Source organism: Notolepis coatsorum (genome assembly GCF_963971535.1).
Source record: "Notolepis coatsorum genome assembly, chromosome: 4".
In the NCBI taxonomy this organism is placed as follows: domain Eukaryota; kingdom Metazoa; phylum Chordata; class Actinopteri; order Aulopiformes; family Paralepididae; genus Notolepis; species Notolepis coatsorum.
Genome location: NC_140168.1, coordinates 112,468,587 through 112,737,432, shown reverse-complemented (window position 1 = coordinate 112,737,432; position 268,846 = coordinate 112,468,587). Strand labels below are relative to the sequence as shown.

The 268,846-nt window shown below is 44.9% G+C and overlaps 1 protein-coding gene across 3 annotated transcripts; it reads left to right on the top strand.

Annotated features, from left to right (window-relative positions):
• The first annotated feature begins 39,354 nt into the window (after window positions 1–39,354).
• On the top strand, window positions 39,355–246,059 carry tbc1d14 (TBC1 domain family, member 14). 3 transcript variants are annotated; one of them, XM_084312894.1, is made up of 13 exons: window positions 39,355–40,085; window positions 100,502–100,625; window positions 155,940–156,067; window positions 173,353–173,435; window positions 198,432–198,549; window positions 209,272–209,378; window positions 213,333–213,413; window positions 215,151–215,239; window positions 218,176–218,247; window positions 234,494–234,622; window positions 236,758–236,867; window positions 239,397–239,655; window positions 245,531–246,059. In XM_084312894.1, exons 1-13 carry the CDS (start codon window positions 39,388–39,390, stop codon window positions 245,570–245,572), a joined length of 2,040 nt encoding a protein of 679 aa, XP_084169020.1. In that variant the 5' UTR covers window positions 39,355–39,387; the 3' UTR covers window positions 245,573–246,059. The 3 variants fall into 3 exon arrangements, with proteins under 3 accessions (XP_084169020.1, XP_084169021.1, XP_084169022.1); XM_084312895.1 differs by lacking the exon at window positions 39,355–40,085 and adding an exon at window positions 74,583–74,635; XM_084312896.1 differs by lacking the exons at window positions 39,355–40,085; window positions 100,502–100,625; window positions 155,940–156,067 and adding an exon at window positions 156,863–156,897.
• The last annotated feature ends 22,787 nt before the right edge of the window (window positions 246,060–268,846 follow it).

Here is a 268,846-nt window from a genome sequence, read left to right as displayed (position 1 = left end):
ATGAGTGAAATATTTCATATTTGACTTCACCCAGTTATTAATTCAGTAGAATATCCTGGAATGGGAAAACGTAAAACATTCTTTGGCGTCAAAGTCCACTGTTCTGTTTGATGCTTGATCATGTTGGGAGGGAGGTAGTATCCTTCTGTTTTTAAGGGCCACGAACCAAATGGGTTGAGAACCAATGCCCCCTAGATGATGATGCCCTGAGCCCCCGTCTTCCTCATCCTCCCACCACCTGAACTCCATCTGGCCCAGATGGTGGTTCTGACTTCATGTACACCCAGAGTAAATTATTTTGTTTCATTGTGGAGTTTCTTAACACCTAATAAAGGAATAAACCAAATGCCAGCCTCTAGGTTGTCTCTCTTTTTGTGCAGTGCTTTACTTTGTATATTTTAGTTATTTGTATTTACTAGTGAGAATATTTTAATGAATTAATTACTTATTTGACAATATATAAAATAACATGTGACAGAAGCACAGTCTGGAATGCATACAGACATCGTAAAGACTCATGATGTCACATAAGACACAAAAACATGTTAACGGTGCCTTTATTGCCTTTTAAAGGTGCTATAGGTAACACCCAGCCACTAGATGTCGCACTAGAGCACGAAAATGTAATTTATCCAATCAGGTTAATTCCACGTAGGGAAATGAGGAACTTTATGGAAAATAAACAAGATACATGTTGGACCCGCCAACATGTTTTCAAGGATACAAATTGATTCATTAATCAATACTTTGGGGGGGGGGGGCGGGGGCAATACTTTTATTCCACATCTTTGTAAAAGCTCTGGATATATATATTTGAATGATTACTGTATATAAAATGTTATCTACAGCACCTTTAACTGTTGAGGGGAGGGGTTGAGTTGACGACAGCCATACATTTGACTCTGTGATCTCAACAGTGCCACTAGGGGGCGTGGTTGATTGATTGATTGGTTGAAAATTGTATTAACAGATTGCAGAATGGGTACAATACAGTACAGCTCAATACACACAATTATTAAGGGGATGCAGACCAGAGAAAGACTTACGTCTTGTTTACATCAGTTCATAACATTTATGACATACACAACATACTGTTAAATCCAGACATTTATGACATACAAGATCTACAAATATACAGTAGTTTATTTACACAATAGTTTCTAAAATAATATATACTGGGGGGGGGGGGGGGGGGGGGGTACTACTACAACAGTGCCACTGGGGGGCGTAGTAGTAATACTTAGCCTGAACTCAAATGTCTTGTGATTGTGTTATATCACACAAAGTAAAGAATGTGTCCCTAGTTGCACAATACTTGTATTAGCCCTACCATCACAATCCATCAAGAGGCCTTTTCATACTCCAAAAGTCCGGTAACATTGCACTTGGTTGTGATGGTGTTATGTTGTGTTCTCTTATAAAGACCATCGTTTTGTTATTGGGGTGGTCACTGGTCAGGTGAGAACAGCAGTGTTTTATGTTTTATTTATTTGCACAATGAAACGAGAAAAATATAAAAGCAACAAATTAAACAATGTGCAGGTGAGGTTTATGAAGGTCTCTCACCAAATAAACAAGAATGACTTTTAAAAATCTAAAATAAGCACCAGTAAATAAACGAGAACAATCTGTACAAATAATATATGAATGTAAAGAAAAATAGCACAACGACGCAAAGTAAAACGCAGTGTGTGCGCGTGCGCGCCTTGCTTCAGGCAGGGCAGCAGAGACGACAGGTGAATCCATCGACTATGAACACAATCTTTGCTCGATTACACCGCAGAGTCACTGTCGGTAAGTTTGTTTTAAAATGGCGGCGGAAGCATCAATACAGGTAATGATGTTATTATTGAAAACAATACCGATCATAACACTTACGAGGCGTCTCTGTTTAATATTTACAGTCACAGTATGAACTAAGCTGTTGGTTAGCAGCAGCAGCAGGATGGCGACCTGCTCACATTACACTTGACTTCGGGAAGCAGCCCAGCATCTAACGAGCACAACCTCTCGACTCACAGTGTTACTGTCGGTGACGGGATGTGGTCACGTGGCGTTTTAACCGTCAGCTTTACCCGCTACACGGTATTATTATTGGAGCTTTTGTGTGATGGTGGTATTTAATAAACATATCCCCCCCCCACCCCCCTCTCTCTTGTTACCGATTGTCGTTGGAACCAAAAGGACCGGAGGAGGTGAGGTGGTGCATCATCATCATCACTATCATCACCATCATCATCCTCTTCGTCATGGAGCGCTCCTCCTCCTCCTGACACCTGTAGCAGCACAATGGCGCATCACACAGCCGAGGAGCCCACGGAGCCCAGAGACGGTAGGGCTGCTTGTTATTCATCTACTCTCTCTTGTGTTGTTATTGTCAGGAGGACAGCCGAAACCCGTCCGATCTTTCGCCGTCGACTAAAGACGCACTTCTTCAACCATTATCTGGAGAAAAAAGAAAAAAACTCTAACCCTAACTAACCTTACTGTCATGCACTTGTCCTAATAAACTAACCTACACTGTAGCACTCAACACTTTGATGAATGAATGAAAACTTTATTTAACAGATTGCAGAATGGGTACAATACAGTACGGCTCAATACACACAATTGTTAAGGGGATGCAGACCAGAGAAAGACTTTCGTCTTGTTTACATCAGGGTCCCCCATTTTCAATTCATCATAACATTTATGACATACACAACATACATGACATCATGACATTTATGGCATAGGGACATATACAGGTATATGTACTGTTACATTTGCGACATATACGATATGCAAATATACAGTACTGTTACCCATAGATATGATGGGGAGGAGACTGTACATTAGGAGGGGGTGGGTGGGAGAGAGGCACACGGTTGAAGGCCCGGATGGCTGAAAAACGTCTGTGCGTTATACAACTTGTGCATATAAAAATAAAAACAACGATTTTCCTCTAGTGCGGTCCCTACTCCATTTTTTTGTAACTTAATTAATGTTGGACTACGCACCTGTCTGAGCGCTGTGGTTACCCTTTTTCTACTTGGGAGAGAATGATGAACATTGTTACTCAGCTGATAGAGTTGTGCCCTGGTACAGTTTCTACGTCAAATGTATATACTCCCTTTTCTTGACTCCTTCTGTATCACAAACAGTACTGTATTTGCAAATCTGGTATGTCATAAATGTATAGATGTAGCAGTACTGACTATCTGTATGTCATGTATGTCATATATGTCCTGATGAATTGAAAATGGGGGACCCTGGTGTAAACAAGACGAAAGTCTTTCTCTGGTCTGCATCCCCTTAACAATTGTGTGTATTGAGCTGTACTGTATTGTACCCATTCTGCAATCTGTTAATAAAGTTTTCAATCAATCAATCAATCCCTTCTTGCTGTCTTGTCGCACAGAACTTGTAAGTCGCTTTGGATAAAAGCGTTTCAGCTAAATGACTAAATGTAAATGTAAATGTTATTCGCTGCCATCTGAGTATAGTAAAACAAAACGTACTGCTAGTAGTGATGCTGTGTTGTAGATTCTGTCCCATTATTGCAAAAATAATAATTATGATTATTGTTCGATTGATATTGGAATCACGATTCTTCTTGAACCAAAGCTGCCTTTCTGTCATCTGAACTACGAGTTACAAAGACTACTGAGAAACTACTATTTGGGGGGCGGGGGTGGGGTGGGGGGGCGCACTGCTGTGAAGGAAGTGTGCGCTGCATTTACAACGCAAGATGAAATCGGAGCCATGTGGCACAATAATAATTTTATCTCTATCTAGTTTTCATGATCACAGGAAGAAGAAATGTAAATTGGAGCTGGATTAATGGCCCTACTGTGGGACACGTCGCCAAGCTTATTAAGTGAAAGTAACATAATTCATTCTGGACTCACCCAAAGAAACGTCGACAACTTTTTCCATTCACATTTATTTCATTGTCATTATTATGATTATGATTATTATGATTGCACAGACGGAACAGGATCTTCCTGTATTCAAAACCGGTGGTTAAAACATGCTGGCATGGTGTGTGTGTGTTGCCTCACAAAGGCAACTAAGATCAAAGGTATTCAAATTCACGGCATGAAACGGCAACAGGTGTCTGTAAACAGTGGTTGTTTCTTTATGACGCTACATCATCTACACATCAGACCCCTCTGTAGCGCTGCCTCCACACCCAGACACCACGGCTGTGACGCTGGTCACCCAGCCTCCTGGAGTGGGGATGGACATCAGATCTGCCCTCTCCTGAGAGACACCCCCATCACAACCCCCGGCCCACCTGGAGACACAGGTCCACGCCACAATGGCATCAAGTCTCACTCATTATAATCAGTGGCAGCAGTTGGTAATATGTATTTTGTCTTCTCTCCACTGGCTGTTTAGGTTTAGATATTTCTAGAGGCACACGCTACAGTAGCATAGCAACAACCTGTCGCCCCGCGTGGGAGCAAGGTCCAGCCAGCCAGCCAGCCAGCCAGCCAGCCAGCCAGCCAGCCAGCCAGCCAGCCAGCCAGCCAGCCAGCCAGCCAGCCAGCCAGCCAGCCAGCCAGGCCTCACGTCACATGACCAGCTGCTGGTGTGGGTTTAGCCCTCAGACTCACTGTGTGCTTTGTGCTTCACTACACAGGAGAGCATCAGGCCCTATAGGCAAGACTTTTGATATTACACGTCATAAGTTCTGTTAGTCTCTCTAGGTATAGGCAAAAGGGTTTCGCTTGGTAATCTTTTGTTGGAATTGATAAATGCAATGTACATTGTTCAGATTGTTATGTTTAAAGGGGCCCGCCGACATTATGCGTTCAGTAGAAAGCTATCCGACTGCAAGCTAGCTTAGCACAAATGAAATTAAGCGGATATGGACCACTAGCCTAGCTTAAAACTCCAGTAGAGGTGTTTTTGGCCAACGGCTAGGCTAGCTGGTCCATATCCGCATCCATTAATTTGTGCTTATGTAACGGTTTGAAGAATGATCAGCTGTTTTAGTTTACCGTTTTAGTTTATTATAAATTCTGAATGATTTGGGACAACCAGCGATTGTAAATAGGTATTTTATTTTGAAATCGTCACTTCAGGAGGAAGTGACGTATTTGCTTTTCTCCCGCGCGACGACGTATGGTATCTGGCTTTACGCGCTGCTTAAACTTCAGTACATCCGAGGATGATAAGAAGGTAGGCAGCTATCAGTGGTACCTTGATGTTATATCTCTGGTCTAAGCCGATAATGTTGTAAATAGGTTTCCAAGTAATGAACCGGGTCTGTACAGTGGTTTGATGTTGATGATGTGCAGTTGTGTATTTGTTTATAAGAGATTTGGCAGTTTTCGCGAACTTTTATATGAGCACGTTGGCAAGCTAGCATTCGTGGGGGGGAGGGGTTTTACGCCTGGCTCTGCTGAGAAGTGTGTGTTCTAACTGGAGTTTTCTCCTACCACAGAGATGTGTGTGTGTACTACCAACACCATTGAGTGCTTAACACTTTCCCGGCCACTTGGATGCGTCTAATCTCACGCTAAACGGCCAGCATTTCTAAACAGACCTGCACAGTCCGCGGGGCTGTTTGTAGAGCTAAATCTATACTTTATAGTATTGCTATCTGTCCATTCTCATTGTCAATTGAGACCATAAACCGTCCCTTCAAAATGGCTTAAAGAAATAATTTTTTCATCAATACGTTCTCATTTTATAGCGTCTTGAATATAAGCGTTATAAGGGATTTCGGCTAGGATATTTCCTGGAAGGCGAGATACAGGCCGCTAAGCTACTAATGTTAAATCCAATGGCATTTCGGATATACAGAAGCTACAGTTAAAACTCAAACTGCATATGATCGGTATTGATGGTCCACCATGAATGCATGAAGGGGGGGGGGGGGGGGGGGGGACGTCGTTTCTGATTATTGATTACCAATAACCGTGTTAGGCCATGGTTAGACTAGTGTTTTTGTGGCTCGTTTTTATACGTTTTTGAATACGTTTGATGTCCCTATTACACAGAAATGCGTTTTTTGGCGTTTTTTTGTGGATACGGCTGAAACGCTAAATTGTGTTTGCGTTTTGGAGACATAGCTCCCAGTTCCGTGTCCCTGTGTCCCAAATAGCTGCAGCTACCATGTGTTGTCAAGTTATTGTTATAAGGACCCCAGTCCAAGCTACAACAGTCTGCATTCCCTTAACAATTGTTTGTATTGAGCCGTATTGTATTGTACCCATTATGCAATATGTTAAATAAAGTTTACATCCATTCATTCTGCTAGCATTACCGATTGCATGAGCAGCTGGCTAACATTAGCTATCAGGATTCAGACCCTGTTAGCTCAGAGCTCCTCTTTCAACTTAACAAGCATTAAACAAAATGGCCCAGTCATCTATTCACCTTTGTTTAATACACACAGCGTTGTCTCTAATGTTATCTAACTACTGATAGCTCCCGATATCATCAGTTTGGTGCTGGTTAACTAGCGTGAGCTAACGTTAGCTTCTAGCCACAATGCTATACTGTTATAATGGCATACTCCATTGATGTTAGCATGCAGCTAACAATGCTACCGATCTTTTTTTAGACTAAACTATCCGCTCTTGGTGGTCACTTGTGTTGATGTTAGTTTTGTTTCATCAACAAATGACAGGCAGAACACACAGTGAATGTATCCGTTTTGTTTATTGCACTTTTATTAGGCTTTGCTGAAAAAGAATTGCTGCATTGAGTAAATAGGCAAGATGGTGGCGCCCATAGGCGCCTGCCTTGTTGACATTTTCTTTGCTGGAGCTTCCAGGAAGTGTATTGGCACATTCAAGTTATGATTGGTTGAAATTGCCTTCATGTTCGCCACCTACTGCCACCTACTGCTTTGGCAGTGTACTACATCAGTGTGCTCGGGTGACAAAAACGAAAGTGTGACTCGAGGCTGCGACGTCGCGGCGAAACGCATATGACAATGAAACGAAAATGAAACGAAAGGTGTAACCGCCGCCTTAGCCTCAGTAGCCACATTCGTTGACCGGGTGGATGGCTATCAAAACAAGCCCTGATCAGCGTGTAATTTACGTGAAAAAGATCTTACCGTGAGCCGGTTGGATCCCCGCATTTCCCAGTTATCGATCGCCATCTGGTAGATCGATATATCCATTGGCTGATGATACATTCCTTTACTGCACACTGAAATCCGCGTCCCAAAACGTAATCCGTGTAACAGGCTATAGGCATCGCTTCAGGTTAGTAGAAAACTACATTGGAAATCCAGAAAAAACAAGACAACTTCTGCCACAGGGAACACTGCATTATCGAGATAGCGCCCCTAAGAGGATCTGGCCGGTAATGCACTTTTTCAAATTCAAAGAGTAGGGTAGTTCTGCAGTGCCGCTCGGTGACATTGGGTAGGTTATTAAAATGGAATAAAAGCCAAAACAACCTTGCCACGGACATGTCCGTCGTTGGTCCTCAACCGGTGGATTCGAACCACGGATTTATCCGTGGCCCGTCCCGAATGTGTTAAGGCTGACTGCATTGTATGTTTCTTATACTTGACAGGTATGTTGTGATGTTTTTGGTCAATTGTGTTTTGAATTGTTTTATTTTCTAATGTTTTATTTTCTAATGTTTTATTTTCTAATGTTTTATTCTAATGTCTGATTCATATTCTTCAGTACATCTGAGGATGATAAGAAAGAGATGTGTGTACTACCAACACCATTGAGTGCTTAAGGCTGACGGCATTGTATGTTTCTTATACTTGACAGTAGTGATGCACCGATGTGAAAATTGTGGCCGATACCGATAACTGAATTAATATTGCTGTTCTGGCCGATACCGATATTTACCGATGTCGATATCTCTGTATAGAAAACACTTTTTATGATAATCAAATAAAGAGCTATTTTCCAAAACGCATATTTTTTTTACTTTTGTAACTTATTTTCAGAAATTACTGATATTTTGAAACTATTTAAGGCCAAAACATGTATTAAAAAAAAAAATTATATCGGCCCTATCTTGATATCGGACCGATACCGATGTGTAAAAAAACGGCCATATCGGCCGATATTATATCGGCGGCCGATATATCGTGCATCACTACTTGACAGTAAAGAAAAGAAGTACTGCGTCCATCCCGTCTCCCGTGTCCATTATTCACGCAGGGCAGGAACACAGTGGTCACACTAAGCTAGGCTAGCTTGCATCTGGATAGCTTTCTACTGAACACACGGAGAGGAAATTGATATCCATCTTCTTGTCTAACTGTGGAAACTTATTCCCACCTACTTGAGCAGCGGAATATGGATCTGAACATGTATTTAGTTTGTTCTGAGACTGAAGTGAAAAAAGTATTGTTCACCCTCCACACCAGGTGGGAGACACCACAGCTGAACCTGGAAGTTACAGTTGAATCCTGTTCACCCTCCACACCAGGTGGGAGACACCACAGCTGCACCTGGAAGTTACAGTTGAATCCTGTTCACCCTCCACACCAGGTGGGAGAAACCACAGCTGAACCTGGAAGTTACAGTTGAATCCTGTTCACCCTCCACACCAGGTGGGAGAAACCACAGCTGAACCTGGAAGTTACAGTTGAATCCTGTTCACCCTCCACACCAGGTGGGAGAAACCACAGCTGAACCTGGAAGTTACAGTTGGATCCTGTTCACCCTCCACACCAGGTGGGAGACACCACAGCTGAACCTGGAAGTTACAGTTGAATCCCTGCGGTTGCCATGTCGACCTGCTGTGCCCTTTTTTGTTAAAGGGATAGTACCGTTTTTGGAACCCTTGCCCTATTTCTTACTTACCAATAATGTTGTTGCCTGGTAGATATCAGTCCCACCCCAAACAATTCATATGGAAGTACTTCTTTCATAGTTGTAACTGAGGGGTTACAAAACCCTGACTGTATTAAAGATTGTGATAGATTAAACCACTACTACATATTATTATTACTTGCCAGACAGTACAGTTAAATATGGCAGACACTCAATAGACGGCACGGTGACAAAGAGATAACGTTTACAGTATTTTATTATCAATGTCAAATATACAACTGCGAATTATTTGGTCGCTCTTTTATGGCGAATGATATTAGAATGTCAGAGTATCAAAGTCAGTGGGAATGAATAATTCCTAGGCTAATAATACTAGACCGGAACGCTGCATGGCGTGAGATGGCGATATAGGGGGCAAAACGAAGGTATAGCTGGAGACTGGTGATTTCCCCCACGGAGTGGTAAGCTCCAGAGGATTGAAGAATAGGCGGATACTCCGGCTGGTCACTGAAGAAAGGGGGTCTCATACGGATCCGGTCCTTGTAATCCAAGTGCTCGATAGCAGGGTAATAGCTCTTAATCCAATGCCCGACGGCAGTGATGATAGCTAGCTAGCTTCGTCCTCGAAGCTAGCCCGATGCAGATCTTCAGGGTAGTTAAATCCAAACGACAATGGTATTAACGATGCTCTTCTCCACGGTACTACGTTTGCACAAGTCACTATAATCCACCAACAATGGTTCTACAATATCAAGGTCGTATCTAAGGAGCTACTAGTTATCCGTAACGATACACCGCGGTAGGTTCCACTGCTCACATGTCCAATAGTTCTGCTGCTAGGTTCACCTCGTGTTCTGATACTAATTACGTTAAGTCCACACACACTTGCTAAGGTTCACACTAGTTACTAGGTTCACGCTTCACTTCACGTTAGGTTAGGTCGAACTGCTGCTGCTTGCGCCTTCCACAATATATATACTTAGAGTGCTTTCTAGGGCGCAACCGAATCTCTTGTCCGGAATCAATGCGCTGGCCAAGGGCATGTCTCAACTTGTCCAAACTCGTCTTTGAACTTGTCTGGGGGGGCGCGACTGTTGGTGCCGCCAGTGCCAAGGGCGTTGTCCAATGAGGAAAGCGAATAATGCTATGATTCAAACGGAGGCTTAAAGGGATATAGCTTATATATATAAATAATATACAAGTTATATAAATAATAAAACGTAGATTCTCAGTGTTAATCTGGCCCTTCACAACAATAGTAATTTTCCTTCATAATGTTTTGCCAGTATAGCTGTGGAATAGGTATTCAATTCTATTCAAAGTGGTCTTAAAAAGGTCTATAATTTTAGTCTTAAATCTTACTTGTTGAAAGCTGCAGGAACCCTGATCCATGCTGTTCCAATGCAAAGTCAATGGGGTCAAGCTCCTGTTTGCACAAGCTGACTGAAGCTCACTGAAGTCTACTTTGTCTCTACTCGGCTTATACAGACTGGAGTTTGGCCTCATTGACTTTGCATTGGTTTGTTTGTGGTAGGGATGTACATTAGAGTTTGGCCCCATTGACTTTGCATTGTTTTTTGTTTTATTAGGATCCCCATTATTTTATCTTATTTAACCTTTAAAAGTTTCGTTGAGATAAAAAGAAATCTCTTTTACAAGAGCGTCCTGGCCAAGATAGGCAGCAGCACAGTTACAATTTCACAGTTGCAGACGAAAACAATTTAAAAAAACAAACGTATAGCAATTAAAACAAAAACAAGGACAATTCACTAGTCATTACTGCTATAGTCATTCTAGAAAATAATACAACAGAACAAATACAGAATGTAATTAGCAATACAATTTAAAACAAGAAGAAAAATAATTGTTAATCTTACTACATCAGACATAGTCACACAGTGTAAAACGGAGGACAATACAACAAAAGACAGGATGGTCAGTCAATAGAGTAGAATAATGTAATTGACTAAAAATATAGGATTCCTTGAGAAGAATACATTTCTGAAAAAGGAGAGAAGGTTTATAAAGAGTCTGCCTTCAGCTGTCAGCCATGAGAGGAGTCTGTCTTCAACTGTCAGCCATGAGAGAGGAGTCTGTCTTCAGCTGTCAGCCATGAGAGGAGTCTGTCTTCAACTGTCAGCCATGAGAGAGGAGTCTGTCTTCAACTGTCAGCCATGAGAGGAGTCTGTCTTCAACTGTCAGCCATGAGAGGAGTCTGTCTTCAACTGTCAGCCATGAGAGGAGTCTGTCTTCAACTGTCAGCCATGAGAGGAGTCTGTCTTCAACTGTCAGCCATGAGAGAGGAGTCTGTCTTCAACTGTCAGCCATGAGAGGAGTCTGTCTTCAACTGTCAGCCATGAGAGAGGAGTCTGTCTTCAACTGTCAGCCATGAGAGAGGAGTCTGTCTTCAACTGTCAGCCATGAGAGGAGTCTGTCTTCAGCTGTCAGCCATGAGAGAGGAGTCTGTCTTCAACTGTCAGCCATGAGAGAGGAGTCTGTCTTCAACTGTCAGCCATGAGAGGAGTCTGTCTTCAACTGTCAGCCATGAGAGAGGAGTCTGTCTTCAACTGTCAGCCATGAGAGAGGAGTCTGTCTTCAACTGTCAGCCATGAGAGAGGAGTCTGTCTTCAACTGTCAGCCATGAGAGAGGAGTCTGTCTTCAACTGTCAGCCATGAGAGAGGAGTCTGTCTTCAACTGTCAGCCATGAGAGAGGAGTCTGTCTTCAACTGTCAGCCATGAGAGAGGAGTCTGTCTTCAACTGTCAGCCATGAGAGAGGAGTCTGTCTTCAACTGTCAGCCATGAGAGAGGAGTCTGTCTTCAACTGTCAGCCATGAGAGAGGAGTCTGTCTTCAACTGTCAGCCATGAGAGAGGAGTCTGTCTTCAACTGTCAGCCATGAGAGAGGAGTCTGTCTTCAACTGTCAGCCATGAGAGAGGAGTCTGTCTTCAACTGTCAGCCATGAGAGAGGAGTCTGTCTTCAACTCTCAGCCATGAGAGAGGAGTCTGTCTTCAACTGTCAGCCATGAGAGAGGAGTCTGTCTTCAACTGTCAGCCATGAGAGAGGAGTCTGTCTTCAACTGTCAGCCATGAGAGAGGAGTCTGTCTTCAACTGTCAGCCATGAGAGAGGAGTCTGTCTTCAACTGTCAGCCATGAGAGAGGAGTCTGTCTTCAACTGTCAGCCATGAGAGAGGAGTCTGTCTTCAACTGTCAGCCATGAGAGGAGTCTGTCTTCAGCTGTCAGCCATGAGAGAGGAGTCTGTCTTCAACTGTCAGCCATGAGAGAGGAGTCTGTCTTCAACTGTCAGCCATGAGAGAGGAGTCTGTCTTCAGCTGTCAGCCATGAGAGAGGAGTCTGTCTTCAACTGTCAGCCATGAGAGAGGAGTCTGTCTTCAACTGTCAGCCATGAGAGGAGTCTGTCTTCAGCTGTCAGCCATGAGAGAGGAGTCTGTCTTCAACTGTCAGCCATGAGAGAGGAGTCTGTCTTCAACTGTCAGCCATGAGAGGAGTCTGTCTTCAACTGTCAGCCATGAGAGAGGAGTCTGTCTTCAACTGTCAGCCATGAGAGAGGAGTCTGTCTTCAACTGTCAGCCATGAGAGAGGAGTCTGTCTTCAACTGTCAGCCATGAGAGAGGAGTCTGTCTTCAACTGTCAGCCATGAGAGGAGCCTGTCTTCAACTGTCAGCCATGAGAGGAGTCTGTCTTCAACTGTCAGCCATGAGAGGAGTCTGTCTTCAACTGTCAGCCATGAGAGAGGAGTCTGTCTTCAACTGTCAGCCATGAGAGGAGTCTGTCTTCAACTGTCAGCCATGAGAGGAGTCTGTCTTCAACTGTCAGCCATGAGAGGAGTCTGTCTTCAACTGTCAGCCATGAGAGAGGAGTCTGTCTTCAACTGTCAGCCATGAGAGAGGAGTCTGCCTTCAGCTGTCAGCCATGAGAGAGGAGTCTGTCTTCAACTGTCAGCCATGAGAGAGGAGTCTGTCTTCAACTGTCAGCCATGAGAGGAGTCTGTCTTCAACTGTCAGCCATGAGAGAGGAGTCTGTCTTCAACTGTCAGCCATGAGAGAGGAGTCTGTCTTCAACTGTCAGCCATGAGAGAGGAGTCTGCCTTCAGCTGTCAGCCATGAGAGGAGTCTGTCTTCAGCTGTCAGCCATGAGAGAGGAGTTTGTCTTCAACTGTCAGCCATGAGAGAGGAGTCTGTCTTCAACTGTCAGCCATGAGAGGAGTCTGTCTTCAACTGTCAGCCATGAGAGAGGAGTCTGTCTTCAACTGTCAGCCATGAGAGAGGAGTCTGTCTTCAACTGTCAGCCATGAGAGTCTGTCTTCAACTGTCAGCCATGAGAGAGGAGTCTGTCTTCAGCTGTCAGCCATGAGAGGAGTCTGTCTTCAACTGTCAGCCATGAGAGGAGTCTGTCTTCAACTGTCAGCCATGAGAGGAGTCTGTCTTCAACTGTCAGCCATGAGAGAGGAGTCTGTCTTCAACTGTCAGCCATGAGAGTCTGTCTTCAACTGTCAGCCATGAGAGAGGAGTCTGTCTTCAACTGTCAGCCATGAGAGAGGAGTCTGTCTTCAACTGTCAGCCATGAGAGAGGAGTCGGTCTTCAGCTGTCAGCCATGAGAGGAGTCTGTCTTCAGCTGTCAGCCATGAGAGAGGAGTCTGTCTTCAACTGTCAGCCATGAGAGAGGAGTCTGTCTTCAACTGTCAGCCATGAGAGGAGTCTGTCTTCAGCTGTCAGCCATGAGAGAGGAGTCTGTCTTCAACTGTCAGCCATGAGAGAGGAGTCTGTCTTCAACTGTCAGCCATGAGAGGAGTCTGTCTTCAACTGTCAGCCATGAGAGAGGAGTCTGTCTTCAACTGTCAGCCATGAGAGAGGAGTCTGTCTTCAACTGTCAGCCATGAGAGAGGAGTCTGTCTTCAACTGTCAGCCATGAGAGAGGAGTCTGTCTTCAACTGTCAGCCATGAGAGGAGCCTGTCTTCAACTGTCAGCCATGAGAGGAGTCTGTCTTCAACTGTCAGCCATGAGAGGAGTCTGTCTTCAACTGTCAGCCATGAGAGAGGAGTCTGTCTTCAACTGTCAGCCATGAGAGGAGTCTGTCTTCAACTGTCAGCCATGAGAGGAGTCTGTCTTCAACTGTCAGCCATGAGAGGAGTCTGTCTTCAACTGTCAGCCATGAGAGAGGAGTCTGTCTTCAACTGTCAGCCATGAGAGAGGAGTCTGCCTTCAGCTGTCAGCCATGAGAGAGGAGTCTGTCTTCAACTGTCAGCCATGAGAGAGGAGTCTGTCTTCAACTGTCAGCCATGAGAGGAGTCTGTCTTCAACTGTCAGCCATGAGAGAGGAGTCTGTCTTCAACTGTCAGCCATGAGAGAGGAGTCTGTCTTCAACTGTCAGCCATGAGAGAGGAGTCTGCCTTCAGCTGTCAGCCATGAGAGGAGTCTGTCTTCAGCTGTCAGCCATGAGAGAGGAGTTTGTCTTCAACTGTCAGCCATGAGAGAGGAGTCTGTCTTCAACTGTCAGCCATGAGAGGAGTCTGTCTTCAACTGTCAGCCATGAGAGAGGAGTCTGTCTTCAACTGTCAGCCATGAGAGAGGAGTCTGTCTTCAACTGTCAGCCATGAGAGTCTGTCTTCAACTGTCAGCCATGAGAGAGGAGTCTGTCTTCAGCTGTCAGCCATGAGAGGAGTCTGTCTTCAACTGTCAGCCATGAGAGGAGTCTGTCTTCAACTGTCAGCCATGAGAGGAGTCTGTCTTCAACTGTCAGCCATGAGAGAGGAGTCTGTCTTCAACTGTCAGCCATGAGAGTCTGTCTTCAACTGTCAGCCATGAGAGAGGAGTCTGTCTTCAACTGTCAGCCATGAGAGAGGAGTCTGTCTTCAACTGTCAGCCATGAGAGAGGAGTCGGTCTTCAGCTGTCAGCCATGAGAGGAGTCTGTCTTCAACTGTCAGCCATGAGAGGAGTCTGTCTTCAACTGTCAGCCATGAGAGAGGAGTCTGTCTTCAACTGTCAGCCATGAGAGAGGAGCCTGTCTTCAGCTGTCAGCCATGAGAGAGGAGTCTGTCTTCAACTGTCAGCCATGAGAGAGGAGTCTGTCTTCAACTGTCAGCCATGAGAGGAGTCTGTCTTCAACTGTCAGCCATGAGAGGAGTCTGTCTTCAACTGTCAGCCATGAGAGAGGAGTCTGTCTTCAACTGTCAGCCATGAGAGGAGTCTGTCTTCAACTGTCAGCCATGAGAGAGGAGTCTGTCTTCAACTGTCAGCCATGAGAGAGGAGTCTGTCTTCAGCTGTCAGCCATGAGAGAGGAGTCTGTCTTCAACTGTCAGCCATGAGAGGAGTCTGTCTTCAACTGTCAGCCATGAGAGAGGAGTCTGTCTTCAACTGTCAGCCATGAGAGGAGTCTGTCTTCAACTGTCAGCCATGAGAGGAGTCTGTCTTCAACTGTCAGCCATGAGAGAGGAGTCTGTCTTCAACTGTCAGCCATGAGAGGAGTCTGTCTTCAACTGTCAGCCATGAGAGGAGTCTGTCTTCAACTGTCAGCCATGAGAGATGAGTCTGTCTTCAACTGTCAGCCATGAGAGAGGAGTCTGTCTTCAACTGTCAGCCATGAGAGAGGAGTCTGTCTTCAACTGTCAGCCATGAGAGAGGAGTCTGTCTTCAACTGTCAGCCATGAGAGAGGAGTCTGTCTTCAACTGTCAGCCATGAGAGGAGTCTGTCTTCAACTGTCAGCCATGAGAGAGGAGTCTGTCTTCAACTGTCAGCCATGAGAGGAGTCTGTCTTCAGCTGTCAGCCATGAGAGAGGGGTCTGTCTTCAACTGTCAGCCATGATAGTCTGTCTTCAACTGTCTCATGGCACATTTGTTCTATTTGAGCGTTGAATAACTGTTTTGTGACCAACTGAAGTTTGTTCAGCTCCTTCTTTGATGCTGAGGACCGTATTATGATCAGACAATATTCTAGATGTGACAAAACAAGTGACTGTACTACCTGGTTGAGAGTGGAAGGGGATATATATCTTACACATTTCCCTGCCAAAGCAATTCCTTTACCCATTTTGGTCACTATATGGCAGGATGTACACGGGAGCTTGACCCCATGGGTCACTATATGGCAGGATGTACATGGGAGCTTGACCCCATGGGTCACTATATGGCAGGATGTACACTGGAGCATGACCCCATGGGTCACTATATGGCAGGACGTACACTGGAGCTTGACCCCATGGGTCATTATATGGCAGGATGTACACTGGAGCTTGACCCCATGGGTCACTATATGGCAGGATGTACACTGGAGCTTGACCCCATGGGTCACTATATGGCAGGATGTACACTGGAGCATGACTCCATGGGTCACTATATGGCAGGATGTACACTGGAGCTTGACCCCATGGGTCACTATATGGCAGGATGTACAAGGGAGCTTGAGCTTGAGCTATATGGCAGGATGTGCACACAAGTTAACTCTTGTGATGGAATCATGATATAGTGAGTGATACGCCATTCTATTTGCTAAATTGATAACAACAACATGCATCAAGTTTCTCTCAAAATATTTGAGGGAATGTCTTTTTGGCATTACATAACCCATGATTTCACATAATGTGAGCAGATATCATGATATATGGGTCAACAGTGACTCGGTAGGTAGATCGATTGTCTGGTAATCGGAAGGTTGCTGGTTCAATGCTTTCTGCTCCCAGTCGGGCAGCGTCTCGAAGTGTCCTTGAGCAAGACACTTGACCCCTAACTGCTCCTCGAGCCGAGACACTTGACCCCTAACTGCTCCTCGAGCCGAGACACTTGACCCCTAACTGCTCCTCGAGCCGAGACACTTGACCCCTAACTGCTCCTCGAGCCGAGACACTTGACCCCTAACTGCTCCTCGAGCCGAGACACTTGACCCCTAACTGCTCCTCGAGCCGAGACACTTGACCCCTAACTGCTCCTCGAGCCGAGACACTTGACCCCTAACGTCTCCCGGTGAGCAGGTGGGCACCTTGCATGGTGGCCTCTGCCGGCGGTGAGTGAATGTGAGGCATGAGTTGGAAAGCACTTTGGATAAAAGCGCTATATAAATGCAGTCCATTTATATATTTATATATATACATGTATATATAGAGAGAAAAAGCCCTTATCATTATCGTGATATTGATTTCTTCGATATCAGCCCTACAATCACAGCTCTCAGGCTTTATATAGGAGATTAATCCAGTTTCAATTACAATTACAATTTAGTCTTTCCATGATTAGGAGATCATTAGATAATCAAGATAAAATGATTATTATGCCGCCATGCTATGTTACTCTTTAACAAAAAATAACAATAAATAAAGAAAATACTAAATAAAATACAAATAAAATAAAATATATCTTCCTAGACATGGAAGCAATTGTCAACATAGCTCAAGACAAATGGTTTTGTTTGAGAAGGGACAGAAAGAAGCTACGCTTATCTGGTCCTGCCCCTTCCTTACAATATCATATTAATATGTAATAAGTTATCTTATCAATATCAAAAATAATATACCTATCCACTACAGCAAAAGATAAATAAATACAAAAATACTAGTTCATGTTATTTTCAAGCTCCTCTAACTTATACTTGTCCAAGAATTCCTGTTTATATCTGCATTTAAACATTTCAATAGTACTTAATTTTATTGCTCTTTGTCTTGTGTTGTAAATTCAGCGCCCCCCCCCCCCCCCCCCCAACCCCAAACGGCAGTTTCAGCTGGTGTTATTTTATCAATAAAAAATAATGGTGATTAGGATCTTTGCCATAGCTGAGCAGCCCTAGGTTTAACCAACTAAACTCTCAACATACTGTAGCCAGGAGATGCAGCTCAGCTCATCTGGTTGTGGTGTTTAAGGGATGTTTCGTCACGGCTTCCAGTTACCATCTGTCTGCTAACTGTTGGATCATCTTACAACTTACTTCCTGTTTCCTCCATCTTCTCTTAACGGCTCGGCCAATGAGGAGGTGTTCCTTCACGTCAGACCTGCCCAGCCTCGGGGGTTGTGACCCCTAAATGCACGTCCCCTGATATGAAAAGAAGTTCCCTGAAATCCAAGCTTTTAGACTTTAATAACCATATTGAATATGGTTTCATATTCAAAAGGATAACGCAGGGTTTCCCATTAATGACCTAGACTGTGGCCACAGTTGTATAATGAACAAACAAACAAAAAGTTATAATAAAAAAAAATACTTTTTTTTTTACTACCGGTATTTTTTTTTTTTATATAAATGTTGCCAATAGGGATGTATCAGTAGTATTGGCAGTGGTAGTAGTGGTAATAATAATCCAGTATATATATATTCTTTCTAAAAAATAAACCAGTTCAAGTGGCTGGGCGATATGGCCTCTAAATGATATCGCGATATTTTGACATTTCCTCTAAATCACTTAAAAATGCTTGATTTAACCCTTTGATGCATACAGTCACGCCAATATGATGATTATAATAAGTCCCTGCAACATGTTTGCATTATTAAACCATGAAGATGCTTTAAAAAATAATTTAATGAAAATGTACTAAGAGTAGTCTACTGACACACTAATAAAAAAAATTATTTACATCTAAGACAATTTATATAAAAACTCTTGGGTGCCAAGACTTTTACACAGTACTGTGTTTTCTATCCACTTTAGCCAAACACACACACACATATATATGTATATATATACACACCCTACTGTGAGAAAATAATAATCACACACAAAGGTATAATGGCTTATAGCAGACTTAATGATTTTAGAATATTTCAGATAATGAAATTAAATGTTTATATCATCAACTATCCAGTTAGTATTTATACTGTCTGTAACATTTGGCTACTTTAAATCATTGAATGTAGAGAGAGAGAGAGAGAGAGAGAGAGAGAGAGAGAGAGAGAGGGGGCGAGAATGAACAAGAGAGCCAGCCCCCCCCTCGGGTTTTGTTCTAGGTTCGCGCTTTGATCGTCTAAGCTGCCGTAGGTGATGACGTCACACTCGAATGTAAACAGGAAGAGATGGAGATGGAGACACACTGAGATGGAAATTGAATGATATACAGAAACGAATAACCAATAAATATGAAGTTATGTTTAAACTGCTGTTGTCAAGCATTGTCAATATAACCCACCCCCTTTCCTCACGAATGGAACTAGTCTTGTGGAGTCCGCTTTGACCGTTTTCCAAGTTAGCTTAGCATAATCCTAATGGATACCTTGGTTAGCAGCTACCGTTAGCTCATTGCTCGTGTGTGTCAATTAAATTACATGTTATTAATTGTCTGTCTAATGAAATTACAACCGCAACATTATATCGCACTGTACAGCCCTGACTACACTAACGTTAGCCTATAGCTCCGCCGTCCCTGCTACACTCGGGACCAATACACTAACGTTAGCCTATAGCTCCGCCGTCCCTTCTCGAGGAAAGCACTGCGAGTGTCTCTCGGCCGCGGGTGGCGCCATATAAACTAAATACTCGATGTTCGCGATATAGTACAGTACTACATCTCGGGTAGAACAATCCAGCGATACATCGAGTATACTCGATATATCGCCCACCCCTAAGTTCAACACAGGTAACCACTTTTGCTTAATTTCTTTGATGGCTCAAATGTCTGCTCTAGTCCAGGGGTTCCCAAACCTCTCCTCGAGACACCCCAGCCGTTCCATGTATTTGTTAAATTCCACCACCAGCACACCTGATTCAACTAATAAAGGGCTAGTTAAGTTGAATCAGGTGTGCTGGTGGTGGAATTTAACAAATACATTGAACGGCTGGGGTGCTTCAAGGATTGGGAAGCACTAGTCTAGTCGATTTTGTGTTTTGAGCACAAAGTTCATCATAGATCTAGCCTCTTTATTTTGCTCTCAAAGTGCACCAGATTGATGCATTTAACTTTAAAATGTACAAAAAAAATATATCCGTGGGGAGCATGCCCCCAGACCCCCCTAGAGGGTCGGAGATTCACCCCCCATAGTCTCTCAAAATCCTGTGGGAAACACTGAGTCGTACTATAAGCCACTCTGGGACTTTTGGCCAATAAGTAAGGGATAATGTATGGCTACGAGGTCATTGTCGCAAAATAATTGACCGACACGTAATTTAAAATACCGAGGCGCCTCGCTGAGGTGTTTTAAACGTCAGTGAAGGTCAATTATTTTGCGACAATGACCGAGTAGGCTATACATTATCCCGCTTATTACATGGCTAACTTACTAACAATATACCTAATTCATTTGACAAATCGCAGTTGTTCTGTGGCTCTGTCAGCCCAAATAAAGTGATTATTATTATCGCGGGCAGCCTCTGTTCTGGCTCCGCTGACACTCCGCTGTCAGTGCAGCAGCGGCAGGTGTGTCTGATTTGCTGCACTGATGTGGGCTTGATTGCCAACAGCTGCGCACTGCGGTCATTATTGAAAAAACAGCGGTCATTATTGAAAAATAATGACCGCTGTCGGGGGGCTATTGACCAATCACAAGCAAGCATTTCGGCGAATGTGAAAACGCCATGTAATAACTGATATTAACATTTCTGTTATGGCAATGTCAATATGATCTCTATAAATAAAACACATTTTTATGATAATTTTATTTTGTACACATTATCTTTGTATAATACTGAAACAATGTTAGCCCACAATCCTACTGGTGACAGTACTGTAGTTGGTATGGTTAGTGCCGTGGTGACAGTACTGTACTGTAGTGTTTGCATCAGAAGGAAAAACCCTCTGACCATAAAATCCTCCATTACAGGACTCCTTTGCTCCAGTGAGCAACTCGTCCAGACGATTAACAACCAGATGAACGGCAGTTTAAGTAGGTCAGAGGGAAACCAAGACATTTTCACTTACTTTCTCACATCGCTCTCAGATCTTCGCTGGACTTGAAGTTAACAATTGACAGAGTTCATACAAGGTACTTACATGACTTAAAGTACTTCAACTTAAGATCTCAATAATAAGTAGTGTTCTGATAATGTCCTGAGCGCCTTGCGGCCGAGAGCTGGTCTATTAAAGTGTGGTGTGTTGCACAGTGTATTGCACTATAGGGCTGGGCGATACGGCCTCTAAATGATATCGCGATATATTTTTTGGCTATATCACGATACACGATATATATCGCAATACATTTCCTCTAAAGCACTTACAAATGCTTGATTTAACCCTTTGATGCATACAGTCATGCCAATATGATGATTATAATAGTCCCTGCAACATATGTTTGTATTAAACCTTTCAAAAATAATTAGATGAAAAGTTTCAAAAAATGAGTAGTCTACTGACTAGGGATGGGTACCGAATTCGGTACTTTTGAGGCACCGAACCGAAACATGTCGGTACTACCGAGTATCGAATGAAGTGAGAAACCGATTTTTTTTTTTTTTAACTTTTTTTAACTTTTTTTTTTTCATGTCAACGTTCACACGCACAATATATGCTTACCTAGGATTTGACTTGATTCAACAACAAAGCAGTCGGAGCAATGACAAGCCGAAAACTGTCGAAATTGTAGTTATTTGAAGTTTGGATTTTTTTTTTACGACTGAGGTAGGTAAATAAAATTTCTTGAGACTAAAGTACCGAAAAAAGGTACCGTTGGGTACCGGTATCGATTCACAGGTACCGGTACCGGTATCGGTTCAAATGTGAAAGGTACCCATCCCTACTACTGACACACTAATAATCTCTTTTTAATAATACAAAAAAAATATCTACTGTAAGACTATGTATATAAAAACTCTTGGGTGCCTAAGACTTTTGCACAGTACTGTTTTTTCTATCCACTTTAGCCAAGAACACGCACACACTTTATATATACACACTACTGTGAGAAAATAATAATCGCACACAAAGGGATAACGGCTTAAAGCAGACATAATGATTTTAGAATATTTCAGATAATGAAATACATTTTTATCATCAACTATCCAGTTAGTATTTATAGTGTAACGTTTGGCTACTTTAAATCATTGAACGTATAGAGAGAGAGAGAGCGTGATGTTTGAGGTTTGAGCATCCTAAATTGCCGTAGTTGGTGATGTCACAACAGGATGTCATTGTCAACAGAGTTGTAACCTGGAGCAGCCCGGTGGATGAAGAGATATAAAGAAACGAACAGCCAATAAATGTGAAGTTCTTTGAACCTCTGTCAAGCCTCGTCAATAATGCACAGTGTATTGCACAGTAGTGTATTGTACAGTGGTGTATTGCACAGTGGTGTATTGCACAGTAGTGTATTGCACAGTAGTGTATTGCACAGTGGTGTATTGCACAGTGGTGTATTGCACAGTGGTGTATTGCACAGTATATTGCACAGTGGTGTATTGCACAGTATATTGCACAGTGGTGTATTGCACAGTGGTGTATTGCATAGTATATTGTACAGTGGTGTATTGCACAGTGGTGTATTGCACAGTGGTGTATTGCACAGTGGTATATTGCACAGTGTATTGTACAGTGGTGTATTGCACAGTGGTGTATTGCACAGTATATTGCACAGTGGTGTATTGCACAGTGGTGTATTGTACAGTGGTGTATTGCACAGTGTATTGCACAGTGGTGTATTGCACAGTGGTGAATTGCACAGTAGTGTATTGCACAGTGGTGTATTGCACAGTGGTGTATTGCACAGTGGTGTATTGCACAGTGGTGTATTGCACAGTGGTGTATTGCACAGTGGTGTATTCACTGTGTATTGCACAGTGGTGTATTGCACAGTGGTGTATTGCACAGTGGTGTATTGCACTGTGGTGTATTGCACAGTGTTGTATTGTACAGTAGTGTATTGCACAGTGGTGTATTGCACAGTAGTGTATTGCACAGTGGTGTATTGTACAGTAGTGTATTGTACAGTGGTGTATTGCACAGTGGTGTATTGCACAGTGGTGTATTGCACAGTGGTGTATTGCACAGTAGTGTATTGCACAGTAGTGTATTGCACAGTGGTGTATTGCACAGTGGTGTATTGCACAGTGGTGTATTGCACAGTAGTGTATTGCACAGTAGTGTATTGCACAGTGGTGTATTGCACAGTGGTGTATTGCACAGTGGTGTATTGCACAGTGGTGTATTGCACAGTGGTGTATTGCACAGTCAGGGCTCCAGACTAACTTTTTACATTGGTTGCACCAGTGCGCCAAACCTTTTCATTTAGGTGCACGTGCACCAGCACATAATTTAGGTCAGGGGTGGCCAACCAGTCAGAGACTAAGAGCCACAAAAATGACTGTGGTACCACAAAGAGCCACACCATATACCAGCGTTTCTCAACCTTTTTTTTCAGTCACGGCACCCTTCATGTGTTTATAGGTCTCACCCTCTGGCCTCTGAAGTTGCTAATGTCTTTTTTATTTGGGCCTCACAGGGTTAAAAGTACCCTGTGAGACCCACTGTTGCAAAATTACAAAATCACTTTTAGCCATTTAAAAAAATAATGTTTATTTAAAAAATGTTAAAGGGGAACTATTTTACTATTTCTTTCACTATTTGGGCACTTTTACACAATTCCTGTGAGTCTATGGAACACCTAGGTTTTTTTCAAAAAAAAATGCATTGTTTTGTATTTCTAATCAAGTACTAAAAACCGCATTTTTCTACCTCAAGATCTTAAGCCGTTTTTGAGGCTGGGCGCCAACCACTGTGTGGCCTGGTGCCAACTGCCACATCAACTGCCACATTATTATGCAGCTGAGAAATCTCTGACATCACAGATATGCACATTTTCAGATGACTCAGTTCAGTGAGGGTGAATATTGTGAGAGGAGAATTGGAAGAATGCGCCAATATGAGAATTAGAGACATATATCCTATTAATATAAGTCCACATAGCTAAGAAACAATGGTAAACACTGAAAAAGGCCATTTATAAGATAGTTCCCCTTTAAGCACATGTATAGTCAATTGGTCCTGTTGTTCAGCCTCACAATGCTATTTTATAGTAAATGTGTTTATATGTCCCACCCTCTGGCCTCTGAAGTTGCTAATTTCTTTTTAATTTGGGCCTCACAGGGTTAACCTCTTAAGCCTGAGATATACAGTAAAAGTGTATATTTTCAGCATTACGTTTGTTTACCAATTATTTTAACTGTTATTAGTGAAATATAAGATTATAGAAATCTCAGGGCATTGAGTCGGAAACCGGCGCATATTGACAGGAGGAAGTGGCACATCCAAAAGTGAGTGTAGTCTTTTGAAGGAAGAGACTCAGGGCTTTCAAATTTCGAAAAACTACCCTACCCAGCTCACACCAGCCCCTGTCAATCATCTGACTTCTGGATTTACTTTTTAATTTCTCTTATTTTTTCGGATTATCTCCCACAAACCTGAACGTTATTGCCATAAAACAGAACACAGTTAGTTTCTCTACCTTTCTGTGAACGTCTTGCAAAAAACGGTGTTGCAATATGATGAAAAATGGTGGAGAAATTTATATTATAAAAAAGATGGCAGAATTCAGTACTGTATCTACAAAACCTTCTGTTTAATCATCTTCCCTTTATTCATTTGCTTAGATTGTTCAGGTCTGGTGAATTTTAGCATGGTGTTATTCACAGTCAAAGATAAATGTTTTTTTAAATAGAATTGATATTCTCCTTTGGTTCATTACAATTTTCTCAAGCCTAGTAACAGACACACTATTTCTGACACTGATCCATTATGTCCCTAGATTCAGATACCAAGAACATGCAAATGGCCCATTTAAAAAAAAATTGTAAATGTTTATTCTACGTCCTTATGGAATGAGTGACATAAAAAAAAAAATTAAAAAAAAAAGTAAAAAAAAAAAAAAAAATGTGGGTGGAAGAGCCGCACATTGACAGGCAAAGAGCCGCATGCGGCTTGCGAGCCGCGGGTTGGCCACCCCTGATTTAGGTGCACCAAAAATTTTACACTGCGCCTTTTGTTCGAACCATCGTTTTTAATCATGCAAACAATTGGCTCCTAAATAGGGAGGTGTAGTCTGACGTCACTTTGGACCGCCTGCGAGGTCCACCCGTATAGGGATTTATCATTGGGAAAATGGATTATCGGCTATAACAATTCTACCTCATGAACATTTGGAAAGCTTTCCATTTTTGCACAAAATGTGTTCCCTTCTATCACTAACATTATTTGTTAATCATTTTTGGTTGAAATAAAATTCAGCGATTTTTTTGCAAATGTTGATGCTTTATTTGTTTTAAATGAGACAATTTAGAAATGGGCAATGGGCAAATACATTGTGTTTTCAAGATGGTGGACCAGCCGGAAACAGCAATCATGTAACCACTACACCTCCCTATAGACCAGGAAGTAACCACTACACCTCCCTATAGACCAGGAAGTAACCACTACACCTCCCTATAGACCAGGAAGTAACCACTACACCTCCCTATAAACCAGGAAGTAACCACTACACCTCCCTATAGACCAGGAAGTAATCACTACACCTCCCTATAGACCAGGAAGTAACCACTACACCTCCCTATAGACCAGGAAGTAACCACTACACCTCCCTATAGACCAGGAAGTAACCACTACACCTCCCTATAGACCAGGAAGTAACCACTACACCTCCCTATAGACCAGGAAGTAACCACTACACCTCCCTATAGACCAGGAAGTAACCACTACACCTCCCGCGTCTATACTTTCCGTAGCCGCATTTCTGGCAGACGTTCTCTGATTGGCCACTGACATGTTTGCCCAATAGCGTGACGAGCTGTGTCTTTGCCCATTTCCGCGTCGAACAGCCTGCAAACTACCTGCCGTTCTATCGCCATGCTCTAAGACAAACTCTAACCTTAACCAACTTCGAAAGAGTGCCTAAGCTTAACCGCCGAAAGAACTTGCCGTCACGCTCTAAGACAAACCCTAACCTTAACCTACTTCGAAGAGTGCCTAAGCCTAACCAGTGTAGAAACTGGCGTCGGCCAATCAGAGAACGTCTGCCAGAAATGCGGCTACGGAAAGTATAGACGCACACCTCCCTATAGACCAGGAAGTAACCACTACACCTCCCTATAGACCAGGAAGTAACCACTACACCTACCTATAGACTAGGAAGTAACCACTACACCTCCCTATAGACTAGGAAGTAACCACTACACCTCCCTATAGACCAGGAAGTAACCACTACACCTCCCTATAGACCAGGAAGTAACCACTACATCTCCCTATAGACCAGGAAGTAACCACTACACCTCCCTATAGACCAGAAAGTAACAACTACACCTCCCTATAGACCAGGAAGTAACCACTACACCTCCCTATAGACCAGGAAGTAACTACTACACCTCCCTATACTAATAGTCTTTCGGGTATTTTATTTTGAAAAATGGCCACTTCCGCCCGCGCCTCAACCCAGCGTACTGTCGAGTCTTGACTAGCAAAGTTTAGGCACATTTCTGCGGTTGAGTAGTAGTAACTACTTACTGGTCACGGGAGGCTTGAAAATGAATGATCATCCATTTTGTGAATACATTTGTTGAAACAGCTTTGTTGGCCGACGGCTCCTGCTATCTTAACGTTAGCTAAAGCTAAAGGGCTGCGCCCTAACGTTACATAGCTTAATTAACGTGTATGACATACCTGTGTAACGTTAAGCAGCTTGTGTTCCGCTGGGAAAGCATCACTGCATACACTTTGTTTAATCCAAACGTCCATTTGGAAACGTTGTATTATGAAACCAGTATGAGACGCTGTGCTTTTTTTATCGTTTCAATGCTCACATGGCTATTTTGTTTATCCCGTCATTCAGCGAATAATAATGGCAGGGTGATGATCAGAGCCAATCAGAGGCAGATCTGGGCTGGTCTTTGCATAATGCACATGTTATAGCCAATCAAAGGCAGATTTTTTTTTTATAACGCACATGGCTACAGGGAAAAAGACGCTAAACACACACACATACACACAGACAGACAGACCTGCTGGGAGCACCAGTGCGACAGACAGACGGACCTGCTGGGAGCTGGGAGCACCAGTGCGACAGACAGACAGACCTGCTGGGAGCACCAGTGCGACAGACAGACAGACCTGCTGGGAGCTGGGAGCACCAGTGAGACAGACAGACGGACCTGCTGGGAGCTGGGAGCACCAGTGCGACAGACAGACAGACCTGCTGGGAGCTGGGAGCACCAGTGCGACAGACAGACAGACCTGCTGGGAGCTGGGAGCACCAGTGCGACAGACAGACGGACCTGCTGGGAGCTGGGAGCACCAGTGCGACAGACAGACGGACCTGCTGGGAGCTGGGAGCACCAGTGCGACAGACAGACGGACCTGCTGGGAGCTGGGAGCACCAGTGCGACAGACAGACGGACCTGCTGGGAGCTGGGAGCACCAGTGCGACAGACAGACAGACCTGCTGGGAGCTGGGAGCACCAGTGCGACAGACAGACAGACCTGCTGGGAGCTGGGAGCACCAGTGAGACAGACAGACGGACCTGCTGGGAGCTGGGAGCACCAGTGCGACGAGGGAAAACATCCAGTCGCACAGCTCTGAGTTTTGGGCGCACCCTGGATTATCTATCGTTCAGGATGTAGGAACGTTATACTTTTTCATTCAAACATTCATACAAAAATACCTTCTAGAATATAAGTATGTTTTTATCGTTTTCTGCAGTAATTCATAGAACGTGAGTTATAGGCATAAACGCATATATAGATTATCGATTGCCGTTTATTCCCGATAAACGTTATATTAAAAAATTCAACTGTATATGATCCTATACGTTATGCGTCATCATGCACGGAGGAAAAGGGGGGGGAGGGTCGTTTATAATTCTGTGATCGTCAGTAAATGCTTTATGTAGTATGGGTGATATATTGATCAGATCGGTTTGCAGTGAAATGAATAATCAATTGGGCTGAAAATAACGTCAGCGTCGCCAATGAGACTGGCGGTGAAAGATCCCAGATATAGGACGTCGATCGCCTAGGTCCATTTCCGGTTTGTATGTCGCAATAAACGCCGAAATCATATCGATTATTACGTTTATAAAGCGATCCATTATGTACATAGTGTCTGTCGGGAGCCTTGCGACAATATCTGACGGCCGGATGAATTTAATCGACGCACAGCAGCCATATCCTGTTTACCAGTGTAACTCGCCCGACCATCCACCAGGTGGCGGTATTGAGCCGTCGTTGTATTGAGCCGTAGGGTGTATATATGAATTATGAATGCCATGGCGAAAAAATGAAATATTGATCTCAATATCGCTGTACAGCGTGGTGTGGCAGACAACGCATGGCGGGCAATAACGCTGTACAGCGTGAACGGCGGTGGATGTGTTAAAGACAGTAGAGGTTGAGAACTTTATTATCAAAAGATGGTAAGTTAGTGTGTTGTGTTCAATCATAGTTAAAGACAGTAGAGGTTGAGAACTGTATTAGTTAAAGACAGTAGAGGTGAATGAATGAATGAATGAATGAATGAATGAATGAATGAATGAATGAAAACTTTATTTAACAGATTGCAGAATGGGTACAATACAGTATGGCTCAATACATACAATTGTTATGGGGATGCAGACCAGAGAAAGACATTTGTCTTGTTTACATCAGGGTCCCCCATTTTCAATTCATAGTGACATTTATGACATACACAACATACATGACATCATGACATTTATGGCATAGGGACATACATGACATACAGGTATATAGTACTGTTACAATTGTGACATATACGATATGCAAATATACAGTACTGTTACCCATAGATCCTGACAGACTATATACATATGATGGGGAGGGGACTGTACATGGGAGGGGGTGGGTGGGTGGGAGAGAAATATACATACGGTGGGGAGAGAATATATACATACGGTGGGGAGAGAATATATACATACGGTGGGGAGAGAAATATACATACGGCGGGGAGAGAATATATACATACGGTGGGGAGGAGGCTGACTATTAGGAGGGGGTGGGGGGGGGGGGGGTTGGACATTTACGGTGGCCAGTTTCGAATTGCAACCTCCCGTAGGTGCTCTTTAAGAGCGGTTTTGAATGTGGGTAGTGATTCACATTCCTTTACAGTTTTGGGTAGGGCGTTCCGCAAGGTTGAGAACTGTATTAGTTAAAGACAGTAGAGGTTGATAACTGTATTAGTTAAAGACAGTAGTGGTTGAGAGAGAACTGTATTAGTTAAAGACAGTAGAGGTTGATAACTGTATTAGTTAAAGACAGTAGTGGTTGAGAGAGAACTGTATTAGTTAAAGACAGTAGAGGTTGAGAGCTGTATTAGTTAAAGACAGTAGAGGTTGAGAACTGTATTAGTTAAAGACAGTAGAGGTTCAGAACTATATTAGTTAAAGACAGTAAAGGTTGAGAGAGAACTGTATTAGTTAAAGTCAGTAGAGGTTGATAACTGTATTAGTTAAAGACAGTAGAGGATGAGAACTGTATTAGTTAAAGACAGTAGAGGTTGAGAGAGAACTGTATTAGTTAAAGACAGTAGAGGTTGAGAACTGTATTAATTAAAGACAGTAGAGGTTGAGAGAGAACTGTATTAGTTAAAGTCAGTAGAGGTTGATAACTGTATTAGTTAAAGACAGTAGAGGATGAGAACTGTATTAGTTAAAGACAGTAGAGGTTGAGAGAGAACTGTATTAGTTAAAGTCAGTAGAGGTTGATAACTGTATTAGTTAAAGACAGTAGAGGATGAGAACTGTATTAGTTAAAGACAGTAGAGGTTGAGAGAGAACTGTATTAGTTAAAGACAGTAGAGGATGAGAACTGTATTAGTTAAAGACAGTAGAGGTTGAGAGAGAACTGTATTAGTTAAAGACAGTAGAGGTTGAGAGAGAACTGTATTAGTTAAAGTCAGTAGAGGATGAGAACTGTATTAGTTAAAGACGGTAAAGAATGAGAACTGTATTAGTTAAAGACGGTAGAGGTTGAGAACTGTATTAGTTAAAGACAGTAGAGGATGAGAACTGTATTAGTTAAAGACAGTAGAGGATGAGAACTGTATTAGTTAAAGACAGTAGAGCTTGATAACTGTATTAGTTAAAGACAGTAGAGGTTGAGAACTGTATTAGTTAAAGACAGTAGAGGTTGATAACTGTATTAGTTAAAGACCGTAGAGGTTGATAACTGTATTAGTTAAAGACAGTAGAGGTTGATAACTGTATTAGTTAAAGACGGTAGAGGTTGATAACTGTATTAGTTAAAGACAGTAGAGGTTGATAACTGTATTAGTTAAAGACAGTAGAGGATGAGAATTGTATTAGTTAAAGAGAGTAGAGGTTGAGAACTGTATTAGTTAAAGACCGTAGAGGTTGATAACTGTATTAGTTAAAGACAGTAGAGGTTGATAACTGTATTAGTTAAAGACAGTAGAGGTTGATAACTGTATTAGTTAAAGACGGTAGAGGTTGATAACTGTATTAGTTAAAGACAGTAGAGGTTGATAACTGTATTAGTTAAAGACAGTAGAGGATGAGAATTGTATTAGTTAAAGACAGTAGAGGTTGAGAACTGTATTAGTTAAAGACAGTAGAGGTTGATAACTGTATTAGTTAAAGACCGTAGAGGTTGATAACTGTATTAGTTAAAGACAGTAGAGGATGAGAATTGTATTAGTTAAAGACAGTAGAGGATGAGAACTGTATTAGTTAAAGACAGTAGAGGTTGATAACTGTATTAGTTAAAGTCAGTAGAGGTTGATAACTGTATTTGTTAAAGACAGTAGAGGATGAGAACTGTATTAGTTAAAGACAGTAGAGGTTGAAAACTGTATTAGTTAAAGACAGTAGAGGTTGAGAACTGTATTAGTTAAAGACGGTAGAGGTTGAGAACTGTATTAGTTAAAGACAGTAGAGGTTGATAACTATTAGTTAAAGACAGTAGAGGTTGAGAACTGTATTAGTTAAAGACAGTAGAGGTTGATAACTGTATTAGTTAAAGACAGTAGAGGTTGAGAGAGAGCTGTATTAGTTAAAGACAGTAGAGGTTGAGAACTGTATTAGTTAAAGACAGTAGAGGTTGAGAACTGTATTTGTTAAAGATAGTAGAGGTTGAGAACTGTATTAGTTAAAGACGGTAGAGGTTGAGAACTGTATTAGTTAAAGACAGTAGAGGTTGATAACTATTAGTTAAAGACAGTAGAGGTTGAGAACTGTATTAGTTAAAGACAGTAGAGGTTGATAACTGTATTAGTTAAAGACAGTATAGGTTGAGAGAGAGCTGTATTAGTTAAAGACAGGAGAGGTTGAGAACTGTATTAGTTAAAGACAGTAGAGGTTGAGAACTGTATTTGTTAAAGATAGTAGAGGTTGAGAACTGTATTAGTTAAAGACGGTAGAGGTTGAGAACTGTATTAGTTAAAGACAGTAGAGGTTGAGAGAGAACTGTATTTGTTAAAGACCGTAGAGGTTGAGAACTGTATTAGTTAAAGTCAGTAGAGGTTGATAACTGTATTAGTTAAAGACAGTAGAGGATGAGAACTGTATTAGTTAAAGACAGTAGAGGATGAGAACTGTATTAGTTAAAGACGGTAGAGGTTGATAACTGTATTAGTTAAAGTCAGTAGAGGTTGATAACTGTATTAGTTAAAGACAGTAGAGGATGAGAACTGTATTAGTTAAAGACAGTAGAGGATGAGAGAGAACTGTATTAGTTAAAGACAGTAGAGGTTGATAACTGTATTAGTTAAAGACAGTAGAGGATGAGAACTGTATTAGTTAAAGACAGTAGAGGTTGAGAACTGTATTAGTTAAAGACAGTAGAGGTTGAGAGAGAGCTGTATTAGTTAAAGACAGTAGAGGTTGAGAACTGTATTAGTTAAAGACAGTAAAGGTTGATAACTGTATTAGTTAAAGATGGTAGAGGTTGATGACTGTATTAGTTAAAGACAGTAGAGGTTGATAACTGTATTAATTAAAGACAGTAGAGGTTGAGAGAGAACTGTATTAGTTAAAGACAGTAGAGGTTGAGAGAGAACTGTATTAGTTAAAGACAGTAGAGGTTGAGAACTGTATTAGTTAAAGACAGTAGAGGTTGATAACTGTATTAGTTAAAGACAGTAGAGGTTGAGAACTGTATTAGTTAAAGACAGTAGTGGTTGAGAACTGTATTAGTTAAAGATGGTAGAGGTTGATAACTGTATTAGTTAAAGACAGTAGAGGTTGATAACTGTATTAATTTTTTTTGATCCACTTTTTCTCCCATTTTTCTATATTTTCTCCCATCCCAATTTCGTATCATCCAATTCAACCCTCCCCTGTCACGAACGCTGTTTCTTGCCTCCCACAAGCCGGCTGCAATGTGGACTAAGTCATACATAGCACAAGTCCCCTCCGGTACTTGAGGTAACAGCAGTCGCATCTTTTCACCTGCGCAGCTCGATCTCTCAGTGTCGAGGAGTAACGCGTGGGAGGCTCACGCTGCCCCCGACACTTCCTGATTCTACTGCGCAGGCGCACCAACAGACTTGTAGGAGTCGCTTGTTCACAACGTTCGATCCCCACCCTTCAGTTTTCCCTCCCCGTAATACGGCCAATGTGTATTACTGCGGACGACCAGCCAAACTGAAAAACAATGTGGAGAGCTGGATTCGAACACGCGAATCCTAGCGTCTCCACACTGGTGGCGAGTGCCTTGCCCACTACACCACCTAGCCGCCCAATAACTGTATTAATTAAAGACGGTAGAGGTTGAGAGAGAACTGTATTAGTTAAAGTCAGTAGAGGTTGATAATGATAGGTTATGTAGATAACCTAGTTATATTAGTATTGGCTGAGCGTCCCGCTCTGAGCCTTATGAGATACCCCTTATCTCCTATGATACCTATTGTATCTCCAACGAAAACAACTACATGCACCCCACCTGTCTGGGGCCCCGCCCCTATGGTGGCACCGCCCATATAACCGTGACTCTGGTCACCAAAACACCCTTCCTCGCCAAATCCCGTCCCAGGAAAAGATCCCTCAAGAGGGAACTCAGGGCCGCGCAGAGCGGGACGCTCAGCCAATACTAATATAACTAGGTTATCTACATAACCTATCGTTATATATCGTATTTGCTTTCGCGTCCCGCTCTGAGCCTTATGAGATATGGGGAAGAGCGGACGCGAGACCCGACAAATGTACCCCCTGAGGACCCGTAAGCCCACATCAAGGGGTGCGGGGAGCCCTGTCACCCCATCCTTCCTAATGAAGGGGGGGGCGCAGTCAACTCCACCTGAATGCGAACAAGAGGGAACTAGAACCCCTTGAACACACCGTACAGGCGGAACCACGTGTGACTCAACACACTGTGGCCCATACCCATACACTCCTGCTACCCGACCAAAGGACGGGAAGCAGGAAAGGCCAGAAGCAGCCACCCCATGAGTGGAGTGCGCCCTGACGCCCCCAAGGGGATCCTGCCCAGCCAACGTGTAGCAGAGGGCAATACCCTCGCACAACCAATGGGACAGGCGCTGCTCCGACAGTGCCTTACCAGCACGAGCCCCACCGTAACAGACAAAAAGCTGGTTGGTAACCCTGGAGTCCTGAGTACGGCTGAGGTAAATCCCCAAGCACGGACTGGACATGACAGGTGAAGGCCCGCATCTAACTCACTAGTGTGAGGAGGAGGACGAAACGCCTGAACCACAATATCCCGGGAGCGGAAGGAACTCCGGATATTCTTAGGCACGAAAGCAGGATTAGGTCGCAGAGTGGCACCGCAATCGGTCCGAAAAGACAGGCACTCTGGACGTACCGAGAGAGCACAGAGCTCACCTACGCGTTTAGCGGAAGTGACAGCCAGTAGGAACGCGGTCTTGAAGGACAGCTGTCCCAACGGCGCCTGCTCGAGCGGCTCAAACGGGGCCATGGACAACCGACCGAGGACCAATTGAAGATCCCAAGTCGGAGCCAAGGAGCGTTGCACCGGCTTAACGCGTCGAGCGCCAAGCAGGAAACGCTTCACAAGAGGGTGGCTGAACAAGACATCCCCTCAAACCCCTCATGATAGGAGGATATAGCTGCTGCATATACCCTCACCGTCGAAACCGACAGTCTATCAAGGAGAGACTGGAGGTAACTAAGGACAGCATCCAGGGGGCAGGAGACTGAGTCCCGGCCCCCCGCCTTACACCACACTTGGAACATACGTCATCTGCCCGCGTAAGCGCGACAGTGGAGGGAGCAAGCGCATTCCAGATGGTAACACCATCAGGATCAAGAACCTGCGCCCCTCAACGTACCCGTCCCAACAACTGACCTAACATATGTATGGGGAAGAATCCCTGGCGGCACGGCATCGTCCAGACGTAATCCTCACCCGTCAGGATGAGGACCGCCCCGCGACAGTACACCTGCACCCACATTCTCCCTGCCGGGGACGTGGGGAGCCCTCAGGCCGCGCAGATGGAGGACGCCCATAGCCAGCCGCCCGCCACCTGGTGCAGACAGGGGAAGCGTACTCCTCCCTGTCTGTCGATACACGACACTGACGTCGTATCGTCCGTCCTGATCAACACCATTTGTGGACCAGAAGGACCGCTTTCAACACCAACACATTGAACGTAGCGCAGACCGGGCAGCATGGTTTGCCAGCTGCCCCCTACTGCGTTGGCCCGACCCGTCACCAGCGAGGGAGGCGTCGGTGAAAACGCGATGTGAGACAGCGCCGTAACCGTCCTACTGACAACACACTCTGAGATGGATGCCCATAGCCCTCCAACCGTTGACTGGGAAGAGGAGTACTCTACATCCAGTCTACAGCAACCCCAGGCTGGTAGAGACCTGCCTGGTACGAGACCTGACGATCCACCTTGACCGCGAAGGACCAGAACGTCATCAGGGCAGAACACTCCGTAACCCCTGACGACGCACTTGGTGAAGATGCGGGGAGCCAGAGAAAACCGAACGGCAGCCTCTGGTACTCATACGCTAACCCTGCAAAGGAAGCGTAGGTAAGCCCTAGGATGGAAGATCGGAGATGCGCATACGCATCCTACAGGTCTATGGAGGAGAACCAGACCCTCACCTGACAGTGTTCAACAGGTAGGAGATGATCCAAAAAATGCTGAACCTTCCCATGGGACAGGTCCAGCCTGGGTCTTACACCCCTCCCTCCCGACTTCTCAGGCAGAGAACACCGGGAGGAGAACGCCACGACGATGGCTTGCTTCGTCCACAGAGATTGGATCTCGTTGACCAGAGCTGTCACTGCTGGAGACCCTGACAATAGGGTCTGTACCAAACCTGAAAACGGGTGAGGTTGTGTAAACACAAGTCCCCGCCTCAGCGTTCTCTCCATCCACCTCGACATATGGTACTGCCGTAGTCATATGTGACAACACTCCCAACGCACCCGCCGTCACGTGGCGCAGGTCCGCCAGGAACTGTAGATAGTTGGCCCGGTCCCCCCGCTGTGCGTAGCCAACCCTGGAACCGTGCGAGCAGCGCGTTCCGTGTCGGAACATCTGACCCTGACACCACCCACGAGGCAATCGCACCCAAGGGGGAACCCCGACAGAAAGGGCCGGTCTGAGACGGGGGGCTTCCGATGAAAAAAGCCCCCCCACTGAACACCCCTCCAGAACATGCTGAGGAGTTGTTCTGCAGCCGGACATGCAAGGTGTAAGGCCCCCATGGGTTCCTACACACCGTAGCCCTGCAGTGATATTACTACCACCCCAAATCATGTGAGCTGCGACCACTTGCCAATATTTCAGGAGTGGGAGGCACCAACATGATACCTGGCCTGGCGAAGGCGAGGCCGGGGAAGCCCGCACTGTGTGCCTCAAAAGGTTTAGAGCCCCCCTGCTGACAACACTTAAGTTGACAGACGTAACACCAGGCTCAACCAACACAGTTCAAGGTGTGGGAGCCGCTTGACAGCACAACATTCTCACGGACAGACCCAGGCTCAGCCATCAACTGGGTGTCAGCCCCTGTCCCCATGAGAAGCGAAAGGGGGGCCGCCCGCGCTTCAACGAAGGCACGCGGCCCGCAGCCAAAGGAAACAATCAGAGCCCACTTTTTCCGCTGGTGTTGGGGAAGGGAGTGATCGGAGAGCGGGCTGCTTGCGGCAGGACGGTGACGGCTTGTTTGTTCAAGCCAAACCCATCCTACATGGCCGATCCCTCGTCCGCCAAGGCTGTCGGCCTTGTGGACACCTGTCGAATCAACGCCCAGGATACCTCCGGCGGGGGAAAACATGGCCGCCTGTCGAGGGCCTCGTCATCGCCGCTGACGAGGCCATGCTCTCTCCTCTTCTGGCTGCGCGGTGTGAGGCGGTGTAGGGCCTAGGACAATACCGCCCGCGCTCCAGCAGAAGACCAAAATCCCCTGCGGAGAGGGGAACCCTGAGCGGTTATAGCTTGCGGCTGGGTCAAAGCTAATAACGTCAACAACCTCGCGCGATGTGTCGACGTCGGCTGGCCCTCAAGAAAAAAACAGCAATTCGAACACAGTTCTAATCGTTGCCAATTCCATACCGTGGCGGTACAAGCTTTAACAGCCCACCAGCCACTCGCCAGGCCGACCCACCCATGGCGTCGGCCGGGCGGGGCACTGTTTCAATATGTCAAAAACAAAGGACTGATGTTAACACGGAGCACCAGTGGTGGTTGCAAACAGCAACCTCCACTGTGGTGTGCACCATGAAAGGGTTAAATGAATAAAAGAACTAAACCACAAAATACTGTAGAATGAGCAAACCCATACACACAACGTTAAGGGGAGGCGGACCAGAGCAAACTAGTCCCGCCTTCATTCAAAATATTCACAACAGCACACCAGCCCTAGCTTAGCCCATTTACCAAAAAAGGTAAACAAAGCCCCCCCCGCACTACTCCCCCAGTATACCGATTGACCGTCAGTATGAATGGTTGAGAGGAGAGAAAACTGTAGCAAGACAGACCTTCTCATAGCAGAGTGACAGAACGAAACAATAGCCCACTACACAGGGCCGCCTCAGGGGGTGGGGGGCCTCGCGTTTAAATTCGCCCAGGGCCTCACATTTCTCCCAGGCGGCCCTGCCCCTATACTACTACAGCCTAGCGTGAGGCGATGTGGGACCCAGATCGACAACGCCTGCGCACAGACACGCAACATGTTTACCATGTCGGCTGGACCCATAGCCCCACTACCCGACGCCAATGTGGATAGGAACTAGCCAGCTGAGCCATAACCCGCCGTTAAGTCCCATCCTGCAGTAATATAGCTCTACTGCTACACCGCCGAGCTCACGCATCGCCCCAGATGGGGACACCGTTCCATAGACCCCGCCGGAACACAAGGTAACATACCTGGCTAGGAAACCTAGCCACGGCCTACCCTGTTGTCAACCCATTTACCCGAAAAAAAGGTAAATAGGACTCAGCAAAAAAAACCACAACAGCTACCGACTGACCTTCATTGATGAACCGGGCAAGAGGAGGGAGAAGTGACAACATCTCACGGCGGAGACATTAGAACAGCGTAGCAGTTAGCAGTAGCAATAGCATGTGGCATTAGCGATAGCATGTAGCATAGCATTAGATGTTTAGTAGCACGCCCAAGACAGCTTGGAAACCGTTCCCTGCAGTGAACGTTCACCAAACCATCCTGCCCCCGGCGCCAACACACAACATGGTTGTGTAACAAAACAAACCAGCATTACCAACACTAATACCCATGCCTGAAGACACAGGGCCTGCCTGAGTACAAGCTGGCCCGACAGCCAATCTTGTACAGCTGAACCTCGATCTGCTGTCATTAAACGAGGAACATCAACATAGGCCCGTCGTGTCGCCGAAAACATGCGTCGAAGATGCCAGGGGCCAGCAACCTCCGGTAAGCTTTCAACATTATGACTCTGATCTTTTTCATCCTGCTAGTTAACATATGGTGCACGCAGCCAGTACGCTGGGACGAAAATAGAGGAAGGGTGTTTTGGTGACCAGAGTCACGGTTATATGGGCAGTGCCACCATAGGGGCGGGGCCCCAGACAGGTGGGGTGCATGTAGTTGTTTTCGTTGGAGATACAATAGGTATCATAGGAGATAAGGGGTATCTCATAAGGCTCAGAGCGGGACGCGAAAGCAAATACGATATATAACTGTATTAGTTAAAGACAGTAGAGGATGAGAACTGTATTAGTTAAAGACAGTAGAGGATGAGAGAGAACTGTATTAGTTAAAGACAGTAGAGGTTGAGAACTGTATTAGTTAAAGACAGTAGAGGTTGAGAACGGTATTAGTTAAAGACAGTAGAGGTTGATAACTGTATTAGTTAAAGACAGTAGAGGTTGATAACTGTATTAGTTAAAGACAGTAGAGGTTGATAATAACTATTAGTTAAAGACATTAGAGGTTGAGAACTGTATTAGTTAAAGACATTAGAGGCTGAGAACTGTATTAGTTAAAGACAGTAGAGGTTGAGAACTGTATTAGTTAAAGACGGTAGAGGTTGAGAGAGAACTGTATTAGTTAAAGTCAGTAGAGGTTGATAACTGTATTAGTTAAAGACAGTAGAGGTTGATAACTGTATTAGTTAAAGACAGTAGAGGTTGAGAACTGTATTAGTTAAAGGGGAACTATTTTACTATTTCTTTCACTATTTGGGCACTTTTACACAATTCCTGTGAGTCTATGGAACACCTCTGTAATATATATATTTTTTTTATTCATTGTTTTGCATTTCTAATCAAGTCCTCAAAAACAGCATTTTTCTACCTCAAGATCTCAAGCTGTTTTGAGCCTGGGCTCCTAAACCACTGCGCAGCGTCGTCTTCGCCTGAACATTAACATGCAGCGGTGTCTCTCTGACATCACATATAGGCACATTTTCAAACGACTCAGTTCAGTGAGGGTGAATATTGTGAGAGGAGAATTGGAAGAATGCGCCAATATGAGAATTTTGAGACATAGATCATATTAATATAAGTTCACATAGCTAGGAAACAATGCTAAACACTGAAAAAGGCCATTTATAAGATAGTTCCCCTTTAAAGACAGTAGAGGTTGATAACTGTATTAGTTAAAGACAGTAGAGGTTGATAACTGTATTAGTTAAAGACGGTAGAGGTTGATAATAACTGTATTAGTTAAAGACAGTAGAGGTTGAGAACTGTATTAGTTAAAGACGGTAGAGGTTGATAACTGTATTAGTTAAAGACAGTAGAGGTTGATAACTGTATTAGTTAAAGACAGTAGAGGTTGAAAACTGTATTAGTTAAAGTCAGTAGAGGTTGAGAACTGTATTAGTTAAAGACGGTAGAGGTTGATAACTGTATTAGTTAAAGACAGTAGAGGTTGATAACTGTATTAGTTAAAGACAGTAGAGGTTGAGAGAGAGCTGTATTAGTTAAAGACAGTAGAGGTTGAGAACTGTATTAGTTAAAGTCAGTAGAGGTTGATAACTGTATTAGTTAAAGACGGTAGACGTTGAGAACTGTATTAGTTAAAGTCAGTAGAGGTTGATAACTGTATTAGTTAAAGACGGTAGACGTTGAGAACTGTATTAGTTAAAGTCAGTAGAGGTTGATAACTGTATTAGTTAAAGACGGTAGAGGTTGAGAGACTGTGTGTTCTGTTCCAGGTGTGTCTGGAGGAGCCATAATGGAGAACGGCTCGGTGGGGAAAGACCAAAGCTCCATCATGCCACCTGCTTCCACCCCTGATCACCTCAACCACGTCAACCAGCGCCATGAGCCCAGCATGTGTTGCCTCCGCCAGCTCTCCCTGCCCAGCTACAAGCCCTCGCTCTCCCCCACTCCCATCTACTACAGCAGCCCCCAGAAGAGCTGTGGGCACCGGGACCAGGACAGCCACAGCCTGGCCTCGCAGGACTCGGGCATCCCCACCCTGGAGCTCAACCACCACAGCCTGGACTCGGGCATCCCCACCCTGGAGATCAACCACCCGGAGCCCATCCTCCACCAAAGCCCGGCCGACGGAAGCCTAAATCACCCCTCCACTCCGGCCACGTTACCCCTGGACCAGCCGGCCGACGGCAATGCCCTCTGCAAGTCCTCCACCTTCCCCCGGAGCGGCTACGACTCTGTTCGCCTCTTCAGCCCCGCCGCGAGGTCGACGGCCACAGCGGGGGGCGGCGGAGCACCGAGTCGCAGCGACGACATGTGCAGCGTGTCCAGCCTGAGCACGGAGCTGTCCGCCACGCTCTCCGTCTCCAACGAGGACGACGTCCTGGACTTCATGGTCACCTCCGACTCCAGCGCCATCGTCACCCTGGAGACGGACGACCGCGCCGGGCCGGAGCACTTCTCGGACGTGACGCTGTCTTCGTCGCCGGGCGATGACCTCTGGAGCCCCGTGCGGAGGTCGGGGGGCGGAGGTCAGGAGGAGGAGGGCGGCCGGGCCAAGAGACCGGGGCCACTGGCCAGCTTCTTCAACAGGTAAACTCTAGGTGTTTGAGTCTGTACTGTAGGGTAGGGCTGTCCCCGAAGCCTGTTTTTGGGGTTCGAACTTCGTTTCGAACGGAATTTTGAACCTTCGTTTTTAATAATAAAAAAATAATAATTTTAATTTCAAAAAAAAAAAAAAAAAAAAAAAAAATATAAATATACTCAAACTAAATCCTCAATTTGAATTTGAAGTCATTAATCTGATTAAATGATTTTTTTAAATTTGTATTAAATCAACTTTCTTTAATGAATTTAACTCATCAGTTTTAATACTATAATATTAGTGTAGCCTAATCTTTATCTGCAACTGTGAAGAAAAACCCCATTGGTTTAAACAGAATGAATAGACACAATAAAATAATAATAATAATAATTAAAAAAAAATTATAAAAAATTCAAATGTTGATTTAGAATTCAAATGCCAACGTAACGAACGAAGGTCTGAACATTTGGGCTCAGCCCTACTGTAGGGCTGCTCTGTACTCGGGGCACGAAATTAGAGCCCGCCACCCGCCATTGGCGGGCAGATTTTAGGTTTGGCGAGTGAGACTGAGAGGTCTGTCCGCCATGTGGAAACCGATCGAAAAACATGATCCAATTCTTAGCGGAGTTCTCACTCGCTGATTTCTGTCTCAAGCACACAGACCTGCAGCGCACTGCTCCTCCTCCTCCTCCTCCTCCTGCCCCTCCCAAACGCGTGTATCCTTTCCGCAACGGAATTCGGTTTCCGGGTTCCTCTGATTGGCCGCGACCCCCACGTGACCCGCCCCCCTATCCACCGCTTTGCCGCTGCCGCCGCGGACTCGCTCGCTTCCTCAATTTATACGCATGGAAGTATTGACTGAATGAATGAATGAATGAATGAATGAATGAATGAATGAATGAAAACTTTATTTAACAGATTGCAGAATGGGTACAATACAGTACGGCTCAATACACACAATTGTTAAGGGGATGCAGACCAGAGAAAGACGTTTGTCTTGTTTACATCAGGGTCCCCCATTTTCAATTCATATAGAACGACTACGCCGTAACAAATCATTAAAAAAAGATACCGTTAACTGGAATATGTTGTGCCTTTACACATATGTTGGATTATGTAATTGGTTTGTCATGACAAACAAATAAAAAAATCGCGATTTACCCGCTGGCTACAGCAACACAACACTCAGTGACTGCATGTAGTCAGAGCCAGAGCTCAGCGATGCCGCTCGCGGCAGCACATTCTCGCCGCGGGTTGAGCTCTGGTGTCCGCTGGAGCAAGCCAGAGACAGCCGGCGATGCGATATTTTATTTGTTTGTCATGACAAACCAATTACATAATCCAACATATGTGTAAAGGCACAACATATTCCAGTTAACGGTATCTTTTTTTAATGATTTGTTACCGCGCAATCAATACTTCCATGCATTCGGGACCTCCATGTTTTGGGGGTATTCATCAGACAAATCGGATCCGGGGATTCGGCTCCCATCAGTCGGGCAAGAACTGCGGGTTTTCAGCCTCTCCCCTCTCTCCTGGAGCTTAAGGGGGAGCTTAGTATTCCTGCCTCTGAGGAGGTGGCTACAACATCAACACACAGTGACTACATGCAGTCACTGTGTGTTGTTGTAGCCAGCGGGTAAATCGCGATTTTTTTATTTGTTTGTCATGACAAACCAATTACATAATCCAACATATGCGTAAAGGCACAACATATTCCAGTTAACGGTATATTTTTTTAATGATTTGTTACGGCGTAGTCGTTCTATATGAATTGAAAATGGGGGACCCTGATGTAAACAAGACAAACTTCTTTCTCAGGTCTGCATCCCCTTAACAATTGTGTGTATTGAGCCGTACTGTATTGTACCCATTCTGCAATCTGTTAAATAAAGTTTTCATTCATTCATTCATTCATTCATTCAGTCAATACTTCCATGCGTATAAATTGAGGAAGCGAGCGAGTCCGCGGCCGCTCGCTCTGCCGCGCGCGGCAGCGGCAGAGCGGTGGATAGGGGGGCGGGTCACGTGGGGGTTGCGGCCAATCAGAGGAACCCGGAAACCGAATTCCGTTGCGGAAAGGATACACGCCTCCCAAACCCGTGTAAACACAGAGGCTCCTATTGCATCGGGCAGTCTGCTGACTGCTCTAGTCTAGTGGGACCTCCGTGAGCTAACGTTAGCTACCGTTACAAAATGACCCAGTCAACTATTCACTTTTAGTTTAATACATGAGGCATTGTCTAACGTTATCTAGCCGGCTAGCTACTGTTAGCTCCTGATATCAACAAATGCTCCAGCAATAGTCTAAGAGTGCATGATACCTCCGTTGGCTAGGTAGCTCACGTTAGCTCACGTTAGCTCACTACGAAATGTCCCAGTAAACTAAATAGTTCACTGAGGCGTTGTCTTAAAGTTATCTAGCCGGCTAGCAGTAGCTACAGATAGCTCCTGATATCAATGTCTTATATCATTGATTCGATGCGTATTCGAGCCCCTGGCTTCCATCGCATGAGGGCATGCTGAATGTAGAGTATAGGGTCCAGCTGCAGCGCCGGAGAATCCTTGCTGGAGCTGGAGGCTACTCTAGTATACACACAGACAGTGGAGCTGTTTGCAGATAGCGAGCATTTTGACTTGTTGCATGGTGGCGATGTCTCGCAGATAATACAACTACAAGTATGATTATATAATATATATAATTTATATAATTATTTTTATATATATATATATATATATATATATATATATTTTTTTTTACCAAAAACGATCGGTATCGGCCGATATGGCTCATAGACGATCGGTGATCGGTATCGGTGTCAAAAAACGTGATCGGGGCATCCCTAATTATGTTCCGTTATATCCTGCAAAGAGGGTAGAGTGAGGAGTCTGATGATGTTTAACAGTAGGTTACAATTTAAGCTTAAGATTGAATTTACATGTATTGATTAATCAATCATCAATGAATATATTAAAATAATTTGCTTAAAATTTTACTCTGGCCTCTTATTTAAGTGTATTCTTCAACATAATACCCTATCTACTTGAAATTTACTGAATTTGTATATATATGTGACACAAAAATGCGTTTTTTTTGGCTGGTAAGAAATATGCTTGGTGGGTAGATTTTTCCCATCTACCCGCCACTGGCCGATGAGTCAGAAAGTTTATTTCGTGCCCCGTCTGTACTGTAGTCTGGACCTCTGAGCAGTTAGTCTGGAGCTCTGAGCAGTTAGTCTGGAGCTCTGAGCAGTTAGTCTGGAGCTCTGAGCAGTTAGTCTGGAGCTCTGAGCAGTTAGTCTGGAGCTCTGAGCAGTTAGTCTGGAGCTCTGAGCAGTTAGTTTGGAGCTCTGAGCAGTTAGTCTGGAGCTCAGTTAGTCTGGAGCTCTGAGCAGTTAGTCTGGAGCTCTGAGCAGTTAGTCTGGAGCTCTGAGCAGTTAGTCTGGAGCTCTGACCAGTTAGTCTGGACCTCTGAGCAGTTAGTCTGGAGCTCTGAGCAGTTAGTCTGGAGCTCTGAGCAGTTAGTCTGGAGCTCTGAGCAGTTAGTCTGGAGCTCAGTTAGTCTGGAGCTCTGAGCAGTTAGTCTGGAGCTCTGAGCAGTTAGTCTGGAGCTCTGAGCAGTTAGTCTGGAGCTCTGAGCAGTTAGTCTGGACCTCTGAGCAGTTAGTCTGGAGCTCTGAGCAGTTAGTCTGGACCTCTGAGCAGTTAGTCTGGAGCTTTGAGCAGTTAGTCTGGAGTTAGTTACTTCTCTAACCTTTAGGCCACCGCTGCCCCCTCTGTGAGGGATTTAAACTTAATTGACTTAGAGATATTTCACTTCAGTAGAACTCGTCATGTTCCAGCAGCCTCCATCATAGAGGTAAGACCGCTGAAACATTCTGACGGATTCTACTGAAGTGAAATGTTCTCTTTAAGTCGCTGACGTTTAAGCTAGAAGGGTCCTCACAGAGATGCACACACCGGTGCGAGTGTTACTCTCCCCCATCTGGGTAACCTCAGCGATGTCAGTAGCCCTACGAGCCACTACTGAGCTCAATCTGACTACAGTACAGCAACTAACTAACCACACCCACTACTGAGCTCAATCTGACTACAGTACAGCAACTAACTAACCACACCCACTACTGAGCTCAATCTGACTACAGTACAGCAACTAACTAACCACACCCACTACTGAGCTCAATCTGACTACAGTACAGCAACTAACTAACCACACCCACTACTGAGCTCAATCTGACTACAGTACAGCAACTAACTAACCACACCCACTACTGAGCTCAATCTGACTACAGTACAGCAACTAACTAACCACACCCACTACTGAGCTCAATCTGACTACAGTACAGCAACTAACTAACCACACCCACTACTGAGCTCAATCTGACTACAGTACAGCAACTAACTAACCACACCCACTACTGAGCTCAATCTGACTACAGTACAGCAACTAACTAACCACACCCACTACTGAGCTCAATCTGACTACAGTACAGCAACTAACTAACCACACCTACTACTGAGCTCAATCTGACTACAGTACAGCAACTAACTAACCACACCCACTACTGAGCTCAATCTGACTACAGTACAGCAACTAACTAACCACACCCACTACTGAGCTCAATCTGACTACAGTACAGCAACTAACTAACCACACCCACTACTGAGCTCAATCTGACTACAGTACAGCAACTAACTAACCACACCCACTACTGAGCTCAATCTGACTACAGTACAGCAACTAACTAACCACACCCACTACTGAGCTCAATCTGACTACAGTACAGCAACTAACTAACCACACCCACTACTGAGCTCAATCTGACTACAGTACAGCAACTAACTAACCACACCTACTACTGAGCTCAATCTGACTACAGTACAGCAACTAACTAACCACACCTACTACTGAGCTCAATCTGACTACAGTACAGCAACTAACTAACCACACCCACTACTGAGCTCAATCTGACTACAGTACAGCAACTAACTAACCACACCCACTACTGAGCTCAATCTGACTACAGTACAGCAACTAACTAACCACACCCACTACTGAGCTCAATCTGACTACAGTACAGCAACTAACTAACCACACCCACTACTGAGCTCAATCTGACTACAGTACAGCAACTAACTAACCACACCCACTACTGAGCTCAATCTGACTACAGTACAGCAACTAACTAACCACACCCACTACTGAGCTCAATCTGACTACAGTACAGCAACTAACCAACCACACCCACTACTGAGCTCAATCTGACTACAGTACAGCAACTAACCAACCACACCCAGTACTGAGCTAAATCACTCAGTGAAAGATATATTGTCCTTTTTCAATAGACCTGTCGCTAAACCACGCCCCCTTTGAAAACTCGGTAAAGCTAAGCCGACCGTGGATGACTCTCGTTGACGATGGCTACAGGCAGCCCCTTTCCTGACTGTGATGCAAGCCTTGCTTCACAGTCACGAAAGGGGCTATGCCACAGCAGGTAATAGACCTGTTTTTTAAAGATAAGACAAATATTTCATCTAGAAGCAGACAGAGAGGGTTACAATATGCAGTGGAAAAGTACGTTCATGAGATACACATAGACCTCCATGGTGATGCAAGCATTAGCTATAGATAACGTCGCATTACTTACAGTTGACTTGATTGAAGATTACAAGAACTATGACGATAATCCATGATTATTACTATTGCTGATATTTAGTTTAGTGGTCCAATGCAGTATACGAGCTAGACCCGACAGTTGTGTCACTACTAGTCACTAGAATGAGGAAAAAAGTGAGAGCTGTCACTTGCCAACAATCCTCCTCCATAAAGGGGTGAGACGTCAGAGAATGGTATGCTGCACATTCTAGTGTACATCAGGTCAAATGATTGATTACACTAACTATAAATGTATAGTGATAGCAGGGTGTCCGCGGATCCTTAAAAAGTCTTAAAAGGTCTTAAATTAGTTTATCAATTATTAAGGCCTTAGTTTGTCTTAAAATGTCTTAAATCCATTTTCAGAGGTCTTAAAAATGCCATAGAAAGGAAAGATAAAATGCCATGTCATCTTATGTTTTATTATGAAATCTGGGGGAAAACTGTTAACGGGAGATAAAGTTTGACTTTTCATTGTAGCATCACGCAGACCGGAATGGGGCGGAACCAACACAACTCCTTGTGTAATGTGTTGGCCGGGCCCGGGGAACCATTTCAGCAACGGAGTCTAGCTAACGTTAGCAAGGCGAAGCGATAACGCTAACTAGAGATGTTCCGATACCATTTTTTCCTTTCCGATCCGATTTCGATACCTAAGCTTTGGGTATCGGCCGATACCGATACTTATCCGATACCAGTGCATACATTAAAAAAATAAAAAAATATATTATATAAATTATAAAACGTTTTTTTTTTTAAATACAGCTACTGTTTTATATATACTGTTTTTTTTAGTAATAACTATAAAGTAATGGTATTTATTCAACAACAGGTGATTGTATAGATTAGTATTAGTATCAGTAATTGAAAACTATCTCAATGAGTTCACCCACGGAAAGGTTGTTGGCACATTAGTTCCACACGGACATTATTCGTTGCTGCACTTGCTTCCACAAGAAGGCTCCGTTTAGTACCAGAGGCTCTGTTGTTGTGATTTTTGCACAATAAATATTCAACATTCTCTTTTGAGACTCCGCCTCAGACTCTTATCATTTGGCACTAAAAGCTAAACATTGTCGCCGATATGGCTGTCCGCAACATGTCATTAATTGTGTACGCGACGTGCAATTGTGCAATGACAACGTTACCGTGAGCTATGTTAGCTAGCATGAGCTACCGCTATATGGAAAGACTGTAACGTTACTGCCGGTGACATTGTGATTTAACTTGGAATACTCCTTTGCCAACTTGCTGTACTTTGCTTGCAGATCTGCAGCCATTATTGCTGGATTATGTGAATAGCCCCAACTTTAGCCAAGGTAACGTCAAAGCTAGCTTTCGGTTAGCTGTTCAATGCTAATAACACCAGCCACCAAGCGAACTCATCAGAGCTCCCCGTCAACAGCGCTGTCGGGACAATGGCATTTTAAGAAAGTATCTGCTCTGCTGTTAATGGCAATTGACACTTTAATTCACGGTCGATTAAGCACACGTTTGTTTTATAATGCTCACCCAGCGAAGTATGAGTATATAAAGTATCTACAGAGCCCAACGTCCGCAGTGTTGTTGATAAATTACGTCATGGTATCGGAGCGCAACATTAGAGGGTACTCGCCGATACCGATACCAGCATTTTAGGCAGTATCGGCGGCATTTCCGATACTGGTATCGGTATCGGAACAACTCTAACGCTAACGTTACGTTTAGTTTAGTTTAGCATTTGCACTCGTTAATATGGGAAACTAAGTGCCAATTTAACGAGAACTCGCTCGACAATCCACTGTTTGCGCGATGGTTGGTCCCAGTCAAAGACCATTACAAGCCCCGCTGCAAAAAAAAAAAGAGCAGTCGAGTCGCACATGCTGAGCGTTCTGCAAAAACCGCCTGCAAACTACTATTTCGCATTTATTTTCGGCCCCGCCTGCCTCCACACCAGCTGCGCCATCTCAGGTAGGACTATAACATCTGCACCAACAGAAGTCCGGATAACATTCGGCTCCATGCCAAAGCTTGAAGCTGAGGTCTTAACTTGAAAATAATCTATTCACGGATGTAAACAAGGACACGTTTGTGTTTATGTTCGATGAGAGCTTCACCCACTATGTATTTTTTCCTCCCACCCACCCCCTCCTAATGACGTACAGTATCCTCCCATGTATGTTAGGATCTATGGGTAACAGTACTGTATATTTGCATATCTTATATGTCACTCACAAATGTAACGGTACAGTACTATATACCTGTATGTCCCTATGCCATAAATGTCATGTATGTTGAGTATGTCATAAATGTCACTATGAATTGAAAATGGGGGACCCTGATGTAAACAAGACAAACTTCTTTCTCTGGTCTGCATCCCCTTAACAATTGTGTGTATTGAGCCGTACTGTATTGTACCCATTCTGCAATCTGTTAAACAAAGTATTCATTCAACCAAAACCACAAAAACAAAACAACTGGATGAATGAATGAAAACTTTATTTAACAGATTGCAGAATGGGTACAATACAGTACGGCTCAATACACACAATTGTTAAGGGGATGCAGACCAGAGAAAGACGTGTGTCTTGTTTACATCGGGGTCCCCCATTTTCAATTATAGTGACATGACATTTATGACATACTCAACATACATGACATCATGACATTTATGGCATAGGGACATACATGACATACAGGTATACTATATAGTACTGTAGTGTTACAATTGTGACATACGATATGCAAATATACAGTACTGTTACCCAGAGATCCTAACAGAAAATATATACATATGATGGGGAGGAGACTGTACATTAGGAGGGGGGGTGAGGGGGGTTTGGACATTTACGGTGCCCAGTTTCTAATTGCAGCCTCCCGTAGGTGCTTTTTAAGAGCGGTTTTTGAATGTGGGCAGGGGTAAAGTGGGTTTTAGGAGTGAGGTTAAGCAGTAGTCTGACCAGTTTGTTTTGTGATGTTTGTAATCTTGTTTTTAGGGCCTTTGAGGTGCTTTGGTACCATGAGGTGCAAGCATAGTCGTAGTACCTTTGAATGAGTGCTCCTGTTAGAGTCTTCAGGGTATTCTTGTTTACCAGAGAGGAGATCCGGCACAAGAATCTTGTTTGTTGGTTGACTTTTTTGATACCCTGGGGAGGGTGGTAATAGTTATGTGTTCTGACAGTGGCTGTTGCACTTGCTGCTTGGCCGCTGGTATATTTTGTTATATTTGCTATTTATGTTTGGTCACCCCTTTGTTGAAATTCATCCAATCCAGTTACTCCTTTAAGTTCAAGATTTTTAAGTTTCCAAGTTATGTTTTAATAAACATCTTTGGACCAATGTGTCCCTAAACTTAAACTAATTGGTGTCGTTGCATGATTTTTGTCATTTTGTTATTGTGAAATTGGTATTAAATTTAATTCTGAGTGGCATTAAAAAGTCTTAAAAAGCATTAAATATGACTGGGCTAAACCTGCAGATACCCTGGATAGAGACCAAAGTAAAAATACCTAATAATAAAATAGACCTAATAATAGGGGGCGACAGTGGCTTGGGAGGTAGAGCAGTCGTCTGGTAATCCGGAGGTTCCCGGTTTGATTCTCGCTCCTCCCGGGCAGCGTGTCGAAGTGTCCTTGAGCAAGACACTGATGAGCAGGTTGGCACCTTGCATGGTTGCCTCCACCGTCGGTGTGTGAATGTGAGTGAATGGGTAAGATGTGAGAAACAAATTGTAAAGCGCTTTGGATAAAAGCGCTATATAAATACAGCCATTTACCAAAATACCTGTAAATCACAGTATATGGGTACAGCAGGACATTTTCTTTTTCTTATAACTTTTCTTATAACTAAGTATAAGTTATATTTAATATAAATATAAATAAATGCATATACAACACATTCTCAAGATAGATCACTCTGATTAGAAAAGAAAACCCACAACTAAAGTGTACATAAATAGCCACTATTTTTAATATATACAATAAATATACATGGATTTACAGTTACACAAATGGATGTACGATATAAACTGGAATAGCGAACAATATCATGTGTTGTTGTGATACATCTATGGTAATTTAACATTATATTCTTCTAGTACCTCCATTGTGGATTAATGTGCAATATCAGCAACTGTTGATGAAGATTAAGTACTTTAACATTGTAAACCAGCAATCTGAGGGACACAGAGCAGCATAACTGGACCACTTTAACAACCTTCAGGTCAATCGAGGGTTGAATGCACTGAAATACAAGAACACCCTATAGAATATGTACTGTACTTTTACTTTTGAAACTTAATACAGTACTGTAGTGATTGTAATGGTACATAATTCACCCACAGACCTATTGTTAGGAACATTCTAGAAAATTAGTGCCGCCCGAACAGTCTGGAACGTGTGTGATGATGTCATGGCAGTACATTCTAGAACCTTAGTTCTGCCCGATCATTCTGGAACGTTGTTGGATGTCATAGTAGCACCTTCTAGAACCTCTAACATTCCTATTAAATTTTAAGCATTCTTTAGCTTTCTAGTAATGTCCACCTTCCGGGGAGCCTGCTCCACAGGCCGGCACTCCTCATCTGGAGTAAGAGGGGAGGAGAGAGGGGTGATGGATAAGGGGAGAGGGATGAGGGGGAGAGGCAGTAACATCTCCAGCACACCCCATTCTGTGAAAAAACACAAAAAGCTGAGTATTAGCTAAGCATGTCTATAATAATAATAGTTCATTTATGGAGCATCTTTCATACATAAAATGCAGCTCAAAGTGGATTTGATTGATTCCTACAAACCGGTTGATACACTCACACTCATCTGTGGCCTTTTGGAATAAACCTAGTGGCTACAGTCAGCGTTAGAGTGTGGTCAGGGTTAGCTTATGGTTATGGTTGGGGCTAGGTTATGGTTCTGTATATAACCTTTATTTACCAAGGTAGGTTCGCTGAGCATGAATGCTCTTTTTCAGCAAAGCCCTCACATTCACACAGTTCCATTCACACCTTGGAGCTTTACCACTAGCTGGCTCTACTAGTACTAGCCCTGCTATCAATCCAGTCCAGAGTATAAGCTAACGTTATGATGCAGAAAGATAACCTTATGATGCAGAAATATCTGCGGTATCATTACATGTTGGCAGCTAACGTTAGCTAGCTGCTAATGTTAGCTAACTGGGCTGGATATACGATAGCTAGTTCGCAGTCAAAGTCAAACGTTAGCAAACTAATAGTTTGGTCTACGTTTCTAATACATGCCGTCAAATATTATGTCTTTATGAATTGACCTTACCTTTGAGCAAACGTATAAGTGTCCTTGGTAATGGTAGCTGCTAACTAGGCTGGATATACAATAGCTAGTTCGCAGTCAAAGTCAAACATTAGCAAACTAATAGTTTGGTCTACGTTTCTAATACATGCCGTCAAATATTATGTCTTTATGAATTGACCTTACCTTACCTGGTCATGCTGGACCTACAAAAGGCCTTCGACACTGTCAATCACACCATTCTGATTGACAAGCTAAAAGCAATTGGTTTTGATAGTTTATCAGTGAGCTGGATACAATCCTACCTGGAGGGGAGGGAACAGATGGTGGAAGTAAACGGTACCCTATCCCCCCCCCTCACAGTGAGCTGTGGTGTTCCACAAGGAAGCATACTAGGACCGCTACTATTCCTAATTTATGCAAATGATATGTCGTCAGCTTGTGACTGCAACTTGTTCCTGTTTGCGGACGACTCAGCCCTGCTGGTCTCTGACAAGAACAAGTTACAGGTTGAAAAAGCCCTCAGCTCGGAACTAGGCAAAATCTGCATATGGCTCGCCGACAACAAACTATCATTACACATGGGCAAAACAGAGTCCATTCTCTTCGGTTCAAATAACAAACTCAGCAAGACCGACGGCTTCTCGGTTACAGTGGGTGACAATATTATCACAAGGAAAGATGAAATTACCTACCTGGGTTCCATCCTAGAGGCTAATCTTTCCTGTGACAAAATGGCATCCAATGTAATAAAAAAAGTCAACCAACGAACGCGATTCTTGTACCGGATCTCCTCTCTGGTAAACAAGAATACCCTGAAGACTCTAGCAGGAGCACTCATTCAAGGGTACTACGACTATGCTTGCACCTCATGGTACCAAAGCACCTCAAAGGCACTAAAAAAACAAATTACAAACATCTCAATACAAGCTAGTCAGACTACTACTTGACCTGACTCCTAGAACCCACCTCACCCCTGCCCACTTTGACAACCTAGGATGGCTTAGAGTAGACGACAGAGTACAGCAACTTGCAATGGGCCTGGTCTACAAGATACACTACGCGACCAAGGTACCCATGTACATGTCAAAATACTTCCCAAAGGTCAGTGAATACCACGATCACAACACCAGAGGGAGCTCCACAAATCATGTAAAACCCAGATTCGGCTCAAACAAGGGACTAAACACGTTTCGCAATTATGCCACATCAATGTGGAACGCCCTACCTAAAGCTGTAAAGGAATGTGAATCACTACCCACTTTCAAAAACACTCTCAAAAAACACCTACGTGAGACTGCAATTCGAAACTGGCCCCTACAAATGTCCTAACCTAGTTGTACAGTAAATGACCAAGTAAGGCTTTGTCAGTATTCCAATGTACAGTGTAAAATGTGTGTGTGTCCCCTACCCAAACCCCCCCACCCCCCCCCCCCCCCCCACCTCCAATGTACAGCCCTCACCCAACCCACCCAACCCCACCCCACCCATCCAACCTCCTCCAATGTACAGTTTCTACGCCAAATGTATATACACTCCTTTTCTGGACACTTTTGTATCACAAACAGTACTGTATTTGCAAATCTGATATGTCATAAATGTATAGATGTAGCAGTACTGTCTATCTGTATGTCATGTATGTCATATATGTTATGATGAATTGAAAATGGGGGACCCTGATGTAAACAAGACGAAAGTCTTTCTCTGGTCTGCATCCCCTTAACAATTGTATGTATTGAGCTGTACTGTACTGTACCCATTCTGCAATCTGTTAATAAACTTTTCAATCAATCAATCAATTCAATCAATCAATTCAATCAATCAATCACCTTTGAGCAAACATAAGTGTCCTTGGTAATGGTCTTCACATTCAGTTGTGTATGTGGTCGACGACACAGTAGAATCCACCGCTTGCACTTTTCGTTTGGGCTTCGGAAAAGGTATGAAATATACTCCTCCATCCAGTCTTTCAGGGTACCTGGTGTCCGAATTACAGGTACCCCACGCACAGCGTTTCACCATCGGATATTATGTAGATAATAACATAAAACTGAACTCTTGACAGTGGTTTCGATCAAAGCCGTCTGGTTTGATACAGCCTACAATCCTAGTTGACCCAGGTTTGTGCAGCGAGGATTTTGCTGTGATATGATTGGACAAATTCTATTTATGGGCGTGGTTTAGCGACAGGTCTATTGAACAGCATAGAAAACATTCAACCACTAGATGTCGAGCACCAGCATGTCACTTATCCAATCAGGACGTTTTGTATATATGTATATATTGAACACTTTTGTCTACGTACTTGACTTCTATTTTATACTTATCTATTTTTATCTAGCACAATCTCTGGAGCAAAACAGAAAGAAGCATTTTTATATAAAAGTATTCTGTACTTTTGTATGACAACTAATAAAGAAACTTGAAACTTGACACTTGAAGTCGGGAGGGGATGCATGGCTGCGACATGTAAACAACATTATTCATTTTGGACCAGCCAACATTCTTTAACCCTTTCACTGCCACACGACAGCCGGTTAACTTTCACTGTGACAATACAGAAGGTTAGCCCTTTACTATCACACAACCGACGGCGATGCTCCATCATTAGCTCCGCATTTGCGGAGCTAATGATGGAGCATCGCCGTCGGTTGTGTGATAGTAAAGGGCTAACCTTCTGTCATGTGGCAGTGAAAGGGTTAACTGATACAATCGTTTATTTGGAGGGAAAAGCAATACATTTCTAAAAGCTCTGTGGCTGTTTTCTTTTTATGATTTACTAAAACATTTTATATAAAATATCTATAGCACCTTTTAAATGACATATATTAGGTTTCAATGAGTTAGTCGCATACAAGAGTTGGTAAGATTAGCGCAGGGCTGTGCAGAGACCGTTAGGGGGGCAGGTGCTCACATTTAAAAAAAAATAGAACAACTACAGCGTAACGTAACCAGCCAAACTATAGCATTATCAACCAATATTCAGAGAATGTAACACGGAAGTACGTCCACGTAGGTTAACGTGGGACGTCCTCGTGATCGATGCCAGTCTGTTGGTTCCCACAGCACAAGTTTGCTGGTTGGCAGCTCATGGTGTCTCTGGCAGTGACCTGCCAGCCTCATTCTCCTGACTGCCACTTTCTCGCTCACCTTTAGCACCCCCCCCCCCCCATACAAGTTTGCATTAGTGACATGCTCATCCCTGTTGATGTTGAGCACCACACGCATCATTCTGGTGTAGCGCCCATCCAAGGACTTCTGCAGGGTGGGCTTCAAGGTCCAGCATTCACTGCCATACAAAAGGACAGACTCAACTGTTGCATGAAAGAAGTTGAGCTTGATTTGACGGAGGAGGTTGGATTTCCACACACTGGTCATACTATATGATTATGCCTTAAAATAGTTGGGGATTTATCAAAATGTATTATAGATTTTCTATTGGCTAAGGCGGCCGGGTAGCGCAGCGGACTAAGCGTCTGTCTACCACCCCAGAGACACTGGTATCGAATCCAGCTGTCAGCGGTGCCTCCGGCTTGGGCGGTCGTCATACTGACACAATTGGTGGTGTCAGCGGGAGGGAAGCCGGTGGGTGGTGATCTGGTCGTTGTAAAACAGCGACTTCTACAGGTCGGTCAGGGCGCCTGCACAGCGAGGGAGGGAGATGGTGAAGGTAGTGTGACCTCCCACGCGTTACACTTCACCAATGAGAGTCCTCGCTGTCAGGTGAAAAGAGGCTGCTGGCTGTCTCCTATGTATCGGAGGAAGCATGTGATAGACTTCAGGGCTCCCTAGACCGACCAGTGGGGAGCACATGCGAGCAACGACCTGGAAGGGGAGGGGGGAATTGGCATAACAACTAAATTGGGATGGGAGGAAAACACAGAAAATAGGAGGAGAAAAAGTGGATACAAAAAATTAAAGATTTCTATTGGCTAATGGGCCCGTCAGTAAGGGGCGACGCGTCGTGCAACATAACAGAAAACCATGCACCTCAGACAGACAGGCATTGAAATATTAATTTATAATATTATTACAATTATTATTATTTTTTTTATCCACTTTTTCTCCTTAATTTCTATTTTTTTCTCTCATCCCAATTTCACGTTTCCAATTCTCCCCTCCCCTGTCTTGAACGTTGCTCGACTATGCCCCCCACTGGTCGGTTGTAGGGAGGATAGAAGCCTTGCATCACGTGTCCCCTCCGGTACACGAGGAGGCAGCCTGTCACATCTTTTCACCTGCCAGCGCGGACTCTCATTGGCGAGGTGTAACATGTGGGAGGCTCACACTACCCCCACCGTTTCCTGTCTCTGCTGTGCAGGCGTCCCCCAACCGACCTGTAGGAGTCGCTGTCCACAACGTCCAGATTACCACCCATCGACTTCCACCCGCTAACTCTGCCAATTGAGTTAGTATGTCGGCTGGCCCAAGCCGGAGGCAACGCTGACACCCGGATTTGAAACCGGAGTCTCTTTATAATAATAATAATAATCTTCATTTATATAGCACCTTTCATACACTGAGTGCAACTCAAAGTGCTTAACAGAGACACGTCTTCTTTAAACAAGTCAAGAAGAAAAAACACCGTAAGTCAAGAAAAAACAAGAATACCATAAGGTCCAAAAAATTATAATAAACTCAAAATAAATAATAAATGCATGCATGCATGCATGCATGCATGCAACACTCCCAGACATACCCCACGCGAAGGTAAGGAAAAACTCACTAAAACCTAACAATAGGAAAAAATGCACCACAGGCAGTGTGGAGGAGAGAAACCTTAGAAGGGCCATTCAAGGGGGTATCTCCCTTCTTAGATGTCGGTGATAGTAGTGTTGCATTAAAAACAGGCGAACAGTTGGTAAGCATGCACCCATGTGTGTAGTGAAACACAGATGAGTGCATGCGATAGCAACTGAACATTTTGAAAAATTTAATATAGAGCTGATAGTGATAACAACTGAAAATGTTTTAAGATTAAAGATAGAACTGATAGCGGCTCCAGTTGAAGCACAGGGGTGTGTCCTCCCGGTACGTTCTACACTCTGGTCATCACTCCGAGACAGCCGGAGACAGGGAGACAGGGGGGCACGCAGAGGGGGGTCGCATCCTGGGTGGGTGTCGTCACGGGACGTCCAGCACTCCAGTCATCACTCCGGCCGGAGTCTCTTGCATTGGTGACGAGCGCAATGTCCGCTGCGCCACCCAGCCGCCCTATATTACAATTATTCTTGATGAGGACCATGGGCATTGCTCTTTACAAATTTTTTTATAAAATAATAATAACATAAAAAGATAAAACAAAAAAAACCTTGCCAAAAAAGGGCACTTTGGTCATCAAGGGTCACTTGGGCAAGTGCTTGGGCACCCAAAGCCCCCCCCCCCCTCTGCACATGCCTGGATTAGTGAGCTGAAAACAAACCCACCTTGAAACCAATGATTTCCACGGAACGCACACGCACACATTTACACACACATACACACACACATTTACACACACACACACACACACACACACAGAAACACAGAAAAACACACACACAGAAAAAAAAAACAGACACACACAGAAACACACACACAGAAACACACACAGAAAAACACACACACAGAAAAACACACTCACACACAAAAACACACACACAGAAAACAATCTCACCTCAGCATCTCATTATACCTTAGCTTTCATCTTCTGCGCAAAACATTCCATGGTTTTGATTTCAGAGTAGGTATGATAAATTAGCATTTACATAATTTTTTTTTACTACATTTATGTTGCATTGTACAGTGATGACATGATATGACCCCTACTAACAAGACGCATGAACATAATCCACAGGATTACCAGGTTGTGATCGGAGGATTGCATTCAATTACCTCTTGTATTATAGTGCTGCCTGTGAAACATGGAATAGGAATTTAGACGGATTGTTCATCCCAGATAATTTGAATGATTGTATTTTCATCATCTTCTCCAGCCATATTATCAAACGGAATCTCACCTACTGTATGTATGATCTGATTACTGTGGTTTGTACAGCGACTGTAAAGGATTACTCACCTTCTTTGTAATCCGATTAACTGTTTTCCCATGATTTGTAATCTATTACCCCCCCCAATCTCTGTGTGCGTGTGTGTGTGTGTGTTAGGGCTGTCCCCGACTAAGGATTTGTATAGTCGATTTGTAGTCGACTATTAAAAAAAAATTTAAATTAAAAAATATATAATATTGCTTAACAGTTTGAGTGCCAGCCTCCGTGTCCTATTTACCCCGTTTCGTGCCACCACCCACTTCAATGACAAATAGCTCTCATATTTGCGAACGCATAAACTATATCTTAAATTATGGCTATGTGTCTAATACGACCGTCGCTTATCAATGACTTGTTTGCAGTCAACATTGTCGAAACGGATTGTTTTTTAATCGGTTCATTTCCGTTTTATACCATTTTGAAAAACGCTCATTTTTTGAAACTTTCAGGGGGAAAAAATGATTCTGCAGGAATCGCGCTTTACTGTAATACACAAACACGTTGTAATTTTTCGGCCTATTTATGAATCGTTTTCAAATAAACGCTAGATTATCGATAGTATATGTGTACTTATGCACGCTATAGAAGCGGGCTGAAAAATGTATTTTCTTATTTCCTGATCAGCTACACACACTCACAGCCACACACATTGATATATACGTGAAAACAGCTCTGATTATCCCAATACTGGTAAAATAGATTCCTTACCTCAGATCAGATGTTCTCCAAAAAGATTATTCCAATTCCTGATCGCCATTCCAAATATCGATCACGTTTATTGATCCAACGCTGGGTACTGGAAACATATATTCCATGCTGTTCTGATGGTCCACAATGAGTTCAATCGGCTCGGGTTACTTGCCTGAGAAGTAAAATGTGGATTCCGGACTCTTTTTTTGCCATGCGTTTCATTCAGTCTAATCCAATGGGGTGCAGTACCATCCGGAGAGACGATAGGGGGCGGTATTTTCCCAATTCGAGCTCAGAGAGAATACCAGTGGTAACGTGAGGCTAGATTGATGAAATATGAATGGAAATCGCTAATAAAAAAAATAACGATTAAAAAAACTGCATATCTCGTTCCTGGCACTCAACGGTTGGCATGAACTAACAAATTATGCCGTGGCTGGCACTCAAAGTGTTAACACATTGTCCGCCATGCATTGTACCCATCCTTGGGCCCAGTCTGCCAGTGCTGTAACCCTATGGAGATGTTTACCTTCTTTGCAGGGCTATAACTTTAGAAATATTATAGCTATATCGACATTACTATGGCCCATTCAACATCGGGTATCTATCGTTCCGGATGTGGGAACGTTATATTTTTTCATTCATACATTGTCGTGTTAATACCGTCGTGAATATAAGTGTGTTTTTAAGGTTTTCTGCAGTAATTCCTAAAATGAGAGTTATAGGCCCTGACGCATATGATAGATTATCGATTGGCGTTTCTTTCCTATACATGCTATATAAAAAAATTCAAATGTATATGATCGGTATACATTATGCTTCATCATGCGTGAAGGAAAGGGGGGGGGGGTCGTTTATAATTCCTTGATCGTCAGTAGCGTCTTTTCTTACCCCCTCCCCTCTGATACCAACTAATAGCAACTGTAATTAGTTTAGGCCAGAACCACTCTCCGTCCTCCCTCCCAACCCCCAAATCCCCCCCCCCTGGGGTGCTTCCTGAGACACACGGACTCTCGGCTAGAAGAACATTGTAACAACAAATGTGCTTTGTTTGTATTAATTTAGGGTTGTGCCATTATTACTATGCAAATGTAATAATTGTGATTGATTTCCTGTAATGAGTTGTATGTGTTGTTTCAAGCATCCTTGACTTCCAAGGACAACGATGTAAATAAGTCATTGCGCCTTTTTCGTTCCTATCCTTGACAAAAATGTATAATAGAGTAATAATCTGTATATGTTTTGTTGCCAAACCAAACCAAACCATACGTTGATCAGATGGATTGCCGTGAAATTAATAAACAATCGGGCTGAAAATAACGTTAGATTCCTCTTACTGGAGAAAAAATATTCCAATTATTTGACGTTGATCTGCTAGATCCATCTCCCGTTTGTATGACGCAATAAACGCCGAAATCATATTGATTATTGCGTTTCGAAAGCGATCCCAATGCACTCAAGTGTGTATCTAGACCCACGTTACAAGATATTACTGCCGGAGGAATTTCTTCGATGCACCGAGCGCCACTTCCGGTTTGGCTTGGCGTGTAACTCGCCCGACATCCACCAGGCGGCGGTATTGAGGCATTGCAATATCAAACAGGGTCCAGCTGCAGCAGCGGAGGGAGGCTGGATGAATTATGAATGCCATGGCATGTCTGAAGGAGTCGACGGAAGGCTTCTTGTCCTCTGCGAAAGCATGCAATTGGTCCACTGATGGATACATCTTGATATTTGTCTAGTCTAGTGTGTTCATTAGATGGGTGAAATCCTCTTTCAGTGCCTCTGTGCCTGTTTTCTTAGGCAGTTAGCCTCTGGTATCTGTGCCATTAGCGTTAGCCACGCTTCTAGGTCGCTTTGCTTTTGGAAAGAATGATTTATAAAAAAAAGAAAATTATAATAAAGTTTATTTTTTTTTTATTATTTTTTTTTGTATTCGACTAAGAGGTTGGCAGTCGACTACGGCTCCTTTCGATCGATTAGGGGTTCCCAAACTTTTCAGGCCGCGACCCCCAAATAACGGTGTCAGAGAGCCGCGACCCCCACTATTATAGGAGGTAAAATATATATATTATTATTATTATTTTTTTTTATAAATGGAAATGTATGGTTGAAACATGCAAACGTTCAAACGCACACACACTAATAAGCATTGGAGGCTTTTAACCAGGGCTGGGGAAATCATTCAGGCCAGGAAATATAGTGCAAAATATAGCAAAAACACAGATTTGATTTTCAGTTTTTTTGTAATTGATAAAAAATACAATCTTATTAAACTTCAGCCCTGATCATAACACCACATATTCATTTTATAATTCTAACCCTTTAAATGCCAGTGTGTGTGATGGCATATATTTGCAATATATCAAATGCAAAGTAGATTTTTCTGGGGGGGATTATTACAGGCTAGCATGTGTCAATGATTAGCAACAACAGTTTTCTGTAAGGGTCCCGCCTCCACCAATCACATGCGGCTCCCTTTGTGTGTGTGTGTGTGTGTGAGAGCAAGAGAGAGAGAGAGAGATAGTTCTCCAACTTGTGTGAGTTGCAGTGATCTCCTGGTTGTTCCCCACCTAGGTTATCTAACTATTGCGCTGCTGCAACTAGAAACACTGGCCTGGCCTGCTTCTAAGTTCAGTGGCCTGACTGCAAAACAAATAAAAAATGTTGGTGGCGACTGGGGGTCGCGGCCCCGACTTTGGGAAATTAGTCGACTATTCTACTAGTGGGGGTCAGCCCTAGTGTGTGTCAGTATGTGTCAGTATTTGTCACTGTATCTAATGGTAAACGAACTGCACTCATATCGAGTTTCTCCCAGGTGTTCCGTGTATACGGTTGTGCAGTTGGTTTAACCCTTTCACTGCCGCTAGGGATAGGTACCTTTCACATTTGAACCGATACGGTACCGGTACCTGTGAATCGATACCGGTACCCAACGGTACCTTTTTTCGGTACTTTAGTCTCAAGAAATTTTATTTACCTACCTCAGTCGTGAAAAAAAAATATCCAAACTTCAACTTCAATTTCGACAGTTTTCGGCTTGCCATTGCTCCGACTGCTTTGTTGTTGAATCAAGTCAAATCCTAGGTAAGCATATATTGTAAGTGTGAACGTTGACATGAAAAGAAAAAAGGTAAAAAAAAAAGATTTTTTTTTTCTTTTTTTGTATCTCACTTGAATCGATACTCGGTAGTACCGACGTGTTTCGGTTCGGTACCTCAAAAGTACAGAATTCGGTACCCATCCCTAACTGCCGCACCACCAAACGGTTAACCCTTTCATTGCGACAACACACAGAAGGTTAACCCTTTCACTGCCGCACTACCAAACGGTTAACCCTTTCACTGCGACACTACAGAAGGTTAACCCTTTACTATCACACTACCAAAGGGTTAGCATTGAACAGGAAACAGTGGAAGAGAGGACAGAGCAACGCCCTCCGTAGCCTGCCCCCCCCCCCCCCCCCCCCTACCTGTCTGACCTCCTTCTCCCTTACCGCCACACCCGTTCCCTCCAGTCCTCCTCCACTGCCTCCCTCACTGTCCCGTCATCCAAACTCAAAACGTTGGTGACCAGGCCTTCTCTCGCACTGCGCCCCGACTCTGGAACTCCATCAGAGACTCCCCCACACTCTCCACCTTCAAAGCTCGCCCCAAAACCCACCTGTTCTCCCTATATAGCCTTCAACCTTCCCCACCTATAACCCCCCCCCCCCCCCCCCCCCCCCCTCCAACCTGATTGATGTCTGTTCCTGTCTCTCTGTCTTTTTGTGTTATATCACGCTGCTTTCCCCTGTTTCCCCCATGGTCTCATGTTCCTTTTTTGTTTCTTTGTTTTTACTACGTTCCTATACCTACTGTCAGCGACTTCGGGTCATTGAGGAGCGCTATATAAATAAAATGAATTATTATTATTATTATTGACACATATTAGACAATGATGCGTCTGTTTTCTAAACTAGCTCCAAGCTTTCAAAAAGTTATAATAAATAACTTTTAGTTAGGGGTTAAGTGTCTTGCTCAGGGAGCAGTTAGGGGTTAAGTGTCTTGCTCAGGGAGCAGTTAGGGGTTAAGTGTCTTGCTCAGGGAGCAGTTAGGGGTTAAGTGTCTTGCTCAGGGAGCAGTTAGGGGTTAAGTGTCTTGCTCAAACCAGAATCAAACCAGGAACCTTCTGATTACCAGACGAGCGCTCACTCTACCTCATGAGTCACTGTGTGAGAGGAAAAGGGACACGTGTCCAAACGAGCGCGTCTGTTTCAGTCTGACAGCTGCTGAGGGGGGGGGGGGGGGGGCGTAATCAATCTGTCTGTGATGATCACATCAGCTGTGGCCCCCCCCTGGTTGCCACGGTTGCCGCGCCCCTCGACCCCCCAGCGGGATCACATGACTGACCCACAGTGTGTCAGGTGGGGAACATTCCTGTTTACATGCAGTCACTGTCACTTGGCTTTCCTCCACATCTCCTTTGTGTCGTAACGATGTCATGTATTGTCAACGGGGTTCGCACAAGGTCCTTGAAGTGCTTGATTTTTTACAAAAAAATAAGTCAAGGCCTCGGATTCCTTGAAAACGAGCCCCTTTTAACAAGGTGCTTAAAAAGTCCTTGAAATGCAAATCAACCATTCGCATTGAAAGTTTTGTTCATCCATGATCAAATAGTTCTGAATCAAGAAATAGAATTGTTTTTATTTAAAGTGTTTTTATTTAAACTAGTTGTCGGAAATGGGTTTTTAAGCCATACATATTGGATCAAAAAAAATTATATAAAAAAAGAGCATTTAAATGTGAATTGTATCTTTTGAAATGCCCTTTTTTTTTTATCCACTTTTTCTCCCATTTTCTATATTTTCTCCCATCCCAATTTCGTATCATCCAATTCAACCCTCCCCTGTCACGGACGCTGTTTCTTGCCTCCCACAAGCCGGCTGCAATGTGGACTAAGTCATACATAGCACAAGTCCCCTCCGGTACTTGAGGTAACAGCAGTCGCATCTTTTCACCTGCGCAGCTCGATCTCTCAGTGGCGAGGAGTAACGCGTGGGAGGCTCACGCTGCCCCCGACACTTCCTGATTCTACTGCGCAGGCGCACCAACCGACCTGTAGGAGTCGCTGTTCACAACGCCCGATCCCCACCCATCAGTTTCCCACCCCCTAATACGGCCAATGTGTATTAGTATGAACGACCAGCTAAACTGAAAGCAAATGTGGAGCGCTGGGCTCGAACAGGCGAGCCCAGCGTCTCCGCATTCGTGGTGAGCGCCTTGCCCACTACGCCACGTAGCCGCCCTGAAATGCCATTTTAAAATAAAAGAGTGCTTGGAAAAGTACTTGAATGTCCTTGAATTTCATTTAGCAGTGTCTGACTGTAGTGATGGTACCGTGTGTGTTCAGCAGTGGCTCCCTACTGTGGACCCAGTACCTCTTGGGACACAAGTTACCATTTTACAGAATTCAGAACACATTTTAACTTTATATTATCACATGAATGGATGATCATTACACATGTTTTAGATGTCAAGCACCTCTACGATGACCCAATGTCACTAACTAACTCAGTCATTGTTAGCCACTCTGCCCCCTAGTGGCAGCTTATACACATGACACTGTGTTAAAGTGCCTGGAAGGCCTGACGAACGCTCTGCTTCTATGACACGTGTTCTAACGTGAAACTAGACGACCTGAGGGTCCTGTGTTATAACGTGAAACTAGACGACCTGAGGCTCCTGTGTTATAACGTGAAACTAGACGACCTGAGGGGTCCTGTGTTCTAACGTGAAACTAGACGACCTGAGGGGTCCTGTGTTCTAACGTGAAACTAGACGACCTGAGGCTCCTGTGTTATAACGTGAAACTAGACGACCTGAGGGGTCCTGTGTTCTAACGTGAAACTAGACGACCTGAGGGGTCCTGTGTTATAACGTGAAACTAGACGACCTGAGGGTCCTGTGTTATAACGTGAAACTAGACGACCTGAGGGTCCTGTGTTATAACGTGAAACTAGACGACCTGAGGGTCCTGTGTTATAGCGTGAAACTAGACGACCTGAGGGTCCTGTGTTCTAACGTGAAACTAGACGACCTGAGGGTCCTGTGTTCTAACGTGAAACTAGACGACCTGAGGGTCCTGTGTTCTAACGTGAAACTAGACGACCTGAGGGCTCCTGTGTTATAACGTGAAACTAGACGACCTGAGGGTCCTGTGTTCTAACGTGAAACTAGACGACCTGAGGGTCCTGTGTTCTAACGTGAAACTAGACGACCTGAGGGGTCCTGTGTTCTAATGTGAAACTAGACGACCTGAGGGGTCCTGTGTTCTAACGTGAAACTAGACGACCTGAGGGTCCTGTGTTCTAACGTGAAACTAGACGACCTGAGGGGTCCTGTGTTATAACGTGAAACTAGACGACCTGAGGGTCCTGTGTTCTAACGTGAAACTAGACGACCTGAGGGTCCTGTGTTATAACGTGAAACTAGACGACCTGAGGGTCCTGTGTTATAACGTGAAACTAGACGACCTGAGGGTCCTGTGTTCTAACGTGAAACTAGACGACCTGAGGGGTCCTGTGTTCTAACGTGAAACTAGACGACCTGAGGGTCCTGTGTTCTAACGTGAAACTAGACGACCTGAGGGGTCCTGTGTTCTAACGTGAAACTAGACGACCTGAGGGGTCCTGTGTTCTAACGTGAAACTAGACGACCTGAGGGTCCTGTGTTCTAACGTGAAACTAGACGACCTGAGGCTCCTGTGTTATAACGTGAAACTAGACGACCTGAGGGTCCTGTGTTCTAACGTGAAACTAGACGACCTGAGGGTCCTGTGTTATAACGTGAAACTAGACGACCTGAGGGTCCTGTGTTCTAACGTGAAACTAGACGACCTGAGGGTCCTGTGTTATAACGTGAAACTAGACGACCTGAGGGTCCTGTGTTATAACGTGAAACTAGACGACCTGAGGGTCCTGTGTTCTAACGTGAAACTAGACGACCTGAGGGTCCTGTGTTATAACGTGAAACTAGACGACCTGAGGGTCCTGTGTTCTAACGTGAAACTAGACGATCTGAGGGTCCTGTGTTCTAACGTGAAACTAGACGACCTGAGGGTCCTGTGTTATAACGTGAAACTAGACGACCTGAGGGTCCTGTGTTCTAACGTGAAACTAGACGACCTGAGGGTCCTGTGTTCTAACGTGAAACTAGACGACCTGAGGCTCCTGTGTTATAACGTGAAACTAGACGACCTGAGGGTCCTGTGTTCTAACGTGAAACTAGACGACCTGAGGGTCCTGTGTTCTAACGTGAAACTAGACGACCTGAGGGTCCTGTGTTCTAACGTGAAACTAGACGACCTGAGGGGTCCTGTGTTCTAACGTGAAACTAGACGACCTGAGGGTCCTGTGTTCTAACGTGAAACTAGACGACCTGAGGGTCCTGTGTTATAACGTGAAACTAGACGACCTGAGGGTCCTGTGTTATAACGTGAAACTAGACGACCTGAGGGTCCTGTGTTCTAACGTGAAACTAGACGACCTGAGGGTCCTGTGTTCTAACGTGAAACTAGACGACCTGAGGGTCCTGTGTTATAACGTGAAACTAGACGACCTGAGGGTCCTGTGTTCTAACGTGAAACTAGACGACCTGAGGGTCCTGTGTTCTAACGTGAAACTAGACGACCTGAGGGTCCTGTGTTCTAACGTGAAACTAGACGACCTGAGGGTCCTGTGTTATAACGTGAAACTAGACGACCTGAGGGTCCTGTGTTATAACGTGAAACTAGACGACCTGAGGGGTCCTGTGTTCTAACGTGAAACTAGACGACCTGAGGGTCCTGTGTTCTAACGTGAAACTAGACGACCTGAGGGTCCTGTGTTCTAACGTGAAACTAGACGACCTGAGGGTCCTGTGTTCTAACGTGAAACTAGACGACCTGAGGGTCCTGTGTTCTAACGTGAAACTAGACGACCTGAGGGTCCTGTGTTCTAACGTGAAACTAGACGACCTGAGGGTCCTGTGTTCTAACGTGAAACTAGACGACCTGAGGGTCCTGTGTTATAACGTGAAACTAGACGACCTGAGGGTCCTGTGTTATAACGTGAAACTAGACGACCTGAGGGTCCTGTGTTCTAACGTGAAACTAGACGACCTGAGGGTCCTGTGTTATAACGTGAAACTAGACGACCTGAGGGCTCCTGTGTTCTAACGTGAAACTAGACGACCTGAGGGTCCTGTGTTATAACGTGAAACTAGACGACCTGAGGGTCCTGTGTTCTAACGTGAAACTAGACGACCTGAGGGTCCTGTGTTCTAACGTGAAACTAGACGACCTGAGGGTCCTGTGTTATAACGTGAAACTAGACGACCTGAGGGTCCTGTGTTCTAACGTGAAACTAGACGACCTGAGGGTCCTGTGGGTCTAATATAATAATATATATATAATATATATATAATGTATTGTTTGTAGTACTGTATATATATATAATGATGTATTGTTTGTAGTACTGTATATATATAATGATGTATTGTTTGTAGTACTGTATATATATAATATATATAATGTATTGTTTGTAGTACTGTATATATATATAATGATGTATTGTTTGTAGTACTGTATATATATATATAATGTATTGCTTGTAGTACTGTATATATATATATAATGATGTATTGCTTGTAGTACTGTATATATATATATATATATAATGTATTGCTTGTAGTACTGTATATATATATATAATGATGTATTGTTTGTAGTACTGCATATATATAATGATGTATTGTTTGTAGTACTGCATATATATAATGATGTATTGTTTGTAGTACTGCATATATATATATATATATATATATATATATATATATATATATATATATATATATAATGAATAATGATGTATTGTTTGTAGTACTGTATATATATATATATATATATAATGTATTGTTTGTAGTACTGTATATATAATGATGTATTGTTTGTAGTAGTACTGTGTGTATATATATATAATGATGTATTGTTTGTAGTACTGTATATATATATATATGTATATAATTAGGGATGTCCCGATCCGATCACGTGATCGGGATCGGGGCCGATCACGTGATTTTCCGAAGATCGGGATCGGCAAAAAAAAAAAAAAAAAAAAAAACGATTTTTTTTTTTTTTTTTTTTTTTACTTTTTTTTTTTTTATTCAACAAACATGACCATGTTCACGTCTTAAACTCATACTGAGGCCTTAGTTTTGGTTTTAAATTGCATATCATCATTCATTTATTTATTGTCACAGAGCAGAAGAATTTTGCCAAAACAAACCAATAGTATCCAGCTGCAGAACGGCAGACCAGCCACAATCTCAGACCCAAATAATTTTTATTTAAATTTTTTTTATCCCAATTTCTCACATTACATTCACCCTGAATGTTGACGTTATCCAGGTGAAAAGTTAACTTCATAAATCATTTGATGTATAATTAAATCAAAGGAAATGCGTTTGGGTCTGAGAGTGGGGCTGGTCTGCTGTTCTGCAGCTGGATACTATTGGTTTGTTTTGGCAAAATTCTTCTGCTCTGTGTGACAATAAATAAATGAATGATGATATGCAATTTAAAACCAAAACTAAGGCCTCAGTATGAGTTTAAGACGTGAACATGGTCATGTTTGTTGAATAAAAAAAAATAAAAAAAATTATTTTGATCGGATCGGGAAATATCGGTATCGGTAGATACTCAAAATCACATGATCGGGATCGGATCGGGAGCAAAAAAACGTGATCGGGACATCCCTATATATAATGTATTGTTTGTAGTACTGTATATATAATGATGTATTGTTTGTAGTAGTACTGTGTGTATTATATATAATGATGTATGTTTGTAGTACTGTATATATATATATATATATAATGTATTGTTTGTAGTACTGTATATATAATGATGTATTGTTTGTAGTAGTACTGTGTATATATATATAATGATGTATTGTTTGTAGTACTGTATATTAAGGCTGTCAAAGTTAACGCGGTATTAACGCGTTATCGCCCGATTCTATTAACGCCACTATTTTTATTTTTTTTACTGGACTTCACTCCGGTGTATTATTGATGCTCTCATTGATACTATGTTTGTTTCTGAAGTGTGTGTGTGTGTGTGTGCGTGCGTGTGTGTGTGTGTGTGTGTGTGTGTGTGTGTGTGTGTGTGTGAGATATAGAGAGAGAGGGGGGTGAGAGAGAGATGAGGAAGGGGCAAGAGAGAAAGAGAACTGCGAGAGTGTGTGTGTGTGAGAGAGGGGGGGGGGGGGGGGTGATTACTCAGCCCTTGTGTGGGTGAATGTAACAAGTTCCTAACGTTTTCTTTCCCCTGTTATTTCATGCACACTTTATTCATTGTTTTAAATTATAATTTTTTTGTGCATCACTCTGTTTTGAATTTGATGCAAATTTGCAATGCATGAGGGTCATCCTTTTGTGTTAACTCATTCTCCGCCGATGACGTGTTTACACGTCATTCTCCGCCATGCGTAATCTGCCAATGACTCCTAAAGGCGTCTTTGAGATCAATATTTCATATTTTCGTCATGGTATTCACATTCACAATTTTTAATATAACGTTGATCGGTATCAAACTGCATTTAATCGTCTAATATATGCATTTATGGCTATATCTCACATTCTATGAAATACAGCAGAAAACGATAAAAACATATTTATACTCTGGACGGTATTTTAGTATGAATGTGTGAAGGAAAAAGTAAAACGTTCCTACATCCTGAACGATAGCTAATCGATGTTGAATGGGCCATAGTAATGTCAATTTAGCAATACAATTTAAAAAGTTATAGCCCTGCAAAGTAGATGAACATCTCCATAGACTATAGTGCTGGCAGAGAGGCTACAAGGATGAGAATAAGCTCCAGCAGAGAATGGGTTAAATGGCTGCATAAAGCAAGCATTTGTTGACTTGCATGTTGATAAGAGTATTAAAACTTGGAACTTGAAAAAGATCTGTTTAAGGTAGAATTTTATTTTTTTTAAATGCGAGTAATTTGCGATTAATCGCGAGTTAACTATGGACAATCATGCGATTAATCAAGTTAAATATTTTAATCGATTGACAGCACTAATATATATATAATGAGTAGTCTATTTATACATTTCCTTTCTCTCACCGTTTTAGCCCCCCCCCCCCCCCCCCCCCCCGGTCATGTGCTTGTTCTCTCCAGAGCCGCTAAGGTGGAGGTTTGGGGGCGTTTTCATACCGAGCCGACAAACTGTAATTTCCTCCGTCACTGGAGTGTGAGCTCGCTGTGACCCGACACCTGCCCTGCTGGAGTGTAGTCTGTGTGTTTGTTTATGTCTTGTGCATGCATGTGCGTGAGAGAGGGCGTGCGATGCCTGATTGTATGAGAGAGAGAGAGAGTGTGGGCGTGCGATGCCTGATTGTATGAGAGAGAGAGAGAGAGAGAGAGAGACATGCCCGCCTTGATTGTGCAAAAATACAAATAATAAAATAGAATAGATAATAAAAAGATTAATAATAATTGAATTACTCTAATTAAAGGTAATGAGTACTATACAATAATATACAGTTGTGTTTTTTAAACTGACCTTTTTTGTAGTGTGTGTGAGAGTGCAAGTGAGGGTGTGTGTGTGTTGGATGTGTGCTTGTGTGTGGAGAGATCAGTGTTCTGACGGCCTAGGGGAAGAAGCTGAGTCTGAGTCTCTTGTTGTATGCGGAGGTGCTTGCCTGACCGCAGCAGCTTGAACGTGCTGTTTCCAAACCAAGCAGTGATGTTTCCAGTCAGGATGCTCTCCACAGCCCCAGAGTAGAAGGACTGGAGTATCTTCCCTGATACTCTGAATTTCCTGAGTTGTCTCAGGTGGCTGCTTTGCCTTTTTTAACACGGTGTCTGTGTGTGTTGTCCATGTCAGGTCCATGACACAGCCCTGGGGGGACCCGATGCACAGGGTGGTTGAGTTGGAGGTGTGTCCACCCACCCTGACCGCCTGGGGCCTGTCGGTCAGAAAGTCCAGGTGCTCAGGGTGGAGTTCAGACCCAGATCAATCAACTTGTCAACCAGTCTGGTGGGGACTATGGTATTGAAAGCTGAACTATAGTCAATGAACAGCAATCTCACATAGCCCCCCTTCTTCTGACTGTCAAGGTGAGATAGTGTGTTGTGCAGTACCTGGGAGACTGCGTCGTCGGTGGACCTGTTTGTCCTGTATGCAAACTGCAGTGGGTCCATGTTACTGGGGAGGGAGGCACAGATGTAATCCTTGACCAGCCTCTCAAAGCATTTCATGACCAAAGAGTCTGCCACCGGTCTGAAGTAGGGGTGCACCGATGTATCGGTCGGGTATCGGTATCGGCCGATAAGTGCCTTGTTGATTCCTGATTGTACTGTATGTGAGAGAGAGAGAGGTCAGGGTTTGTTCAAGGTGTTATGCACAGTCCCTCCCTGAACCACCACCACCCCAGACTCCTTCCTTTACTGATACGCTGGTCACTATCTCTCCTCCCTTTCTCTGAGAAGTTACACCTTCTCTCCCTGCTCCTCACAACATTCCCTTCCCTCCTCCTCTCCTCTCCCCCTCCTCCTCCTCTCCCCTCCTCTCCTCTCCTCCTCCTCTCCCCTCCTCCTCCCTCTCCCCTCCTCTCCCCTCCTCTCCCTCTCCTCCTCCTCTCCTCCTCCTCCTCTCCCCCTCCTCCTCCTCTCCTCCTCCTCCTCCTCTCCTCCTCCTCCTCCTCTCCCCCTCCTCCTCCTCTCCCCCTCCTCCTCCTCTCCTCCTCCTCTCCTCCTCTCCTCCTCCTCCTCCTCTCCTCCTCCCTCCCCTCCTCCTCCTCCTCTCCTCCTCCTCCTCCTCTCCCCCTCCTCTCCCCCTCCTCTCCCCCTCCTCTCCTCCTCCTCCTCCCCCTCCTCTCCCCCTCCTCTCCTCCTCCTCTCCTCCTCCTCTCCTCTCCTCCTCCTCTCCTCCTCATCCTCCTCTCCTCTCCTCCTCCTCTCCCCTCCTCCTCTCCCCCTCCTCCTCTCCTCCTCCTCTCCTCTCCTCCTCCTCTCCCCCTCCTCCTCTCCTCCTCCTCCTCCTCTCCCCCTCCTCCTCCTCTCCCCCTCCTCTCCCCTCCCCCTCCTCTCCTCCTCCTCTCCTCTCCCCCTCCTCCTCCTCTCCTCTCCCCCTCCTCCTCCTCTCCCCCTCCTCCTCCTCTCCTCCTCCTCTCCCCCTCCTCCTCCTCTCCTCCTCCTCTTCCCCTCCTCCTCCTCTCCTCCTCCTCTCCCCCTCATCTCCTCCTCCTCTCCTCCTCCTCCCCATCCTCCTCTCCCCCTCCTCCTCCTCTCCTCCTCCTCTCCTCCTCCTCCTCTCCTCCTCCTCTCCTCCTCCTCTCCCCCTCCTCCTCCTCTCCTCCTCCTCTCCCCCTCCTCCTCCTCTCCCCCTCCTCCTCCTCTCCTCCTCCTCTCCTCCTCCTCCTCTCCCCCTCCTCCTCCTCTCCTCCTCCTCTCCCTCTCCTCCTCCTCTCCCTCTCCTCCTCCTCTCCCCCTCCTCCTCCTCCTCCTCTCCCCCTCCTCTCCTCTCCCCCTCCTCTCCCCCTCCTCTCCTCTCCTCCTCCTCTCCTCCTCCCCCTCCTCCTCTCCCCCTCCTGCTCCTCCTCTCCCCCTCCTCCTCCTCTCCCCCTCCTCTCCTCCTCCTCCTCCTCTCCCCCTCCTCCTCCTCTCCTCCTCCTCCTCCTCTCACCCTCCTCCTCCTCTCATCCTCCTCCTCTCCCACTCCTCCTCCTCTCCCCCTCCTCTCCCCTCCCCCCCACAAGCGAACACTGGCAAAGCGCTGGTGGAACTACACAAGCACCTCAACAAGCACCAAATCAAACATCCTGACGCGGCGACGATCGTAGCTGGTGATTTCAACATCGCCTGCTCCACTAGAGGGGGAAACACACTCGACCACTGTTACACCCCGTTCAGAGCCGGCTACAAGGCTGTAGCGGCTCCACCATTGACGGGGTCTACAAGCTCAAGCGATCACGACTAATTCCGGCCTACAAACAAAGATCACGTGACGCCGTCGTGTCACGTGAGACAAAAAAATTTACCGACGAATCAGAGGCCACGCTTCAGGACGCGCTCGCAGACACGGATTGGAATATGTTCCAGGGAAGCGCCAGTGACGTCAGCGAGCTCGCGGACACCGTGGTGAGCTACATAACAACACTCGCTGATAGTATTGTCCCCACGAAAAAGGTGCTGGTTTTCCCAAACCAGAAACCGTGGGTGGACAGTACTATCAGAGCAGCTCTGAACTCTCGCACCACTGCTTACAACCTGGGCAGAGAGACAGGAAACATGGAGGAGTACAAGGCTTCAGTCTATACTCTGCGCAAGGCTGTAAAACTTGCAAAACTGACATATGCTGATAAACTGGAGACACAAATGGCACATAACGACACAAGAGGCTTATGGCGGGGACTGAGGACAATAACTGACTACAAAGTCAGCGCCCCCTCAATGGGGAGCGACGACGCCTCTCTCGCGGACAAACTCAACTCTTTCTACGCTCCGTTTGGTGTAGACGGTGGCGCCGCTGGCTCAGCGGCTAGTGACGTCACTGGCGCGCCGGCTGTTGTGGAGGGGGGGGGGGGGGGGGGGCGCAACCGCGTGGGGGCGGGGGCGCTCTCTCGTTGTCGGAACACAGTGTGAGAAGAGCATTTATGCAGGTGAACACCAGGAAAGCGGCGGGCCCAGATGGTATAACAGGACGCATACTTAAGTCCTGTGCCAACAAGCTAGCCCCGGTGTTCACCGCCATATTTAATCAATCCCTGGCGGAGTCAGTGGTCCCTGCCTGCTTCAAGATGTCTACCATCATCCCTGTACCGAAGAAACCCTCCCCAACATGTCTCAATGACTACAGACCGGTGGCACTCACCTCTGTGGTCATGAAATGTTTCGAGAGGCTGGTCAAGGATCACATTTGTGCCTCCCTCCCCAGTGATATGGACCCTATGCAATTTGCATACAGGACAAACAGGTCCACTGACGACGTGGTCTCCCAGGTACTGCACAGCACTCTCTCCCACCTTGACCGTCAGAAGGGGGGCTATGTGAGACTGTTGTTCATTGACTACAGCTCAGCGTTCAACACCATAGTCCCCACCAGACTGGTGGACAAGCTGATCGAGCTGGGTCTGAGCTCGGCTCTGAGTGCCTGTATACTGGACTTTCTGAGCGAAAGACCCCAGGCGGTCAGGGTGGGGGGTCAGACCTCCAACACCATCACCCTGAGCATCGGGTCCCCCCAGGGCTGTGTTCTGAGCCCCCTGCTGTACTCACTCTACACACATGACTGTGTGGCCAAGTTCAGCTCCAACTCCATAGTGAAGTTTACAGACGACACGGTGGTGGTGCGGCTGATCTCGGACAACGACGAGAAGGCCTACCGGGAGGAGGTTGAGGTACTGGAACGCTGGTGCCAGGACAACAGCCTGCTCCTGAACATTGGTAAAACCAAGGAGCTGATCGTGGATTATAGGAGAGGACAGCAGGAGACACACACACCACTGATGATAAACGGGGCTACAGTGGACAGGGTGAGCAGCTTTAAGTACCTGGGGGTCCACTTCTCAGAGGATCTGACATGGTCAACACACATAGACACAGTCGTAAAAAAGGCGAAGCAGCGCCTCTACCACCTGAGACAGTTAAGGAAGTTCAGAGTATCGGGGAAGATACTCCAGTCCTTCTACTCCGGAGCTGTAGAGAGCATCCTGACCGGAAACATCACTGCCTGGTATGGAAACAGCACGGCACAGGACAAGAAGGCCCTACAGAGAGTGGTGCGCTCAGCTGAGCGTACCACGGGTATTGCACTACCTCCCCTGCAGGTTCTATACAACAAGAGGTGCAAATCCAGAGCCTGCAGAATAATGAAAGACCCCCACCACCCCAATAACAGTCTGTTCCAGCTGCTGAGGTCAGGCAGACGCCTGCGAACCCCAGCTACTAGGACAGAGAGGCTTCGGCTCAGCTTCTTCCCCCAGGCCATCAGAGTCTTGAACAATGAACACGGAGTGCCACAGAACACTGAACTATCCACACACAAGCGCACATGAGCACACACACGGCACGCACGCTGTGCACGCTCGCACACTAGCAGCCACTTTAACATGAGCAGGCACACACTCATGCCGCACACGCCCACACTTATGGCCAAAAGGAAAGGTCACTTTAAAAATAGCATAGCAACAGTAACAGTGTATTGCACTACCAAAGGATCTAGCATGTCCTACATGCTATGTAAATAACTATGTACAGATACCGAGATGTCCCACCATGTTACCTGCTTGTTACCTGTTTATTGCACAATGTTGTTTTTTATTGGATTCTATTATATGTTGTACCACTGTATTGCACATCGTTGCGGGCAAGACCACCCGCATTTCATTGTATACTTGTATGCCGTGACAAATAAAACTCTTGACTTGACTTGACTCCTCTCCCCCTCTTCCTCCTCTCCCCCTCCTCCTCCTCCCCTCCTCTCCTCCTCCTCTCCCCCTCCTTTCCCCCCCTCTCCCCCTTCTCTGTGTGTTCAGTCAAAGCCCTTCACTGGAAGGCGTGGTGTCTAAGTAGCAGGGTGTAGTTAACGCAATCGCCCCACACAACACAGTTTCTGCTGAAGCTGTGGTTTCAGACATCCTACTCTCTCTCTTTTCTCTGTGTTACTAGGACTGTTACTGGACTTCAGCCATGACTGAGGGAGAGCTTTGACTTCCAACAGGAGTTTTGGCTTATAGTGTTTTTCCCCTAATTCTTTGATTTATTTTGCGGGCGGATATTAATAAGTTGGTCTCCTGGGGAGTCAAACTCTCTCAACTTAGGCCAGTTGTTTAGTTCGGTCGGGAAGGACTTTAATACGTGTGGAAAATACCAGAATGGCTGCCCCTTCACTTCTGCTGTACATTGACAGGTAGGCCAACAGGAGGTGTTTTTTTGGTGTGTGTGTGTGTGTGTGTGTGTGTGTGTGTGTGTGTGTGTGTGTGTGTGTGTGTGTGTGTGTGTGTGTGTGTGTGTGTGTGTGTGTGTGTGTGTGTGTGTGTGTGTGTGTGTGTGTGTGTGTGTGTGTGTGTGTGTGTGTGTGTGTGTGTGTGTGTGTGTGTGTGTGTGTGTGTGTGTGTGTGTGTGTGTGTGTGTGTGTGTGTGTGTGTGTGTGTGTGTGTGTGTGTGTGTGTGTGTGTGTGTGTGTGTGCGCGCGCGCGTTCAGTCTTATATGGAAAATAAATATCTAATTGCGATTATTTTGACTGATATTGCGAATGCCTCATGTCTCTTATGTCTTGTACTTTAGTTTTATCTTTTCGTACCCTACTACCACTACTACTGCTACTACTACTATCACCACTACTACTGTTATTACTGGTACCACCACTACTACTGCTACTACTGTTATTACTGGTACCACCACTACTACTGCTACTACTACTATCACCACTACTACTGTTATTACTGGTACCACCACTACTACTGCTACTACTACTATCACCACTACTACTGTTATTACTGGTACCACCACTACTACTGCTACTACTACTATCACCACTACTACTGTTATTACTGGTACCACCACTACTACTGCTACTACTACTATCACCACTACTACTGTTATTACTGGTACCACCACTGCTACTACTACTATCACCACTACTACTGTTATTACTGGTACTACTACTACTGCTACTACTAATACCATTTTGTTTTTTATTGCCCTTTGTACACCGCTTTGAGGAGGGCTTTATTTGAGAAAATTCAAATTGTAAATCCGGATTTGTTTTGGCAGTTTGAGAGTTGTATGTTGAGTTTTTTTTTGTGGAGGACATCTTCAGTTTTGCAGGATTTTTGGAGAAAGCATGGCACTTGAGACAAAACACACTTTATCCTATATAATTGTATTTGAATTCCTCTTGTTTCTTTGTTTATATACATTGCGTACAGCTTGTGTTATATTACGTTTTATTGTATTTTCTTGTTCTTGTGGCCATCTTGGTCTATATGTCATTTGTCAAGTAATTGGTCAAGTATATTATTATATACTTATTGTTATGTGTCTCTTAAGCCCATATGGGCTGGGCATACATCTGTATGTAAGACACGAAAATAAAAAACATCAAATCAAATCACTACTACTGCTATCACTACTACTACTGCTATCACTACTACTACTGTTATTACTGGTGCTACTACTACTACTACTACTACTACTACTTGCTTGTGACTTGTGACTGCAACTTGTTCCTGTTTGCAGACGACTCAGCCCTGCTGGTCTCTGACAAACACAAGCTACAGGTTGAAAAAACCCTCAGCTCAGAACTAGGCAAAATCTGCATATGGCTCGCTGATAACAAACTATCATTACACCTGGGCAAAACAGAGTCCATTCTCTAAGGTTCAAATAACAAACTCAGCAAGACCGACGGCTTCTCAGTTACAGTGGGTGACAATATTGTCACAAGGAAAGAAGATATTACCTACCTGGGTTCCATCCTAGAGGCAAATCTTTCCTGTGACAAAATGGCATCCAATGTAATAAAAAAAGTCAACCAACGAACTCGATTCTTGTACCGGATCTCCTCTCTGGTAAACAAGAATACCCTGAAGACTCTGGCAGGAGCACTCATTCAAGGGTACTACGACTATGCTTGCACCTCATGGTACCAAAGCACCTCAAAGGCGCTAAAAACAAAATTACAAACATCTCAAAACAAACTGGTCAGACTACTGCTTGACCTTACTCCTAGAACCCACCGCACCCCTGCCCACTTTGACACCTAGGATGGCTTAGAGTAGACGACAGAGTACAGCAACTTGCAATGGGCCTGGTCTACAAGATACACTACACGACCAAGGTACCCATGTGCATGTCAAAATACTTCCCAAAGGTCAGTGAATACCATGATCACAACACCAGAGGGAGCTCCACAAATCATATTAAACCCAGATTCGGCTCAAACAAGGGACTAAACACGTTTCGCAATTATGCCACATCAATGTGGAACGCCCTACTCAAAGCTGTAAAGGAATGTGAATCACTACCCACTTTCAAAAACACTCTCAAAGAACACCTACGTGAGACTGCAATTCGAAACTGGCCCCTGTAAATGTCCTAACACAACCCCCTCCAATGTACAGTAAATTACCAAGTATGGTCTTGTCAATATTCCAATGTACAGTTTTGCTTGTACAGTTGTACAGTGTCCCCCCCCCCCCCCCCACCTACCCAACCTCCTCCAATGTACAGTTTCTATGTCAAATGTATATACTCTCTTTTCTGGACTCTTTTCGTATCACAAACAGTACTGTATTTGCAAATCTGGTATGTCATAAATGTATAGATGTAGCAGTACTGTCTATCTGTATGTCATGTGTGTCATATATGTTATGATGAATTGAAAATGGGGGACCCTGATGTAAACAAGACGAAAGTCTTTCTCTGGTCTGCATCCCCTTAACAATTGTATGTATTGAGCTGTACTGTACTGTACCCATTCTGCAATCTGTTAATAAAGTTTTCAATCAACAACTGTACAACTGTACAAGCAAAACTGTACATTGGAATATTGACAAAACCATACTTGGTCATTTACTGTACAACAGGCCTCTAACTACAGACCTGGTATATCTGTCCTCCTGTTTGGAACTACACAGTCCCCTCTAACTACAGACCTGGTATATCTGTCCTCCTGTTTTGAACTACACAGTCCCCTCTAACTACAGACCTGGTATATCTGTCCTCCTGTTTGGAACTACACAGTCCCTCTAACTACAGACCTGGTATATCTGTCAGCAGAACTACACAGTCCCTCTAACTACAGACCTGGTATATCTGTCAGCAGAACTACACAGTCCCCTCTAACTACAGACCTGGTATATCTGTCAGCAGAACTACACAGAGGGGGGGAGGAGCCAAGCCATGTAGGATCTTATAGGTAAGGCAGGCATCTTTGAATTTAACAAGATTGTCCCAGCTCAGTAGATTCTGGTTTGTTATGCTATGACAATGGTGGTGAAGAATGGCGCTGCTCCGACCGGCCGCCTTTCTGTTAGCTCCGTCGAGACTGTGCTTACTTTTGTTAATTTTTATAGTTTTAAGAGTTTTATTTGCACCAACTGTTGGTGCATTATATGTGTATGACCGTCAGTCAATCATTGACATTGGATTAAGGAAAACTTACCGATTGGATTGCTCTCTGGATCGGATTGCTGAACAGCAGCAGTGGCCCGCCGAAATCCTTTGTTGTGGCCGAGGCAAGGAGAAGGCACGACGACGTGGAAGAAGAGCCGGGGTCCGGAATAGATTGAGGTCCAAACGACACAGAACCACATTGCCCAGCATATTGTTGGCCAATGTGCAATCGATAGGAAATAAACTGGACGACATCAGAGCACGGATCCAATTCCAGAGGGACATTCGGGACTGCAATGTCCTCTGTTTCACAGAAACTTGGCTGTCTCCAGACATCCCGAATCATGCAATAGAACCGGCAGACCACTTCTTCGTTCTCCGCAAGGACCGGACGGCAGAAGAGTCACAAAAGACGAAAGGAGGCAGCATTGCCTTCATGATAAACAAGGAGTGGTGCGATTTAGGCAACGCAAAGGAATTGTCTAACCACTGCTCCCCAGACCTGGAGTTTATCACGATCAAATGTCGACCCTTCTTTCTCCCGAGGGAGTTAACGTCCATCATCCTCATCGGAGTGTACATTCCACCACACGCGAACACTGGGGCCACACTTTCAAAGTTACACGACGAGGTAAACAAACTACAGATAGCTACCGTTGACGCTGCCATTTTGGTTCTGGGCGATTTCAACAGCGCGCGTCTTAAAAAGGTGTTGCCGAATTTCTATCAGCATGTGACCTGTCCCACCAGAGGCGAGAACATATTAGACCATGTATACTCGCAATTTAAGAATGGGTACAAGTCACAGGCTCTTAGTCCATTCGGTAAGTCCGATCACGCCGCCATCTTTCTTTTGCCAAAGTACAAACAAAGTCTCAAGCGAACGCCGGTAGTATCGCGAGAGGTTAAGCGTTGGACCGTGACGTCAGAGGAGACACTCCAAGCTGAATGCACAGACTGGAGTGTATTCCGTGATAACACAGCCAATATTAACGAATACACTGAAACGGTGCTTGACTTTGTCTGTACTCTGGTAGAAGAAACAATCCCCTCTACCACAATTAGAATATACCCAAATCAAAAGCCCTGGGTAGATAAATCCGTCCGTGAGGCTCTGAAAGTGCGCACATCAGCCTACAACACCGGGCTGGTGACAGGCAACATGGAAGAACACAAGACGGCAAGATACAACGTCAGGAGAGCAGTAATAGAGGCAAAACGGCGTTACAGGGATAAAGTTGAACTTCAGTTTGAACAGGCTGACTCTAGAGGTATGTGGCAGGGCCTCAGAACGATGACAGATTACAAAGGCACCTCCCTCAAACTGAACAGTGACATCTCCTTAGCAAATGATCTCAATTCCTTCTATGCGAGGTTTGAGGCTGTGAATAACAACACCAGCCTACAAACCACGGCAATGGGGGGGGGGGGGGTCTACTGATGGAGACTCAGTGTTCAGGGTAACAGAGCATGAGGTGAGGCGGACCTTTAAAAAAGTGAATATCAGGAAGGCAGCAGGACCGGACGGCATCCCCGGCCGCGTCCTAAAAGTCTGTGCCGACCAACTGGCCCCGGTATTCACTGACATCTTCAACCTGTCCTTGGAACAGGCTGTCATCCCCACCTGTCTGAAGAAGTCCACCATCATCCCTGTACCCAAAACATCTACGCCCTCTTGCCTCAACGACTACCGCCCTGTAGCTCTCACCTCCATAGCCATGAAGTGCTTTGAGAAGCTAGTAAAGGGCTACATCTGTTCCTCCCTCCCCATCAACCTGGACCCCCTGCAATTTGCATACCGCCCCAACAGGTCCACAGAGGACGCCACAGCCCATGTGCTGCACACAGCAGCATCACACCTGGACAAGAGGAAGGGGAACTATGTGAGAATGCTGTTCATCGACTACAGCTCAGCATTCAATACCATAGTCCCCTCCAAACTCATAGCCAAGCTCAGGGACCTGGGCTTGAACTATGACCTCTGCCAGTGGGTCTTGGACTTCCTGACGGGCAGACCCCAGGTGGTGAGAGCAGGCAACTGCACCTCCTCATCCATCACGCTCAACATAGGGGCCCCCCAGGGCTGTGTTCTGAGCCCCCTCCTCTACTCCCTGTACACACATGACTGTGTGGCACAGCGGAACAACAACACAATCTAACTTCTAAGGTCAACATTCTCTGAAGCTGCACAAGGAGGAAGAGGAGACTAGTTGGTTATTAACTTCAACAGCTACTTATCACGGGGCAGAGGGGGAGGGTGTTGCTAACATTTGTCCTTTAGTTTATACCTTTTAGTGTTCGCATCGTCGCTAGTCGCGCCCCCCTTTGCAATCAATGACGAACGCTAACCAGGCTAGTTTTGGGAAAACTAAAGGACAAATGTTTCAACCAACCAACGAGACACGTGCTGTTTGAAGATATCTAACCAAATACCTCCTGTTTAACTTCTCTGTTCACCTCCAGATCAGAGCTTTAAATACCTCCTGTTTACCTTCTCTTTTCACCTCCAGATCAGAGCTTTAAATACCTCCTGTTTAACTTCTCTTTTCACCCCCAGATCAGAGCTTTAAATACCTCCTGTTTACCTTCTCTTTTCACCTCCAGATCAGAGCTTTAAACCTCTCTTCCGTCTTCCTCCATGTCTTCCTGTTTACAATGCCGTATGGAAACTGTCTCCGCTCTGCTGTCGTCGTCCTCAGGCGCTCGGTGTTGTGATGCTCTTGATTACATACTTTCCTTATTCAAACAGCATCTCAGCAGGTCTCTGTCAGCTGTGTGTGTGATTGTGTTTTCCTTCATGGAGGAGAAAGCATGCCTGTGGCACATTCCTCTACAGGTGTCACACACACGCACACACACATATACACGCATGCACACACACATATACACGCACTTACGCACACACATATACACGCACGCACACACATGCACTTACGCACACACATACACACACACATGCACATATACATGCACGCACACACACATACACACGCACTTACGCACACACATGCACATTTGCACGCACGCACACACGCACTTACGCACACACATACACATGCACTTACGCACGCACATATACACACACACACTTACACACGCACTCACGCACACACACGTTCTTACACACGCACGCGCACACACACACATATACACGCACTTACGCACACACACACTTACTTATACACGCACTTACACACACACATACTTACACATGCATTCACGCACACACACACACGCACGCACACACACATATACACGCACTTAATATACACGCGTTCACGTACACACACACGCGTGCACTTACACACGCATTCACGGACATACACACGCACGCACACACATACACACGCACTTACACACACACGCACGCACACACACACACACATACTTACACACGCACACACACACACGCACGCACGCACACACACATACACACATACTTACACACGCACACACACACACACACATACACACACACACATACACACATACTTACACACTCACACACACACGCACGCACGCACACACACATACACACATACTTACACACGCACACATACACACGCACTTACACGCACACACACACATAATTGTTGCCGTGGTGGTGTGAGTCGAGCCAGAGAGCATCATGGTCCTTTTGAAGTACGTCAGAGTTCTCATCTTTACATTTAACCCCTTTCACTGCCACACTACAGACGGTTAACCTTTCACTACCACACTACAGAAGGTTAACCCTTTCACTACCACACTACAGAAGGGTTAACCCTTTCACTGCAACACTACAGAAGGGTTAACCCTTTCACTGTGACAATACATAAGGTTAACCCTTTCACTGCCACACTATCAAAGGGTTAACCCTTTCACTGCCACACAATAAATGGTTAACCCTTTCACTACCACACTACCAAATGGTTAACCCTTTCACTGCAACAATACAGAAGGTTAACCCTTTCACTGCGACAATACAGAATGTTAACCCTTTCACTGCGACAATACAGAAGAGTTAACCCTTTCACTGCGACAATACATAAGGTTAACCCTTTCACTGCCACACAATAAATGGTTAACCCTTTCACTACCAACCGTCTGTAGTGTGGTAGTGAAAGGTTAACGAGTTATGAGTACTGGCTAAGCGTCCCGCTCTTAAGCCGTTCCGAGATATACCTCATCTCATGTACCTACTGTACACCATCAACGAAAAACATACACCCATCACCTGCCGGGCTCCGCCCCTATAGAGGCGTACTCTATAAGACATTAGGCATGGTCACCAAACACTCTTCCTCGCAAAAAACCCGTTTCCAGGAAAAGATTCCTCAAGGGAACTCAGGGCCGCTTAAGAGCGGGACGCTTAGCCAGTACTCATATAACTAGGTTATATACATAACCTGTCGTTATATAGCGCACTTGGCCATCGCGTCCCGCTCTTAGGCCATTCCGAGATATGGGGTAGAGCGGACGCGAGGCCCGACAGATGCACCCCCTGAGGACCCGTAAGCCCACATCAAGCGGTTGGGGAGTCCCGTCACCCCATCCTTCCTAATGAAGGGGGGGTGCAGTCAACTCCACCCGAGTGCGAGCAAGAGGGAACTAGAACCCCTTGAACACACAGCACAGGCGGAACCACGTGTGACCCAACACACTGTGGCCCATACCCACACACTCCTGCTACCCTACCAAAGGACGGGAAGTAGGAAAGGCCACAGACCCCAGAACCGCCTGGGAGACAGAACCCCCGGTCATGTCCATGAGGTAAAACCTTACAAAGGGGCCCGGGGAGGACCACGAAGCTGCAGCACAGATGTCCTCCACCGAGGCCCCACCCAGCAGAGTGGCAGAGGCTGCCACCCCACGAGTGGAGTGTGCCCTGACGCCCCCAGGGGGATCCAGCCCGGCCAACGTGTAGGAGAGGGCAATGCCCTCGCACAACCAATGGGACAGGCGCTGTTTCGATAGTGCCTTACCGGCACGAGAACCACCGTGACAGACAAAAAGCTGATCGGTAACCCTGAGGTCCTGAGTACGGCTGAGGTAAATTCCCAAAGCACGGACCGGACATGACAGGTGAAGGCCCGCATCTAACTCACTAGCGTGAGGAGGCGGATGAAACGCCTGAACCACAATATCTCTGGAGCGGAAGGAACTCCGGATATTTTTAGGCACGAAGGCAGGATTAGGCCGCAGAGTGGCACCGCAATCGGAACGAAAAGACAGGCACTCTGGACGTACCGAAAGAGCACAGAGCTCACCCACGCGTTTAGCGGAGGTGACGGCCAGCAAGAACGCGGTCTTGAACGACAGCCGTCCCAACAGCGCTTGCTCAAACGGGGCCAAGGACAACCGACCGAGGACCAATTGAAGATCCCAACTCGGAGCCAAAGAGCGTTGCACCGGCTTAACGCGTCGAGCGCCAAGCAGGAAACGCTTCACAAGAGGGTGGCTGAACAAGACATCCCCCTCAAATCCCTCATGATAGGAGGATATAGCTGCTGCATATACCCTCACCGTCGAAGCCGACAGTCTAGCAAGGAGAGACTGGAGGTAACCAAGGACAGCATCCAGGGGGCAGGAGACTGGGTCCCGGCCCCCCGCCTTACACCACTCTTGGAACATACGTCATCTGCCCGCGTAAAGCGCGACAGTGGAGGGAGCATGCGCATTCCAGATGGTATCAACCACAGAAGGGTCCATCCTCTCCAGACTTACCCTCCTACCAGCCACACCATCAGACGTTGGCCCAACACCGGGTACTGAAACAGCGACCAGTGTTGCTGAGAGAGGGCCGTCGCCGACCAAGGAATAACCCAAGGCGGAGCGACCAGTAGCTGGATCAAGACCGGGAACCACACTGCCGTGCTGCGCTCCTTCCGTATCCGCTCCAACAGCTGACTCAACAGCTGTACAGAAGGAAAGGTGTACAGAAGACCGGGCGGCCATGGAAAGATCGAGAAGGCATCCACCCCCAAGGGGGGACGATCTGCCCGACTGACCGAGAACCACAAGGGGCACTTGTGAGAACGTCGGCTCGCAAACAGATCCACTGAGGCCTCCCCGAAGCGATCCCAGATCTGTCTGACTATATCGTGGCGGAGTTCCCACTCGTCGTAATGAGGACCGCCCCGAGACATCATATCTGCGCCCACATTCTCTACACCAGGGATGTGGAGCGCCCTCAGACTGCGCAGCCTGCGAGATGCCCATAGCCAAAGTTCGACCGCCGCCCGGTGTAGGCGGATGGAACGAGTCCCACCCTGCCTGTTGATATACGCCGCTGCCGCCATACTGTCCGTTCTGACCAGAACGTGCTCGCCTACCACCAGGTGGTCGAACCATTTGAGGACCAGGAGGACCGCCTTCAATTCCAACACATTGATGTGCGGGGTAGACGGGCCAGCATGGACCTTCATCCAGCTGCCCCCCACTGCGTTGGTCCGACACGTCCCTCCCCAACCCGTGAGAGAGGCGTCGGTGAAGACCGTGACGTGTGAGCGCCTGCTGCCCATGGGGACCCCAATGGTGAGGATACCCAGCCTCCTCCAATGGGCGAGATCTCCCCATATCGACAAAGGAACCGTCAACCGTTTCCATTTGTCCCTCACCGGATCTATTCCCATAGAGAAGAACCACCTCTGTATCCTCCTCATGAAGAGGAGGCCAAGAGGAACCACCGTGTGAGCAGATGCCATCATACCGAGCAGGCGCATCACTTGCAGCGCCGTGACCGTCCCTCCCAGACGGAAACCCCCGAGCGCGTGTAGGATAGACACCCTCCGCTGCTCCGAGAGGGTTACAATCATGGGCCTTGACCTCAGCGTCAAGCCCAAGTACTCCACCTGTTGACTGGGAAGAGGCGTACTCTTCTTCCAGTTCACAGCCACACCCAGCCTGGTGAGGAATTCCACCACCAGCCTGGTATGAGACCTGGCAACCTCCTCCGACCGGCTGAGGAGTAGAATGTCGTCGAGATGGAATAGAACCCGTATTCCCCGACGACGTAGAGGCTACGCACTTGGTGAATGTGCGGGGAGCCAGAGAATAGCCGAACGGCAACCTCTGGTACTCGTACGCTACACCCTGAAACAGGAACTGCAGGAACTTCCTGTGAGGAGGGAAAATCGGGATGTGAAAATACGCATCCTTCAGGTCTATGGAGGTGAACCAGTCTCCCCTTCTGACGGCAAGCAGCAGGAGTTTGACGGTCAACATCCTGAACGGTCTCGCTACAATCATACGATTGAACGCGGACAGATCCAGTATAGGCCTGACCCCCCCCCCCCTTTTTCTTGGGCACCAGAAAATAACGGGAGTAGACGCCTGACATCGCGTCCTCTCTCGGGACCACGACTACGGCCTGCTTCGCCAACAGAGATTGGATCTCGTCGGCCAGGGCTGTCACTGCTTCCGACCCTGACAATAAGGTCGGCACCAAACCTGAGAACAGAGGGTGGGGTTGTGCGAACTGCAAAACAAGCCCCCGCCTCAACGTTCTCTCTATCCACCCCTCCAAACGGCATTCTTGTCGCCATATGTGAAAATAATCCCACAGCGCACCCGCTGTCAACTGACGCTGGGCTGCAAGGAACAGTAGATAGTTGGCCCGGTCCCTCCCGCTGTGCGACGCACCCAAGGGGGGACCCCGACAGAAAGGGCCGGTTTGATACGGGAGAAGCTGCCATCAAACTGGTTGACACACACCCCCCCCCTGAACACACCTCTAGCGCATGCTGAGGAGTTGTTCTACAGCTAGACACGCAAGGCGTGAGGACCCCATGGGCTCCTACACGCCGTAGCCCTGCAGTGATATTGCTATCACCCAAATCACGCTCGCCTCTTCTTTGCAGACCACTGCCGCTCTCACAGGAGTGGGAGGCATCAGCGTGACACCCCGCCTGGCGAAGGCGAGGCCGGGGTAACCCTTGCTGTGCATTCAACTGAAGAGGCCTCGAGTCCCCCTGCTGACCACTGTAACTAGTGGCAGCCGTAACACCAGGCTCACCCATCACACAACGTGTGGTGCAGGAGCCACGCGACAGCACAACATTCTCACAGACAGACCCAGGCTCAGCCATCAACTGGGTGTCAGCCCCTGTCCCCATGAGAAGTGAAAAGTGGGGCCGCATGCGCTTCAAAGAAGGTTTGCGGCCCGCAGCCAAAGGAAAACGATCAGAGCCCCTCTTCCGTTGGTGACGGAGAGAGGATTGAACGGGGAGCGGGCTGCTCGCGGCAGAATGACGACGGCTTGTTTGATCCAAGTCGAATTCACCCAAAATGGCCGATCCCTCGGCCGCCAAGGCTGTCGGCCTTGTGGATCCCCGTTGACTCTCCGCCCAGGGTACCACTGGCGGGGGAAACATGGCCGCCTGTCGAGGGCCTCGCCACAGTCGTTGACGAGACCGTGCTCCAACCTCTGGCTGCACAGCGTGAGGCGGTGTGGGACCCAGATCAACAACCGCCTGCGCCTCCACAGAACGACCAAAAAGTCCTTCCGTGGAAAAAGGAGTCGTGAGGAGAGAAAACCTATCCTCTTCCCCAAGAGGAGAGTGCTCCAACCAGACATGCCTAACAACAAACGTTGATAGCATCCTAATCCTACCCGCAGTTATAGCTTGCGACTGAGTCAAGATCTCTAACACCACAAACATGCAACATGTTTATAATGTCGGCTGGACGCATAGCCCCACTACCCGACGTCAATGTGGATAGGAAAATAGCCAGCTGAGCCATAACACTGGCCGCCGCTACAAACCATCCTGCAGCAGTATACCACTCATCCGTCCATACTGCCACCCTCCGAGCCGATTCGCTCTCAAGCATCGGCCGGGTGGGACATCGTTCATCCCCGCAGGGCCACAGGATCAAAGCTACCTGGCTACTTAGCCACGGTACACCCGGCCTGCACCCTGTTGTTAGCCCTTTTACCTGTAAATAAGACTCAGCGAAACCCCCCACATTAGCAACCGACTGACCTTCATCAATGAACCGGGCAAGAGGAGGGAAAAGCGGCAACGTCCCGCGGCGGGGAATATTAGAACAACAACGATACGGGAAGCACAGGGTCACCAGAGGAGGTCAAAGACCACCCCAACAGGCCCCTCTTCGCCATGCGTGAGAGAGGAGCGAAAAGAATGGAGAACCAGCCCCAAGCACACCGTACTTGGTATTCCCAGGCGGTCTCCCAACCAAGTACTAACCAGGACCAACCTGTGTAGCGGCCGAGATCTGACGAGATCGAGCGTGTACAGGTTGGCATGGCCGTAAGCCATTACGACAGTGCTGAGTACAAAATGTACCCAACCAGGGTCTCCATAGCGCTTAACCCTGTGACACCCGGACCGACCTGGCATTTTTCCCCCTGAAAAAAGCCCAAGTCCCTCAGGGTACCAGAACAGCAGATCTGCATCCCCGGCGGACAACGGGTTTAACTGATCCGGACCAGCGTGACCAGAACCAGTCCTGTGCCCTAACCACGCCGACATGCCTACTCCAGGAGAAGGGGCAGATATGCGTGTTGATCTTAAACATGAAAAGAAGGCGCCACCCAGACGTTCGGGGCGAACCGCGCCCGGTGGCCCACCCCCAGGGCGTGAGACCCCTCTACATATGTTCAGATCCATTCCGTCATCATCCCCCAGATATGAACGAGAATCCGTCGACAACCAAAACAGGTCGTCGGAAGAGGAAAAACCTCCATCCCAGTTGCTTTATAAAAACGCTGTTTTAACCCCAAGCAATCAAGGCGTGCCAGTCAGTCGCCTGATTACAGAACACCCCGAGCTAGCACTATGCGTGCGTCGGGACACAACCACATCAATGAACAGGCTATTTAGACCTGTCATTGAATCCCCAAGGCGCCCAGGGGAACGACAAGAGGGGTGTGATACTTCCTAACTCCAACTCTTTTTAATAGAAAAGAAGGAAGCACCAACAGCATGTATCCCAGTCTACACAGCCGGGGGTAAAAAAAATTCACATTTTTACATCCCACCACCCTCCCATAGGAAGGAGACGGAAATCCCCAGAGAGACTTCCCACGCGAGCTGTACAGATTGAAAAGAATATATTGCACCTTGAGCCATGTAAAAGTTTGGTTTTAGGGCTCTCCGGGGAGGAGGCACTGAACCCATACACACTCAATAATCGAATTGAATTGAATACACACACAATAGAGTAAGACTCCTTCTTGAGGTTCCACTCACCTTGACAATCTGAGGAGGAGGCTCTGTACTCTGAGGAGGCTCCCTCACATGGAAGGAGAGTCCCAACTCACAGAAGGCCCGAATAGGAGCTTCGTGAGGAGGAGCCCTGACCACCCCCCGAAACAGATCCATCACATGGACCTGAACAGCACACGGAAGTCCTACCAACAGAGAGGCGCACAGTGACGTACTCTATGGCGGGGGAATTTCTGCGGTGCACACGCCCAATATTCCAGGGCGTGGGACCAGGAAACTCCCTCCCCCCCCCCCCCCCCCCCCCTCACCCTGTAACGTGCCGAACCGCAACGTGACAGGAACCTTGAAGGACAGGTGGGTTTACCCCTGATCAACAGAAAAAAGGGGGAGGAAAGGTTACCGGTTCACCCCTTTACGACCCCACACCCATGATACGATGTAATGACAAAAAGAGTATGACGCAGTCATAGTCAGCTCCATGAAGCGTCTAACAGCTTCACACAGCGCATGTGCTAACCTGCTATCTGATTTTTACTAAGGAAAAAACACAGAATAGAGAGGGCCCTCCAAGAGCCCCGGTACCAAACTTACACATGTGCTTCTGTGGCCAGCCCAACCCAGTTGTAGGTCACACGACACACACAACCCATTATCACCTACAAAAAATGGCAAAAACACTCTACAGAGGAACGCCATTTTTCATAATGAGAGAATACATAATTCTCGATTAGTATCGGCCACAGGCCTTGCTAAGCACACACGAAAAGCGACCAAACAATCTTTTCTTTTAGGAAAATAAAGTTCCTCAAGCAGTTTCAGCACAACCTCAGCAATCAAGCTAAGGGTTACATCGTATCCCTACCACACAGTGACACAATATAGTGTAACAACATGTCGGAGAGGAGGATGAAGAAGTCCCCAGGGAACCGGGGGAAAACACAACCCTCCTACTTTACCCTTAATACGGCCAGTTAAACAGGTAAACCTGTTAATATGTGAACACACTGTTCATTGTCATTACAGGCTGAGAAAAGAATCATTCTTTACTCATATGTCACTAAGCATAGCTTTATAGGTTAGTTTAACCCCCTTAGTTGTGAGTACACGGTACATGAACACACAATGTTTCTCAACACAACAAACCAGATCATTTTCACATCTGTAACAAACAACCCGATTTGCATGGAGAAGCTACTACCAGTGACAAGACAATTCACACATAACTCGCGTCGTATCCTAAATGTAGTGCAGCAACACTCGTTTTGGAAAACATCGTTATTTACAAACCATTTAGAAGGGAAAGCAAGAAGAAGTGTTCAAGGTCTGGTCAGGACCTTGCCTACCTTGAGCGCAGATCAAGCGAAACTGCAGTCTCTAACAAGGCACCGTAGTAAACACAGCCGTCCTGTGTTGTCGACCTGGGCAGCATCGCCGCTCCATCCTGCCGCTACGGTCCGCCTTGTTGACGCAGTCCTCGCCGTCCTGGCTCAGGGCAGGTTCGACGAACATCCTCTGTCAAAGATGACGTCGTAGTCAAGAGTGTTTAAAACATGTTATAGTCACAGCACGTTCAACAGTGTAGCATTAAGCTAACGGCCGCCCTCGGCCGATAGCAGCAAGCTAACGTTTCCTAGCCTAGCCTAGGTAGGCCACAACTAGCACGCAAGCTAACGTTTCCTAGCCTAGTGATCACAACAGGCTAGCGCCGCAGCTAACAGCTGACTGGCTAACAGTAGGCCACCACTAGCACATAAGCTAAGCAGCTATCACCTGAACTTGTACACAATGATATAACAATCACTCAGACAGGCCGCCGTTCTGAAACCCTCCTCACTGTTTAAGAGAGAAGATAAACGAAATGTTAACACAGTTTTACAACAGTGATTTTACCAACACCCGGCGGGGCCAGCACAATACCCAACTGGCCTGTAGCTGACTTGAACACAGATTTTCCGATAACGAACATCCATGCCCATATTTCCTCGTGAGGGAATACTCTCATTTGTATATGAAAGACGGGGCCTACACGGTGACAGAGAAACATCCACTCGTCCAGAAAACACAGGGATCACCAGTGTTACTGGTCGTGGCCCACTAGTTAACTATAATGGGCTTCAGACCAAGGTCTTCCGCTGTTGCCTAAGAGGCTGAACAAAAGACCCTAATCTGGGGCCGGTGTTCGTAAACATTGTCAGCTAGTCCCCATAGCACTAACAGACAAGTAGAGCTTGCAAGCAAAACATCACTCACCAACCAGCGTCCTACAGTCCAGCTGTGTCGCTGAAAGGCTTTACCGCAACCAGCCCCAGCAAGGAGGACTGCAGTTGAGAGGCATGTAGCGGCATAAACTCCCAATACGAAACCCGACGGAGGTGTAGAATGATCATCATCTTCCAGACACTCCAGTACGAAGACAATATCGCCGTATTTTCTCAAATAGTGAGAGAGAAAATAAAGATATGATGTCAACGTATCTCTTGTTTTCCAACTTCCTCCTACTAGCAACACGTCAAGTGGGGATCTCCGAAGGCTTGTGGTGAAAGCGAGAAGGAGGAGAGCAGGTGACCACACACCTGCTTATGTAGGTAAGCTGATAGGGGTGTGGTCAGACAAATATTGGGATATAAAGGTACATTGTGGTCTTTATTCAGTGCGCATGCACATGCGGGGATAGTGCATGAGTGACGCCGAGCGGATCCACTATGATACAGAACCTTCTGTAGTGTGGTAGTGAAAGGGTTAACCTTCTATAGTGTGGTAGTGAAAGGGTTAACCTTCTGTAGTGTGGTAGTGAAAGGTTAACCTTCTGTAGTGTGGTAGTGAAAGGTTAACCTTCTGTAGTGTGGTAGTGAAAGGTTAACCATCTGTAGTGTGGTAGTGAAAGGTTAACCTTCTGTAGTGTGGTAGTGAAAGGTTAACCTTCTGTAGTGTGGTAGTGAAAGGGTTAACCGTCTGTAGTGTGGTAGTGAAAGGTTAACCTTCTGTAGTGTGGCAGTGAAAGGGTTAACCTTCTGTAGTGTGGTAGTGAAAGGTTAACCTTCTGTAGTGTGGTAGTGAAAGGTTAACCTTCTGTAGTGTGGTAGTGAATGGTTAACCTTCTGTAGTGTGGTAGTGAAAGGTTAACCTTCTGTAGTGTGGTAGTGAATGGTTAACCTTCTGTAGTGTGGTAGTGAAAGGTTAACCGTCTGTAGTGTGGTAGTGAAAGGTTAACCGTCTGTAGTGTGGTAGTGAAAGGTTAACCTTCTGTAGTGTGGTAGTGAATGGTTAACCTTCTGTAGTGTGGTAGTGAAAGGTTAACCGTCTGTAGTGTGGTAGTGAAAGGTTAACCTTCTGTAGTGTGGTAGTGAATGGTTAACCTTCTGTAGTGTGGTAGTGAAAGGTTAACCGTCTGTAGTGTGGTAGTGAAAGGTTAACCTTCTGTAGTGTGGTAGTGAAAGGGTTAACCTTCTGTAGTGTGGTAGTTACACAGGGTCATTTATTATTCTTTTTTTGTCGAGATTATAAACAATATTCATAGTTATTGTAGATATTTTCTTCTCAAAACTACCCAGGGGGCAGCTTTAACCAAGCGGGTCGATACGACCTCCTCCTCATCGGTAGCATAAGCAAATAAATGTAATATTCCACCATGTCTTCATTCAGTTATGATGCCGTTTCCATGACGCTGGCCGGCCTCCTGTCACAGCGGCAGTAAAGACCGGGACCCTGCCACGGCTCCATAGCTCATTATGAACACAGCAGCCATGAGATCTCTTTCTGAAAGGCTAATGTGATCAGCCTCTGCTCATGGAATTCATTTAAAAAACGTGTCCCCTCTGTTTCAGAACAAACAGACGCACCTGCTTGGTTTTGTTTGCCCTCGGAGAGTTCCACCTGAGCGTTTCCATCTACAGAGCAGTGAGGCTGTCCCCGAACCCTGTTTCTATCATTATAGATCCTACTGGATTGCATAGTCTATCGGTGACATTTTTTTTGTTTACAGTGGTGGCTGTTCATGTAACATGTAAACAAAGCACTCAGAAGAAAATAAAGGGAAAAGACGAGCCGTGTTGCGGTCCGACAGCAGTCAGACCTAATATCATATAACGCAGACTCGCTTTTATTTTATTTTTATTTTTTTGCTAACGTTCGAACCCATTAACACTTTGATCGCCATGGTTAAATTCATAATTTACCATCCCTAGCCAGCTCTATTTGTCTATGGAGAAGTTCCCCTTCTTTGCAGGGCTATAACTTTTTAAATTCTATTGCTAAATTGACATTATTATGGCCCATTCAATGTCCTATATGTATTGTTCAGGGTGTATCAATGTTATACTTTTTCATTCACATATTCATACTAAAATACGGTCTAAAGTATAAGTATGTTTTTATCGTTTTCTGCAGCTTTCTCCAGAACTTGATTTATAGCTCCAAATGCACTATATTGATGATCAAATACAGTTTGGTAGCGATCGGTGCCAGATGAAAAATTTCAACTGGAGGTACTTCTAGAAGTTATCTGATATTGACCGGATGGGCTGGGGGTCGTTTATAATTCCGTGGGCAACGTTATATCATTCGTCTAGTGTGGGTCATATGGTCATCAGAGCAGTTTATATGGAACACGTTAGAAAATAACGCTGGATCTTACCGTATGTTCCTCGCGCCGTTGGACGATCAGCTTGGAGTAGACAGTTTTCGATTATGGGATGTTGATATAGATGAACCATTTCCAGGTTGTATAATATTATATACGTCCAAATAACGTTGTTTATTGAGTTAGGGCGAGCGATTGATCATCCAGTGTGTTGAGATGGAGTCCGGCTACCGATCGCGAGTGCCCGGACGACATATGGATGAGCACTTCCTGTTTGGCGCGCCCCTCCCTCTTGGCTGATCTGCCGATCGGCCACCAGATGGCGCTCTTGAACCGTTAGACAGTTGAGTGGAGCTCACCAGTACATCTCATGTCTCCGGAGGAGAAATATGATTTCGATCACAGATTTTTGAATTATTGATATCAAAGACGAGTTACGGCGTCTTCGGCAGAATGAGCATGGCTAGGAAAGACGTCCAAAGGCGTTTTCGGCGATTAAAGTGTTAATTAAAATCCGAACGCCAGCGTACAGGGCCGCGGGAAGTCAGTCAGAGTTGGGGGTGCGGTCGGAGTCGGAGATAAATAATATAATAACGTCATGCGTGCGTGCGTGTGTGCGTGTGTGCGTGTCTTTTTTTGGGCCATGCAGAGTTTGTTTGAGTAACATTACTTGCATGTGACCGGACGGTATAAACTGTATACAGTATAAACGGTATGAATTTGTGCTACGGTATGGATTTTGACTATACCTTGTGACCGGTAGACTAGAGCAGCTAGTCACAGCAGTAGCAATGACGTTAATAATAATAATAATAATAATAATTAATTTATTTTGTATAGCGCTTTTCAAGCCGCTGACAATAGGCAAAAAAAGAAACAAAGGAACATAGAACCACAGGGAAACGGAGAACAATAAATAATATACAGGAACATAAAACCACGAGTAACGGATAACAAATACAGGAGTGAGTAGGGGAGACAGTCGGGAAGAAAGTAAGGGAAAACCAAGGGGGGTGGGGGGGGCAGGAGAGGAGAGAACATAGGGCAGGGGAAAATGGTGACAATTCACTCAACGTTTGCAGTGGTCGTTGCATAGTGTTTAATTGTACTGAGTTTTTGTCCACTTGCTCACGGACCTTGCCATAATAGTTTTGGCATTTCAATTTGGCTAAGGAGGCTGAGAGGAGACTTGCTTTAGCGCAGCAACGGGCTAACGTTAGCCGCTAAGCTAACGTTCTAACGTGACTCCGCGACACCAGTTTCATTAGTGAGGAAAAGGGGGGGAGGGGTTATATTGACGAGGCTTGACAACAGAGGTTCAAAGATAACTTCACATTTCCAACTCTGTGTTGACAATGACATCCTGGTGTGACATCATCAACTGCGGTAACTTAGGACGCTCAAACCTCAAACTCAAACCTATTACATCACGCTCTCTCTCTCTCTCTCTCTCGCTCTCGCTCTCTCTCGCTCTCTCTCTCTCTCTACGTTTTCAAACACGTACACTAAAGTTAAGTTATGTTGGAGTTTTATTGTGTTTGAGTTGTTTGAGGGAAAGAAACCTCCTGTCGTCCTGCTGTAGTTTTTATTTTCACTTTGTGCCGCTTGATTTGATTGTATTTCATGAAAAAAGTGTTTTTCAGAGATGGAAATAACTTGAGAAAAGGTTTTGCATTTTTCTATTGCAGTTTTGCACAATAAATGTTCTTAAAATACCTCTGTACTATGTGAAATATGTCCTAGTAATACAAGAGTACAGTAATAATAGCTGCCATACCAGTGTTTTACCCCTTCAGAAGCATTTATATCTATAGATATTTTAAGATAAATTAATATACATGTGATATATACCGTTACCGTCTATGCTTCAAATTATACCGTGATATAAATGTTAGACCATACCGTCCAGCCCGGGGCGACAGTGGATCGGGAGGTAGAGCAGTCGTCTGGTAATCTGGAGGTTCCCGGGTTCGATTCCCGCTCCTCCCGGGCACCGTGTCAAAGTGTCCTTGAGCAAGACACTTAACCCCTAACTGCTCCCAGTGAGCAGGTCGGCACCTCGCATGGTCGCCTCCACCGTCGGTGTGTGAATGTGTGAGTGAACGGGTAAAATGTGAGCAACAACATTGTAAAGCACTTTAGATCAAATCTCTTATATAAATGCAGCCATTTACAATGACCCAGCACACGATTGTAGGCTAACAATAAAATAGTATGTATAAAATTTGATCATCATAGAAATTTGTTTTATTTATATACCAATCATATTGACGGCCGTAATATCGGTTTTCGGTGTCGCCCCAAAGTGTCCATATCGGTGCAGTGTATCATAGACTGTACACATGGATGATAAATAAAAGGAAATGATTGGCTAATAGGGCTTATTGACAGAGGAAGCCTATCCGGAGCTGCTTGCATCAGTGATTTAGACTCGGGGTCAATATAAGGTCAACATTCCAAGCCGATCGTTCTTACTTCACGGCCAGTGTGTCACGATATAGAGCGACGAGAGACATGTTGTGATCGAAACATACAGTAAGAGAAGTACATGTTACAGTAAGATAAGTACATATTACAGTACAGTCAAGTAAGGCTGAGACCACTTATCGATATATCGATATATATATTATTTAACATTAGTTTGTGTGTGATAATAATATTATTTTTTTATCCATTTTTTCTTCTTTTTCTGTTTTTTCTCCCATCCCAATTTAGTCGTGCCAATTCCCCCCTACCCTGTCTTGATCGTTGCCCGCATATGCCCCCCACTGGCCGGTTGTAGGGAGGATAGAAGCCTTGCATCACATGTCCCCTCCGATACATGTGGAGGCAGCCTGTCACATCTTTTCACCTGCCAGCGTGGACTCATTGGCGAGGTGTAACGTGTGGGAGGCTCACACTACCCCTGCTACTTCCTGTCTCTGCTGTGCAGGCGCCCTGACCGACCTGTAGGAGTCGCTGTTTACAACGACCAGATTACCACCCATCGACTTCCACCCGCTGACTCTGCCAATTGAGTCAGTATGACGGCCGGCCCAAGCCGGAGGCAACGCTGACAGCCGGATTCGATACCGGTGTCTCACGCGTTGGTGACGAGCGCTTAGACCGCTGGGACATTGATTGATTGATTGATATTATATTATTGATATTATTATTTTGACATTGATTTGACATTGATATTATATTATTGATATTATTATTTTCGTACATGCTATATTCAGTATGTTTGTATGCCAGTGGTGATGCTCTAAACTCAATTTCGTTGTACCAACAATGACAATAAAGATTCTATTCTATTCTATTCAGGGACACACACACACACACACACACACACCATTAGCGGCTGGTACAATCGCAGCCTGGTGGGTCGCAACCCACGTTAGGTCGAGTTGCAAATGTAATGCTCTAAGATGCTCTGGAGCAATCTCTCTCTCTGTCTCTCGGATCAATCCAATAAAATAATTAACACATGTATGTTGTCATTTTAAACAACTCACCATTCATTCATTATGCATCAGCAGCAGCTAAATTAATGTTATAGTTCACAACACAGCAGCGCGTTTTGAATCGCTAGCCTATTATCGTCTCAGCAAGCACAGTCAATAATTTCCGTAGCCGCATTTCTCGGAGACAGCTGTGTAGCGAGAGCGCGAGAGAGAGAGAGCGAGAGAGACTTACTGTTTAGTCAAACGTCCAGGGCAGGAGGGCTTGATAAAGTGTATAATCCACTGTTGATGTATTCCAGACCACTGTCCACTGTCCAGACTGCATCCGCCATATAGCTTGTTAGCCAAGTGTTAGCTGTTAGCACCACACAACACAAGTACTTGATTTCTTTGTCCATTTCCGCGTCGAACAGACAGCAAACTACCTGGTGTTCTATCGCCATGCTCTAAGACAAACTCTAACCTTAACCAACTTTGAAAGAGTGCCTAAGCTTAACCGTCGAAAGAACTTGCAGTCACGCTCTAAGATAATAGCTGCATCTCACAACAACACAACTATCTACCAACCTAGAAACTGGCGTCGGCCAATCAGAGAGCGTCTCCGCGAAATGCGGCTACGAAAAAAAAAACTGACGTCGGCCAATCAGAGAGCGTCTCCGCGAAATGCGGCTACGGAAATTCTTGACGCTGCTATGGCTGCTGGCTTAGACCGCTTCAAATCGCGCCCGGTTTCCAACATAATACATCATATTTCAACGCACAGCGCGTTACGCACTGATTGGCTGCGACGGATACAGCGATGACGCACTCAGAGCGTTATTGCGTCTAGCCCGGGCGAGAAATACGGCTAGGAGCCGCTAGGAGAAATGCGGCTATGCTCAGTGAGTCACTTCCTGTTCAGGAAAACGAAAAAAAATTATTTGATATATTAACGTTATATTGTGCATTGGAAACACAAACATACTTAAAATGAGTAAATATTATTCATTTTAAACATGTTTATATTATTTATAGGGCTATAAAACAAAAAACTAAACAAAAAAATCTTGTTCTTCTCTCATTTAACCAGGGTTCACCAGGGGGGTCGGCGCCCGAGCGCCCCTAGTGGCCAGCCACCACTGACACACACACTGGTAGCAGAGACACACAGAGCGCACACACACACACACACACACTGGTAGCAGAGACACACAGAGCGCGCACACACACACACACACACACACTGGTAGCAGAGACACACACACACACACTGGTAGCAGAGACACACAGAACACACACACACTGGTAGCAGAGACACACAGAACACACACACACTGGTTGCAGACACACACACACACACACACACACACACACACACACACACACTGGTTGCAGAGACACACACACACACACACACACACTGGTTGCAGGGACACACAGAACACACACACACTGGTAGCAGAGACACACAGAACACACACACTGGTTGCAGGGGGACACACACACACACTGGTTGCAGGGACACACACACACACACTGGTTGCAGGGACACACACACACACACTGGTTGCAGACACACACACACACACACACTGGTTGCAGGGACACACACACACACACTGGTTGCAGGGGCACACACACACACACTGGTTGCAGGGACACACACACACACACTGGTTGCAGGGACACACACACACACACACTGGTTGCAGGGGCACACTTACCAAAAGCACGAGCAGTGAACTCCAAGACCACGTGACTGAACTCAAACTAGAAAGAAACAGACTAAGAAATGACGTAAACTCCATGATCAAAACTGCTAAAAAAAATTTCATCAATGACAAAACCGAGGAAAACAAAAATAAACCACGTGAACTTTGGAAATTACTCAACAATCAACTAGGCTGCAGTAAAAAACTCAAAACCAGGTTCTCAAACATAAACATAAAGACGGACAACACGCTCATCACAGACAAGCTGGATGTAGCCAATTACTTAAACACTTTCTTCACAAACATAGCCACAACACTGGTAAACAAACTACCCTCCCACTCAGGGCAGTATGGGGTAGAACACATAGTAGCATACTACAAGAACCTAGGCGTCCACAAAGACGACTTCAAACTGGAAATAGTAACTACAGATGAGGTACTCAAAAAACTGAGCGCCCTCCAACCAAACAAGGCCACTGGCCATGACAACATCCCCTCCAAATTCCTCAGAGACTCAGCAGCAGCCATCACACCAGTCATCACACACATAATAAACCTCTCCATAAAACAGGGACACGTCCCCAAGGACTTCAAAATTGCGAGAGTAACACCCCTGCACAAAAAGGGCAGCAAATTAGACCCGGGTAACTACCGCCCTGTTTCTATCCTTACATCCATCTCGAAAGTCATGGAAAAAATAGTATACGAACAGATCGAAAAGTACCTCGCGGAAAAAAATCTAATCTACGAATTCCAATCTGGCTTCAGAACATCCCACTCCACTGACACATGCCTTCTCTACTTGAACGACCACATCAAACAAGAGGTGGACGCGGGCAAATACTGCGGCATGGTCATGCTGGACCTACAAAAGGCCTTCGACACTGTCAATCACACCATTCTGATTGACAAGCTAAAAGCAATTGGTTTTGATAGTTTATCAGTGAGCTGGATACAATCCTACCTGGAGGGGAGGGAACAGATGGTGGAAGTAAACGGTACACTATCCCCCCCCCTCACAGTGAGCTGTGGTGTTCCACAAGGAAGCATACTAGGACCGCTACTATTCCTAATTTATGCAAATGACATGTCGTCAGCTTGTGACTGCAACTTGTTCCTGTTTGCGGACGACTCAGCCCTGCTGGTCTCTGACAAGAACAAGTTACAGGTTGAAAAAGCCCTCAGCTCGGAACTAGGCAAAATCTGCATATGGCTCGCCGACAACAAACTATCATTACACATGGGCAAAACAGAGTCCATTCTCTTCGGTTCAAATAACAAACTCAGCAAGACCGACGGCTTCTCGGTTACAGTGGGTGACAATATTATCACAAGGAAAGATGAAATTACCTACCTGGGTTCCATCCTAGAGGCTAATCTTTCCTGTGACAAAATGGCATCCAATGTAATAAAAAAAGTCAACCAACGAACGCGATTCTTGTACCGGATCTCCTCTCTGGTAAACAAGAATACCCTGAAGACTCTAGCAGGAGCACTCATTCAAGGGTACTACGACTATGCTTGCACCTCATGGTACCAAAGCACCTCAAAGGCACTAAAAAACAAATTACAAACATCTCAAAACAAGCTAGTCAGACTACTACTTGACCTGACTCCTAGAACCCACCTCACCCCTGCCCACTTTGACAACCTAGGATGGCTTAGAGTAGACGACAGAGTACAGCAACTTGCAATGGGCCTGGTCTACAAGATACACTACGCGACCAAGGTACCCATGTACATGTCAAAATACTTCCCAAAGGTCAGTGAATACCACGATCACAACACCAGAGGGAGCTCCACAAATCATGTAAAACCCAGATTCGGATCAAACAAGGGACTAAACACGTTTCGCAATTATGCCACATCAATGTGGAACGCCCTGCCTAAAGCTGTAAAGGAATGTGAATCACTACCCACCTTCAAAAACACTCTCAAAAAACACCTACGTGAGACTGCAATTCGAAACTGGCCCCTACAAATGTCCTAACCTAGTTGTACAGTAAATGACCAAGTAAGGCTTTGTCAATATTCCAATGTACAGTGTAAAATGTGTGTGTGTCCCCTTCCCAACCCCCCCCCCCCCCCCCCCACCTCCAATGTACAGCCCTCACCCAACCCACCCAACCCCACCCCACCCAACCAACCTCCTCCAATGTACAGTTTCTATGCCAAATGTATATACACTCCTTTTCTGGACACTTTTGTATCACAAACAGTACTGTATTTGCAAATCTGATATGTCATAAATGTATAGATGTAGCAGTACTGTCTATCTGTATGTCATGTATGTCATATATGTTATGATGAATTGAAAATGGGGGACCCTGATGTAAACAAGACGAAAGTCTTTCTCTGGTCTGCATCCCCTTAACAATTGTATGTATTGAGCTGTACTGTACTGTACCCATTCTGCAATCTGTTAATAAACTTTTCAATCAATCAATCAATCACACACACACACACTGGTTGCAGGGACACACACACACACACTGGTTGCAGGGACACACAGCCAGTGACCTAGTGACGGCAGGTAGTGTCGGACTATGTTATGATGTTCTAATCATCTATTTCTCTCTCCCCCCCCTCTCCCTCTCTCCTCCTCCTCTCCCTCTCTCCTCCCCCTCTCTCTCCCCCCCTCTCCCCCTCCCCTCCCCCTCTCCCTCTCTCCTCCCCCTCTCCCCCTCCCCTCTCCCTCTCCCCCTCTCTCTCCCTCTCCCCCTCCCCCTCTCCCTCTCTCTCCCCCTCCCCCTCCCCCTCCCCCCCAGGAGCCTGTTCTCTAAGAAGGTGAGGTCCAGTGTGTCGGCAGATCAGAGGGAACCAGGCTGGAAGCTGTTCGGTAAAGTTCCACCACGGGACGGTTCCATCAAAGACCCCAAGAGGATCCAGAAGGTACTGCAGGAAACGGTTCATTTAACACAAGTCGAGACATTTTCATTAAAAATGTGTCAAATGCCCAGGCTTGTAATTTGGGGGCCCACTCGTCAAACAGGAAGTCCCATTTTGTCTTGTTTGTGCCGACTTCACACGCCTGGCCCACCTTCCTGTCCGCGTGAATACTTTCCCCAAGGCAGTTGTCCTTCCGCGTTCGGTTTGCGCGCCCTGATTGGCCTCTCAGCGCCCAATCGCGTTAGCCCTACGGAGGAATACTATCCTTGAGTTAACCTAATTTATACAAATGGAAGTATTGATTTCGCCGTAAGGAATCATTAAAAAAATATACCGTTAACTGGAATATGTTGTTTCTTTACACATATGTTGGATTATGTAATTGGTTTGTCATGACAGACCAATCAAAAATCGCGAATTAACCGGTGGTTATCCTATTATATTAACATAGCTACAACAACACACAGTAACGTTAACACTTTGGTCGCCAGGCTTATATTCTTAACACTATGGGTGCCGGAGGTTAAATTCATGCTATACCATGGGTTGCCAGCTCTATTTGTCTATGGATAAGTACCCCTTCTTTGCATGGCTATAACTTTTTTAATTCTATTGCTACATTGCCATTATTAGGGCCCATTCAAAGTCCTATATGTATTGTTCATTGTGTAGCAACGTTCAACTTTTTCATTCACATATTCATAGTAAAGTATGGTCTAATGCAGGGGTAGGCAACCCTAGGCACGCGTGCCTGCATAGGCACGCAGGGCATTTGCATAGGCACAGGGGGCAGCATAAAAAAAATAAAAAATAAAAAATGATTTTTTTTTTTTTTTTTTTTTATATATTATAGTGAAATATTTTGCACTGTTGTCTCATTTATCTTGTTGAAATCCTCCCACAGGTTATTTTTACTACCACATATTTAATTGAGACCCTTTATTTGTTTATTATTTCAATTTAGCTGGAAATACATTGCTACATCATTCAGTAACATTTGCAGAGCCTTATAACAAAAACATTATTACGGTCACCATTGTGACCAGTGGGGTTAATCAACAAATTGTATTATTTATTTTTCTATTTCATTGAACATTGCACATGTTAAAAGCTATTTTTTTACTCAAAATGTGAGTATTACCAAGTCAACTTGTGTTCTTAAAACAATGACAATAAACATAGTTTTATTAGGTTGAAATAATGTGGTTGTGTACTTATTTTTCTGTTAACTTATTATGGATTGAAAACTGAAAACCTTAATGCACAGTAACTGAACTCAATATTTTTAAGTTCTGGTAACTTATTATTATTATTTTTTTTTTTACAGTGTAGTCTTGCGATCAATCAAAACTTATTTACACGATATACCTCACATTCACCCTCCATTCACATCCTGGTGTTCTACATTAGGCCTGTAGGTGGAGCTATGACAGCACATGTACAGTACACACCAAAAATGAATGGGCAAATGTGAGTGAAATGGTCGCACTGTATGCAGCTGTTTGTCTGCATTGCATTCCCCCCCCCCCCCCCAACTCAGATTTAGGGTTGATACAACCATCATAATAAATTAAAAAGACCTGATTATGAGAAAAAAAAATTACGATGCATGGAATATTGTTGAGGCACACTAGTTACAACTATATTTCAAACAGGCACTCCATGTCAAAAAGGTTGCTGACCCCTGGTCTAATGTATAAGTATGTTTTCATCTCTTTCTGCAGCTTTCTCCAGAACGTGATCTATAGCCCCAAATGCATTATATTGATGATGAAATACAGTTTGATGGCAATCGGGGCGATATAAAAAATTTCAATTGGACGTTCTTCTAGAATGATCTACGTATGATCTGATGATGACCGGATGGGCGGGGGATCGTTTATAATTCCGTGGGCAGCGTTATATCATTCATCTAGTGTGGGTCATATGTTCATCATAACAGTTTATATGGAACACGTTCAAGAATAACGCTGAATCTTACCGGATCTTCCTCGCGCCGTTGGACGATCAGCGTGGTGTAGACCGTTTTCGATTATGGGATGTTTATCCTGATGAACCATTTCCAGCTTGTATAATACTATATAAGTCCAAATCATGTTGTTTATCGAGTTATTGGCAATGGATCGCTATTATATTGTGACGAGCCAGAGTGCCGGCAGCCAAACCGAGTGCCCGGAAGTAATATGGCCGACCAGCACAACCTCCATAGCACTTCCTGTTTGGCGATTGCGCCGATCGGCCACCAGATGGCGCTCCTGAACCGCCAGAGAGCTCAGTGGGTCCTCCTGGTGGATCTCAGGCCAGCGGAGGGGAAATATGAATCCGATCACAGATTTTTGAAATATTGATATTAAAGACGCTGTAAAGCGTCCTTCGGCAACTTGAGCATGGCCGGGAATGGCGCTGTAAAGCGTTTCCCGGCAGTTAAAGTGTTAATAAACCATCCCACGCCAGCTCTATTTGTCTATGGAGAAGTTCCCCTTCTTTGCAGGGCTATAACTTTTTAAATTGTATTGCTAAATTGACATTACTATGGCCCATTCAACATCAAGTATCTATTGTTCAGGGTGTAGCAACGTTATACTTTTTCATTCACATATTCATACTAAAATACGGTCTAAAGTATAAGTATGTTTTTATCGTTTTCTGCAGCTTTCTCCAGAACGTGATTTATAGCCCTAAATGCATTATATTGATGATTGTATACAGTTTGATAGCAATCTGCGCGAGATAAAAAAATTCAAATGGACGTGCTTCTAGAAGTTACTACTTATCATCTGATGTTGACCGGATGGGGGGGGGGGTTGTTTATAATTCCGTGGCCAACGTTAGATGATTCATCTAGTGTGGGTGATATGATCATCAGAGCAGTTTATATCGAACACGTTAAAAAATAACGCTGAATCTTACCGTAGCTTCCTCGGGCCGTTGGGCGATGAGCGTGGAGCAGAAATATTCCTATTATGGGATGTAGAAATATGCGATCCATCTCCAGGTTGTATAATAGTATATACGTCCAAATCATGTTGTTTATCGAGTTATTGGTAATGGATCACTATCCATTGTGTCGCGCTCGAGTCCTGGGACTATTAGCGAGTGATCGGACCGAATTGGAATGAGCACCAGCTTCCGTTTCCTGTTTCCGGTTTGAGCGATCCGCCGATCGGCCACCAGATGGCGCTCTTGAACCGTTGGAGAGTTGAGAGGGGATCAACAGTAGATCTCAAGTCTCCGGGGGAGGAATATGATTGCGATCACAGATTTTTGAAATATTGATATTAAAGACGTGGTACGGCGTCTTTGGCAGAATGAGCATGGCGGGGAATGACGTGGTAAGGCGTTTTTGGCGACCATAGTGTTAATATAATTACATGCATCATTGTTTACAATGAACGGTGGGGCTAATCGAAAGGACTGGACACGGACAAGTTAAACAGCAATCAATTAATTTAATATAACAGGTAGTTCGAGCTGCATTTTCGTGCCTACGACTGCACCACAGCCACAGGGATATATCCGGCTTTGACGAGTTCTCTCTCTCCTGCCGATTAAATTCAGCAGCTCTTCCTCGAGTGCCTGTAGCTGCCTGCATTTGCACAAAGGCGTCCATCCCTGCTGCTAGCTAACGTTAAAACTAACCTAAAGTTAGTTGTTCACCAACAATCTACAGACACCAACAAACACAGAACCGGACGCGTGAAATTAATTGATTGCCGTTTAACTTGTCCGTGTCCAGTCCTAGGATAACCACCGGTTAATTCGCGATTTTTTATTGGTTTGTCATGACAAACCAATTACATAATCCAACATATGTGTAAAGAAACAACATATTCCAGTTAACGGTATATATTTTTTAATCATTCGTTACGGCGAAATCAATACTTCCATTTGTATAAACTAGGTTAACTCGAGGATAGTATTCCTCCGTGCGGCGATAGTAGGGCTAACGCGATTGGGCGCTGAGAGGCCAATCAGGGCGCGCAAACCGAACACGGAAGGACAACTGCCTTGGGTAAAGTATTCACGCTTCCTGTCCCCCTCTCCCCCACACCTTCCTGCCCCCCCTCCCCCACACCTTCCTCTCCCCCACACCTTCCTGTCCCCCCCTCCCCCACACCTTCCTGCCCCCCCTCCCCCACACCTTCCTCTCCCCCACACCTTCCTGTCCCCCCCTCCCCCACACCTTCCTGTCCCCCCCCTCCCCTTCCTGCCCCCCCCCCCTCCCCCACACCTTCCTGTCCCCCCCCTCCCCCACACCTTCCTGCCCCCCCCCCCCCTCCCCCACACCTTCCTGCCCCCCCCCCTCCCCCACACCTGTAGTTCAGGCCCAGGCTGGTCATCCAGGTGAGCGGTGTGCAGCAGATGGGCAAAAATGGGGCTATTTATTTCATTTATTCGTTACCATTGCTGCATACGAAAAGTAATTTGTGATTTATTATACTTTATACTTACAGCACATGCATGGGTCTGTTCTCTTTTGAAAGGTAACATTCTGACGTTTCTTACACAATAAGAAACCGCTCTAAGAGCTAGGGATGCATGGCGGTGTTTGCAGGGCTGTATCTATATTATAGCTATGGAGACAATACTATGGCTCATTTGACACCAACTATCCATCGTTCAATATGTGAAAAAGAATTATTATAATTTTTTCATGTATACGTTTGCGTGTTATACCATGGTGGATATAAGTATAGTTTCAGAGTGATCCTGGCTAATTCCATAAAACGGAGCAATACGTGCATTTTACTAAAAGCGTTGGCGTTGTTCGCCTGGACACGCTACTATTTCCAAATCAAAGGTATTTTTTATTTATTTTTTTTATTTGAAATCTTTATTTCGAACATGCAATGAATACAAACAAACAATAACAAAAAGCAAAACAACTCAATCTGCATGTTCGAAAAGGAGTAGGAAGAAGTATACACTTATTTAATCCTACCCCTTTTCCACTACTCAAATGAGTGTACTATTTTAAACATAAAAAAGAAAAGAAAAAAAAATATATATATATGCAAAACAAAAACTATATATGTATAAAAGAAATAAAAATAGAAAACAAAATAAAAATGTAAACACCCGTGAATATCAAGTCCCTTCCTCATCCCTGTACCTTGTGAACATCATTTCCTTATACATCAGTTTGAATTGTCTCATGTTTGGACATTGCTTTAGCACCACATTTAGACTGTTCCACAGTTTCACTCCACATATCGAGATGCAGTGTTTTCTCATGGTAGTGCATACATTTAGAACTTTTAAATTGAGTTCTCCCCTCAGATTATAACCCCCCTCCCTATCAAAGAACAATTCTTGAATGTTTCTTGGAAGTGCATGACTTTTTGCTTTATACATTAATTGTGCCGTTTTAAATTCCACAAGATCATTTAATTTCAATGTCTTTGACTCCAAAAACAATATGTTAGTTTGATCACGATAACCTGCAATATATAATAGGTATTATGTTTCATCATGAATGCATGAAAGGGGGGGGGGGGTAGTTTTTTGATGCTTTGATCGTCACTAACGGCATACGTTTTGGAGTATGTTACACATGATCGTTGCGATCGATGTGAAATCATGGTTGGAGGATTGATGTCATCCAATTGTAGTGTGGCTGTGTGCCGTTGGGTGCAGGAGGTGGCGGGGGGTGCCCCGCGGTCCAGGGCTCTTTTCATTCTTGCATGAGGAAGGATAATAATGATGATCTAGCGTTGATTTCAGGAAGATTTCGATAATCAGGAGAAAAATTACAACGTGTTTAGTAGGGGTGGGGGGGGGGAATCGATACGTAGTAGTATCGCGATACTTTGCGTGGCGATACTGTATCGATACAGGGACGCCAAGTATCGATATTTAATTATTCATAAAAATTAAAAATTAAATAAAAGATATATATATCTTTTTTTTGTATAAGGAAGTTGCATTGTTCATTTCAATATCTGTAATAGTACAGTACACACACATGTGCATTCAGTTAAGTTGGAATATGACTGTAATACAAACAGTTCAGTTTGTCAGGTACATGCAACACAGATTACAGTGTTTACATCTGTCTGCTTGAGAAAATACCATGTTCTGCAATAAAAATTATTGAAGTGAGATGAACAGACTGAACTTTATTTTATTAGATAAAACATGTTGACAAAGTTTTACTTTACAGTTGAAAAAAGGTAATAAGTTAAATTTGATGCAAAAAAAAAAGAATATATTGCAATATTAATATCGCAATACTCAGCGTATCGCGCTATATTTAGTATCGCGATGCTATCGTATCGTGACGCAAGTATCGTGATAGTATCGTATCGTGAGGTCTCTGGCGATTCCCACCCCTAGTGTTTAGTGTATTCCACTAAAGGGCTATTATCGCGTCTTTCCCTGGAATTACTCAGAAGCACCCAAACTATATTCATATTCAAAAATGTAATAATGGTCCATCAGTGAGTAACAAAACACCACACAAGGGTTAAAAGTTGGTTAAAAAGCCGATGGCTAGAGGATAACATTTATGTGCAAGGTGTTCCCCAGCAGTGGGTGCTGTGGTTAAGTGCTTTTCCATACAGACAGGTTAATGTCCGACTTGGCTGTAATAACAACCTATAGCTGCACTTAGCTACTATGTGTGTAATCATGGCCGTAAGAAGCCTGTTATTATGCCACTGTTATTATGCTACCGTTTACCCTCTAAGCTAAGGGGGCGACAGTGGCTCAGGAGGTAGAGCTGTCATCTGGTAATAGTAAGGTAAATGCAGTCCAAGCTCTATGGTAGGTAGACAGAAAACTACCAGTCTCTACATGTAGCCTGGTTGGTTGGGAGACCTACACAGAACTCAGCTTACGCCTGTGTCCTTTAGCAAGGCATGTTGTGCGCAAACCCTAGATCTGGGAGGGGTATAGAATATCGAGGTCTACCGTCATGGATCCATGTAAAGGTTATGGATTTTTACTATACTGTTGTCCACAATATATACTATAAATAGAAATGTCCTTACAGAAGATAAAAAATATGTCGTATCATCACATTGTAGTTTGTACTGAAAAATGAAATATCATCAAATGCCATTATACCATCAAAACTAATAACTATATTGTCATATTTGTAGAGTTGTCCTCATTACCATTGGTTGAGCTCTGAAGCTTCAGTAGTAATTATCATGGAATAATGGAAGCTTTCCGCTCAGGGGGTGGATGAGCGGGGGTGGATGGTAGCTATGGTCAAGAAGCTGTCCTGACTAGAAGCTTCCTGCAGTTGGAAGTGCGTTCCACCTTCATGGAGTCCGGTGTCGTTGAAACTGGAGAGGTTAAGTACAGTGCAGCCTGGTCTAACTGGAGAGGTTAAGTATGTTCCTGGTCCAATCATCTGGTTGATGGACATTCAGCCCTAGATATTTGCCACTTGTTTCAAATTGCCTCATGATTTGGAGTCTCCACTATTCAGTCAGAAATTGGACCCCCCCAACACACACACACAAACACACGCATGCACGTGCACACACACACACACACACACACACACACACACACACCTACACACCTACACACCTACACACACACACCTACACACACCTACACACCTACACACACACACCTACACACACACACACACACACACACACCTACACACACACACCTATGAATCCAAAATCAATCTCATTAGTGCTAGTAACCTTATATCGGGCCTCAGAGGTCAAATGACACGGCTTAACTTTCCGTCTATTGTCTCACCATGGCAACCCAGTGCAGGGGGGGGGGGGGGGGGTGCTGTGGACTCTTGTGTGTGTGTGTGTACACCAGTATGTGTGTGTGTGTGTGTGTGTTAGGGCTTTTGATTGATTGATTGAAAACTTTATTAACAGATTGCAGAATGGGTACAATACAGTACAGCTCAATACACACAATTGTTAAGGGGATGCAGACCAGAGAAAGACTTTCATCTTGTTTACATCAGGGTCCCCCATTTTCAATTCATCAGGACATATATGACATACTTGACATACAGATAGTCAGTACTGCTACATCTATACATTTATGACATACCAGATTTGCAAATACAGTACTGTTTGTGATACAGAAGGAGTCAAGAAAAGGGAGTATATACATTTGACGTAGAAACTGTACATTGGAGGGGGTTGGGTACATTTGGGATATTGACAACCATACTGGGTCATTTACATTGGAGGTGGTTGGGGGGGGGGGGGGGGGGGGAGAGAAACACTGTATAAACAAGCAAAACTGTACAATTGAGGGGGGGGGGGAGACACTGTACAAACAAGCAAAATTGTACATTGGACTATTGACAACCATACTAGGTAAATGACTGTACATTGGAGGGGGTTGGGTTAGGACATTTACAGGGGCCAGTTTTGAATTGCAGTCTCCCGTAGGTGTCCCTTGAGAGAGGTTTTGAAAGTGGGTAGTGATCCACATTCCTTTACAGCTTTGGGTAGGGCGTTCCACATTGATGTGGCATAATTGCGAAACGTGTTTAGTCAATTATTTGAGCCAAATCTGGGTTTAACATGATTTGTGGAGCTCCCTCTGGTGTTGTGATCGTGGTATTCACTGACCTTTGGGAAGTATTTTGACATGTACATGGGTACCTTGGTCGTGTAGTGTATCTTGTAGACCAGGCCCATTGCAAGTTGCTGTACTCTGTCGTCTACTCTAAGCCATCCTAGGTTGTCAAAGTGGGCAGGGGTGAGGTGGGTTCTAGGAGTAAGGTCAAGCAGATATGCTGACCTTCGAAGCTTTTTTTAGCAATCGAAGCTTCGGGGCCGAGCTTCGATTTTAATTCAAAGCTTCGAGGAAAAAAAAATATTTATTATAATTTGTGTTGTGGGACTTGTACAGCACTTTGGTAAACTTTGTTGTTTTTAAATGTGCTCTATAAATAAAGTGGATTGGATTAATTAATTAAGTAGCCCCTTTCGTGACTGTGACTGTGCCAACAAGGTTTCACTTGGCTGCGCTGCCTGGGTGCAGTGGGGCTGCTCTCACAGCCAACGACATGACATTACATAATTATGTTGCAACCTTAGTCTATCAAGCAAACAATTATATTATTTTTAATTTATAATTTATAATTATATCAGACAATGCACCTACAAAAGCAGATGATTACAATTAAATTAGCCAACTTGGTAACACATTAGTCATAGCAGCATAGGCATAGCCTTATTAATGTTTTGTGTGGCGGCGCCGTCGTGTACAACGATACTTACGTTTTTTAGGTGTTTTGACAAAGTTGTTGTAGAGTTGTGATATGCCATTTTCTTCTGGCATATCTGGCACTCAGCTTTTTGGGCATTGTCTTTGCATATTTTAAAGTGTAACCACACGTCTGACGACTTCTTCGTCGACATGTCTGCTGCACATGTCCTTGTTGTTTTCAACACAGATAATCTCCACATGCTTGTTGTAGAGAGGTGGAGTCGAGGCGCCGCTTACTTTCGTTTCATTGGAATGGAGGCGCAAGATTTTGGAGGCAAATTTTATTTTATAAAAAAAAAAAATTAGCTTAGATTTTTTTTTGTTCGAAGCTTGTGCCATCGAACGAAGCTTCGAAGTATTTAAGACAGCCCTAGTGTGTGTGTGTACATGTCAGAACCTATGTTTCTGGGTTATTGTTTGTCTACTCAGAACTCCTCACATCATACTGTACACCTCTCTCTCTCACTCACTCACTCACTCACTCACTCACTCACTCACTCACTCACTCACTCACTCACTCACTCACTCACTCACTCACTCACTCACTCACTCACTCACTCACTCACTCACTCACTCACTCACTCACTCACTCACTCACTCACTCACTCACTCACTCACTCACTCACTCACTCACTCACTCACTCAGACTGCCGGGAAGCAAAAACTAGCCCCTTTCGTGACTGTACAAGATACAACAGTTTTATTTGTCACGGCATACAGTGAAATGCGGGGGGTCTTGCCCGCAACAATGTGCATAATACAATAGCAATAATATATAATAAGAATCCAACCAATAGAGCGACATTGTGCAATAAACAAAGTAGGGCATATCGGTATGTGTACATGAGTTATTACAGAGCATGGTAGGACATGCTAGGTCCGGTGGTAGTGCAGTACACTGTTAGCTACGGATGAGACACTGGGTCTTTATGTACAATGCTATATTATACAATATCAAGCTCTACTATACTATTCTTAAAGTGACCTTTCCTTCTGTAAAGTTTCCATAAGTGTGAGCGTGTGCAGTATGAGTGTGTACCCGCTCATGTTAAAGTGGCTGCTAGTGTGTGAGCGTGTACAGTGTGTGTGCTTGTGCGTGGAGAGTTCAGGGCTCTGATGGCCTGGGGGAAGAAGCTGAGCCGAAGTCTCTCTATCCTCGTTACTGGTGTTCACAGACGTTTGCCTGACCGCAGCAGCATGAACAGGCTGTTGTTGGGGTGGTGAGGGTCTTTCATTATCCTGCAGGCTCTGGATTTGCACCTCTTGTTGTATAGGACCTGCAGGGTTGGTAGTGCAATACCCGTGGTACGCTCGGCTGAGCGCACCACTCTCTGTAGGGCCTTCTTGTCCTGTGCCGTGCTGTTGCCATACCAGGCAGTGATGTTTCCAGTCAAGATGCTCTCTACAGCTCCGGAGTAGAAGGACTGGAGTATCGTCCCAGATACTCTGAACTTCCTTAACTGTCTCAGGTGGTAGAGGCGCTGCTTCGCCTTTTTTACGACTGTGTCTATGTGTGTTGACCATGTCAAGTCCTCTGAGATGTGGACCCCCAGGTACTTAAAGCTGCTCACCCTGTCCACTGTAGCCCCGTTTATAATCAGTGGTGTGTGTGTCTCCTGCTGTCTCCTCCTAAAATCCACGATCAGCTCCTTGGTTTTACCAATGTTCAGGAGCAGGCTGTTGTCCTGGCACCAGCGTTCCAGTACCACAACCTCCTCCCGGTAGGCCTTCTCGTCGTTGTCCGAGATCAGCCCCACCACCACTGTGTCGTCCGCAAACTTCACTATGGAGTTGGAGCTGAACTTGGCCACACAGTCGTGTGTGTATAGTGAGTACAGCAGGGGGCTCAGAACACAGCCCTGGGGGGACCCGATGCTCAGGGTGATGGTGTTGGAGGTCTGACCCCCCCACCCTGACTGCCTGGGGCCTTTCGCTCAGAAAGTCCAGTACCCAGGCGCTCAGAGCGGAGCTCAGACCCAGCTCGATCAGCTTGTCCACCAGTCTGGTGGGGACTATGGTGTTGAACGCTGAGCTGTAGTCAATGAACAACAGTCTCACATAGCCCCCCTTCTGTCGGTCCAGGTGAGAGAGGGTGCTGTGCAGTACCTGGGAGACCGCGTCGTCAGTGGACCTGTTTGGCCTGTATGCAAATGGCATAGGGTCCATATCACTGGGGAGGGAGGCACAAATGTGATCCTTGACCAGCCTCTCGAAACATTTCATGGCCACAGAGGTGAGTGCCACCGGTCTGTAGTCATTGAGACCTGCTGGGGAGGGTTTCTTCGGTACGGGATGATGGTAGACATCTTGAAGCAGGCTGTGACGCACGCCAACAAGGTGTGGCCGAGTGAATCCACAGTCCCTTGCTCCCCAATAGGAAACCACTAGGGATGCCCCGATCACGTTTTTTACCAACGATACCGATCACCGATCGTCGTGAGCCATATCGGCCGATACCGATCCGATAGTTTTTGATTAAAAACAAATTAAAAATTATTTTATATAAATTTTTTTTCTTTTTTTTATAAAATATATATATATTATATAATTAGACTTGTACTTGTATTATCTGCGAGACATCGCCACCACGCAACAAGCTCCACTGTCTGTGTGTACTCTAGTAGCCTCCAGCTACGGCCAGGATTCTCCGGAGCTGCAGCTAGACCCTATACTCGAGTAGCCTCGAGCAGAGCTACGGCCAGGATTCTCCGGAGCTGCAGCTAGTCCCTATACTCAGTAGCCTGCAGCTACGGCCAGGATTCTCCGGAGGTGCAGCTGGACCCTATTGATCATATTCAACAACATGCCCTCAGCTCGAATACGCATCGAATGAGTGTTATAAAACATTGATATCAGGAGCCATCTGTGGCTACTGCTGGCCGGCTATATAACGTTGATACAGCGCCTCTGTGAACTATTTAGTTCAGTGGGACATTTCGTTTTGAACAGTGAGCTGGTGTAAGCTAACATGAGCTAGCTGAGGTATCATACACATCTCTACTAGAGTTTGCTGGAGCGTTTGTTGATGTCAGGAGCTATCGGTAGCTGGCCGGCTAGATACCGTTCCGTTAGACAATGCCTCATCATGTATTGGACTGGAAGTGAATGGTTGACTGGGTCATTTTGTAACGGTAGCTAACGTTAGCTAAGGGAGACGCCGTCCTCCCGGCTCCCGTCCCACTAGACTAGACTACTAGACCCGTGTTTACATGCGCGCGGGAGGGGCTGGAGGGAGGAGCAGACGGCGGACAGCTCCCGGTGTCTGAGACAGAACTCAGCGAGACGAGCGAGTGAGATCGGGTTTGACGATCGGCGAAAATAAAGCATTATCACCGATCACCGATCGCATATTTATACTGATTATCGGCCGATAACGATCGGTGGCCCATCGATCGGGGCATCCCTAGAAACCACCCTGTTTTAACTCTGAAGAACTGGTCCGACGCCAAACGTTCGTTGTACAAGTATCGCAGAGAAATGTCAACAGTTGCAACAGATAATCGCAATGGTTTGAAAGCTCTGCATTGCTAATAAACATTTTAAATAATTTGTATAAACGTGTACTCATCACCGAGACGGCAGTGCGGCTCTGCAGATAATACCCTACTCCTCATTGCGGCGTTCGGGGGAGAGCAGCCATACGTTCTTCGCTGTTTACACGTTTATAAAAATTATTTAAAATGTTTATTAGCAATGCCGAGCTTTCAAACCATTGCGATTATCTGTCCAAGACCCTCGTGCAACTGTGAGTACCTTTGAGATGTCTCTGCGATACTTGTATAACTAACGTTTGGCGTCGGAGTTAAAACAGGGTGGTTCCCTGTTGGGGAGCGAGGGACTGTGGAGTCACTCAGAGTTAAAACAGGGTGGTTCCCTGTGGGGGAGCAAGGGACTGTGGAGTCACTCAGAGTTAAAACAGGGTGGTTCCCTGTGGGGGAGCCAGGGACTGTGGAGTCACTCAGAGTTAAAATAGGGTGGTTCCCTGTGGGGGAGCAAGGGACTGTGGAGTCACTCAGAGTTAAAACAGGGTGGTTCCCTGTGGGGGAGCAAGGGACTGTGGAGTCACTCAGAGTTAAAACAGGGTGGTTCCCTGTGGGGGAGCAAGGGACTGTGGAGTCACTCAGAGTTAAAACAGGGTGGTTCCCTGTGGGGGAGCAAGGGACTGTGGAGTCACTCAGAGTTAAAACAGGGTGGTTCCCTGTGGGGGAGCAAGGGACTGTGGAGTCACTCAGAGTTAAAACAGGGTGGTTCCCTGTGGGGGAGCAAGGGACTGTGGAGTCACTCAGAGTTAAAACAGGGTGGTTCCCTGTGGGGGAGCAAGGGACTGTGGAGTCACTCAGAGTTAAAACAGGGTGGTTCCCTGTGGGGGAGCGAGGGACTGTGGAGTCACTCAGAGTTAAAACAGGGTGGTTCCCTGTGGGGGAGCAAGGGACTGTGGAGTCACTCAGAGTTAAAACAGGGTGGTTCCCTGTGGGGGAGCGAGGGACTGTGGAGTCACTCAGAGTTAAAACAGGGTGGTTCCCTGTGGGGGAGCCAGGGACTGTGGAGTCACTCAGAGTTAAAACAGGGTGGTTCCCTGTGGGGGAGCGAGGGACTGTGGAGTCACTCAGAGTTAAAACAGGGTGGTTCCCTGTGGGGGAGCGAGGGACTGTGGAGTCACTCCGAGTTAAAACAGGGTGGTTCCCTGTGGGGGAGCAAGGGACTGTGGAGTCACTCTGCCACACCTCGTTGGCGTGCGTCACCGTCACGAGAGGGGCTCTACAAAAACATAACTTGTCCGAAAGGACAAGTAACTTTTAGAACAGACCTTCAGGCACCGGTCTGTCCAGTATGTGCAGAGGCCTCGCTGGCACAGTGTTCCTCTGACCCCTGACCCACCTGGGCCTGATGTACAGGGTTAACGGCCGTGGGACTGATATTGAATTGAAAATAAGCCGCATTTACGACGGTAGCGTCAGGACCTCCCCCTCCCTCTCAGCCCCTCCCCCTCCATCTCAGCCCCCTCCCCCTCCCTCTCAGCCCCTCCCTATCAGCCCCTCCCCCTCCATCTCAGTCCCTCCCCCCTCCCTCTCAGCCCCTCCATCTCAGTCCCTCCCCCTCCATATCAGCCCCTCCCTCTCAGCCCCTCCCCCTCCCTCTCAGCCCCTCCCCCTCCATATCAGCCCCTCCCTCTCAGCCTCTCCCCCTCCCTCTCAGCCCCTCCATCTCAGCCACTCCCCCTCCATATCAGCCCCTCCCTCGCAACCCCTCCCCCTCCCTATAGCGGCACGGTGGTGTAGTGGTTAACACTGTTGCCTCACAGCAAGAAGGTCCAGGGTTCGATTCCCGCTTGGGGACCAGGTTTCCATGATGCCAGTTACCCAGGTGGGGTATCTCCCAGGCCTTTCTGTGTGGAGTTTGCATGTTCTCCCCGTGCTCGCAAGGGTTTCCCCCCCCCGATAAGATAAACCCAATGGAAAAACATGCACAACAATAGATCGCTAACGCTGTGGCGTCCTTGACGAAGACGGACAGGAGCACTTGGATTGGTCCCCTGGCGCGGCTCACGTTGACGCCTGTCTGCTCCCGGCTGCCCTTGGGGGGGAAGGACGACGGGATGGGTTAATCGCAGATACGAATTGCATGCATGCATCGCATGTGTGCCGATTGATGACCTCGGAGCAGGTCCTAAATTATTATTATTATCCCTATCAGCCCCTCCCTCTCAGCCCCTCCCCCTCCATATCAGCCCCTCCCCTCCTCAGCCCCTCTCCCTCCATATCAGCCCCTCCCTCTCAGTCCCCCCCTCCTCAGTCCCTCCCCCTCCCTCTCAGCCCCTCCTCCTCAGTCCCTGCCCCTTCCTCTCAGTACCTCCCCCTCCTCACCCCCTCCCTCTCAGCCCCCTCCCCCTCAGCCCATCCCCCTCCCCCCTCAGACCCCTCCCTCTCCCCCTCAGACACCTCCCACGCCAGACCCCTCTCTCTGGGCTCGACTAGAATGGCTGTCAGTGAAATACAGGAGGAGCTGCCTTCCAGACACACACACACACACACACACACACACACACACACACACACACACACACACACACACACACACACACACACACACACACACACACACACACAGACACACACAGACACAGACACACACACACACACACAGACACACACAGACACAGACACACACACACACACACACAGACACACACACACACACACAGACACAGACACAGACACACACACAGACACAGACACACACAGACACACACACACAGACACACACACACACACACACAGACACACACACACAGACAGACACACACACACACAGACACAGACACACACACAGACACACAGAGACACACACACACAGAACACACACACACACACACACACACACACACACACACACACACACACACACAGACACAGACACACACAGACACAGACACACACACAGACACAGACACACACACACAGACACACAGACACACACACACACAGACACAGACACACACACACACACACACACACACACACACACACACACACACACACACACAGACACAGACACACACAGACACAGACACACACACAGACACAGACACACACACACAGACACACAGACACACACACACACAGACACAGACACACACACAGACACACACAGACACACACACACAGACACACACACACACAGACACACAGACACACACACACACACAGACACAGACACACACACAGACACACACACACAGACAGACACAGACACACACAGACACACACAGACACACAGACACAGACACACAGACACACAGACACACACAGACACACACACAGACACACACACACAGACAGACACAGACACAGACACACACACACACACACACACACACAGACACACACACACACACACACACACACACAGACACACACACACACAGACATACACAAACATACACAGACACACACAGACACACACACACAGACACACACACACACACACACACACACAGACACACAGACACACAGACACACACACACACAGACACACAGACACACAGACACACACAAGAGTGAGAGATCCGATCCGCCATGCTCTGCTGATACAGAGGCTTTTAGCCTGGCGTCATCGCTGAGAGGGAGGGAGGGAGGGAGGGGGAGTGAGAGGGAGGGAGAGGGAGGGAGAGGGAGGGGGAGAGGGAGGGAGAGAGGGGGAGAGGCTTTTAGCCTGGCGTCATCGCTGAGAGGGAGGGAGGGAGGGAGGGGGAGTGAGAGGGAGGGAGAGGGAGGGAGAGGGAGGGGGAGAGGGAGGGAGAGAGGGGGTGATGGAGAGGGAGAGAGGGAGGGAGAAAGAGGGGGAGAGAGAGGGAGGGGGAGAGGGAGGGAGGGAGAGAGCTAGAGAGAGAGAGAGAGAGCTAGAGAGGGGAGTGGGAGGGAGGGAGCTAGAGAGAGAGAGGGAGGGAGCTAGAGAGAGAGAGGGAGGGAGCTAGAGAGAGAGAGAGGGTAGTGGGAGGGAGGGAGCTAGAGAGAGAGAGCGAGGGAGGGAGGGAGCTAGAGAGAGGGAGGGAGAGAGGGAGAGAGAGAGGGAGAGAGAGAGGGAGGGAGTGCTCTCATGCTGTCGCTGCTGCATCTGCCTCGATGATGGCGAGGGCCAGGTAGACTTTAGGAGCGACGCCCCCCCCCCCCCCCCCCCCCCCCACCCGGAGGTCTGTCTGCTGCGTTAATGGTGAGTGAGTTTCACCTTGTATTTATGTGTGTGTGTGTGTGTGTGTGTGAACGAGCAGCATGGCTGTCTAGCGTCTCTCTCTCTCTCTCTCTCTCTCTCTCTCTCTCTCTCTCTCTCTCTCTCTCTCTCTCTCTCTCTCTCTCTCTCTCTCTCTCTCTCTCTCTCAATACGTTTGTTTCTCTCAGAGAGAGAGAGCGAGATAAACGACCACCACGCTGGTTCACTAGTTCCGACTCACCGGTGTTCCTCCTCTGGTGTCTGGCAGACGTCTGGAGGAGAGGGACTCAAGTTTTTTTGCTTTTCTTTCTTACTGTACATTTAAAATGTATATATTTTTTTTTAACTTTTTATTTAATTTTTATTATTTCTATCTTTCGGCGTAGTAACTGTCCCGGAGGAGAGAGAAGGGGGGGGGGGCTGGGGGGGGGGGGGGGGGGTGTAACGGTACACAAACACCACGCTGCTACGTACCTCTGTTTTGAAGTCGAGGTTCGGTACGGGTTTTTGGTACAGTGCGGGAAAGTTTGGCTTTCCGTGTTCCACTCAGGGGCGAGGTAGTAGTGTGCCGTAACTAATTGTACTTGTAGGGCTGTCAACGAATATTCTATATTGAAATTAATAATCGACTTGTAAAAAAAAATTAAAACATTATAATAATTATTATATTAGATTGTGAAAAAAAACAGCCCCCGGTGGGCGATCGTTAGTGGTTAGTGTTCTTATATAGACCAGTGCTGACGGCTGGTTTCTCCTCTGGTTTGGGAACATGGTGTTTGTGCGCCTTTGATATACTGTGCTGTAGGTCAGTTGCTGCCGGCCACATTATTGTCTGTGTTTATGGATTGGTCGCCCCCTAGCGGTGCTGCTGGCTACTACGTGCTGTTAAATCCAGCAGCAGTACAGCTTTGTTTTTGTTTTTCAGTATTGTTTAATCCCCTGTATTCATCTCTATTCTGGGATTTAAAACAATAAAATAATTGCCTAAATTGTATTACTTAATATAAACAGATTTAACTATTTGACCTTTGTGTTGGTCTGTGATTTAGCTGTTTTGTACCATGTGACCTTTAGCCTCCACTTGAGGAGCTGTTTATATGTAGCTCCTCCCAGTTACGTGTGATTCAACCAATAAGAAGCCCTTTATAGATCACATGACACTACTATGAAGCCCTTTATAGATCACATGACACTACTATGAAGCCATTTATAGATCACATGACACTACTATGAAGCCCTTTATAGATCACATGACACTACTATGAAGCCATTTATAGATCATATGACACTACTATGAAGCCCTTTATAGATCACATGACACTACTATGAAGCCCTTTATAGATCACATGACACTACTATGAAGCCCTTTATAGATCACATGACACTACTATGAAGCCCTTTATAGATCACATGACACTACTATGAAGCCCTTTATAGATCACATGACACTACTATGAACAGGGTTCGTACGGGTGCTGGAAATCCTTGAAAATGCTTGTATTTCAATGTGCTGTTTTCAAGGTTTTAAATGTGCTTGAATTGTGTATAAAGTGCTGGAAAGTTATTGAAATTGTAATTGCACTTTATACTTTAATAATAAATCGCTATCTGACTGAATAGTTTGGTTTTTAGACAAAGAAATAAAATAAGTCGGAGCGACTCGCGAGCCTATTTTTGCTTTCGCCTTTCATGCAAAATGAAATGTGGCTCGGCTCGACCCGTAGTGTTTTTACTAGGGCTGTCAGTTTATCGCGTTAATTAGATTAATTAATTACACAGCAAATAATCGCGTTATGAAAATTAACTCAAAATTAATTACAAAAAAATTTTTTTTTTTTTTTTTTTTTTTTTTATAAATTTTTTTTTGTATCTCATTCATTCGATAAGCATGTAGAATACACATTTACAGATTTTTTTTAATATGGTCCATTTGCATGTTCTTGGTATCTGATTCTAGGGACATCTATGAATCTCAGGGAATGTATTCCCAGTGTCAGAAATACTGTGGGCTAGATCCACAAAGAATGGATTGCACGGTGCAAGTTGCACCCTTACTTACAATTCATTATGAATTGAAAATGGGGGACCCTGATGTAAACAAGACGAAAGTCTTTCTCTGGTCTGCATTCCCTTAACAATTGTGTGTATTGAGCCGTACTGTATTGTACCCATTCTGCAATCTGTTAATAACATTTTCATTCAATCAATCAATCTGCGCGGTGATTGATTGAATGAACATTTTATTTTAAGTAAATTGTAATGAACCAAATGAGAATATCAATTTTTTTTTTATCTTTGACTGTGAATAACACCATGCTCAAATTGACCAGACCTGACAAATCTAAGCAAATTAATAGATGGAAGATGATTAAACAGAAGGTTTTGTAGATACAGTACTGAATTCAGCCATCTGGACACATGCAATTTGAAATATGATTATAGAATATAGAATATGAGGCATAAAATGGTAATGTGATTTAAATGCGATTAATTAGATTAATTAATTACAAATCCTGTAATTAATTAGATTAATTTTTTTAATCGCCTGACAGCACTAGTTTTTACCTGTGCCATCTGAGAACAGCGCGCGTGTGTGTGGTCAAAATGCCGGGAGGCTGCCGTTTTAATGAGCTCTGGTTCGGAGATATCAAATATAATTCATGGTTAAAAAGAGGAGAACATCCTCGAGTAGCCGTGTGCAAAATATGCAGAAAGGATTTTTACCATGTGGGAGTCTGCACGTTCGAGCCACGTTGAAAGGTGAGCCACTGTGTTATTAACGTGTATCGGCCTGGCTCGCCACCTGTCTCCGTAAATGTTTGTTATAAAAATACCACTTCAATAATCGAAATAGTCAAGTAACAGGCAGAATACACTATTGGAATTACAAACTCGTGTTTACCGGACTCTGTTTTTCACCGCAGTGTTGTAGCCTGTAGCATAGCTTAACGTTAGGCAAATCCATGTTAGCTAATTTCCTTTCATGTATTTCAAAACACGAAAACTTGTTGTGTATTGAAATGGTATTTTATTTTTATAACGGAGCATTTACGGAGACTGGTGTGAAACTGGTGTGGAGCAGTTGTAGGTTGGAACGCAGTAACTTACTGTCTACCTGTATGTCGTGTATGTTATGATGAATTGAAAATGGGGGACCCTGATGTAAACAAGACAAAAGTCTTTCTCTGGTCTGCATCCATTTAACAATTGTGTGTATTGAGCCGTACTGTATTGTACCCATTCTGCAATCTGTTAATAACGTTTTCAATCAAACGTGACGAGCCAGGCCAATTTTAGCATGTTTATTTATGGAATATGCAATCTAACAGCTAACGTGAACTTTACAGTTAATTACATGGATAATAATGTTAAGGTAGTTAGTTCATTCCAGGCCATCATTAGGCTCTAAAATGCATAGGCATTAGATGTCAACATTAAACAATAAACACTCTTAAAGTTAAGTGCAACCAGTGAGATTAAATTAATAAAACACTTTGTTTTATTTATAACATGCTGCTCCTTTTTATTTAGGGAAGAAGCATCAAATTCTGATGAAAGCACGTCTAAATCCAGGTCCTGCATTAGTGGATTATTTCCAGCAGACAAGCAATTCATCAAGCAGCACAGCTACATCCACATCAACAACCAGCAGTGTAGTGAGAGCCAGAGCAACCAGTGGAGTAGCTTGCAGTGGAGTTGATTAATTGATTGATTGATTGAAAACTTTATTAACAGATTGCAGAATGGGTACAATACAGTACGGCTCAATACACACAATTGTTAAGGGGATGCAGACCAGAGAAAGACTTTCGTCTTGTTTACATCAGGGTCCCCCATGTTCAATTCATCATGACATTTATGACATACAGATATACAGTACGTTACTGCATAACAGATCGGCTCAGCCAGGTTATATATGATGCCAAGTCTACATAATTTTGGTTGTTTAGCACAATAACATCTGATTTAATGTGATGGAAGAAGTGAAATAATCATTTTGAGTAAATATTTAATTTACCACAGCCGCATAAGATGCTGGAAAATCTTGAAAATGCACCTTGAAAATGCTTGAAAAGTGCTTGCATTTTGCCTTGGAAAAGGTGTACAAACCCTGTATGAAGCCCTTTATAGATCACATGACACTACTATGAAGCCCTTTATAGATCACATGACACTACTATGAAGCCCTTTATAGATCACATGACACTACTATGAAGCCCTTTATAGATCACATGACACTACTATGAACCCCTCTAAAGATCTTGACGGCCCACCATCGCGCCGGGTGACGTTTCAGAGGTTAAACTAACCATAACCGTCATACCTTAACCCTAACTTTATATCTTAACCATTAAACATTAAAACAAACCATCATCGGTGCGGCCGGGTAGCGCAGCGGACTAAGCGTCTGTCTACCACCACAGAGCCAGTGGGATCGAATCCAGCTGTGGTGCCTCCGGCTTGGCCGACCGTCCATACTGACACAATTGGCAGAGTCAGCGGGTGGGAAGCCGGCGTGGGTTGGTCCTGGTTGTTGTAAAACAGCGACTCCTACAGTTCGGTCGGGGCGCCTGCACAGCGAGGGAAGTATCTGGGAGAGGTAGTGTGACTTTCCACATGCTACACTCTCCCAGTGAGAGTCCGCGCTGCCAGGTGAAAAGAAGTGGGGATTGGCTACACATGTGTCGGAGGAAGCATGTGATAGTCTCCGCCCTCCCAGACCGAGAACAGTAGGGGGCAGAGCACGCAACGACCAGGAAGGGGACTGGGAATTGGCATAACGACTAACATTGGGAGGGGAGAAAAATGGAAAAAGAAAAGGGGAAAAAGAGAAAGTAAAGAAGAAAAAAGAAAAAAAAACCATCATCATAGTATTGCTGTGTTTGTATGAATGGGTGTCTTAGCCTAGTGATGAGAGCACTCGCCCACAACCACAATCGTTGTGCTTTCTACAACGGAGTTCGGCGATTCATTTCTGGTCATGTGACATGTACGCCCAATCGTGGGACCGCAAGTGTCTACACTGGTTAAACTTAGGCGCTCTTTCGAAGTTGGTTAAGGTTAGAGTTTGTCTTAGAGCATGGCGATAGAACGCCAGGTGCTTTGCAGGCTGTTCGACGCGGAAATGGGCAAGTGGCCAATCAGATTCGCAAATCGCCGAACTCCGTTGTAGAAAGCATGGACGCGTCCGGAATATGAAAATAAATCCTGATTTCATCTGTGAGTTGTAAACTGTATGGAAACGTGAAGTTAGCTCATGCTACTGGAAAACGGACGCACGAGGCAATCTTCATTAAATGAACTTAAAAATTAGTTTACCGCGGTTGTGTTCTCCATCCGCGGATGCCTTGACACACCGCGGGGTTGCGGTGATGTGGTTACCGCGACAGCCCTCGCCTGAGTCTATGGAAACAGGAAGCAGCGTCCAAATGTGGCGACTGCCGATTGCGCATGATGCACGACACACACACACGCACGCACGCACGCACGCACGACCCACACGCACACACACACGCACGCACGCACGCACGCACAACCCACACGCACACACACAAATGTAGCTCTCACACACCTCCTTTGTTTCATGTCACCTTGCTGGTAGCACCGCAGTGTTGCTGAATACCTGACGTCCCCCCCCACACACGCACGCACGCACACACATGCACGACCCACACGCACACACACGCACACACACACGCACACACGCACCTCTCCCTCTCTCCTCTCCCCCGTCAGCAGTGTTGAATCATTACCAGTTTGCAAACCATGCCTTTTCTCTTGGCCCTCAGCCTTTGTTACTCTCCTCAAGGGCGCTTTTTAAATACATTTCTTTGACAAACAGCTTTATGAGCATCTTGTCTTCTCTGATGTGAGCTCGACGCACAGACGCATGTTAATAAAGTTACACTCTGTAAAGTGTTTGTGTTTTTATCAAAGGACAGAAATAGCATTGATGATACAGGAAACAGCTTTTTTTAGGGAGGAGAAGGAGGGAGGGATGGGGAGGAGAGGAAAGACATGCCATGGATGGAGATAGGGGAAAGAGAGGGGGTCAGGTAATGGACAAGGGAGTTGCGTGCATATGTCAGTCTCTCTCCCTCCTTCTTTCTCTCCTTCCTTATCTCTCCCCTCTCTCCCCACACTGCTCCCTCTCCCTCTCATTTCTTCTGTCTCTCTCTCCCTCTTCTCTCGATCCCTCCTCTCTCTCTCTCCCCCCTCCTTCTCTCTCCCTCTCCCCACTCTGTCTCTCTCTCTCTCTCTCTCTCTCTCTCTCTCTCTCTCCCTCTCCCTCTCTCAATGGTGAGTCACCCTCTTAGAGATCACCTCAGTTCCTCTGAGCTAGAAGGAGTCTTTTCCATTAAACTACCTTTCCACTCCTCCTTCTCCTCTCTCCTCCTCACCACGACCCCAGACTCTCCTCTCTCCTCCTCTCTCCTCTCTCCTCTCTCCTCCTCTCTCCTCTCTCCTCCTCTCTCCTCTCTCCTCTCCTCCGCTCTCCTCTCTCCTCTCCTCCGCTCTCCTCCTCTCTCCTCTCTCCTCCTCTCTCCTCTCTCCTCTCTCCTCTCCTCCGCTCTCCTCCTCTCTCCTCTCTCCTCATCACCGCGACCCCAGACTCTCCTCCTCTCTCCTCTCTCCTCCTCTCTCCTCTCTCCTCTGCTCTCCTCCTCTGCTCTCCTCCTCTGCTCTCCTCTCTCCTCCTCTCTCCTCCTCACCGTGACCCCAGACTCTCCTCCTCTCTTCTCTCTCCTCCTCTCACCTCTCTCCTCCTCTCTCCTCTCTCCTCCTCTCTCCTCCTCTCTCCTCTCTCCTCCTCTCTCCTCCTCTCTCCTCTCTCCTCCTCTCTCCTCCACTCTCCTCCTCTCTCCTCTCTCCTCCTCTCTCATCCTCTCTTCTCTCCTCCTCTCTCCTCTCTCCTCCTCTCTCCTCCTCTCGCCTCTGCTCTCCTCTCTCCTCCTCTCTCCTCCTCTCTCCTCTCTCCTCCTCTCTCATCCTCTCTTCTCTCCTCCTCTCTCCTCTCTCCTCCTCTCTCCTCCTCTCTCCTCCTCTCTCCTCCTCTCGCCTCTGCTCTCCTCTCTCCTCCGCTCTCCTCCTCTCTCCTCCTCTCTCATCCTCTCTTCTCTCCTCTCTCCTCCTCTCTCCTTATCTCCTCCTCTCTCCTCTCTCCTCTCTCCTCCTCTCTCCTCCTCTCTTCTCTCCTCCTCTCTCCTCTCTCCTCCTCTCTCCTCCTCTCTTCTCTCCTCTCTCCTCCTCTCTCCTCTCTCCTCCTCTCTCCTCCTCTCTTCTCTCCTCTCTCCTCCTCTCTCCTCCTCTCTTCTCTCCTCTCTCCTCCTCTCTCCTCCTCTCTCCTCTCTCCTCCCTCCTCTCTCCTCTCTCCTCTCTCCTCCTCTCTCCTCCTGCTCTCTCCTCTCTCCTCTCTCCTCCTCTCTCCTCCTCTCTCCTCTCTCCTCCTCTCTCCTCCTCTCTCCTCCTCTCTCCTCTCTCCTCCTCTCTCCTCCGCTCTCCTCCGCTCTCCTCCTCTCTCCTCCGCTCTCCTCTCTCCTCCTCTCTCCTCCTCTCTCCTCCTCTCTCCTCTCTCCTCCTCTCTCATCCTCTCTTCTCTCATCTCTCCTCCTCTCTCCTCTCTCCTCCTCTCTCATCCTCTCTTCTCTCCTCTCTCCTCTCTCCTCTCTCCTCCTCTCTCCTCCTCTCTCATCCTCTCTTCTCTCCTCTCTCCTCCTCTCTCCTCTCTCCTCCTCTCTCCTCCTCTCTCATCCTCTCTTCTCTCCTCTCTCCTCCTCTCTCATCCTCTCTTCTCTCCTCTCTCCTCCTCTCTCCTCTCCTCCTCTCTCCTCCGCTCTCCTCCTCTCTCCTCCTCTCTCCTCCTCACCGCGACCCCAGACTCTCCTCTCTCCTCCTCTCTCATCCTCTCTTCTCTCATCTCTCCTCCTCTCTCATCCTCTCCTCTCTCCTCCTCTCTCCTCCTCTCTCCTCTCTCCTCTCTCTCTCTTCTCTCTCTCCTCTCTCCTCCTCTCTCCTCCTCTCTCCTCCTCTCTCCTCCTCTCTCCTCTCTCCTCCTCTCTCCTCTCTCCTCCTCTCTCCTCCTCTCTCCTCCTCACCGCGACCCCAGACTCTCCTCTCTCCTCCTCTCTCATCCTCTCTTCTCTCCTCTCTCATCCTCTCTTCTCTCCTCTCTCCTCCTCTCTCCTCCTCTCACCTCTCTCCTCCTCTCTCCTCCTCTCTCCTCTCTCCTCCTCTCTCCTCCTCTCTCCTCCTCACAGGTCACAGTATCATTTAATGTGTGTAGATCTAGGTCAGATCCCCACATTATCGAAGACGTCAACCATCATACCCATCCCTAAGTCAAAAGATTCAAAAGAATTGAAGGACTTTAGACCAGTGGCGCTTACCTCATTAGCAATGAAGGTTTTTGAGAAGTTTTTTTTTTTAAAACACTACCATGTCTTTTATTGAGGGTAAATTAGATCCCCTTCAATTCGCATATCAGCCAGGTAAAGGGGTGGAGGATGCTATGCTCTTCATCTTGGACATTGTGTATAAACACCTGGAAACACCTGGAGCTCATGCAAGACTTTTATTTGCAGATTTCTCCTCTGCTTTTAATAAAATGCAGCCCCACATTTTAATTGAGAGGCTTGACTCTCATTTTAGTCTCCCACACCAGCTTCTCATGCTGATTTTAAATGTCCTCACTGAGAGGGTCCAGCAGGTCTTTGTCAATGGGCAGATGTCCAACATGTCGATTTCCAACACTGGCTCCCCCCAAGGTTGCGTTTTGTCTCCCCTTTTATGTATTATGTACACGGACAGCTGCAGATCGCTTCATGACCAAAGGCATCTGGTTAAGTTCTCAGATGACACTGTCCTGGTATCCCTACTGCAGCGCTCCGAAACTGATCATGGACCTGTACTTCACGACTTTGTGAATTGGTGTGATGAGAATTACTTGGACCTCAATGTCTCTAAGACTAAGGACATGATAATTGACTTCAGACACAACCCCGATCATCAAGCCAGTGTAGCTAGTGTAATTCACGATGAGGACGTCCAGACTGTTGAATCGTACAAATACCTGGGAACTGTATTTGATTGTAAACTGAAGTTCAACCTAAATACAGAGTCTATTGTTAAAAAAGGTCAGCAGAGGATCTACCTACTGAGAAAGCTGAACTCTTTTAATGTTAGTGCGAAGATCCTGAGCACTTTTTATAGTTATTTTATTGAAAGCCTCCTAACTTTTTCTTTTATCTGCTGGTTCAGTGGCCTGTCCATTAAAGATAGGAACAGCCTACAGTATATTGTGAAAGTGTGCTCCAAAATAATTGGAGTAAAACAGAGAGACCTATGTTCTCTCTGGACGGACCAGGTGGTCAAGAAGGGGACGAGCATCACAAATCAACCCCTCCATGCTCTGTCTCAGCGGTTTTCACTGTTGCCTTCTGGCCGCCGTTATGACGTCCCACCAAGTAGGACCAACCGCTACGCCAAATCTTTTGTCCCCTCGGCTATCAGACTTTTAAACACAGACAGTAGTCATTTTAAGTAGCCTTTTGCACTTGGTTGTCTGTTTTTACTTTTACTTTTATTGCTGGATTGTATCACATGGAGTGTTTCTCTTTTTATTTGCCGTGCTGTCGTTGAGATGTTTGGTTGTTTGTTTGTCTTTGTTGCTTGTAAGCTGCAAATATGAATTGCCCCACGCGGGACCAATAAAGTTGTCTGAATCTGAATCTGAATCTCCAACCCTTAGGATTATTGCTTTTATTTTCAACCTTAGAACGATTGAGTCACCGATCGATTCCGACCCACTCGACCGAAATCTGAATAAAATTCATATACAGTGGTATAAAGATCCCAAGACCCTAAACTCCTTTCACTTTGCAGCAGCTTATGTCTGGAACGCTTTTCAAGACACCCTTAAACGTACAGATCTTACTTCACTGACTGCCTTCAAGAAATACTCAACATGCTCTCAGTAGATCCCTCCTGCTCTTGCTGATACCCCAGTTTCACACTTGCATACACCCTCTCACACACAACATACAAGCACTCATTCATACTCGCACCTAGACACACGCATCTGTTTGCATGCACATGCACGCACGCACACAGTCCCCTGTTTATTTCTTTTGTACATAGGCTGTGCATGTGTTTGTTTGTTATTTGCTTATGTGTATTGTTGGATTCCTCGATAATCAGCCTGTATCACCTCATCACCTGTGGTTCTGTGAAGTTTTCTGCGTTGTGTTTATCTCTTTTTTATCGTACTGACTGATACCCTCTCTGTTACCCTGTGGAAACATTCGTCTCAAAAAGGTAAAAACCAGACACTGGAAGCAGGATACCTCTCTTGGTGTTGAAGTTTATTCTCATAAACATACTCTGTTTTTTTCTGTGCGACAGGGGAACAAGATGGCTGCCTGAGCTGAGAGCTCCGCATTTCCTCGACATTAATTACATTTTTTACCTCCACTCGGTAAATAATTTAACTACTCCTTTATCCCAACTTGGAGTCAAAAGTGCAGACAACAAGATGTCATTAGATCGTGGTGGTCGTGGTGGCACTGGTCGAACGACACGCAAAGGCAAACAATTCGGCGAGGACCAAACACAAGAAACCGAAACAGATGAACCTGAACCTACATTACAGGCAATTATGTCGGAATTAAAACACCAACATACTGTGGTAGTAGAAAGACTGGATGGCATCGACACACGCTTGGGAGATATGACCACCGAAGTATCGGCAATCAAAGTCACGCTAAAAAAAACCAACAAAGCACTGGAGACACAGAAGCTACGCCTGGATGAAGTAGAAACCCGGGTCTCAACAGCTGAAGACACTCTGACAACCAACAAGAAGACAGCAGACAGTGCAAATGAGAAAATACAAGCGTTGGAAATAAAAGTGGACATACTAGAAAACAAAGAACGGATGAAGAGCTTGGTTCTATTGGGTCTCCCAGAAAAATCTGAATATGGACAAGAACTTATTGACTATATTGAACAGAAGTTACCACATTGGCTCAAAATCCCCGGCAAACAATTCGACATAGAACAAGTCATGCGCTCCGGCCGAACCCCACCTGAGCCAGGAAAACCACCAAGACCAACACTGATTCGTCTCCTACGGTTCAGAGATGCGAAACTAATACTACAAACTGCAAAGAAGACACAGATGCAAGAAAAGGGAATCAAACTCACCATTCGTCAGGATCTGCCAAGGGAAGTACGGATCAAACGCAGAGAATTCGACGAGGTGATCAAAGTACTCATCCAGAGGAATATCTTCAGAGGATTTGCATATCCAAATGGACTGCGTGTCCTTCACGAGGACAGCATCGTCCTCTTCAACAACCCAACAGCGGTGAAGGAGTTTCTCGAGACAATCGAACTGTCGCCGTAAGTTTCGCATTGGCTCTGCATTCTGCCACCAAGAGTGGAGGTAAGACGTTGTTAGGTCCCCTCCTCATGAAAATCGTGTAGTAGAAATATCCATCTATGAAAAGCGTGTGTGTGTTGATGGTTTAGTCAAGATCCACGTGGATCTGTTTTGTATATATCTTTCTGCACACGTTTGCGCTCATACTTCCTGCAACAAAGAGTGACGTCACGCGGACTGTACCATTTGAAAGGGGTTTACCCCACGATAAGACGTCAACACTTGTAAGCTATAATACTATTGCAATGACTGCTTCTTTCAATTCTACACAATTAAGCATGGATGAAATTGAAGAACTATTTTTATGATGGAAGTGGGGGGGGGGGGGGGGGAGGTTAAAATAAATGAGGGTAGGAGCTCCGGGCACCACACCATTTATGAAAACGTTAGTATTCTTTAGTTTTTATTTCTCTACTGTTTTCTTTCTCTGGCCTACTAAAAGTGAAGCCAACACAATGTTGTGGGTCTGGGAACCACAACAAGGATGGATAATTGTATGTTATTGTCTTTTTCTTTATTGTTTGTTATTTTCTTTTCTAAATATCTCAATGCATACAGTGACAATATATGTTTTAGAACAACTTGACATACTCATAAGTAATACTAATAAGATTTTGCAACCATTATGTCGGATTTGATAATAAACTCATGGAATGTCAAAGGCTTGGGTAATCCCATTATAAGGGCAAAAAAAGTATCTGTTCTAAAAGATAAGATGGTACATGTAACTGAGGGGTACAATTCCCTGACTGTATTACTAGATATGATACTTACTACCACTACCTTTGTACTTAATATTCGGCCACCCAGTACTCGGCATAAATATATTATGATGAACACTGTCACGTAGATGAAACGGATCCAACACAAATGTACGAATTAGAAATAGGTCTTTATTTCTACACAGCGATGGTGTGTAGAGCAAGCACTTAATCAAATCAATCACATTTATGAATGGGAATTAGTATGCACTTTTATGGCAAGAGTATTCGTCGGTATATCAATAGAGAATGTCCAATCTCTGAAGGCGCAGGTGGTACATATACGACCTGGAATAGTTAAGGAATAACAGCAATGATACTTTAATGATTATAGACTGGATACACTAGGGGGGGTTAATCCGGTCGCTTGTAAGCCGACAGGAGTAGGAAGGGGGGGGGGGGGGGTAGAGTCCGGCTGCCTCATCCGGCCAAGGGTATCCCAGGTGAACCCACTGTAGTGCCGTTCAATGCGCCGGCGATCCTTGGACCACAGATGAAAGCAGGTAGACTCTCTGTGAGCCGGCTCTCTCCGGTCCACGGGGGAGAGACGTGAAGCGACCTCGTCTTGCAGAGCGTCTCCTCACCTTGCGTCCTCTCCAGGGGGGGGGGGTTCCAACACACGGCAGTGTCGGGGTCTTTATCCATGGAATAATCAACGTATACAAAGCATAATCCGTGCCTGGGAAGGCGGGCTGTCGGCGGTAGAATAATCCGGTGTACAGGTCCACTCGCTCGTCGGCTCTGGGGCTCCTCGGGTGCAATCTCACATGGGGTCGATCATCCTGGATAAGCAGCCAGTTCTCTGCCCGAAACGATGGGGTACTGACTACGGTAGTATTCTCACCGTACGAAGCACTATATATTAACAGACTATTATTAGCTTAATAGACTACGTCCAACTCGACGATATAGTGCCAAATATGACTATTCAAATATTAATATACACGATGTCTCAATACCGATGGTAGGCCGAACTTGGCCTTACTCCCACACGTGGCGTCGCGGGGAGGCTTTACGTCTGTGACTCTATTGGAGGGTAAGAAACTGGACTGAAAAGGAAGTCCTACTTTAGTAGCGCAGTATATATACGCACTATGAACAAATAGTCCCATTAGTGGTGCGGTAGCCAGATTCCTACGCGGAACTAGGACTTGTTCGTACATGTTGAGCGGTACGTTTGAACTGGGTCTGGGGGGTATGGCAGCCTGGCACCAAGGTCTCGACCAATAGTAGAATGGAGACTATTATGGGATGTTCAGTAGGCTAGAATGGATATTCAATGCATATTGTACAAGGAATATACAAGGGATATCAAGGAATATTAGAGAATATACAAATACAATTAAATATATATATATAATAAATATATATATTCGGTTTAATCTGGCCCTTCACAACAGTACATATAGCCTTCCTGCAAGAAACATTCTTATCAGAAATTGAACATTTAAAGCTACAAAAGGATTGGGTGGGACAAGTGTATTTTTCTTCATACAAAAGTCACAGTAGGGGAACTGCTATTCTAATCAATAGAAACACGCCATTTAAATTAGAGAAAAAAATCACTGACCCAAATGGGCGATATGTTTTGATTTCATGTTCTATTAATGGAATATCTACCACTTTCCTTAATATCTACGCTCCTAACACAGATGACCCTGCATTCATGTCAGATATGGTATTGCTTTTCAACGAAAACTGCAAAGGATTTGGGGTCATAGGCGGAGACTTTAACTGTGCACTGAATCAGAAGATGGACAAGACCACACAGTCTAAAAGTAACAAACCAAAGTCCATAAAAGTACTCAAAGGTTTATGCAAAGAAAGTGGCCTAGTTGATGTGTGGCGGGAACTAAATCCAAAGGTTAAAGACTACACTTACTATTCAAACGCCAATGTCTCATATTCTAGGATTGATTACTTTTTGATCTACTCAAGACATCTTCACATGGTAAAAAACTGTTGTATCAATCCAATCACACTATCAGACCATGCGAGAATTGACTTGACCGTTCGTCTGGATGGAGAAAAGTTCACTCGTAGGCAATGGAGATTCAATACCTCATTGCTGAGGGATGAAACATTTAGATCAAAAATGAAGGTATGGATTAAAAATTACATAGATGAAAACAATGATCCTAGCATGGACCCAAACATAATCTGGGAAGCTGCAAAAGCCACTTTAAGAGGACATATTATCTCATACACATCATTTAGTAAAAGGGAAGAAATCGCACACACAAAAGAACTAGAAAAAGAAATTGAAAGATGCGAAGCCCTCCATAAAGTTGCAGCAACAGAAGACAACTGGAAACATTTAGTAACTGCCAGAGCCAAATTAAATATCAAGACTACAAATATAATTATGCAACAAATGAATCAGGTTAGACAAAAACACTATGAATTTGGCAACAAACCCAGTAAACTATTAGCCCATCAACTAAAAAAAGAACAAGCCGAAAGGACTATAAAAGCAATTCGGTTCAAGGGCAACATCACACATCATCCAAAAGAAATCAATCAGGCATTCCAGGAGTATTACAATATACTATACAAATCTCAAAGTAATTACACACAGGAGGAACTGGATAGATTCTTAGAAGGTATCAAAATGCCAAAGCTCTCAGAATCAGATCAAGAGAGTCTTAATGCACCTTTTACCGAACAAGAAATACTAGCAACAATTAATTCAATGCCTATAGACAAAAGTCCAGGACCAGATGGCTTCCCGGCACAGCTATAAAGGAGTACTGGAATGACTTGAAACCCATTTTTATGGGAATGATTAACAACTTTGGACGCAACAAGGCACTTCCTCAAACAATGAGCTTGGCAAACATCACAGTACTGCATAAAAGTGGTAAGGATCCATTAGACTGTTCATCATACAGACCTATAAGTCTTTTAGATCATGATTATAAGACTATCACCAAAGCATTAGCGAAAAGACTTGAAACCATCACGCCGAAATTGGTAAACCCAGATCAGGCTGGATTTGTTAAGGGAAGATATGCTACCGATAACATCAGAAGGTTATTAAATATAACCAATCATTTGAATCTAAAACAGAGGCCCTCTCTACTCCTATCTCTGGATGCAGAGAAGGCTTTTGACAGAGTCGAGTGGAACTTTCTTTTTAACGTGTTGCAAAAACTTAATATAGGGTCACATTTTATCCAGTGGATTAAAGCAATTTATCAAACTCCAAAAGCAGCAGTTATTACTAATGGCAATACATCTGATCCGTTTCTCTTAATGAGAGGAACAAGACAGGGGCTTGTCAAGCTCATTATTCGCAATAATAATAGAAATTTTGGCTGCATCTGTACGAGACAACATTAACATAAAAGGAGTGTATATCGATAAGGTTGAACACAAAATATCTTTATATGCTGACGACATTGTTCTATACATTGAGCAACCAGAAAACTCCTTATTACATCTGTATAACACAATCGAACAATTTGGAAAGTACTCAGGATACAAGATAAATTATAATAAATCTAATGCATGTCTCCTACATATGAAACCAACAAAAGAAATGCAGAAATCCTACCCATTTCGATGGTCACCAGGAGGCTTCAAATACTTGGGAGTACACTTTACACCGCAATTAAATGATTTATTTGAAAAAAATTACACTCCTCTTACAATTGAAATTAACACAGATCTAGGTAGATGGGACAAACTACCCCTATCCCTTCTAGGAAGGATAAACGTCATCAGGATGAATATCCTTCCGAGATTGAACTTTCTCTTTCAAAATGTACCCTGCTACCTATCTATAACATATTTTAACATATTGAATAAACGTATCTCAAAATTTATTTGGTCCAATAAAAAACCAAGGATTAAATTACTGACTCTTATGAAACCTGAGTCCATGGGTGGTCTAGGTCTTCCCAATCTCCAACACTACTACTGGTCAGCCCAACTTCGAACTATAGTATCATGGTCATTGGGAGGACCAGACTCACACTGGATACAGATAGAAGCGGGACAGGTTGATCCTTTACCTCTAAACTCTATTTTTTTTATAAAGAATTTTGACAAAATAGAAAATATAAAGCAATATTTCACGGTTGTGAATACCCTATCTGCATGGAAAGATTGCTCGAAAAAGTTTGGCATAACTAAATGCATCTCTGTTTATTCACCTATTCATCAAAACCCTGACCTAAAAAAATATTCATTCAACTGATATAAACAAGTGGAGACACTTGGGGGTAACTCAACTTAAAGACCTTTTTCATAAAAACTGGAAATTAAAAGCATTTCAGGAACTAAGAGAAGAATACAACATTCCTAACTCAGACTTCTTAAAATATATGCAAATTAAAAGCACTTTAAGTTCACTTACTAAAGAAAACAAGTTAAGCTTTGAAATGACAGAATTGGAAGAAAAACGAACTACCTCATCCACAATTAAAGGTAAAATCAGTGAACTATATGAAATTCTAACTAATGAATGCCAAACAGTCTTCCCAGCTCTATTAAGATGCTGGGAGACGGACCTGGCAACGAAATTTGAAGAAAACAATTGGCAAGATATCTGTGATCGAACTTTCTTTCCCTTTACAAGCATTAAGATCAAAGAAAGTAATTTCAAATGTATTCATAAATTCTACCTTACTCCTGTAAAAATGCACAAAATTTCGAAAGAAAACTCACCAAATTGCCCAAGATGTAAAATTAAAGAAGGAACATTTCTGCATATGTTCTGGCAATGTAGCGATCAATATGTTCATAGAACAAATATCTCAGTTTCTTCCCTTAGAAAAGATAACGCTTGAAAAGCACAACCAGGGTCACTTATTTCAAGAACTTTGGAATCCACTCTATACTCAACTGGAAACTCATAATGTAGTCCTATAAATGTGTCATATCTAAATAACAGACGTGGAGTTTTAGCAGATTAGATTAGCTGATCTGTTGAGGCTCTTTGTCTGCGTATAAGTGCCTGGTTGCCTGCGCATGGCTGTCAAACCCCGCCCACACGGGGTCGGGTCTGGGAACGGGAGCTGAACACGCAGCGGCCCGGACCCTTCTCTGTCGGAGTGGCCATCGATAAGCGGGTGTGAGCAACTGGGTGCTATAAAATGTCACTGTTTACAATACCAACATTTGCACTTTTATTCCTTATTCCTTATTTACTTATGATTTACCTACTGTCCCTTTATTTTATTTTACTTAATTTTTATTATTATTATTTTCTTTTTGTTGTTGTCTAATTGTTTATTTGTGTGTATGTGTGCCTGTATGTGGGCAAGTGTATGTGTGTATGTGTGTGTGTGTGTGTGTGTGTATGCCTGTATGCGCTTGTGTGCGCGTGTACGTGTGTGTATGTCCCAGTGTGTGTGAGTGAGAGATGGGAGAATGGATTGAGTGGGGAGCACAAGGAAAATTGTTAAAAATTGTTCATGAGAGTAACACTGAACATTCTGTAGATCTGTCGATTGAATGTGAAACCTCATGAAAAATAAAAAGATTTAAAACATAAACATACTCTGTACAAGGTGGAAACACAGTTCTGAAAGGTCCTTGAAAAGTCTTTGAAGAAACTAAATTCATTATTCTAATGATCTCTCCTGTTACCCGCTCGGTGGTTGTTGCGGCCTAGCTGTTAGCCGAAGCCTTTCCTGTTAGCCGAGGCTAGCTCCTCGTGGCGTTCTCCTCCCCCACTCTCCAGCTGAGGAGGGTGGAGGGATTTCTGCTGTCTCCCTGTCAACGCGTCTGCTTGTCTCGTTTTTCAGTCTAACTTACATCGGAAGAAACTCACAGCTAAATAACGTCTTTCCCCTAGCAACGGGGCCATCCCCGTAGCCCCACCCCTTTTCTCGTTACTAAGTGACACGATACCATGGCAACAGCGCTCTGGTCACCAGTATATATGTATATTTGTACTCCTGTTGGGGCCTCTTGGACCAGATCGACATTGTAAATAAGAAACCTGTTATTGTTTTATCTGGCTAAATAAAGGTTAAAATAATAAATAAAGGTGGGCGGCTACGTGGCGTAGTGGGCAAGGCGCTCGCCACGAAATCTGGAGACGCTGGGCTTGCCTGTTCGAGCCCAGCGCTCCACATTTGCTTTCAGTTTAGCTGGTCGTCCGTACTAATACACATTGGCCGTATTAGGGGGTGGGAAACTGATGGGTGGGGATCGGGCGTTGTGGACAGCGACTCCTACAGGTCGGTCGGTGCGCCTGCGCAGTAGAATCAGGAAGTGTCGGGGGCAGCGTGAGCCTCCCACGCGTTACTCCTCGCCACTGAGAGATCGAGCTACGCAGGTGAAAAGATGCGACTGCTGTTACCTCAAGTACCGGAGGGGACTTGTGCTATGTATGACTTAGTCCACATTGCAGCCGGCTTGTGGGAGGCAAGAAACAGCGTTCGTGACAGGGGAGGGTTGAATTGGATGATACGAAATTGGGATATAGAAAAATATAGAAAAAATGGGAGAAAAAGTGGATCAAAAAAAAATTATAAATAAAGGTGCGAGTGAGGTCAGCGGTATAAAGGTAGGAGTGAGGTCAGAGAGGTCTCTTGTCCTCTTGAGCTGATGGGCTTTTCATTCTGGTATATTTCCACTCTGATCGCTTCAGTTGCTCTTGTGCAACAGACGAGGACTGTTGGCAAACAAAACAGAAGATATGTCCTTTCAGAGTCGTCTCAAAGACATGTTAGCTACTAAGAGGACATGTTGGGCTACTAAGAGGACATGTTAGGCTACTAAGAGGACATGTTGGGCTACTAAGAGGACATGTTGGGCTACTAAGAGGACATGTTGGGCTACTAAGAGGACATGTTAGCTACTAAGAGGACATGTTGGGCTACTAAGAGGACATGTTAGTTACTAAGAGGACATGTTAGCTACTAAGAGGACATGTTAGCTACTAAGAGGACATGTTAGGCTACTAAGAGGACATGTTAGTTACTAAGAGGACATGTTAGTTACTAAGAGGACATGTTAGTTACTAAGAGGACATGTTAGTTACTAAGAGGACATGTTAGTTACTAAGAGGACATGTTAGCTACTAAGAGGACATGTTAGTTACTAAGAGGACATGTTAGTTACTAAGAGGACATGTTAGTTACTAAGAGGACATGTTAGCTACTAAGAGGACATGTTAGCTACTAAGAGGACATGTTAGGCTACTAAGAGGACATGTTAGTTACTAAGAGGACATGTTAGTTACTAAGAGGACATGTTAGTTACTAAGAGGACATGTTAGTTACTAAGAGGACATGTTAGTTACTAAGAGGACATGTTAGTTACTAAGAGGACATGTTAGCTACTAAGAGGACATGTTAGTTACTAAGAGGACATGTTAGCTACTAAGAGGACATGTTAGCTACTAAGAGGACATGTTAGTTACTAAGAGGACATGTTAGTTACTAAGAGGACATGTTAGTTACTAAGAGGACATGTTAGGTACTAAGAGGACATGTTAGTTACTAAGAGGACATGTTAGTTACTAAGAGGACATGTTAGCTACTAAGAGGACATGTTAGTTACTAAGAGGACATGTTAGTTACTAAGAGGACATGTTAGCTACTAAGAGGACATGTTAGTTACTAAGAGGACATGTTAGTTACTAAGAGGACATGTTAGTTACTAAGAGGACATGTTAGTTACTAAGAGGACATGTTAGTTACTAAGAGGACATGTTAGTTACTAAGAGGACATGTTAGCTACTAAGAGGACATGTTAGCTACTAAGAGGACATGTTAGCTACTAAGAGGACATGTTAGCTACTAAGAGGACATGTTAGGCTACTAAGAGGACATGTTAGTTACTAAGAGGACATGTTAGCTACTAAGAGGACATGTTAGCTACTAAGAGGACATGTTAGTTACTAAGAGGACATGTTAGCTACTAAGAGGACATGTTAGGCTACTAAGAGGACATGTTAGTTACTAAGAGGACATGTTAGTTACTAAGAGGACATGTTAGTTACTAAGAGGACATGTTAGCTACTAAGAGGACATGTTAGTTACTAAGAGGACATGTTAGTTACTAAGAGGACATGTTAGTTACTAAGAGGACATGTTAGCTACTAAGAGGACATGTTAGTTACTAAGAGGACATGTTAGCTACTAAGAGGACATGTTAGCTACTAAGAGGACATGTTAGCTACTAAGAGGACATGTTAGGTACTAAGAGGACATGTTAGTTACTAAGAGGACATGTTAGCTACTAAGAGGACATGTTAGCTACTAAGAGGACATGTTAGCTACTAAGAGGACATGTTAGGTACTAAGAGGACATGTTAGTTACTAAGAGGACATGTTAGCTACTAAGAGGACATGTTAGCTACTAAGAGGACATGTTAGTTACTAAGAGGACATGTTAGTTACTAAGAGGACATGTTGGTTACTAAGAGGACATGTTAGTTACTAAGAGGACATGTTAGTTACTAAGAGGACATGTTAGCTACTAAGAGGACATGTTAGTTACTAAGAGGACATGTTAGTTACTAAGAGGACATGTTAGTTACTAAGAGGACATGTTAGCTACTAAGAGGACATGTTAGTTACTAAGAGGACATGTTAGCTACTAAGAGGACATGTTAGGCTACTAAGAGGACATGTTAGTTACTAAGAGGACATGTTAGCTACTAAGAGGACATGTTAGTTACTAAGAGGACATGTTAGTTACTAAGAGGACATGTTAGCTACTAAGAGGACATGTTAGTTACTAAGAGGACATGTTAGTTACTAAGAGGACATGTTAGCTACTAAGAGGACATGTTAGTTACTAAGAGGACATGTTAGGCTACTAAGAGGACATGTTAGGCTACTAAGAGGACATGTTAGGGTACTAAGAGGACATGTTAGTTACTAAGAGGACATGTTAGTTACTAAGAGGACATGTTAGTTACTAAGAGGACATGTTAGCTACTAAGAGGACATGTTAGCTACTAAGAGGACATGTTAGTTACTAAGAGGACATGTTAGTTACTAAGAGGACATGTTAGTTACTAAGAGGACATGTTAGTTACTAAGAGGACATGTTAGTTACTAAGAGGACATGTTAGCTACTAAGAGGACATGTTAGCTACTAAGAGGACATGTTAGCTACTAAGAGGACATGTTAGGCTACTAAGAGGACATGTTAGTTACTAAGAGGACATGTTAGCTACTAAGAGGACATGTTAGCTACTAAGAGGACATGTTAGGCTACTAAGAGGACATGTTAGTTACTAAGAGGACATGTTAGGTACTAAGAGGACATGTTAGGGTACTAAGAGGACATGTTAGTTACTAAGAGGACATGTTAGTTACTAAGAGGACATGTTAGCTACTAAGAGGACATGTTAGTTACTAAGAGGACATGTTAGTTACTAAGAGGACATGTTAGCTACTAAGAGGACATGTTAGTTACTAAGAGGACATGTTAGTTACTAAGAGGACATGTTAGCTACTAAGAGGACATGTTAGTTACTAAGAGGACATGTTAGTTACTAAGAGGACATGTTAGTTACTAAGAGGACATGTTAGTTACTAAGAGGACATGTTAGTTACTAAGAGGACATGTTAGTTACTAATAGGACATGTTAGTTACTAAGAGGACATGTTAGCTACTAAGAGGACATGTTAGCTACTAAGAGGACATGTTAGCTACTAAGAGGACATGTTAGGCTACTAAGAGGACATGTTAGTTACTAAGAGGACATGTTAGCTACTAAGAGGACATGTTAGTTACTAAGAGGACATGTTAGCTACTAAGAGGACATGTTAGGCTACTAAGAGGACATGTTAGTTACTAAGAGGACATGTTAGCTACTAAGAGGACATGTTAGTTACTAAGAGGACATGTTAGTTACTAAGAGGACATGTTAGCTACTAAGAGGACATGTTAGTTACTAAGAGGACATGTTAGTTACTAAGAGGACATGTTAGTTACTAAGAGGACATGTTAGTTACTAAGAGGACATGTTAGCTACTAAGAGGACATGTTAGTTACTAAGAGGACATGTTAGTTACTAAGAGGACATGTTAGTTACTAAGAGGACATGTTAGTTACTAAGAGGACATGTTAGCTACTAAGAGGACATGTTAGCTACTAAGAGGACATGTTAGTTACTAAGAGGACATGTTAGGCTACTAAGAGGACATGTTAGTTACTAAGAGGACATGTTAGCTACTAAGAGGACATGTTAGTTACTAAGAGGACATGTTAGTTACTAAGAGGACATGTTAGTTACTAAGAGGACATGTTAGTTACTAAGAGGACATGTTAGCTACTAAGAGGACATGTTAGTTACTAAGAGGACATGTTAGGCTACTAAGAGGACATGTTAGGCTACTAAGAGGACATGTTAGGCTACTAAGAGGACATGTTAGTTACTAAGAGGACATGTTAGTTACTAAGAGGACATGTTAGCTACTAAGAGGACATGTTAGCTACTAAGAGGACATGTTAGCTACTAAGAGGACATGTTAGTTACTAAGAGGACATGTTAGCTACTAAGAGGACATGTTAGGCTACTAAGAGGACATGTTAGTTACTAAGAGGACATGTTAGGTACTAAGAGGACATGTTAGGGTACTAAGAGAACATGTTAGTTACTAAGAGGACATGTTAGTTACTAAGAGGACATGTTAGCTACTAAGAGGACATGTTAGTTACTAAGAGGACATGTTAGTTACTAAGAGGACATGTTAGCTACTAAGAGGACATGTTAGCTACTAAGAGGACATGTTAGTTACTAAGAGGACATGTTAGCTACTAAGAGGACATGTTAGTTACTAAGAGGACATGTTAGGCTACTAAGAGGACATGTTAGCTACTAAGAGGACATGTTGGGCTACTAAGAGGACATGTTAGCTACTAAGAGGACATGTTAGCTACTAAGAGGACATGTTAGTTACTAAGAGGACATGTTAGTTACTAAGAGGACATGTTAGCTACTAAGAGGACATGTTAGTTACTAAGAGGACATGTTCGTTACTAAGAGGACATGTTAGTTACTAAGAGGACATGTTAGCTACTAAGAGGACATGTTAGTTACTAAGAGGACATGTTAGGCTACTAAGAGGACATGTTAGTTACTAAGAGGACATGTTAGCTACTAAGAGGACATGTTAGTTACTAAGAGGACATGTTAGCTACTAAGAGGACATGTTAGTTACTAAGAGGACATGTTAGTTACTAAGAGGACATGTTAGCTACTAAGAGGACATGTTAGTTACTAAGAGGACATGTTAGTTACTAAGAGGACATGTTAGCTACTAAGAGGACATGTTAGTTACTAAGAGGACATGTTAGGCTACTAAGAGGACATGTTAGGCTACTAAGAGGACATGTTAGGCTACTAAGAGGACATGTTAGGGTACTAAGAGGACATGTTAGTTACTAAGAGGACATGTTAGTTACTAAGAGGACATGTTAGTTACTAAGAGGACATGTTAGCTACTAAGAGGACATGTTAGCTACTAAGATGACATGTTAGTTACTAAGAGGACATGTTAGTTACTAAGAGGACATGTTAGTTACTAAGAGGACATGTTAGTTACTAAGAGGACATGTTAGTTACTAAGAGGACATGTTAGCTACTAAGAGGACATGTTAGCTACTAAGAGGACATGTTAGCTACTAAGAGGACATGTTAGCTACTAAGAGGACATGTTAGGCTACTAAGAGGACATGTTAGTTACTAAGAGGACATGTTAGTTACTAAGAGGACATGTTAGCTACTAAGAGGACATGTTAGCTACTAAGAGGACATGTTAGCTACTAAGAGGACATGTTAGGCTACTAAGAGGACATGTTAGTTACTAAGAGGACATGTTAGGTACTAAGAGGACATGTTAGGGTACTAAGAGGACATGTTAGTTACTAAGAGGACATGTTAGTTACTAAGAGGACATGTTAGCTACTAAGAGGACATGTTAGTTACTAAGAGGACATGTTAGTTACTAAGAGGACATGTTAGCTACTAAGAGGACATGTTAGTTACTAAGAGGACATGTTAGTTACTAAGAGGACATGTTAGTTACTAAGAGGACATGTTAGCTACTAAGAGGACATGTTAGTTACTAAGAGGACATGTTAGTTACTAAGAGGACATGTTAGCTACTAAGAGGACATGTTAGTTACTAAGAGGACATGTTAGTTACTAAGAGGACATGTTAGTTACTAAGAGGACATGTTAGTTACTAAGAGGACATGTTAGTTACTAAGAGGACATGTTAGTTACTAAGAGGACATGTTAGCTACTAAGAGGACATGTTAGCTACTAAGAGGACATGTTAGCTACTAAGAGGACATGTTAGGCTACTAAGAGGACATGTTAGTTACTAAGAGGACATGTTAGCTACTAAGAGGACATGTTAGCTACTAAGAGGACATGTTAGTTACTAAGAGGACATGTTAGCTACTAAGAGGACATGTTAGGCTACTAAGAGGACATGTTAGTTACTAAGAGGACATGTTAGCTACTAAGAGGACATGTTAGTTACTAAGAGGACATGTTAGTTACTAAGAGGACATGTTAGCTACTAAGAGGACATGTTAGTTACTAAGAGGACATGTTAGTTACTAAGAGGACATGTTAGTTACTAAGAGGACATGTTAGCTACTAAGAGGACATGTTAGTTACTAAGAGGACATGTTAGCTACTAAGAGGACATGTTAGCTACTAAGAGGACATGTTAGCTACTAAGAGGACATGTTAGCTACTAAGAGGACATGTTAGGTACTAAGAGGACATGTTGGCTACTAAGAGGACATGTTAGCTACTAAGAGGACATGTTAGTTACTAAGAGGACATGTTAGTTACTAAGAGGACATGTTAGCTACTAAGAGGACATGTTAGTTACTAAGAGGACATGTTAGTTACTAAGAGGACATGTTAGCTACTAAGAGGACATGTTAGTTACTAAGAGGACATGTTAGTTACTAAGAGGACATGTTAGTTACTAAGAGGACATGTTAGTTACTAAGAGGACATGTTAGTTACTAAGAGGACATGTTAGTTACTAAGAGGACATGTTAGCTACTAAGAGGACATGTTAGCTACTAAGAGGACATGTTAGCTACTAAGAGGACATGTTAGCTACTAAGAGGACATGTTAGGCTACTAAGAGGACATGTTAGTTACTAAGAGGACATGTTAGCTACTAAGAGGACATGTTAGCTACTAAGAGGACATGTTAGTTACTAAGAGGACATGTTAGCTACTAAGAGGACATGTTAGGCTACTAAGAGGACATGTTAGTTACTAAGAGGACATGTTAGCTACTAAGAGGACATGTTAGTTACTAAGAGGACATGTTAGTTACTAAGAGGACATGTTAGCTACTAAGAGGACATGTTAGTTACTAAGAGGACATGTTAGTTACTAAGAGGACATGTTAGTTACTAAGAGGACATGTTAGCTACTAAGAGGACATGTTAGTTACTAAGAGGACATGTTAGCTACTAAGAGGACATGTTAGCTACTAAGAGGACATGTTAGCTACTAAGAGGACATGTTAGCTACTAAGAGGACATGTTAGGTACTAAGAGGACATGTTAGCTACTAAGAGGACATGTTAGTTACTAAGAGGACATGTTAGTTACTAAGAGGACATGTTAGTTACTAAGAGGACATGTTAGTTACTAAGAGGACATGTTAGTTACTAAGAGGACATGTTAGTTACTAAGAGGACATGTTAGTTACTAAGAGGACATGTTAGTTACTAAGAGGACATGTTAGCTACTAAGAGGACATGTTAGTTACTAAGAGGACATGTTAGTTACTAAGAGGACATGTTAGTTACTAAGAGGACATGTTAGCTACTAAGAGGACATGTTGGCTACTAAGAGGACATGTTAGTTACTAAGAGGACATGTTAGGCTACTAAGAGGACATGTTAGTTACTAAGAGGACATGTTAGCTACTAAGAGGACATGTTAGTTACTAAGAGGACATGTTAGTTACTAAGAGGACATGTTAGTTACTAAGAGGACATGTTAGCTACTAAGAGGACATGTTAGTTACTAAGAGGACATGTTAGGCTACTAAGAGGACATGTTAGGCTACTAAGAGGACATGTTAGGCTACTAAGAGGACATGTTAGTTACTAAGAGGACATGTTAGTTACTAAGAGGACATGTTAGCTACTAAGAGGACATGTTAGCTACTAAGAGGACATGTTAGCTACTAAGAGGACATGTTAGTTACTAAGAGGACATGTTAGCTACTAAGAGGACATGTTAGGCTACTAAGAGGACATGTTAGTTACTAAGAGGACATGTTAGGTACTAAGAGGACATGTTAGGGTACTAAGAGAACATGTTAGTTACTAAGAGGACATGTTAGTTACTAAGAGGACATGTTAGCTACTAAGAGGACATGTTAGTTACTAAGAGGACATGTTAGTTACTAAGAGGACATGTTAGTTACTAAGAGGACATGTTAGCTACTAAGAGGACATGTTAGTTACTAAGAGGACATGTTAGTTACTAAGAGGACATGTTAGTTACTAAGAGGACATGTTAGTTACTAAGAGGACATGTTAGCTACTAAGAGGACATGTTAGTTACTAAGAGGACATGTTAGCTACTAAGAGGACATGTTAGTTACTAAGAGGACATGTTAGTTACTAAGAGGACATGTTAGCTACTAAGAGGACATGTTAGTTACTAAGAGGACATGTTAGTTACTAAGAGGACATGTTAGTTACTAAGAGGACATGTTAGCTACTAAGAGGACATGTTAGTTACTAAGAGGACATGTTAGCTACTAAGAGCACATGTTAGGTACTAAGAGGACATGTTAGGTACTAAGAGGACATGTTAGCTACTAAGAGGACATGTTAGGCTACTAAGAGGACATGTTAGCTACTAAGAGGACATGTTCGTTACTAAGAGGACATGTTAGCTACTAAGAGGACATGTTAGTTACTAAGAGGACATGTTAGTTACTAAGAGGACATGTTAGCTACTAAGAGGACATGTTAGCTACTAAGAGGACATGTTAGCTACTAAGAGGACATGTTAGCTACTAAGAGGACATGTTAGTTACTAAGAGGACATGTTAGTTACTAAGAGGACATGTTAGCTACTAAGAGGACATGTTAGGCTACTAAGAGGACATGTTAGTTACTAAGAGGACATGTTAGGTACTAAGAGGACATGTTAGGGTACTAAGAGGACATGTTAGTTACTAAGAGGACATGTTAGGTACTAAGAGGACATGTTAGGGTACTAAGAGGACATGTTAGTTACTAAGAGGACATGTTAGCTACTAAGAGGACATGTTAGTTACTAAGAGGACATGTTAGCTACTAAGAGGACATGTTAGTTACTAAGAGGACATGTTAGTTACTAAGAGGACATGTTAGGCTACTAAGAGGACATGTGGGCTACTAAGAGGACATGTTGGGCTACTAAGAGGACATGTTAGCTACTAAGAGGACATGTTAGTTACTAAGAGGACATGTTAGTTACTAAGAGGACATGTTAGCTACTAAGAGGACATGTTAGTTACTAAGAGGACATGTTAATTACTAAGAGGACATGTTAGTTACTAAGAGGACATGTTAGTTACTAAGAGGACATGTTAGCTACTAAGAGGACATGTTAGTTACTAAGAGGACATGTTAGTTACTAAGAGGACATGTTAGCTACTAAGAGGACATGTTAGCTACTAAGAGGACATGTTAGTTACTAAGAGGACATGTTAGTTACTAAGAGGACATGTTAGTTACTAAGAGGACATGTTAGTTACTAAGAGGACATGTTAGTTACTAAGAGGACATGTTAGGCTACTAAGAGGACATGTTAGCTACTAAGAGGACATGTTAGTTACTAAGAGGACATGTTAGCTACTAAGAGGACATGTTAGTTACTAAGAGGACATGTTAGGTACTAAGAGGACATGTTAGTTACTAAGAGGACATGTTAGTTACTAAGAGGACATGTTAGGCTACTAAGAGGACATGTTAGCTACTAAGAGGACATGTTAGTTACTAAGAGGACATGTTAGCTACTAAGAGGACATGTTAGCTACTAAGAGGACATGTTAGCTACTAAGAGGACATGTTAGCTACTAAGAGGACATGTTAGTTACTAAGAGGACATGTTAGTTACTAAGAGGACATGTTAGCTACTAAGAGGACATGTTAGGCTACTAAGAGGACATGTTAGTTACTAAGAGGACATGTTAGGTACTAAGAGGACATGTTAGGGTACTAAGAGGACATGTTAGGGTACTAAGAGGACATGTTAGTTACTAAGAGGACATGTTAGCTACTAAGAGGACATGTTAGTTACTAAGAGGACATGTTAGTTACTAAGAGGACATGTTAGCTACTAAGAGGACATGTTAGTTACTAAGAGGACATGTTAGCTACTAAGAGGACATGTTAGTTACTAAGAGGACATGTTAGTTACTAAGAGGACATGTTAGGCTACTAAGAGGACATGTTAGCTACTAAGAGGACATGTTAGTTACTAAGAGGACATGTTAGCTACTAAGAGGACATGTTAGTTACTAAGAGGACATGTTAGGTACTAAGAGGACATGTTAGTTACTAAGAGGACATGTTAGTTACTAAGAGGACATGTTAGGCTACTAAGAGGACATGTTAGCTACTAAGAGGACATGTTAGTTACTAAGAGGACATGTTAGCTACTAAGAGGACATGTTAGCTACTAAGAGGACATGTTAGCTACTAAGAGGACATGTTAGCTACTAAGAGGACATGTTAGTTACTAAGAGGACATGTTAGTTACTAAGAGGACATGTTAGCTACTAAGAGGACATGTTAGGCTACTAAGAGGACATGTTAGTTACTAAGAGGACATGTTAGGTACTAAGAGGACATGTTAGGGTACTAAGAGGACATGTTAGGGTACTAAGAGGACATGTTAGTTACTAAGAGGACATGTTAGCTACTAAGAGGACATGTTAGTTACTAAGAGGACATGTTAGTTACTAAGAGGACATGTTAGCTACTAAGAGGACATGTTAGTTACTAAGAGGACATGTTAGCTACTAAGAGGACATGTTAGTTACTAAGAGGACATGTTAGTTACTAAGAGGACATGTTAGGCTACTAAGAGGACATGTTAGCTACTAAGAGGACATGTTAGCTACTAAGAGGACATGTTAGTTACTAAGAGGACATGTTAGTTACTAAGAGGACATGTTAGCTACTAAGAGGACATGTTAGTTACTAAGAGGACATGTTAGTTACTAAGAGGACATGTTAGTTACTAAGAGGACATGTTAGTTACTAAGAGGACATGTTAGCTACTAAGAGGACATGTTAGTTACTAAGAGGACATGTTAGTTACTAAGAGGACATGTTAGCTACTAAGAGGACATGTTAGTTACTAAGAGGACATGTTAGTTACTAAGAGGACATGTTAGTTACTAAGAGGACATGTTAGCTACTAAGAGGACATGTTAGTTACTAAGAGGACATGTTAGTTACTAAGAGGACATGTTAGTTACTAAGAGGACATGTTAGCTACTAAGAGGACATGTTAGTTACTAAGAGGACATGTTAGTTACTAAGAGGACATGTTAGTTACTAAGAGGACATGTTAGTTACTAAGAGGACATGTTAGTTACTAAGAGGACATGTTAGCTACTAAGAGGACATGTTAGCTACTAAGAGGACATGTTAGTTACTAAGAGGACATGTTAGTTACTAAGAGGACATGTTAGCTACTAAGAGGACATGTTAGTTACTAAGAGGACATGTTAGTTACTAAGAGGACATGTTAGTTACTAAGAGGACATGTTAGTTACTAAGAGGACATGTTAGTTACTAAGAGGACATGTTAGCTACTAAGAGGACATGTTAGTTACTAAGAGGACATGTTAGTTACTAAGAGGACATGTTAGTTACTAAGAGGACATGTTAGTTACTAAGAGGACATGTTAGGCTACTAAGAGGACATGTTAGTTACTAAGAGGACATGTTAGTTACTAAGAGGACATGTTAGTTACTAAGAGGACATGTTATTTACTAAGAGGACATGTTAGTTACTAAGAGGACATGTTATTTACTAAGAGGACATGTTAGTTACTAAGAGGACATGTTAGCTACTAAGAGGACATGTTAGTTACTAAGAGGACATGTTAGTTACTAAGAGGACATGTTAGCTACTAAGAGGACATGTTAGCTACTAAGAGGACATGTTAGTTACTAAGAGGACATGTTAGGCTACTAAGAGGACATGTTAGGGTACTAAGAGGACGTGTTAGTTACTAAGAGGACGTGTTAGCTACTAAGAGGACATGTTAGGCTACTAAGAGGACATGTTAGTTACTAAGTAAGTAAGTAAGTAAGTAAGTATTTATAAAGCACCTTTCATACATGTCATGTAGCTCAAAGTGCTGTACACAATTATAGGCATATATAACGATAAAAGCAATAAAGTCATAGTGATCAGTTAAGATCAATGTTTAAAAAAATAATAATAATAATAATAATAGTAACGTAAAAATGAAAATAACGTAAAAACAGTCATTTGCTTACCAGTTTGGGAGAACAGGTCCGCACAAACATTTCCGCTCAGTGGCAACCGGAAGTGCACTAAACCAGTGCACTTGTATGGTAGGTAGCAATGTTTAGGTCTTATAATGCTAGTGTAGTTACGTTTTTATCAGTGGTCATAGTTGGGTCCATAGTGCTTTACCAAGTCCCATGGATCCATCAGTGGCCGTGTATTGTGTGCGTATGTACCCGTTCGCTCATGTGGTCAGTGGCCAGAGTTGGGTCCACAGGACTTATCCAAGTCCCATGGACCCATCAGTGGCCGCGTCTTGTGGTAGAAAGAAAGATAAAGAAAAACGTATAAAGAAAACAGTCTAAAGTTTGAAAGTTTGGGAGGTCCGCAAAAACACGCCTTCAGCTCAGAAGCTGAGGCGTGTCAAAAACTTTTGAAAAACTGGAGGCGTGTCTCCTATTGTACCCATTCCTTCATCTAAAAAGTTTGAAAGTTTGGGAGGTCCGCAAAAACACGCCTTCAGCTCAGAAGCTGAGGCGTGTCAAAAACGTTTGAAAAACTGGAGGCGTGTCTCCTATTGTACCCATTCCTTCATCTAAAAAGTTTGAAAGTTTGGGAGGTCCGCAAAAACACGCCTTCAGCTCAGAAGCTGAGGCGTGTCAAAAACTTTTGAAAAACTGGAGGCGTGTCTCCTATGTACCCGTTCCTTCATCTAAAAAGTTGGGTCCACATGGCTTATCCTAGCCTCATGGATCCATCAGGTTTTTCCAAGCCATAACTATTTGTAAGCTAGACTGTATAGGTACGTTTTTAATTTTCCTTTAAAAATGTGTATAGAGCTGGCGTTTCTGATGTGTGTTGGTAGTGTGTTCCATAGTTTTGGGGCATAGTTGGCAAATGCCATACTTCCTATCCTTTTTTGGTTTCTGGGCGTGTCTAGTAAACCTGTAGTGGATGACCGTAGCGTTCTTGAGGGCAGATAACTAACTAGGGAATTTGCTATGTATTTTGGGCCTTGCTCATTAAGAGCTCACTAAGAGGACATGTTAGTTACTAAGAGGACATGTTAGTTACTAAGAGGACATGTTAGCTACTAAGAGGACATGTTAGGCTACTAAGAGGACATGTTAGCTACTAAGAGGACATGTTCGTTACTAAGAGGACATGTTAGCTACTAAGAGGACATGTTAGTTACTAAGAGGACATGTTAGCTACTAAGAGGACATGTTAGCTACTAAGAGGACATGTTAGCTACTAAGAGGACATGTTAGTTACTAAGAGGACATGTTAGTTACTAAGAGGACATGTTAGCTACTAAGAGGACATGTTAGTTACTAAGAGGACATGTTAGCTACTAAGAGGACATGTTAGGCTACTAAGAGGACATGTTAGGTACTAAGAGGACATGTTAGCTACTAAGAGGACATGTTAGCTACTAAGAGGACATGTTAGCTACTAAGAGGACATGTTAGCTACTAAGAGGACATGTTAGTTACTAAGAGGACATGTTAGTTACTAAGAGGACATGTTAGCTACTAAGAGGACATGTTAGCTACTAAGAGGACATGTTAGTTACTAAGAGGACATGTTAGCTACTAAGAGGACATGTTAGTTACTAAGAGGACATGTTAGCTACTAAGAGGACATGTTAGTTACTAAGAGGACATGTTAGTTACTAAGAGGACATGTTAGCTACTAAGAGGACATGTTAGTTACTAAGAGGACATGTTAGTTACTAAGAGGACATGTTAGCTACTAAGAGGACATGTTAGTTACTAAGAGGACATGTTAGCTACTAAGAGGACATGTTAGTTACTAAGAGGACATGTTAGTTACTAAGAGGACATGTTAGCTACTAAGAGGACATGTTAGTTACTAAGAGGACATGTTAGTTACTAAGAGGACATGTTAGTTACTAAGAGGACATGTTAGTTACTAAGAGGACATGTTAGTTACTAAGAGGACATGTTAGTTACTAAGAGGACATGTTAGTTACTAAGAGGACATGTTAGTTACTAAGAGGACATGTTAGCTACTAAGAGGACATGTTAGCTACTAAGAGGACATGTTAGTTACTAAGAGGACATGTTAGTTACTAAGAGGACATGTTAGTTACTAAGAGGACATGTTAGTTACTAAGAGGACATGTTAGTTACTAAGAGGACATGTTAGTTACTAAGAGGACATGTTAGCTACTAAGAGGACATGTTAGCTACTAAGAGGACATGTTAGTTACTAAGAGGACATGTTAGTTACTAAGAGGACATGTTAGTTACTAAGAGGACATGTTAGTTACTAAGAGGACATGTTAGTTACTAAGAGGACATGTTAGCTACTAAGAGGACATGTTAGTTACTAAGAGGACATGTTAGTTACTAAGAGGACATGTTAGTTACTAAGAGGACATGTTAGTTACTAAGAGGACATGTTAGTTACTAAGAGGACATGTTAGTTACTAAGAGGACATGTTAGCTACTAAGAGGACATGTTAGTTACTAAGAGGACATGTTAGTTACTAAGAGGACATGTTAGTTACTAAGAGGACATGTTAGTTACTAAGAGGACATGTTAGTTACTAAGAGGACATGTTAGTTACTAAGAGGACATGTTAGCTACTAAGAGGACATGTTAGCTACTAAGAGGACATGTTAGTTACTAAGAGGACATGTTAGTTACTAAGAGGACATGTTAGTTACTAAGAGGACATGTTAGTTACTAAGAGGACATGTTAGTTACTAAGAGGACATGTTAGTTACTAAGAGGACATGTTAGTTACTAAGAGGACATGTTAGCTACTAAGAGGACATGTTAGTTACTAAGAGGACATGTTAGTTACTAAGAGGACATGTTAGGCTACTAAGAGGACGTGTTAGCTACTAAGAGGACATGTTAGGTACTAAGAGGACATGTTAGTTACTAAGAGGACATGTTAGTTACTAAGAGGACATGTTAGGGTACTAAGAGGACGTGTTAGGCTACTAAGAGGACATGTTAGGGTACTAAGAGGACATGGTAGTTACTAAGAGGACATGTTAGTTACTAAGAGGACATGTTAGTTACTAAGAGGACATGTTAGTTACTAAGAGGACATGTTGGGGTACTAAGAGGACGTGTTAGTTACTAAGAGGACGTGTTAGCTACTAAGAGGACATGTTAGGCTACTAAGAGGACATGTTAGTTACTAAGAGGACATGTTAGTTACTAAGAGGACATGTTAGTTACTAAGAGGACATGTTACCTACTAAGAGGACATGTTAGCTACTAAGAGGACATGTTAGGCTACTAAGAGGACATGTTAGTTACTAAGAGGACATGTTACCTACTAAGAGGACATGTTAGCTACTAAGAGGACATGTTAGGCTACTAACAGGACATGTTAGCTACTAAGAGGACATGTTACCTACTAAGAGGACATGTTAGCTACTAAGAGGACATGTTAGGCTACTAAGAGGACATGTTAGCTACTAAGAGGACATGTTAGTTACTAAGAGGACATGTTAGTTACTAAGAGGACATGTTAGTTACTAAGAGGACATGTTAGTTACTAAGAGGACATGTTAGCTACTAAGAGGACATGTTAGGCTACTAAGAGGACATGTTAGTTACTAAGAGGACATGTTAGCTACTAAGAGGACATGTTAGTTACTAAGAGGACATGTTAGCTACTAAGAGGACATGTTAGCTACTAAGAGGACATGTTAGCTATTAAGAGGACATGTTGGTTACTAAGAGGACATGTTGGTTACTAAGAGGACATGTTAGCTACTAAGAGGACATGTTAGTTACTAAGAGGACATGTTAGTTACTAAGAGGACATGTTAGCTACTAAGAGGACATGCTAGTTACTAAGAGGACATGTTAGTTACTAAGTCAAGTCAAGTCAAGTCAGTTTTATTTGTATAGCACATTTCCAGGCAGCGGTAGCTGACACCAAAGTGCTTCACAAGCAGGTTGATAAAAACAAATTAGTGTGAGGCAAGGTATAAGATTAAAAGAAAGAAAAAAAAAATAAATAAAAAAAAACATGGTAAAGCAATGAAAGCAACTAAACAAACAATATGGTGCAAGATATAAGATTAAAAACATAATAAAGCAATGAAAGTAATAAAAACTGGTAGGACACAGTAAAACAAAGAGGATAGAAGGGTCAGGGGTCTAGTGGTAGTTAGGTAGGGGGGAAGGCCAAGGAGAACAGGTAGGTTTTCAAGAGTGATTTAAAAGCCTGTACGGTCTGGGCAGTCCGTACGCTGAGGGGGAGGCTGTTCCACAGTCTAGGCGCTGCGGTGGAGAAAGCTCTGTCTCCCCTAGTTTTGAGCCTGGTTCTGGGTACTACCAATAGCATCTGGTCAGCTGATCTGAGGGATCGGTGGGGGGTGTGGCGGTGCAGGAGCTCGGACAGATAGGAGGGAGCCGTGCCATTTAATGATTTAAAAACATTTAGTGCTAATTTAAAATCGATCCTGAAGCTAATAGGCAGCCAGTGGAGCGAGGCCAAAACTGGGCTGATGTGTTCGTATTTTCTTGTTTTGGTGAGGAGGCGCGCAGCTGCGTTCTGCACCAGTTGTAAGCGGCGGAGGAGGGACTTGTCAATGCCAGTGTACAGAGCATTGCAGTAGTCGAGGCGGGTGGTGACAAAGGCATGTATCACCGTCTCTAGGTTACTTTGGGAGAGGTATGCCTTTGTCTTCGCCAGGAGTCTAAGGTGATAAAAGCTATTTTTCACTACGGCGCTGACCTGTCTATCGAATTTAAAATTACTGTCGAAGATGACCCCGAGGTTCCTGACAGAGGTGGAGAGGTTTGGGCCCAGGGGACCAAGTGCGTCAATGAGGGGGGGCGGGGGGGCACTATTAAAAACAATGACCTCGGTTTTCCCTTCGTTCAATGTCAGGGAGTTTTCGGACATCCAGCACTTGATTTCTGCCAGGCAGTCAAGCAGTGGTTCTATTGATGTCTTCCCTTGGGTGGGCTTTAAGGGGAGGTAAACCTGCACGTCATCGGCGAAGCAGTGGAATGAGATCTTGTGTTTTGCCAAGATCTGGCCTAGGGGGAGTATGTATAGGAGGAAGAGAGTGGGACCCAATATCGAGCCTTGGGGCACCCCGCAGGTGAGGGGGGCCACAGAGGATGTGAGATCACCGAGTTGGACAGAGAAGGTCCTATTACTCAGGTAGGACCGGAACCAGTCTAAGACGGGGCCCCTAAGGCCTACGTAATGCTCGAGGCGAGCTATAAGGATGTGGTGGTCTACCGTGTCAAAGGCGGCTGAGAGGTCAAAGAGTAATAGTAGGGATGAGTTTCCTGCATCAGCAGCTGTAATCAGGTCATTTAAGACACGGAGGAGAGCAGTTTCAGTGCTGTGTCGTGGTTTAAAGCCAGATTGGAATTTGTCATGGATGTTGTTGTGTTCAAGGAATGATTGTAACTGTATGTAGACTATGCGCTCCACTAAGAGGACATGTTAGTTACTAAGAGGACATGTTAGTTACTAAGAGGACATGTTAGTTACTAAGAGGACATGTTAGCTACTAAGAGGACATGTTAGGCTACTAAGAGGACATGTTAGTTACTAAGAGGACATGTTAGTTACTAAGAGGACATGTTAGTTACTAAGAGGACATGTTAGCTACTAAGAGGACATGTTAGCTACTAAGAGGACATGTTAGCTACTAAGAGGACATGTTAGTTACTAAGAGGACATGTTAGTTACTAAGAGGACATGTTAGCTACTAAGAGGACATGTTAGTTACTAAGAGGACATGTTAGTTACTAAGAGGACATGTTAGTTACTAAGAGGACATGTTAGCTACTAAGAGGACATGTTAGGCTACTAAGAGGACATGTTAGTTACTAAGAGGACATGTTAGTTACTAAGAGGACATGTTAGTTACTAAGAGGACATGTTAGTTACTAAGAGGACATGTTAGTTACTAAGAGGACATGTTAGCTACTAAGAGGACATGTTAGCTACTAAGAGGACATGTTAGTTACTAAGAGGACATGTTAGTTACTAAGAGGACATGTTAGCTACTAAGAGGACATGTTAGTTACTAAGAGGACATGTTAGTTACTAAGAGGACATGTTAGTTACTAAGAGGACATGTTAGCTACTAAGAGGACATGTTAGCTACTAAGAGGACATGTTAGCTACTAAGAGGACATGTTAGTTACTAAGAGGACATGTTAGTTACTAAGAGGACATGTTAGTTACTAAGAGGACATGTTAGCCACTAAGAGGACATGTTAGTTACTAAGAGGACATGTTAGCTACTAAGAGGACATGTTAGCTACTAAGAGGACATGTTAGTTACTAAGAGGACATGTTAGTTACTAAGAGGACATGTTAGTTACTAAGAGGACATGTTAGTTACTAAGAGGACATGTTAGCTACTAAGAGGACATGTTAGCTACTAAGAGGACATGTTAGGCTACTAAGAGGACATGTTAGTTACTAAGAGGACATGTTAGTTACTAAGAGGACATGTTAGTTACTAAGAGGACATGTTAGGCTACTAAGAGGACATGTTAGCTACTAAGAGGACATGTTAGTTACTAAGAGGACATGTTAGCTACTAAGAGGACATGTTAGTTACTAAGAGGACATGTTAGTTACTAAGAGGACATGTTAGTTACTAAGAGGACATGTTAGCTACTAAGAGGACATGTTAGTTACTAAGAGGACATGTTAGCTACTAAGAGGACATGTTAGCTACTAAGAGGACATGTTAGTTACTAAGAGGACATGTTAGTTACTAAGAGGACATGTTAGTTACTAAGAGGACATGTTAGTTACTAAGAGGACATGTTAGTTACTAAGAGGACATGCTCTGCTCTCCTCTCTCCTCTCCTCTCCTCTTCTCTCCTCTCCTCTCCTCTCCTCTCCTCTCCTCTCCTCTCCTCTCCTCTCCTCTCCTCTCCTCTCCTCTCCTCTCCTCTCCTCTCCTCTCCCCTCCCCTCCCCTCCCCTCCCCTCCTCTCCTCTCCTCTCCTCTCCTCTCCTCTCCTCTGCCCTCTTCTCTCCTCTGCCCTCTTCTCTCCTCTGCTCTCCTCTCCTCTGCCCTCTCCTCTTCTCTCCTCTCCTCCTCTCCCCTCCTATCTGCTCTCCTCTGCTCTTCTTTCCTCTCCTCTGCTCCTCTCTCCTCTTCTCTCTCCTCTCTCCTCTCTCCTCTCCTCTCCTCTCTCCTCTCTCCTCTTCTCTCTCCTCTCTCCTCTTCTCTCTCCTCTCTCCTCTCATAATGGCCTAGAGGTAAAGAGGCCGGCCATTACTTTTTTCACTTATCATTTCAATTATTATCGTTGTTGCTCTGGCACATCAGTATTTAAGTTTATCTATTTTTATTATTTGTGTTGTTTTTGTACTGTTGATTATGTATGTTTGTTGTTGCTCTCCTTTGATGGGGGGGGGGGCAAGGAAGGGGGGAAACATGGGGGGAAAGAAAAATGGAAGTTCTCTCTCAACTGCACTTTGATAATTTTGTACAGTCTGCACAATTATCCCAAAATGTCACATGTAATCAGAGAGGTCAGATAGCGAGTAGTTGAGATCCATCCGGTGTGTGTGTGTGTGTGTGTGTGTGTGTGTGTGTGTGTGTGTGTGTGTGTGTGTGTGTGTGTGTGTGTGTGTGTGTGTGTGTGTGTGTGTGTGTGTGTGTGTGTGTGTGTGTGTGTGTGTGTGTGTGTGTGTGTGTGTGTGTGTGTGTGTGTGTGTGTGTGTGTGTGTGTGTGTGTGTGTGTGTTTTGTCAGGAATATGAAACAAAGGGTGGCAGAGCTGGACCAGGCCACACCCCCCCGTCTCCCAGACAGAGTGTGAGGAAGAACCTGGCCTTCGAACCTCTCTCCACCACCGCTCTTATTCTGGAGGACAGGCCTGCGTGAGTCTCTCACACACACACACACACACACACACACACACACAGCCTCTCTCCACCACCGCTCTTATTCTGGAGGACAGGCCTGCGTGAGTCTCTCACACACACACACACACACACACACACACACACACAGCCTCTCTCCACCACCGCTCTTATTCTGGAGGACCGGCCTGCGTGAGTCTCTCACACACACACACACACACACACACACACACACACACACACACACACACACACACACAGCCTCTCTCCACCACCGCTCTTATTCTGGAGGACAGGCCTGCGTGAGTCTCTCACACACACACACACACACACACACACACATAGCCTCTCTCCACCACCGCTCTTATTCTGGAGGACAGGCCTGCGTGAGTCTCTCACACACACACACACACACACACACACACACACACACACACACACACACACACACACACACACACAGCCTCTCTCCACCACCGCTCTTATTCTGGAGGACAGGCCTGCGTGAGTCTCTCACACACACACACACACACACACACACACACACACACACACACACACACACACACACACACACACACACACACACACACACAGCCTCTCTCCACCACCGCTCTTATTCTGGAGGACAGGCCTGCGTGAGTCTCACACACACACACACACACACACACACACACACACACACACACACACACACACACACACACACACACACACAGCCTCTCTCCACCACCGCTCTTATTCTGGAGGACAGGCCTGCGTGAGTCTCTCACACACACACACACACACACACACACACACACACAGCCTCTCTCCACCACCGCTCTTATTCTGGAGGACAGGCCTGCGTAAGGAGAGAATAAGAGAGACAAGGAGAGACAAGGAGAGAATAAGAGAGACAAGGAGAGACAAGGAGAGAATAAGAGAGACAAGGAGAGACAAGGAGAGAATGAGAGAGACAAGGAGAGACAAGGAGAGAATGAGAGAGACGAGGAGAGACAAGGAGAGAGTAAGAGAGACAAGGAGAGAGTAAGAGAGACAAGGAGAGACAAGGAGAGAATAAGAGAGACAAGGAGAGACAAGGAGAGAGTAAGAGAGACAAGGAGAGACAAGGAGAGAGTAAGAGAGACAAGGAGAGACAAGGAGAGAATAAGAGAGACAAGGAGAGACAAGGAGAGACAAAGAGAGACAAGGAGAGACAAGGAGAGAGTAAGAGAGACAAGGAGAGACGAGGAGAGAGTAAGAGAGACAAGGAGAGACAAGGAGAGAATAAGAGAGACAAGGAGAGACAAGGAGAGAGTAAGAGACAAGGAGAGACAAGGAGAGAGTAAGAGAGACAAGGAGAGACAAGGAGAGAATAAGAGAGACAAGGAGAGACAAGGAGAGACAAAGAGAGACAAGGAGAGACAAGGAGAGAGTAAGAGAGACAAGGAGAGACGAGGAGAGAGTAAGAGAGACAAGGAGAGACAAGGAGAGAATAAGAGAGACAAGGAGAGACAAAGAGAGACAAGGAGAGACAAGGAGAGACAAAGAGAGACAAGGAGAGAGTAAGAGAGACAAGGAGAGACAAGGAGAGACAAGGAGAGAGTAAGAGAGACAAAGAGAGACAAGGAGAGACAAGGAGAGAGTAAGAGAGACAAAGAGAGACAAGGAGAGAATGAGAGAGCGGAGCGCCTTTCTCAGACTCAAGGACAAGGAGAGAGAAGCTAAATAAAAGAAAGGGTAGATAAAAATTTGAAAAAATTTAATATATGCGTATAGTAACAACAGGGAAAAAAAACAAAAGAAAAGAGTCAGGGGTGGGGGCTACTTGGGAGCAGGGCTGTGTTGCGCGAAGGCAAGTGTGAACAGGTGTGTTTTTAGGTGGGTTTTGAAGAGGTTGATGGTGTCAGAGCCTCGGATGGAGGGGGAGAGGGAGTTCCATAATCTGGGGGCAGCTACAGCGAAAGCTCGGTCTCCCAGTGTGGAACGCGTGTATGCTTTTACCAACGCGTTCGTGTTTCCGGGTTCCCGTTTTGCGCTCTGATTGGCCAGGTCATGTGACATGTGCGCCAATCGTGGGACGGCAAGTTCTGCGCCTATTTCCGCCTCTAACAGCCTGCAAACGACCTAACGCCTAGTTTATCACTGGTTAAGCTTAGGCGACTCTTTCGCAGTTGGTTAAGGTTAGAGTTTGGAATCAGGGCAGGCGTTCTATCGCCATGCTCTAAGACAAACTCTAACCTTAACTAACTTCGAAAGAGCGCCTAAGCTTAACCAGTGTAGAAACTTGCGGTCCCACGATTGGGCGTACATGTCACATGACCTGGCCAATCAGAGACGTGAAAACATGAACGCGTTGGTAAAAGCATACAGGCGTGTGGAACGCCTGGTGCGGGGGATGGTGAGGAGGTCGGAGTTGGAGGAGCGGAGGCCTGGTGCTGGAGTGTAGGGTGGAGTAGGTTGGTCAGGTAGGAGGAGCGGAGGCCTGGTGCTGGAGTGTAGGGTGGAGTAGGTTGGTCAGGTAGGAGGAGCGGAGGCCTGGTGCTGGAGTGTAGGGTGGAGTAGGTTGGTCAGGTAGGAGGAGCGGAGGCCTCGTGCTGGAGTGTAGGGTGGAGTAGGTCGGTCAGGTAGGAGGAGCGGAGGCCTGGTGCTGGAGTGTAGGGTGGAGTAGGTTGGTCAGGTAGGAGGAGCGGAGGCCTCGTGCTGGAGTGTAGGGTGGAGTAGGTTGGTCAGGTAGGAAGGGGCCAACCCGTGCAGGGATTTGTAGGTGAGGAGGAGGATCTTGTAGGGGATTCGGTAGTTGATGGGGAGCCAGTGGAGTTTTTGCAGGGTGGGGGTGATGTGCTGCCAGGGGTTGGTGCGCGTGAGGACCCTCGCAGCAGAGTTTTGGACGTACTGTAAGCGATCCAGAACCTTCTTGGACACACCAAGAAGGATTCCGTTACAGTAGTCGAGGCGGGAAGTGATGAAGGTGTGATGAAGGCATCTATGTCTTTCTCTCTCTCTCTCTCTCTCCCTCTCACCCTCCCTCTCTCACAGTATCTCTCTCTCTCACCCTCCCTCTCTCACAGGATCTCTATCTCTCTCACCCTCCCTCTCTCACAGTATCTCTCTCTCTCTCTCCCTCCCTCTCTCACAGTCTCTCTCTCTCTCACCCTCCCTCTCTCACAGGATATCTCTCTCTCTCTCCCTCCCTCTCTCACAGTCTCTCTCTCTCACCCTCCCTCTCTCACAGTCTCTCTCTCATCCTCCCTCTCTCACAGTCTCTCTCTCTCACCCTCCCTCTCTCACAGTCTCTCTCTCATCCTCCCTCTCTCACAGGATATCTCTCTCTCTCACCCTCCCTCTCTCACAGTCTCTCTCGCTCTCTCTCTCACCCTCTCTCTCTCTCTCACCATCCCTCTCTCACAGGATATCTCTCACCCTCTCTCTCTCTCTCTCACCCTCTCTCTCTCTCTCTCTCTCTCTCTCTCTCTCACCCTCCGTCTCTCACAGGATATATCTCTCTCTCACCCTCTCTCTCTCTCTCTCACCCTCCCTCTCTCACAGGATATCTCTCACCCTCTCTCTCTCTCTCTCACCCTCTCTCTCTCTCTCTCTCTCTCTCTCTCTCACCCTCCGTCTCTCACAGGATATCTCTCTCACCCTCTCTCTCTCTCTCTCTCTCTCTCACCCTCCCTCTCTCACAGGATATCTCTCTCTCACCCTCTCTCTCTCTCTCTCACCCTCCCTCTCTCACAGGATATCTCTCTCTCACCCTCTCTCTCTCTCCCTCCCTCTCTCACAGGATATCTCTCTCTCTCACCCTCCCTCTCTCTCTCTCACCCTCCCTCTCTCACAGGATATCTCTCTCACCCTCCCTCTCTCTCTCTCTCTCTCACCCTCCCTCTCTCACAGGATATCTCTCTCACCCTCCCTCTCTCTCTCTCTCTCTCTCTCTCTCTCTCTCTCTCTCTCTCTCTCTCTCTCTCTCTCTCTCTCTCTCTCTCTCTCTCTCTCTCTCTCTCTCTCTCTCTCTCTCTCTCTCTCTCTCTCTCTCTCTCTCTCTCTCTCTCTCTCTCTCTCTCTCTCACAGGATATATCTCTCTCTCACCCTCCCTCTCTCACAGGATATCTCTCTCTCTCACCCTCCCTCTCTCACAGTCTCTCTCTCTCTCTCTCTCTCTCTCTCTCTCACAGTCAATTCAATTCAATTCAATTCAAATGGCTTTATTGGCATGACGTACTTCTACATGTTGCCAAAGCAAATGATTAATATTAAACATAGACATGGGGTCTGAGGCGTATTGGGGGTCCCTGGGAGGTATTTGGCTCCTGATGGGGTCTGGGGCGTAGTGGGGGTCCCTGGGAGGTCTTTGGCTCCTGGTGGGGTCTGAGGCGTAGTGGGGGTCCCTGGGAGGTCTTTGGCTCCTGGTGGGGTCTGAGGCGTAGTGGGGGTCCCTGGGAGGTCTTTGGCTCCTGGTGGGGTCTGAGGCGTAGTGGGGGTCCCTGGGAGGTCCTCTGGCTGGTGTAAGATGGATGCTTTGACGGCCCAGTGCCACATCTTTTAGTGTTTTTGTAAACATGCCCACTGCCTGCTTTTTTAAGTGGGAGTAGTCGTACAGGTGCTCAGGCGTTATGGATATATGATGTGCAACGTGTACATTTGGGAGTGAGGCACATCCTCTGGTGATGTCAGCGTTCACCCTATTGATGGTCTTGGGGTGAAAGTCTCTGCGGGGTAGCAGGGACGCGGGAAGGGGGGGTGCGGGGGGTGCTGCAGCACCCCCTCAATTATTGCAAAAAAAAAAAAAATGTATGGCAGTATTTATATATTTGTATATACTGTAACTGTATAACTGTAACACTGTATATTATAAGTTAATCCTGCTCAAAGCACATCACCATTTTAATAGTGTGTGTATTGAGCCGTACTGTATTGTAGCCATTCTCCAATCTGTTAAATAAAGTTTTCATTCATTCATTACACTACTGTATGTACACAATCATACGTGTAAAACCGAGTAGATTTTCGAGTGATGACAGACTGTCACAGACTGATTGAATGACAGGTGAAACAACTAATTGTATTCACCTCCCGTCTCCCGCCCTTCCCACGCGCCACGAACCACTGAGCTACTGTGATACAGTGCTTGCGCAGTCAGTCGATTTGAGCTAGTAGTCAGAGTCAGACTTTGCTAGCACAGAATGTCTCACTCGCAGAAAAGAAAAATATCAGATTTATTTTCGAAACGTCCCGCCGGTCCCAGTGACAGTCCCACTAAATCTGATAAACGTCAGAGAGAGACAGAGACGACAGGTTCAGCCTCAGCATCAGGTATTGAAGAGTTAACTGAGTCTGTTCCCCTATACCCCCCCTCGGGCGCCAGGGGCTTCCACTGAGGGGCTTCCACTGAGGGGTGATGCAAATAGGGATGGGGTGTTATGGCAGCTCATGATGGAAAGAGTGCGCACCGAGTCTGATCCCGAGTTGAAGAATTGGCTCCAAAAGAGAGACAACTGGATGTCCAACAACATCCAAAACGAAATCTTACAGCTGCTTGCCCATGATATTCAGCGACAAATTAGAGGCAAAGCATCCAAAAGCCCAATCTTTGGCTTGAGCGCTGACGGAACCACTGATGTCACTCACTGGAAAAGAACAATTCTCGTGTAATATACAGTTAGCCAATGACAACTTGGAAGCTCAGAACTTCTTTTGGGGTTTTTACAATGCCCGGCCCAGACACAACAGCCGAGACGCTGTTTTTGTGTATAAAATACTTTTACGCCTCGACCTGCCCATGGAGAGGCTGATAGGATACTGTTTTGATGGGGCCAGCAACATGTCTGGGGGGTACAGGCTAGACCAGGGGTTCCCAAATTTTTCAGGCCGCGACCCAAAAAAAAACGGTGTCAGAGAGCCGCGACCCCCACTATTATAGGAGGTAAAAAAAAAAAATTTAAATGGAAATGTATGGTTGAAACATGCAAACGTTCAAACGCACACACACTAATAAGCATTGGAGGCTTTTAACCAGGGCCGGACTGGGGAAATCATTCAGGCCAGGAAATATAGCCCCAGTCAGGCCACTTTCTAAGCAGGGGGTCTGGGGGTCCCCCACCAGGAATTTTTTTGTTACAAAGACTTAATTTCCTGCATTCTGGTGCAGGCATTTTTTTTATTTGTACCCTTTAAATGCCAGTGTTTGTGATGGCATCACAACTTATTGTTAAAAAACAGGCTAGCATATGTATGATTAGCAACAACACAGATTTTTATGGATTTTCAGTTTTTTGTAATTGATAAATACAATATTTTATTCAACTTCAGCCCTGATCATAACACCACATATTCATTTTATAATTCTAACCCTTTAAATGCCAGTGTGTGTGATGGCATATATTTGCAATATATCAAATGCAAAGTAAATTTTTCTGGGGGGGATTATTACAGGCTAGCATGTGTCAATGATTAGCAGTTTTTCGTAAGGATCCCGTCTCCACCAATCACATGCGGCTCCCTTTGTGTGTGTGTGAGAGCAAGAGAGAGAGAGAGAGAGAGATAGTTCTCCAACTTGTGTGAGTTGCAGTGATCTCCTGGTTGTTCCCCACCTAGGTTATCTAACTATTGCGCTGGTGCAAATATAAACACTGGCCTGGCCTGCTTCTAAGTTCAGTGGCCTGACCGCAAAAAAAATAAAAAACTTTTTTTTTTTTTAGTTTTTTTTTTTATCTGGCGACCCCCCAGCACCCCCTGCCGTTTTATAGTTCCCGCGTGCCTGCGGGGTAGCAAGGTTGAGATGGTGATGCGTGAGTCTGGGAAGGTCACAGCTGCTTTCTCTGCTACTCTGGTGACCAGACTACCAACCTTTTCCTGTTCCTCCCGCAGGTTGTTGGTGCCAGTGTGGATGAGAATATGGCCTGGTGTGCCAAACTCGGGGTGCGCAAGGATCTGCAGTGCATCCTCTAATGTGGGGCACCAGATTTTGGACACTTTTGTGTTTGGGAAAAGTTTTTGTTCTTGGATGAACTTGCCGTTTGAGTAGGATAGCAACCTCAGTGTCCTTTTTCAGGGTGGTGGGCTGACGGTGTGAGATGCTGGGGGAGGAGGGGGCCTGGGGGGCTAGAAGGCCTCTCTCGGCTGCCTCCTCACTGGGTGGTGGGGGCTCGGTGGTGGGAGGGTTGAGGGAGGAGGGGGCCCGGGGGGCTAGAAGGCCTCTCTCGGCTGCATCCTCGCTGGGTGGTGGGGGCTCGGTGGTGGGTGGGTTGTGGGAGGAGGGGGCCCTGGGGGCTTGAAGGCCTCTCTCGGCTGCATCCTCACTGGGTGGTGGGGGCTCGGTGGTGGGTGGGTTGGGGGAGGAGGGGGCCTGGGGGGCTTGAAGGCCTCTCTCGGCTGCATCCTCGCTGGGTGGTGGGGGCTTGGTGGTGGGTGGGTTGGGAGGGGTGAGGGGTTGTGGCTGTTCTGTACTGGTAGACATCAGCTTCACCATGATGGCTGATATTTCCTTTGACATCTCGTTTCTCACCTGCATTATTTCCCGCCTCATGATGTCCTTTGTTTCCCTAAGTTCTGTGGTGAGGGCCCGGTTGTCCTTCTGCAGGCTGGAGATCTGTTCCCTCAGCTCCTGTGTAGCAGACTCCAGCTGGTGCTTCCACTGCTGGAGGTCAGGGTGTGGTGTGGGGCTGGTGGAGAGCTGCTGTTCTCTCAGCTCAGTGATCTCCACCTCTAGTAGAGCCAGTCTGTCTCTCAGGAGGCTGACGGTGTGGTGGTCTGGGTGCTGGTTGTTATGACCAGGAATAGGGGATACCTGGCTCTCTGTTGTCGGGGTGCCTGTGGTGATGGGAGAGCTCAGAGTGCTTCCTGTGTCCTTTCTAGATGCTGCCCCCTTCTTCAGAGTGGGGAAGTCCTGTCCAAAGGAGCCAAGGGCAGCTTTGTTACCTTGCACCATGACCGTACCATTTTGGTAAAAGTTGACAGTCGACAGGACTTCCGGTATGAGAGCAGACGGGTAACACACGTGCGATAGAGCTCCTGGTCAAATGAGCGAAAAAACGGATAAAAAAGGACCCGAAAAGTAATTAAAAATGAAAATGCACACGAGAAGTAAGGAAGAGACAACGATTGTGAAGGAAAGAGAAATGGAGAACACACGAGAAGAAGAGAATTTGAAGAAACAGAGTCCCCGAAGCGAAGCCGAGAAAAGACAGGCGGAAGAAGGGGGAGGTCCCGCCGAGGCAGACACGGGAATGCCAGGATGGGCCGTGGTCATGCAGGCCGGGATACTGGAGAACATAACAGCGGCGATAAAACTGAACACGGACACGATAAGGAATGATATTGGGAAGCTACGGGAGGAATTGAGGAAGGAACAGGAGGACTTCAGAGGCGAAATGAATACAGAACTCAAAAGGGTGGAGGAGAAGATGGCAGAACAGGACAGAAACGTGACAGAGTTACAGACTAGGACGGCACAAGCGGAGGAATGGAACACGGAGATACACGAGGTATTAACATGTGCGATTCAGAAACAAGAACAGATGGAGACAAAGATGTCGGACATGGAGGGGAGGTCACGGAGAAATAACATCAGAATATGGGGATTGAAAGAAGGAGTCGAAGGGGAATCGGTGACCCATTATGTAGAAAAGCTTATCAAGGAGCAATTGAAGGAGACGGGACTGGAAAAAATGGAGATTCAGAGGGCCCACAGGGCGTTGGCTCCGAGACCGAAACCGGACAGACCTCCGAGAGCGGTGATTATTAACTTTCTAAGATTTGAGATTAAGGAATTGATACTCAGAACCGCGTGGACCAAGAAGATTGAAATCGAAGGGAAAAGACTATCGTTTGATCACGATTACTCGACAGCGGTAGCAATAACACGCAGGTCCTACACGGGACTGAAGAAAACTCTGAAAGAAAACGGAATGAGATTCCAGTCACCCATGACCTCGCTAAGGATTCACTGGGAGGAAGGGGCGGTGACGTATGCGATGGCACGAGAAGCGGCGCAGGAGATGAGACGAAGGGGGATGCAGATGACGGAAGACGGAGAAGGACGGAGACAGGAGGACCAGACGCGGAGCCTGCAGCAGAGATTAGAGGGGGCATGCAGATGGACCAGAGCAGGAGACCGAAACCAGGGAGAGGAGGGAGGAGAGAGGAGAAGGCCGAGGTGAAACGTGACAGACCGAAGGCGGAGACGGATGAGGAGGCCAGAGACGGAGAAGGAGGGGAGAGGAGGCGGGAGGAGGCGAACGGATGAGTACACGCACAAGAGATTGAAAAAACTATTCAAATAGAGACAAAATATAGAAACTGAAATAACATATGCATAAACACACATTCCCAGGTAGAGGCAAGATATAGAAATGAACATAACGTATACATGGACACATAATACACAAGCTGATGGAGGAAATAAATGGAAATATAACTAGGTTTGATAGGCGAGACACAGAACATACTGAAACAAATACATAGACACACGCTGTGAGTAACACAGTTGGGAGGGATTAAGGGGATAAATGGACATCACATAGAAAATAGAGGGGAGGAAAAGGAAGTAAAAAGGGGTACACAGGAGACACCGCACACGGGTATGGGAGGAAGGAGGGACATTGAAACATATGAGTCACATTGAGAGGGACCAGGAAAAGAGGGTCTTTGGTCAGAAGGAAGGACAGAGCGCTTTTGACCAGGAGCTCGACAGCAAAAAAAAAAACAGTAAGAAAGCTGGACAAATATGACGAGCGATTGGGGGTAAGGGTTTCAAACCCCCAAGCCGTCAGGAGGGGGCCTCTCGCTAGGAGAGCAATTACCCCTCACCCACCAGCAGGGGACAGGGGGGGACACAGGGACCCCCCGAACGCCTTGGGAGCACTTTATGTAAAGTTTATGTTAGCGGAGGCTCCAACCGGAGGGGGGAATGAGTGTGACATGGGGGGGACTGACAGACGAAAGAAGAAGAAAGATGACAATGGTTAAAGGTATAAAAATGATGTCGTTAAACGTTAATGGAATGAATAATGCGATAAAGAGGGGCAAAGTGATGTTGAAATGTAAAAAAAGTGAGATGGAAGTGATTTTTCTGCAGGAGACACATTTGGTAGCACAGGATCATGAGAAACTGAAGAGATTTGGATATGAAAATGCATACTATAGTTCCTTTAAACAAAACCCGAGGAGAGGAGTAATCACGTTAATCAAAAACAGTCAAATTTGAATTGATCAAGGAAGTAAGAGACAAGGAGGGTAGGTTTGTTCTGGTGAAGGGGAAAATGGAGGGCCAAATGGTTACATTAGTGAATGTTTATGCACCCCCAGAGAGTGAGAGGGATTTATATGAGACCATTTTTGATATGATAGTGATGGAACTAGAAGGGATATTGATATGCACAGGAGATTTTAACGTAGTACTGAATCACGACCTAGACACCACGAGTACTAGAAAAGGACGAGCACCCATCAGTAGATATATGAATATTCAGATGACGGAAATGGGAATTACAGACGTTTGGAGGGGGATGCACGCCATGGACAGGGAATACACACATTACTCACACCCACACGTGACATATGCGAGAATAGACTACTTTTTGATGACGACGGGGGACAGTTACAGGGCACGGGAGAGCAGTATAGGAGTGGCGGACATATCGGATCACAGTGCCATATATCTGACAGTAGATCTAGAAGGGAGACGGAGGAACACGATCTGGAGACTAAATGTAGGAATATTAAATAACAAGGGGGTGGTGAGTCCGATCAAGGAGGAGATAGCCAGATATAAGGAAGAAAATGACAACGGGGCGGTAGACCCGAACATTCTATGGGACACACTGAAGGTAGTTATAAGGGGGAAATTGATGGAAAAAACAGCAATGCTGAAGAAGGCCAGAACGGAGACATATCACAATCTGATAGGGAAGCTGAAGAAGCTAGAGGGGAGACACCAGATATCAAAAGAACAGGAAACGCTCGGAGAAATCAAAGAAGTAAAGGCCAGGATAAATAGGGAATTATTGACGGAAATAGAAAAGAAAGCGAGGTTCATGAAACAAACGTACTATGAAGGGGGACCAAAAGCGACCAGACTGTTGGCTAGGAGAATTAGGACGCAACAGAAGTTGAACACGATACACACAATAAGGGATACAAAGACTAATGAAATATTGAGGGACCCAGCTGAAATAGAGAGGACATTTAGAGAATACTATGAGAAATTATACACACAGCCAAAAGCAGCGGGAGAAGAGGAAATAGAAACATATCTGGAGAAGCTAGAGTTACCATCGATAGGGAAAGAACAGAATGAAGAATTAAATAAAATAATTACGGAACAAGAACTGGAAGAGGCAATTAGTAGAGCTAAAAACAACAAGTCTCCGGGGAGCGACGGATTCCCATCGGAATTCTATAAGACATTTAGAACTGAATTAGCACCCATGTTAGGGGCGGCGTTCAGACACACGATGGAAGAGGGTAAAATGCCCCCCTCGTGGAAGGAAGCCATAATCACCACGATACCGAAGGAAGGGAAGGATAGGGAATTATGTAGTAGTTTCAGACCTGTGTCCATACTTAACGTGGATTACAAGATGTATACATCGATAATATCAAAGAGATTTGAGACGTTTATGCCAGACATTATAGATGAAGATCAAACTGGATTTATTAAAGGGAGACAGACACAGGACAACGTGAGAAAGACATTACACATAGTAGAGGAGATACAAAAACAAGGGGGTAGCGCGGTACTGATTAGCCTAGATGCAGAAAAAGCATTCGACAGTGTGAGCTGGACATTTTTATATAAAACATTGATGAGGTTCGGACTGAACGGGAGGGCGATGAAGATGATCAAGGCGCTATATCAAGAACCGACAGCGAGGGTTAAGGTGAATGGCAGCTTGACGGATAGAATCAGATTAGAGAGGGCTACCAGACAGGGATGTTGTCTCTCACCGACGCTCTTCGCCGTTTTCATAGAACCACTGGCACAACTGATCAGACAGACCGAGGACATCAAGGGAGTAAGGATAAAGGGAACGGAATATAAACTAGGCCTATTTGCAGACGACGTGATAGTATACATGAGGCAACCAGACAAGAGCTTCCCGGCACTGATGGATCTACTGAAGGAATATGGCCACTACTCAGGATACAAACTAAACGTGACAAAGACACATACCTTAGCATGGAACTATACCCCAACGACGGAAATTAGAGAACAGTACGGGATAAGATGGGACATGGACAAGATTAAATACTTAGGGGTGAACATCACGAGAGGGGTGGAGAAACTGTTTGAGGCGAACTATACACAGATAAATCAGAACATCAAGAGAGACTTAGAGAGATGGACAGTAATGCCCTTGGACTTCAATTCAAGAATAGAGGTCATTAAAATGAACATACTATCAAGGTTACTGTACCTGTTCTAGTCACTACCGATACAAATACCACAGAATCAATTCAGGGAGTGGGACAGACTGATATCGAGGTTCATATGGGCGGGGAGAAGACCACGGGTCAGATATAAAACACTACAACTACCAAAGGAAGAGGGAGGGATGGCAGTACCCAGCCTACAAGATTATTACTATGCAGCACAACTGAGAGCAGTGACGTGCTGGTGTAACGACAGATATGAGGCAAGATGGAAAGACATTGAAAAAGAAGGGGAGGGATACAAGGTACAAGCTCTGGTGGGAGATAGGGAACTATTTAAAGATAAAGAGGGACTATTAGATCCAATCACCAAATGCACCTTGAACATATGGAACAGAGTAGTAAAAACACACAAATTGGAGAAGCAGTCAGGGGTCCTGAGATGGGTAGCACATGACAAGAGATTCAAACCAGGGAGGTTAGACCATGGATTCAGAAGGTGGGAGAGGGAGGGGGCAACAGCGATATGCAAAATGATAGAGAAGGGGGAAATGCAAACACTACAAAAATTTAAGGAGAAATTTGGACTAGAAAACAAGGACCACTTCAGATATCTACAGATTAGAGATTACTATAATAGAGAAATAAGAGGGGACAAGGAAGAAGAACAGAATGGAATAATTAGGATGATAGTAAGGGCATACGAAGGAGGGAAAGGAAGGGTAATATCAGCACTGTACCGGGCTATAATGACCAGCAAGGGACACACGACCGATTATATAAGGGAGAAATGGGAGAGAGAACTAGAGATAGGAATAACAGGGAAGGAATGGGGGAACATATGCGAGGTGCAACATTCAACAACAGGATCGAGGATATGGAAAGAATTTGGATGGAAAAACATAATCAGATTCTTTATAACCCCAGAGCTGAAGGGAAAATATGCACCAACACAAAGAGCATGCTGGAGGATGTGTGGGAAGGAGGGGGCAAATCACACGCACATATTCTGGGGATGTCAGAAGCTGAAGGGGTATTGGGAGGAGATAGGGGAGGCAATGATCAGAATATTAGGATACGGGTTACCACAAACAGGACTGGTGCTTTACTTAGGAGACCTGACACACGAGGGAATACAAGGGGGGGACAAATATTTAATAAAGATAATGTTGATAGCGGCCAGAAAAGCAATAACGAGACTGTGGTACAAGGAAGACCCACCGACAATAGCACAATGGGTAGGAATAGTGGAAGAGATACAGGATATGGAGAGGATAACACACATGCTGAGGTTACAGGAAGAGAAATTTGGGGAAAGATGGGTAAAGTGGGAGGATTATAAAGGGAATGAAAACGACATCACAGAGGAAGAACCAAATGCAACACAAGAGGGCAAAGGGTAAAGGAGGAAAGAAGTTCAAGGAGGGTCTCTGAACCCATGTCACACAACTATGCTGTAGTTAGCATTTTCTATTTTTTTGGGGGTATTACAATTGCTTTATGTTTTTATACTTTATTATTTATGTCTGTTTAACGGTGAGATATTAATATTCAGGGATGATGTGGTTTGTGTATGGGTGAATCAAAAGGCAAAGTGAAAGTTAATAAAAAAAAAAAAAAAAAAAAGGACGAAGGATAAGGGAAGAAAGAAGCTCAAGGAGGGTCTCTGGACCCAGATCACACATAAAAGCCTTAGTCAGTATTTATCATCTTTGAGTAGGAATTACTTGTTTATGCCTGTTTAAGGGAGATACACAATCAGCCTTTGTATTAAGTACCTGGAAAACAACTGTAGGGGAACCAGACAACTAACCATGATACCCATGTAAATATTTATGTGCACTGTTTTTTCTTTTTGTTTTTATTGTGATGTTAGTTTCTTTTTTTTTTTTTTTGTAAGTGCTGTTTGTCTAAAACTGTTAATAAAAATTTAAGTTTAAAAAAAAAAAAAAAAAAAAAAAAAGTTGACAGTCAGGAACCTTCTCTCTTGGTCCTTGTCTTCATCCTCAAAGATCTGAAGTTGTCTTCCCTTGCAGATCCCTTTCTTGATTACGAAGCCGTAGTGCTTTGATGTGGCTGTATGCCATGCAGTGACCTGCTCGGTGTAGAAGAGCAGGTTGGTAATAACACCAGTGTTTTTAGAGCGGTCAGCATATAGAGTCTCTCTCTCATCCTCCCTCTCTCGCAGGATCTCTCTCTCTCTCACCCTCCCTCTCTCACAGTCTCTCTCTCTCTCTCTCTCTCTCACCCTCTCTCTCTCTCTCACCCTCCCTCTCTCTCTCTCTCACCCTCCCTCTCTCACAGGATATCTCTCTCTTACCCTCTCTCTCTCTCTCTCACCCTCCGTCTCTCTCTCTCTCTCTCTCCTCACCCTCCCTCTCTCACAGGATATCTCTCTCTCTCTCTCTTTCACCCTCCGTCTCTCACAGGATATCTCTCTCTCACCCTCTCTCTCTCTCTCTCCCTCTCACCCTCCCTCTCTCACAGGATATCTCTCTCTCACCCTCTCTCTCTCTCCCTCCCTCTCTCACAGGATATCTCTCTCTCTCTCTCTCTCTCTCTCTCTCTCACCCTCCCTCTCTCACAGGATATCTCTCTCACCCTCCCTCTCTCTCTCCTCACCCTCCCTCTCTCTCTCTCTCTCTCTCTCTCTCTCACCCTCCCTCTCTCACAGGATATCTCTCTCACCCTCCCTATCTCTCTTTCTCTCTCTCACCCTCCCTCTCTCACAGGATATCTCTCTCTCACCCTCCCTCTCTCTCTCTCTCTCTCTCTCTCTCACCCTCTGTCTCTCACAGGATATCTCTCACCCTCCCTCTCTCTCTCTCTCTATCTATCTCTCTCTCTCTCTCTCTCTCTCTCAATTCAATTCAATTCAAAAAGCAAAAAGCTTCAAAAAGCTCTCTCTCTCTCTCACACCCTCCCTCTCTCTCTCTCTCTCTCTCTCTCTCTCTCACCCTCCCTCTCTCACAGGATATCTCTCTCACCCTCTCTCTCTCTCTCTCTCACCCTCCCTCTCTCACAGGATATCTCTCTCACCCTCCCTCTCTCTCTCTCTCTCTCACCCTCCCTCTCTCTCTCTCTCTCTCTCTCTCTCTCTCTCTCTCTCTCTCTCCCTCTCTCTCCCTCTCCCTCCTCGTTACAGCTGGTTCATGTTCCTGTTCTCATCACAGGCAGGAGGAGGAGAGACCTGAAAGTTTAATGACCGGGTCACTGAAGATGGCGCTCCATTACCTTCCTTTGTGCCCGTTTGTAGATCCAGCTCCGTAGACGGCTCAGGGTCTCCTTCCAGTTTCATTCAGACCCTCGAGGATCAGTTAATTCCCCAAACATTTTTGAATACACAAATGTGGCTGGGGGAACTGATTCACTCAGCATGAATGGACTATAGGTCAATAAAAACAATAAAAAAAAATTAGATTAATTTAGATTATAATCGATTATGACATTTTCAAATCGATGCAGTTGAATCATCACATTATCGTCACAAATTCTTTTGAAAATAGCACCCCCTAATGGCAAAGATCTGAAATGTTACATATAACATTGGGCATTAATGGTTAAACTTAAGTTTCAAGTTCAAGTTTCTTTAATAGTTGTCATACAGAAGTACAGAATACTTTTGTACAAAATGCTTCTTACTGTTGCGCTCCAGAGACTGTGCAAGACAAGATACGTATGAAATAAAAACATAGTAAAATTAGAAGTAAAAAAAAAAGGAGGTCACAGTGTTCAGTTTAGACATATGTACAATGTTCGATGCAGAATAGACGTAGTTACCATACAATATACAATACTGTGCAGTGTACTAATATACAATACTATATAGTGCAAGGCAGAAATGGAGAAATGGGACGAGGTGCAATTTAGGTACAATTCACAGTAGGTGTACGAGTTGTAGTGCAAATCCTTTATCAATAAATATAAAGTGTAAGTGTGTTTGTGTGATCTAAAGTGTGGAGAGTGGGTGCTGCAGTGTGTTGTTTGTTTGAGTGAGTGTGTGGGTGTGTGTGCTGTGTGCATTTGATGGTTGTTGCATAGTGTTTATTGTTCGTTTAGTAGCCTGTGGCCTGGGGATAGAAGCTTCTTCTGAGTCTTTCTGTGCTCGCCTTAAGACTCCGGTATCGCTTGCCTGACCGCAGCAGTTCAAAGAGGCAGTTGTTCGGGTGGCTCGAGTCCTTAATAATTCTCTTAGCCTTCCCCTTGCACCGCTTGTTGTAAATGTTCTGGAGGGTGGGAAGCCCCCCTCCAATTGTGCGTTCGGCTGAACGTGTCACTCTCTGTAGTCTGCTACGGTCTTGTGCAGTGCTATTCCCAAACCAGGAGGTGATGTTGCCGGTCAGGATGCTCTCTATTGTACATGAGTAGAAGTTCCTAAGGATCTTCTGACTGACTTGGAACTTCCTTAGGCGCCTGAGGAAGTAGAGGCGTTGTCGTGCCTTCTTAAATGTTACATATGTCACATTGGGCGGTAATCATTAAACATATTCCTCATTGGAAAATAAATCAAGCTGACGATCTCTTTCCGTTTGTCTTTTTATTTGCATTTCCTCAAACTATAACTTTCCTTGTTCTGTTTCCCATAACTTTCCCTACGGTTTAAAAAGAAAAACACAACATTTTGCTGAACACAACTGAATAAAAATAAATAAGATGTTACCTCCTATAAAGTGCAGGTGATTAACTGTTACCTCCTATAAAGTGCGGGTGATTAACTGTTACCTCTTATAAAGTGCGGGTGATTAACTGTGTGTGTGTGTGTCATGTATGTAACATGCGTGTCTGTGTTTCCTCTACCAATGTCCCACCAGCTCGGTTCACCATGAATAATGCAAGGATCACGTTCAGAAAACTAACACCTGTCTCCGTGTGTGTGTGTGTGTGTGTGTGTGTGTGTGTGTGTGTGTGCGCGTGCGTGCCCGCCCGCCCGCCCTTGTTTGTTTAGTAATCTGCCTGCCAAGCCAGCGCAGGAGGCCCAGAGACACCGGCAGCAGCATGAAGAGATGGTGGTGCAGGCAAAGAAGAGAGGTGAGCCTCCTCCCCCCGGTGCTGTGGTTAACCCTGTAGCACTCTAACTAAAGGGACAGTCCACACTAAAACCACTCTGTAGCACTCTAACTAAAGGGACAGTCCACACTAAAACCACTCTGTAGTGTTCTAACTAAAGGGACAGTCCACACTAAAACCACCCTGTAGCGCTCTAACTAAAGGGACAGTCCACACTAAAACCACTCTGTAGCGCTCTAACTAAAGGGACAGTCCACACTAAAACCACTCTGTAGCGCTCTAACTAAAGGGACAGTCCACACTAAAACCACTCTGTAGCGCTCTAACTAAAGGGACAGTCCACACTAAAACCACCCTGTAGCGCTCTAACTAAAGGGACAGTCCACACTAAAACCACTCTGTAGCGCTCTAACTAAAGGGACAGTCCACACTAAAACCACCCTGTAGCGCTCTAACTAAAGGGACAGTCCACACTAAAACCACTCTGTAGCGCTCTAACTAAAGGGACAGTCCACACTAAAACCACTCTAGCTGTCTAACTAAAGGGACAGTCCACACTAAAACCACTCTGTAGCGCTCTAACTAAAGGGACAGTCCACACTAAAACCACTCTGTAGCGCTCTAACTAAAGGGACAGTCCACACTAAAACCACCCTGTAGCGCTCTAACTAAAGAGACAGTCCACACTAAAACCACCCTGTAGCGCTCTAACTAAAGGGACAGTCCACACTAAAACCACCCTGTAGTGCTCTAACTAAAGGGACAGTCCACACTAAAACCACCCTGTAGCGCTCTAACTAAAGGGACAGTCCACACTAAAACCACCCTGTAGCGCTCTAACTAAAGGGACAGTCCACACTAAAACCACCCTGTAGCGCTCTAACTAAAGGGACAGTCTACACTAAAACCACTCTGTAGCGCTCTAACTAAAGGGACAGTCCACACTAAAACCACCCTGTAGCGCTCTAACTAAAGGGACAGTCCACACTAAAACCACTCTGTAGAGCTCTAACTAAAGGGACAGTCCACACTAAAACCACTCTGTAGCGCTCTAACTAAAGGGACAGTCCACACTAAAACCACCCTGTAGCGCTCTAACTAAAGGGACAGTCCACACTAAAACCACTCTGTAGCGCTCTAACTAAAGGGACAGTCCACACTAAAACCACCCTGTAGCGCTCTAACTAAAGGGACAGTCCACACTAAAACCACTCTGTAGCGCTCTAACTAAAGGGACAGTCCACACTAAAACCACCCTGTAGCGCTCTAACTAAAGGGACAGTCCACACTAAAACCACTCTGTAGCGCTCTAACTAAAGGGACAGTCCACACTAAAACCACCCTGTAGCGCTCTAACTAAAGGGACAGTCCACACTAAAACCACCCTGTAGCGCTCTAACTAAAGGGACAGTCCACACTAAAACCACTCTGTAGCGCTCTAACTAAAGAGACAGTCCACACTAAAACCACTCTGTAGCGCTCTAACTAAAGGGACAGTCCACACTAAAACCACTCTGTAGTGTTCTAACTAAAGGGACAGTCCACACTAAAACCACCCTGTAGCCGTCTAACTAAAGGGACAGTCTACACTAAAACCACTCTGTAGCGCTCTAACTAAAGGGACAGTCCACACTAAAACCACCCTGTAGCCCCCTAACTAAAGGGACAGTCCACACTAAAACCACCCTGTAGCCCCCTAACTAAAGGGACAGTCCACACTAAAACCACCCTGTAGCGCTCTAACTAAAGAGACAGTCCACACTAAAACCACCCTGTAGAGCTCCAACTAAAGGGACAGTCCACACTAAAACCACTCTGTAGCGCTCTAACTAAAGGGACAGTCCACACTAAAACCACTCTGTAGTGTTCTAACTAAAGGGACAGTCCACACTAAAACCACCCTGTAGTGTTCTAACTAAAGGGACAGTCCACACTAAAACCACCCTGTAGCGCTCTAACTAAAGGGACAGTCCACACTAAAACCACACTAAAACCACCCTGTAGCGCTCTAACTAAAGGGACAGTCCACACTAAAACCACACTAAAACCACCCTGTAGCGCTCTAACTAAAGGGACAGTCCACACTAAAACCACCCTGTAACGCTCTAACTAAAGGGACAGTCTACACTAAAACCACCCTGTAGCGCTCCAACTAAAGGGACAGTCCACACTAAAACCACCCTGTAGCACTCTAACTAAAGGGACAGTCCACACTAAAACCACTCTGTAGCGCTCTAACTAAAGGGACAGTCTACACTAAAACCACCCTGTAGAGCTCTAACTAAAGAGACAGTCTACACTAAAACCACCCTGTAGCGCTCTAACTAAAGGGACAGTCCACACTAAAACCACCCTGTAGCGCTCTAACTAAAGGGACAGTCCACACTAAAACCACTCTGTAGCGCTCTAACTAAAGGGACAGTCCACACTAAAACCACTCTGTAGCGCTCTAACTAAAGGGACAGTCCACACTAAAACCACCCTGTAGCGCTCTAACTAAAGAGACAGTCCACACTAAAACCACCCTGTAGCGCTCTAACTAAAGGGACAGTCCACACTAAAACCACCCTGTAGTGCTCTAACTAAAGGGACAGTCCACACTAAAACCACCCTGTAGCGCTCTAACTAAAGGGACAGTCCACACTAAAACCACCCTGTAGCGCTCTAACTAAAGGGACAGTCCACACTAAAACCACCCTGTAGCGCTCTAACTAAAGGGACAGTCTACACTAAAACCACTCTGTAGCGCTCTAACTAAAGGGACAGTCCACACTAAAACCACCCTGTAGCGCTCTAACTAAAGGGACAGTCCACACTAAAACCACTCTGTAGAGCTCTAACTAAAGGGACAGTCCACACTAAAACCACTCTGTAGCGCTCTAACTAAAGGGACAGTCCACACTAAAACCACTCTGTAGCGCTCTAACTAAAGGGACAGTCCACACTAAAACCACTCTGTAGCGCTCTAACTAAAGAGACAGTCCACACTAAAACCACCCTGTAGCGCTCTAACTAAAGGGACAGTCCACACTAAAACCACTCTGTAGTGTTCTAACTAAAGGGACAGTCCACACTAAAACCACTCTGTAGCGCTCTAACTAAAGGGACAGTCCACACTAAAACCACTCTGTAGTGTTCTAACTAAAGGGACAGTCCACACTAAAACCACCCTGTAGTGTTCTAACTAAAGGGACAGTCCACACTAAAACCACCCTGTAGCGCTCTAACTAAAGGGACAGTCCACACTAAAACCACACTAAAACCACCCTGTAGCGCTCTAACTAAAGGGACAGTCCACACTAAAACCACACTAAAACCACCCTGTAGCGCTCTAACTAAAGGGACAGTCCACACTAAAACCACCCTGTAACGCTCTAACTAAAGGGACAGTCTACACTAAAACCACCCTGTAGCGCTCTAACTAAAGGGACAGTCCACACTAAAACCACCCTGTAGCACTCTAACTAAAGGGACAGTCCACACTAAAACCACTCTGTAGCGCTCTAACTAAAGGGACAGTCTACACTAAAACCACCCTGTAGAGCTCTAACTAAAGAGACAGTCCACACTAAAACCACCCTGTAGCGCTCTAACTAAAGGGACAGTCCACACTAAAACCACCCTGTAGCGCTCTAACTAAAGGGACAGTCCACACTAAAACCACTCTGTAGCGCTCTAACTAAAGGGACAGTCCACACTAAAACCACTCTGTAGCGCTCTAACTAAAGGGACAGTCCACACTAAAACCACCCTGTAGCGCTCTAACTAAAGAGACAGTCCACACTAAAACCACCCTGTAGCGCTCTAACTAAAGGGACAGTCCACACTAAAACCACCCTGTAGTGCTCTAACTAAAGGGACAGTCCACACTAAAACCACCCTGTAGCGCTCTAACTAAAGGGACAGTCCACACTAAAACCACCCTGTAGCGCTCTAACTAAAGGGACAGTCCACACTAAAACCACCCTGTAGCGCTCTAACTAAAGGGACAGTCTACACTAAAACCACTCTGTAGCGCTCTAACTAAAGGGACAGTCCACACTAAAACCACCCTGTAGCGCTCTAACTAAAGGGACAGTCCACACTAAAACCACTCTGTAGAGCTCTAACTAAAGGGACAGTCCACACTAAAACCACTCTGTAGCGCTCTAACTAAAGGGACAGTCCACACTAAAACCACTCTGTAGCGCTCTAACTAAAGGGACAGTCCACACTAAAACCACTCTGTAGCGCTCTAACTAAAGAGACAGTCCACACTAAAACCACCCTGTAGCGCTCTAACTAAAGGGACAGTCCACGCTAAAACCACCCTGTAGCGCTCTAACTAAAGGGACAGTCCACACTAAAACCACTCTGTAGCGCTCTAACTAAAGGGACAGTCCACACTAAAACCACCCTGTAGCGCTCTAACTAAAGGGACAGTCCACATTAAAACCACCCTGTAGCGCTCTAACTAAAGCGACAGTCCACACTAAAACCACCCTGTAGCGCTCTAACTAAAGGGACAGTCCACACTAAAACCACTCTGTAGCGCTCTAACTAAAGAGACAGTCCACACTAAAACCACTCTGTAGCGCTCTAACTAAAGGGACAGTCCACACTAAAACCACTCTGTAGTGTTCTAACTAAAGGGACAGTCCACACTAAAACCACCCTGTAGCCGTCTAACTAAAGGGACAGTCTACACTAAAACCACTCTGTAGCGCTCTAACTAAAGGGACAGTCCACACTAAAACCACCCTGTAGCCCCCTAACTAAAGGGACAGTCCACACTAAAACCACCCTGTAGCCCCCTAACTAAAGGGACAGTCCACACTAAAACCACCCTGTAGCGCTCTAACTAAAGAGACAGTCCACACTAAAACCACCCTGTAGAGCTCCAACTAAAGGGACAGTCCACACTAAAACCACTTTGTAGCGCTCTAACTAAAGGGACAGTCCACACTAAAACCACTCTGTAGCGCTCCAACTAAAGAGACAGTCCACACTAAAACCACCCTGTAGCGCTCTAACTAAAGAGACAGTCCACACTAAAACCACCCTGTAGCGCTCCAACTAAAGAGACAGTCCACACTAAAACCACCCTGTAGCGCTCTAACTAAAGAGACAGTCCACACTAAAACCACCCTGTAGCGCTCTAACTAAAGGGACAGTCCACACTAAAACCACCCTGTAGCGCTCCAACTAAAGGGACAGTCCACACTAAAACCACTCTGTAGCGCTCTAACTAAAGGGACAGTCCACACTAAAACCACTCTGTAGCGCTCCAACTAAAGGGACAGTCCACACTAAAACCACCCTGTAGAGCTCTAACTAAAGGGACAGTCCACACTAAAACCACCCTGTAGCACTCTAACTAAAGGGACTGTCCACACTAAAACCACTCTGTAGCGCTCCAACTAAAGGGACAGTCCACACTAAAACCACCCTGTAGCGCTCCAACTAAAGAGACAGTCCACACTAAAACCACCCTGTAGCGCTCTAACTAAAGGGACAGTCCACACTAAAACCACCCTGTAGAGCTCTAACTAAAGGGACAGTCCACACTAAAACCACTCTGTAGTGTTCTAACTAAAGGGACAGTCCACACTAAAACCACTCTGTAGCGCTCTAACTAAAGAGACAGTCCACACTAAAACCACCCTGTAGCGCTCTAACTAAAGGGACAGTCCACACTAAAACCACCCTGTAGCGCTCCAACTAAAGGGACAGTCCACACTAAAACCACTCTGTAGCGCTCTAACTAAAGGGACAGTCCACACTAAAACCACCCTGTAGCGCTCCAACTAAAGGGACAGTCCACACTAAAACCACCCTGTAGAGCTCTAACTAAAGGGACAGTCCACACTAAAACCACTCTGTAGCGCTCTAACTAAAGGGACAGTCCACACTAAAACCACCCTGTAGAGCTCTAACTAAAGGGACAGTCCACACTAAAACCACTCTGTAGCGCTCTAACTAAAGGGACAGTCCACACTAAAACCACTCTGTAGCGTTCTAACTAAAGGGACAGTCCACACTAAAACCACTCTGTAGCGCTCTAACTAAAGGGACAGTCCACACTAAAACCACTCTGTAGCCGTCTAACTAAAGGGACAGTCCACACTAAAACCACCCTGTAGCGCTCTAACTAAAGGGACAGTCCACACTAAAACCACTCTGTAGCGCTCTAACTAAAGGGACAGTCCACACTAAAACCACTCTGTAGCCGTCTAACTAAAGGGACAGTCCACACTAAAACCACCCTGTAGCGCTCTAACTAAAGGGACAGTCCACACTAAAACCACCCTGTAGCGCTCTAACTAAAGGGACAGTCCACACTAAAACCACTCTGTAGCCCCCTAACTAAAGGGACAGTCCACACTAAAACCACCCTGTAGCCCCCTAACTAAAGGGACAGTCCACACTAAAACCACCCTGTAGCGCTCTAACTAAAGAGACAGTCCACACTAAAACCACCCTGTAGCGCTCTAACTAAAGAGACAGTCCACACTAAAACCACTCTGTAGCGCTCTAACTAAAGGGACAGTCCACACTAAAACCACTCTGTAGCGCTCCAACTAAAGGGACAGTCCACACTAAAACCACTCTGTAGCGCTCTAACTAAAGGGACAGTCCACACTAAAACCACTCTGTAGCGCTCTAACTAATGGGACAGTCCACACTAAAACCACCCTGTAGCGCTCTAACTAAAGGGACAGTCCACACTAAAACCACTCTAGCTGTCTAACTAAAGGGACAGTCCACACTAAAACCACTCTGTAGCGCTCTAACTAAAGGGACAGTCCACACTAAAACCACCCTGTAGCGCTCTAACTAAAGGGACAGTCCACACTAAAACCACCCTGTAGCGCTCTAACTAAAGGGACAGTCCACACTAAAACCACTCTGTAGCGCTCTAACTAAAGGGACAGTCCACACTAAAACCACCCTGTAGCGCTCTAACTAAAGGGACAGTCCACACTAAAACCACTCTAGCTGTCTAACTAAAGGGACAGTCCACACTAAAACCACTCTGTAGTGTTCTAACTAAAGAGACAGTCCACACTAAAACCACTCTGTAGTGTTCTAACTAAAGGGACAGTCCACACTAAAACCACCCTGTAGCGCTCTAACTAAAGGGACAGTTCACACTAAAACCACTCAGTAGCGCTCTAACTAAAGGGACAGTCCACACTAAAACCACTCTGTAGCGCTCTAACTAAAGGGACAGTCCACACTAAAACCACTCTGTAGTGTTCTAACTAAAGAGACAGTCCACACTAAAACCACCCTGTAGCGCTCTAACTAAAGGGACAGTCCACACTAAAACCACCCTGTAGCGCTCTAACTAAAGGGACAGTCCACACTAAAACCACTCTGTAGCGTTCTAACTAAAGGGACAGTCCACACTAAAACCACTCTGTAGAGCTCTAACTAAAGGGACAGTCCACACTAAAACCACCCTGTAGCGCTCTAACTAAAGGGACAGTCCACACTAAAACCACTCTGTAGCGCTCTAACTAAAGGGACAGTCCACACTAAAACCACCCTGTAGCGCTCTAACTAAAGGGACAGTCCACACTAAAACCACTCTGTAGCGCTCTAACTAAAGGGACAGTCCACACTAAAACCACTCTGTAGCGCTCTAACTAAAGGGACAGTCCACACTAAAACCACTCTGTAGAGCTCTAACTAAAGGGACAGTCCACACTAAAACCACCCTGTAGCGCTCTAACTAAAGGGACAGTCCACACTAAAACCACCCTGTAGCGCTCTAACTAAAGGGACAGTCCACACTAAAACCACTCTGTAGCGCTCTAACTAAAGGGACAGTTCACACTAAAACCACCCTGTAGCGCTCTAACTAAAGGGACAGTCCACACTAAAACCACCCTGTAGCACTCTAACTAAAGGGACAGTCCACACTAAAACCACTCTGTAGCGCTCTAACTAAAGGGACAGTCCACACTAAAACCACTCTGTAGCGCTCTAACTAAAGGGACAGTCCACACTAAAACCACCCTGTAGCGCTCTAACTAAAGGGACAGTCCACACTAAAACCACCCTGTAGAGCTCTAACTAAAGGGACAGTCCACACTAAAACCACCCTGTAGCCGTCTAACTAAAGGGACAGTCCACACTAAAACCACCCTGTAGCCGTCTAACTAAAGGGACAGTCCACACTAAAACCACCCTGTAGCGCTCTAACTAAAGGAACAGTTCACACTAAAACCACCCTGTAGCCGTCTAACTAAAGGGACAGTCCACACTAAAACCACCCTGTAGCGCTCTAACTAAAGGGACAGTCCACACTAAAACCACCCTGTAGCCGTCTAACTAAAGGGACAGTCCACACTAAAACCACTCTGTAGCGCTCTAACTAAAGAGACAGTCCACACTAAAACCACCCTGTAGCGCTCTAACTAAAGGGACAGTCCACACTAAAACCACCCTGTAGCCGTCTAACTAAAGGGACAGTCCACACTAAAACCACCCTGTAGCCGTCTAACTAAAGGGACAGTCCACACTAAAACCACCCTGTAGCGCTCTAACTAAAGGAACAGTTCACACTAAAACCACCCTGTAGTGTTCTAACTAAAGAGACAGTCCACACTAAAACCACTCTGTAGCGTTCTAACTAAAGGGACAGTCCACACTAAAACCACCCTGTAGCGCTCTAACTAAAGGGACAGTCCACACTAAAACCACTCTGTAGCGCTCTAACTAAAGGGACAGTCCACACTAAAACCACCCTGTAGCGCTCTAACTAAAGGGACAGTCCACACTAAAACCACTCTGTAGCGCTCTAACTAAAGGGACAGTCCACACTAAAACCACCCTGTAGCCGTCTAACTAAAGGGACAGTCCACACTAAAACCACTCTGTAGCGCTCTAACTAAAGGGACAGTCCACACTAAAACCACCCTGTAGCGCTCTAACTAAAGGGACAGTTCACACTAAAACCACCCTGTAGCGCTCTAACTAAAGGGACAGTCCACACTAAAACCACTCTGTAGCGCTCTAACTAAAGGGACAGTCCACACTAAAACCACTCTGTAGCGCTCTAACTAAAGGGACAGTTCACACTAAAACCACCCTGTAGCGCTCTAACTAAAGGGACAGTCCACACTAAAACCACTCTGTAGCGCTCTAACTAAAGGGACAGTCCACACTAAAACCACCCTGTAACCGTCTAACTAAAGGGACAGTCCACACTAAAACCACCCTGTAGCGCTCTAACTAAAGAGACAGTCCACACTAAAACCACTCTGTAGCGTTCTAACTAAAGGGACAGTCCACACTAAAACTACCCTGTAGCGCTCTAACTAAAGGGACAGTCCACACTAAAACCACCCTGTAGCGCTCGAACTAAAGGGACAGTCCACACTAAAACCACCCTGTAGCGCTCTAACTAAAGGGACAGTCCACACTAAAACCACCCTGTAGCGCTCTAACTAAAGGGACAGTCTACACTAAAACCACTCTGTAGCGCTCTAACTAAAGGGACAGTCCACACTAAAACCACCCTGTAGCGCTCTAACTAAAGGGACAGTCCACACTAAAACCACTCTGTAGCCGTCTAACTAAAGGGACAGTCCACACTAAAACCACTCTGTAGCGCTCTAACTAAAGGGACAGTCCACACTAAAACCACTCTGTAGCGCTCTAACTAAAGAGACGGTCCACACTAAAACCACCCTGTAGCCGTCTAACTAAAGGGACAGTCCACACTAAAACCACTCTGTAGCGCTCTAACTAAAGGGACAGTCCACACTAAAACCACTCTGTAGTGTTCTAACTAAAGAGACAGTCCACACTAAAACCACCCTGTAGCGCTCTAACTAAAGGGACAGTCCACACTAAAACCACTCTGTAGTGTTCTAACTAAAGAGACAGTCCACACTAAAACCACCCTGTAGCCGTCTAACTAAAGGGACAGTCCACACTAAAACCACTCTGTAGCCGTCTAACTAAAGGGACAGTCCACACTAAAACCACTCTGTAGCGCTCTAACTAAAGAGACAGTCCACACTAAAACCACCCTGTAGCGCTCTAACTAAAGGGACAGTCCACACTAAAACCACTCTGTAGCGCTCTAACTAAAGGGACAGTCCACACTAAAACCACTCTGTAGCGCTCTAACTAAAGAGACAGTCCACACTAAAACCACTCTGTAGCGCTCTAACTAAAGGGACAGTCCACACTAAAACCACCCTGTAGTGTTCTAACTAAAGGGACAGTCCACACTAAAACCACCCTGTAGCGCTCTAACTAAAGAGACAGTCCACACTAAAACCACCCTGTAGCGCTCTAACTAAAGGGACAGTCCACACTAAAACCACCCTGTAGCGCTCTAACTAAAGGGACAGTCCACACTAAAACCACTCTGTAGCGCTCTAACTAAAGAGACAGTCCACACTAAAACCACTCTGTAGCGCTCTAACTAAAGGGACAGTCCACACTAAAACCACTCTGTAGCCGTCTAACTAAAGGGACAGTCCACACTAAAACCACCCTGTAGCGCTCTAACTAAAGGGACAGTCCACACTAAAACCACCCTGTAGCGCTCTAACTAAAGGGACAGTCCACACTAAAACCACCCTGTAGCGCTCTAACTAAAGGGACAGTCCACACTAAAACCACTCTGTAGCCCCCTAACTAAAGGGACAGTCCACACTAAAACCACCCTGTAGCCCCCTAACTAAAGGGACAGTCCACACTAAAACCACCCTGTAGCGCTCTAACTAAAGAGACAGTCCACACTAAAACCACCCTGTAGCGCTCTAACTAAAGAGACAGTCCACACTAAAACCACTCTGTAGCGCTCTAACTAAAGGGACAGTCCACACTAAAACCACTCTGTAGCGCTCCAACTAAAGGGACAGTCCACACTAAAACCACTCTGTAGCGCTCTAACTAAAGGGACAGTCCACACTAAAACCACTCTGTAGCGCTCTAACTAATGGGACAGTCCACACTAAAACCACCCTGTAGCGCTCTAACTAAAGGGACAGTCCACACTAAAACCACTCTAGCTGTCTAACTAAAGGGACAGTCCACACTAAAACCACTCTGTAGCGCTCTAACTAAAGGGACAGTCCACACTAAAACCACCCTGTAGCGCTCTAACTAAAGGGACAGTCCACACTAAAACCACCCTGTAGCGCTCTAACTAAAGGGACAGTCCACACTAAAACCACTCTGTAGCGCTCTAACTAAAGGGACAGTCCACACTAAAACCACCCTGTAGCGCTCTAACTAAAGGGACAGTCCACACTAAAACCACTCTAGCTGTCTAACTAAAGGGACAGTCCACACTAAAACCACTCTGTAGTGTTCTAACTAAAGAGACAGTCCACACTAAAACCACTCTGTAGTGTTCTAACTAAAGGGACAGTCCACACTAAAACCACCCTGTAGCGCTCTAACTAAAGGGACAGTTCACACTAAAACCACTCTGTAGCGCTCTAACTAAAGGGACAGTCCACACTAAAACCACTCTGTAGCGCTCTAACTAAAGGGACAGTCCACACTAAAACCACTCTGTAGTGTTCTAACTAAAGAGACAGTCCACACTAAAACCACCCTGTAGCGCTCTAACTAAAGGGACAGTCCACACTAAAACCACCCTGTAGCGCTCTAACTAAAGGGACAGTCCACACTAAAACCACTCTGTAGCGTTCTAACTAAAGGGACAGTCCACACTAAAACCACTCTGTAGAGCTCTAACTAAAGGGACAGTCCACACTAAAACCACCCTGTAGCGCTCTAACTAAAGGGACAGTCCACACTAAAACCACTCTGTAGCGCTCTAACTAAAGGGACAGTCCACACTAACCACCCTGTAGCGCTCTAACTAAAGGGACAGTCCACACTAAAACCACTCTGTAGCGCTCTAACTAAAGGGACAGTCCACACTAAAACCACTCTGTAGCGCTCTAACTAAAGGGACAGTCCACACTAAAACCACTCTGTAGAGCTCTAACTAAAGGGACAGTCCACACTAAAACCACCCTGTAGCGCTCTAACTAAAGGGACAGTCCACACTAAAACCACCCTGTAGCGCTCTAACTAAAGGGACAGTCCACACTAAAACCACTCTGTAGCGCTCTAACTAAAGGGACAGTTCACACTAAAACCACCCTGTAGCGCTCTAACTAAAGGGACAGTCCACACTAAAACCACCCTGTAGCACTCTAACTAAAGGGACAGTCCACACTAAAACCACTCTGTAGCGCTCTAACTAAAGGGACAGTCCACACTAAAACCACTCTGTAGCGCTCTAACTAAAGGGACAGTCCACACTAAAACCACCCTGTAGCGCTCTAACTAAAGGGACAGTCCACACTAAAACCACTCTGTAGAGCTCTAACTAAAGGGACAGTCCACACTAAAACCACCCTGTAGTGTTCTAACTAAAGGGACAGTCCACACTAAAACCACCCTGTAGCGCTCTAACTAAAGAGACAGTCCACACTAAAACCACCCTGTAGCGCTCTAACTAAAGGGACAGTCCACACTAAAACCACCCTGTAGCGCTCTAACTAAAGGGACAGTCCACACTAAAACCACTCTGTAGCGCTCTAACTAAAGAGACAGTCCACACTAAAACCACTCTGTAGCGCTCTAACTAAAGGGACAGTCCACACTAAAACCACTCTGTAGCCGTCTAACTAAAGGGACAGTCCACACTAAAACCACCCTGTAGCGCTCTAACTAAAGGGACAGTCCACACTAAAACCACCCTGTAGCGCTCTAACTAAAGGGACAGTCCACACTAAAACCACCCTGTAGCGCTCTAACTAAAGGGACAGTCCACACTAAAACCACTCTGTAGCCCCCTAACTAAAGGGACAGTCCACACTAAAACCACCCTGTAGCCCCCTAACTAAAGGGACAGTCCACACTAAAACCACCCTGTAGCGCTCTAACTAAAGAGACAGTCCACACTAAAACCACCCTGTAGCGCTCTAACTAAAGAGACAGTCCACACTAAAACCACTCTGTAGCGCTCTAACTAAAGGGACAGTCCACACTAAAACCACTCTGTAGCGCTCCAACTAAAGGGACAGTCCACACTAAAACCACTCTGTAGCGCTCTAACTAAAGGGACAGTCCACACTAAAACCACTCTGTAGCGCTCTAACTAATGGGACAGTCCACACTAAAACCACCCTGTAGCGCTCTAACTAAAGGGACAGTCCACACTAAAACCACTCTAGCTGTCTAACTAAAGGGACAGTCCACACTAAAACCACTCTGTAGCGCTCTAACTAAAGGGACAGTCCACACTAAAACCACCCTGTAGCGCTCTAACTAAAGGGACAGTCCACACTAAAACCACCCTGTAGCGCTCTAACTAAAGGGACAGTCCACACTAAAACCACTCTGTAGCGCTCTAACTAAAGGGACAGTCCACACTAAAACCACCCTGTAGCGCTCTAACTAAAGGGACAGTCCACACTAAAACCACTCTAGCTGTCTAACTAAAGGGACAGTCCACACTAAAACCACTCTGTAGTGTTCTAACTAAAGAGACAGTCCACACTAAAACCACTCTGTAGTGTTCTAACTAAAGGGACAGTCCACACTAAAACCACCCTGTAGCGCTCTAACTAAAGGGACAGTTCACACTAAAACCACTCTGTAGCGCTCTAACTAAAGGGACAGTCCACACTAAAACCACTCTGTAGCGCTCTAACTAAAGGGACAGTCCACACTAAAACCACTCTGTAGTGTTCTAACTAAAGAGACAGTCCACACTAAAACCACCCTGTAGCGCTCTAACTAAAGGGACAGTCCACACTAAAACCACCCTGTAGCGCTCTAACTAAAGGGACAGTCCACACTAAAACCACTCTGTAGCGTTCTAACTAAAGGGACAGTCCACACTAAAACCACTCTGTAGAGCTCTAACTAAAGGGACAGTCCACACTAAAACCACCCTGTAGCGCTCTAACTAAAGGGACAGTCCACACTAAAACCACTCTGTAGCGCTCTAACTAAAGGGACAGTCCACACTAACCACCCTGTAGCGCTCTAACTAAAGGGACAGTCCACACTAAAACCACTCTGTAGCGCTCTAACTAAAGGGACAGTCCACACTAAAACCACTCTGTAGCGCTCTAACTAAAGGGACAGTCCACACTAAAACCACTCTGTAGAGCTCTAACTAAAGGGACAGTCCACACTAAAACCACCCTGTAGCGCTCTAACTAAAGGGACAGTCCACACTAAAACCACCCTGTAGCGCTCTAACTAAAGGGACAGTCCACACTAAAACCACTCTGTAGCGCTCTAACTAAAGGGACAGTTCACACTAAAACCACCCTGTAGCGCTCTAACTAAAGGGACAGTCCACACTAAAACCACCCTGTAGCACTCTAACTAAAGGGACAGTCCACACTAAAACCACTCTGTAGCGCTCTAACTAAAGGGACAGTCCACACTAAAACCACTCTGTAGCGCTCTAACTAAAGGGACAGTCCACACTAAAACCACCCTGTAGCGCTCTAACTAAAGGGACAGTCCACACTAAAACCACCCTGTAGAGCTCTAACTAAAGGGACAGTCCACACTAAAACCACCCTGTAGCCGTCTAACTAAAGGGACAGTCCACACTAAAACCACCCTGTAGCCGTCTAACTAAAGGGACAGTCCACACTAAAACCACCCTGTAGCGCTCTAACTAAAGGAACAGTTCACACTAAAACCACCCTGTAGCCGTCTAACTAAAGGGACAGTCCACACTAAAACCACCCTGTAGTGCTCTAACTAAAGGGACAGTCCACACTAAAACCACCCTGTAGCCGTCTAACTAAAGGGACAGTCCACACTAAAACCACTCTGTAGCGCTCTAACTAAAGACAGTCCACACTAAAACCACCCTGTAGCGCTCTAACTAAAGGGACAGTCCACACTAAAACCACTCTGTAGCGCTCTAACTAAAGGGACAGTCCACACTAAAACCACTCTGTAGCGCTCTAACTAAAGGGACAGTCCACACTAAAACCACCCTGTAACCGTCTAACTAAAGGGACAGTCCACACTAAAACCACCCTGTAGCGCTCTAACTAAAGAGACAGTCCACACTAAAACCACTCTGTAGCGTTCTAACTAAAGGGACAGTCCACACTAAAACTACCCTGTAGCGCTCTAACTAAAGGGACAGTCCACACTAAAACCACCCTGTAGCGCTCTAACTAAAGGGACAGTCCACACTAAAACCACCCTGTAGCGCTCTAACTAAAGGGACAGTCCACACTAAAACCACCCTGTAGCGCTCTAACTAAAGGGACAGTCTACACTAAAACCACTCTGTAGCGCTCTAACTAAAGGGACAGTCCACACTAAAACCACCCTGTAGCGCTCTAACTAAAGGGACAGTCCACACTAAAACCACTCTGTAGCCGTCTAACTAAAGGGACAGTCCACACTAAAACCACTCTGTAGCGCTCTAACTAAAGAGACAGTCCACACTAAAACCACCCTGTAGCCGTCTAACTAAAGGGACAGTCCACACTAAAACCACTCTGTAGCGCTCTAACTAAAGGGACAGTCCACACTAAAACCACTCTGTAGTGTTCTAACTAAAGAGACAGTCCACACTAAAACCACCCTGTAGCGCTCTAACTAAAGGGACAGTCCACACTAAAACCACTCTGTAGTGTTCTAACTAAAGAGACAGTCCACACTAAAACCACCCTGTAGCCGTCTAACTAAAGGGACAGTCCACACTAAAACCACTCTGTAGCCGTCTAACTAAAGGGACAGTCCACACTAAAACCACTCTGTAGCGCTCTAACTAAAGAGACAGTCCACACTAAAACCACCCTGTAGCGCTCTAACTAAAGGGACAGTCCACACTAAAACCACTCTGTAGCGCTCTAACTAAAGGGACAGTCCACACTAAAACCACTCTGTAGCGCTCTAACTAAAGAGACAGTCCACACTAAAACCACTCTGTAGCGCTCTAACTAAAGGGACAGTCCACACTAAAACCACCCTGTAGTGTTCTAACTAAAGGGACAGTCCACACTAAAACCACCCTGTAGCGCTCTAACTAAAGAGACAGTCCACACTAAAACCACCCTGTAGCGCTCTAACTAAAGGGACAGTCCACACTAAAACCACCCTGTAGCGCTCTAACTAAAGGGACAGTCCACACTAAAACCACTCTGTAGCGCTCTAACTAAAGAGACAGTCCACACTAAAACCACTCTGTAGCGCTCTAACTAAAGGGACAGTCCACACTAAAACCACTCTGTAGCGCTCTAACTAAAGGGACAGTCCACACTAAAACCACCCTGTAGCACTCTAACTAAAGGGACAGTCCACACTAAAACCACCCTGTAGCGCTCTAACTAAAGGGACAGTCCACACTAAAACCACCCTGTAGCGCTCTAACTAAAGAGACAGTCCACACTAAAACCACCCTGTAGCGCTCTAACTAAAGGGACAGTCCACACTAAAACCACTCTGTAGCGCTCTAACTAAAGGGACGGTCCACACTAAAACCACTCTGTAGCGCGCTAACTAAAGGGACAGTCCACACTAAAACCACTCTGTAGTGTTCTAACTAAAGGGACAGTCCACACTAAAACCACTCTGTAGCACTCTAACTAAAGGGACAGTCCACACTAAAACCACTCTGTAGCGCTCTAACTAAAGGGACAGTCCACACTAAAACCACTCTGTAGCACTCTAACTAAAGGGACAGTCCACACTAAAACCACTCTGTAGCGCTCTAACTAAAGAGACAGTCCACACTAAAACCACCATGTAGCACTCTAACTAAAGAGACAGTCCACACTAAAACCACCCTGTCGCGCTCTAACTAAAGGGACAGTCCACACTAAAACCACTCTGTAGCGCTCTAACTAAAGGGACAGTCCACACTAAAACCACTCTGTAGAGCTCTAACTAAAGGGACAGTCCACACTAAAACCACTCTGTAGCGCTCTAACTAAAGGGACAGTCCACACTAAAACCACTCTGTAGCGCTCTAACTAAAGGGACAGTCCACACTAAAACCACTCTGTAGCGCTCTAACTAAAGGGACAGTCCACACTAAAACCACCCTGTAGCCGTCTAACTAAAGGGACAGTCCACACTAAAACCACTCTGTAGCGCTCTAACTAAAGGGACAGTCCACACTAAAACCACCCTGTAGCGCTCTAACTAAAGGGACAGTTCACACTAAAACCACCCTGTAGCGCTCTAACTAAAGGGACAGTCCACACTAAAACCACTCTGTAGCGCTCTAACTAAAGGGACAGTCCACACTAAAACCACTCTGTAGCGCTCTAACTAAAGGGACAGTTCACACTAAAACCACCCTGTAGCGCTCTAACTAAAGGGACAGTCCACACTAAAACCACTCTGTAGCGCTCTAACTAAAGGGACAGTCCACACTAAAACCACCCTGTAACCGTCTAACTAAAGGGACAGTCCACACTAAAACCACCCTGTAGCGCTCTAACTAAAGAGACAGTCCACACTAAAACCACTCTGTAGCGTTCTAACTAAAGGGACAGTCCACACTAAAACCACCCTGTAGCGCTCTAACTAAAGGGACAGTCCACACTAAAACCACCCTGTAGCGCTCTAACTAAAGGGACAGTCCACACTAAAACCACCCTGTAGCGCTCTAACTAAAGGGACAGTCCACACTAAAACCACCCTGTAGCGCTCTAACTAAAGGGACAGTCTACACTAAAACCACTCTGTAGCGCTCTAACTAAAGGGACAGTCCACACTAAAACCACTCTGTAGCCGTCTAACTAAAGGGACAGTCCACACTAAAACCACTCTGTAGCGCTCTAACTAAAGGGACAGTCCACACTAAAACCACTCTGTAGCGCTCTAACTAAAGAGACAGTCCACACTAAAACCACCCTGTAGCCGTCTAACTAAAGGGACAGTCCACACTAAAACCACTCTGTAGCGCTCTAACTAAAGAGACAGTCCACACTAAAACCACCCTGTAGCGCTCTAACTAAAGGGACAGTCCACACTAAAACCACTCTGTAGTGTTCTAACTAAAGAGACAGTCCACACTAAAACCACCCTGTAGCGCTCTAACTAAAGGGACAGTCCACACTAAAACCACTCTGTAGTGTTCTAACTAAAGAGACAGTCCACACTAAAACCACCCTGTAGCGCTCTAACTAAAGGGACAGTCCACACTAAAACCACTCTGTAGTGTTCTAACTAAAGAGACAGTCCACACTAAAACCACCCTGTAGCCGTCTAACTAAAGGGACAGTCCACACTAAAACCACTCTGTAGCCGTCTAACTAAAGGGACAGTCCACACTAAAACCACTCTGTAGCGCTCTAACTAAAGAGACAGTCCACACTAAAACCACCCTGTAGCGCTCTAACTAAAGGGACAGTCCACACTAAAACCACTCTGTAGCGCTCTAACTAAAGGGACAGTCCACACTAAAACCACTCTGTAGCGCTCTAACTAAAGAGACAGTCCACACTAAAACCACTCTGTAGCGCTCTAACTAAAGGGACAGTCCACACTAAAACCACCCTGTAGTGTTCTAACTAAAGGGACAGTCCACACTAAAACCACCCTGTAGCGCTCTAACTAAAGAGACAGTCCACACTAAAACCACCCTGTAGCGCTCTAACTAAAGGGACAGTCCACACTAAAACCACCCTGTAGCGCTCTAACTAAAGGGACAGTCCACACTAAAACCACTCTGTAGCGCTCTAACTAAAGAGACAGTCCACACTAAAACCACTCTGTAGCGCTCTAACTAAAGGGACAGTCCACACTAAAACCACTCTGTAGCGCTCTAACTAAAGGGACAGTCCACACTAAAACCACCCTGTAGCACTCTAACTAAAGGGACAGTCCACACTAAAACCACCCTGTAGCGCTCTAACTAAAGGGACAGTCCACACTAAAACCACCCTGTAGCGCTCTAACTAAAGAGACAGTCCACACTAAAACCACCCTGTAGCGCTCTAACTAAAGGGACAGTCCACACTAAAACCACTCTGTAGCGCTCTAACTAAAGGGACAGTCCACACTAAAACCACTCTGTAGCGCTCTAACTAAAGGGACAGTCCACACTAAAACCACTCTGTAGTGTTCTAACTAAAGGGACAGTCCACACTAAAACCACTCTGTAGCACTCTAACTAAAGGGACAGTCCACACTAAAACCACTCTGTAGCGCTCTAACTAAAGGGACAGTCCACACTAAAACCACTCTGTAGCACTCTAACTAAAGGGACAGTCCACACTAAAACCACTCTGTAGCGCTCTAACTAAAGAGACAGTCCACACTAAAACCACCATGTAGCACTCTAACTAAAGAGACAGTCCACACTAAAACCACCCTGTCGCGCTCTAACTAAAGGGACAGTCCACACTAAAACCACTCTGTAGCGCTCTAACTAAAGGGACAGTCCACACTAAAACCACTCTGTAGAGCTCTAACTAAAGGGACAGTCCACACTAAAACCACTCTGTAGCGCTCTAACTAAAGGGACAGTCCACACTAAAACCACTCTGTAGCGCTCTAACTAAAGGGACAGTCCACACTAAAACCACTCTGTAGCGCTCTAACTAAAGGGACAGTCCACACTAAAACCACCCTGTAGCCGTCTAACTAAAGGGACAGTCCACACTAAAACCACTCTGTAGCGCTCTAACTAAAGGGACAGTCCACACTAAAACCACCCTGTAGCGCTCTAACTAAAGGGACAGTTCACACTAAAACCACCCTGTAGCGCTCTAACTAAAGGGACAGTCCACACTAAAACCACTCTGTAGCGCTCTAACTAAAGGGACAGTCCACACTAAAACCACTCTGTAGCGCTCTAACTAAAGGGACAGTTCACACTAAAACCACCCTGTAGCGCTCTAACTAAAGGGACAGTCCACACTAAAACCACTCTGTAGCGCTCTAACTAAAGGGACAGTCCACACTAAAACCACCCTGTAACCGTCTAACTAAAGGGACAGTCCACACTAAAACCACCCTGTAGCGCTCTAACTAAAGAGACAGTCCACACTAAAACCACTCTGTAGCGTTCTAACTAAAGGGACAGTCCACACTAAAACCACCCTGTAGCGCTCTAACTAAAGGGACAGTCCACACTAAAACCACCCTGTAGCGCTCTAACTAAAGGGACAGTCCACACTAAAACCACCCTGTAGCGCTCTAACTAAAGGGACAGTCCACACTAAAACCACCCTGTAGCGCTCTAACTAAAGGGACAGTCTACACTAAAACCACTCTGTAGCGCTCTAACTAAAGGGACAGTCCACACTAAAACCACTCTGTAGCCGTCTAACTAAAGGGACAGTCCACACTAAAACCACTCTGTAGCGCTCTAACTAAAGGGACAGTCCACACTAAAACCACTCTGTAGCGCTCTAACTAAAGAGACAGTCCACACTAAAACCACCCTGTAGCCGTCTAACTAAAGGGACAGTCCACACTAAAACCACTCTGTAGCGCTCTAACTAAAGAGACAGTCCACACTAAAACCACCCTGTAGCGCTCTAACTAAAGGGACAGTCCACACTAAAACCACTCTGTAGTGTTCTAACTAAAGAGACAGTCCACACTAAAACCACCCTGTAGCGCTCTAACTAAAGGGACAGTCCACACTAAAACCACTCTGTAGTGTTCTAACTAAAGAGACAGTCCACACTAAAACCACCCTGTAGCCGTCTAACTAAAGGGACAGTCCACACTAAAACCACTCTGTAGCGCTCTAACTAAAGGGACAGTCCACACTAAAACCACTCTGTAGCGCTCTAACTAAAGAGACAGTCCACACTAAAACCACCCTGTAGCGCTCTAACTAAAGGGACAGTCCACACTAAAACCACTCTGTAGCGCTCTAACTAAAGGGACAGTCCACACTAAAACCACCCTGTAGTGTTCTAACTAAAGGGACAGTCCACACTAAAACCACTCTGTAGCGCTCTAACTAAAGAGACAGTCCACACTAAAACCACTCTGTAGCGCTCTAACTAAAGGGACAGTCCACACTAAAACCACTCTGTAGCGCTCTAACTAAAGGGACACTCCACACTAAAACCACCCTGTAGCACTCTAACTAAAGGGACAGTCCACACTAAAACCACCCTGTAGCGCTCTAACTAAAGGGACAGTCCACACTAAAACCACCCTGTAGTGCTCTAACTAAAGAGACAGTCCACACTAAAACCACTCTGTAGCGCTCTAACTAAAGGGACAGTCCACACTAAAACCACCCTGTAGCGCTCTAACTAAAGGGACAGTCCACACTAAAACCACTCTGTAGCGCTCTAACTAAAGGGACAGTCCACACTAAAACCACTCTGTAGCGCTCTAACTAAAGGGACAGTCCACACTAAAACCACTCTGTAGTGTTCTAACTAAAGGGACAGTCCACACTAAAACCACTCTGTAGCACTCTAACTAAAGGGACAGTCCACACTAAAACCACTCTGTAGCGCTCTAACTAAAGAGACAGTCCACACTAAAACCACCATGTAGCACTCTAACTAAAGGGACAGTCCACACTAAAACCACCCTGTAGCGCTCTTGTAACTGAGGGGTACAATTCCCTGACTGTATTGATAAGTATGGTATCATTAAACCACTACCGCTTTATGTACTTTAATTACTGGCCATACAGTACACGATATATGAATATGATGAACACTTCCCACAATGAAATCGGTTCCAGTCAAAGGTATTAATCAAGTATTTAATGGAGCAAAAGGTACATAGGATACTTTACATTATTCTTTGAATGCACTTGTAAGGCAAAGGAGTATGCGTAGGCAAATCAATAACGAATGTCCATTCTCTGGTTACGCAGGAGGTAATTATACAACCTGAATCTTAGGGAATTATATCTATGGTGCACTAGTGATAGCGGGAGATACTGGAAGGGGTTCCCACTGGTTGTAAGCCAGCAGGGGGGGTAGAAGATCTGTCGGTAGTAGGACGTCTGGTCAACGATGACTAGGGAGACTTCAGGTACAGAAGCCGGTGCAGTAGCCTCTTGATCTCGCCTAGGTCTCCTCGGGTGAAAGCGCCATGCGGTCGGCCCAGCCTGGATAAGAACTCTAGCTAATACGAGAAAGCGTTGGAGATGCTGGTCACTGTAGAATTCTAACCGCACAATACACTATACACAAATAGACTATTAAAGACTCAATAGAAATATGTCGCACTCGACGGTATAGCGCCAAACTCTGACAATTCAGTTATTAATTTGCACGCGGTCTCGATGCTCTATTCTGAGGCCAAACAGGCCATACTTCACCGCACGTTGTATCGTGGGTGAGGCTTCAACTTATCGGTAACATGCTAAAGGAAGGTAAGGGTACGGAGGTAAGGGGCTAAGGGGCTTCTACATTCACCTGCGCCGTATTTATACGCACGGTACACAAACTAGTTCCACTCTCATTTCTGTCGCGTATCCCTGGGCAAGGGCGGGCATGTCCAGACACATCTTGACGGTGACTTTGAACCTGGCTCCGGAGGCCGGTCCCTGGCGCCGGTGGACCGCTGTCCAATAGGAGAATGAACTATTATGGTCTGGGCTAAAGGGATATTCCGTGTATATGTACAAGGAATATACAGGGGATATCAAACGATATACAAATACTATGCAATATATATCAATAAATAAATATATATATTCGGTTTAATCTGATCCTTTGTAACAGCTCTAACTAAAGAGACAGTCCACACTAAAACCACTCTGTAGCGCTCTAACTAAAGGGACAGTCCACACTAAAACCACCCTGTAGCGCTCTAACTAAAGGGACAGTCCACACTAAAACCACTCTGTAGCGCTCTAACTAAAGGGACAGTCCACACTAAAACCACCCTGTAGTGTTCTAACTAAAGGGACAGTCCACACTAAAACCACTCTGTAGCGCTCTAATTAAAGGGACAGTCCACACTAAAACCACACTGTAGCGCTCTAACTAAAGGGACAGTCCACACTAAAACCACCCTGTAGCGCTCTAACTAAAGGGACAGTCCACACTAAAACCACTCTGTAGCACTCTAACTAAAGGGACAGTCCACACTAAAACCACTCTGTAGCACTCTAACTAAAGGGACAGTCCACACTAAAACCACTCTGTAGCGCTCTAACTAAAGGGACAGTCCACACTAAAACCACCCTGTAGCGCTCTAACTAAAGGGACAGTCCACACTAAAACCACCCTGTAGCGCTCTAACTAAAGAGACAGTCCACACTAAAACCACTCTGTAGCGCTCTAACTAAAGGGACAGTCCACACTAAAACCACCCTGTAGCGCTCTAACTAAAGGGACAGTCCACACTAAAACCACCCTGTAGTGTTCTAACTAAAGGGACAGTCCACACTAAAACCACTCTAGCTGTCTAACTAAAGGGACAGTCCACACTAAAACCACTCTGTAGCGCTCTAACTAAAGGGACAGTCCACACTAAAACCACCCTGTAGTGTTCTAACTAAAGGGACAGTCCACACTAAAACCACCCTGTAGCGCTCTAACTAAAGGGACAGTCCACACTAAAACCACCCTGTAGAGCTCTAACTAAAGGGACAGTCCACACTAAAACCACACTGTAGCGCTCTAACTAAAGGGACAGTCCACACTAAAACCACCCTGTAGCGCTCTAACTAAAGGGACAGTCCACACTAAAACCACTCTGTAGCGCTCTAACTAAAGGGACAGTCCACACTAAAACCACCCTGTAGCCGTCTAACTAAAGGGACAGTCCACACTAAAACCACTCTGTAGCGCTCTAACTAAAGGGACAGTCCACACTAAAGCCACCCTGTAGTGTTCTAACTAAAGAGACAGTCCACACTAAAACCACTCTGTAGCGCTCTAACTAAAGGGACAGTCCACACTAAAACCACTCTGTAGCGCTCTAACTAAAGGGACAGTCCACACTAAAACCACTCTGTAGCGCTCTAACTAAAGGGACAGTCCACACTAAAACCACTCTGTAGTGTTCTAACTAAAGGGACAGTCCACACTAAAACCACCCTGTAGCGCTCTAACTAAAGGGACAGTCCACACTAAAACCACTCTGTAGAGCTCTAACTAAAGGGACAGTTCACACTAAAACCACTCTGTAGCGTTCTAACTAAAGAGACAGTCCACACTAAAACCACTCTGTAGCGCTCTAACTAAAGGGACAGTCCACACTAAAACCACTCTGTAGCGCTCTAACTAAAGAGACAGTCCACACTAAAACCACCCTGTAGCGCTCTAACTAAAGAGACAGTCCACACTAAAACCACCCTGTAGCGCTCTAACTAAAGGGACAGTCCACACTAAAACCACCATGTAGCGCTCTAACTAAAGGGACAGTCCACACTAAAACCACTCTGTAGCGCTCTAACTAAAGAGACAGTCCACACTAAAACCACTCTGTAGCGCTCTACATAACTAAAGAGACAGTCCACACTAAAACCACTCTGTAGCGCTCTAACTAAAGAGACAGTCCACACTAAAACCACTCTGTAGCGCTCTAACTAAAGAGACAGTCCACACTAAAACCACCCTGTAGCGCTCTAACTAAAGGGACAGTCCACACTAAAACCACTCTGTAGCGCTCTAACTAAAGGGACAGTCCACACTAAAACCACTCTGTAGCGCTCTAACTAAAGGGACAGTCCACACTAAAACCACTCTGTAGCGCTCTAACTAAAGGGACAGTCCACACTAAAACCACTCTGTAGCGCTCGAACTAAAGAGACAGTCCACACTAAAACCACCCTGTAAAACCAACTGTCTGATACTCCTCCCCTTCCGCTATTTGAGACTCCTCCACTTCCGCTGTCTGAGACTCCTCCACTTCCTATGTCTGAGACTCCTCCCCTTTCTCTGTCTGAGACTCCTCCCCTTCCTATGTCTGCAACACTGTTTTTTCTGCTCCCATAATCGCCCAAACTTCCATGTTGTTGTTGTTGTTGTTGTTGAGGAAACAGGATGCTTTTTGTCATCATGTCTAGACCTGACTCTCTTAACGATCCCCCCCCCCCTCTCCCTGTAGAGGTGAAGGATGCCCAGAAGAGGAGGAAACAGCTGGAGGAGCGCTGCAGGTTAGAGGAGAGCATCGGGACCGCGGCCCAGACATGGAACCTGGAGATCCTGCCCAACTGGAGCAGCATGTGAGTCCAGACACAGTCCAGACGCAGTAGAGACACAGTAGAGACACAGTAGAGACACAGTAGAGACACAGTAGAGACACAGACCAGACACAGTAGAGACACAGTAGAGACACAGAAGAGACACAGTAGAGACACAGACCAGACACAGTAGAGACACAGTAGAGACACAGTAGAGACACAGTAGAGACACAGTAGAGACACAGTAGAGACACAGTCCAGACGCAGTAGAGACGCAGTAGAGACACAGTAGAGACACAGTAGAGACACAGTAGAGACACAGTCCAGACGCAGTAGAGACACAGTAGAGACACAGTAGAGACACAGTAGAGACACAGTCCAGAGACAGTAGAGACACAGTAGAGACACAGTCCAGACACAGTAGAGACACAGTAGAGACACAGTAGAGACACAGTAGAGACACAGTAGAGACACAGACCAGACACAGTAGAGACACAGTAGAGACACAGTAGAGACACAGTAGAGACACAGTAGAGACACAGACCAGACACAGTAGAGACACAGTAGAGACACAGTAGAGACGCAGTAGAGACACAGTAGAGACAGACACAGTAGAGACACAGTAGAGACACAGTAGAGACGCAGTAGAGACACAGTAGAGACACAGTAGAGACACAGTCCAGACTCAGTAGAGACACAGTAGAGACACAGTAGAGACGCAGTCCAGACGCAGTAGAGACACAGTAGAGACACAGTAGAGACACAGTAGAGACGCAGTCCAGACGCAGTAGAGACACAGTAGAGACACAGTCCAGACACAGTAGAGACACAGTAGAGACACAGTAGAGACACAGTAGAGACACAGACCAGACACAGTAGAGACACAGTAGAGACACAGTAGAGACACAGTCCAGACGCAGTAGAGACACAGTAGAGACACAGACCAGACACAGTAGAGACACAGTAGAGACACAGACCAGACACAGTAGAGACACAGACCAGACACAGTAGAGACACAGTAGAGACACAGACCAGACACAGTAGAGACACAGTAGAGACACAGTAGAGACACAGTAGAGACACAGTCCAGACGCAGTAGAGACACAGTAGAGACACAGACCAGACACAGTAGAGACACAGTAGAGACACAGTAGAGACACAGTAGAGACACAGACCAGACGCAGTAGAGACACAGTAGAGACACAGTAGAGACACAGACCAGACACAGTAGAGACACAGTAGAGACACAGTAGAGACAGACACAGTAGAGACACAGTAGAGACACAGTAGAGACACAGACCAGACAGTGACTGGATCCAGTATTCTTTTTAGTCTGACGCTGTTGACCACTAGGAGCTGCCCAGTACAACCACCGTCTGACAGTGTTGACCACTAGGAGCTGCCCAGTACAACCACCGTCTGACAGTGTTGACCACTAGGAGCTGCCCAGTACAACCACCGTCTGACAGTGTTGACCACTAGGAGCTGCCCAGTACAACCACCGTCTGACAGTGTTGACCACTAGGAGCTGCCCAGTACAACCACAGTCTAACACTGTTGACCACTAGGAGCTGCCCAGTACAACCACCGTCTGACAGTGTTGACCACTAGGAGCTGCCCAGTACAACCACCGTCTGACAGTGTTGACCACTAGCAGCTGCCCAGTACGACCACCGTCTGACAGTGTTGACCACTAGGAGCTGCCCAGTACAACCACCGTCTGACAGTGTTGACCACTAGGAGCTGCCCAGTACAACCACAGTCTGACACTGTTGACCACTAGGAGCTGCCCAGAACAACCACCATCTGACAGTGTTGACCACTAGGAGCTGCCCAGTACAACCACCGTCTGACACTGTTGACCACTAGCAGCTGCCCAGTACGACCACAGTCTGACACTGTTGACCACTAGGAGCTGCCCAGTACAACCACAGTCTGACACTGTTGACCACGAGGAGCTGCCCAGTACAACCACAGTCTGACACTGTTGACCACTAGGAGCTGCCCAGTACAACCACAGTCTGACACTGTTGACCACTAGGAGCTGCCCAGTACAACCACAGTCTGACACTGTTGACCACTAGGAGCTGCCCAGTACAACCACAGTCTGATACTGTTGACCACTAGGATCTGCCCAGTACAACCACAGTCTGACACTGTTGACCACTAGGATCTGCCCAGTACAACCACAGTCTGACACTGTTGACCACTAGGAGCTGCCCAGTACAACCACAGTCTGACACTGTTGACCACTAGCAGCTGCCCAGTACAACCACAGTCTGACACTGTTGACCACTAGCAGCTGTCCAGTACAACCACAGTCTGCCACTGTTGACCACTAGCAGCTGTCCAGTACAACCACAGTCTGCCACTGTTGACCACTAGCAGCTGCCCAGTACAACCACAGTCTGACACTGTTGACCACTAGGAGCTGCCCAGTACAACCACAGTCTGATACTGTTGACCACTAGGATCTGCCCAGTACAACCACAGTCTGACACTGTTGACCACTAGGATCTGCCCAGTACAACCACAGTCTGACACTGTTGACCACTAGGAGCTGCCCAGTACAACCACAGTCTGACACTGTTGACCACTAGCAGCTGCCCAGTACAACCACAGTCTGACACTGTTGACCACTAGCAGCTGTCCAGTACAACCACAGTCTGCCACTGTTGACCACTAGCAGCTGTCCAGTACAACCACAGTCTGCCACTGTTGACCACTAGCAGCTGCCCAGTACAACCACAGTGACACTGTTGACCACTAGGAGCTGCCCAGTACAACCACAGTCTGACACTGTTGACCACTAGGAGCTGCCCAGTACAACCACAGTCTGACACTGTTGACCACTAGGAGCTGCCCAGTACAACCACAGTCTGACACTGTTGACCACTAGGAGCTGCCCAGTACAACCACAGTCTGACACTGTTGACCACTAGGAGCTGCCCAGTACAACCACAGTCTGACACTGTTGACCACTAGGATCTGCCCAGTACAACCACAGTCTGCCACTGTTGACCACTAGCAGCTGCCCAGTACAACCACAGTCTGACACTGTTGACCACTAGGATCTGCCCAGTACAACCACAGTCTGCCACTGTTGACCACTAGCAGCTGCCCAGTACAACCACAGTCTGACACTGTTGACCACTAGGAGCTGCCCAGTACAACCACAGTCTGACACTGTTGACCACTAGCAGCTGCCCAGTACAACCACAGTCTGACACTGTTGACCACTAGGAGCTGCCCAGTACAACCACAGTCTGACAGTGTTGACCACTAAGAGCTGCCCAGTACAACCACAGTCTGACACTGTTGACCACTAGGAGCTGCCCAGTACAACCACAGTCTGACAGTGTTGACCACTAAGAGCTGCCCAGTACAATCACAGTCTGACAGTGTTGACCACTAAGAGCTGCTCAGTACAACCACAGTCTGACACTGTTGACCACTAGGAGCTGCCCAGTACAATCACAGTCTGACACTGTTGACCACTAGGAGCTGCCCAGTACAATCACAGTCTGACACTGTTGACCACTAGCAGCTGCCCAGTACAACCACAGTCTGACACTGTTGACCACTAGGAGCTGCCCAATACAACCACAGTCTGACACTGTTGACCACTAGGAGCTGCCCAGTACAACCACAGTCTGACACTGTTGACCACTAGGAGCTGCCCAGTACAACCACAGTCTGACACTGTTGACCACTAGGAGCTGCCCAGTACAACCACAGTCTGACGCTGTTGACCACTAGGAGCTGCCCAGTACAACCACAGTCTGACACTGTTGACCACTAGGAGCTGCCCAGTACAACCAGTATGACACTGTTGACCACTAGGAGCTGCCCAGTACAACCACAGTCTGACACTGTTGACCACTAGGAGCTGCCCAGTACAACCAGTATGACACTGTTGACCACTAGGAGCTGCCCAGTACAACCACAGTCTGACACTGTTGACCACTAGGAGCTGCCCAGTACAACCACAGTCTGACACTGTTGACCACTAGGAGCTGCCCAGTACAACCAGTCTGACACTGTTGACCACTAGGAGCTGCCCAGTACAATCACAGTCTGACAGTGTTGACCACTAGGAGCTTCCCAGTACAACCAGTATGACACTGTTGACCACTAGGAGCTGCCCAGTACAACCACAGTCTGACGCTGTTGACCACTAGGAGCTGCCCAGTACAACCACAGTCTGCCGCTGTTGACCACTAGCAGCTGCCCAGTACAACCACAGTCTGACACTGTTGACCACTAGGAGCTGCCCAGTACAACCACAGTCTGACACTGTTGACCACTAGGAGCTGCCCAGTACAACCACAGTCTGACAGTGTTGACCACTAGGAGCTGCCCAGTACAACCACAGTCTGACACTGTTGACCACTAGGAGCTGCCCAGTACAACCACAGTCTGACACTGTTGACCACTAGGAGCTGCCCAGTACAACCACAGTGTGACACTGTTGACCACTAGGAGCTGCCCAGTACAACGACAGTCTGACACTGTTGACCACTAGGAGCTGCCCAGTACAACCAGTCTGACACTGTTGACCACTAGGAGCTGCCCAGTACAACCACAGTCTGACACTGTTGACCACTAGGAGCTGCCCAGTACAACCACAGTCTGCCACTGTTGACCACTAGGAGCTGCCCAGTACGACCACAGTCTGACAGTGTTGACCACTAGGAGCTGCCCAGTACAACCACAGTCTGACACTGTTGACCACTAGGAGCTGCCCAGTACAACCACAGTCTGACACTGTTGGCCACTAGGAGCTGCCCAGTACAACCACAGTCTGACAGTGTTGACCACTTATCCGCGACACAGATAACATTAATGTCTACACGGAAACAGTGCTGGACTATGTTTGTACTAGGGTGGAAGAAACAATCCCCACTACCAAAATGAAAGTTTACCCAAATCAAAAACCCTGGGTAGACAAATCCGTCCGTGAAGCTCTGAGAGAGCGCACCAAAGCATACAACGACGGCCTAGTGGCAGGCAACATGAATGACCACAAGGTGGCGCGATACAACGTAAGGAGGACAGTGTCAGAGGCCAAACGGCGCTACAGGGATAAAATTGAACTCCAGTTTGAACAAGCTGACTCTAGAGCTATGTGGCAGGGGCTCAAAACGATGACAGACTACAAAGGCGCCTCCCTCAAACTGAACAGTGACATCTCCTTAGCAAATGACCTCAATACCTTCTATGCGAGGTTTGATGCTGGTAATAACAACACCAGCTCACAAGCCACGGCAATGGGGGAGGGGGGGGGGGGGGGTCGGCTGCTGATGGAGGCGCAGTGTTCAGGGTAACAGAGCATGAGGTGAGGCGGACCTTTAAAAAAGTGAATATCAGGAAGGCAGCCGGTCCGGACGGCATCCCCGGCCGCGTCCTAAAAGTCTGTGCCGACCAACTGGCCCCAGTATTCACTGACATATTTAACCTGTCCTTAGAACAGGCTGTCATCCCCACCTGCCTGAAGAAGTCCACTATTATCCCTGTACCCAAAAAATCCAAGCCTGCTTGCCTCAACGACTACCGCCCTGTAGCTCTCACCTCCATAGCCATGAAGTGCTTTGAGAAGCTAGTAAAGGGCTACATCTGCTCCTCCCTCCCCATCAACATGGACCCCCTGCAATTTGCATACCGCCCCAACAGGTCCACGGAGGACGCCATAGCCCATGTGCTGCACACAGCAGCATCACACCTGGACAAGAGGCAGGGGAACTATGTGAGAATGCTATTCATCGACTACAGCTCGGCATTCAATACCATAGTCCCCTCCATACTCATAGCCAAGCTCAGGGACCTGGGCTTGGGCTATGACCTCTGCCAGTGGGTCTTGGACTTCCTGACTGGCAGACCCCAGGTGGTGAGAGCAGGCAACTGCACCTCCTCATCCATCACCCTCAACATAGGGGCCCCCCAGGGCTGTGTTCTGAGTCCCCTCCTCTACTCCCTGTACACACACGACTGTGTGGCTCAGCGGAGTAGCAATACAATCATCAAATTTGCTGACGACACAGTGGTGGTGGGCCTGATCTCTGCCAACGACGAGAGGGCCTACCTGGAAGAGGTCAAGGTCCTGGCGGGATGGTGCCAGGAAAACAGCCTCTCCCTGAACGTCAGCAAAACAAAGGAGATGATTGTGGACTTCAGGAGGTCGGGGGTCAAGGACTACAGCCCCCTCAGCATCGACGGGGCACCGGTTGAGAGAGTCAACAGCTTTAAGTACCTCGGAGCCTACATATCCGAGGACTTGACATGGACCACACACATTGACAGTGTTGTGAAGAAGGCACGACAACGCCTCTACTTCCTCAGGCGCCTAAGGAAGTTCCAAGTCAGCCAGAAGATCCTTAAGAACTTCTACTCATGTACAATAGAGAGTATCTTGACCGGCAACATCACCTCCTGGTTTGGGAATAGCACTGCACAAGACCGAAGCAGACTACAAAGAGTGACACGTTCAGCCGAACGCACAATTGGAGGGGGGCTCCCCACCCTCCAGAACATTTACAACAAGCGTTGCAAGGGCAAGGCTAAGAGAATCATTAAAGACTCCAGTCACCCGAACAACTGCCTCTTTGAACTGCTGCGGTCAGGCAAGCGATACCGGAGTCTCAAGGCGAGCACAGAAAGACTCAGAAGAAGCTTCTATCCCCAGGCCATCAGGCTGCTAAACGAACAATGAATGAACACTACACAACAACAACCACCAAACGCACATAGCACACACATCCACACGCACACACTCACTTTAAACAAACACACTGTAGCACCCACTCCACACACTTTATAGCACACACCCACTTTAAACAAACACACTGTAGCACCCACTCCCCACACTTTATATTTATGGATGAAGGATTGCACTACAACTCGTACACCTTACTGTAAATTGTACCTAAAATTGTACCTAAAATTGTACCTCATCCCATTTCTGCTTTGCACTAGATAGTACTGTACATTAGTACACTGCATAGTATTGTGTATTGTATATTATATGGTAACTCAGAACATTGTACATATGTCTATACCGAACACTGTGACCTCATTTTTCTTCTTCTAAATTCATGCTATATTATGTTATTATGTTATTTGATACTATCTTGTCTAGCACAGTCTCTGGAGCGTAACAGTAAGAAGCATTTTGTATGAAAGTATTCTGTACTTCTGTATGACAACTATTAAAGAACTTGAACTTGAACTAGGAGCTGCCCAGTACAACCACAGTCTGCCGCTGTTGACTACTAGGAGCTGCCCAGTACAACCACAGTCTGCCACTGTTGACCACTAGCAGCTGCCCAGTACGACCACAGTCTGCCACTGTTGACCACTAGGAGCTGCCCAGTACAACCACAATCTGCCACTGTTGACCACTAGGAGCTGCCCAGTACAACCACAGTCTGACAGTGTTGACCACTAGGAGCTGCCCAGTACAACCACAGTCTGACACTGTTGACCACTAGGAGCTGCCCAGTACAACCAGTATGACACTGTTGATCACTAGGAGCTGCCCAGTACAACCAGTATGACACTGTTGACCACTAGGAGCTGCCCAGTACAACCAGTATGACACTGTTGACCACTAGGAGCTGCCCAGTACAACCACAGTCTGACACTGTTGACCACTAGCAGCTGCCCAGTACAACCACAGTCTGCCACTGTTGACCACTAGGAGCTGCCCAGTACAACCACAGTCTGCCACTGTTGACCACTAGGAGCTGCCCAGTACAACCACAGTCTGCCACTGTTGACCACTAGCAGCTGCCCAGTACAACCACAGTCTGCCACTGTTGACCAATAGGATCTGGATCCCATGGAAAATGTATGTTTTACAAAGGTTTTTGTAATGCGTGTACCAGTACAAATTTGGCATGATTATCCAAAATGGCCGTCCGCTCCCATTCTTTCAGAGGCTCTGGTCAAAACAATGGACTTCTTTGTCTTCATGTGTCACCTTCCCCCACTTCGCTTCGGAGCAGACGCTCCCTGGTGGTCAATCATTTTCACCGTCAGCGATGACCGGTCAGTTCAGGAGCGCTCACAACCGGACGCGGTCAATCGTCCGAGCGACTTGTCAAATGACGCTCGCCGGATGTTTCGCCTTGTAACTCGAGAATGGAATCGCGCAATAGGTTGAGTGTGGGGACGATCGAAAATGCAACTTTCCAACAATGTATCGGTTGATCGGCGAAAACGCAGCCCGGAGCCAACAGACGAGAGCAGACGCTGTCGGGCCGTCCGATGCTTAACTCATTCAGCGCCAGTCACAAGAAAAGTCGGGTTAACTCGCCAACCGTTCAGCGCCAATCACGAGAAAAGTCAGGTTTTAATCGTTATTTCTTTTATTAGCTATATCCATACATTTTTCATCCATCCAGCCTGATGTTATCGTTGGGAATGGGTCTGAGCTCGCAAAAGGGCAAATACCGCCGCCTACGCCTTCCAGCTGGTATTGCACTCCATTAGAAATGGTGTAGTTTCTTTTCTAGGACGATCTGAGCCGTGCGGGCGGGGTGTAAATACTCCGGCAGGACTAGCGTTTACAACGTTACATCTGCGATGCTGCCCCCCCCCCCCCCCCCCCCTGGGCAATGTGAGACGGAGCTCCACGACCAGAACTTGGAATGGCGATCAGATAATTGGATTATTTATTTTGCATTACATCAGAGACCAGGTAAGGACTCTATATATCCAATCTTGCATTGATCTGATATTTCTTTCTACCGCGATCAAAGCTATCTGTGTGTATGTGTATGTGCTTTTTACCGTTGGCTGCGGTGGGGGTGGGGGCGAGCTCCCCGCTACGAGGGCCATTTCATGTATGCACGAGGAAGGATGATAACGATAATCTAGCGTTGATTTCAGGAAGATTCGATAATCAGGCGAAAAATGACAACGTGTTTAGTGTATTCTGCTAAAACGCTATTATCGCGTCTTTTCCTGGAATTACTCAGAATCACCCAAACTATATTCATATTCAAAACGGTATAAAACGGAAATGTAAGAATGAAAAAACAATGTTTTGTGCATGTTGACTGGAAGCAACTCACTGACAATCGACGGGTGTATTAGACCCATAGCTATAATATAAGATATATATATATATATATTTTTTTTTATAAATGTTTTTATTTTCAATTTTCAACATAGAACAAGACATCACAATACAATACCATTAACAATAATAATAATAGTGACACTAACAACAGTAATAACAGCACAAGACAGGCAAACAAGAAAGTAAAACAATAAGAATTAAATAAAAAAATATATAAAAATTAAAAAAAGAAAAATAATAAGTGTGGCTCTCATGTGTGCATTATCTTGTGTGCTATATATATGCGTGTTCTACCTACCCATATGTGCGTGTGCCTTACCTATGTACATGTTTTATGTGTGAATGTATATGTGTAGTGTGAGCGTGTGCATGTGAGCGTGTGCATGTGGCCGTGTATTCCCTCTGCAACAAGTACGCCAGTACAACCAGACAAAACAAGGCAGCAATGGTCCATTGGGGGGTTACTGGTAATGGGGACATCCGGCGAGTACAGTGGTGGATAGCGCAGGTCCAATATGTGATAGATAAGGGTCCCAGATCTCATAAAAAGTGTCCAACTTGGAATGCAGCATGCACATAATATACTCACAGGGAATGCATTCCATTATGATATTGTGCCATGACCTCTTTGATGGGACCTCATCCTTGATCCAAAACAATAGGATGTTCTTTCTAGCAGCAAATGTCAACCAATTGAACAGTCTCTTATGTTTGAAGTTGGCAATATGAATATCTGGGAGGCCCAGTAAAAGGCAGAGGGGATCCAGCTCGATCGGGGTGTGAAATATGTCAGATAGTTCCTCTACGATGTCGAACCAATAGCTCTGAAGCTTTACACGGGTCCAAAAGCAGTGGACGTGGTTTCCAGTCTCTATCTTACATTTAAAACAAAGTGGGGACGCATTGGGATCCATTTTACTCTTAAGGGCGGGGGTAATATGAATGCGGTGCAAGATTCTAATTTGAATAGCCTTGGTGCGGTTGCAAACAGAGATTTTTTTTGCGTAGGTCCACGCATCCTGCCAGTCTGCATCTGTGATTTCTATGTCCAAGTCTTTTTCCCAGGATTGTTTAGTAACAAAGGAAGATAAAGATGAATTAAGGTTCAGAGTACTATAGAAGATAGATATTTGTTTTTTGGGGATCTGCAAGGAGAGGGCTTTCTCCACCTGCGAGGTGAAGCTGTTCGTTAAAAGTGAGGTGTCCTTGGTGATAAACTGCCTAATTTGTAGGTAAAATTCTGCTTTCAATCGGCCATACCGCTGCTGCAGCTGTGTAAAGGACATTAGGGTCCGGCCATCAAACAGGTGGCCAAGATCAGTTATGCCCTGTTTATGCCAGGTCTTGAAGCCGCCGCCAATTTGGTCTGGCTTAAAGTCAGGATTGCCTACGATCGGGGTAAGAGGAGAGGTCAGCTTGGCTCGGCCCTCCACCTTACGGACAGTCTTCCAGGCCTTGATGGAACATAGTGTGATGGGGTTGGAGCATCATTTCCTAACAGACTTAAAGTCCTTGATAAATAGTAGGTTCCATAGGGGGGACTAAGATATATTTTAAGCACTCGCAAATGTCGCAGTCTCCCCATTGATTAAAGCGATGGCGTTCTAGCGCCCCCTGGCTCATTAAGCGATGACGCTGAATGAGTTAAGAGGTTAACTCCCCCCCCCCCCCCTCCCCCCCAGGTGTACGTCGCGGCGGGTCAGAGAGCTGTGGTGGCAGGGTGTGCCCCCCAGTGTCCGAGGCAGGGTGTGGAGCCTGGCTGTGGGCAACGAGCTCAACATCACCCACGGTACGTCTGCCGCACCTCTCCACACGTGGCAAAAATAAATGATTTTTCAGCCCGCTTTTGTATCGTGCATAAGAACACCAATACTCTCGATAATCTAGCGTTTATTTGAAAACGATTCATAAATCAGCCGGAAAATGTGTTTTGTGTATTCCAGTAAATGGCTATTTTGGCGGAATTTCTCTGAAATTACTAGAACTCTCGGAAACTATACTCGTATTCAAAATGGTATAAAACGGAAATGTACTGATGAAAAACAATCCGTTTCGTACATGTTGACTGCAAGCAAGTCATTGATAAGCGACGGGTGTATTAGACACATAGCCATAATTTAAGATATAGTTTATGCGTTCGCAAATGTGCTTGTCCTCCCATTGATTAACGTGGTGGCATCCAAGCGATAAATCGTCATATCCGGCTGGCAACCAATGTGTTAACACATTGAGTGCCACGCCCCTTCCGGGAAGTGACCACTTCCATGCCGCCCATTAACCCCATGTAAACATAGTTGTAGTTTGTAGAACTAAACCTATATTTTATAGTATCGCTATGGGTCTAATAACGCCCTCGAGTCTCATTGAGCTACTTCTGGTCAACGTGCAAAAAACAGATAATTTTTGTCTGTACATTTATCTGTACATTTCCGTTTGATACCGTTTTGAATATGAACATAGTCCGGCTGCTTCTGAGCAATTCCAGGGAAAATACACGAAAACAGCGTTTTTGTGTAATTCAATAAACACGTTGTCATTTTTCGCCTGATTATCCGATCTTCCTGAAATCAATGCTAGATCATCACTATTATCCTTTGTGGTGCACGCATGCAATGTGGTTTAGACCGGCACTCAACGATCGGCAGTGATGGGAATAACGGCGCTATAAGTAATGGCGTTACTAACGGCATTCGTTTTTTCAGTAACGAGTAATCTAACGGATTACTCTTCCAATCTTAATAACGCCGTTAGCGTTACTGCAAAAAAAATGCAGCGCGTTACTATGAATGAACCTGTTTCTTTCATCAGACAGATCTCTGCACCGAGAGGCAATAATATGTTCTTCCTTGTTTAGTGGACAGTGCGCGAGCCAAGCATACATGCTGACGATTGGCTGAGGTTGAATAAAATGTCACAGCCAATCAGAGGTGGAGGTGGGCGGGTGTCTAAAGCATCCAGAGTCTGACACACAGCGCGACAAGACAAGCGATCACTGATCAGTCAGCATGAGACCGCGGTCTGTGTAGTGTACGTTTTGAGCCCAAATAATCCAAAACGAATCCAACTAACAACACAAGCGACTCAGTCAACATGAGACCGCGGGTCCATGAGCGTTTTGTGTTCACTCTTTGCAGCGCAGGGCACTGAGTGGCTCTACTGCAGTGCTGACAGCCTTATCAACAGTGCTGCACTTCCTGGTTTAATAGCACAGGCTTCAGGTGCTCAGAGATATATATATCTCTGTATGTCATGCATGTCTTAAATGTAATGATTAGATTAGTTTAGATGATTCGATTAGATTCTTATATCTGTATGTTGTGTATGTCATTGATTGATTGATTGAAAAGTTTATTAACAGATTGCAGAATGGGTACAGTACAGTACAGCTCAATACATACAATTGTTAAGGGGATGCAGACCAGAGAAAGACTTTCGTCATAAATGTCATGAATTGAAAATGGGGGCGAAAACTCTTTCTCTGGTCTGCATCCCCTTAACAATTGTGTGTATTGAGCCGTACTGTATTGTACCCATTTGCAATCTGTTAATTAAAATGTTCAATGAATCAGTATATATTTGTTATTTATTTTTGGTATAGTGCTTAACAAGCATAATTTAATGTTGCCCAGTTGTGGCCTGTTGAGGGGCAATACATATCAAAAGTTCCAAAACATCTATTCTGTTTGTATTTGTATGATCCACTATATAAACATAGTAATTATAATATCTACATACATGGCATTTGATTGGAGGCTAGTCTCACTTTGTCCCACAGCAACATTAAAATAGTTTAGATTTGTGTATGTTGTTTATGTAAAAAAGAAACTTGAAAGTAACGCAATAGTTACTTTCTGAAGTAACTAGTTACTTTTATAATTTGTAACTGAGTAAGTAATTTAGTTACTTTTTGGAAGAAGTAACTAGTAACTGTAACTAGTTACTTTTTTAAAGTAACTTGCCCAACACTGACGATCGGACGACAGAACTGTAGATCTACGTGAACGGCACTGAAAGTGTTAACACTTTGGTTGCCTAAGGTTAAATTAATGATATACCATAGATTGCCAGCGCTATTTGTCTATGGAGAAAGTCCCCTTCTTTGCAGGGCTATAACTTTTTAAATTCTATTGCTACATTGCCATTATTAGGGCCCATTCAAAGTCCTATATGTATTGTAGCAACGTTAAACTTTTTCATTCACATATTCATAGTAAAGTATGGTCTAATGTATAAGTATGTTTTCATCTCTTTCTGCAGCTTTCTCCAGAACGTGATATATAGCCCCAAATGCATTATATTGATGATGAAATACAGTTTGATGGCAATCGGGGCGATATAAAAAATTTCAACTAGACGTACTTCTAGAAGTTACTACACGTCATCTGATGTTGACCGGATGGGCGAGGGGGCGTTTATAATTCCGTGGGCAGCGTTATACCAATCATCTAATGTGGGTCAAATGTTCATCATAGCAGTTAGTGTCGAACACGGTAATATTACACGCTAAAACTCACCCCAGTCTCCGCGGGCCGTTGGGCGATCAGCGTGGGGTAGACAGTTTTCCATTATGGGATGTTGAAATAGTCGGTCCATTTCCAGGTTGTATAATAATATATACGTCCAAATCATGTTGTTTTTTCGAGTTATTTGCAGCGATCGATGTTCACTGTGTGAAGACGGAGTCTCTCTAACATTAGCGAGTGCCCGGACCCCATATGGAGTGAGTCCTACCGGGTTAAAGGTTGACATCCGGTTTCGATCTGCCGATCGGCCACCAGATGGCGGTCTTGAACCGCTAGAGGATTGAGAGGAGATCACACTTGTGTCTCAGGCCAGCGGAGGGACATTATGGATCAGATCGCAGATTTTTGAAATATTGATATAAAGACGACGTAAAGCGTCCCCCGGCAACTTTAGCATCGCCAGCAAAGACGTCTAAAGACGCCCCCTGGCAGTCAAAGTGTTAATAGCTTCCTAATCATTATTGTGGTCTGTGTAACCTTAGGTACAATCAGTCCAAAATAATAATAATCATATTTTTATTTACTATTATTCTTTTTTATTGTCATTGGACCCATATATCATTTTTGTTTGTACAGACATTTTGATTCAAGGACTGAAACGAAAATTGTTCTGGCAATCGAGCAGGACTTTACCCTTATGAATTAATCGATAGTCTCTCTTTGTTTTTGCTCATGCTGAATGACGCATCTTGTGGAAAATTATAAGCATAATGATTCTCTCTGACATCACAGTAATATATGATTATCTCTGACATCACAGTAATATCCACAAATAAGCTTTGGTCTTTCAGGAAGTCCTCCAGGTGGCCGTCTTCTCTGTATCTCTCTCTCTCTCTCAATTCAATTCAATTCAATTCAATTCAATTAAATTCAAATGGCTTTATTGGCATGACGTAACTTGTACATGTTGCCAAAGCAAATGATTAATATTAACATTAAACATGAATTACAAAACAGATATCAATGTCAAAGTACATAAAAATATCATCAAAACTTAAAACATCACAGTATAAACGTGTGTCAGGTGACTGTCACTCACTGTCCCTCAGTCTATGGCAGGCAGCAACATAGACTGCTGCTAGCTCACAGCTAGCTCTCTCTCTCCTCTGTTTCTCCTCTCTCTCTCTCTCTCATCTCTCTCTCTCCCTCTCTCTCTCCCCTCTCTCTCTCTCTCTCTCTCTCTCATATCCACTGAAGCATTGTATTGTGTGTCTCCACAGAGCTGTATAGCATCTGTTTGTCCCGGGCGAGAGAGAAGTGGAAGAGCCTACCTGCACCTGCCTCTGATGCTGAAACTGAAGGTAGAGACTCACTGTATCTATCTATCTATCTATCTATCTATCTATCTATCTATCTATCTATCTATCTATCTATCTATCTATCTATCTATCTATCTATCTATCTATCTATCTGTCTGTCTGTCTGTCTGTCTGTCTGTCTGTCTGTCTGTCTGTCTGTCTGTCTGTCTGTCTGTCTGTCTGTCTGTCTGTCTGTCTGTCTGTCTGTCTGTCTGTCTGTCTGTCTGTCTGTCTGTCTGTCTGTCTGTCTGTCTGTCTGTCTGTCTGTCTGTCTGTCTGTCTGTCTGTCTGTCTGTCTGTCTGTCTGTCTGTCTGTCTGTCTGTCTGTCTGTCTGTCTGTCTGTCTGTCTGTCTGTCTGTCTGTCTGTCTGTCTGTCTGTCTGTCTGTCTGTCTGTCTGTCTGTCTGTCTGTCTGTCTGTCTGTCTGTCTGTCTGTCTGTCTGTCTGTCTGTCTGTCTGTCTGTCTGTCTGTCTGTCTGTCTGTCTGTCTGTCTGTCTGTCTGTCTGTCTGTCTGTCTGTCTGTCTGTCTGTCTGTCTGTCTGTCTGTCTGTCTGTCTGTCTGTCTGTCTGTCTGTCTGTCTGTCTGTCTGTCTGTCTGTCTGTCTGTCTGTCTGTCTGTCTGTCTGTCTGTCTGTCTGTCTGTCTGTCTGTCTGTCTGTCTGTCTGTCTGTCTGTCTGTCTGTCTGTCTGTCTGTCTGTCTGTCTGTCTGTCTGTCTGTCTGTCTGTCTGTCTGTCTGTCTGTCTGTCTGTCTGTCTGTCTGTCTGTCTGTCTGTCTGTCTGTCTGTCTGTCTGTCTGTCTGTCTGTCTGTCTGTCTGTCTGTCTGTCTGTCTGTCTGTCTGTCTGTCTGTCTGTCTGTCTGTCTGTCTGTCTGTCTGTCTGTCTGTCTGTCTGTCTGTCTGTCTGTCTGTCTGTCTGTCTGTCTGTCTGTCTGTCTGTCTGTCTGTCTGTCTGTCTGTCTGTCTGTCTGTCTGTCTGTCTGTCTGTCTGTCTGTCTGTCTGTCTGTCTGTCTGTCTGTCTGTCTGTCTGTCTGTCTGTCTGTCTGTCTGTCTGTCTGTCTGTCTGTCTGTCTGTCTGTCTGTCTGTCTGTCTGTCTGTCTGTCTGTCTGTCTGTCTGTCTGTCTGTCTGTCTGTCTGTCTGTCTGTCTGTCTGTCTGTCTGTCTGTCTGTCTGTCTGTCTGTCTGTCTGTCTGTCTGTCTGTCTGTCTGTCTGTCTGTCTGTCTGTCTGTCTGTCTGTCTGTCTGTCTGTCTGTCTGTCTGTCTGTCTGTCTGTCTGTCTGTCTGTCTGTCTGTCTGTCTGTCTGTCTGTCTGTCTGTCTGTCTGTCTGTCTGTCTGTCTGTCTGTCTGTCTGTCTGTCTGTCTGTGTCTCTCTCTCTCTCGCTCTCTCTCGCTCTCTCTCGCTCTCTATATTTCTTTTTATTTGACTGGAATGTTAGATTTGATTTTATAATGTGAATTTGTATATTTGTATTCATTTAAAATTTTAGTGTTTTGTTTTATTTTACTTTGTATTTTTAGTTGTTCATTTGTATTGTATTTGTTTGGTCCAGGACGACGAGAGGCTCGTTCATGTGTCTCTAATTGGGGATCCTTTAATAAACAAACACATTTCACCTCACTCCAATAATAAAAGAAAAGATTATAATAATAATTTGATTATTATTGTATCCATATAATATGGGCTCCCAGAATATCACAGTCTATGTCTGTGTGGATGTTTCCCTCCTGCTCTCCAGACTCAGGCTCTTCAGACAGAGAGTCTAGCCTGGAGCTCATCAAGCTCGACATCTCCAGGACCTTCCCTCACCTCTGCATCTTCCAGCAGGTCAGTGGATATATCTTATCTAACCCTAACCCTCATCAAGCTGTCCCTCAGTACTGATCAATATCAAGTTATATTGGAGCGGCTGGGTGGTAGCAGTGGGCAAGGCGCTCGCCACTAACGCAGGAGATGCTGGTATCGAGCCCAGCTCTCTGCGTTGCTTCCGGCTTGGCCGGTCGTTCATACTAATACAATAGGCAAGTGTTAGGGGTGGGAAAGCCGGTGGGTGGGGATTGGACGTTGTGGACAGCGACTCCTACAGGTCGGTTGGGTGACGCCTGTACAGCAGAAACAGGAAGTATCGGGGGCAGCGTGAGCCTCCCACTGAGAGTTCGAGAGATCTGGTGAAAAGATGCGACAGGCTGCCTCCTCGTGTACCGGAGGGGACACGTGATGCAAGGCTTCTGTCCTCACTACAGCCGACCAGTGGGAGGCATAGTCTAGCAACGTTCAAGACAGGGGAGGGGTGAATTGGAATTACGAAATTGGGAGGGGAGAAAAATAGAAAAATAAGGAGAAAAAGTGGATAAAAAGAAATATATCAAGTTATATTATCACATTTACCTCAGTACTTGGTGCGGCCGGGTAGCACAGCGGACCAAGTGTCTGCCTACCACCGCAGAGACACTGGCATCGAATCCAGCTGTCAGCGGTGCCTCCGGCTTGGTCAGTCGTCATACTGACACAATTGCCGGTGTCAGCGGGAGGGAAGCCGGTGGGTGGTGATCTGGTCGTTGTAAACAGCGACTCCTACAGGTCGGTCAGGGCGCCTGCCCAGCGAGGGAGGGAGATGGTGAGGGTAGTGTGACCTCCCACGCGTTACACTTCCCCAATGAGAGTCCTCGCTGCCAGGTGAAAAGAGGCTGCTGGCTGTCTCCTATGTATCGGAGGAAGCATGTGATAGACTTCAGGGCTCCCTGGACCGACCAGTGGGGAGCACATGCGCGCAACGACCAGGAAGGGGAGGGGGGAATTGGCATAACGACTAAATTGGGATGGAAGGAAAAATACAGAAAAACAGGAGGAGAAAAAGTGGATTAAAAAAAAAACATTTACCTCAGTATTGATGAACCATATCAAGCTATATTATCACATTTACCTCAGTATTGATGAACCATATCAAGCTATATTATCACATTTACCTCAGTATTGATGAACCATATCAATTTATATTATCACATTTACCTCAGTATTGATGAACCATATCAAGATATATATTATCACATTTGCCTCAGTCATGGTAAATTAAACAAACAGCACCTCCTGGTGGCCGTCTGACGACATGTTTGTAAGTGACCTTGCAGTGTGAATGTAGATGAGCCATCTCTCCACCACTGACTAAAAACTCACATCCCAGCTTCTGCAAGTAGCTGTGAGGCTGGCAGAGCTGTCTGTCTGTCTGTCTGTCTGTCTGTCTGTCTGTCTGTCTGTCTGTCTGTCTGTCTGTCTGTCTGTCTGTCTGTCTGTCTGTCTGTCTGTCTGTCTGTCTGTCTGTCTGTCTGTCTGTCTGTCTGTCTGTCTGTCTGTCTGTCTGTCTGTCTGTCTGTCTGTCTGTCTGTCTGTCTGTCTGTCTGTCTGTCTGTCTGTCTGTCTGTCTGTCTGTCTGTCTGTCTGTCTGTCTGTCTGTCTGTCTGTCTGTCTGTCTGTCTGTCTGTCTGTCTGTCTGTCTGTCTGTCTGTCTGTCTGTCTGTCTGTCTGTCTGTCTGTCTGTCTGTCTGTCTGTCTGTCTGTCTGTCTGTCTGTCTGTCTGTCTGTCTGTCTGTCTGTCTGTCTGTCTGTCTGTCTGTCTGTCTGTCTGTCTGTCTGTCTGTCTGTCTGTCTGTCTGTCTGTCTGTCTGTCTGTCTGTCTGTCTGTCTGTCTGTCTGTCTGTCTGTCTGTCTGTCTGTCTGTCTGTCTGTCTGTCTGTCTGTCTGTCTGTCTGTCTGTCTGTCTGTCTGTCTGTCTGTCTGTCTGTCTGTCTGTCTGTCTGTCTGTCTGTCTGTCTGTCTGTCTGTCTGTCTGTCTGTCTGTCTGTCTGTCTGTCTGTCTGTCTGTCTGTCTGTCTGTCTGTCTGTCTGTCTGTCTGTCTGTCTGTCTGTCTGTCTGTCTGTCTGTCTGTCTGTCTGTCTGTCTGTCTGTCTGTCTGTCTGTCTGTCTGTCTGTCTGTCTGTCTGTCTGTCTGTCTGTCTGTCTGTCTGTCTGTCTGTCTGTCTGTCTGTCTGTCTGTCTGTCTGTCTGTCTGTCTGTCTGTCTGTCTGTCTGTCTGTCTGTCTGTCTGTCTGTCTGTCTGTCTGTCTGTCTGTCTGTCTGTCTGTCTGTCTGTCTGTCTGTCTGTCTGTCTGTCTGTCTGTCTGTCTGTCTGTCTGTCTGTCTGTCTGTCTGTCTGTCTGTCTGTCTGTCTGTCTGTCTGTCTGTCTGTCTGTCTGTCTGTCTGTCTGTCTGTCTGTCTGTCTGTCTGTCTGTCTGTCTGTCTGTCTGTCTGTCTGTCTGTCTGTCTGTCTGTCTGTCTGTCTGTCTGTCTGTCTGTCTGTCTGTCTGTCTGTCTGTCTGTCTGTCTGTCTGTCTGTCTGTCTGTCTGTCTGTCTGTCTGTCTGTCTGTCTGTCTGTCTGTCTGTCTGTCTGTCTGTCTGTCTGTCTGTCTGTCTGTCTGTCTGTCTGTCTGTCTGTCTGTCTGTCTGTCTGTCTGTCTGTCTGTCTGTCTGTCTGTCTGTCTGTCTGTCTGTCTGTCTGTCTGTCTGTCTGTCTGTCTGTCTGTCTGTCTGTCTGTCTGTCTGTCTGTCTGTCTGTCTGTCTGTCTGTCTGTCTGTCTGTCTGTCTGTCTGTCTGTCTGTCTGTCTGTCTGTCTGTCTGTCTGTCTGTCTGTCTGTCTGTCTGTCTGTCTGTCTGTCTGTCTGTCTGTCTGTCTGTCTGTCTGTGTGAAGGTGTTCCCTTGTCTAACCCCTCCGTGCTCCGTCACCAGGGCGGCCCCTACTACGATGTGCTGCACAGCATCCTGGGAGCCTACACCTGCTACCGGCCCGACGTGGGATACGTAAGGCTCTGTCTCACACCGTCTGCCGTCTGTGTCGCTGACCTATACTTTGCCTTCTAGGAGACTGCTACTTAAACCATTTAGGATCACTCGAGAATTGATAAACATGGTCAAAGATCCCTTCAAAATACCACATTAACCCTTTCACTGCCGCACGACCAATAACCCTTTCACTGTCGCACAACAGCAGGTTAACCCTTTCACTGCCACACTAACCGTCGGTAGTGTGATAGTAAAGGGTTAACCTTCTGTAGTGTGGCTGTGAAAGGGTTAAGACACCAAGACCTCAGGGAACACCATAAAACACACACAAAAGGCCCCTCCTTTTCAGTTATGGGCTCCTATCAATGTCCCTCTCTGCATGCATGTCCCAAAACGCTGCCGCTAGACTGCTCACAGGTACCCGGAAGAGAGCTCACATCACCCCTGTACTGGCCTCCCTCCACTGGCTCCCGGTGCGCTTTAGAATAGACTTCAAGGTCCTCTTATTGGTCTACAAAGCCTTTAACACTTTCAGTGCCAGCAGGGGGCGCACGATTTAGTGCTTGAATGCCCACCATCCACTTCAATGTTAGCGTTAATAACGCCTAATCTATGTTTTAAATTATGGCTATGTGTCTAATCTTAAGTAGAAAAAGGGGTAACCACTGCGCTCAGACAGGTGCGTAGTCCAACATTAATTAAGTTGCAAAAAATGGAATAGGGACCGCACTCGGGGAAAATCGTTGTTTTTATTTTTATATGCACAAGTTGTATAATGCATAAAACGCTTTCAGCCATCCGGCCTTCTTCTTATGTGTCTAATCTGCCCGTCGCTTATCAATGACTCGTTTTCCAGTCAACATTGTCGAAGCGGATTGTTTTTTTATCGGTTCATTTTCGTTTTATAGCATTTTGAAAAGCCCTCGTTTTCAAGGAAAATATAAATATTCCATGATAATCGCCCTTTACTGGAATATATATTCTAGAATACACAAAAACCCTGTCATTTTTCGGCCTATTTATGAATAGTTTTCAAATAAACGCTAGATTATCGATAGTATATGTGTACGCTATATAGGCGATCTGAAAAATCGATTCTCTTATTTCCTGATCGCATGCACAGCCAAACAGCCAGATCACACATAGGGGAAAAGCTTATCTCCGTGAAAACAGGTCTGATTATCCTAAGACTGGTCAAATGGATTCCTTACCTGAGATCAGATGTTATCCAAAAAGATTATTCCAATTCCTGATCGCCATTCCAAATATCGATCGCTTTTATTGATCCAACGCTACATACTGTACATATGTATTCCACCCTGTTCTGAGGGTCCACAATGAATCCGATCGGCTCGGGTTACATGCCTGAGAAGTAAAATGTGGATTCCGGATTTTTCTTTTCTCATCCATTTTCATTGAGTCCATTTCAAAAGGGTGCATTACCATCTGGGAGACGATAGGGGGCGTTTTTTTCACATCTGAGCTCCTACAGGGGCTGCATACCAACGGGAGACTCGGTTGATGAAATATGAATTCAGATCGCTAATAAAAAAATAAAACGCTAATAAACGTCGTGGGCATTCAGGCATTGAAAGTGTTAATGGTAAGGCCCCTGCTTACCTAGCAGACCTCCTCACCCCCTATACCAACGTCAGGGCCCTCAGATCGTCTGACAAGGGTCTCTTAACCACCCGTAGGTCTAACTTCAAGTCTAGGGGGGGACGTGCTTTTGCTGTCGCAGCCCCTGACCTCTGGAACAGCATCCCCATGTCCATTAAATCTGCCCCCTCCATCGAGTCTTTTAAATCAGAACTCAAAACCCACCTATATCGCCTGGCCTTCCCTGACTCACTTTGACTCTTGCCTTGCTTGTTGACGTGTTGTTCTGTTTTCCTTTGTCTATCCGTTGGTTGTTTTTTCTGTTTATTCTATACTTTTCTTTGTTCTTAGCTATGTGAAGCACTTTGGTTGACAAGCGTCATGTCTAAATGTGCTATATAAATACATTTGATTGATTGATCTTATCCAAATAGCCATTTTATTATAAAACCAGGGACAAGCGCCTCTCTCTGTCCTCCGTCTGTCTGACGGCCAGATCTGCGCAGCCCACTGGAGTATAGAATAAATATAGAAATAGATAAATAGTTACAGCGGATTAGATGCAGATGCATCCGTTAGAGATAACAACCGATCTAGTAATTTCAAGATTCTATGCCTTCCGCACACTGCCGGCCAGCCAGCCTGTATGTTCCGCACACTGCCAGCCAGCCAGCCTGTATGTTCCGCACACTGCCAGCCTGCCAGCCTGTATGTTCCGCACACTGCCGGCCAGCCAGCCTGTATGTTCCGCACACTGCCGGCCAGCCAGCCTGTATGTTCCGCACACTGCCGGCCAGCCAGCCCGTATGCCACGAGAGATACACTCAACATTTTGACGGAGAGAACAGAATCTCCCGATTCAGATACAATTTAACACAAAATGGTTCCAAAGATATTTAATGTTTCCCGGCAATTATTTGCACATCGCCAACAAATTACTGGGTCCATGTCTGTTGTCTCTTCCCTCTGAATGAATTTGGTTTCGACCTATCTTCGAATTTTGTGACATTTCAAGAGTTTGTGACGGCCGTAACGAGGCGTGTTTCACCATGCCGAGTCACGTTTTTTGAATAGGCAAAAATAACACATTGTACTGTATGCAAAGAAATGCACCATTCCTGCCCCAAAACTGCATAAAGGGATGAATGAATGAAAACCTTATTAACAGATTGCAGAATGGGTACAGTACAGTACGGCTCAATACACACAATTGTTAAGGGGATGCAGACCTGAGAAAGACTTTCGTCTTGTTTACATCAGGGTCATGGTTACATCAGGGGAGACCAGTGACCCATAGCACCCATTGTCATTCACATATCTTGAGGTGAGAGGTCAAGGCACCCCTTTGAAAATAACCATGGTTTTTCCCTCGTCAAAATCTAGCATAAACTTGGAGAGTTATTCAGCCCCCATACTTTTATTTAGTTACCATTTACCGACGAGCTAGTAGGGCTGTACCGATTTACATTCGAAGCTTCTATTGAAGTTTTCGAATGAAGCTTCGAATGTCTGTCGTCCTATTTTATGATGTAATCATAATTTTTTTTTAACATTTTAATGTAATAATAATACATTTAAAGAAATATCCTCAAACAAAATCCTCAATTTGAATAAAGTGATCTGATTAAACAAGTATTATTTTTTTTAAATTATTAACCCTTTGATTGCCAAAAATGTAGATCTACGGTTCTGTCGCCTGATCGTTGAGTGCCGAAATCTACGTTTCCGTCACGGTATTTCTTTTATTCTCTATTGCCATTCATAATTCAGCGGGGCACCTTGTGCATACTGTTCTGAGTGTGTCTGAGCTGGCAGACGGTCTTATACCGTTATTGCACCCCGTTAGAAACGGGTTAGTTTAGGGGGGGGGGGGGGGGGGGGGGCGGCGGCGGCGTGTCGGTCTAAATCACATTGCATGCATGACGAAGGATAATAATGATGATCTAGCTTTGATTTCAGGAAGATCCGATAATCAGGCGAAAAATGACAACGTGTTTATTGAATTACACAAAAACGCTGTTTTCGTGTCTTTTCTCTGAAATTGCTCAGAAGCGGCCGGACTATGTTCATATTCAAAACGGTATGTCAATCAATGTGTTAAATCAACTTTCTTTAACACATTGGGTGCCATGCAGTATGCCCATCTTTACCACTCTCTGCCAGTGCTGTAAGCCTATGGAGTGGCTCACCTTCTTTGCAGGGCTATAACTTTTTAAATATTATAGCTATATCGACATTACTATGGCCCATTCAACATCGGGTATCTATCGTTCCTGATGTGCGAACGTTATATTTTTCCATTCATACATTGTCGTGTTAGTACCGTCGAGAATATAAGTATGTTTTTAGACTGTATAGCAGTAATTCCTAGAACGCGCGCTATAGGCCCCGACGCATATTATACATTATTGATTGGCGTTTCGTCCCTATACACGCTATATAAAACATTTCAAATGCATATGATCACTATACATTATGCTCCATCATGCGTGAAGGAAAGGGGGGGGGGGGGTCGTTTATGATTCCTTGATCGTCACTAACGGCTTTCTTTAGTAAGACACCATACGTTGATCGGACAGATTGCAATGAAATAAATGGACAATCGAGACGTTAGATTCCTCTTACCTCTGGCCGATGCGTCTGGAGAAAAAGAATTCTAATTATTTGACATCGATCTGCTAGATCCATTTTCCGTTTGTATGACGCAATAAACGCAGAAAGCATATTGATTCTTGCGTCTCGAAAGCGATCCAATGCACTCGATGTGTGTATATTGATCCACGTTACAAGATATCTCTGGCGGAGCTTTTTCCCTGATGCACCGAGCGCCACTTCCGGTTTAGAGTGGAGTGTAACTCGCCCGAAATCCACCAGGCGGCGGTATTGAGGCGTTGCAATATCAGACAGGGTCCAGCTGGCTCCCGGAGGCTTCCTGGATGAATTATGAATGCCAATAGCGAATAAAAGAAATAATGATCATAACAACGAGTTTACTCATTTTTGGCACTCAACGCATGGCGGGCAATAACGAGTATACTTGTTATTGGCAATTAATGTGTTAATGAATATAACTCATCAGTTTCGTCAACATAAATAATCCAATAAGGGCACGGTTGGTACAAAAGTGATGGTGACGTCTTGATGGAGCGCCGAGCGGATGCAGATAGGCTACATCATTTATGATAAATGTTTTATTTACATTTTTATGACGAGTCATATACTATAATAGTATAATATTAGTGTAGCCTAATCTTTATCTGCAACTGTGAAGAAAAACCCCATTGGTTTAAACAGAATGAATAGACACCACATACATTAAAAAAAAATAAAAAAAAATTTAGAATTCGAATATCAACGTTATTAACCCTTTCACTGCCACACGACAGCCGGTTAACCCTTCCACTGTAACAATACAGAAGGTTAGCCCTTTACTATCACGCAATCATTTGCGGAGCTAATGATGCTAATGATGGAGCATCGCCGTCGGTTGTGTGATAGTAAAGGGCTAACCTTCTGTCGTGTGGCAGTGAAAGGGTTAATGAAGCTTTGAAGCTTCTAACGATTCGGTACAGCCCTACAAGCTAGCATGACATGGCCAGAACCAGTGGACACCTGAGGTTGTCTAGGTTCATATTATACTAGGGATGCTCGATATTGGCTTTTTTACCGATACCGATATTCCGATATTGTCCAACTCTTAATTTCCGATACCGATATCAACCGATATCAACCGATACCGATATATGCAGGGTTTCCCTGTCCAAAAAACTGAATAATTTCAGGTAACTAATAATTTCACTGGATATATATATAACAAATATTGTTATTGTTTTTTTTTGTTTTTAAACCGATACCGATATTTTCCGATATCACATTTGACTGCCGATATCAGCCGATAATATCGGTCGGCCGATAATATCGGACATCCCTATATTATACCAGTATCTTCACTCTGTGTTTAGAGCTGAGCCCAACACGACCTCTGAAAGACGGTCTGGATCAGCAGGAGCAGGAGGCTTAACAAAGGACTCAACAGAAGCAGAGCGTCCATGTGTCTTCCAGCAACCTGGATTTAACAGTGTCATGCATATGAGCTGCCACTAGGGGGCAGAGTGGTTAACAATGAATGAAGGAATGCATGAGTGACTGTGAGTGAGTTAGTGACATTGCCAGTCCTATTATATATATGATCATGTCAGACTGTTCAAAGAGTCATGTAATGACATTGATGAACTTACTGATGTTATTTGTAGCTGGATATCTTATTGTGAGAATACGGTGATCCCTGTAAAAACTGTTGAATGAATGAAAACTTTATTTAACAGATTGCAGAATGGGTACAATACAGTACGGCTCAATACACACAATTGTTAAGGGGATGCAGACCAGAGAAAGACGTTTGTCTTGTTTACATCAGGGTCCCCCATTTTCAATTCATAGTGACATTTATGACATACACAACATACATGACATCATAACATTTATGGCATAGGGACATACATGACATACAGGTGTATAGTACTGTTACATTTGTGACATATACAATATGCAAATATACAGTACTGTTACCCATAGATCCTGACAGAGTATATACATATGAGGGGGTGAGGAGACTGTACATTAGGAGGGGGTGGGTGGGTGGGAGAGAAGTATACATATGGTGGCGGGGGAATATATACATACGGTGGGGGGAGAATATATACATACGGAGGGGAGGAGACTGTCTATTAGGAGGGGGTGGGGGTGGGGGTGGGGGGGTTTGGACATTTACGGTGGCCAGTTTCGAATTGCAGTCTCCCGTAGGTGCTCTTTAAGAGCGGTTTTGAATGTGGGTAGTGATTCACATTCCTTTACAGCTGTGGGTAGGGCGTTCCACATTGATGTGGCATAATTGCGAAACGTGTTAAGTCACTTGTTTGAGCCGAATCTGGGTTGAACATGATTTGTGGAGCTTCCTCTGGTGTTGTGATCGTGGTATTCACTGACCTTTGGGAAGTATTTTGACATGTACATGTTAAGATGTATCTTAACATCAACGTCTCTTAAAGGACTATTGCACAAAAAGGAAAAGGCATTTAGAGAAGGGAACCTTATAGAGATGCGCAATGTAGAGAAAGAGATCAAATGAGAAATCGGGGCTGGGAAAATTTGGTACAAAGACAAAATAGAAAATCAGCTCAGGATGAATAATCTGGGCTCTGCCTGGAGTAGTATGAACACTACTGTAGGGCTTAAGGAAGAGGGTAGGACTAATATACAGCTTAGTGGCTATAATTCAGATCTGCAGCTAGCAGATGAATTTAATGAGTTCTACACCAGATTTGATGTGCATGATTTTAAAGAGAAACACTCTGAGTTTAGGACAGGGTTGGGGACACCCGAGGTTCATGATCTCTCATTTGATGACCATAGTGTGACCAGGTGTTTTAAAAGGTGTAAACCTAAGAAAAGTCCAGGTCCAGACAACATAGGTGGCCGTCTGCTTACTGTCTGTGCAGAACAGCTAGGCCCTATTTTTTATTTAATTTTGCATCTGTCTCTTACTCAGCAGAGGGTGCCATCTTTATGGAAGCAGTCCATTGTGGTGCCGGTTGCCAAGGGTCCTCGTCCCAAGGCTCTTAATGACTTCAGGCCTGTGGCCTTAACCTCCGTGGTTATGAAGTAATTTGAGAGAATTGTTAAGCAAGAGCTCTTTGGAGTGTTGCCTGGACCCTTTGCAATTTGCATACAGGGCTAAGATAGGCGTGTCCGATGCTACCATCACCTTATTGAACCTTCTATTTTTACCTTGCGGGGGCCCACATGTGGGCCCTTTTTAGGACGATTTGCCCACCTGTGCATATTTTGTGTGTGCATATTTTGTAATACAATATATATATCGAATTGAAGGCTTATTTGTTGCCTGTCGATCCGTTCAGCGATTCTCGAGTTACATGCCGGTATTTGAGGCTTGTGCAAAGTACACGGTATTGCGCAAAATACCACTCCCGACTCTTGGGGCTCTAGTTCCGTCAATCATAGAATAGAATAGAATAGAATAGAATAGAATAGAATAGAATAGAAATACTTTTATTATCACATGGGAAATTTGACACTGCAAATCGCTCAACATTTAAACATTTAGACCGAACAGGTCACAAATTAGAATAATAAAACGAATCAAATCAAGTTGCCTAGGATAAGAGTAGAGTAAAATAGAATAAAAATGGAATAAAATATACAGTAAATAAATACAGTAAAAATATACTGAGGTCTACAGTAGGTGTAATATTGCACAGTGCTGTTTCAAACTAAGTCCATGAAGATGGTAACTGCCACTCTGTGCACAGTGATGCAGTGAGGCACAGTGATGCATTGTATAGTCTGATGGCTGTTGGAATGAAGGACTTCCTGTGCCGTTCAGTGCTGCATTTGGGTAGTGTGATCATTTGGCGATCTCGAAAATTATTGTGGAGCGTTGTAGCCAATGAGTGTGGCTTTCCAATAATACCCCATCTGGGGATGTATGATCTAGGACAGGGGTAGGCAACCTTAGGCACGCGTGCCTGCATAGGCACGCGGGGGCATTTTCATTGGCACAGGGGGCAGCATTAAAAAAAGAAAAAAAAAGTATACGTTTTTTTTTTTTTTTTTTTTTTTTTTTGCTTTGAGATATTATAGTGAAATATTTTGCACTGTTGTCGCATTTATCTTGTTGAAATCCTCCCACAGGTTCTTTTTTGTAAGTCGAGTATATCAAGGAGGCTTTTCTCTGTAGCTCAGATGTTTTGTTTGAAGGCTTGGCAAACAAAGAGACAATCAAATCAAGGATAAAAGATATCCCCATGTCAGCTCGAAGTGTCGAGCGACGCATCAACAAAATGTCAGAAAATATCAGAGAACAGCAAACAGCTGGATTAAAAGATGCTCCGGTGTGCAGCTTAAAGGTACCAACTACAGCCCCCAGATAACGGAGCTCAGTAAAGCAAAACTGTTTGTCTGCATTGCACCCCCGCCCCAACTCAGATTTAGGGTTGATACAACCATCATAATAATATTGTTAATAATAACAATAACAATAATGATGTAATAATGTAAAAATTTGAAATATAAATACTTTTATTATCCCGAGAGAACATTTTACACTGCAAATCGCTCACATTAAACATTTAGACAGAACAAAGTCACGAATAAGAATAACAAAACCAATTGCCTAATAATAGAATTAAATATACAGTAAATAAATACAGTAAAATGTACTGAAGTCTACAGTAGGTGTAATATTGCACAGTGCTGTTTCAAAAGTAAGAGTCCAGGAAGATGGTAACTGTCACTCTGTGCTCAGTGATGCAGTCCTCACTGTCTGTCAACACTGTACAACCACTTTATACTTCATACCATACTTCATACCATACTTTATACTTCATACCATACTTCATACTTCATACCTCATACCATACTTCATACCATACTGCATACCATACTTTATACTTCATACCATACTTCATACCATACTTCATACCATACTTCATACCATACTTTATACTTCATACTTCATACTTCATACCATACTTAATACTTCATACCATACTTCATACCATACTTCATACCATACTTCATACCATACTTCATAATTCATACCATACTTCATACTTCATACCATACTTAATACCATACTTCATACTTCATACCATACTTCATACCATACTTCATACCATACTTCATACTTCATACCATACTTCATACCATACTTCATACCATACTTCATAATTCATACCATACTTCATACCATACTTCATACCATACTTCATAATTCATACCATACTTCATACTGCATACCATACTTCAAACCATACTTCATAATTCATACCATACTTCATACTTCATACCATACTTAATACCATACTTCATACTTCATACCATACTTCATACCATACTTCATACCATACTTCATACCATACTTCATACCATACTTCATACCATACTTCATAATTCATACCATACTTCATACCATACTTCATAATTCATACCATACTTCATACCATACTTCATACCATACTTCATACTTCATACCATACTTCATACTTCATACCATACTTCATACCATACTGCATACCATACTTCATAATTCATACCATACTTCATACCATACTTCATACCATACTTCATAATTCATACCATACTTCATACTTCATACCATACTTCATACTTCATACTTCATACTTCATACCATACTTCATACCATACTTCATACCATACTTCATAATTCATACCATACTTCATACTTCATACTTCATACTTCATACCATACTTCATACTTCATACCATACTTCATACTTCATACCATACTTCATACTTCATACCATACTTCATACCATACTTCATACCATACTTCATACTTCATACCATACTTCATACCATACTTCATACCATACTTCATACTTCATACTTCATACCATACTTCATACCATACTTCATACTTCATACTTCATACTTCATACCATACTTCATACCATACTTCATACCATACTTCATACTTCATACCATACTTCATACTTCATACTTCATACCATACTTCATACTTCATACCATACTTCATACTTCATACTTCATACTTCATACCATACTTCATACTTCATACCATACTTCATACCATACTTCATACTTCATACCATACTTCATACCATACTTCATACCATACTTCATACTTCATACTTCATACCATACTTCATACCATACTTCATACTTCATACTGCATACCATACTTCATACTTCATACCATACTTCATACTTCATACCATACTTCATACCATACTTCATACTTCATACCATACTTCATACCATACTTCATACTTCATACCATACTTCATACCATACTTCATACCATACTTCATACTTCATACCATACTTCATACTTCATACCATACTTCATACCATACTTCATACCATACTTCATACTTCATACCATACTTCATACCATACTTCATACCATACTTCATACTTCATACCATACTGCATACTTCATACCATACTTCATAATTCATACCATACTTCATACTTCATACCATACTTCATACCATACTTCATAATTCATACCATACTTCATACTTCATACTTCATACCATACTTCATACGTCATACCATACTTCATACCATACTTCATACTTCATACCATACTTCATACCATACTTCATACTTCATACCATACTGCATACTTCATACCATACTTCATAATTCATAACATACTTCATACTTCATACCATACTTCATACCATACTTCATAATTCATACCATACTTCATACTTCATACCATACTTCATACCATACTTCATACTTCATACCATACTGCATACTTCATACCATACTTCATCATTCATACCATACTCCATACTTCATACCATACTTCATACCATACTTCATACCATACTTCATACCATACTTCATAATTCATACCATACTTCATACCATACTTCATACTTCATACCATACTTCATACCATACTTCATACCATACTTCATACTTCATACCATACTTCATACCATACTTCATACTTCATACTTCATACCATACTTCATACCATACTTCATAATTCATACCATACTTCATAATTCATACCATACTTCATACTTCATACCATACTTCATACCATACTTCATACTTCATACCATACTTCATACCATACTTCATACTTCATACCATACTTCATACCATACTCCATACTTCATACCATACTTCATACCATACTTCATACTTCATACCATACTTCATACTTCATACTTCATACCATACTTCATACTTCATACCATACTTCATACCATACTTCATACTTCATACTTCATACCATACTTCATACCATACTTCATACTTCATACCATACTTCATACTTCATACTTCATACCATACTTCATACTTCATACTTCATACTTCATACCATACTTCATACTTCATACCATACTTCATACTTCATACCATACTTCATACCATACTTCATACTTCATACTTCATACCATACTTCATACTTCATACCATACTTCATACTTCATACCATACTTCATACTTCATACCATACTTCATACTTCATACCATACTTCATACTTCATACTTCATACTTCATACCATACTTCATACTTCATACCATACTTCATACTTCATACCATACTTCATACCATACTTCATACTTCATACCATACGTCATACCATACTTCATACCATACTTCATACTTCATACCATACTTCATACCATACTTCATACCATACTTCATACCATACTTCATAATTGTTTATTGTTTATTGTTTAAAAAGGATCCCCATTAGCTGTCACCTAAGTGGCGAGCTAGTCTTCCTGGGGTCCACATAGAAAGACAACACAAAACACAAAACATAACAACATAAGATACATATGACAATCACAATTAACAATGATAATCTAAAAACAGTAAAACATTGTAGACATCATTATCTAAAAACATTGTAACATTGTCTAAAAACAGTAAAACATTGTAGACATCATTATCAACATCAGAATATTTTGCTCACATATTTAAGTAGTGCATTCTCAGGTGGTATTTGAAAGACACTTTACTATTCAATTTACTTATGTTCAGTGGGCAGTTATTCCAATGATTGATGGCACGATAAACAACAGTCCTCTTTAAAGCATTTGATTTTGGACGTGGTAACATAATCTGTCCATCATCAGCTGACCTAGTAAAATAAGAATGAACCTGACTGCATCTGACAATTTGTTTGTATAAGAAAACAGGTTGAGACGAAAAGACAGTGTTCCTGAAAAATTTAACTGTGTTGAAAACCAGCCTATTCTCTACCGTTAACCATGAGAGTTGCCGGTGCATAGTGATGGTGTTTGTTCTCATGGAACAATGTAAAACTAACCTTGCAGCTCTGTTCTGGGCAGTTTGCAATTTCTTTAGTTTGACCATAATTCATACCATACTTCATACCATACTTCATACTTCATACCATACTTCATACCATACTTCATACTTCATACCATACTTCATACCATACTTCATACCATACTTCATACTTCATACCATACTTCATACTTCATACCATACTTCATACCATACTTCATAATTCATACCATACTTCATAATTCATACCATACTTCATACTTCATACCATACTTCATACCATACTTCATACTTCATACCATACTTCATACTTCATACTTCATACCATACTTCATACTTCATACCATACTTCATACCATACTTCATACTTCATACCATACTTCATACTTCATACTTCATACCATACTTCATACTTCATACCATACTTCATACCATACTTCATACTTCATACTTCATACTTCATACCATACTTCATACCATACTTCATACTTCATACCATACTTCATACTTCATACTTCATACCATACTTCATACTTCATACTTCATACCATACTTCATACTTCATACCATACTTCATACCATACTTCATACTTCATACTTCATACTTCATACCATACTTCATACTTCATACCATACTTCATACTTCATACTTCATACCATACTTCATACTTCATACTTCATACTTCATACCATACTTCATACTTCATACTTCATACTTCATACCATACTTCATACTTCATACTTCATACCATACTTCATACCATACTTCATACTTCATACCATACTTCATACCATACTTCATACTTCATACCATACTTCATACTTCATACCATACTTCATACTTCATACCATACGTCATACCATACTTCATACTTCATACCATACTTCATACTTCATACCATACTTCATACTTCACTGTTCATACTCTAACTGCCCAGTTGCACAGCCCTGCTAATGCTCCCATCCCACTGTGCTGTTATTTTCATTCTAATTCTTGCCCAGTTGTACAGCCCTGGCCTTTTTTTTTATTATTTTCACTTACAGTATAAGTAAAGTACTATATTCTACATTTACATTTAGTCATTTAGCTGAAACGCTTTTATCCAAAGCGACTTCTACAAGTTCTGTACGACAAGTCATCAGGAAGGTGAAGGGCACGACTCTATCAGCTGAGTAACAATGTTCATCAAAGTGTTGAGTGCTACAGTGTAGGTTAGTTTATTAGGACAAGTGCATGACGGTAAGGTTAGTTGGGGTTAGATTTCTTTCTATTGTGCAATATTTAATTTAGTTTACATCCCATTTTATTTTATTCAACCTCTTTATTTACAGTTGTACGGTGTTTGTTATAGTATGGGATTTTCAGAGCCCCAGATTCTGCTCCTCGCTGCAGAGTTCCATCAATCTACTGTATCTTTCTCCTTCTCCTGCGTGTGTGTGTGTGCTGTGTGTGTGTGCGCGCAGTGATGTACCTGAATGCGTTCGTATTTCGGGCGAACGTGAACTGAACGTACTGTATTTCCGCTAGATGACCGTAATTGAGAACGCGTTCATTCTCAGCACTATATTATAACGGCGTTCAAAAGTGTACCCGATTTCATATGCCTTTCAGCCGAAAACCCAGTTAAAACACACCGTAAACGGGCTTTAAAATAAAGCGGAAAAAACCACCCATTCTGGCAACCGCTCTGGGCGGAGCTTCGGGGAGTCTGGTAGTAGAGCAGCAGCACTCGCTCAGAGTTAGACTCTACAGCAGGGGTCGGCAATTAGATCTGGCCACGGGCCAGATTTTCCCCAAGCCGTTGCTTGGCGGGCCAGGATAAAAAACAATGGCTAATTTAATATACTGATATTGAAAAAAGACAAACGTTTTTCTCAGGTCTGCATCCCCTTAACAATTGTGTGTATTGCGCCGTACTGTATTGTACCCCATTCTGCAATCTGTTAAATAAAGTTTTCATTCATTCATTCATGAACAGCAGATCAGTTGTTGCAGATCACCGCGGCGGGTGATGGACAGCAGCTCAGAATGCATGAAAACACGACTCCATACCTTGTTTGTTGTTCAGTCCTCCAAACATGAAACATGTAAAATATCCACTCGCCGCCCTCCAATTCCAGATTGGTGTTGAATGCAGCTACTTTATCTGCCAACTTGAACACAGTTGTCATCATTGCCTCGCTATTGTTGTTGTCGCCACATATTATGCAGAGAGCATATTATGCAGTCGGCTCGGCACGCAAGAATCACCGACCTGTTGCGATAAACCCGTATTTTAAGTATGGCTCGCATCTCGAACGCGGAAGTGAAAGTGCGTTAGGGACATATACATGCGGCCCGGTGGGACTATTCCATTGGTTCTCCCAGTCCACGTGCCCATTTCTAGCATTTCAATTGGCTATAGTGACAGACATGCTTTTGATGACTACCGGTAGATAGATACAGCTTCACAATAAAAGACACCCTGGCGTCCCGAGTGAATATTTCCCGCGCGTAAAATAAATATCATTCTCAAAATAATCTGACGGGCCAGAAATTATTGCTGGCGGGCCAATGTCGGCCCGCGGGCCGCCTATTGCCGATCCCTGCTTTACAGCGTCAGCGTATGAGCATTGAAAAGAGTTTTAGTTAAAGTCAGTAAATGTTTTGCACTTTGAATATTCAACTTTGAGGTACAACCTTAGTTTCATACCTCAGCCTGGTTCCTACCTTGTGTTGTGTTAGTACGGGACATGTTTATATGTTTGCACAATGACTACTTTCACTTTTGGTACTTTAAGTATATTTAGATTATTATACTTTTTTTTTGATCCACTTTTTCTCCCATTTTTCTATATTTTCTCCCATCCCAATTTCGTATCATCCAATTCAACCCTCCCCTGTCACGAACGCTGTTTCTTGCCTCCCACAAGCCGGCTGCAATGTGGACTAAGTCATACATAGCACAAGTCCCCTCCGGTACTTGAGGTAACAGCAGTCGCATCTTTTCACCTGCGCAGCTCGATCTCTCAGTGTCGAGGAGTAACGCGTGGGAGGCTCACGCTGCCCCCGACACTTCCTGATTCTACTGCGCAGGCGCACCAACCGACTTGTAGGAGTCGCTTGTTCACAACGTTCGATCCCCACCCTTCAGTTTTCCCTCCCCGTAATACGGCCAATGTGTATTACTGCGGACGACCAGCTAAACTGAAAACAATGTGGAGAGCTGGATTCGAACACGCGAATCCTAGCGTCTCCACACTGGTGGCGAGTGCCTTGCCCACTACACCACCTAGCCGCCCCTTTTAGATTATTATACTTAATAAAGACCATTCAAGCAGCACGTTTTCCTCATGTTTTTGAAAATATACTGTAGAGATGAAAGCTGCAGCTGCTACTAGTGTGGACTGAATGGGCGGCAGCAAAGCGTTATGGAAATGCCAGTATTCTGTGGTTCTATGGGTTGTGGCAATAAATTTGACAAATAATAGCGCGCAGCAACGTATTGAAAAAAGAACTATAAACTATAAAATTAGTTCATTTTTGAAACGATGAAAATTTTGAATTATGCACTATGAACTGAACTAGTGTGAACTGTGAACTGAACTAGTTCATGTAGAAAATGAACTTTCCCAACAGTGTGTGTGTGTGTGTGTGTGTGTGTGTGTGTGTGTGTGTGTGTGTGTGTGTGTGTGTGTGTGTGTGTGTGTGTGTGTGTGTGTGTGTGTGTGTGTGTGTGTGTGTGTGTGTGTGTGTGTGTGTGTGTGTGTGTGTGTGTGTGTGTGTGTGTGTGTGTGTGTGTGTGTGTGTGTGTGTGTGTGTGTGTGTGCAGGTGCAGGGCATGTCGTTCATCGCCGCAGTGCTCATACTGAATCTGGACACAGCTGACGCCTTCATGGCTTTTGCCAACCTGCTCAACAAGCCCTGTCAGATGGCCTTCTTCAGAGTGGACCACAGCCTGGTCAGCGCACACACACACACACAGGCAGGCACACACACGCACACACACACATATGTAAATGTCATGAGGCACAGACGATAATGTCGCATGTAAATGTAATGAGGAAGACGATAATGTCACATGTAAATGTCATTAGGCACAGACGATAATCTCACACACATGGGGTCCTACTAATCACCCCAAAGTACCAGAAAATACCCCAAAATACCCCAAAGTACCCTAAAATACCCTGTTCCTAAAATACCCCAAAGTACCAGAAAATACCCCAAAATACCACAAAGTATACCCCAAAATACCCCAAAATACCGTAAAATACCCCAAAGTACCCCAAAATACCCCAAAGTACCAGAAAATACCCCAAAGTACCCCAAAATACCCTAAAGTACCCCAAAATACCCGGAAATACCCCACAGTACCCCAAAATACCCCAAAGTATACCCTAAAATACCCCAAAGTACCAGAGAATACCCCAAAGTACCCCAAAGTACCCCAAAATTCCACAAAGTACCAGAAAATACCCCAAAATACCCCAAAGTACCCTAAAATACCCCAAAGTACCCCAAAGTACCAGAAAATACCCTAAAATACCCCAAAATACCACAAAGTATACCCCAAAATACCCCAAAGTACCAGAAAATACCCCCAAAGTACCCCAAAATACCCCAAAGTATACCCTAAAATACCAAAAGTATCACGAAATACCCCAAAGAACCTCAATGTTCCCCAAAGTATACCTCAATGTACCACAAAATACTGGCTCAGAGGTAGAGCAGGTCAACTAATGATCATATGGTCAATTGTTTGGTCATTGTTTTGAATCCCAGCTCCCTCTGTCCACATGCCGAAGTCTCCTTGGGCAAGACACTGAACCCCAAATTGCTCCCAATGAGTCTGGCTGTCATGATCGAAGGGTTGGTGATTCAAATCCCGCTCAAGCCCATGTCCATCCCACTGCCGTTGTGTCCTTGGGCAAGACACTTAACCTACTTGCCTCGTATGAATGTGTATGCATGTGAATGAATGTTGGTGGTGGTCGGAGGGGCCGTAGGCGATGATTATTCGCCACGCTTCCGTGAGTCTGCCTCAGGGCAGCTCTGGCTGCAATTGTAGCTTACCACCACCGGTATGTGTATGAACGAATAATGGACTCTGTGAAGCGCTCTGAGTCAGAGAAGAGCGCTATATAAACCCAAGTCATTATTATTATTATTATAATGTCACATGTAAATGTAATGAGGCACAGATGATAATGTCACATGTAAATGTAATTAGGCACAGATGATAATGTCACATGTAAATGTAATTAGGCACAGACGATAATGTCACATGTAAATGTAATTAGGCACAGACGATAATGTCACATGTAAATGTAATTAGGCACAGACGATAATGTCACATGTAATTAGGCACAGATGATAATGTCACATGTAAATGTAATTAGGCACAGACGATAATGTCACATGTAAATGTAATTAGGCACAGACGATAATGTCACATGTAATTAGGCACAGACGATAATGTCACATGTAAATGTAATTAGGCACAGACGATAATGTCACATGTAATTAGGCACAGACGATAATGTCACATGTAAATGTCATGAGGCACGGCCAGCATTGTGTAATCATACACAATAATTCACTATCACTAAGGAAACCTGGTATCCCTTAAATTGATAAAGTATCATTATTCTTTCTTTAGACATTGTCTTGAACTGAGATATTTATACAACTCTCTAAAACTCCTCTAGACTCACCTCTTCAACATGGCCTTTGACCCCTAGCTTCCTATATTTAATGTTGTGTGTCTGTCTACTGTGTTTGTCTCTTCTTGTCTGTTATTGCCAAGCGACCTTGGGTTTCAATAAAAGGCGCTATATAAAACGAAGTTATTATTATTATTAGTCTGTATCCACGGACAGATAGCTTTCTACTGAACACACAGAGAGGAAATTGGTTTCCTTCTCTGACTCTGGCGAAGACGTTAAGAGCATTTCCCAAAATGTTGGCGTGTTCCTTTAAAACATTGTTGTTCCCGTGTCCCCCCCCTGTCCCTCCCCCCTGTCGTCCCTGTGCCCCCCCCCCCCCCCCCATCGTCCCGTGTCTCACGCACCCCTGTTTTCTCTGACCCCTCAGATGTTGACTTACTTTGCGGCGTTTGAAGTGTTCTTCGAAGAGAACCTCCCGAAGCTGTTTGCACATTTCAAGACCAACAACTTGAGCCCAGATATTTATCTGATCGACTGGTGAGTTCCCTTTTCCCCCCTGTCTTCTCCCTCCACTGGATCGGTGGTTCAAAAAGAGGTCAGAGGGGAAGATGCTCTGAAGGCGTTGGGCGTCCTCTTCACCAGGAAGGAACAAGTTACAAACGGAACTAATACAAGAGCTCAGTTAGTCAACTAGAGAATGACCGCATGTTGTCTAGTGTTAGTCCTTGTATCTAGAGCTCAGTCAACTAGAGAATGACAGCATGTTGTCTAGTGTTAGTCCTTGTATCAAGAGCTCAGTCAGTCAACTAGAGAATGACAGCATGTTGTCTAGTGTTAGTCCTTGTATCTAGAGCTCAGTCAGTCAACTAGAGAATGACAGCATGTTGTCTAGTGTTAGTCCTTGTATCAAGAGCTCAGTCAGTCAACTAGAGAATGACCGCATGTTGTCTAGTGTTAGTCCTTGTATCAAGAGCTCAGTCAGTCAACTAGAGAATGACCGCATGTTGTCTAGTGTTAGTCCTTGTATCTAGAGCTCAGTCAACTAGAGAATGACAGCATGTTGTCTAGTGTTAGTCCTTGTATCAAGAGCTCAGTCAGTCAACTAGAGAATGACAGCATGTTGTCTAGTGTTAGTCCTTGTATCTAGAGCTCAGTCAGTCAACTAGAGAATGACCGCATGTTGTCTAGTGTTAGTCCTTGTATCAAGAGCTCAGTCAGTCAACTAGAGAATGACAGCATGTTGTCTAGTGTTAGTCCTTGTATCAAGAGCTCAGTTAGTCAACTAGAGAATGACCGCATGTTGTCTAGTGTTAGTCCTTGTATCAAGAGCTCAGTCAACTAGAGAATGACCGCATGTTGTCTCGTGTTAGTCCTTGTATCAAGAGCTCAGTCAGTCAACTAGAGAATGACAGCATGTTGTCTAGTGTTAGTCCTTGTATCAAGAGCTCAGTCAGTCAACTAGAGAATGACAGCATGTTGTCTAGTGTTAGTCCTTGTATCAAGAGCTCAGTCAGTCAACTAGAGAATGACCGCATGTTGTCTAGTGTTAGTCCTTGTATCTAGAGCTCAGTCAACTAGAGAATGACAGCATGTTGTCTAGTGTTAGTCCTTGTATCAAGAGCTCAGTCAGTCAACTAGAGAATGACAGCATGTTGTCTAGTGTTAGTCCTTGTATCTAGAGCTCAGTCAGTCAACTAGAGAATGACCGCATGTTGTCTAGTGTTAGTCCTTGTATCAAGAGCTCAGTCAGTCAACTAGAGAATGACAGCATGTTGTCTAGTGTTAGTCCTTGTATCAAGAGCTCAGTTAGTCAACTAGAGAATGACCGCATGTTGTCTAGTGTTAGTCCTTGTATCAAGAGCTCAGTCAACTAGAGAATGACCGCATGTTGTCTCGTGTTAGTCCTTGTATCAAGAGCTCAGTCAGTCAACTAGAGAATGACAGCATGTTGTCTAGTGTTAGTCCTTGTATCAAGAGCTCAGTCAGTCAACTAGAGAATGACAGCATGTTGTCTAGTGTTAGTCCTTGTAAATGGTGCATTTATATAGCGCCTTTATCCAAAATCGCTTTAAAATTCTGTTCCTCACATTCACCCGTTGTCATGAGGTCTGCATTCCTGCTTCTTGTTTCTGGAGGTGGGGCTACTCATTTGTTTACATGTGGATCACTGATCATTGGTCCTTTAACTCATGTTGAGAATGTCAATAAGGTCCCAAAGTGTGTTTATTTTCTGAAATATTCATGCATGACACACTTTTGATGATTTGCTCGATGAAAGCAGGATGTGCGTGTGTGTGGGCGGAGGGGGGGTGGTGGGTGGTCGGTTTTCAGTGTTTCAAAGTACCACGGAAATGTCTCTAGAAGCGTTCACACCTATTAATAGACTGGTGTAGAAGTGAGAAAAGTATAACGGATGTTAAAATGTTTTTTTGTTATTGTAACTAAAAGTGATTTTCCTTTTTTGCATTAGTAACTTGATAATGTTATCTTGTTACCATCTCCCCTCTCCCTTCCCCCCCACCCTCTCCCTGCCCCCCCACCCTCTCCCTGGCCCACCCACCATCTCCCTGCCCCCCCACCCTCTCCCTGCCCCCCCACCCTCTCCCTGGCCCACCCACCATCTCCCTGCCCCCCCACCATCTCCCTACCCTCTCCCTGCCCCCCCACCCTCTCCCTGCCCCCCCACCCTCTCCCTGGCCCACCCACCATCTCCCTACCCTCTCCCTGCCCCCCCACCATCTCCCTGCCCCCCCACCATCTCCCTACCCTCTCCCTGCTCTCCCACCCTCTCCCTGGCCCCCCACCATCTCCCTGCCCCCCCACCATCTCCCTACCCTCTCCCTGCTATCCCACCCTCTCCCTGCCCCCCCACCCTCTCCCTGGCCCCCCCACCCTCTCCCTCCCCCCCCGCCCTCTCCCTGCCCCCCCACCATCTCCCTGCCCCCCACCATCTCCCCTCTCCCTGCCCCCCCACCATCTCCCTGCCCCCCACCATCTCCCCTCTCCCTTCCCCCCCCACCCTCTCCCTGCCCCCCCACCCTCTCCCTGCCCCCCCCCCACCCTCAGGATCTTCACGCTGTACGGTAAGTCGCTGCCCCTGGACCTGGCGTGTCGGGTGTGGGACGTGTTCTGCCGGGACGGCGAGGAGTTCCTGTTCCGCGCGGCGCTGGGCGTGCTGCGGCTCTACCAGGAGGTGCTGAGCAGCATGGACTTCATCCACATGGCCCAGTTCCTGACGCGGCTGCCGGACCTCATCCCCGCCGAGCAGCTGTTCCAGCACATCGCCGCCGCGCACATGACCAGTCGCAACCGCAAGTGGGCCCAGGTGCGTTCAGTGGCGAGCCATCCGGCTGCGAGCTAGCCCGGCGTGGCACGAGTTAACGGGAGTGGGCACAGACCGGCTTTTAACTGGAGGTCACTGCGACCTCAGGTCTGTGTCTCAGGAGCGCCTCGAGGGGATGTGTTCAGTACTGACTACTGTTAAAGGGGCGATGTTTAGTAATCGTACACAAACTACAGTATGTAGAAATGAACTGGTTAGTTAGTACTGACTACATCTCAGGAGCCTCGAGGGGAGGTGTTCAGTACTGACTACATCTCAGGAGCCTCGAGGGGATGTGTTCAGTACTGACTACATCTCAGGAGCCTCGAGGGGATGTGTTCAGTACTGACTACATCTCAGGAGCGCCTCGAGGGGATGTGTTCAGTACTGACTACATCTCAGGAGCCTCGAGGGGAGGTGTTCAGTACTGACTACATCTCAGGAGCCTCGAGGGGATGTGTTCAGTACTGACTACATCTCAGGAGCGCCTCGAGGGGATGTGTTCAGTACTGACTACATCTCAGGAGCCTCGAGGGGATGTGTTCAGTACTGACTACATCTCAGGAGCCTCGAGGGGAGGTGTTCAGTACTGACTACATCTCAGGAGCCTCGAGGGGATGTGTTCAGTACTGACTACATCTCAGGAGCCTCGAGGGGATGTGTTCAGTACTGACTACATCTCAGGAGCCTCGAGGGGAGGTGTTCAGTACTGACTACATCTCAGGAGCCTCGAGGGGATGTGTTCAGTACTGACTACATCTCAGGAGCCTCGAGGGGATGTCTTCAGTACTGACTACATCTCAGGAGCCTCGAGGGGAGGTGTTCAGTACTGACTACATCTCAGGAGCCTCGAGGGGAGGTGTTCAGTACTGACTACATCTCAGGAGCCTCGAGGGGATGTCTTCAGTACTGACTACATCTCAGGAGCCTCGAGGGGATGTGTTCAGTACTGACTACATCTCAGGAGCCTCGAGGGGATGTGTTCAGTACTGACTACATCTCAGGAGCCTCGAGGGGAGGTGTTCAGTACTGACTACATCTCAGGAGCGCCTCGAGGGGATGTCTTCAGTACTGACTACTGTTAAAGGGGCGATGTTTAGTAATAGTGCACAAACTACAGTATGTAGAAATGAACTGGTTAGTCAGTGTTGCACTATGAACAATGCCTGTCAAATGAGCCACACTATTGTCTCCATAGCTATAATACAGAACACACGATGGGTCCGCAAACATTGCTAAAATGGTCAATAACGCTGGCGCCATTGAGTAAAGATGGGAAAAGAGCGTGGCAGTCAATGAGTTAACCACGCCCCTATGCTTAATCCCCGCCCCCTTTCATATTTTATAAACCCAGATATCTGAGCTCGACGACAAGCTTGGAGGGAACTATGGTGTTGAATGCTGAGCTGTAGTCGATGAACAGCATTCTCACATAGTTCACCTGCCTCTTGTCCAGGTGTGATGCTGCTGTGTGCAGCACATGGGCTATGGCGTCCTCCGTGGACCTGTTGGGGCGGTATGCAAATTGCAGAGGGTCCAGGTTGATGGGGAGGGAGGAACAGATGTAGCCCTTCACTAGCTTCTCAAAGCACTTCATGGCTGTGGAGGTGAGAGCTACAGGGCGGTAGTCGTTGAGGCAAGCAGGCTTGGATTCTTTGGGTACAGGGATGATGGTGGACTTCTTCAGACAGGTGGGGATGACAGCCTGTTCCAAGGACAGGTTAAATATGTCAGTGAATACCAGGGGCCAGTTGGTTGGCACAGACTGTTAGGACGAGATGCCGTCCGGTCCTGCTGCCTTCCTGGTGTCTGTAGACCGACGGGAGGTGCTGGAACTAGCCCCAGTGCGTATGCAGTTGCAGAAATAAAATAATTCATATTTTGTGGTGTTTTTCAGTGGTAACAGACAAATATACTGTCGACATACCTAAAATACTGATAGATTAACCACTGATTGTGATGTTTAAGCTGGGTATCATGGTATCATCCTGGTATCATCCTGGTATCATCCTGGTATTATCCTGGTATCATCCTGGTATCAGACTGGTATCATCATGGTATCATCCTGGTATCAGACTGGTATCATCATGGTATCATCCTGGTATCAGACTGGTATCATCCTGGTATCATCCTGGTATCATCCTGGTATCATCCTGGTATCAGACTGGTATCATCCTGGTATCATCCTGGTATCATCCTGGTATCATGGTATCATCCTGGTATCAGACTGGTGGTATCATGGTATCATCCTGGTATCATCCTGGTATCATACTGGTATCATGGTATCATCATGGTATCATCCTGGTATCATGGTATCAGACTGGTATCATGGTATCATCATGGTATCATCCTGGTATCATCCTGGTATCAGACTGGTATCATACTGGTATCATGGTATCATCATGGTATCATCCTGGTATCAGACTGGTATCATCCTGGTATCATGGTATCATCATGGTGTCATCATGGTATCATCATGGTATCATACTGGTATCATGGTATCATCCTGGTATCATGGTATCATCCTGGTATCAGACTGGTATCATGGTATCATCCTGGTATCATTATGGTATCATCCTGGTATCAGACTGGTATCATCCTGGTATCAGACTGGTATCATCCTGGTATCATCATGGTATCATCCTGGCATCAGACTGGTATCATCCTGGTATCATCATGGTGTCATCATGGTATCATCATGGTATCAGACTGGTATCCAATCCAATCCACTTTATTTATATAGCACATTTAAAACAACAAAGTTGACAAGTGCTGTACAAGTCCACAAACATAGGATAAAACACAAAACATAAAAATTGAATAAAAGCACATAATAAAACAGTACAATGTGTCACATAAAAAGGCCAGTCTCTCAAACGGTTTTAAAAACAAAAGCCAGAGCAAATGAGTGTGTTTTGAGGCGTGATTTAAACACCTGCAGAGTGGGGGCCTGTCTAACATGCAGAGTGGGGGCCTGTCTAACATGCAGAGTGGGGGCCTGTCTAACATGCAGAGTGGGGGCCTGTCTAACATGCAGAGTGGGGGCCTGTCTAACATGCAGTGGCAGCTCATTCCAGAGCTTTGGGGCTGCCACTGCAAAAGCACGGTCCCCCCTAAGCTTCAGCCTGGAGTTTGGAACGGCCAAGAGGAGCTGGTCAGAGGACCTGAGGGACCTTGGAGGAACATAGGGTTCCAGCAGGTCCGAGAGGTAACCCGGTGCCAAGCCGTTCAAACATTTAAAAACAAACAGTAAAACCTTAAAATCAGGAAGCCAGTGGAGGGCAGCCAGCACAGGGGAAATGTGCTCCCGCTTTCGCGTTCCCGTCAGCAGACCGGCAGCGGCGTTTTGCACCAACTGCAAACGAGAGAGGGAGGCCTGACTGACGCCCACGTACAGGGCATTACAGTAATCAAGGCGAGAGGTCATAAAAGCATGGATAACCGTTTCAAAAACGGAACGGGATAAAAAAGGTTTGACCTTGGACAGCCTCCTAAGTTGGAAAAAGCTCCTTCCCACCACAGTATTGATCTGCTTGTCCAGCTTTAGGTCACAATCGAATTTCACCCCTAGGTTGGTGACTGTTGGCTTCACAAAAAGCCCAAGGGGGCCCAAGTCACCAGGAGGAGGCACATGACCATTGCTGGGACCAAACACCATGACCTCTGTTTTACTGTCATTGAGACAAAGACAGTTTGATGCCAGCCATGCCTTAACATCGTCAAGGCATGCTAATAGTGGTTTTACCGGGTTGCTAGTGTTTCTTTTTAATGGCATGTAAATCTGGCTGTCATCTGCGTAGCAGTGAAAGGAGACGCCATGCTTTCGGAGTATAGGCCCTAAGGGGAGCAGGTACAACACAAATAAAATTGGCCCGAGAATTGAGCCTTGGGGAACCCCGCAGGGGAGAGGTGCTGTGGAGGATACAGCGTTGCCCAGGCTAACACAAAAACTTCTCTCTGACAAATATGATCTAAAAAACTCCAGGGCTTGGCCTTTAATGCCAACCCAGTGCTCCAAACGGGAGAGCAGAATATTGTGATCCACTGTGTCGAAGGCAGCAGTGAGATCTAAAAGTACGAGGATAAGGGAGTCACCAGAGTCAGTGGCGAGAAGGATATCATTAAAAACTCTTAAAAGTGCAGTCTCTGTACTGTGCAGTGCTCTAAAACCAGATTGGAAGACCTCCAGAATGCCATGTGTGTCAAGGAAAGACATTAATTGGACAAGTACAATTTTTTCCAAAATTTTGGATAAAAACGGGAGCTTGGAGATAGGCCTAAAATTAGAGAGGACAGAGGCGTCCAGGCTAGGCTTTTTAATAAGCGGTTGCACCACAGCATGTTTAAAATGTACAGGTATATCACCTGTAAGGCTGTTGTTCATAATTGTTAGGACATTTGGTCCTATGACCCTGCTGACCTCTTTGATAAGGTGAGGGGGGAGGACGTCTAGGGGGGAGCCTGAGGGCTTCATATGGGTAATCATTTCCTCTAGCTGAGCAAGGTACACAGGCTCAAACTGGCTAAAGGTATCATCCTGGTATCATGGTATCATCCTGGTATCATCCTGGTATCATCATGGTATCATCCTGGTATCATCAATGGTATCATCATGGTATCATCCTGGTATCATTATCAGACTGGTATCATCCTGGTATCATCCTGGTATCATCCTGGTATCAGACTGGTATCATCATTGTATCAGACTGGTATCATCATGGTATCATCCTGGTATCATCCTGGTATCAGACTGGTATCATCCTGGTATCATTATCAGCCTGGTATCATCCTGGTATCATCCTGGTATCAGACTGGTATCATCATGGTATCAGAATGGTATCATCATGGTATCATCCTGGTATCATCCTGGTATCATCCTGGTATCATCCTGGTATCAGACTGGTATCAGACTGGTATCATCATGGTATCATCCTGGTATCAGACTGGTATCATCATGGTATCAGACTGGTATCATCCTGGTATTATCCTGGTATCATCCTGGTATCATCCTGGTATCAGACTGGTATCATCATGGTATCAGACTGGTATTATCATGGTATCATCCTGGTATCATCCTGGTATCATCCTGGTATCAGACTGGTATCATCCTGATATCAGACTGGTATCATCATGGTATCATCCTGGTATCAGACTGGTATCATCCTGATATCAGACTGGTATCATCATGGTATCATCCTGGTATCAGACTGGTATCATCCTGGTATTATCATGGTATCATCCTGGTATCAGACTGGTATCATCCTGGTATTATCCTGGTATCAGACTGGTATCATACTGGTATCAGACTGGTATCATACTGGTATCATCCTGGTATCATCCTGGTATCATCATGGTATCAGACTGGTATCATCCTGGTATCAGACTGGTATCATCCTGGTATCAGACTGGTATCATCCTGGTATCATCCTGGTATCATCCTGGTATCAGACTGGTATCAGACTGGTATCAGACTGGTATCATACTGGTATCAGACTGGTATCATACTGGTATCATACTGGTATCATCCTGGTATCATCCTGGTATCAGACTGGTATCAGACTGGTATCATCCTGGTATCAGACTGGTATCAGACTGGTACCGTGCCACTTCTGGGATAGATGGAACCTCTAATTGTCCTAATAAACTAACCTACACTGTAACACGCAACACTTTGATGAACATTGTTACTCAGCTGATAGAGTTGTGCCCTTCACCTTCCTGATGACTTGTCGTACAGAACTTGTAAGTCGCTTTGGATAAAAGCGTTTCAGCTAAATGACTAAATGTAAATGTAATTGGCCCCTGACCTTTGTGAACCTTTGATTGACCCTTCCTCTCTCCCTCCCTCTCTCCCCTCCCCCCCCCCCCCCCCCTCCAGGTTCTTCAGACCCTACAGAAGGAACAGGAGCGGAGTAGCTGATTCCCCCAGGCAGGCTGGGCCCTCCTCACCCCCCCCCCCTTATAACTCCCTCTCAACTTGCCTCCTAGCCCTTTTCAGTTTCCCCTTTTAAATATATTTTGAACTTAATGTTTGCGTTGTGTGCCCGTCATGGCTTCATTGTTGCTTTCCATTTGTTGTTTATTGTTGTTTGTTTGTTTATTTAAATTTTTAGTCCATTCCATGAAGTAATGTTTTTCCTAAGTAACTATGGCACGAAGGAACAAAGGAACTAAGGAAGGAGTTCGGTGGTCAGGAAGAAAAGATATGCTTCACTTTCTTTTAGCTGTACTTTTTTTATTCTTAAATTCTAACATCTACAAGGGGTTTAAATGGGAGAATAGGTGTGACTTCAGGAATAGAATGTCTGTCCCACTATAGACACCAGTAGCAGGTCTGACGTGGCCAGGTGTGTTAGTGACGCCCCCCCCCAGGTGTGTTAGTGACGCCCCCCCCCAGGTGTGTTAGTGACCCCCCTCCCCAGGTGTGTTAGTGACCCCCCCCCAGGTGTGTTACTGACGCCCCCCCCCCCCCAGGTGTGTTAGTGACGCCCCCCCCCAGGTGTGTTAGTGACCCCCCCCCCCCCCAGGTGTGTTAGTGACCCCCCCCCCCAAGTGTGTTAGTGACGCCCCCCCCCCCAGGTGTGTTAGTGACCCCCCCCCCCACCCCCCCAGGTGTGTTAGTGACGCCCCCCAGGTGTGTTAGTGATGCCCCCCCCAGGTGTGTTAGTGACCCCCCCCCCCCAGGTGTGTTAGTGACGCCCCGCCCCCCAGGTGTGTTAGTGACGCCCCCCCCCCCCAGGTGTGTAGGTGACGCCCCCCCCCCCCCCCCCCCCAGGTGTGTTAGTGACGCCCCCCCCCCCCAGGTGTGTCAGTGACCCCCCCCCCTCCCCAGGTGTGTTAGTGATGCCCCCCCCCAGGTGTGTTAGTGATGCCCCCCCCGCCCCAGGTGTGTTAGTGACGCCCCCCCCAGGTGTGTTAGTGACCCCCCCCCCCCCCCCCCCCAGGTGTGTTAGTGATGCCCCCCCCCCCAGGTGTGTTAGTGACGCCCCCCCCCCAGGTGTGTTAGTGACCCCCCCCCCCCCAGGTGTGTAGGTGACCCCCCCCCCCCCCCCAGGTGTGTAGGTGACCCCCCCCCCCCCCAGGTGTGTTAGTGATGCCCCCCCCCAGGTGTGTTAGTGACCCCCCCCCCCCCCCCCAGGTGTGTTAGTGACGCCCCCCCCCCCCAGGTGTGTAGGTGACCCCCCCCCCCCCCCCCCCAGGTGTGTTAGTGACGCCCCCCCCCCCCAGGTGTGTAGGTGACGCCCCCCAGGTGTGTTAGTGACGCCCCCCCCCCCAGGTGTGTTAGTGATGCCCCCCCCCCCCAGGTGTGTTAGTGACGCCCCCCAGGTGTGTTAGTGACCCCCCCCCCCCAGGTGTGTAGGTGACCCCCCGCCCCCAGGTGTGTTAGTGACCCCACCCCCCCCAGGTGTGTAGGTGACCCCCCCCCCCCCCCCAGGTGTGTTAGTGACGCCCCCCCCCAGGTGTGTTAGTGACCCCCCCCCCCCCCCCAGGTGTGTTAGTGATGCCCCCCCCCCCCAGGTGTGTAGGTGACCCCCCCCCCCCCCCCCCCAGGTGTGTAGGTGACGCCCCCCAGGTGTGTTAGTGACGCCCCCCCCCCCCCCCCAGGTGTGTAGGTGACGCCCCCCAGGTGTGTTAGTGACGCCCCCCCCCCCCAGGTGTGTTAGTGATGCCCCCCCCCCCCAGGTGTGTTAGTGACGCCCCCCCCCCCCCAGGTGTGTAGGTGACGCCCCCCAGGTGTGTTAGTGATGCCCCCCCCAGGTGTGTTAGTGACCCCCCCCCCCCCAGGTGTGTTAGTGATGCCCCCCCCCCCAGGTGTGTTAGTGACGCCCCCCCCCCCAGGTGTGTAGGTGACGCCCCCCAGGTGTGTTAGTGACGCCCCCCCCCCCCCCCCAGGTGTGTTAGTGACGCCCCCCCCGCCCCAGGTGTGTTAGTGACGCCCCCCCCCCCCCCCAGGTGTGTTAGTGATGCCCCCCCCCCCCCAGGTGTGTAGTTGACGCCCCCCAGGTGTGTTAGTGACGCCCCCCCCCCAGGTGGGTTAGTGATGCCCCCCCCGCCCCAGGTGTGTTAGTGACGCCCCCCCCCCCCCCCCCAGGTGTGTAGGTGACCCCCCATGGGAGAACACGTGAGCTCCAGGTCCCAGGTCTTCCTTGAAGTATGAACCCTCTTCAGGCTTGTTGTTTTAGGGATGAATAACTCAGTCACCTGCTGGCTGGTGAAGGAACTTTTTTTATTTACAATTTTTCCCCGTAAATATTCAACATAAAATGCACATCCATTTTTCAGGTTGACCACCTGAAACAACATTATGTTTAGTGTCTCATAAGAGCAGAGCGATGTTACTTTTAATATACATGTTTTAAAAGCTTCTTAAAAAGAGGACATAAGCTGCCTGTAAAACGCCCAGTTTTTTTTCAGTATATTTATGTAGGTAGTGAACTGCAATAAATAATGAGATTGTACCGCGTGTGTGTGCGTGCCTTGGATTGTACCGCGTGTGTGTGCGTGCCTTGGATTGTACCGCGTGTGTGTGCGTGCCTTGGATTATACCGCGTGTGTGTGCGTGCCTTGGATTGTACCGCGTGTGTGCGTGCCTTGGATTGTACCGCGTGTGTGTGCGTGCCTTGGATTGTACCGCGTGTGTGTGCGTGCCTTGGATTGTACCGCGTGTGTGCGTGCCTTGGATTGTACCGCGTGTGTGCGTGCCTTGGATTGTACCGCGTGTGTGCGTGCCTTGGATTGTACCACGTGTGTGCGTGCCTTGGATTGTACCGCGTGTGTGCGTGCCTTGGATTGTACCGCGTGTGTGCGTGCCTTGGATTGTACCGCGTGTGTGCGTGCCTTGCTGTGGAACACAGTAACGCTACGCAGCACATTGGATGCTGACATCACTTCCTTTCCGCGTTTACAATTTTCTTTTTACATTTATTTATAAAAGAAAAATGTTGGTCTCAGCTTGAATGTAATTTTTTTTATTAGGAGCCCATCTCATCTGATATGTAATATATCATGTAAAGGTTAATAAATAATACAACATTTTGATCTATTGTACCCAAAATGGGCCTTGTTTTGATCCAATCAACTGGAGGCTTGTCGCTGACCCTAACTGTGGCTGTGTTCACACTGCAAGCCTTACTGCTCAGTTCTGATTTAAAGCTTGGATCCAATCCGGTCCTGAACTGACCCGCATGAATAATGACCATTCAGACTGAGGTCGCATTGCAAAACATCTGACCTGTATCTTGGATCCTGTATGAAACTAATCAGAATTAGTTTCAAATCGGAATTGAAAATATCAGATTTGAACTGATGTTGCCAATTTAGCCTGTAGTCTGAACGCAGCCTTTCTAACCGTCATCGTGGTTAATAACCAACCTGTCATCGTGGTTAATAACCAACCTGTCATTGTGGTTAATAACCAACCTGTCATCGTGGTTAATAACCAACCTGTCATCGTGGTTAATAACCAACCTGTCATTGTGGTTAATAACCAACCTGTCATCGTGGTTAATAACAAACCTGTCATCGTGGTTAATAACCAACCTGTCATCCTGGTTAATAACCAACCTGTCATCGTGGTTAACTCATTGACCGCCACGTTGGGAACGGGATATGACTATATGCTGCCAACGCATTAAACCTATGGAGTCACTCACCTTGTTTGCAGGGCTATAACTACAGTATATATATTATAGCTATGGATGCAATATTATGGCCCATTTGGCATCGAGTATCTATCGTTCAAGATGTGGAAAAGAAAAAAGATTTCCATCCATACATTCCCTTTTTATACCGTGGTGAATATAAGTATGGTTTTAGAGAGGTTTAGGGTAATTCTTGGGAGGCTAGTAATAGGCCGCGAAGCATATTATACTATTGGCATTTCATCCCTATACACGCTACAATAAAAAAATTAAATGCATATGATCGGTATATTATGTTCCATCATGAATGCATGAAAGGGGGGGGGGGGGGTCGTTTCTGATTAATTGATTGTCAATAATGGCATTCGTTAGTACAACAGCATACGCTAATCAGGGCGATGGCTATGAAAACAAGGCACAATCAAGCTGAAATTGACGTTAAATTGCTCTTACCTGTGGCCGGTGAGATTCCAAAAAGAATATTCCAATTATTTGATTGCCATCTGGTAGATCGTATGTCCATTTGGGCCACGACATAACACACCACAGCATAATGAATCGGGGGTCCCGAACGATTCAATGTGATCGGGTAAAGCCCTCGGTCCAGGCTACTAGAAAAGTCCGCCCGGAGGCATTTCATCAACGCACAGCCACATACACAGAGTCTCAAAGGGAGTGCAACATCGGCCGCATACCACCAGGCGGCGGTATTGGACTTTTGCGATCTCAGACTCATTCCCTATGGTTACACAGGCTCCCTGGATTGATAACGATTGGAAATAGCGAATAAAAGAAATGACGATCAAATAACGTATAGATACGTGGTTGGCGTTCAACGATTGGCGGACAAACACGTATTACATCGTTGTTGGCAGGGAATGAGTTAAAGGGATTGTCAAAACATTGTTGACCTCACATAAAAAATATATATAACCCAATAGCATAGTCTGCTCCCGGCTGCCCTTGGGGGGGGAAGGACGACGGGATGGGTTAATCGCAGAGACGAATCGCATACATGCATCGCATGCATGCCGATTAATGACCTCCGAGCAGGTCATAAATTATTATTATTATTATTATTAGCATTAACTATTTATCTTTTATCCGTTAGTTATTACAAATCTGAAACCTGGGTTACAAAAGCATTGACCCTTTTCATTTATCCATCTCCCTGAGCGTTTAGAAGGGCTTCTGGTCCCGCCTTCACCACATCCTCCTGTCACTCAACTCGGGTGTCGTCAGTGTAGCTTGTGTTCACTCCCCCCCTCCCCCCGTGTGTGTGTTCACTCCCCCCCTCCCTCCCCCCGTGTGTGGTGAGCCCCCTCCCTCCCCCCGTGTGTGGTGAGCCCTGCTGCAGTAAAGCTGTTTCTGCACACTACTAGACTTTAGTCCTACCTCACGTTAAAGTAAGTCGCTTGAAACTGACGTTAACCATGTTGTCTTTTTAATTTCATTTATAAAATATAGAACATAATGTCGACCAACCCCCAATGCAAATTGAAAGGAACATTTCACTTTAGTAGAACTTGTGACGTTTCAGCAGGGACCTCTATGTAAAGTCATCTACTAGTAAACTAGTGACCACTGCTGTCCCTGTCGTCTGAATATCATACTTCTGAAGTCTGAACAAACTGCCGCTGTGCACATTTCAATAAAACAGACAATTCTGAGTCAAATGTACGTGTTTGTTTTGCCATTTGATGTGTTTTTTTTTTTTAACCTTTAACCCTTTCACTGCCACACGACAGAAGGTTAGCCCTTTACTATCACACAACCGACGGCGATGCTCCATCATTAGCATCATTAGCTCCGCATCCGCGGAGCTACTGATGCTAATGATGGAGCATCGCCGTCGGTTGTGTGATAGTAAAGGGCTAACCTTCTGTATTGTCACAGTGAAAGGGTTAAAAAAAAATAAAACAGATCTGGTCAAAATGTTTGCCCTGCATGGAATGTCCAGGTGGTGGTGGTTACCATGGTTACCTGCTGAATGTCCAGGGGGGGGGGTGGTTACCATGGTTACCTGCTGAATGTCCAGGTGGAGGTGGTTACCATGGTTACCTGCTGAATGTCCAGGGGGGGGGGGGGGGGGTTACCATGGTTACCTGCTGAATGTCCAGGGGGGGGTGGTTACCATGGTTACCTGCTGCCTCGCTGGAAGGAAGATTCTAAACGTGTGAAAAGGTTGACAGTTGGTCAAACTACACCTCAAGTGAGAAATAGTTCCTGATAATATGAAAATGGAAAACATTAGCTAAAAAAGCAAGTACCTTTGACACAGAATAATATATTACATAGAATTAGGGATGTCCCGATCAAATTTTTTTGCTCCCGATCCGATCCCGATCATGTGATTTTGAGTATCTACCGATACCGATCTTTCCCGATCCGGTAAAAAAAAAAAAAAAGTATTAAAATCCCAATTTCTCACATTACATTCACCCTGAATGTTGACGTTATCCAGGTGAAAAGTTAACTTCATTCAAGCGAGGCATTGCAACCGGAGTAATCTAAAAACTCCGCCTCCAACCTGCTGCTTCATGAGAGCAATGGCGCCATCGTCTGTAAAAATCTGGTGACTGCAAGTTCTGCAACTAGTGGATGTCCCTCATCCTTGACATAAATCATTTGGTGTATTTTTCAAGTCAAGAGTTTTATTTGTCACGGCATACAAGTATACAATGAAATGCGGATGTATAATTAAATCAAAGGAAATGCGTTTGTTTTGGCAAAATTCTTCTGCTCTGTGTGACAATAAATAAATGAATGATGATATGCAATTTAAACCCAAGACTAAGGCCTCAGTATGAGTTTAAGACGTGAACATGGTCATGTTTGTTGAATTAAAAAAATAATAATCCCGATTTTCTTTTTTTGATCCCGATCTTCTGACAATCACGTGATCGGATCGGGACATCCCTACATAGAATAATATTGTTGCATAGTTTGTTTATACTTCAGTACTGTATGCTATTTAGACTCGGTCCTCAAAACGAATGGAGGTGAATGAGGAACCTGATGGGGGAAAGGTGGTGTTGACGGCAGGGCCAGCAGTGGTCGCTAGTGTACTAACTAGTAGATGACCTAGGATCATATTGACACGTTCTACTGAGGTGAAATGTCCCCTTAAGCCCTTGTACAGTATGTCTACAACATGTCTGAAATGAAGGAGAGATGAAGAGTTTGTTACTCTGAATGTTACAGGGAGGGTTATCCTGTCTGTCTAGGACGTGACCCCCCCCCCCCCCCCCTTTCTCCCTCGTCACAGAAATGCACCTTGGGAAAAGAGTATTTGATTATTACATTAATGTGTAATTTATCATTTGCTGGATTCATCTCTTAGACACTTTTTTTGTTGTCTGTTTCAATGTCTTGATCTTTTAATATTTATTTTCTTAAGGGACCGTCTGGTGGGTGAGGGGGGGTGGGAGGGACCTGCATCTCACCTGAAGTGTATATGAACTATGTTTTATTAAAATAAAGAGCTGTACATAATTCAACTTGAGCTGCACCGTCGCCTCTCTTCACTTCCCCTCACAAGAGTCCAGGCGTCTCCCACTGAAGAATCGTCACCAAGAGCTCTCTTTGTAATTACAGGAAACAAAATGAGTGGATAGGTGAGCAACACCCTATCTACTAACCACATTAGTAGGGGATCAATAAAGGATTCTCTTATCTTAAAGGGGAACTATTTTACTATTTCTTTCACTATTTGGGCACTTTTACACAATTCCTGTGAGTCTATGGAACACCTCTGTAAGGTTTCATTCAAATGCATTGTTTTGTATTTCTAATCAAGTCCTCAAAAACAGCATTTTTCTACCTCAAGTTCTTAAGCCGTTTTGAGGCTGGGCTCCAACCACTGTGTGGCCTGGTGGCAACTGCCACATTATTATGCAGCTGAGAAATCTCTGACATCACAGATATGCACATTTTCAGATGACTCAGTTCAGTGAGGGTGAATATTGTGAGAGGAGAATTGGAAGAATGCGCCAATATGAGAATTAGAGACATAGATCCTATTAATATAAGTCCACATAGCTAGGAAACAATGCTAAACACTGAAAAAGGCCATTTATAAGATAGTTCCCCTTTAAATCTATTCATCTGCAAGATAATATCACTTAGGGTTTTTTTTTTTTTTTTATATTTTTTTTATTATTGCAAAACAAAAAATTATTAAAAGTCAGTACTCAACACACAATGCATAATGAAACTTTCAGTAAAGGTGGTTAAAATATATGCAAGTACAGAAACAGGATAAAACAAAAATAGTCTATAATAACATTTTAACCGTATACAGTGTATATCCAGCGAAATTACAATTATATAAATGTTAGTATATAATATACCCCTAATACCTATTTTCTAAAACCCTACACACATATGCTCCAGCTCAAACCCCCCCCCTCCCGGACCCCCTCTTGGATAGTACCTCCATTATCCCTCACTCCTAACCAGACACTACCATTATAAGCTAGCTTTTATTCTCTCCACCACTTCTAACCACATTGACATTTTGGATTCATTGAGCCCCAGAATTCTTGCTGTAGATATTTCTTGATATATCACATCGAGATATGTAAGAAACCACACTTTTCGGCAAATTTTTTCCGTTTGAAACCAACGTGATGCGATCAGTTTTTTAGCTACTGTGATACCCGATAAAACCAATCTTTTTAGTTGTGGATTCACTGCAAACTCAAAAACATCATTCAATAGTAATACCGCGGGGTGTACAGGTATATTCCAAAATACGAGTATTGATAATTGTTGGGATACATCTTTCCAGAATGCCTTAACTGGTGGGCAGTCCCAATACATGTGCATAAATGTTCCTTCGTCCCCATTTGTACATTGGGAGCATTTGGAGTCTTGTATAAGCCCCATTTTGCACAGCCTTATAGGAGTCAAGTATGTCCTGTGAATATAGTTCAGATTGATTTGTTGATGATCCGGGTTCCTTGATGTAAGTCGGACATTTGCCCAGGCTCCTTGCCAATCAAAGTCATGTTCCAGGTCTGGTATATCCCTCCTCCAGACAGTGTCTAGTTGAAGGGATTCATACGAGGACGTTAGTAATTGATAATAAAAACCTGATACAAAACCTCCCAATGTATCTCTTTCATAGGAAAATGTGTGGTATCTGTGGTGTTCAATTGGTATGAGTAATGGAACACCGTGAGATCTCATACAAAGTCGTAACTGTATGTAAAAAAGCCATGTGGACTCGGTGAGGTTAAACTTTATGCATATTTCGACATAACTACAGAGGCTCTTGTTATTAAAAATATCCCCTAATGAGTGTATGCCTTTCTCTTCCCATATAGGGAATCTTATAGGTCGTTTTCCCATTAAGAGTGCATTGTTATTGAATATGGGAGTGTGATTATGCCATTCTTGAGGGTTAGGATATTTCTTTTGTGTTTCCCGCCATGTTCTGATTGCATGGGTAATTATTGGGCCAAATTCTCGCTCACAATGCTTGATTGAAAGTTTAGTGTGTGCTATGTCTTTCAGTCTCTGTGGGGCTACCATGTTTTCTTCTAATTCTCTCCAAGATACCAAAGCCTGGGGGTCAAACCATATCTTCAATGGTCTTAATGTGAAGGCCTTAAAATATTGTAAAAAATCTGGGACTGCCATGCCACCGTCTGCTTTATTTCTCTGTGCAGTGGATCTTTTTATGCGAGGTGGTTTGTTATTCCAAATAAATTTGTATGTGGAGGTTTGTAATCTTTTCCAGTAGCCCTCTGGAGGAGGTAACGGAAGCATTGAGCTGAAGAAATTGATTCTTGGTAATACATCCATCTTAACTATTGATACCCTTGCCTGTACTGAGTTTTTAAGTTTTGCCCACCTGTCCAGGTCGTCTTTGATTTTGTTCTGTATTTTTGTGTAATTGTGCTTCACCGTTTGTCTTATGGTGGGAAATATTTCCACACCCAAGCATCTGAAATGTTTGACCATGGGTATCGCACCTGGGAGGGTTGTGTCTTTTTTTGCACTGGTGTTAAGAGGAAGAAAAGCCGACTTAGGCCAATTTATTTTAAATCCCGATAAATCACCAAAGTTTTCTATCAACTTGAGTATATGCGGCAATGTGTTGTTGGGGTTTTGCATGAACAATATTACGTCGTCCGCATATAAACTAATTTTATGATGTGTGCCCTTGATTACTATTGGTTCTATGTGTTGGGATTGTCTTATAAATTGTGCTAAAGGTTCTAATGATAGATCGAATAGTCCGGGACTAAGAGGGCAACCCTGTCTGGCTGAGCGTGATACCGGAAAGATATCGGAGATGAATGTGCCTGTTGTAATCCTGGCCGATGGGTCCTTGTATAGTACTTTAATCATATCAATGAATCCTTTTCCTAACCCCATCCTTTCTAATACTGCCCATAGAAACGACCATTCCAACCTGTCAAATGCTTTCATAGCATCCAGGGATAGTATCGCCTTAGGTGTGGTGTCCTCTTTGTCTGCATCTAGTACGTGCAGTATTCGCCTTATGTTATCATTGATCAGGCGACCTTTTATGAAGCCTGTTTGGTCCGGATGAACTAAAGACGTCATATGCTTTTGCAATCTGATGGCTAATATCTTAGAGTACAGTTTGACATCGGTTCCGAGGAGGCTTAAAGGACGGTAACTACCGCACTCAGTGGGGTCTTTGTCTTTTTTGTGAAGAACTGAAATGAGTGCGATATTTTGGTGTTTATGGAAGTTTCCCTCTTTGACTGAGTATAAGATCATATTTAGTAATAAGGGTCCAAATATGTCCCAGCAAGAAATGTACATTTCTGATGGGATACCGTCAATTCCCGGAGCCTTGCCGTTTTTCATTCCGGATATGGCCTTCTTGAGTTCTTCTAATGTGATCGGTACTTCTAACTGTTTAGCGTCGTCCTCCGTAAGTTTAGGGAGAGTAATTTGATTAAGATATGTGTCTAATTTGTCTTGATCAAAGGTCGTTTCTGAATTATATAAATCGGAGTAGAATTCTTTGAATGTATCGTTTATTATTTTGGGTTCTGTTACTAGAGCTTGTTGTTTCCTAATGGCAGTTATATCTGCAAATTTTGCATTAATTCTTAGTCGCATGGCTAATAGGTGACTAGGTTTAGAGCCTTGGAAGTACTGCTGTTGTCTTGTGCTGCGTATTTGCAATTCCGATTTTTGTCTGTATATTGCTTTGATCTCTGTCTTTAGAATGTTAACTTGGTTTTCTAGTCTAGTAGAGTTGTTGTATTTTAAAGAATTAAAAAGCGTTGAGTAAAGCGTTTCCATTTCAGATAGTTTTGTGTTTTGATTTTTGCGCAATATGGAGGAAAATCTATCCGAGAAATCCTTGATCATAGTCTTTACCGACATCCATAATATTCTGGGATCTTGCACCGAGTTAGCATTATCCCGTAGGAATATTGTGAGAGCTTCTTTAATTTGTGTAATGAATTCATTGTTGTTAAGCAGCATAGAATTAAAACGCCATCTTGGGGCCCGGGAAGATAGTGTACCAAATGTTGCTTTCAGGATTAAGTAGCAGTGATCTGATAGCGCATTGGGTGTCATTTCCACTTCATATTTATCAAATATTCTCGGGGATGCAAAGACGTAATCAATTCTGGATAGTGTGTTGTGTCTCGTCGAACGACAGGAGTACTTGCGGGTCATGGGGTTAAGTGAACGCCATAAATCAGTTACCCCTGTTGATTTCGACCAATCTTTTAATGCTTTAGATGAATTTTTTTGTTCGCTGGAAAAGGTAAGGTAAGTTTTGTCCATCCTTGGGTTCCAAATGGCATTAAAATCCGCACCTATTATATATGAGTACTCGGGATGGTTTAACATTTCTCCGGTTAGTGAAGTGAAGAAACCCACTTCGTACAAATTTGGGGCATATACCGCTGCCAATGCAATTTTCCTGTTATTGTGTATAATCCTAGCTATAGTTATGCGCCCCTCAGCATCCGACCATACCCCTTTCAATTCGATATTTAATTTGCGTCTGACGACTATGGCTACCCCTCTAGTTCTCGTAACAAAAGAAGAGTGACTAATATTATGGTATATGTTATCCGCTAACGTATTTATGTCTTCCTCTAAAATGTGCGTTTCGCTTAATAGAGCCACGTCCACATGTTCTTTTTTCATCAGTGTGAGCACGCTTTTGCGTTTGTGTTGTTTGTTTATCCCACCGGTGTTCCATACCATTATATTCAAACTAGCCATAATCTATGCATGTTTTTGTGTAGTTTTTGGTAATGCTTCTGGAGTGTGAAGCTACAATAGATGTACATCCAATTAATGAGGTCCCGTTGAGAGCTGAGCTTAAAAACATATATATATACAAATAAAAATCCCCTATTTTCCCCTCACCCAGAAGGTCGTACAGGCCTGTGTTCCAAGAACACATCCTCCGCGATTGACTTTCTCCCATAGTCCACCGGATTGCCCAAACTGAGCATTGTAATCTTAATCTTCCTATGCTAATTGCCATAGGATCTAACATTTCCATTCTATTGCAATAGAATGTCGCTTTTGGTCTTGCACCTTCCCTTACTGTAATGAAGTATTGTGATAAATGACAGAAAAAATAAAATAAAAAATAAAAAAAGAGAATAAACTTTCATCGACATATTCATTTGAACCCTCTACTAACGTGTGGAAAAAAGGAAAAAAGGAAAAGATTGTAGAGCAATATTGACACCTTAATGTGAAGAACAATGTAAGTTAAAATATATTTAAAAAAATATAGAGTAATGAGAAGAAAAAATTAAATAAAATAAAAATCAATGGAAAGATATCGATAAGGAATGAGAGATAGAATAATTATCAACGTGGAGAAGCCACTAGAACCGAATTAACAGATTAGATAAGATAGGGTTCACTTAGGGTTTTTATCTTCAACCTTTAGACCGCTGGAAAGTTCCCCCTTGTAACCTCAACCCCCCCCCCCTTCACTCACCCCCCCTTCACTCCACCCACCCCCCCCCCTTCACTCCACCCCCCCCCCTCACTCCACCCCGCTCTATAAAGGACAGGATGCTGTGTGTTTTCTTCAGAAGCCTTGTGCAGCAGTCAGAAAGCGCGATACCTTGTACCTGAGTGTCTTCGTCTGTTATCTGTTGAGGAAGACCATGAGGATCGCTCACGTTCTCCTGCTGCTGTGCATTCTGGGAGCGGCCCTGAGTCTTCTCCAGTGTCAGTGTCAAGTGTTTCCAACGCAACCACCTCCCGCCATGAAGCTCGCGCTCCGTGGCCGAAAAAGGCTGGTATTTGTTCTCTCTCTTGTAGCTTCTCCTTTAAAACACAACCATGTTCTCTCTCTTGTAGCTTCTCCTTTAAAACACAACCCTGTTCTCTCTCTTGTAGCTTCTCCTTTAAAACACAACCTTGTTCTCTCTCTTGTAGCTTCTCCTTTAAAACACAACCTTGTTCTCTCTCTTGTAGCTTCTCCTTTAAAACACAACCCTGTTCTCTCTCTTGTAGCTTCTCCTTTAAAACACAACCTTGTTCTCTCTCTTGTAGCTTCTCCTTTAAAACACAACCCTGTTCTCTCTCTTGTAGCTTCTCCTTTAAAACACAACCTTGTTCTCTCTCTTGTAGCTTCTCCTTTAAAACACAACCCTGTTCTCTCTCTTGTAGCTTCTCCTTTAAAACACAACCCTGTTCTCTCTCTTGTAGCTTCTCCTTTAAAACACAACCTTGTTCTCTCTCTTGTAGCTTCTCCGTGAGCTCTGTGTGGATGCCTCCCTCAGCTGGGTCCAGAACATCATGAGGACTCTGGATGAAGCTGAACAGAGTAAACAGAAGTAGTTTGAATAACATGGCTGCAGCTACACTCATGCATGACCTATATTGATTTCCTTCCGGATTATGGCTCCTTTAAGTAAATTTTTTAAACTGTCCTTGTTTTCCGTCCGTATGATATGTAATGGGATCCTATTCCAATATGTTATGGCTCTATACATTGCATTTTCTTGAGAGCATTGGTTCTAGGCAGAGGTAGGGTAAAGTGACTACTCTGGAGGAAGCTGCTTTAATCCAATGAGCATTGAATGAGCGATTATCGATTCATAATCCCAAGAGATCGAGCATTTTCCATTGGTTCTCCCAGTCGACGTGACCATTTATAGCATTTCCATTGGCTATAGTGACAGACATAGATAATGATTGTGGAAATACAACAAATCTCCAAAACCACTTAATGAGACCCAATGAGTCCTTCACAGGCAAAAGGGAGGCAACCTGCGGAATGTGGGCCCCAGCAAAGGAGAGAGAGAGCTGTAAGATGTTAACCCTTTCAGACGGGAAGGGGATTAAGGGTTGAGGGTTGAAAGACGGAGTCCGGAAACTATTGAGGAGATCTTAAAAAAGAAACTATATAACAATTAAATGTTTAATGTGTACAGTAAAAGTTTTCAAAATGGCATGCTTATAATTGACTGTCAGTAGAGAATAATACTAAAAGAATAATGTGTAAAAAACTGTTTGTCTGGAGGGATTCTTTAAGAGATACTATGGAGGGCCTCGTGCATGGTACCATGTCACGTGGTCACCACAGACAAAGCCGTTGTCTGTTTTGAAGGAAAAAGGGACTTTCTGTTACTTAAAAACCACTAGGTAACTAGCAGTAACGATAGTACAAAGAAGGAGGAGTCCATAACGAATTATGTATTGTATGTTGGTTTGCTAAACAGAAATGACGACCCTGTGACATCACTGTGTTTAGACCAATCAGAAATACGGTACAATGTCAAATAAAAGAGACGGTTGCCGATTCAAGAGCCAGACTTTTTTGAGAGATGAGAAGAATGGTGCTTGACACTGGGCACAAGCCGTGCATGATGAGATGTTCTGTTTTCTGCTTATTTTAAACTGAATTGGAAATTTTCCACTTCAGTCTCTTCTTGTAACTAGCTTTTTCTAATTAAAATTACCTCTTCATAAATATCCTTTGTATCCTTTCTTCTGACCAGACGACCGGACGACCGGGTAAGCATGAAATGTGTTTTGCCTTGTAACTTCACCCCATGCATTTTTGATTAATGATGTAAAAACTTTAGAAGTGGGGCTTTATCCATACGGAGGCCTAAAGAGAAATATGTCAACCACGCGGTAGAAGGAGACATATGATTATGCATTAAGGCAAAATAGAATAAGTGGCTTTATCCCTAGCTCAGGCCTAAAGAGAGAAATATATATCAAGTAATGCCATATAGTGATAATACGTGTACTGTATCATGGGATTATCAAGTAAAGCCATACAGTGATAATATGTGTAAGTGGCTTTATCCCTAGCTATAATGGGATTATCAAGTAAAGCCATATAGTGATAATACGTGTACTGTATCATGGGATTATCAAGTAAAGCCATACAGTGATAATATGTGTAAGTGGCTTTATCCCTAGCTATAATGGGATTATCAAGTAAAGCCATATAGTGATAATACGTGTAACGGATAAGGGAAATGGACCTCATCTGAATAAAGAGAGTCCTTCCCAGTGCAAATAAAATAAAAGATTCCGCAACTTCAATCACTCGACCTAAGGTCGATGACTGACGGGGGTTGGAACGGTGCATTCGCTATCTCTTGTCGGTCAGTGGTAACAACAACATTTTGTAGACTCGTTTGGTTCTGCATGTCAACCACTTCGCAGGACGCTGTTTGATGTCAAGATAAGCAGACCAATGAGTTATGAAGTTATCGATCTGACCTAAGACCTAGCGTGGGCATTCAACATGGCGTCCCTGGCGATGTGCATTTATACTAACCAAAATAGGTGCTAAACGGCCGAAGAAGACAGGACTACTGTCAAAAGCCTCTGGAGTAAAATTAAATCACAGATTTGGCTAAAATTAAAGTAGAAAGCTCTACTGGCGACTCGAGTGGAAGGCTCTACTCGGGGATATCACAAATGAATAGAAAGCTCTATCTTGGTGATTAAAGCAACGTTTACTCACAACTAAAGGGTAACATAATGTTTATAGAGCTCTGGGGGGAGTTACAAGTGCAACATAATTTCGTGCTTTGCCCACAGGAAGCGAACTGGCCCTACCCAAGGCGAGGGCTCCCTAGCCCAAAGACACTGTTTGTAAGGAGGGGAGACTGGATGTGAAGCGAAGTCAAAACGACCGTTCACAGAAAGGCGAGGGCTCCCTAGCCCAAAGACACTGTTTGTAAGGAGGGGAGACTGGATGTGAAGCGAAGTCAAAACGACCGTTCACAGAAAGGCGAGGGCTCCCTAGCCCAAAGACACTGTTTGTAAGGAGGGGAGACTGGATGTGAAGCGAAGTCAAAACGACCGTTCACAGAAAAGCGAGGGCTCCCTAGCCCAAAGACACTGTTTGTAAGGAGGGGAGACTGGATGTGAAGCGAAGTCAAAATGACCGTTCACAGAAAGGCGATGGCTCCCTAGCCCAAAGACACTGTTTGTAAGGAGGGGAGACTGGATGTGAAGCGAAGTCAAAACGACCGTTCACAGAAAGGCGATGGCTCCCTAGCCCAAAGACACTGTTTGTAAGGAGGGGAGACTGGATGTGAAGCGAAGTCAAAACGACCGTTCACAGAAAGGCGAGGGCTCCCTAGCCCAAAGACACTGTTTGTAAGGAGGGGAGACTGGATGTGAAGCGAAGTCAAAACGACCGTTCACAGAAAGGCGATGGCTCCCTAGCCCAAAGACACTGTTTGTAAGGAGGGGAGACTGTATGTGAGGAGAAGCCAAAACGGCCGTTCACAGGACTGCAAGCTAACTAGCTCACCATCGGCTAACAAGCCAACGCTAGCTCAGGAGGAGCTAGCCCAGGAGATGCTAGCTCGGGAGGAGCTGGCACGCCAGAAGCTAGCTCAGGAGGAGCTAGCACAAGAGAAGCTAGCTCAGGAGGAGCTAGCACGAGAGAAGCTAGCTCAGGAGGAGCTAGCCCAGGAGATGCTAGCTCGGGAGGAGCTGGCACGCCAGAAGCTAGCTCAGGAGGAGCTAGCACAAGAGAAGCTAGCTCAGGAGGAGCTAGCACGAGAGAAGCTAGCTCAGGAGGAGCTGGCACGACCAACGCTAGCTCAGGAGGAGCTAGCCCAGGAGATGCTAGCTCAGGAGGAGCTGGCACGCCCAAAGCTAGCTCAGGAGGAGCTAGCACAAGAGAAGCTAGCTCAGGAGGAGCTAGCATGAGAGAAGCTAGCTCAGGAGGAGCTGGCACGACCAACGCTAGCTCAGGAGGAGCTAGCCCAGGAGAAGCTGGCACGGGTAGCTCAGGAGAGGCTGGCGCGGCAGATGCTAGCTCAGGAGAAGTTGGCACGGGTAGCTCAGAAGAAACTGGCGCAGCAGATGCTAGCTCATGAGAAGCTGGCGCAGCAGATGCTCGCTCAGGAGATACAAGCACACGAGACGCTAGCTCGCATGTTGAGACATCTCAAAGGACTAGAGATCCCCGAAAGGGCCTCAATGGACCAACTGATGGAAAGAGAAGTAAGGACCCCCGGTCAAGATCCAGGGTATAAGATGGTGGAGAAACTAATCCCACAGGTGCGAGGCGGGAGCATGTCTCTCAATGATGCAGCAGGATCAGTCATGAATGGAACACCTATGCAAGGATCATGCTTACTGCTTGAAAAGCTATTCAGAGGAGTCCCAGGGGGTAACCCACTGGCAGCCCGATGCGCAGTATGGTCACAGGACCAGTTACGTATCGAATGTATGCTGTATGACCAAGTTAAAATGCTATCTGACAAAAGGGGGGCCTCCCAGGAGTTCCCCCCAAAAACAACCAAGGACAGAACAGGGAGCAGGAAGTACCAATACCTACCTGCAGACGAGTGGGCCGCACTAACCCCAGAACAGCAAGCAGAGGTGAGGACAATAAGGGAGGAATTCAAATCCCGGAAGCAGAGATGAGGGCAACAAAGGGAGAAATTACCTTCTGGGGCCCTGACACATGACACTCAAGCAAGTGCAAACTGCACTTGACATACCGCTCATCTGTCAAGAGGAATAATATATAGTGTTGTTGTCATTTAGGAAGAAACATAACATGGAATACTACATGCATTCTGTATATATTTTAAGTATAATATGTAAAGATGTCCGTCCTTGCTCTAAACCCAGAGTAAGGTAAAGTGAATTTGTAATCTATTTCATTCAGAAGGGATTTCCTGACAGCAACCATTTGGTAGGTTAGCACCCTACCAACCATATCAGCTGCATGAGATGTACACTCACCAGCGCCTATGGGTAACAAATTGAGACTCTGCAAACTCTCATCAAGCTTAGCACCTTGACGCGGGGGGACAGAGCGAGCATCAGGGTCTCTGTATCCGACGGGCCTATCAGATTTGTGGAGACTTGGAAGCCTCAGCATACAGGACGCTGTGGTGCTTAGGCGGCCAAGTCACTGGTTTATAGGTCTGTCAAAACGGATTGGAGGTTCCGGGGCTTAGAACATGAGTTCAAGTGAGTTGGGCTGTATACTAATTAAATAGGTATCAACAGCCGAAAGAATATTAACTGAAATAACTGCTGTCAGGTGTCTCTGGAGTAGAATTAGTTACAGATTTGAGTCAACCTTACTCAAGATTGGTCTTATCGGCAGAACCTCTCCAACCAAGACTCTTCCTAATGTTCGAGATCTGGCACACTGGTGACGTAGATGGTCTGCAGAGCGCAGCAGACAGCCAAAAGTAAATTGGTAAAAAATCTATCAGGAACAAGAGAGGGTTGATAAGTAACGACTTGAAGTAGCGTTTACTCATGACTAAAAAGTTACGTAATGTTTTCTTACAGTCAAAAACGTAGAAGGTTCTACTTAAAGAAAGAATCACGCTTAAAGTATATTTTTGTGATTACGGTAAAAAGGTTTACTCATGACTAAAAAGTTACGTAATGTTTTCTTACAGTCAAAAACGTAGAAGGTTCTACTTAAAGAAAGAATCACGCTTAAAGTATATTTTTGTGATTACGGTAAAAAGGTTTACTCATGACTAAAAAGTTCCGTAATGTTTTCTTACAGTCAAAAACGTAGAAGGTTCTACTTAAAGAAAGAATCACGCTTAAAGTATATTTTTGTGATTACGGTAAAAAGGTTTACTCATGACTAAAAAGTTACGTAATGTTTTCTTACAGTCAAAAACGTAGAAGGTTCTACTTAAAGAAAGAATCACGCTTAAAGTATATTTTTGTGATTACGGTAAAAAGGTTTACTCATGACTAAAAAGTTACGTAATGTTTTCTTACAGTCAAAAACGTAGAAGGTTCTACTTAAAGAAAGAATCACGCTTAAAGTATATTTTTGTGATTACGGTAAAAAGGTTTACTCATGACTAAAAAGTTACGTAATGTTTTCTTACAGTCAAAAACGTAGAAGGTTCTACTTAAAGAAAGAATCACGCTTAAAGTATATTTTTGTGATTACGGTAAAAAGGTTTACTCATGACTAAAAAGTTACGTAATGTTTTCTTACAGTCAAAAACGTAGAAGGTTCTACTTAAAGAAAGAATCACGCTTAAAGTATATTTTTGTGATTACGGTAAAAAGGTTTACTCATGACTAAAAAGTTACGTAATGTTTTCTTACAGTCAAAAACGTAGAAGGTTCTACTTAAAGAAAGAATCACGCTTAAAGTATATTTTTGTGATTACGGTAAAAAGGTTTACTCATGACTAAAAAGTTACGTAATGTTTTCTTACAGTCAAAAACGTAGAAGGTTCTACTTAAAGAAAGAATCACGCTTAAAGTATATTTTTGTGATTACGGTAAAAAGGTTTACTCATGACTAAAAAGTTACGTAATGTTTTCTTACAGTCAAAAACGTAGAAGGTTCTACTTAAAGAAAGAATCACGCTTAAAGTATATTTTTGTGATTACGGTAAAAAGGTTTACTCATGACTAAAAAGTTACGTAATGTTTTCTTACAGTCAAAAACGTAGAAGGTTCTACTTAAAGAAAGAATCATGCTTAAAGTATATTTTTGTGATTACGGTAAAAAGGTTTACTCATGACTAAAAAGTTACGTAATGTTTTCTTACAGTCAAAAACGTAGAAGGTTCTACTTAAAGAAAGAATCACGATTAAAGTATATTTTTGTGATTACGGTAAAAAGGTTTACTCATGACTAAAAAGTTACGTAATGTTTTCTTACAGTCAAAAACGTAGAAGGTTCTACTTAAAGAAGGAATCACGCTTAAAGTATATTTTTGTGATTACGGTAAAAAGGTTTACTCATGACTTGAAGTAACTAAATGCTTACTTAAAGTCAGAACTTAAGTAGAAAAAACTCTACTTTGTGAATAGCAGGCTGAAATAGCCATTGCGAGCAGGCTGAAATAGCCATTGCGAATAGGAGCGAATAGCAGGCTGAAATAGCCATTGCGAGCAGGAGCGAATAGCAGGCTAACTAGCCATTGCTAACAGGACGAGGCTACTCACATGAACAGACAGGTATATGATAACCTTGGACATGCCGGAAGTAAGAGGATGTTGGTATACCTGAGAACTAACAACATTCTCATACCTAAAGCCAAACAAAGAGCGATAACAGTCCGAAAGGCCTGTGAACAATGTGCGCTGGTGAAGGTGCGCTGGTAAAGGGACAAAACCTGAACCAGTGCCACACTCTTAGACGGGGGGGGGGGGCTGTCCCCCGGAGTCAGCGAACGACGCAGCGGATGGCAAGAAGGAATATACTGACTCAGGTCAGAAATCGGAACTGGAGGAAGACCGGGATAGGTCAAGCTCCAGAGCATCCTCAAGGTCCTCATCTAGACCTCCCAGACCTCCCAGACCTCCTAGACCTCCCAGACCTCCTAGACCTCCCAGACCGGACAGAGAGACATCGGCCTGGACCCAGGTTACAGGGCGACGAGAGCCCTGAATGGACCTGAAAGAGAGAAAAGAAATGAGTCCTCTGTGGACTGTATCTGTGATGTCCTGCGAGGCCTACGGACAGGGTCACACGATAGGTCAAGCTCCAGAGCATCCTCAAGGTCCTCATCTAGACCTCCCGGACCTCCCAGACCTCCTAGACCTCCCAGACCGGACAGAGAGACATCGGCCTGGACCCAGGTTACAGGGCGACGAGAGCCCTGAATGGACCTGAAAGAGAGAAAAGAAATGAGTCCTCTGTGGACTGTATCTGTGATGTCCTGCGAGGCCTACGGACAGGGTCACAAGACCAGGCCAACCACACGTCAATAGAGGACTGCTGCTACAATTCTCGGGGACCCGTGGGGGTCGCCCGAGAAGTGACAAATCAACCTACCTCAAACTATGGGAGAGATCCAAGAGGTCAGAGGGGGCGACCCCAAGATGACCAAGATGACCAAGACGACAACAGCCTGGGTGCATCGGCCGGGAACAACAGATGCAAGTCTTCCCGCCGGATACCAAGCAACAACGTGACCCCTATCCTGTCGAGCCGTCCAGCCAGGGAACAACAGATGCAAGTCTTCCCGCCGGCTACCAGGGTAACAAGGTACCGAGATGGCAGAGGGGGTGTGGAGAGTCACAGCCACGTGACCCCACAATCGCCATCTCGTCCCCCAGTACAGACGCTATTAAGACAATGGAAAATGACCGCCCAGGATGACAGAGTGGGTGTGAAGTGCCACAGAACAAGTGACACTTTTTGACAATGACATCCTGAGTCGTTCCAATATAGCCGTATATACCTATTTTTCACATGTAATCATATGCTTCATTATTCAATTATTCAATTGATGATGGACAATGATCTCACAGGATGGCAGAGTGGGTGTGAAGTGCCACAGAACAAGTGACACTTTTGGACAATGACATCCTGAGTCGTTCCTATGTGACCAGTATAAATCTTTAAACTGAACTCTGGAAAAATAGCTCTATGATGGCTCTACTTATAAAAAAATGGAACTGAGCCTTTAATATCTCCATAAGAGGGGTCTGTTCTTCACAGTCCTTCACAGGCAAAAGGGAGGCAACCTGCGGAATGTGGGCCCCAGCAAAGGAGAGAGAGAGCTGTAAGATGTTAACCCTTTCAGACGGGAAGGGGATTAAGGGTTGAGGGTTGAAAGACGGAGTCCGGAAACTATTGAGGAGATCTTAAAAAAGAAACTATATAACAATTAAATGTTTAATGTGTACAGTAAAAGTTTTCAAAATGGCATGCTTATAATTGACTGTCAGTAGAGAATAATACTAAAAGAATAATGTGTAAAAAACTGTTTGTCTGGAGGGATTCTTTAAGAGATACTATGGAGGGCCTCGTGCATGGTACCATGTCACGTGGTCACCACAGACAAAGCCGTTGTCTGTTTTGAAGGAAAAAGGGACTTTCTGTTACTTAAAAACCACTAGGTAACTAGCAGTAACGATAGTACAAAGAAGGAGGAGTCCATAACGAATTATGTATTGTATGTTGGTTTGCTAAACAGAAATGACGACCCTGTGACATCACTGTGTTTAGACCAATCAGAAATACGGTACAATGTCAAATAAAAGAGACGGTTGCCGATTCAAGAGCCAGACTTTTTTGAGAGATGAGAAGAATGGTGCTTGACACTGGGCACAAGCCGTGCATGATGAGATGTTCTGTTTTCTGCTTATTTTAAACTGAATTGGAAATTTTCCACTTCAGTCTCTTCTTGTAACTAGCTTTTTCTAATTAAAATTACCTCTTCATAAATATCCTTTGTATCCTTTCTTCTGACCAGACGACCGGACGACCGGGTAAGCATGAAATGTGTTTTGCCTTGTAACTTCACCCCATGCATTTTTGATTAATGATGTAAAAACTTTAGAAGTGGGGCTTTATCCATACGGAGGCCTAAAGAGAAATATGTCAACCACGCGGTAGAAGGAGACATATGATTATGCATTAAGGCAAAATAGAATAAGTGGCTTTATCCCTAGCTCAGGCCTAAAGAGAGAAATATATATCAAGTAATGCCATATAGTGATAATACGTGTACTGTATCATGGGATTATCAAGTAAAGCCATACAGTGATAATATGTGTAAGTGGCTTTATCCCTAGCTATAATGGGATTATCAAGTAAAGCCATATAGTGATAATACGTGTACTGTATCATGGGATTATCAAGTAAAGCCATACAGTGATAATATGTGTAAGTGGCTTTATCCCTAGCTATAATGGGATTATCAAGTAAAGCCATATAGTGATAATACGTGTAACGGATAAGGGAAATGGACCTCATCTGAATAAAGAGAGTCCTTCCCAGTGCAAATAAAATAAAAGATTCCGCAACTTCAATCACTCGACCTAAGGTCGATGACTGACGGGGGTCGGAACGGTGCATTCGCTATCTCTTGTCGGTCAGTGGTAACAACAACATTTTGTAGACTCGTTTGGTTCTGCATGTCAACCACTTCGCAGGACGCTGTTTGATGTCAAGATAAGCAGACCAATGAGTTATGAAGTTATCGATCTGACCTAAGACCTAGCGTGGGCATTCAACACTGACCAATACGGGGAGCTAAACAAACACTTCCGGTTTCCAGTATATGGCAGTACAGGAATTGTAGTCCACATAAACAGCGTTAGATTAGACTTTATAAGCTTTTAAT

Bases quoted from the DNA above. Each gene is read 5' to 3' on its own strand.
- tbc1d14 (XM_084312894.1), top strand. From the start codon at position 39,388: ATGTGTTGCCTCCGCCAGCTCTCCCTGCCCAGCTACAAGCCCTCGCTC. The intron at 156,068-173,352 runs GTGAGTCTCTCA...TTGTTTGTTTAG, and splicing joins ATTCTGGAGGACAGGCCTGC to TAATCTGCCTGCCAAGCCAG. The intron at 173,436-198,431 runs GTGAGCCTCCTC...CTCTCCCTGTAG, and splicing joins GGTGCAGGCAAAGAAGAGAG to AGGTGAAGGATGCCCAGAAG.